This window comes from Pinus tabuliformis, chromosome 2_1 (assembly GCF_031772625.1).
Source record: "Pinus tabuliformis cultivar Carrire ecotype Pingquan chromosome 2_1, CPIR1, whole genome shotgun sequence".
In the NCBI taxonomy this organism is placed as follows: domain Eukaryota; kingdom Viridiplantae; phylum Streptophyta; class Pinopsida; order Pinales; family Pinaceae; genus Pinus; species Pinus tabuliformis.
Window position 1 is genome coordinate 984,971,992 of NC_142299.1, and position 288,358 is coordinate 985,260,349.

Consider the following 288,358-nt stretch of genomic DNA (forward strand, 5'->3'; position numbering starts at 1 on the left):
AAAACCTTAGATCATCTTTAGATGAGAAACCATGAATGATGATGCAAAAAGTGCCATGTAAGTTCAGGGTCATCCTTGGTGCTTCTTGGGTTGACATCAATGAAAACCTTAGATCATCTTTAGATCAACAATCTCCCCCTTTGGTACTGATAGCAACACAAGTACTCCCCCTGCGATCAGGGAACCTCTTCCTACTGCCTTCTCTACCCCTTTGACATCAATGGAAAAAGGTAACTCCCCCTGACACGCAACCATCATGTTGACCTGTACACACTTCCACTCCCCCTTTATTTTCTGAATAAGGAAAATCTAATGAGAACTTGGGAGAATCCCAAGATTGTGGTGAAGATATTCAAATGCTTCACGAGGTAAAGGTTTAGTGAATATATCAGCGATTTGTTATTTTGTACCAACATATTCAAGTTTGATATTCTTTTCAGTGACTTATTCTCTAACAAAATGATATTTTATCGGAATGTGTTTTGTTTTTGAATGCATGGCAGGATTCTTGGAGATTTTGATTGCACTGGTGTTATCACAGAAGATGGGAATAGGCTCACTGAATTATACTTGAAGATCTTGAAATGTTTGTTTCATTTAAAGGAATTGAGTACAACAAGCTACTGCTGCAATGTATTCTGCTTCTGCTGTAGATAACGAGATTGAGGTTTTCTTTTTTCTCAACCATGATACGAGACAACCACATAGATAGAATGCTGCTCCACTAGTACTCTTACGATCATCAAAGCTTCCTGCCCAATCTGCATATGTAAAGGATTGAATAATGGGATTTTTTCCCTTGGGATACCACAAGCCATATTCTGTTGTGCCCTTTAGATATCAAAGAATTCTTTTTATGACAATAATATGCAATTCTTTTGGTGCTGCTTGGAATCTTGCTACTTGTCCAGCTGCTTGCATAACATCTAGTCAGGAGGTTGTTACATATAGAAGACTACCAATCATAGATATATACAACCTCTGATCCACATCCTTAGATGAGTCATCTATGCTCAATTTGCAACCTGTTACCATCGGAGTAAGGACGGGTTTGCAATCTTCCATTTTGAATTTCTTTAGAATTTCCTTGATGTACTTGGCTTGACATATAGATATTCCTTTCTCTTGTTGAGATATTTGAAGCCCTAAGAAGTATGTCAACTCACCAAGTAAAGACATCTTGAACTCACTTTGCATATTTGTAGAAAAGTTCTTACTTAGTCGATCATCATTTCTACCAAAGATTATATCATCCACATATACCTCAATGATTGTTAAATTATCTTTATCTATTTGTACATAAAGATTGCTATCAGCAGTACCTTTCTTGAACCCTTGTTGATGTAGATATCCATCAAGACGAGCATACCATGCTCTGGGAGCCTTCTTGAGACCATACAGAGCCTTCTTTAACCTACAAACATAGTCTTCTTTTTTTGATAGTAGAAAACCTTCAGGTTGTTCGATGTAAACTTCTTCTTTTAATTCGCCATTCATAAATGTTGACTTAACATCCATTTGGTAGACTTTTGTTTTTCTTGAACATGCATAGGTGAGAAACATCCGGATGGCTTCCATTCTGGAAACTGGTGCAAATGTTTCGTCAAAATCAATTCCTTCCACTTGTGCATAGCCTTTGCAAACAGATACTGCTTTGTTTCTGGTAATCTTTCCATCTTCATTAAATTTTTTCATAAACACCCATTTATTCCCAATGACATTTTTATCTTTTGGTCGTGGAACTAATTCCTAGGTGTTATTCTTCTCGTTTTGATCCAATTCTTCATTCATAGCTACTACCCAATTTTCATTATGGCTGGCTTCCTCAAAACTACTAGGCTCAAAGGTTGCTAGAAAAGCAATGTGAGCTTGTTGTGATGATAGAAGTTGTCGACCTTTTCTTGTTCCAATTCCTTCATTTATGTCACCAATGATTTGATTTGATGGATGGTTCTTTTGAATCCATTGTTTTGTTCTCTTTGGAGGAGCTTCTTCTTGTTGTTCCTGTATATCTTGTTGTTAATTATTTACTTCTTCCTGGTTGATAGTTGCTTCTTATTCTAGAATTTTCTTTGTACCTTTTTCAGTCTCTGTCTCAAGTTTCAAAGATTCTAGATCCTCATCATTATTCGTTAGAACACCATCTTCATCAAATGTAACATTTATGCTCTCCACTATTTGTTTTCGTCTTAGATTATAGCATATATAGGCCTTTTTTTTGTGCAAGTAAAAAAAAAAGATACCTTCGTCAAAACGTGATTCAAGCTTACCCAACTTTTGATCTTCTCTTTTGATATAACATTTGCTTCCGAAGATTCTGAAATATTTTACATTAGCCAGTTGTCCTTTCCATAATTCATATGGGGTCTTGTTGCAATTATTTCTGAGAAGAATTCTATTGATAATCAAGACTGCTGTATCAATTGCTTGAACCTAGAATTTTTCATCTAATTTTGAGCCCTTCAACATTGTTCTACCCATTTCCTGTACGGTTCTGTTATTTCTTTCAACAAATCCATTTTGCTGAGGTGTTTGTGTTGTTGAAAATTGACTTTTTATTCCATTTTCATCACAGTATTGCTGAAATAATTTAGAAGTGAATTCTCCGCCATTATCTGATCTTAGACACCTTATTTTCAAATCAGTTTCATTTTCAACCAACTCCTTGTAGATCTTAAAGCACTCAAATGCTTCAGTTTTTTTCTTTAGGGAACTGACGGCTGTCATCCTGGTATAGTAATCTATCATTAAAATGAAATATAATTCTTCATATAAGCCTTTTGTTCTCATAGGACCACATAGATTAGTATGTATCAATTCCAATGGATGTGATGCAAAGTGTTCTTTTGTTTTAAATTTGAATTTTGTCTGATTGCCATGCCGACAAGCCTCACATAGTGTGTTGGAAGGTTTTGAGATTTTTGGAATTTCTCGTATTGCTTCCTTTCTGCTTATCCTGACAAGATTTTCAAAGTTTATGTGACCCATTCTTTTGTGCCATAACTAACTTTCATCTTCTTTAGCTAGTAGACATGCTTTAGGTGCTCCATCCAGAATGTATATGTCATTTGGAGCTCGACGTGCTGTAGCCACAATTTTACCATACCTGCCTTTCCTGATTTCACATTTTGTGGAGTTGAATAGAATTGTGTGTCCTTGATCGCACATTTGTCCAACAATGAGTAGATTGTGATTCATGTTTTCAACTAATAAAACATTCTTGGCTAGAGCATATTTACTTCTGAGACTAACGGTACCTGATCCTATAACATTTGAAGATCCATCATTTCCAAAGGACACGGTTCCATCCTTCTTCTCTTTCAGAGATACAAATTTATTTCTATCTCCAGTCATATGTGTTGAGAAACTGCTATCAACATACCACACATCTTTCAGTTGTTTTGATCCTTGAGAGTGAGAGCACAATTATCAGTGTTCTTCTTCTTCCATGTTCATTCATTCTGTGGCTTCAAAGATTCTTCTGGAGGATTTTCAAGCCTAATATCTCTAGCTATGTGTCCAAAGTTTGGACATTTGTAGCATTCAATATTATTTCTTAAATGTTCAAATCTATTGATGTTTCGTTGAGCCCTGGGAGGTATTTGAAATATCTCCTAGAATTGTATTGGTTCCTAGGGCACGTGCGACATTCTACAGCTTTATGACCAAATTTTCCACATGAATAACAATAGCCATGAAAAATATGTTGGTACCTCGATAGAAATCTTCGTTGGGGAATTGTCTTCCAAGGTTGTTCTTTTGAATCCTGTCCAATGAAGTCTAGATGTCTGTTAGATCTCATAGGTTCATTGTATTTTGTTGTAGAAGGTCCCGCTTCTTCTTCTTTGTAATCGAGGCCACTTTTGTTGTTGTAAGATCGTTAATTGTTGATGAGTTCTTCCAACACCCTTGAGCTGTTGGCATAGTTTTGGATAGTGTTTCCCTTCTTCACTTCCTTACACAACGAGACTACTTCGGCGTCTAATGCTTCCCTTTCTCGGTTGCTTTCTTCCAACTTGTTTTGAAGTGACTCTTCAATACATTTGTGTTCTTCAACTTCAATTTTGAGACTTTGAACTTGTTCTTCAAGAGTATTGGAATGGATCTTCTCAGCCTTGAGCTATTTTATAAGCTTCATTGCCTCCTTAGAAAATTCTTCTATGGTCAACCCTTCTTCTTCGTTGTTTGGTACCTCTTGTTTATTGTGCTTGGCCATAAACAATACTCTCTCATTAGCTTCTTCTTCAATGTCACTGTCTTCATCGGATGATGAGCTATCTTCTTTAGAGAGAAAGTTCCTTTTGAATCCTTTCTTCTTGCCTTGCTTGTTGAATTTCTTAAATCCTTTCTTTCCTTTTGAGTTTCCATCACTTCTATTTGGACATTTTGCTGTGAAATTCCCAACCTCACCACAATTGAAACATATCAATGGAAGTTTACCTTTGAATTTTCCCTTACCAATTTTTAGTTTTCTCATAAAGTAAGCATATTCTCCATATGAAAACCTTCCCCATCATCTTCCTTTTCTTCACACTTGCAGGTGCAGGTCTTTGCCTTTGAAGGTTGTTTGTCCTTATTGGTTTTCTTAGATGCAGCGAACACAGTTTCTAGATACGAAGTACCCTCTTCTTCATCAAGTCTCATTTCATATGCTATGAGAACTCCATGTAATTCCTCTTTCCTGAGTTTGGCCATATTTGCACTATATTCTAAGACTGATAGTTTTGGGTTGAATCTTCTTGGTAATGTTCTAAGAATATTTTGTATAATAGTATTCTCGTCAACAGGCTCTCCCAATCCTTCCAGAGTGTTGGTTATTTCATCAACGTGTTGGAAGTATGCAGTAATGTTGTCATCTTCTTTCACTCTGAGTTGCTCAAATTTTTCTCTCTAGATTTGAAGCTTTGCTTCTTTGACATTTGAGTCACCTGCATATATATTCTCAAGCTTGTCCCATACATTTTTGGCGGTTTTACAACCCAACACCTTATGATAAGCAGATTCAATAAGTCCGCTAATAATAATATTCTTTGCATTTACATCATTTACCAAATTCTTCTTACCTTGTTCATCCATGGTTGGTGTAAAGCCATTTTGAACAGTGTCCCATACTTCATAACCTTGTGCCAAGAGATAGACCTCCATTCTTCTTTTCCATAGTGCATAATTACTTTCATTGAATAGAGGTACACCATTCTTGGTATGCTCGATGTTCTCCTTCCAGTTGTTAAACTGTTATTCAAGGAACCAAACTATGATACCAATTGTTGGAAATACTGAGAGGGGTGGGGGGTGAACCAATATTCCTTTCAATTAGTATTATTATTAATCTTTCATGTCATTAGTTAATCTTCAATTATTATTAGTGTTTGTACAATGATAGTAGTAAACAAAAGGAACACAAATGCACACAGTTTTTAAGGTGGAAACCCCGTCCAGGACAAAAACCACCTGAATGCTTTTCTAATAATTCGTTAATCTTCAACTCCAATTGAAAAGAAAGCTCCAACTTCCTAGAATCTAGAAAAGAATTCTTCTCCAGCTCCCACTGGATGGACGCTCCAACGCTCGAGATTCTTCAGTCGTCAACTGAACGAATGCCCCAACACCCAATGAGCTACAATTCACCCTAGCACCACCCTACCACTCTGATTTTTTCATAGGCTTGAACTTTTTGGTGACTTCATGCACCAGCCTAGCACCACCCTACCACCCTATAGAAGAATAAAAGAAGAATGGAATCCCATACTAGGGAAAATGGTCCACTTTACAGTGATATAGAATGATGTAGAAGAAGAAAACACAGTATCCCATAACCCCAACTATGACACAACCACCTAGTGATGATCCTAGACCTCCCGACACTACCTCTTCAACTCTTGGTAGATAGACACTTGTACAACTTTTACAATGATGCTTTTACAATGACTCTGTACAATGATACTTTCAGAATGACTGTATGTAGCGCTGCCCACTTGAAGACTTCATGTGGTGAACTTCTTGCTGCTGTTCTGCACCTTCATTGTTGTTCTTGTCATGCTACCCTTTCTCACTCTTCAAAACATTAGATTACGCATTGAGTCTTCTCTTGATGAATATATAATACTTTCAAAAAGTCTTCAAGGAAATACCCATGACATGATAATAACAAAACTTACCTCATCTTGCAGAGCTAATGTCAGTGCTAAACAAAAACAACAAATAAGAATACAAATAACCTAATGCAATTAAGAGATGAGCATGCATATACATAAGATACTTACCTGTAGCTTACCTCTGCTACATCATTTTGCTGCACGTTTCTCTTTGCTGCCTTAGAAAGTCTGGTCCTTTGCACCCCTTGACAACACTTGATCTAGTTTGTTTTCTTGCCTTCTAGGAGCACGATATTGAATTTGATGTATCTATGTGGTTTCAGATCCCAAATATGTGATATTTGGTCCTGTAGTAGCCCTCTGAGTCTTCTTTCCAGTGCCATGTGTCTGACCTGATTTCGATTCTTCAAGAAAAAGCTATTCCCAATCTCTCACAATGACCTAATTATGGACTAGTTCAATAGAACAAACTTGTACAGCATGCCACGTGTCACTGTTTCCTCCTTCGGCTCTGAAATTGATACAAAAAAAACTAAAATCTGTGCACTATCCTACACTTTTTACATAATTCCAATCCACTTCCCAAAGAGAGAGTTATGACAATTTTCCCAAGGTCACCTCTTTGAGATGAAATTTGGGAGCCTGCAAAAACCCTAACTTCCACATATCATATCTCTGATCATATAGTGAACCAAGATCTGAAATTATGTCACGGATTTCATCAGGATTTTGGGTCAAATGGGTTTTAATTTCAGAATCTAAGAGTTCACATAAATAAAGTTATAGCGAAAATTCCACGATCACTACTTTTGGAGGATATATGAGATTTATTTTTATAGAGTTGAGAGGGGCTTCTGTAGAGAATGTTGGAGGGATTTTAGCAGCTTAAAAAATTATTAATTATTGACTATTCAATGACCAAAATAAATAATAAATTCTATGCTACAACCCCATGGGGTTTTAGCCCACTAATGGTTACTAACTTCAATCTTGAATAACTTACAAACCGCGAGGAATTATGAGGAGAGCTATATACCGATAGAAATATATTTTTGAGTAGAGTATTCCTATAATGGTTATGAAATGATAAACCATGAATGATGATGCCCAATGTGACATGGAAGTTTAGGGTCATCCTTGGTGTTGCTTGGGTTGACATCAATGACAACCTCAGATCATCTTTAGATCAACACCTCATAACTCATTGTAGAGGATTTTGGTCAGCTAAGATTCCGATAGGAGTATCTTAGAGAAAACTTGGAGAATATTGTAACGAGCCTTGGATTCTCCACTGTGCAGAGCTAGTATATCTCTTTGGAGGAGTAGGCGGAAGTGACTGTAATGTTCCACTGTCGGAACTAGTGGTTGGTCATGGTTGTATTGTATGACTGGAGCTTTCACTTCTTAATATAACAGAGCCGACACGTTTCATGCATATGTCGTATTGTATTCAGCAATCTTGTTTACTCTAAATGATATATGTATCTATTTTCTTACACATGCATGTATGGCTTTCCTATGTATGTATGTATGAATCTTACTAAAATGTGTTGTTGGTTTAACCATCACTTTGGATTACTAGCTTACTTTGCTTACATGTTGCGATGCATATTTGCTCGTGTGTTCCCTTCTTAACTTCGTACTTTCACAGGTTTTGCAAGGGGCACACTCACCTCACCTTCCGTGTGTTAGAACTGCTCATGCACCTTCCTTGAATTTATGCATATATCACATCCTTGCTACCAACAAGGACATTTTACTTGCCTCTGTGCGCAACCGTGGTCAAGGCGATACCATATGACCCACTGCTGGGACTCCTACACAAAACGGTCTAAGGTCTAGTTGGGATTTCTTACCGGGGAGATCCCCTGACATGTTGGCGGGTCCAGCACCATCAATAGGAAGAAATCTGAAGTTAATAGGGTTGTCTAAGGGCTTATTATAGTCACATGTGTGAAGAAAAGGAGGCTCTCTTTGCTGTCATAACATCCCTCCTATTACGATCATAAAAGTTCGTTGGTTGGGCTAAGAAAGGAGTGCCTATTAGGCATCTCACTCAAGCGAAGAAGAAGTCCACACAAGGGAAGGAAGGAGAGAAATCTAGCATTAGTTTCTTCAAGGGATCCCCTCACACATGCGAAGAAATAGGGTCACACTTCTGTTACATCAGACCTGCAACTATATCTAAAGGAATAGCTCGATTGTAAGAGGGATAAGGTAATATTCATAAGGGAACAATTATACAAAGGAAGAAAGAAAAATATCTCTTCTAGTGCAAGCATAACTATGGTTGCTATCAGTTGCTGGAAGAAGAATGACGTGCCGAAAGAAGGAGGATGAAGTGCCAGAAGAAGAAGGACAAAGGCTTGACTTGTGCTTGGAGGATATTCTTGTCAAGGGTCTAGGGTTTGGAATTTATTAATAGAATCTTTAATAAGAGAAATTTCAAGAAGGGTTTTCCTCTCTAAGAGAGAGAGGTTTTTCCCTAGCTGAGAGCCAACATCTTGTGTTCATGTCTCTTGTATTTTGGTAAATGTTTGATGAAGTAAGAGAACATACACTCATAATAATAAGAGGAAGATTGTGTTAGCAAGAAAAGTAAAAGTACTTCACAAATTGTTATCATTGCTAGAAGAAACTCATTATAACTCAGGTTCCCTAGATTCTTCAACATGCTATCAGAGGTAAGTTGACACATCAAGGAAGAGAATCTCAAGAGCACATACAAGGTTGAAGCATCAACTCTACAAGCTAATGGTTTCAAATCCATCAAGGAAAAGGAGGTCTATCATCTACTCTTCTAGATCCATCAAGGAAGACTATAAAGCAAGAAGAAGATCCTTTCATATAGATGCAACTACAAGAAGATCCATTCAAAGAAGAATCTACATCAAGTTACATCATCTTCAAGAAAAGAAAATCACTCCAATTCAAAGAAGTTTTCATCACCTAGCAATGTCTTTGAAGGAAGAAATTTGAAGATCACCAAGATCCAAGAAGGAAAAGCATCAAATCTTCAAGGAAGGAGCAAGACTTCTTCATCATCAGCACTATCAAGAAAGTACTTGTATGTCCTCTATGAGCATATCACAATGTCTTCTTTCAAGGAAAGCAACAAATTGGTTGGGACTGCTAATTCCCTTGCATGAAAAAAGAGGATTGATTTACTTCTTAAGGAGAATGAACTTCTAGAACACATCAAAGGGAGTATCATTGTCCTTGCTAAGGAAAAAAATCAAGCCCTATAAAAATATAATAAGGATGAAACACAGGCTCAAAGGATTCTAATAGAATCCATTAAGGACTCTCTCATTCCTTATGTTTCCAAACTTGAAACATCGAAAGAAATCTATGATAAATTGATAGAGCTATTCTCAATTAGCACAATTGGAGAAGTGATATCATTACACAATGAATTGTACAAGATGAAGATATCCAAGGAAGGAATAGCTCCCTACTTCATGAAAATATCTAAGATGAGAGATCAACTACAAGATCTAGGAGAAGTCAAGTCTGACAAAGAAATGACAACTGTAGTACTCAATGCTCTACCTGAGGTTTGGGGCAACTTCACATCAGGGTATATGCCAAGAAGGAAGCTACCCCACTAAATGAACTTTGGTCTCTATTAAAATTTGAGGAGACTATACTAAAAGTCAAAGATGATGTGGGATCAAAGGAGAAAGAATTTGCTACTATGGCCAGGATAAATGGAAATTTTGAGAAGTTTGGTCCACGAAGAACAGGTAACAGAGATATGTCCAAATTTCAATGCTTTGGCTACCAAGAATATTGATACTACTAAAGGGATTGTCCCATGTTTAAGAAGGAAAACAAAGAGGAAAAGAGAAGAATCTCACATTACTCAAGAAGTGAAAGAAGAAGGGAGAAGCAAAAAAAGGAGAACCCTCCAGATCTATACTATGACTCAGTAAACTTCTTTACATAAGTCTTCTCTCAAAGTTTTGGGTATCATAGGGACATGTAGAAGTAGGATAGAATGCATGGTTTAGGAAAAATGACATCTTCAGGAATATAGGAGAATAATGTAGAAATAGTTCAGATAAACATATTCATGTTGAAAGGATGTAGCTATTGAATGACCTCATCAATGCAGAAAATAAATGATCATGATAAAATCTTAGAAATCCACTATCATCAACAAAGAAGAAGCATTTGCAGGATGAGGACTAATAAGATCCTCCAGTGGAATCTTCAATAGAAGATTTATAAATTTCATAAAAAGTAGATGTCTCGATAGCAATTCCACTCATGGGATTCAAGAAAGGATTATATGTAGGCAAGAAAAACAATTAGGCAAAACAAAGAGGAAATATAAAAATCTATCAAAGGAAGCAAATATGATCAAGGAAATAGTCAAGATGAGGTATGTATGCATTTATATTTTCAGTTTAAAATTCATGTCATCATATGTATTATTGAGCATGAGGGATGGCTCTAAAAACATGGTCAATAATAGGGAAGATCTCTTTTATTAATAACATGCTCGAAAGCATGATTTACACACCAATAAAGGTCAACATGAGAAATTCCCTCATAAGAAGTATGAGGTGGTTGAATAAACAACATATGAAGAAGCATATGAGAAAAGAGATCAAATATGAAGTAACACCATGGTCACTATGAATCACAATCTGACAAATTCGTTGAAGACATCTCCCAAAAGAAGGCTCAAGAACTCTAAAAAAGGAGAAAAAGATCAAAGACCATTGACACTTGGAAAGGCCCTGGAGATACAAAGATATAGGATATTGATTCAAGTCAACAAGATGTCATGATGGAAATCCATCTAGCAAAGTACTATTTCATTTAATTTTTGAGTAATATCGGAATGAAGTCATGCAGGGATACTAGAACAAAGTATTGAAAATGAAAGTACAACTAAGCATTCATATAATGAATATTCTAGACAGAAGCATGATGAAAAATAAGTAGATATATGACAAAAGATCCATACATGTGCCAAGAATGCCACTTTACATAAAGGAATGACATGATGAACCAAGAATGAAAGTGATCGATGGTTGATGCCCTACAAAGAAGAAGCTCAACTGAATTTCATGACATCAAGGAGAAAAGTTGATCAAGTAGCTAAAGGACCCATGAAGAAGAAGTTGCTGATGTGTAGAAGAGTCCCTAGATAAAAGAGAGCTCAGAAAATTTCTTGATTAAAAGGGAGCTTGGGAAAGTTCCTGGTTAGAGGGAGCTTGGGTACATTCCTTCAAGGAAAGGGCATATCTTCCCTAGTTGAGAGGGAGAGATAGACAAAATATTCTTGTCTTCACTTTGGAAGAAAGAATGGAGGATTGGGTAATCATCTAGTATCCGATGCTCTTTGAGGATGTGTAGGGAATCCAAGACAAGAGTAGGAAAGAGGATCGATATTCTTTGAGGGTTGGGAACCCAAGATGAGAATAGTCCTAGAAGGCCATACTCAGTGAACACCCAGGTGGGTATGTACCTTGAGAGACAATGATAAAGGTGTTTTAGTCATTGGTCTTGCCAACATTGCAATATGATCTAATGAGAGATAGATATATCAGTCAAGGCCTTGCTGTGGAAACAACGTTGGTTACTATGATGCTATAACATATGGATTGCCAATCCAATTTTTCTTATGTGAAATCTTCAGATTGAAAATATCCAAACACCTTGTAATGATTTATGAATACCTCCCTAGTTAAGAGGGAGTGTTGAAGAAAGTGTAACTAGGTTTGGTCTTCATAAATGTAATTTTTATCTTTGTATTTATAAAAGAAGAGAAATATTATTATTGTTATTTATATCAATGAGTTTCTTACTCATTTCATAGGTCTAGCACATCTCAAAGTGCTATAGGGAAGTCAAAGAGTAAAAATAAATGTTGAAGACCCTTAAGGGCATGTTACACCATGTATATTTATGTATGAGATTCCAAGAAATACCTCCAAGCCAAGTCATAAGCCTCATCTATGCAATAACATCGAAAAAGGAAGCAATCTGAAGCATAGAAGTCAAGTCGTCCTCAACTCATCAAATTCGGTCTCAAGTCGGCCTAAAGAAGGAGAAGACCTCTATATATAAGGGTCATTCCACCCCTCCAAAGAAATGTAATTCACCTATGAAATCATTGAAGGAAAAGGACAAGTATAGGTACGATAAAGGACGAAGAAGGAGGCTCTAGTGTAGCGAAGAAGGAAGGAAGAAAACCAAAGTTAATAGGGTTGTCTTAGGGACTATTACAGTCACATGTACAAAGAAAAGGAGGCTCTCTCTGCTATCATAACAATCCTCCTATTAAAGTCATAAAAGTTGATTAGTTGGGCTAAGAAGGAGTGCTTATTAGGCCTCTCACTCAAGCGAAGAAGAAGACCACAGAAGCGAAGGAAGGAGAGAAATCTAGCATCAGTTTCTTTAAGGAATCCCATCACACGTGCGAATAAATAGGGCCAGACTTCTGTTACATCAGACCTGTAGCTATATCTCAAGGAAGAGCTTGATTGTAAGAGGGAAAAGGTACTCTTCATAAGGGGAGGAGTCTACTAAGGAACAAAGAAAATTATCTCTTCTAGTGAAATCATAACTAGAGATGCTATCAGTTGTCGGAAGAAGAACGAAGTGTCGGAAGAAGGAGGATGAAGTGCCGGAAGAAGAAGGACAAAGGTTTGAATTGTGCTTGGAGGATATTCTTGTCAAGGGTATGGGGTTTGGAATGCATCAATAGAAGCTTCAATAAGAGAAAATTCAAGAAGGGTTTTCCTCTCTAAGAGGGAGAGGTTTTTCCCTGGCTGACAGACAACATCTTTTGTTCTTGTCTCTTGTATTTTGGTATCTGTTTGATGAAGTAAGAGAACATACACTAATAATAAGAAGAAGAAGATTTTGTTAGAAAGAAAAGTAAAAGTACTTCACAAATTTCTATCATTGCTAGAAGAATCTCATTATAACTCAGGTGCCCTAGATTCTTCAACAATTGGAAGATGTGGACCAAAGACAACATGTTTCTCCTAAACCCCGGGAGGTATATAACATCATGTAGAAGAAAGTATGGAATGTTGGAAATAATATTGAGAGGGGGAGTGAATCAATATTATTAGATCAATAATTTTATTTCCCAAACAGATTTGTATACACTACTTCAGCTAAGTGAAATAGCATGTATACGCGACTGTACTTAAAGCAACCAGCGTATATGCAGAGAAATTCCAATTTATCATGCATTGAACTTTAACCAGTATATCAGAGATTTATTAGATAGTGCAGTAAAAGCAGAATAAAGCATCACACATAAGCGACACACATGAACACCAAGATATAAGGTGGAAACCCAATGTGGGTAAAAACCATTTGTTGCTATCGTCTCTGTCTTCTTTTCATAATAAGAAAATCTGTTTACAATCTTGTACTAGTGCAGACTCATACCAGTAAGCAGGCTTCTACCTGCAGAAGGTTACAAGCTTCTCTCATTCTCCAACTTCTACTGGAAGGGAGCTACAACCCCCTAACTCTTGTACTAGCCGATATGTTTACTAGTATGTAGGCGGCAACCTACAAAAGGCTACGACCTTCTTTCTTCCTCCAAGGACCACGTTTCATAAATTTTCAGACTGGATCCATAAACAACATCATAATTGAAATTCAATCATCAAATAAATCTACATCAACCAATCACTGAGACTCAATCATCACTTTCTGAATCAACCACAACTGAATCAATCAATCACTTTGACAACCCATCAAACTGATCATTCAGAATACTGTCACCGGAATACAGTAACCAAAAAATAAACCAGAACCCAGAACTCTGCAACAGCAAACAGAAACAACTGAAACATAATTTATAAGGTATACGCTACTTCCATGTGTCGAACCTGCATGTATACACACTTTTCTCAAAGCCAACCAGCGTATACATCTGCAAATATTAATTCATAATTTTACAGCTATTCCAGACTTCAGTTATACCTAGATCATAATATTTACAGAATAACACATGCGTCAATATTCAGATTTAGACTATACATGATCAAACCACATAATGATAATTCATTTCAAGCCTTAAGATCCCAATCCATCATTAGATCTTATCCTTCATCAACCGCTAAGGTTCATCCTTGGTTCAGATCAAGCACAACACCATAAGCCAATAACCTGCATACTAGATCTCACACTTCATCAGATATTCGATACTTGCACACCTGGCCTAATGATCTTCTCCTCCTTTTATAGTTTTAGGCCTTTCTCAATACCATGGACCAAAACCACTTAGGACCAATACCTTGGACCAAATACCTAGGGTCAATACCTCGGACCAGACACCTTGGACCAATACCATGGATCAAAATACCAAGGACCAAATACTTAATTTTCCAAGGTATACGTGCTTTTCCTTCTGTGAAAGTGCGTGTGTACGTATACACTACTTGTGGTTAATGAACCTACGTGTATATGCAACTTTGTCAAGGTGTACCTGCATATACCTCTCTTTCTTCATTTTGTGTAGTTTGATCTGTAATTCTTTGCTGTTAACCTGCTGTACTGTGATCTGTCATCTGAGTGAGTTGACACCAAGGACAACAACTGTATCATAATGCCAACAATCTCCCCCTTTGGACTTGATGGCAACAAAAACACCAAGTCACTCTCCCCCTTTGAAATCAAGGGCAAAGGGTCATGCTCTCCCTTTGACATACATTATGCTGGTCATGCTCCCCTAAGTACATGTTGAATTCTCTGGTATAATGAAGTGTACTGATTGAGCTCCCATGATTGAGTCCATGCTCCCCCTGAGCACAAGCAATGTCTGCAAAAATATTTTCTAAAAGAATAACATGAATCTATACATACATCACCAATGACCTTCCTATCACCAATGACTCATACATACATCCATCTCCCAACCAAGTGGGGATATACCAATTGTTTATAGATGAAAAAAACAAGAAACATTACATGATACATCCCATGTAAAGTGGGGATATAAATTACATCATTTGTCCAAGAGTACCCATTCAAATGTATGAGAAGACATATCACACCCTAGACTCTTGCATGACTTAAGTAGGCAATGATATAAATATCTGAAACCATAGCTAGAATCAGCAACCATAATGCCAACAATGCTAAATGTACGTGATGGCTAATGCTCCCCTTGAACCGGTGCTACCTGTGCATTGTTAACAGGTCAAAGATCAAGGCATCTTTGTTAGTTAGATAAAATTAATGAATAGAGCATATCATCAATATTAGTTAGAGCGCCCATATCAGAACCTACCCCACTATTTTTCTTTCCTCAAAAACATACACGCTCCTTGACCCACAGAAACCAGCGTGTGTATACGACTTCACTTTAGGAAACACGCGTATAATCACCTTTTTCAGAAAAGCTTGATTTAACAGCAGGATGATGCAGCAACTACTCCCAGCTTTTGTCTGAGATATTCAAATGTCTCTCTGGGCATTGGTTTAGTGAATATATCAACAACCTATTCTTTGGAGGGAACATATTCCAATTTGACCTTTCGTTCAAGCACTTGTTCACATAGAAAATGGTATTTGATAGGTATGTTCTAGGTATTGGAGTGCATGACTGGGTTCTTTGAAATACTGATGACACTTGTATTATCACATAGAATGGAGATGGGTGGAGTGCATGTGATCTGAATGTCTTGCAATCTTTGCATCATCCAAAGTAGTTGTGTACAGCAAGATGCAGCAGCCACATATTCTACTTCAGCTGTAGATAATGCAATGGAACTTTGTTTCTTGCTGAACCAAGACACTAACCTGGAACCCATATAGAATGCACCACCACTAGTGCTTTATCTGTCATCAACACTTCCTGCCCAATCTGCATCTGTATATGCAAGCAGAGTAAGATCTGTATCTCTAGGATACCATAAACCAAAGTTCTGTGTTCCTTGAAGATATTTGAAAATCCTTTTGACTGCCTGAAGGTGTGATTCCATTGGTTTTGCTTGGAATCTTCCAACTATTCCTACTGCATGCATGATGTCAGGTCGGGTACCTATTAGATAAAGCAGACTGCCAATCATGGATCTGTAAGTTGGTTGATGTACCGTTGTTGATTCATCATTTGAGCTGAGACTGAATCTTGTTACCATTGGGGTACATACAAGTTTAGAATCTTCCATGCCGTACCTTTTCAAGATTTTTTTGAGATATTTGGTTTGTGAAACAAAAATACCATCTTTATTTTGTTGAACTTGCAGAACAAGAAAATAGGTAAGTTCACCAAGCAAGCACATTTCAAATTATTGCTGCATTACTGAAGCAAAATTCTGACTCATGGATTCTTCATTGCTACCAAAAATGATATCATCAACATAAACAAAAATTATTAGGAATTTATCAGTGTCAATCTCTGTATATAGATTGCTATCTGCTGACCCTTTTGAAAAACCCTGTTGGTGTAGATATTTGTCAAGGTGGTAATACCAGGCCCTTGGAGCTTGTTTTAGACCATAGAGAGCCTTTCTGAGTTTGCATACAAGTTTTGTATCATTTCGAAGAATGAATCCTTTTGGTTGTTCAATATAGACTTCTTCTTCTAAATCTCCATTGAGGAAAGTAGATTTTACATCCATTTGGTATACTTTGAATTTTTGAAAGCTAGAAACAACAAGAAACATCCTTATGGCTTCAAGTCTAGCAACAGGTGCAAAAGTTTATTCAAAATACATATCTTCTTGTTGAGCATACCCTTTACAAACAAGTCTATCCTTGTTTCTAATAACTTCTCGATTTTCATTCAGCTTGTTTTTGAATATCCATTTAGTTCCCATGATATTTTTATCATGAGGTCTAGGAATTAATTCCCAAGTATTATTCTTTTCAATTTACTCAAGTTCTTCATTCATGGCCTTGACCCAACATTCATCTTTGCATGCTTCATTTACATTTTGAGGTTCGGTGGAGGATAGTAATGCTAGATAGCTTGAGGTTTCTGTTATAGTTCTTCTTGTTTGTACACCTGCCTCTTTTTCCCCTAAAATTTGAATTTCTGGATGATTTTTCTGAACATACCTGGACGGAGTCTTTTCTTCTACCGTTATCTCTTCTTCTGGTGCTTCATTGGTTTCTTCTTCATAATCATTGTGATTTGATGTGGGAAAATAATTCACATCTTCTTCATTGTCATAATCTTCGGTTTTTATCTGTTTTGGATTTTTGCATGCTTCATCAACTACAACATCAATACTTTCAGCAATTTTCTCAAGTATTTTATTGTAACATTTATATCCTTTACTTTGGGAAGAGTAACCAAGAAGAATACCTTCATCTGCTCTAGGGTCAAAATTACCAAGTTTTTCATCAGTCCTTTTGATATAACATTTGCTTCCAAAAACTTTAAAGTATTCTACAGTAGGAGTCTTACCATACCAAAGTTCATGTGGAGTTTGAGTGTTGTTTACCCGAACATTTGCTTGGTTGAGAATAGTTACAGTGGCGAATGCAGCTTCGCCCCAGAAGGTTGTAGGAGTTCCATATTCATCTGGCATAGCTCGAGCCATTTGTTGAACAGTTCTGTTCATTCTTTCTACCACTCCATTTTGCTGTGGAGTCCTTGCGGTGGAGAACTGCCTTTTTATTCCATGTTGTTCATAAAAGTCAAAGAATTCATTCGAGGTAAATTCCCCTCCTCGATTAGATCTGAGGCATTTGATTTTGCGTTTTGATTGATTTTCAACCAAAGCTTTGAAGGCTTTGAACTTTTCAAATGCTTCATCTTTATGCTTTAGAAGACCTATCCAACACATTCTAGAAAAATCATCAATGAACAAAATAAAGTATTCTTCTCCACAAGGTGACTTTTTCCTTGATGGTCCACATAAATCAGTATGAACAAGTTCAAGAGGCTTACTAGCCGACTCTTCTTTTTCAATGAAGTGAGATCTGGTTTGCTTACCGAATTGACATGGTTTGGATATTGTATTTTCAGGAATGCTGATATTTGGAAGATCACGAACAACCTGGAATCTACATGCTTTTCTTATTTGAGAAAAGCTTAGATTTCCCAGTCTTCTATGCCATAGCCAATTCTCATCATTTTTTCTTAGATAGCACTGTTGTTGTCCTCCCTTGAGTATGTATAAGTTGTTTGGAGTTCTTGTACCTTTGATCATGGTTTCTCTTGTATCAAGCTCACAAACAACACATCCATTTTATCGAAACACCAATTCATTTCCTTGATCACACATTTGACTGACACTCAACAGGTTATGCTTTAGATTGTCTACATACATAACATTCCCATCTTTAACCTTTTCTTTCAAGAAAATAGAGCCTTTACCTTTTATGACAACAAGAGTGTTGTTTCCAAATGAGACATTCTTTTCCTTTTCTAAGGCATTATATGAGTGAAGTTTTTCTTTGTCACCTGTCATGTGTTTTGAGCATCCACTATCGATTTACCACTGATTTTCTTGTCCTTCTGCATACAAGGCTATACCACATATTTCTGTTTGAGGTTCTTTCCTTCTCCATATCTTGGGATTTAATGGAGTTTTCTCCTTTTGAGATGTTTGCCGAAATTTGCTCCTGCATTCAGATTCTTCATGTCCAAAGTTGTTATAGACTGAGCATTCTATTTCATTTTCAAGAAGAGAAAAGTTTATGAGAGATTTTTTCGGTGTAAATCACATGATATTTCACTTGTCGACGCGTTTCGAACCAACCAGTGTGGTTCATCGTCAGGACAAGTTGAATGAACAGATAAGGCATAGATTGTTAAATAGATAGAGCAGAACCTTGTTGGAGGTTCCGCTCTATCTATTTAACATGCTATGCATGATCTGTTCATTCAACTTGTCCTAACGATGAACCACATTGGTTTGTTTGAAACGTGTCAACAATTGAAATATCATGTGATTTACGCCGAAAAACCTCTCATAAACTTGATATGGATCATAGAAGCCTCAATACAACAAGAGAAAAGTTATTATAGGAACTTTTCTTGATCCCTGTCACATTCATTTGATTTCGTGCTTCTCTAGTCATGATGGTTTTGTAAGCAACACATTGAGTAGCTTTGTGTCCAAAATTATGACATGAGAAACATTGACCATTAAAGAAGTTCATGCGATTATCGAATCTATTGTCTTGGTGATTGTAGTTTCTATTGATATTCATCTTTGAAGAAAATTGAGTATGATTTACCTGAGGTTGGTTGTGGCTTCTGTTCATCCTTGAAGCAAATTGAGCCTGTTTTACTTGGTGATCTGCTTTATGCCTTTGCTGACGATTGTCATACTGTTCACTGTTCTTTTTTGCATCGAGATAGCTTTTAGTGGAGGTTGACGGCTTCTGTGATTGAGATGCTTCTTCAGTATATCCAAGACATGTATTTATTAGAGGATAACGTTGCACTTTGATAATTTCATTTAAGGTTTTTGATCCTTTAGCAAATCTAAGATTGAGAGATTTTGTTTTCTGAAGATCCTTTCTTAGACCCACAATTTCACATTCTAGTTTTTCATTGTGTTTTTCTTTTTCAGCAAGTTGGTATGTCAAGGTATCTATAATCATATTCTTTTCTTCTAAACATATTTTGAGTTTATAGATTTCTTCATGAGGGTCATCTTATTCTAAAGCATCCCAAAAATTATCATCGTCATAAGCCATTAGAAGTCTATAGTCATTACTATTTTCATCTTCATCACTATTTGATAAACCATTGCTATCTTCATGAGTATAGTAACTCTTTTTACTTACACTTTTTTTTCTATTCCATTTCGCAGATTCCTTCCCTTTATCATATTTATCTTTATGAGTACATTTGGTAGCATAATGACCGATTCTACCATAGGAAAAACATTTGAAGGGTAGTTTACCTCTAAATCTTTCGGAACCTCGTTGAAGCTTCTTAACAAAGTTTACTTCATCTTCTTCTTCTAAAATATGTCCTGATTCATTGAGTTCTTCCTTTCCTTTTGCTGAAGCTTTAAATGCGGCTTCTCTCATATCTGATGGGCCTCCTTTTCTCATCTCAGAGGTAGTTAAGATTCTGTGCAGCTGTGTCATAGTGATAGTATGTAGATCCTATTTTTCTTCTATGGAAGATACTTTTGATTCAAATTTAGCAGACAAGGATCTTAAAACTTTCTCAACTAAGGTAAATTCCTTTATCTCTTCACCCATATTCTTCATACAATTAACAACCTCAGCTATACGTAAGAAGTAACTAGCTATACTTTCATCATTGTGCATCTTAAGAGTTTCATATTGAATTTTGAGAGTTTGCAGTTTAGCACGTTTTACCTGAGAGTCTCCTTCGTACCTTAGAACGATTTTGTCCCATATTTCTTTGGCTAATTTGAGCTACATAACTTTAAGAAACTCTGATTGTGACAGAATTCCAAATAATGTATTGACAGCCCTAGCATTGGTTTCATATTGCTTTTTACCTGTCGTATCTGTAGGAATTGCTGATGGAAACGTATATCCTCCTTCCACAATTTCCCAGACATCCATTCCAAGTGATTGTAGATAGGCTGTGGTTCTTATCTTCCAAAAAAAAATGTTGCTCCTATCAAATATTGGTGGTTTGATGGATACCACACTTTCTTGATTATTCATGATGATGGATCTCCCTTCAAGTGATCAAGTTTCTTCTGAAGGACCTACTTTGATACCAATTGTTGGAAATAATACTGAAAGGGGGGGTGAATTAGTATTATCAGATCAATAATTTAATTTACCAAACATATTTGTATACACTACTTCAGCTAAGTGAACTAGCGTGTATACGTGACTGTACTTAAAGCAACCAGCGTATATGCATAGAACTTCCAATTTATCATGCATTGAACTTTAACTAGTATATCAGAGATTTATTAGACAATGCAGTAAAAGCAGGATAAAGCATCACACATAAGCAACATACATGAACACCAAGATATAAGGTGGAAACCCAATGTGGGTGAAAACTACCTACTGCTGTCGTCTCTGTCTTCTTTTAATAATAAGAAAATTGTTGGTATTATGATGCATGTGTTGTACTTGATGGCAACCCACTCATACAAGAACATCTCACTTATATACATCTACAGAAGAGATATCAGATGTAACATAATTCGTGGATGCAGGACAGTTCAAAGGAATCAAATGACAAGTTCTTAGTATGACAAGTAAGCTTTGCCATCAAGTCCAAAGGGGGAGATTGTTGGCATTATGGCTAAAGTGTTGTCCTTGATGGCAACTCATACAGGTGATGGATCACTGTATAACAGGTCAGTAGTAGAGATTGATGATTAGCTCACAAATAATGTAGAAAACAAGAGGTACACAGGTACACTGTACAAAAGCTGCGGACCCGCAGGCATGTCATAGATAAAGTGCGTACATACCCGCAGGTACACCATGTAAAAGGTGCGAACCCCAGTTCACTCACTTCAAGGCAGAGAAGCGCGCTCACGTGGGGTTTCTTATGTTTGGCCCGTGGTATTTAGCCCGCCGTTCTTGATTCTATGGTTTTGGCCCGTGGTATAGGATCTAATTTAGCCCCGGTTTGGATCCCTTGTATTGGTTATCTATGGTATTGATCCATGTTTTTAGGAAGAGCCTGCCTATATAAAGCAAAGGAGATCATTTGGCTAGACACTTGTGAAAGAAGAAGATCTAAAGAGAAGCTAGATCTGAAATTCTAGTGATGGGTTTGTGAGAGATAGCTGAATCTAAATCAAGAAGAAACATGAGAATTACAAGTTGGATCTACTAATGGGTTGATATCTCCTCGGCGCATGTTCAGATCTGTAGATCTGACAGTCTGGGTTATTCTTGATGTCTTGAAATTCTCTATACCTACAGGATCGCAAGTGTAGTGAAAGAAAAGTGCGGAGATACGCAGGCGCAGAAGCGTTGCAGGTGCGCAGATATGCAGGCGTAGAAGCGCTGCAGATGCAGAGGTGCGCAGGCAGTTCATAAGACACAGAGCGTAGGTACGCAGGAAGTCCGTGAGGCACAGTGCGTGGGTACGCAGGAAAGCAGTTGGAAACAGTGCGTATGTACGCAGGTGTTCTATGGGTGAAGCTGTGGACTTTTCATGAAATCTATTTAGCTGCCCCTGTTTATTATTGTTGTGTTCTGGGTTTTGAAGTGATGTTTGGTTTCTGATATTATGTTCTGATAACAGCAGTGATTGATTGAATGATTATGATTAGCTTCAGTATTGATAGATGAATGGATCAGGTTCATAATGACTTATCCTTATATGATCTGGTGGACTAGATCTGGTTGACAACTCTCATTGTATATGTATTGATCTGGTGATTGGGTGATTCAGAAGGTTGTTTGATTATGAGCTTCAATGTTGTTGTTGGGTCCAGTATGAAAATTGGATGAAATGTGGCCCTTCAGATTATGTGTTGTATCCAGTTTGAAAATTGATGAAACGTGGTACCTGGAGGAGAGAAGATTGTAGGTCAGCACCTATGTACTAGTATCTAAGCTAGTACAAGAGCAAAGGGGGTTGTAGCTCCCGTACTGGTATAAGACTGCACCAGTACAAAATATTGTAAAAGGATTTTCTTTTTAAGAAGAATATTGAGATGACTTGCAGTAGGTGGTTTTCTCCCGCATTGGGTTTCCACCTTATATCATGGTGTTCATGTGTGTGCCTTATGTGTGATGATCTACTCTATGTTACTGCATCTGTTAACTGATAATATGGTTGATAATGTTCTAATGCACTCATTGAAGATCAATTAACTTAATCATAAGAAGTTGTGGAAGTAGAATATATGAATCTGATTATGGAAATGAAAAAGTTTTATTGACTTGATAATACTGATTCACCCCCCCTCTCAGTATTATTTCCAACAATTGGTATCAGAGCAGGTCCTTTGGTAGAAGCTTGATTGCTTGAAGGAGATCTGTGGAACTATGGGAAAGAAGCTTAAGAAGAAAGCTCATAAGAAGAAGAAGACATCTCAGAAGAACTATTACAGTGGGAGAATCGATTGGGGATTAGGTATAAGAAGCTCTTCAGATTCAGAATCATTTTAGAATGAAGATGAACTATCAGGTATGGATGTGCTATCCTCTGATGTTCCAGCTATCTATCCATTTGGAAAAGATGGAAGTGATAACGAAACAACTGAATGTGCTCTTATGGGTGAGGAAGAAGCATATCAAATAGAGGCAAAATTTAACAGGCTGACAAACAAAATTAATGAACAAGAAAGACTTCTGAACATAAAGAGTGGTGCCCTCAAAGAAGTTGTTACTAGACAAAAAGCTCATCGAGAGTTATTCAAGGAAAAGTATCAAAAGTTGCAGGTTGAAGCAACATCTCTAAGAAATGAAGTCATTGAAAATAACACAACAATCAAGGAGCTCAGAGATCGATCCAGTTATTATGAAAGTCTTGAAGCCACGATCCTCTCACTAAAGGAAGATCTTGAAGAATCAAAGAAGCAGAATGAAGATCTACACCAAGCAATTAAAAAAACAAGACAACGAAGTCATCAGCTTAAAATCCCAGCTGGAATGTGCCTTCAGAGTTCATCAAATACAACAGGATTTGAATGAAGAACAAGAAAAGGAGATACTCAAACTAAGGCAACAAATGGAAGAAGGAAGAAAAGCTGAAGAAGACATAAAGAAGAAATGTCTAGAAAAGGAAGAACAACTTCAAGTTGAGGTAAATATCTTGAAAGGTAAATTAGAAGAAAAGGATAAGCTCTTACGATTTCAAGATAGTACTAAAATCTTGGATGATATTCTTAATAGTCAAAGGTCTCCTGCTATCAAAACTGGTCTTGGTTTCCATGACTCTATTGAAGGTGAATCTAGTTCACAAGGTGAGGCAAGGAACTCTAAAGAGAAATCTAAAGTGATCAACAGAGAAATGAAAGACCAATCTCATCATCAACCAAGGAAAGAAATTCCTCAAAGAAAATCCTTTACTCCTCCTATGAATAATGTTGAATGTTATGTATGTCATAATCTTGGACATGTTGTAGCTAGATGTAGAAGAAGAAGGGTTCAAGACCATTATGTAGAAAGATCATCACATTCAAGGTACTTTAATGGATATTGCTTTGCTTGCAATATGTATGGTCATAAAGCTACTGACTGTTACAGGAGGAATATGAAACATGTAAGATGTTATGCATGTAACAAGCTTGGACATATAGCTAAGGAATGCAGGAACAAAGTGTGGGCACCATATCAAAATGAGAAAATGTCATCATCACACTTGAAGATATGGAAGAAGAAGGAAGTACAGTCAGAAAAAGGCGGCACAGCACAACGTACAGACATACCAGAATCAGAGGGAGCTGAAAGTACAAAACTTCAGTGTCCTGAATCTCATATGCAAACTCCATAAAGGGAAGTCGCGTATATACGCGAGTTGGATACTGCACAATCGCGTATATGATTGTTTGAAGAAAGGCAGTAGGGAAAGTGAAGTTGGAAGTGAATCTATGAAGTGTGATCTCTCGAGCACAAGATCAGATCTGGGAATCTAACTGTCAGTAGCACAGAGGAGGACTGTTAATTAGGTTCTAATAAGAGGTACGCAGACTTTTCACTATGAAAGTGTGAGGGTACGCAGCGCAGCAATGGTCCTGGTGCGTAGGTATGCGGCGACATAGGAGGTCGAGCTGCGAAGTTACAATATAAGTGCGTGGCGTAACAAAAGGGCACATGCGGACGGACGCGGCGAGACAGAAGAAGCGGTGCGAAGCAAGATCGGAGGTACGCGGCGCGATAGAAGGAAAACCTGCGGAGGTACGCGGCGCGATAGTATCTGAAGGTGCGTGGCCACAGTATAGGTACGCGGCGCGATAGCATCTGAAGGTGCGTGGCCACAATATAGGTACGCGGCGCGATTGATGGCACAGGTGCGTGGGTACGCACTATAGTAGAAGGCTCTCTGCGGGAATACGCAGAAACACAGAAATTCATGTGCGGGGATACGTAGAGGAGTGGAAGGTGAAGTGCGGAGCCAAGCAGGCCGTATAATGAGAAACTGCGGATCTGTCTTTTATTCGCTGACTTTTCTTACTGATAAGATCTGACAGATGGCACAAGTTTAGGGGGAGCATATGCTCTTAATGCATTGTTGGCATTATGGTCCTTGGTGATGATGCTTATGATTCATCTTGCTATGGTTATGAGTTGTTCACATGGTTCTTGGATCAGATTTGTGGTTGATTCTCTAATGGTGCTTGCATGGAGTCTTTATTGTTCTTGGCACATATATGGATGAGAATTGTTGGCTGGATTCATGGTTGACTATTCAAAGTTGCATTAATGCTACTTGGTTCATAATTGATGCAGACATACCTTGATGATTCATGCACTAATGCAAGTTGCTGATCTAGTTACTGTTGACAGATACTATGGAGCAGACCATACAATGTTGTTGCTGATGTTTATCTTAGGTGATTGGTCTCTGTTATAAATGTCATATCACGACTCATGATGTAATAATATGTCTCTATCTATTGTAGTCATCTCTTCAGGTCATGTAACGACCTATGTTGGTTTCCCCACTATGCCTGGGATGAAGATGTAATGTATCTAGTTCCTGATGTATCCCCACTTGGTTGGGTGATGGATGTATGTATTGAGTCTTTTGGTGATAGGAAGGTCATATAGGGTCATGTTCTTCTTATAGAACATCTTTTTGCAGATCTTGCTTACAGTCTAAACTTCAGCTTGTTCTTAGAAAGAGCATGATCTGATTGGTGCACCATGGCATATACAAAGGGGGAGCTCATTCAGAGACTTCAGCAGATCTGGTTTATAGTCAAGGGGAGCAAAACCCTTTGCCCTTGATGTCAAAGGGGGAGAGTGATTTGGTGTTGTTGCCATCAAGTCCAAAGGGGGAGATTGTTGGCATTATGATGCATGTGTTGTACTTGATGGCAACCCACTCATAGAAGAACATCTCACTTATATACATCTACAGAAGAGATATCAGATGTAACATAATTCATGGATGCAGGACAGTTCAAAGGAATCAAATGACAAGTTGAGATATCAGATGTAACACAATTCATGGATGCAGGACAGTTCAAAGGAATCAAATGACAAGTTCTTAGTATGACAAGTAAGCTTTGCCATCAAGTCCAAAGGGGGAGATTGTTGGCATTATGGCTAAAGTGTTGTCCTTGATGGCAACTCATATAGGTGATGGATCACTGTATAACAGGTCAGTAGTAGAGATTGATGATTAGCTCACAAATAATGTAGAAAACAAGAGGTACGCAGGTACACCGTACAAAAGCTACGGACCCGCAGGCATGTCATAGATAAAGTGCGTACATACCCGCAGGTACACCATGTAAAAGGTGCGGACCCTAGTTCACTCACTTCAAGGCAGAGAAGCGCGCTCACGTGGGGTTTCTTATGTTTGGCCCGTGGTATTTAGCTCGCCATTCTTGATTCTATGGTTTTGGCCCGTGGTATAGGATCTAATTTAGCCCCGGTTTGGATCCCTTGTATTGGTTATCTATGGTATTGATCCATGTTTTTAGGAAGAGCCTGCCTATATAAAGCAAAGGAGATCATTTGGCTAGACACTTGTGAAAGAAGAAGATCTAAAGAGAAGCTAGATCTGAAATTCTAGTGATGGGTTTGTGAGAGATAGCTGAATCTAAATCAAGGAGAAACATGAGAATTACAAGTCAAGTCTACTAATGGGTTGATATCTCCTCGGCACATGTTCAAATCTGTAGATCTGACAGTCTAGGTTATTCTTGATGTCTTGAAATTCTCTATACCTGTAGGACCGCAAGTGCAGTGAAAGAAAAGTGCGGAGATATGTAGGCGCAGAAGCGTTGCAGGTGCGCAGATACGCAGGCGCAGAAGCATTGCAGATGCGGAGGTGTGCAGGCAGTTCATAAGACACAGAGCATAGGTATGCAAGAAGTCCGTGAGGCACAGTGCGTGGGTACGCAGGAAAGCAGTTGGAAACAGTGCGTATGTACGCAGGTGTTCTATGGGTGAAGCTACGGACTTTTCATGAAATCTATTTAGCTGCCCTGTTTATTATTGTTGTGTTATGGGTTTTGAAGTGATGTTTGGTTTCTGATATTATGTTTTGATAACAGCAGTGATTGATTGAATGATTATGATTAGCTTCAGTATTGATAGATGAATGGATCAGGTTCATAATGACTTATCCTTATATGATCTGGTGGACTAGATCTGGTTGACAACTCTCATTGTATATGTATTGATCTGGTGATTAGGTGATTCAAAAGGTTGTTTGATTATGAGCTTCAATGTTGTTGTTGGGTCCAGTATGAAAATTGGATGAAATGTGGCCCTTCAGATTATGTGTTGTATCCAGTCTGAAAATTGATGAAACGTGGTACCTGGAGGAGAGAAGATTGTAGGTCAGCACCTACGTACTAGTATCTAAGCTAGTACAAGAGCAAAGGGGGTTGTAGCTCCCGTACTGGTATAAGACTGCACCAGTACAAAATATTGTAAAAGGATTTTCTTATTAAGAAGAAGATTGAGATGACTTGCAGCAGGTGGTTTTCTCCCGCATTGGGTTTCCACCTTATATCATGGTGTTCATGTGTGTGCCTTATGTGTGATGATCTACTCTATGTTACTGCATCTGTTAACTGATAATATGGTTGATAATGTTCTAATGCACTCATTGAAGATCAATTAACTTAATCATAAGAAGTTGTGGAAGTAGAATATATGAATCTGATTATGGAAATGAAAAAGTTTTATTGACTTGATAATACTGGTTCACCCCCCCTCTCAGTATTATTTCCAACAAAAATCTGCTTACAATCTTGTACTAGTGCAAACTTATACCAGTACACGAGCTTCTACCTGCAGAAGGTTACAACCTTTTCTCGTTTTCCAGCTTCTATTGGAAGGGAGCTACAACCCCCTAACTCTTGTACTAGCCGATATGTTTACTAGTATGTAGGCAGCGACCTACAGAAGGCTACAACCTTCTTTCTTCCTCCAAGGACCATGTTTCATAAATTTTCAGACTGGATCCATCAACAACATCATAATTGCAATTCAATCATCAAATACATCTGCATCAACCAATCACTGAGACTCAATCATCATTTTCTGAATCAACCACAACTGAATCCTTCAATCACTTTGACAACCCATCAATCTAATCAGTTAGAATACTGTCACCAAAATATAGTAATCAGAACCCAAACCAGAACCCAGAACTCTGCAACAGCAAACAAAAACAATTGAAACATACTTTATAAGTTATACACTACTTCCATGTGTCGAACCTACGTGTATATGCACTTTTCTCAAAGCCAACCTTCGTAGACATCTGCAAATATTAATTCATAATTCTGCAGCTATTCCAGACTTCAGTTATACCTAGATCATAATATTTACAGAATAACACACGCGTCAGTATTCACATCTAGACTATACATGATCAAACCACATAATGATAATTCATTTCAAGCCTTAAGATCCTGATCCATCATTAGATCTTTTTGGATCTTATCCTTCATCAACTGCTAAGGTTCATCCTTGGTTCAGATCAAGCACATCACCATAAGCCAATAACTTGCATACTAGATCTCACACTTCATCAGATATTCGATACTTGCACACCTGTCCTAATGATCTTCTCCTCCTTTTATAGTTTTAGGCCTTTCTCAATACCATGGACCAAAACCACTTAGGACCAATACCTTGGACCAAATACCTGGGGTCAATACCTCGGACCAAACACCTTGGACCAAATACCTAGGGTCAATACCTCGGACGAGACACCTTGGACCAATATCATGGACCAAATACTTAGTTTTCCAAGGTATACATGCTTTTCCTTCTGTGAAAGTATGTGTGTACATATACGCTACTTGTGGTCAGTGAACCTGCGTGTATACGCAGCTTGGTCAAGGTGAACTTGCATATACCTCTGTTTCTTCATTCTGTGTAGTCTGATCTGTAATTCTTTGTTGTTAATCTGCTATACTGTGATTTGTCATCTGAGTGAGTTGCCATCAAGGACAACACTTGTATCATAATGCCAACATGTTTCTCCTGAACCCCAGGAGGTATATAACATCATGTAGAATAAAGTATGGAAGATTAGGAAGTTTGGACCTAATGGTGTTAAGCCCTGATGGCTTGAGTTTTGACTTGTCTGCAAGGGAGTCTACTCCATCAACACTATCATTGAATTATTCAGATAAATCTCTTCTACAAGTCATGTGGGAAGTTGCTACTGAATCAAGTAACCAATCATCTTTCCATGAAGAAAGTGAAGAATTAAATAATTCTTTAGTTATTGTATTGTTGCAATATGCCATAACATAATGAGTAGACTCAGGTGCTTTTCCTTTCCCTTTACCAAGTGTTTTATATTTTTCTTCATTTATTTCCTGCTCGATTTTGTCCCAAGGAAGCTTACATGTGGAAGCATCATGTCCATTTTTGTTACATCATATGCAATGAAGATTAGACCTTTCTCCTTGGAAATGTTTGCCCCCCTTGCCTCTAATATTCTTCCTTCCTCTTCCTCTTCGACCACTTCTTCCTCTATAAGAATCATGTGCATGATTCTTCTCTTTGTATGCAAGGCACATAGCTTCTTTAGAAAAATGAGGAGTTGTCTTCTTCCCCAAATCCTTCTCTCTTTCAACAAACTTCTTCTCAAGGGAGTCAAAGTACATCTCCTTAAGTTTTCAACTTGCTTGTAATGACTTGAGATAATGTGAATAAGTGGGATATAGTGCCTTAACATAGTCTATGAGAGGAAAATCTATTTCAAAACCAATGGATTTTATGTCATGCATAATCAATCTTATTTTTGATGCTAAAGCAAGAGGGTCATCATTTTTCAACTCAAGATTGAACAACTTAATCATCAATTGAACAACTTCAAGCTCAGAGTGTGAGTCATATAATTCCTTCAACTTCTTTAAAGCTTCAAAATCATTTTAAAATGGAAAAATATGTCGAATCACCTCTTCATTTATTGACGCTACAATCAAGGCATAGGATTTTTTGTTCTTATTTTCCTGAATGACAAGCTCTTTGTGTGAAGTTGGATTTTTAGGTGCATTGTCTCCTCCTTCGCAAACTCCTTTCCACAACTAATTGAAAATCAAAGTGTGCTTTATCTTCCTAGACCCCTCATGGTAGTTCTCTTTGTTGGAGAAAACCACTCCAACTATAGAGATAATTGAATGCACCACAAAATATGATATGGCCTCAAAATAATTATAATACTTACAACAAATATTGATGTTTTTGTAATAAAATTGATTGACTTTGTCTTCAAAAAATCATCAATATACCTCCATACAACATGCTTCAAATAATATTTGACTTTTCAAATATGGGTATATAAACCAACACCTCAATATAATATATGAAGCAATATATATATTAACCAACCTCTCAATATAATATATATGAAAAAGATAAGGTTCAACACAATATTACAATTCACCTATGACCATTCACCATAAGGCATGCAATATACCATGTAACACATATCGTCCTCGTTAAAAATGCATCTCACAATGAATGGAATACTATAAGGCATCCAATATACCATGTAACATATATATCAACCCCATTAAAAATTCATCTCATAATGAATGGAATATGATAATGACATATATCGACCCCATTAAAAAAATAATCTCATAATGAAAGTATTCAAAAAAGAGATACCAACGAACTAAACATAGTCCTTAACATACACATATAAGACTTTTAATAAGAAAGGATTTTCAAAACATCACACATGGTTGGGCCCTCCAAATGAGTTAACGTAAGTGCAGGTGTATACAATTTAACAAAAATCTCCATAGCATATGACAACATTCAACTACCACACCATAATACACAGGCTAGATTAGAGTCTTCGAAAATTAATGATTACACATACTAGATTACATGAATAGTGTCGGCTCTCCAGTTGAAGGGGAGAGGTTTGAGTCAACATAGTATTGAGACCATGGCCTTATCATCCTTGGTGAAACAACATATTTACCTCAATGCACAATCACATAGTCCAACCTTCAATTCATTACAATGGTCAGAGAAGCATACACACACCAAACTATTCAATGCAGAAAGTAGAGAACACACTCTCGATGGTAGGGAATAATGGCAGATAAATAGGATTTACAGGAGCAGAGGGAAGCTAAAATGGGGATGGCTATGATACCATGTCAGTCCAGGAGAGTAACTCCATGAATCAATTGTATTTTTGAATTAAGAGAGAACATGGATATATACAAGGAGAGGGAGATTATTGGGATTCATCTCCTAATTTCTCTTCGTTTTCCAATTTCCTTTATTTTTTTATTTACAATATTTACATGGATTTTCCTAATCCCAAAGATTAGGTGTTAACACCATCAACTAATGCTTATTTTGATACATATTCTTTAACATTTAAAAAAAACATTTCATTGGTCTAATTATATTATTATGTGGCAAGTTGATCCCAATGGAAAAGCACCTGCACAGTCAAAAGTAAAAAAAAATAACAATTTTGATTTACATTTAATGTTAATTTTTGATTATTTGTTTATATAATCAAAATAATAACTTTTCTTTTATTGAAATATGTAGTTTGAGCCCCATGACGATGATGTTCCTAATGAGGAAGAGTTGTGGTCATGCACGAACTTTGAGGGGACAATAAGAAAGTATGTGAAGGAAACAAACAAACAAATTTTTGAGTTGATTTGTAGTAGGGATCAAAGTCCTACGACTGAGGCAAGGATCAAGCAATTGAGAGAAGATATTGAGACATACAAGGTAATAACCATATTTTAAAGTGAGTTTTTTATTTTATTTTATTTTTTATTTTTATGTCTTAAGTTTAATTCTGAAAGTTTAGTTTTTAAATTTTACAATATTTAATTGAGAAAAAAGTATTTTATTTCTTATGTAGTGTTATTTAGAGGAACTTTGCCCCTCACATCAGTTAGTTCATCCTCAGCTTGGTGTTTGTACTAGTGGAACTAACGAGACATGACATGAGTGTATGGCTAGCACTAGCACCCTGCATACATCTACTCCCGATACTGACACTAGGTCCACACCATTGGCTTCGACTCATGAGCACATGACCCCTGATCCAAACACGCAACCAGGCTCTGGAACAAGTGGTGATGGATGTGACCCTAGTACTGATGACATTATGGGTTCATTTCCTAGAGCATCACGTGCTAAGAGCATGGGTAAAATTGTGTGCACATTTTTGGTGAATGATGAAGGACTTCTAATAAAAACACTAAAATTCCTAGAATTTTATTTCATGTTTTCTGTCTAACACATATGTCATCTATATTATTATTTTCAAACTAATGATCATATATTTTTTCATGTAGGTAAAAACTTGTTTTATAAAAAAATGGATGACCAAGCATTAGATATTTTTGGGACCACCATATGCGAAAGGTGGAATTTCCAAAGTTCCAACCTTAAAAAAGTGGTTATGGACTACCTTAAATATTTATTCAGGGTAGATACCTTCAATAAAACCAAGGTCACCTCCGCAATTGGAAAACAGTTAAAATATTTATGGGATTAGTATAGGAAAAACTTGATAGATAACCCTACGCATGAGCTTCCTCCCAGGATTCCTGAGATGGAATGGAAGTGTCTCATCAAGGACACAAATTGGAAGCAAATGAGAAAAGAAGGGAAAACACCACATGGTCAAGCAAGGTATAAATTACATGTTGAATTCAATACTTTTAATTTTCTTTAGTTTTGAATAAAATTGTAGTATATAACATGAAACTTTTCATAGGCTCCCCAACATTTCGAAGGCAACCAAGGCAAGGCTTGAGAAGCTCGGGTAGCACAAATTGGGCCAAGGTGGCTATTTGAAGCTACAAGCATGAATTGTAAGTACCCAAAACTTCTTAACTATTTCATTTGTTATATCACCTTCCAACATTCTAGCAATTGTGCTAGCAAATAAAAAAATCAATACTCTTATGCAATTCAGGGTGATGTATTTGGATATGAAGTCATGAAGGAATACCTTGAGATTGGTTTCAAGTTAGGATTTAAAGGCGTAGTCGAGCACCGAAAAAACATGGGGCAAACTCGAAGATCTAGTTTGAAGGATAGGGTAAATAAAAATCAATCCATGTTAACCTTTCATTATTTATAAAATACAATCATGTTTGATATAAATCTAATGTGTTTCATTGATTTAATTAGCGGGGGAGTAGTGCAATTATAGAAAATTCCTTTACTACTAAGCATTAGTCCTATGATAATGCACACCAAATATAACATTTTGGTGTTCCCAAGGAACCCCATGGAATTGAGGTGCAACCCCAAGATATTGCATCAACAGATGAGGCCCATGGTAGTAATAGGGTTGTAAATTAATCATATAATACTTATAAAGTATGCACTTCTATTTTTTTTACTTATTCATTTACAATTCTCTACTTATAAATTTTGTGGTTTGATTGACAAAGCATGTCATACAGGAGGATGCTCAACCAGAAGAGGACCACGAATATGTCATTGTAACGGTTTTGACTAGTGAACAAGGTAAATAATTACATTGCAAAGGCATTTTTTTATTATTAAAAAAATACTTCAATGATATTCAATAACTGACCATATAAATTTAATAATTTTTGTAGGCGATGTTCCCCCACAACATCTTTGACTTCGTGATAACATCATGACCAGGGGTGCAATGAGTTAGAGGATCCAACTACAATCATCATCAGAATAGCCTTCGCCAGAAGATGAAATGAATGAAATACTTAAGAATTATGTAGGTTGTAATAAGAAGAGACAAAAAAAATGATGATCTACAATGTTATAATGTATTGTATAAGACATATTGTTGTATAATATTTTTGACGTATAAAGAGACATATTGATGTATAAATATTTTTGAATGAGTTCATGCATATTTTTTTGTACTTATGTTGTAAAATTATGAAATATACTTGCTTATAAGTTGCCAAAGGATGAATGTCAACAAATATGTTTCTTTATTAATTTTTTGTTTTGCTAGTGTGTATGCAATAATTTTAATGTGTTGCTATCAAATATTTTATAGTATATAGATTGAGTACTAGGGAACAGAGAGTGATGTGAAGGCGTGGGGGGGGGGGGGGGGGGGGGGGGGGGTTGCGCGCATAAGATCTTCCACCTTCACATGGTTGGCCCTATTTAGTAGAGAATAATTTAGGATTTGGATAGTCTTGGAGCAAACCTCCCTCGTTCCAATAGACAAACAACTAAGTCAATGTTGACTTCGCTGCTGCTTCATCAAATAGAGGAATGTTTTCTCCGAGATTAGACTACTCCAACAAGTTATTATTGAAACCAAGAAAAGCTCATTCATGTATTCGTGTGCCTCAATCTTGTCTAATTTTTATTTATTCATAAAAATGTTTCTTAATTTATTTTATTATTTTGCTTATTATTTATCTACCTTTAACACATTTTATGTGCATTGTAGGTATTCTTATTCTAAAAAGTTGTGATCCACAAATGTAACATGGTTGGAAAGAAAGTGGACGAATTTATCCTCTTGAGTAGTCATTCTCTGTTAAGTGTGCACCCTACCTTTTGCATTTCATCAAATTTATCCAAATATTGCGTATAATGTGTGATTATGTTATTATTATTATTATGTTTTAGATTTTATTAATATTGCTTTTCTTGGACAAGTTTATCAATCTCTTTTAAATCTTCAAGAATTGGATCTTGTTGTTGAAATTCTAGTACAAGAGATAATTTCTTATCATGATAATTACTTGTGACAGATATGTGCATGTTTTTCTCCTAGTATTCATTTCGTTTAGTTAAGTCATCAAGCAATTATACATCAATAATTTATCCATTCAAATAGATATCACAATGCACAAAAAATCATAGACAAGAAACATTATAAATTAGGCCAGAGGCCAGGGGAAAACCCAACACTCCTTTCCTTATAGAATCTTTCGTCAACAAGAAAAATCCAAGTCATATACACACTAACCACTATAAGCATGACATCTAATTCCTCTAATGCCAATTCATTCATCCACCAATTGTTGGAAATAATACTGAGGGGGGGGGGGGGGTGAATCAATATTATCAGATCAATAATTTTATTTCCCGAACAGATTTGTATACGCTACTTCAGCTAAGTGAACTAGCGGGTACACGCGACTGTACTTAAAGAACCCAACGTATATGCAGAGAAATTTTGATTTAGCTAATTTATAATGCATTGAACTTTAACCAGTATATCAGAGATTTATTAAACAGTGCAGTAAAAGTAGAATAAATCATCACACATAAGCAACACACATGAACAACAAGATATAAGGTGGAAACCCAATGTGGGTACAAACCATCTGCTACTGTCGTCTCTGTCTTCTTTTCATAATAAGAAAATCTATTTACAATCTTGTACTGGTGTAGACTCATACCAGTATGGAGGCTTCTACCTGCAGAAGGTTACAACCTTCTCTCGTTCTCCAGCTTCTACTGGAAGGGAGCTACAACCCCCTAACTCTTGTACTAGCTAATATGTTTACTAGTACGTAGGTGGCGACCTACAAAAGGCTACGACCTTCTTTCTTCTTCCAAGGACAATGTTTCATAAATTTTTAGACTGGATCCATCAACAACATCATAATTGCAATTCAATCATCAAATACATATGCATCAACCAATCACTGCAACTCAATCATCACTTTTTGAATCAACCACAATTGAATCAATTAATCACTTTGATAACCCATCATCAAATCACAATCAATCTGATCATTCAGAATACTGTCATTAGAATACAATCACTAGAACCCAAACCATAACCCAGAACTCTGCGACAGCAAACAGAAACAACTGGAACATACTTTATAAGGTATACACTACTTCCACATGTCAAACTAGCGTGTATACGCACTTTTGTCAAAGCCAACCAGCGTACACATCTGCAAATATTAATTCATAATTATGCAGCTATTCCAAACTTCAGTTATACCCAGATCATAATATTTATAGAATAACACATGCATTAGTATTCAAATCTAGACTATACTTGATCAAACCACATAATGATAATTCATTTCAAGCCTTAAGATCCCAATCCGTCATTAGATCTTATCCCTCATCAATCGCTAAGGTTCATCCTTGGTTTAGATCAAGCACAACACCATAAGCCAATAACCTGCATACTAGATCTCACACTTCATCAGATATTCAATACTTGCACACTTGGCCTACTGATCTTCTCCTCCTTATATAGTTTTAGGCATTTCTCAATACCATGGACCAAAACCACTTAAGACCAATACCTTGGACCAAATACCTAGGGTCAATACCTCAGACCAAATACCTTGGACCAATACCTTGGATCAAAATACCTTAGACCAAATACCTCGAACCAAAAACTTAGTTTTCCAAGATATACATGCTTTTCCTTCTGTGAAAGTGCGTGTGTGTGTATACGCTACTTGTGTTCAGTGAACCTACGTGTAGACGCAGCATGGTCAAGGTGAACCTGCATATACCTCTCTTTCTTCATTCTTTGTAGTCTGAGCTGTAATTCTTTGTTGTTGACATGCTGTACGGTGATCTTTCATCTGAGTGAGTTGCCATCAAGGACAACACCTGTATCATAATGCCAACAATCTCCCCCTTTGGAGTTGATGGCAATAACAACACCAAGTCACTCTCCCCCTTTGGCATCAAGGGCAAAGGGTGGACCAAGATAATTTCTCCCTTTGACATACATTATGTTGGTCATGCTCCCCCTAAGTACATGCTGAATTCTCTGATTGAGCTCCCCTTTTGTACATGCTGAGATGTATTGAAACCATCCATGCTCTCCCTAAGCACAAGCAAAGTCTGCAAAAAGATTTTCTAAAATAATAACATGACTCTATAACTCAACTATGTGGAGGATGACCTTCCTATCACCAATGACTCATACATACATCCATCTCCCAACCAAGTGGGGATGACTCATCCACCCAACCAGGTGGGGATATACCAATTGTTTATACACGACAAAAACAAGAAATATTACATCATCCATCCCATGTAAAGTGGGGATATAAATTACATCATTTGTCCAAGAGGACTCATTCAAATGTATGAGAAGACATATCACACCCTAGAATTTTTCATGACTTGAGCAACACATGGTATAAATATCTGAAGCCATAGCTGGACTCAACAACCATATGTCAACAATGTTGGGTGTACATGTAGGCTAATGCTCCCCCTGAACCGGTGCTACCTGTCCATATTTTATTAGATCAATGATCAAGGCATCTTTGTCAGTTAGATAAAATTAATGAACAGAGCATATTAATAATCAATATTAGTCAGAGCACCCATATTAGAGCCTGCCCCACTATTTTTCTTGTCTGAAAAACATATACGCTCCTTGACCGATAAGAACCCTGTGTGTACGCGACTATACTTCATGAAACACGTGTATAATAACCTTTCTCTGAAAAATTTGATTTAACAATAGGATGATGTAGCAACTACTCCCATCTTTTGTCGGAGATATTCAAATGTCTCTCTGGGCAGTGGTTTAGTGAATATATGAGCAACCTGTTCTTTGGAGGGAATATATTCCAATTTGACCTTTTGTTCAAGCACTTGTTCATGTAGAAAATGGTATTTGATGGCTATATGCTTAGTCTTGGAGTGCATGACTGGATTCTTTGAAATACTGATGGCACTTGTATTATCACATAGAATGGAGATGGGTGGAGTACATGTGATCTGAATGTCTTGCAATGTTTGCATCATCCAAAGTAGTTGTGTGTAGCAAGATGCAACAACCACATATTCTGCTTCAGCTATAGATAACGCAATTGAACTTTGTTTCTTGTTGAACCAAAACACTAACCTGGAACCCATATAGAATGCACCACCACTAGTGCTTTTTTTGTCATCAACACTTCCTGCCCAATTTGCATTTGTATATGCATGAAGAGTAAGATATGTATCTCTAGGATACCATAAACCAAAGTTCTGTGTTCCTTGAAGATATTTGAAAATTCTTTTGACTATCTGAAGGTGTGATTCCTTTGGATTTGCTTGAAATCTTCCAACTATTCCTACTGCATGCATGATGTTAGGACAAGTACCTATTAGATAAAGCAAACTGCCAATCATGGATCTGTAAGTTGGTTGATGTACTGTTGCTTATTCATCATTTGAACTAAGACTGCATCCTGTTACCATTGGGGTACATACAGGTTTAGAATCTTCCATGTCGTACCTTTTCAAGAAATGTTTGAGATATTTGGTTTGTGAAAGAAAAATACCTTCTTTATTTTGTTGAACTTGTAGACCATGAAAATAGGTAAGTTCACCAAGCAAGGACATTTCAAATTCTTGTTGCATAACTGAAGCAAAATTCTGACTCATGGATTCTTCATTGCTACCAAAAATGATATCATCAACATAAACAACAATTATTAGCAATTTATCAGTGTCAATCTTTGTATATAGATTGCTATCTGCTGATCCTTTTGAAAAACCCTGTTGGTGTAGATATTTGTCAAGGCAGTAATACCAGGCCCTTGGAGCCTGTTTTAGAGCATAGAGAGCCTTTTTGAGTTTGCATACAAGTTTTTCATCATTTCCAAGAATGAATCCTTCTGGTTGTTCAATATAGACTTCTTCTAAATCTCCATTAAGGAAGGCAGATTTTACATTCATTTGGTATACTTTGAATTTCTGAAAGCTAGAAAGAGCAAGAAACATCCTTATGGCTTCAAGTCTAGCAACAGGTGCAAAATTTTCTTCAAAATCTATGCCTTCTTGTTGAGCATATCCTTTACAAACAAGTCTGGCCTTGTTTCTAATAACTTCTCCATTTTCATTCAGTTTTTTTTTGAATATCCATTTAGTTCCTATGATATTTTTATCATGAGGTCTAGGAACTAATTCCCAAGTATTATTCTTTTCAATTTGCTCAAGTTCTTCATTCATGGCCTTGACCCAACATTCATCTTTGCATGCTTCAATTACATTTTGAGGTTCGGTGGAGGATAGTAATGCTAGATAGCTTGATGTTTCTATAATAGTTCTTCTTGTCTGTACACCTGCCTCTTTTTCCCCTAAAATTTGAGTTTCTGGATGATTTTTCTAAACATATCTGGATGGAGTCTTTTCTTCTACCGTTATCTCTTCTTCTGGTGCTTAAATGGTTTCTTCTTCAGAATCATTGTGATTTGATGTGGGAAAATAATCCCCATCTTCTTCATTGTCATAATCTTCGATTTTTATCTGTTTTGTATTTTTGCATGCTTCATCAACTACAACATCAATACTTTCAACGATTTTCCCAAATATATTATTATAACATTTATATCATTTACTTCGGGAAGAGTAACCAAGAAGAATACCTTCATCTGCTCTGGGCTTAAACTTACCAAGTTTTTCATCAGTCATTTTGATATAACATTTGCTTCCAAAAACTTTAAAGTATTTTACAGTAGGAGTCTTACCATACCAAAGTTCATGTGGAGTTTGAGTGTTGTTTACCCAAACATTTGCTTGGTTGAGAATGGTTACGGCGGCGAATGCAGCTTCACCCCAGAAGGTTGCAGGAGTTCTAGATTCATCTAGCATAGCTCAAGGCATTTGTTGAACAATTTTGTTCATTCTTTCTACCACTCAATTTTGCTAAGGAGTCCTTGTGGTGGAGAACTGCCTTTTTATTCCATGTTGTTCATAAAATTCAAAGAATTCATCCTTGGTAAATTCCCCTCCTCGATCAGATTTGAGGCATTTGATTTTGCGATCTGATTCATTTTCAACCAAAGCTTTGAAGGCTTTGAACTTTTCAAATGCTTCATCTTTATGATTTGGAAGACCTATCCAACACATTCTGTAAAAATCATCAATGAAGAAAATAAAGTATTCTTCTCCACGAGGTGACTTTTTCCTTAATGGTCCACATAAATCAGTATGGACAAGTTCAAGAGGCTTACTAGCTGACCCTTCTTTTTCAATGAAGTGAGCTCTGGTTTGCTTACCGAATTGACATGGTTTGCATATTGTATTTTCAGGGATGCTGATATCTAGAAGATCGTGAACAACCTGGAATCTTCAAGCTTTTCTTATTTGAGAAAAGCTTAGATGTCCCAATATTCTATGCCACAGCCAATTTTCATCATTTTTTCTTTGATAGCACCGTTGTTGTCCTCCCTTGGGTATGTATAAGTTGGTTGGAGTTCTTGTACCTTTGATCATGGTTTCTCCTGTATCAAGCTCACAAACAACACATCCGTTTGATCGAAACACCACTTCATTTCCTTGATCACACATTTGACTGACACTCAATAGGTTATGCTTTAGACCGTCTACATACATAACATTCCCAGCTTTAACCTTTTCTTTCAATAAAATAGAGCCTTTACCTTTTATGACAGTAGGAGTGTCATTTCCAAATGAGACATTCTTTTCCTTTTCTAAGGCATTATATTAGTGAAGTTTTTCTTTGTCACTTGTCATGTGTTTTAAGCATCCACTATCGATGTACCACTGATTTTCTTGTCCTTCTGCATACAAGGCTATACCACATATTTCTGTTTTAGGTTCTTTCCTTCTCCATATATTGGGATTTAATGGAGTTTGCTCCTTTTGAGATGTTTGCCAAAATTTGCTCATGCATTTAGATTCTTCATGGCCAAAGTTGTTACAGATTGAGCATTCCATTTCATTTTCAAGAAGAGAAAAGTTATTATAGGAACTTTTCTTGATCCCTGTCACATTCCTTTGATTTCATGCTTCTCTAGTCATGATGGTTTTGTAAGCAACACATTGAACAACTTTGTGTCCAAAATTATGACATGAGAAACATTGTCCATTAAAGAAGTTCCTGCGACTATCGAATCTATTGACCTGGTGATTGTAGTTTCTATTGATATTCATCTTTGGAGCAAATTGAGTATGATTTACCTGAGGTTGGTTGTGGCTTTTGTTCATCCTTGAAGCAAATTGAGTTTGATTTACCTGGTGATCTACTTTATGCCTTTGCTGACGATTGTCATACTATTCACTGTTCTTTGCTAAGTCAAGATAGCTTTTAGTGGAGGTTGACGGCTTTTGTGATTGAGATGCTTCTTCAGTATATCCAAGACCTATCTTTATCAGAGGAGAATTCTACCCTTTGATAATTTCATTTAAGGTTTCTGATCCTTTAGCAAATCTAAGATTGAGAGATTTTTTTTTTCTCAAGATCCTTTCTTAGACCCACAATTTCACATTCTAGTTTTTCATTGTGTTTTTCTTTCTGAACAAGTTGGTATGTCAAGGTATCTATAATCATATCCTTTTCTTCTAAATAGATTTTGAGTTTAGAGATTTCTTCATGAAGGTCATCTTCTTCTAAAGCATCCCAAAAATTATCATCGTCATAAGCCATTAGAAGTCTATAGTCATTACCATTTTCATCTTCATCACTATTTGATAAACCATCGCTATCTTCATGAGTATAGTAGCTTTTTTTGCTTACAAATTGTTTTCAATTCCATTTTGCATATTCCCTCCCTTTTTCATATCTATGTTTATGAGGATATTTTGTAGCATAATGACAGACTCTACCACAGGTAAAGCATTTGAAGGGTAGTTTACCTCTAAATATTCCGGAACCCCGTTGAAGCTTCATGACAAAGTTTACTTCATCTTCTTCTTCTGAAATATGTCATGATTCATTGAGTTCTTCCTTTCCTTTTGCTGAAGCTTTAAATGCAACTTCTCTCATATCTGATGGACCTCCTTTTCTCATCTCAAAGGCAGTTAAGATTCCGTGAAGTTGTGTCATAGTGATAGTCTACAGATCTTGTTTTTCTTCTATGGTAGACACTTTTGATTCAAATTTAGCAGACAAGGATCTTAAAAATTTCTCAACTAAGGTAACTTCCTTTATATCTTCACATAGATTCTTCATACAATTGACAACCTCATCTATACGAAGTAACTAGCTATACTTTCATCACTGTGCATCTTAAGAGTTTCATACTGAATTCTCAGAGTTTGAAGTTTAACACGTTTTACCTGAGAGTCTCCTTCATAGCTCAGAATGATTTTTTCCCATATTTCTTTGGCTGATTTGAGCTGCATGACTTGGACAAACTGTGATTGTGATCGACTTCCCAATAAATTATTGACAACCCTGGCATTGGTTTCATATTGCTTTTTACCTGTCGTATCTGTAGGAATTGTTGTTGGAAATGTATATCCTCCTTCCACAATTTCCCAGACATCCGTTCCAAGAGATTGTAGATAGGCTGTGGTTCTTATTTTCTAATAAACAAAGTTGCTCCCATCAAAGATTGCCGGTTTTATGGATCCCACGCTTTCTTGATTTCTCATGATGATGGATCTCCCTTCAAGCGATCAAGCTTCTTCTAAAGGAGCTACTTTGATACCAATTGTTGGAAATAATACTGGGGGGGTGTGAATCAATATTATTATATCAATAATTTTATTTCCCAAACAGATTTGTATACGCTAATTCAGCTAAGTGAACTAGCGTGTACATGCGACTGTACTTAAAGCAACCAGCGTATATGCAGAGAACTTCCAATTTATCATGCATTGAACTTTAACCAGTATATTAGAGATTTATTAGATAATGCAGTAAAAGCAGAATAAAGCATCACACATAAGCAACACACATGAACACCAAGATATAAGGTGGAAACCCAATGTGGGTAAAAACCACCTGCTGCTATCGTCTCCGTCTTCTTTTAATAATAAGAAAATCTGTTTATAATCTTGTATTGGTGCAGACTCATACCAGTATGCATGCTTCTACCTGTAGAAGGTTACAAGCTTCTCTCGTTCTCCAGCTTCTACTGGAAGGGAGCTACAACCCCCTAACTCTTGTACTAGCTAATATGTTTACTAGTACGTATGTGGTGACCTACAGAAGGCTACGACCTTCTTTCTTCCTCCAAGGACCACGTTTCATAAATTTTGAGACTGGATCCATCAACAACATCATAACTGCAATTCAATCATCAAATACATATTCATCAACCAATCACTGAAACTCAATCATCACTTTTTGAATAAACCACAACTGAATCAATCAATCACTTTAACAACCCATCGTCAAATCGCAATCAATCTGATCATTCGGAATACTTTCACCAGAATACAGTCACCAGAATGCAAACTAGAACCCAGAACTCTGCAACAGTAAAGAGAAACAATTGAAACATACTTTATAAGGTATATGCTACCTCCATGTGTCGAACCAGCATGTATATGCACTTTTATCAAAGCCAACCAGCGTACACATCTAAAAATATTAATTCATAATTCTGCAGCTATTCCGGACTTCAGTTATACCCAAATCATAATATTTACAGAATAACACATGTGTCAATATTCAGATCTAGACTATACATGATCAAACCACATAATGATAATTAATTTCAAGCGTTAAGATCCTAATCCATCATTAGATCTTATCCCTCATCAACTGCTAAGGTTCATCCTTGGTTCAGATCAAGCACAACACCATAAGCGAATAACTTGCATACTAGATCTCACACTTCATCAGATATTCAATACTTGCACACTTGGCCTAATGATCTTCTCCTCCTTATATATTTTTAGGCCTTTCTCAATACCATGGACCAAAACCACTTAGGACCAATACCTTCGACCAAATACCTAGGGTCAATACCTCAGACCAAATACCTTGGACCAATACCTTGGATCAAAATACCTTGGACCAAATACCTCGGACTAAAAATTGAGTTTTCCAAGATATACATGCTTTTCCTTCTGTGAATGTGCGTGTGTATGTATACGCTACTTGTGTTCAATGAACTTGCGTGTATATGCAGCTTGGTCAAGATGAAACTGTGTATACCTCTCTTTCTTCATTCTTTGTAGTCCGATCTATAATTCTTTGTTGTTGACATGTTGTACGGTGATCTTTCATCTGAATGAGTTGCCATCAAGGACAACACTTGTATCATAATGCCAACACCAATAGCCCAAACAAGTCTACCATATTCTTGTCCTTAGATGCCATGCCTCTAAGACTCCTCCAATTTATCCTATTTACCAAGCATGTGCATCATCATCACTTGTAGGTCAAAACACCTGGTATAAATTCCATTAACCAACATCTCAGAAAACACTTTTATAGTAGTTAAGGCCATTTTCAACTTTTCCAAAACCTTCAATAAAGTATCATACCCTTCACAAAAAAGTTTAAAATGCTTCTTATGGATTTGATCGAGTGTCTCCATGACCCTCTGTTGATGGCCAAAAATTACCTCATCAACATTGGGGGAATCATCCAGTCAGAGCCCCAAATTGGACTCTTATATGTTTAATATGGTAATTTTGTCTGGTTGCGAATTGGGCCTAATTACCCATAGAGAGGATGCTCCAATAGATGGAGACTTAGAAAAGGTAAAAGATATAGAAAAGAAATGAGAAGGTATCGGTGATATTTGATAAAATAGAAAACTAAACCTAAATGTAATATAAACTAATAATTATTTAATAACTTCGGTGTTGATGTATTGCAATGAAAAAGAGAGATAACACATAACATGAAAATATATATCTTCAAATTATATTGTTGATTTGAATAATTTAAAAGGTAATTAATTCAATTAAATATCTAATTGAATTAATTATTAAGCACATTCACATGCAATTTTGTTAAACTTATACTTGTAAGCAATAGAAAGAAATACATCAAAAGTTGACTTGCAGTAGGGATTGCAATCCTGCAACTGAGGCTAGGATCAAGCAATTTAGAGATGATCGTGAGACATACAATGTAATAACCATATTTTAAAGTTATTATTTTTTTTTTTTGGAAATGTTGATGGTTGGAATTACACACATGAACATTTAAGAGACCACTTGGTCAGAGTCCCAAATTATACCCTTTTCCATTTGGAATAGTGGTTCCGACTAGTCATGAATTGGGCCTAGTTACATGTAGAAAGGTTTCTCCAACATATGGAGACTTAAGAAAGGTGAAAGGTTTAAAGAAATAATGAGATGGGATTGGAAATGACTGATAAAATAATAGATAGAAAGATAAACTTAAATATAATATAAACTAACTACTACTTTATAGCTCGGGTATTGATATATTGCAGTGAATAGAATCATAACGAATAACATGAAAATGTAGATCTCCAAATTATATTTTTGATTATAATAGTTAAAAGATATTTGATTCAACTAAATGGTTAATTGAATTAATTATAAGCACATTCACATCCAATTTTCATAAAACTTATACGTATAATCTGTTGAAATGTGTAATTAGGTTAAGTCTTTATAAATATGAAATGTACTTTGGGCTCTTGTATATTGTAAAAAGAAAGAAAATTTATTATTTTTATTTTTGTAGCATGGGTTTCATGCTCAAGGTATTTTTTCAAAGGTCAAGCACCCATTGAATGCTTCTAGGGTTTGTCCTAGGGTCAATATGTCAATAGATTCATTATCATATGAAGAAGATGCCATTGGGCACATTGTAACATGTCAAAAGAATTATTTTTGTATTTAAAAGTATCGAAATACCCTCCAAGAACAAGTCGGATTGGAAGCCAAGAAGTTTTCCTCATTAGGTCATTTCGTGCTCCTTTGAAACCTATATATATAGGAGGGAACTCAACCTCCTATGGACACACATTCACGTCTCATCATCTAAGCGAAGGAGAAGCAGAAGAAGACTAGTGATGAAGGAATAAGGATGAAGGATGATGGTTTGGGTTATTTCTCTCTCTCTCTCTCCCACGTGGGAAGAAGTGAGGCTAGGGTTTTGATGCTGCAAAGTCAAAAGTGAGGAATTGAAGAAAGAAGGTCAAAGAAAGGACTCTTAAGTCACCTACAAGCGCTAGAATGAGAAGCAACCCAAGCAAAGGTAAAAGGAAGATTTTGAAGCCTTAGAATTTCTCACACGCATGGAAGCAATAGCTATTGCAGGGGCTAAAAATTTTGGACCTGTAGTAGAGGCTGGAATTCTGTAGCTGGGGTTGAAGTTGTGCAGTTGGAAAAGATTTGACTGGGTTTTACTTGGATAGAAGGAGCACATCATCAAGAAGTTCTGACTTGGCCTTAGAAGGGTATTGGTCTTGGTATATAGGTCTTGGAATTCGTCATTTGAAGAATATATAAGAAGAGAAGAGATTTGTAGGTTTTCCTCTCAAGTGGAGAAGTTTTGGCCCAGACTTGTGGCCTACATCCTGTGTTCTTGTGTACTATTGATGTTATTATTTTGGTATTTGTTTGATGGTAATAACAACAACATAATAATAAGAGAAGAATTTAATAATTAAGAAAAAGTAAAAACACATCACAGGAAGTTATCAAGTTTATGAGAAATCATCCTAATTCAACCCTAGAGATTTCTCAACATGGGATTAGAGCTAAGGTTGGTTAAGGGCATGATGAAGATCACTACATATTTGAAGAAATCATTGAAGCAATGTTCTATGGTGGCAAGTAATCTCAAGTAAGACATCAAGTCATTGTAGAATCTCCTATTATCCATCAAGAATAGTATCATCAAGACTTCTACAAAGGACAAAGGGTTACTCTCAACACTTATAGGTACATTTGAAAATGAAAATATTTGGGTAATCGATAGTGGAGCATCAAGAAATATGACAGGCGAGAAAAAAAACTAAATACCTTATCAAGAGGAAAATATTCCTACTCTATTGAATTTGGTGACAAGAAGAGATACCCTATAAGAGGAATTGGATCAACTTCGTTGGAGACAGAGAATGGAGAAAACATTCATCTCAATAACATTCTATTCGTACTAGGTTTTCAAAAGAATTTACTTTCCATTTCATGTCTAGAAGATAAGGGATATAGGGTCGCTTTTATAGATGGAAAGGTTGTGGTATGGGATAAAGTCTCTAGCATCAATAATGAAAAAGTCATTGGGATTCATGAAGGCATACTCTACAGATTACTGACACCTCTCTCTCAAGCTTTGGTTCACACTGAAGTTAGTCCATGTGAACTTTGGCATAGAAGGTTTGGACACCTTCACTACAAAACCTTGCCTACTCTAAATTCAATGGTGAACGGCATCCTTGAACATAAGGAGGATCATGAAGGAGTTTGCAAGGGATGTGCATTAAGTACAAATGTTAAGAAACCATTTGGAAGTAGTGCTTCAAGGTCAAAAGAAATCCTGGATCTCATTCACTCTGATATTTGTGGTCCTATGTCTATGAAGTATTTTGGAGGTCATCTATATTATGTAACATTCATTGATGACCACTCAAGGAAAACTTGGATCTATTTGTTGAAGTCCAAGGATGAAGTATTCAACAAATTTCAAGAATTCAAAGCTGAAGTAGAGAATATTACAGAAAGGAGGATAAAGGTAATAAGATATGACAATGGAGGAGAATACACATCAAAGGAACTCATAACTTTATATAAGGAGACTAGGATTAAGATGGAGTTGATAGTCTCATATAATCCATAGCAAAATGGAGTTGTTGAATGAAAGAATTGATCAATTGAGGAAAGTGTTAGAGCCATGTTATATGATCAAGACTTGCCTAACTTTTTGTGGGGTGAAGAAACAAAAAATGTTGTGTATATTCAAAATCGAAGTCCTCACAAATCACTAGACAACATGACTTTTAAGGAAGAATTCACAGAGAATAAACCAAGCGTAGACTATCTCAAAATATTTGGTTATCCTGCCTATATACACATTTCAAAATATAAGAGAAATAATTGGATCCTACAAGCATGAAGGGAATATTTGTTGGCTATAGTAGCACTTCAAAGGAATATAGGATCTACATAAAGGAAGGGAACTAAATATAAGTAAGTTGAGATGTGATCTTTGATGAAAGTATTGCATTCAAGAAATCAAAGGACCTACTGTACCTAATTGGTTGAAGCCTACTCTTTTAGATGTGGAAGAACATGGAGTAGCCAAAGGTACGTTTAGGGAAAGTAAGAAACCCAAAAGATATTCAAAGTATGTAGCCTATATGAAAAAGTTAATCGAAGAAAAACTATCCACCTTTGAATATGTTTTCAAACATAAATAATGGAAGATGCTATGAGTGAAGAATATTAATCAATAATGAAGAATGGATTTTGGGAAATCGTTCCTATGCCTGAAGACAAATCTGTGGTAACTTCCAAGTGGCTCTACAAGATTAAACATGCAACAGATGAAATTATTGATAAATATAAGGCAAGATTTGTGGCTAGGGTTTTCTCCCAACAAGAAGGCATCGATTATGAAGAGACATTTACACCTACAACAAGGTATACAACTATACGATTGTTGGTCTCTTTGTCAACATCGATGGGAGGGAACATCCATAAAATGGATGCTTAGACAGAATTCCTAAATGGTACTATCGATGAAGAAGTCTATATAGAACAACTCTTGGAATTTTAGGTGAAAGATAGAGAGACTCATGTTTGTAGGTTGAAGAAGGCACTTTATGGCATTAAGAAAGAACCAAGGGATTGGGCAAGGGTAGACACATATCTACAAAGATTGGGATTCTCGAAGAGTTTTGCTGATCTGAATATTTATATCAAGGTTGTAAAGGATGAGCCCATAATAATTCTTATATATGTGGATGATCTTCTCATGACTGGTGTGTAAGGTTGTATTCAAGAGTGTAAGGTTGTATTCAAGAGTGAAATTGGCAACATAATTTGATATGAAGGATCTAGGGTTGATGCACTATTACTTGGGGTTGGAAGTATGGAAGGGACCTAATGAGATATACCTAGATGAAGGAAAATATGTGATTGAGATGCTAAAAAGGTTTGACATGATGGATTGCAAACCTATGACAACCCCTATGATCACAAATTTGAAGAAGCTAAGAATTTCTTATTCAAGCCCTATGGATCTAAAAAGGTATAGGAAATTGGTTGGCTCATTGATGTATTTGGTAAATAATCAAGAAAAAAATTGTTGTGAATGTTCTTAGTCAGTTCCAAGTAGAGCCCAAGCATTACCATTGGATAGAAGCCAAGAATATACTGAGATATCTACAAGGAACACTCCACCACTTCCTGAAGTATGACAGAAAAAATGATGTCCACTTGATTGGATATACAGATTTTGACTTGCGAGGCAGTGAGATGGATGGGAGGAGCACTATTGGAGGATTTTTTAGTTTGTGATCCTCCATGATATCCTAGATCAATAGAAAGCAAGAATCGATTGATTTGATTAGTTTTGAGGCTGAATATATTGTAGTCTATGAAGTAAGGAGAGAAGTTGTTTGGTTGAGGAAGTTGTTGTCTGACTTGTCTGAAGGACCAAGGAACCCTATGGTGATACATTGTGAAAACACCAACTGCATAAGGTTGTCTAAAGACCTAGTGTTCCATGGAAAGATAAATCACATAAATAACAAATATCATTACATATGAAAGTTGGTTCAAGATGGAGTGTTGCGGCTACAGTATATATCCACCGATGAGAAGGTAGTTGACATTTTGACAAAATATCTTCCTAATAAGAAGCGTGCATATTTGAGAAACATGATTGGATTGGTTGATATATCCTCCCTAGTTGAGAGGGAGAGATAGACACATCATTATTGTCTTCACTTTGTGAAGAAATAATGGAGGATTGGGTAACCATATGGTTTTCGATACTCTTTGAGGATGAGGTAGGGAATCCAAGAGGTAAGAGTAGTCGAAGAGGAAATTCCTTGAGGATGTGTTATTCCAAGATAGGAATTGTCCTAAAAATACATACCTTGTGAACACTCAGGTGGGGTATGTTCCTTGAGAGACAATGATTATGGTGTATATCAATAATTAGTCTTGCTAGCATTGTGCTATGATCTTGCGGAGAGAAAGTTTTTAGTCAAGGCCTTGCTATGTGAAAACTTAGTGACTGGTTCAGAAATTGACAAGACTTTCAATGGATTCTGGCTTAAATACCTAGAATTGAAGAAAATTGGGTCTAAACTAGGTAAATAAAAATTGTGAATGGTCGAAAAAGCTTCAAGCAGGCTAGAAGGAAATCTAGAAGCTTTATGGCATCTTCAGGGTGCAATTGTACGTGGGTTGACAGTTGGACATTCGCAGACGCTTGCAAGGAAGTTTACCGTTAGAAAAAACGATAAAAACAATAATTTGGGGCTTTCAGGATTTATACGCGAAAAGTCAATTTGGTGGGTACAGGTGAATAGTGGCCGTTTGTCGTGTATCAGAGTGAAAAGTGGCAGTTTTGGCGTGTAGTGGGCTGGCGGTAAGTGGTTTACTTTGCATAGCTTTTGGGCACTTGGAAGTATTGGGGGGAGGCCGCCCGATTCCATTCATCGAGCACCACGTCGCCTCGGGGGCCCAGTGGAAAACAACCCATTTCAGGTGGGTAACGTTCGGACTTTGGGCCCTTCTGAAATCAACATAGGCCATTAGATGGGGAGGGGGGAGATCGTGTGGTGGTCGGGCGATGAAGTTGCACAGAAGGTAATGGGGGGTCCGACGGGCGTTTAAGCGCAACGGTTTACGTTTAATGCAGGATTAAGGTGGGGGTTAAGGTATCGGGAGGGATTTAGTTGGGTTTTTAAACTAACTTAATCGAGGATCAATTAGTTAGTGGGTTCGGGGTAGAAAACCTTAGTTTATATAATTAAACAAGGTTGGGATTAATTAATAATGCAGGAAATAATGTATATACGAGAAACAGGTTTTATTAGGGATTTAATAAATAAATTAGTAATTTAGTCAAATGAGCGGAAGGGGCACCATACCCTAAGCATATGAGTTTCATGTTTTTAATGCTTTCCGACAATCATATAAAGACTTAGGATATAATGTTTTTGTGGGTTTTTGATGTGAAAATGAGTTATGTGGGGGAACACATACTTTTCCTAGGTAAAAGTGATTTAACCTTAGGAAAGAATATTATTTAGGGAAAATTTATGAACTGAGGGGGGGAATGAATGTTTATGAGGGGATTTTAGTACTTATTGCCTATAAGTCATTGAGCCGAGGGTCCGGTCCCTCCAAAAGTCAGAGAAATGCTCTGAGCCTCTTTGACTTAGGGTTTTAGGTACTTTGATCTTTATTGTGGGAAATTAGTTAAGTAAAAGGTGAAATGAATGAGGGGAATTAATTAATTGACTTTGATATCCATCTGCATGCTTGAGTGCCCATTCACATTTGAAACTTTATGATGAAAAAGATGATACACATGCTTTTGTCTAATCAATCATCAAAATTCTGCAACATTTCTTCTACTTACCCATCTACGCATCCTACCATTTTCACTTCTCTTTATTAGGGTGCATTTGAGCTAGCAAACCCTTATAAAACATTTATTCGTTTTCTTTACAATAGTAAACTAACTAAATGTAACCTTATTACATCCAAGGGCTCAGATTAAACAATTGAGCTCATTTTATTTACTCTACTTATCTACTTATCTGCCAAGATTAAACAGTTTGGTCAGATATTTATTCTCTAACTATCAACATGAAATAGCCAAGTTTAAAATTTTTGACTATCATGGATTGTGGCAAAGATTACAAGCTGCACACAATCATTTATTTTGCACAAAAAGTAAATAGTAGTGGCATTTTGACTTGCTCACTTTCATGGTCTTTTTAATTTCTTGGGGTTCATATTTTTCACCTTATTTTGACCTTTTTATTCTTTTTGTCCTTTGATTATTCTTTTAGGACATACCCTCTTTACATTTTTTAATTTTTTGAATATGGAAAACATTTGCAGAAAGCAAAGGTATGTACATATTATAGGTTTAATCTTAGCCATTCAAAAATTATGACTCCTATTGGTATAGGAACCTAACAGTGGCTCCACTTGGGGATGTCATTTCCTGGTGAAATGTCAAGAACTTGTAGATCAATGGCCTTCTGAATTGCTGTGATGTCACTCTACAACTTTTCCTTTTCACTTTTCTACATTATTGCTATTTATGATAGTAAAACTTTTGAAGCTTAGGGCCTTCACCTCGGGCTTCAACTCCAAAGAATCACCATCCAATCAAATCTAGACTTTTGAAAAACAGAATATGTACAAATGATTAGTGAAATCAATAACTAGGTTCAATGTAGTGTTTGAGCATTCGACCATTAATTAGTGCTCCTTTTGCTTCTGTGACATCCATTTCTCTAAGGAATAAAGCATTATTACCTCTGAAAGCATAGATGACATATGGGCCTTTCCATAGGAAATCAAATTTCCCATCTTTATCTTTATCCTCTCTTCTTTAATCCCACTTCAAAACTTTGTCTCCTAGGTAAAAATCTTCTGCCTTAGTGTTGTTGGGAAAAGTATCCAATACGGAATGACCCTATCCCACTCTAAGGGTGATAGTACCTCAGCAACAATCGAAGCAAAGCTATCTAAGATTTCTTCTTTATGAAAGTAAAATAGGGGAGAAAGAGATCCACTAACCGATGTCTTTCGCTAATGGTTGATCCAATCTTCTCTCCTTGCTGCTTGCTCCCAGCTCCTTGCTCTTTCACTGGCCCAGCTACACCAAGATCCTGTAAAATGGCAAGAGAGGGAAACTACAAGAAGCATACATTCATAACTGATTCAAGGATTAGAATAAATCAAATACACAAGTATGACAATACATCATTGAGACACATGCATATAGAAGAACCTCAAATGCTTTATTAATGGAAGAAGTAAAGTTCAGGAAGTGATACAACCATAAGAGGCCCAATCCAGCATCACCTTCCCAGCAGAAAGAAATCTCCTCTTCACCTCCTTCAAAGCAAATCACCCAATAGTTCTATACTCAAACCAACAACACTTCCTTACATTCACAAGATTCCAGCCTCCCTAGACCTCATGAGAGAGCTCTATATATAGGAGTTTTGGAGAAAGGATGAGTCAGCTTGAAGCTGGCATGAAGCTGACTAGTGTCCTCTCCCACTTCAGTTATTCTTTAGTTCTTGAGTCCACTTGGAGGTTCTTGCTTCCACTTGGAGATCTAGACCCTCTTACTCATCACCAGGCGAATTCCTTGATCCAAGTGTCATTTTGGAAGCTTCCTGGGCATTGACACCTTGAGGAATGACTGTGCCACATGTCCCAACTCGCCCAGCGCAGGTAGCCTTCTTTGCAGTTGACATTCAGCGCAGGTAGACAGTGGAGCAGTTGACATTCAGTGCAGATGCTCAGTGGAGCAGTTGACATGATCCAGAATTAGCTTGTTTTTGAGTGTTTTCAGGTGGAGAACTGATATTCAGTGCTGTGGTTTGCTGACCTTGTTCCTCTAGGGGTAGGAACAACATGTTTAGGGACTTCGGATCCCTTAGATTATGGACATTTCATGCTTCATGCTGTAAGGCACAAAAATGTCTATAACAGTTGCCCCCTAAAGTATGAGGTCGTTTATAAGGTGAAATGCTTTATCCGGAGGATCCGAAGTTCATTCAATCGCTGAGAGGTGACCTGTAATAAAATACAATACAATACATTATTTTTCATTTTGCTTTCATGATCTAGCTGAGGCGGGCATTCCCATGCTCAGCTTTATAAATTCATTTTGGTACATAGAACAGACGATCGTCTGATGGTAGACTGATAATTCTCTGCTGAAATTATCATCCTTTGAGTAGGATGATCATCTACTGCAATGATGTACATGTCAAATGTCTTTATATTTCCTGAATATATATCGCAGCCCGGATGGATGAAACTAGATCCAGGGTCTTCAAACTCGTTCGATCTTCACTCTAAGTACAAGTCGATCCATGTGAGAATTGCGCTGAAGTCGAACATGGAAAGACATCGCTTGATTACCGGTCAATGATGTAAACCGTTAACAAGCGCGAGAGGAATCACCGATAATGATAATGACCCTCAAGGTACTGCAGTACAATTCACGTGGTGTGAATAAAGGACTTGGCGTCGAACACCACGTAAAATCTTTCGGTCGAAGGTCATTGATGTATACCTGCCGCCGGAAGTGAGAAACTTGCCATTGAGGCATGCAAGCTTCAAAGTACTGAGGGGGTTGTCCCTAGATCAACTTCTTGGATAATGAGCTGAAGTCGACAAGAAGCGATCCGTCAAAGGAGGGCCTTAATGAATCCCACATTAGTGACACGGAACGGAGCTAATGATTTTAGTGGAGGTGAAAACAATCTGTGACATATGATTCAGGGTGGCGGTCATGAATGGATGAAGGATAATGTATGGCAGTGGATGGGACACGGTTGACTCTTTCTGAACGACATCTCTTGAACATATAACGACACTGATGCGATGGATCAGTAGCATTACCCCAAATGGATGGTTTGGCGAGACCATGGTGATGAGACCGGTGAATGAAACAACCCAACCCGATGTGATACGGAGGAAAAGTGTCATGTTCAAGAGTGACTTGCTACCATTAAAGCTTTGAGGTTCTCCCAATTTTTCCCCAGTCATTTCTGACCAGTACCTCTTTATTTTTGTCAAGCTTGAGGAGGATAACATATGCTTGTTCTATAACCTGCCCTTCGGGCAAGCCCATCACTATGTTTTAACGAGCCTAGCGATAGGGAAACTCGTTCTCGTCTAAAGACAAGTTTGTCGCTATTTAATCATTTTAACGAGTCTAACGACAAGGAAAACTCGGTCCTTTTCATTTTTAGGGAGTCTGAAAAGGTACAGAAAGTTAACTCCAAAATTCCTTTTTCGTCATCTAATCCCTTAAGTCCGAAAAAGTATAAAACAATACAGAAGGGATGAGTTTTCGATAACTTTAACGAGCCGAATAAAACAAGCGCTCGACCTTTTTGTGCAATAATCCCTCAGGTCCAAAAAGATTAAAATCTAGAGGAGGGATAGCTCTTCCGGTCCTTTTAACGAGCTGGAAGGCCAAAACTCGGCAAACTTTTCATATTTTACGAGTCAATTGAAAAGAGCTTAAAGAAGACTCGTCTTTTGAGGAACGAGTGATGAACAGGGATAGCAGCAGATTCCAGGTACAGGTTGGAATTTTCCAATCACGGCAGTGTCACAAGGATGGCTAGGTGAAATCACTCTTCGCAGCTGTTCCTCAAAATGGGTAAACAATCATATGGAGGTGAACGATCGGCCAAATGAAAAGTGGAGGTGACGGTGCAAACACGACCAAGGCTTTTATGGCTGATAAATTTACGATCACAGAGGTTATTTACCGGTTCATTTTTTCTGAATGAGCTTGAACTCTAAGGGAAAGCCTGCTCACAATCTTATGTTTATTTTTTAACGAGCATGAACTATGTGCTAAAACTGCTCGGTTCTTGCGTTTATTTTTTAACGAGCATGAACTTTATGCTAAAACTGCTCGATTATATGGTCAAATTTTGATTTTTTACCATTACTAGCTTTTCTCTTTTCAAAGATGGTACTGCATTTTCAATTGCTGCATCAAACTTAGTTAGAAATACATAATCATGAGATGAAAACCCTAATATTTTTCTTTGAACTACGTAAAAAGTCATTAAAAAGAGTTTTTACCTCTCATTTTACCATTTCATTTGCATTTTGTTTGTTGGAGCTCTGGAGGTGCCTCTTCCCCCTTGATTTTCACCAGCTGATTTCGGGAGATTCTGTGGACGATTCTCGGCGCCGTCTAGACCAGGTAGGAGCTAAACACTAGCTCTTTCTTTTCATGGTTTCCTTTTCCTGTTTTGTGCCTGTTTTCAAACTTTTCTGAGCCTCAGGGGTTTTGCCAGGGCGCCCTAACTTCAGTGCAGGTTCCCCCTTCGAAACCTGCGTTGAATGTCAAGCTGCTTTAAGGCAGCCTGACCTTCAACGCAGGTGGGACACTCTCTACCTGCGTTGGGCTCAGAAACTGAGTTTTTGGCTCATTTTTTGATGAATTTTCGCCAGTTTTTCACCAAATTCAGGAACTTACTCCTTCTTTTGTTTGCCTTGCAGGGAACTTTGAACAAAATGTCCCTTACATGGCGAGAACGAGAACATGAAGAGGAGGACATGATTGCCCTCCATGACCCCGTCACGGTGAACGCGCTGCGGAATTGTGGCTTGCTGAAGTTTTTCCGTATCTCTAGCATGAGAGCACAGATCACTTTGCTGCAGTATATGCTTGATGCTTGGGATCCTATTAACCAAGTATTCCAGATTAGGGGAAAGTCCATCCCCTTGACCATAAAGGACATGTACTTCTTGACTGGGTTGTCAAGGCGAGGTGCCCCCATTTCCTTGTCAGGTACGGCCCGGGGGACTGATTCCGTGAGAGATTATGTCCGCCAGTATTGCAGGGAAGGTTCCCAGCCGAGCAGAGACGGCACGGTTGTTATCCGTGAGATTACTAACAGGTCTCTCAGGTCCATTCTGTATACCATTGGTAGGATGGCCGGTACCGCAGCTCTACATGTTGCCAACAGATCTCATGTGCAGCACGCCTTGGAGTGTCTCCAACCGAAAGTATTCAACTGGTGCGATGCAGTACTTGTTCAGATGAAAAGTCAGTTGACCAAGGTGAAGGACGGGAAGCTGAAGAACTTTGGATTTGGTTATATTCTGACTGCCTTCGCCTTGGAGAAAATCCCGCTGATGCAGCCTCAGTATATATATTATACTCGACTTGCCTTCCCCGACCGAGCCACGCATGCAGAGGTGGGTCGATCACATGTCTAGGCACGCTGGTCAACCTCAGATTACTTTTACTGATGCCTTCTTCAGGTGGTTCGAGCGCCAGGAGATGGTCTTTTCCGAGTATCCATATGTGGGTATGGATTTCCGAGGTGATCCGGATTTGGTGCTACCGGATGGCGAACAATGGGGCGCTATTAGTAAAATATTTGACCATATCATTGTTTACTGTTTTCATTCATAATGTTGTTGTGCTTTATTCTATCAAGACTTTTAATCAAACTCTTGGGTGCATGCAGATGTTGGTCCTGTTCGTCCAGCAGTTCGTCCGCGATCGCCCATTGCTGCCCCGGCAGTGGAGCCTGCTAGGAGAGTTATCCTTCACGACCTTGACGACACTGAGACCCTTACAGCTGTGCAGGAGCAGGTTGAGAGCCTCACTCTCGGTATTCCGGATGTACGGATCGATGAGTTACCTTTACAGTTGCAGCGGCATACTACTGGCGTACCTAGACGATGGACTCGTCTCTTGCGCATGATTGCACAGGCCGTGACGTGCTATCATGAGCACCATTAGGCTAGGGTGCCCCCTAGCACTTTTGAGTTTTTGGGTCATATGACCAATTTTTGTCTTGGTTACAGAACATTATGTATAAACGATAAACAACTTTATATATTTTGATTTTCGAGGTTTATTCTGGTTGATTTATGTGATCCATTTGCATAGCACTGATGCATTTCTTTTTATAAATGTCATAAATGTCTATCTAATACATAGTTTGCTAATGAATCGGTTAATGTGTTTAAGTTCCTGGAAATATGCTGGTATTGAATTGAATCAAACTATCTTTCCAAAATCTCAACCCTTAGAAACATTCGATAAATAGCTGGATTGCGGACCGAATATATACCATTGAGTTGTAGTACTACAAGTTGTGAGTCTAGCCCGACGATTAGTCGGCGTATACCATGGGAAATGGTATCAGAGAGGAGTTCTATCAACACGCTATACTCAGCGATGTTATTCGTTGATTGCCCAATACACACACCTCTGAAACTCACTAACTCACCGCTTGGATCAAAAATGGCCCAGGCTGCGGAGGATAGATTCCGTGAACTACGACTCGCTCCGTCGGCATATCCCACATATGTCTCAGAAAAGTTCGACATCTGCAACAAATGAAAAAGGTGGATTACTCAACCGAAACAAAACACTTTAGCGAAAACAAAATACAACAAAAGCACTCAGGTTACTACTTAGGCATAGTAACGCTTGAGGTACAACCCGTTGCAGGGTTGCGCCAGTGGTATTCCGTCATAATCCATTAACTCGTAGGCTCCTTTTGCTAACACTCGTTTAACAATGTAGGGACCCATCCATAAAGAATTAAATTTTCCTGCTCCCAATTTGTCGGACTCTTGGTCGTAAAGCAAGACCAAGTCACCTTCAGAGAAGACACGGGGTTTGACATTCTTGTCGAACTGTGCCTTGACTCGCTTCTTATGGGCTTCGTTAGCCAAAGCGGCGTCACGACGGGTTTCATCCAACTGGATTAATTCCAAGAAACGGGCCTCTTCTTCTGAAGTTCCGGGGAGGAGGTCAATTGCGAGTTTAAGAGACGAAATTTCACACTGGATTGGTAAGACTGCCTCCAGGCCATACACCAGTTGGAACGGTGTGAACCCAGTGGCATTTTTTACCGATGTTCGGTAAGCCCACAAGGCTGAGTACAGGATTAGGTGCCACCTTCTTTTGTGAACCCCGATCATCCTTTGCAACATACGCTTCAGGACCTTGTTGATTGCCTCAACTTGTCCGTTGGCTTGCGGATAATATGGGGTAGAGCTGTCGTGAGATAGCCCTAGCTTGGCAGCTAATTCAACCATCATGTGATTGCGAAATTGCGATCCATGATCTGTAACTATAGCCTACAGTATGCCGAACCTGGCGACTACATGATTGAAAAAGAAAAGGGCAGCTGTTTCACCAGTGTTATCCAATGTAGGCATCGCCTCGGCCCATTTGGTAAAATAGTCAACGGCGACTATAATATACCCATGCCCCCCGGTCGAGGTGGGGTTACATTGCATGAAATCGATGCCCCATTTGGCGAAAGGCCCCACAGCAACTATTGGCTGTAAAGGTGCGGGTGGTCTTCTGGTTTTGCTATCAAAAATCTGACATGCATGGCAACTTCTGACTGCGATTATGCAATCTTTGAACATGGTTGGCCAGAAGTATCCTGCTCGTAAGATTTTTTGTGCTGTTGCATATCCAGATTGATGCCCCCCCCACACGCGCCTGAATGACACTCATTCAGGGTTTTCTCGGCCTCCTCATGGGTAAGGCACCTCCTCAGAACTGTATCGATACCACGACGGTAAAGCGTATCACCGACGATCATGTAGTCTTTAGCTTGGTATCGTATACGTTTCTGTTCAAAGTGAGAGGTGTTAGGCCTGAACTTTTGGGTTTGGAGATAAACTATGATATCTCCATACCACTCATCGCTTGTAGATATCAGAAACAAATTTTCATCCACGATTGACTTTTCCGATGTTTCATCGTTGGACGACGATGGGAGATCGCACAATAATTCCGCAAAAACTAGAGCTTTCTTTGATTTGGATTTTACAAATTCCAGATCAAACTCTTGAAGGATCGCTATCCATTTTGAATATTTGCCCCCCAGCAACTGTCGCGACAGTATATATGTCATGGGGTTGCAATCTGATAAAATGGTAGTTTTCCGAAAGAGGACGTAATGTCGAAACCTTTGAATCGCTTGAACAACTGCAAGCGCTAGTTTTTCAACATAGGAATATTTTCTTTCTGTATCATTTAAGTTTTTACTTAAATAATAAATAGGATGTTCAATTCCATCGACTTCTTGCACTAAAACCATCGCAATGGTCGTATCCGCTGTAGCTAGATATAGGTTAAAATCTCTTTGATAGTCTGGGGCGTACATTAATGACGCTCTTACTAGAGAATCTTTCGGAGCATCAAAGGAAGCTTGCGCGACCTGGTCCCAGACAAAAGGTACATCCTTTTTTCAAAAGACGAGTGTAACCTTTAGCAAGTTCTGCGTAATTTGGAATGAACCTCCTCAGAAAGTTTGCTTTCCCTTGGAGTTTCTGAATCTGAAGCACATTTGAAGGTGGAGGCAAATTAATGATTGCCTGAACCTTGCAAGGGTCGAGACGAATCCCATCCTTAGAGACTACAAAGCCAAGTAACCGACCAGAACCGACGCAAAACACACACTTGTGCGGATTGAGTCTTATCTTGTAGTGCCGGCAACGTAGAAATATCGCTCTCAAATGCTGCGGATGATCAGTTCGCTTTCGCGAATGAGCCGGAAGGTCGTCGAGATATGGTTGAACGATGTTCTTGATTTCATGGAAGGCATAATTCATTGCCCTCTGAAACGTCGCCCCTGCGTTCTTTAAACCAAAGGGTAATTTTCGATAAGCGAATGTGCCCCACGGACAAATAAATGCAGTCTTAGACTGGTCCTGTGGGCGGATATTTATTTGATTATACCCGGAAAATCCATCCATAAAGGAAAAGATTTCGCATCTGGCGCATTCATCAATTATCTGGTCGATGAAGGGTGTAGGGTAGTTGTCCTTTGGACAAGCTTGGTTTACATCCCTATAGTCGACACACACTCTTATTGTCCCTTGTTTTTTCATAACAGGGACAATATTCGATACCCAATCGGTTAGAGGAACTGGGTAGATGAAACCAGCATGGAGAAGTTTCTCAACTTCTACTTTAATGGCAGCGACTTTCTTCGAGTGCACCTGTCGAAGCCATTGTCTTACTGGTTTGACATCAGGATACATTTTAATTTCATGTTCAACAATACTCGAGTCAATGCCTAGCATTTCATCATATGACCACGCAAAGACATCTCTAAACTCGCGAAAAAGAGCGTCATATATTTCCAGTTCTGAAGGGGAACAACTTTTGCCGACATGAATATTCTCTACAACGTCAGGTTTTGTCGAGATATTTATGGCTATAGTCTCTTCAATATTGGATAAGTTTCGCTCGGAATCCACTGTATTTATAGTATTTGTTAGGAATTCAAAAACTGAAGGGTGGTAAAGGTCGTTTTGAGTATCTTCTTCACATTCTGGAAGAAGGGAACGATGGTGGTGATCATTCCAGGGTGCCTCCTCAATCAACATTGATTGTAAGATTCCGTCAGTCCCATGCACTTTCGACCAAGGATCTAATGGGGTACCATATTCTCCAGACCTATCTACCCAAACGCTCGACGAGCGTTGATTTGGGTTCGCCTCCCATGCCCGAAACATTGATTGCTATAATATTTCTATAGGGCTTGGGGGCAAAACCATTGAATGATCCATGTCGACTTTGTCTTCTGCGACCTTCGTGGAAGATATCATGTTGCATGTTGCTACAAACGGGATATTTCCTATATGGATAGGAGGTGGCAACGCGAAAGCTCCCATCATTGTGGGGTCTTTTAATAGGCCTACTCCGATATCTTGAATTGAATGCTCGCTCCCATGGATCATGGGAATGCTTCCTGTAACTTGTGAACCATTAGGGAGGAATTTCTGTTGGTCGACGATCGTAATCCCTCCTTCAAACGGGAATGTGATCTTCCTAAAATAAGTCAACACTACAGCAGCCATGGCATATATCCATGGTCTTCCCAGTAGGATGTTATAGTCAAGATTGCCATCGATGACTTCAACATCTATTTCTACTGTTTTTCCCCCTAGTTCAACCTTCAAGTTATTTAGGATGCCATACGGGGTGTACGTCCTTCCGTCGAATGCTTTTAATGTCGTCGAAGATCGCGACAAGGTTGGAGATCCGAGAGTTTTCCAGCAACTCATCGACATGATACATGTCGATGCCCCCTCATCAATAATTGTTCTGTGAACAGTTTTGTTGAGTGCTTTCACCTGAATAAGGAAAGCTAGTTGAGCTGGTAACTGAGGATCATATCCTTTGTGATTAAAGGATACAAGATTGGAATCCTTAGGATCCACTCCACCAATAGCTGATAACAACGCCTGCCTTTGGGATGGGCAATTTTGCAGTACCTCAAGAGTCGACATAGCGGATGGCGATTGGGCCAAATCTTCCACTATGTTATAATGCTGCGCCGCTCTGGCGCGAGGATTAAATGTCGACTTGTGTACTACTCCCTTTGGCGGTTTTATTGTTAACTCATGAGTGATGGGGGGTACAACTTCTGCCGAAGTTGTTGTCGAACTACTAGGTTGATCTTTACCTTTGTCGTTCGACACTTGTGGATTCCCGTAATCTTTACTCCTTGTCGAAATCAAAGCATCATTTTGTTGCTTTGAGATCGACAACATTAGCACTTGCGACGGGGAAGCATTTCCACTATCAACCATATTTTGACCTGGATTAGGAAATGGATCAGTCAACACAGCTGAGGTGTGTGAACTTTTGAAGAACTTTTTGAGTTCAGCTTTATACGGACAATTCTTTGTCCCATGATCCTCCTCATCACATATTTGACAAGGAAATTTCCTATTTCCAGGAGGGTTTGAAGAAGTTTTTTGAGGGGATGACTCACCCTGTTTCTTCTTCTTCCCTTTGTTTTGCTTCTTCTTGCTTCCTGGTTGATTGGAATTTTTGCCTTTATCTGTTGATACGGCGTTTATTTCCAAAGCAAGAATTTCTTGATTTGCTTTTTGATTTGAAGTCTTACGGGCTTTCTTATTCGAATCCGTTGTCGACTTTGTGTTTGCAGTGCCAATCACACCGTCGCCGGCATGAGAGTCACTATTTGATCCAGGAGGAGGAGGAATTGAAAATTCCGGTCTGGGGGCGTCAGGTATCTTGTCATAGAGCATGCCAGACTGAGTATATACTAAGTCTAAATACTGGGCACGAGCAATAACCTGCTCCTCTGTTACGACCCCTCCCTTGGCCACATCTTCTGTTATAGCAGGAAGAAGCGACTTTATAAACCACTCAGCTAATAGCTGATCTGGAACATAAGTCTTTACCATTCTGCGACGACGACGCCACTCATGTATATGATCGGATATATGTGTGGCCGTTGTCTACTTGAAATTGGTTAAGATCTCTGTTCCAGTTTCGTACCTTATAGGTAACTGAAAATGGGTTAAGAAAGTCGTGGCTAGGGAACTGAAATTGTCGAAAGAGGCTCTAGGTAATTCAATATACCATTTAGCCGCCGGACCTGTCAATGTCCTCTGACGAAGCCTTATCGAATCATCATTCAAGGTGTTCGACGAACACCACAGATGAAAAGTCATCACATGATTCGACGGGTCTTCGCCAGGATTTCCATTGAATTTAGGAATGTCCGAAGGAAGCTTGTGAGGAATTGCTGGCCACCAATGGGCATAGGAAATTGGATCGTTCGTCAATCGATGTAAATCTGGTAATTCTAAAGTTGCCACGAATGGTAACTGTTGATTCAGATTTGGCGAGGCGTACCCAGGATACGATGGAATCGCCTGAGCAGTAGGCCTTTGCATACCAGCATAATGCAATTGATGCTGGTATGACTGATACGGTTGGTGGACTTGACCACTGTAAAGTGGTTGATTTAACCCATTTTGAATATAGGGTTGTCCACTATTCGCAAAGATCTGTTGCTCAGATCCTTGGTACACCTACTGGAACTGCGGTTGTTGGTACTGCACCATCCATGGCTGTGAAGCCATGTTTTGCTGTGCTATACTAACCGACGGACCAAGATGCGGGGTAATTGTACCCGTTTGGACCTGTGTCGTCCCGGCAGTTGGCGATTGTGGTTGTGTTGCAGGGTCAAGGGGCTGTTGCATTACAACCTGGGGTTGACATACAACAGGCATCGTTTGAACCTGCGACATGGTTACAATAGCTGGCGTCGTCGGGATGCTAGACATAGGTACACATTGTTGCATAGAATACACAACTCTTGGCTGTTGGGGTAACATAGGTACCCAACCACTTGTCGTAACTCCAGTCAAACCTGAACACTGTTGAGAACTACCGTATGGGTATCCTCCCGGAGGGGGTAATGAAAGGGCATATTGCCCCCCATACGGTAGCAATCCGGAACTCAAGGGTATGGCTTGCCTTTGAGGACTGGATGGCCCAAATTGATTTCCATAGGGATCAATTTGTCTAGTTTCAACATAAGAATTACCGGGTATTATACCGGAAGAACAAACTGGAACAGACCACACTGTCGAAATAGTCCCTGGGTGGACTCCTTCTAGCTGTTGAGAGCTAGTTGGGACAGATGGTACGCCGGCAAACATCGTCGGAGTGGCGGCAGGGAGCTCTGCCGTCGCTGTGTCGTTCGACAAAGTCCTAGATGTCGACGGTTGCTCAGACATTTTAAGTCTATCCAATAGACTGCCTAGCGATTCTACAGGAACTTCCACTGGTGATGGAAAAACTTCTGATGTAGAAGGAAAAAGAGTGACACCTACTCCAAAATGAGTTGGAGTATTTGCTTGCAGGTCCTCTACGATTTCCTCTATTGCAATCAAACCAGGTGGAAGAGGAAGACCGTCAGGTCCGTAAAATATTTCTGGTGCCGAAGAAGGGGTTGTTTCGACAGCGACAGTTGTTTGAGGAACAATACTCTCTGGACCGGTTACAGATGGAACTGGTTCAGTTATGCAAGTACTTGTTCCCAGACCAGGATCAGTGTTACTGTCCCTTTGTGGCTGTTGAACTTCTTCAATAGAGGCAGGGATTCCAGAAATGCTTGGAGTGACCGGGATCTCAGATGTTGTTGGAACTGTCGTTCTAACTTTGATGGGAGATTTTGACCCGGTCAAGCGAGTTCGCTTTGTCCGTACTACTTTCAATTCCGGAGACAAAGACGGTTGACTCGCAAGCCTCCGCGAACGACGGGGTTTCAATTGACTTTCTTCCACAGTTGCGGATTACTCGATCAACTAAAATACAAAAGGGGAATTATATTTCCGAATTGAATGAATTTTATTAGACGCTTTTAGACACAACTTGCTTTTTCAGTTTTAAAGAGTCGAGAAAAAGCTAAAGATGACTCTAGTCTCCTTCGATGTTTTAACGAGCCCGAAGTGACAAATGCTCGGATGGACTTTTTCAGTTATAGAGTTTGAAAAAGGCCAAAAGAAACTGCTCTGGAGATCTAGGTAGAGGGTGTGCCAAACCTTTCGCGAAACCACAGAATACGTTTTACGGTACGGGTGGTCGATCTTCGTGAATGCTGTGTTCACTGCATCGCGATCAGTAGGGCGGCCGACACGGCTTCCTAAGGATAAAGGATAAATGCCTATAGGGGTCTCCCAATATATACGCGACTGTACGTGGGAGCACAAGTCTGTATTAGTGCTATCGTCTCTCAGGAGGAATCACCCACCTTCGTAGAGATCGACAGTCACTACGTTTAACAACGCCGGAACACGTCTCTACCTAGACCTCTACTGTGAGCGTTATGTTGCAAAGCATTGTTAGGTTCATTCAATATATTTTAAGTTGATCTTTTTTAAAGTTTGTCTTTCAGGATCACCACGAGATGTATTGGTACAAATTCCTAAATGCAGTCTAAGATGATAAGCAAGCTTTATAATCTTTCAACTTTGAAAATCCTAGCTACTAAGGGAAAAGAGAGCGACTATCTTTTCTCAAAGAGCAATCAACACATTCTAATGCACTTTCTCCTAAATCAACATGCAAACTTATCAAAAATGCAAATGCAAAATGCAGGTATTTCTTTTCTCTTTCTTAATGTTGATGTATTACAAAAAGAAAGCTGTTGTATACCTTTGAATTCAATTTCAAGTGAAAGCAAACAAGCTTTGTCCAAAATCAAAAGACACCTTAAGATTTACTTGTTTCGACACTAGAAATACATAAATTCAAACCATATGACGAAAGAAAAAGCTCAATCAGCTATGGACAGCAAACAAACTAACTCTTAAGATCAATACGACACTTATCACAGGTCTAGATCTAAGAGGCCACAGCAAGACTAGTTCACTTTTCGTTATGGGAAACTGCAAATGGTATAAGAAATACACAAAGAACAAATACAATTTCTTTATACAACCGAGGCGGAATAGTGGCGAGGAAAGATGGTTTCAGATAGGTACCTTGACTGACAACAGGCTGCAAAAACAAGGATGAAAACAGGGCAATGAACAGCATGGAACCCCAGTAGCACAAGGCAAAACTGGTTCAGCGCAGGTAGTACACTGTCAGTTTGACATTCAGCGCAGGTAGCCCCTTCGGGACCTGCGATGAAATGCAGACTGCCTTCACAGTGCCTGCAATGAAGAGAGAAACTCTCGTTTCTCTTGGTTTCCAGGTCACAGATTGCTAAAAAATTCACAGTTTTTGGCCAAATCAAAAGCTATCAATCAAGTACACACTAAAGGGTAATTAGGAGGATGAAAAGCTATCACTAAGAGCTGTTCAGAGTCCTCGTGGATCAGCTCTTCAAATCATAAACATGCCTAGAAACTGAGCTAGAGTAGCTACCCTCTACTTTGCATTTGAAAGATCCAAATGCAGTTCGATTCGGTACTCCCTGTGTTTATGAAATGAATAGCAAAAACACAAACAACCAACAAGATACGATCCCCAACGGAGTCGCCAATTTGTTGTTGGGAAAAGTATCCAATACGGAATGACCCTATCCCACTCTAAGGGTGATAGTACCTCAGCAACAATCGAAGCAAAGCTATCTAAGATTTCTTCTTTATGAAAGTAAAATAGGGGAGAAAGAGATCCACTAACCGATGTCTTTCGCTAATGGTTGATCCAATCTTCTCTCCTTGCTGCTTGCTCCCAGCTCCTTGCTCTTTCACTGGCCCAGCTACACCAAGATCCTGCAAAATGGCAAGAGAGGGAAACTACAAGAAGCATACATTCATAACTGATTCAAGGATTAGAATAAATCAAATACACAAGTATGACAATACATCATTGAGACACATGCATATAGAAGAACCTCAAATGCTTTATTAATGGAAGAAGTAAAGTTCAGGAAGTGATACAACCATAAGAGGCCCAATCCAGCATCACCTTCCCAGCAGAAAGAAATCTCCTCTTCACCTCCTTCAAAGCAAATCACCCAATAGTTCTATACTCAAACCAACAGCACTTCCTTACATTCACAAGATTCCAGCCTCCCTAGACCTCATGAGAGAGCTCTATATATAGGAGTTTTGGAGAATGGATGAGTCAGCTTGAAGCTGGCATGAAGCTGACTAGTGTCCTCTCCCACTTCAGTTATTCTTCAGTTCTTGAGTCCACTTGGAGGTTCTTGCTTCCACTTGGAGATCTAGACCCTCTTACTCATCACCAGGCGAATTCCTTGATCCAAGTGTCATTTTGGAAGCTTCCTGGGCATTGACACCTTGAGGAATGACTGTGCCACATGTCCCAACTCGCCCAGCGCAGGTAGCCTTCTTTGCAGTTGACATTCAGCGCAGGTAGACAGTGGAGCAGTTGACATTCAGTGCAGATGCTCAGTGGAGCAGTTGACATGATCCAGAATTAGCTTGTTTTTGAGTGTTTTCAGGTGGAGAACTGATATTCAGTGCTGTGGTTTGCTGACCTTGTTCCTCTAGGGGTAGGAACAACATGTTTAGGGACTTCGGATCCCTTAGATTATGGACATTTCATGCTTCATGCTGTAAGGCACAAAAATGTCTATAACACTTAGTCCTTTTATCAAAAGTCTTCTTGATCATTTCCTGCACAACTTGAGGTATGATGTACACTTCTTCCCTAGTATGCTGTAAGTGAATGGTTTGGTTGATTCTTCTTTGGATGTCATTTGGTTCAACCTGCAACTCTTGGAGCAACTTCATCACTGGTTTTCGCAAGGAAGATGGGAAAACAACTTCCATTCCACAAACTAATTGATAAGGACTAGTACCAATGGATTTCTTTGTGGTTAGCCTGTCTGCCCATAAGGCATTCACTAGCTTCTTGTTCCATGTTTTCTTGTTGTCTTCTAACAATTTTTTGATGATATTGACTAAATTCTTGTTTGAGGACTCTACTATTCCATTTCCTTGGGGGTAATAAGCTGTGGAATGGCCCAAAGTTATATGGTACTTATTACAGAAATCAATCATTCTCTTAGAATTGAAGGTTGCTGCATTATCAGTGGTGATCTTGGTTGGGCACTCAAATCTAGATAGGATGTTGGATTCAAGGAAGGTTATTATAACAATATCAGTAGCTTGCCTTGATGGTATGGCTTCTATCCATTTGGTAAAATAATTTGTAGTAGTGAGGATCCGTTTGTGTTGGGCAGAGGAAGGTTGGTGGATTTCACCAATGAAGTCAAGACCCCATTGTTGAAAAGGTGCTTCAGCAGATATTGGTTTTAGGGGCAGGGGTAAAATCTTTTTCTTTCCTTCAAAAATTTGGAATTTATGACATGAGGTTACAAATTTCTTTACATCAGAAAACAAAGTGGGCCAATAGAAAATGGCTCTAAGAATATTGTTAGCAGTGGTTTTCCAGTAAAGATGTCCTCCACAGTCACCTGCATGAAACTCTTGTAACACCTTGTTAGATTCTTCTTTCAATAAACAATTAAGAAGGATACCTTCATGATTCCTCCAAAACAAAGCATTGTCAATTATGCAAAATTTTAAAGATTTCATTTTAAAAACCTGCTTTTGGTCCTGGATAATTCTGGAGGAGGTTGTAGATTTTGTAAAACATATATGATGTCAACATACCATGGTGATTCAGTAAAGGCCTGGCTGATTGGTGGAGTCGCCATCTCCTCTCCATTATCCATTTCTGCAATAAAATTTATGTCTAAGGCTTGATATTTCGATTCAACCATGAGCTTGGCTAAACCTTGGCCTTTGATTAACTTTGTTGGCTTGATTTCTAGGTCATATTCTAATATAGTAGCAATCCATTTCCCTCTCTTACCATCTAGACCATCCTGGCTAGGATATCCTTGACTACTGCATTGGGGACATAGGCTATTACATGAGAATATAAAATGTAAACTCTAAAATCTTTGATAGCTTTGACCAAAGCAAAAGCTTTCTTTTCCATTATATTATACTTTAAAGGGGCATCTCTCAGGGCTTTGCTTAAAAAGGAAATAGGTTATTCATAACCCTAATCATTCTTCTGCAGTAGGACTGCAACAATTGTATGTTCTGAGGCAAAGGAAAATATAATGAAATCCCTATCAAACTTTGGACTGACCAAAACTAGTGTTTTTGTTAACGCCAGCTTAATATCTTCAAATGATCTCTTAGCCTCAATGGTCCATTTTATGGTCGAACCTTTCTTCAACATGTTATTCAATGATCTAATTAATTCTGCTAGGTTAGAAATAAATCTCCTAAGAAATTTTATTTTCCCTAAAAAGGCTTGTAATTCCCTAATGCTCCTAGGATGTTGTATCTGTAAGATGGCTTAAATTCTTGCACGGTCTATTTAGATACCATCTTTAGAGATTATGTGGCCTAACAATTTTCCCTCTTCTAACCCAAATAAATATTTTTTAGGATTCAAAGAAATTCCATACCTCCTACATTTGATGAAGACCCGCCTTAGATGATCTAGGTGTTGTTTATCATATTTTTAGAATACAGTGATATCATCTAAGTATATTACTAGGAAGTCATGAATCTCCTTGGCAAAAGCTATGTCCATAGCTTTTTGAAAGGTGGCCCCTACATTCTTTAATCCAAAAGGCATTTTCAAATATATGAATGTGCCCCAAGGAGTAGTGAATGTTGTTTTAGCTTGGTCATCTGGGTGAACTAAAATCTTATTATAACCAAAAAACCCATCCAATAATGAGATTCTGGTTGACCTTACTACCCTTTTGCAATATATGATCCATTTTAGGGAGAGGGTAATTGTCTTTATGTGAAACTTTATTGAGATTCTTGAGATCAACACACAGTCTAATATCACCAGTCTTCTTCCTTGTTGGCACCAAATTTGAAACCCAATCAGAGAATTTAATTGGTGCTATTATCTTGGCTTCATACATCCTTTTGATTTCCTTTTCAATAGAAGGCAATAGAATAGGATTAATCCTCCTAAGCTTCTGTCTAAAAGGTTTCTAATTTTCTTTTATGGGGATGGTGTGTTGTATTATGCTGGTGTCATAGAACTTGAGGTCCTCATAACTCCAAGTGAAGACATCTTGGAATTCCTTTAACAGTTCAATGTATTTCACTTTTTCAGTAGGAGGTAAGGACTTTGAAAGTTTTATTAGTTTTGGATTTTCCTCAGTACCTATATTACACTCTTCTATATCATATTTTAAGGGTTCCATCTTTGGTTTTCTAGGGACATCATTTGAATCAAACAAGTCTTCCAAAGGGGTTAATCCTTTGGGAAAAAAATTATCTTTGAGATTAACGATTTCAGAATCTTCGTTAATTATCTCATCAATTTCAACTTGCTTTAGGTTTTCTACATCTGATTTTGTAAATTTAGTGGGATGGAATCTATCTATCTCTTCATCTTCTAATTTGTTAATTTCTATTTTATCTTTAAAATCAGGATCTACTATTATATCAGTATCTATGTTTCTATTTAAAAATTCATCCTCTAAGTTTAAAAAATTATTTATTTGTTGGTCATTAGTGAATACTTGCCAGTTTTTCAAGTTATCTGGGATAGCAGGTCTGTGCCTAACCTCAGCAGTGTATTGATGGTTAGGTTGGAATGGTAACTTACAAGTATGGAAAACATTTCTAATCTATGAGCTTGCATATTATGTTTCCTTGGGATGACTGCAAGCTTAGTTTCTAGAAAAGTGTTCAATATTTCTACAGTTGTTCCTCTATAAACACTTAATCTAGGGTCTTTGGTCATATATACATCATTAATTTGTTTTATAACCAACTCAAAGTCTCCCATAATAGAAACTCTTATGGCTCCTAACTTTCTAACCAATTTGAGACCTAAAAGAAGTGCTTCATACTCAACCATGTTGTTAGTGCATTTGAAATTTAGTCTATAAGCATGGCCCTCTGAGTGATTGTTCTCTAAATTTCAAATCCACACTCCCGCTCTTGCTCCTAATTTATTCACTGACCCATCAAATTCAAGATTCCATAATATTTCATGTTCAAAATTCTTACTGTCTGGGGGGGACAAAATCTTCATTGATTAAGGTGTCTTGATCATCTTTTATTTGAAAGCTCTTGAGTTTGGATAATTTCATTTTGAGCTGTAACTGCAATTTATTTTGGTTATGGAATAATGTTGTTTGAAGTAGTTCCTTGTGTTTGTTCAACATTGTACATAATAAAAGAATCAATGTCAAAATGCATGGAATAGATAGGAAAGTTTTGAGGCCTATCCTAGCTACTCACTACATATTTCATTAGAGTCTCTCTGTACAGTTTTTTAGGATGTCCAAAGACTAAAATTGTGGCTTATGACATGTCAAGTTGCAAAGATACTTGGAGTGTAGCCCCCCATGATCTAGATAGTAGCATGCCATATTTAGGTGGTATATCAGAAACAACTATGTCCATGAGAATGGTCTTAGTAGGATATTGTACTAAGGAAACACACAAGTCTTTAATTAACCCTAGGCACTTTACTTGACTTGAACCAAATGAAAACAGGTCCTTGTAAGGCCTAGTGATATCCAAATTTAACTTTTCCATAACAGAATTAGGCATTAAATTGTGTGAAGCCCCAGAATCTAACATTGCATTGTGTAATATTTTATCATGAATGTTAAGGCTAATATAAAAGGGTGGTATCCCTCCTTCTAATGGTTTGCCATTAACATCAGGACCGAATATAAGCTTAGGCTGATCATCAAACAAGTTGACAAAGTCTTCATTCCCAACAAAGTTTAAGGTTTTGCTTATTTGAGATTTATATGTTTCATTTTTAATCAGCTCCGTTAAGGGGACTGAAATTTTCAGTTTAGCCACCTCTACTCCCAAATTGAAAGGAAAAGGGTCTTTCTCTATTTGAGGACTTGGAATTTTCATGGCAGGAGTTTGAGTAGATTGCTCTTCTTTTTCTACATTTGAAGTGTCTTTCTGTGGATTTTCTAATGTGGTGTTTGGAGATTTCTCCACTATCTCCTTGGAGGGTTGAAGTGGATGGTTGATCATCAGGGGGTTGGCCATTGGTTATATCTACAATGGTGGGGCTAGAAGGGTTCTGATTTGGTCTAGGGAGGATTTGGAGAGTTTTAGTAACTGGAACTGTTTTGATTTTCTTAGGTTGATTTGGTACTGATTTCTTGTTTTGGTCAGGAGTATCAATGTTGTTTTTACTCCTCAAGTTGTACTATTTGTGCACTTCAAAGATAACAGAATCATACCCTTGCTTGTAATCAAATGATTCTTTGGATTGGGTTTGTAATTACTAAAGAATATGTAATTCCTGATCATCTTGAATCAAAAAGACAGTTTCCTCATCATCTAATCCCATTAAGTTAATTTGTGTGTCTTTTTCAGGGTCTTCTGAATGGGACGTTTCAACATAGTTTTCTTGAAAAGGAGGCCTAATATTCTGATCAGGTCCATTGTTTCCAGTATTTTGATTTTGATCCTTTCTAAAGTTTGGATTTCTCACTGGAGGTGCTTGTTGATTATCCCAGTGAGGCTTCCTTTCAATGTTCTCTATCCTATCCATCGATTTTTCCATTCCTTTGGTTAGGGCATCTATTTTAAGGTCAAAGGGTGAGGCTTCATCTTTCAAGGGTCCTCTCCTTTCATTCCTAACCCTAGCTTTTTTTGCTAGCAAATTAGCTTCTACACTAATTGCTACACTATGCATGTCTTCTAAAGTTGGAGGATTTCTCTCTCTAAGTTGGAATGCCATATTAGTATCAAACCCATCAGGAAACTTTATCAGAGATAAGCCAGGTGGGGGTCTAATATTGACTAGTATTGCATTGTATATATTTTTATTCTAGTACAGTGATCCTAGACTGTTTCATTTGGTCCTCTCCTGATGTTTTCATATTCTGAAAGGATCTGCAGAGGGTTATTTTTCTTTTCCCATCTATTTAAAAATTGTTGATAAAATAATTCTAAAGTGTATACGCTATTAGCAGGTAAAGCTTTAAACCATGTTCTTACATCACCAGCTAGAGTATAAGCAAAGAGTCTCATTTGAACATCTCCAATATCAATTTCATGTAATTCAAAGAAATCTATCATTTTGTTTGTATGTTGTTGTTCTGTGTAAGTTCCTATGCCATCAAATTGGACAATTTTGTTATGATAATCTTGTGGCATGGCACCACGTGGAGCAGGTAACACAAGAGGAGCATATCTATTTGCCATGGCTCTAAGTTGGGTAGGACTAAGAAGTGGGGTTGGGGTACCAGGAGGTGATACAGTGGTTGATGAAGAACTGGGAGTAATGGGTGACTGATGTGTAATGATAGGTTGGTGGGGAAGTGAAGGTATAAATGGAGGTGAGGAATGAACTTCAGAGGTGGAAGGGAATAATGGTGAACTAAAGGGAGTTGAAATTGTTTCGGAAAGCTCAGGGATCTTAGCAGTAGTAAGGGATGACTGAGGGGAATTTAGAGTATACTAATCAATTGACTGGTTTGCCTTTTGGACTTCAAGATCTGCAATAAACTCTGGATCTAGCACTATTTCATTAAGTGCACTTTCAGACCTGGTTCTAAATAGGGAAAGGTTAAATGACTCATCAAAGGGGAGGTCTTCTTAAAAAAACCACTCATCAGGACATGAATCTGATTTGATTTAAGGTGTTGGGGTTACTGAACTTTCTTGTCTTCTGGGTATTCTTGAAATCAGGTTAGGATTATCAAATATTGGGGCAGGGTTTGGATCAGGATTGGCCCTAGTATAGTGAGTTCTCCTTGAAGCTAGAGTTTCGAACTTTTATAGTTACTTTCTTTTTGTAAAATTTTGTAAATAACTTCTCATAAACCCTTCAAGAGGCTTGAAATAAAGATTTGAAATTTCTCAAAGGTTTATTAAGACTGAGGATTTGAGTTCCCCAGTATGGTCACCACTATGTTATCACTTAGAAGTCTTCCCTAGAAGTTATCAAAATAAGGAATAATCTGAGGTAACCACAAACCAATCTTAGACTCAGGTTCTAGCCAACCTAAGTCCAGAGAGGGCTCTTTATTTATAATTTAACTTTGTTTGGGTAGGATTTTAGGCTAGTTCTTAGTGTTCATAAGGTTTTGATTTTGGTTGGGTGGTGAAATTTAAGGAGCAGATGGATAGAGCTGGTTTCTTCAAGTCATTGGGCTATGGAGTCAATAAAAGGATAACAAAACTGGATGAGATCATTAAAGGGAGTGTTCACAGGGCAGGCTAGCAAAGCAAAAGGCAAATCTTCAAGGGCTAATGGATGGAATGATTCTGACCAGGGTGAAGGGCACTTAAGAATCCTTGGACCAGGATCAGAATGAGGAACAGAGGGTGGTCATCAAAAAAGGGAAATTAAGAATCCTTTGTTACATAGACCACAAGGAAACCACGGAAGCTAAGGAGTAGCTAGGAATTACCTAGCTAAGATAGTGTAGCAGAAAACATTAAGAATGTAAATAGTCAAGACAGAGTGCATTTAAGTAAGTTCTGAAATATCATTCCTAGTTTAACATTCAGATTTCATAGTAACACATATGATTATTAAGAAACATAAGGAAAAACAATAATACACATGAGAGAATACTTATTTGATTTTGGCTTTACACAAGAATCCTGAAAAATGTCTGAACTTTATTCCATGATCCAACAAGCCAATCCAGTTTTTGATACAATAAGACTTTGATTTGAGAGAAGAGTCTACAGAAATGTCTTTGAATCCACATTAAATACTTCGAAATATGAAGTATTTATACAAAAAATATTACAGAATATCTCATAACAGTTTGAGATTTAATTAAGGAAATAAAAATATTTTCAAGCATGAAGATAGAGACAAATGGAAAACTGCATCATGCTGTCCCTTTTATTGTGGTAGTGCTGACTGTTGTAGTTGAGTTTGAGCCCTTTAAGCTGGCTGATATTTGTATGTTGGAATCATCTTTATCTTTAATCTTTCACTGATACTCTTTAACCTGCTACTCTTTGACCCTGCTGATCTGTTTCTTACCTATTTCATCTGGTTGCTTTCAGATTTACTGTGGTAACTTATAGTAAATCTGTCATTTTTTCCCACCATTCATCCTCAGGTAATTTTACTTTGAGCATTCTTTTGTAGATTTCATCTGCCTCTGTGTATTTGGAAAAATTAGGCTTGGTGACAAACAAATGTTTCACCTCGTGCTATAGAAAAAACAGATTCTCCAAAGTATCATACAATACTTTTCCAGTTGGCAAGGCTTTGATACCTGAAGTTCTTGCTGTTCCTTGGTCAACTTCCTTAGTATGTCAGTGTAGCCCAATTGGGTCATAAGTTTATCATGGATGACCATAGGACTGGGAAGGCCTTTTCCCTCAAAATTTGAAATTTGGCTATGAATTTGTCAATGGCCACCTGCATATTATGGCATTTTTCTTCTAAGTTGACCATAAGGTTTCTTTTTGAAAGAAATTTTTTGACTTACAGGATGGCTTCAATCCTATCCTCTATACCAAGCTCATTTAGCTCATGTCTGTTCTTGTTGTTCAGGAAGTGGATGAGTCGATTTTCATCCTCAGTTTGATCTCCCAAATCTTCCCTTACTTTCTTAATAGCCTTAGTGGCCACTTTCACCAATTCAATCTACTCAAATATAACTTGAATTGATGGCCAAATATCATTGATAGAGTCAATGATATTGGCCCAGAGCATCTCTTTGGTCTGTCCTAGTGGCTTTTACAGTGTTAAATATTTTTCTAGGAGCTTGATCTTCTCACCCATCCTTCGGGCTTTCTGTGTTTCTTCTCTCTACTGAATTTGGGCAAGCTTATAGTTAGTTTCTAATCTTGCCACTTTCTCTTTTAGCCTTTTGAGCTTTGTTTCTTGGATGGACATCTCCTCCATGGCTTTCACTAGCTCTATTGTTTTCTCTGTTGAAGTACATGTTGTAGTAGATTCAGTAGTGATTGGTAGTGCTATGGTAGGTGGAGCTGTGGGTGCCAATGATGTTGCCAATGTTGAAGGAACTGCAGTAGAAATAGTGGGAATGGCAGTCCTAGAAGTGGTGGCCAAGTCACTTTGTTTGGACTGAATCAATGTGTCTAGCTCCTTCTCTGTTTCCTTCAACTGATCATTTAGCTTTAGGACCAAGACCATAAGCTCTTCTTGTCCTTTTTGTGTCTCCGGGACTCCTGCTGTCCGTGGATGATGCAATGGTGGAATCTTGAATTGCTTCTTTAAGGCAACTATGTCATCATTATTCTTCTTTATCATTTTTTTGGTGGCCTTTACATCTTTGGGATCATGTCCCAACTCAATGATTAAGTTCTCTAAGGACTTGATTCTGGTGTCTTTGGCCTGTGAAGAGGCCTTTTCCAATTGAAACTGAGCTGATATGTTATTCAGGGAGTTTTACAATTGGTGACCTGCGATGGCTTTCCTTGTCAAGGTGGAGTAGATCATCTCCTCTGTTTGCTTGTGTAGCTCAATCTGGTCAATAGGATGAATGTCCTTTGCTAGCACTTCAAAATCTATCTTCTTGAAGTCTACTACTGTTCTTGGTTGCTGAGTAGTAGGCTTCACAAATGTCATCTGCATTTTTCCTTCTTTAACAACATAGGATGACATAAGCCTTGTCTGGTTGGTAGGTGCCATCTTTAAGTATTGTGCATAAGTTTGGGCTTTTAGCCTCTCATTTCTGGCTTTTATGTCCTTGTACCTTTCTCTGATGTCTTGGTATCTGTCAGCTGGCATCCTGAATGAGGACACTTCAACACTTTGCTACCTTTCCAACATCTGAGTGTGAGATGTGGAAAGTTCTAGTGTGCCCCCAGAGGGAGTGGCATGCATGCTTCCTTCTCTTTCTATGCTTGTGGCCTCAACTGTTTCTTCTATGAATTCCTTTTCGGAGACAAGATTTATCCTTTTCCTTTTGACCAGGCTGGTTTCTACATATGCCTGTGTGGTTGCTTTGCCTGAAGTAGTGGCATCTTCCCTATTTCTTTTGAGGTTTTTCTCCTCTTTTAGAGGAGTTTGCAAGGCCGGGGGAGTACTCATGATGGGCTTTGGAATACCTGTTTGAGTTAACTCCTCTAATAGGTCTGGTTGTTCTGACTCTTCTTGCACCTGGGATTCTTCTTCTGCATGTGATTCACTATGTGCATGTGATTCTCCTTGTGCTTGAGATTCTTCTTGGAACTGAGATCCTCCTGGCACCTGCAGGAAAGAACCCTCATCAAGCTATTTCTCTAGATCAATTAGAGTATTTTCAACAAAAAATTCAGTGCTATCCCTATCCACTAAAGTATTCTCCACAAATTCCAATTAATTTGCATATTTTTATATTTCAGGGATTCAGTGGTGAATGTAGGGAGCCATCTTGTTTTTCTGTCTTCTGTTGCAGATGAAGTCCAAGGAATCATACCTCCACATGAATCTCTATTTTAGTTTAAGTCTCTGAAGGATTTCCTCTGCTTCCTTTCCAGCTTCTCGGCTATTATACACAAAGGGGCCTAGGTGATCTTTGATTCTGAGCCGAGCCTTCTTTTTGGCTTTAACAAAATGCACCTTATCTGAATTGATTATCTGCCTGTAGTACTCTAGATCAAATAATCTTATTGGGAGGTGTCTGGGTAATTTATATGGGGTCAAGTCACAGCTATAGACCCTAATTTCAGTGTGATTTTGGTACAAGTACCAATCTCCCACTTTGTGTTGTTTTGAAAGATGCAGGATCCTCCTGATATCTGAACTATTTCTTGGAGGAGGACTTCCTAGCAGCATGGTCACTACAAGATGTACAAAAAGATCTATGAAGTTTGTATAGGGATATGGGGAGTCATACTTATGGATTAGAGGAGTGCAGAAGATCACTAACCTAGGATGACCTTTAGTATCAAGCTTTTGGAGAGTGAAGGGGAACTTTTCAGCTTGTTAATGCAGAAAAAGATGGTACAAAACTGAGGAATACTTGAATACTCTTTCATTACTCATTCTAAGAAATTGTTCATGCATCCTATTAGCTATGAACTTGGCATAATCATACATGACAGCAGTGGGTTGTCTTGGAGTGAAAATGGTCATGAAGGCTAAGATGATTTCATCTATATATTCGCTAGTAATATAGCCTAAGATACTAGATATCATTGCTACAATGTCCTGGCCAAATTGAGAAAATATGGTATATATACGGGGGAGGATCCTTTGGAATATGTTTCACTTCCACAATAAAAGTGTGGAACATTTCAGCAAGTTTGGCAGTGGTAAGCTTGGGGAATCTGTCTAGTAGGTCTCCAATTGAAATTGGGGTTAAGTTTTGCCCTGGTTGTAGTTGCAGCATTTCATTGATTGGCTCAGCAGTGATGGTGAAAAGTATGGTCTGGTCAGGGGACATCACTGCTTTTTGACTAGGAATGTAGTTTGCATGGCAATAATGGACAATTTCTGGAAAGATGTGCACCTCAGGAAATTTATACTTTGGAAAATTAGACTCCCAAAGACCTATTTTATTAGCATGGTTTAGGTATTGGTCTCTATATCGGCAATATAATTTGAGTGGGGATTCAAGGACAAAGGTGTCCTTGATTTGAAAATCTTTATCAGCAAGGGGAAGGTAGTCTAGGTCAAGGTGAGGAGTGGAAATTGGTCTGACATCCATGGCAATTGGGGCTGCCATTCTTAGTTCTTGTGGATTTAAGAATGGGGAAGGTAAATTGTCAGTCTTTAAGGTAATGGTGGTTCAATTCCAGGTGGGTTTTAGTTACTAGAGTTTCCCTTTAATTTCAATTAAGAAAACTTAGTGACTGGTTCGGAAATTGACAGGGCTTTCAATGGATTTTGGCTTAAATACCTAGAATTGAAGAAAATTGGGTCTGAACCAGGTGAATGGCAACTGTGAACGGTCGAAAAAGCTTCAAGCAGGCTGGAAGGCAATCTGGAAGCTTTATGGCGTCTTCAAGGTGCAATTGTAAGTGGGTTGACAACTTGGACGTTCGCAAACGCGTGCATGGAAGTTTACAGTTAGAAAAAACGATAAAAACAATAATTTGGGGCTTTTTGGATTTATGCGCGAAAAGTCAATTTGGCAGGTACAGGTGAACAATGGCCGTTTGTCGCTTAGCGGAGTGAACAGTGGCAGTTTTGGCGTGTAGTGGGCTGGCGTTAAGTGGTTTACTTCGCACAGCTTTTGGGTGCTTGGCAGTGTTGGGGGGAGGTCGCCCATTTCCATTCATTGAGTGCCACATCACCTCGGGAGCCCAAAAGAAAACAACTCATTTCGAACGGGTAATGTTCGAACTTTGGGCCCTTCCGAAATCAACACAGGCCGTCGGATGGGGAGGGGGGAGATCGTGTGGTGGTTGGGTGATGAAGTTGCACGGAAGGTAATGGGGGGGTCTGACGGGAATTTAAGCGCGGTGGTTTAGGTTTAATGCAGGATTAAGGTGGGGGTTAAGGTATCGGGCAATATTTAATTGGGTTTTTAAACTAACTTAATCGAGGATCGATTAGTTAGTGGGTTCGGGGTAGAAAACCTTAGTTTATATAATTAAACAAGGGTGGGATTAATTAATATATGAGAAACCGGTTTTATTAGTGATTTAATAAATAAATTAGTAACTTAGTCAAATGAGCGGAAGGGGCACCCTACCCTAAGCATATGATTTTCATGTTTTTAATGTTCTCCGACAATCACACAAAGGCTTAGGATATAATGGTTTTGTGGTTTTTTGATGTGAAAATGAGTTATGTGGGGGAACAAATACTTTTCCTAGGTAAAAGTGATTTAACCTTAGGAAAGAATATTATTTAGGGAAAATGTATGAACTGAGGGGAGGAATGAATGTTTATTAGGGGATTTTAGTACTTATTGCCTATGAGTCATTGAGTCGAGGGTCCGGACCCTCCAAAAGTCAGAGAAATGCTCTGAGCCTCTTTGACTTAGGGTCTTTAAGTACTTTGATCTTTATTGTGGGAAATTAGTTAAGTAAAAGGTGAAATGAATGAGGGGAATTAATTAATTGAATTTGATATCCATTTGCATGCTTGAGTGCCCATTCACATTTGAAACTTTTATGATGAAAAAGATGATACACATGCTTTTGTCTAATCAATCATCAAAATTCTGCAACCTTTCTTCTACTTACCCATCTACTCATCCTACCATTTTTACTTCTCTTTATTAGGGTGCATTTGAGCTAGCAAAACCTTATCAAACATTTATTATTTTTCTTTACAATAGTAAACTAACTAAATGTAACATTATTACATCCAAGGGCTTAGATTAAACAATTGAGCTCCTTTTATTTACTCTACTTATCTACTTATCTTCCAAGATTAAACAATTTGGTCAGATATTTATTCTCTAACTATCAACATGAAATAGCCAAGTTTAAACATTTTGACAATCATGGATTATGGCAAAAATTACAAGCTGCACACAATCATTTATTTTGCACAAAAAGTAAATAGTAGTGGCATTTTGACTTGCTCATTTTCATGGCCTTTTTTATTTCTTGGGGTTCATATTTTTGACCTTTTTATTCTTTTTGTCCTTAGATTATTTTTTTAGGACATACCCCATTTATATTTTTTAATTTTTTGAATATGGAAAACATTTGCAGAAAGCAAAGGTATGTACATATTACAGGTTTAATCTCAGCCATTCAAAAATTATGACTCCTATTGGTATAGGAACCTAACACACCCATTGGAAACTTATGAAAGAACGAGTTAAGAAGGGAAACACGAGGAAACATGCATCACAACATAGAAGGCAAGTAAGCTAGCAATCCAAAGTGATGGTTAAAACAATAACACTTTTCAGTAAGATTCATACATACATATACAAAAAATAGCTACACATGCATGCATAAGAAAATAGATACATATATCATTTAGAGTAAACAAGATAGTTGGAATACAATACGACATATGCATGAAACGTGCTAGCTCTGTTATATTAAGACGTGAAAGTTCCAGTCATACAATACAACCATGACCAACCACTAGTTCTGACAGTGGAACATTACAGTCATTGTCGCCTTCTCCTCCAAAGAGATATACTAGCTCTGCACAGTGGAGAAGCTAAGGCTTGTTACAATACTCACTAAGCTTTCTCTAAGATACTCCTATCGGAAGCTTGTCTGACCAAAAGCCTCTACAATGAGTTATGAGGGACTATATATAGAAAAGGGTGGGGTGACCCTTGACATTCCCCTTTGTGACTATTCATCTACCCTCATAACTCTTCATCTACTCTATGACTGCTACATCCAACTATCAACACTTGAACTTCCACTTGATAAGACATTACATACAATCTACACATGTACCCATGTGAGACAAAATAGGCTTGAGAAATCCATGAAAGACATCACTATGACTAGGACAATTGTGAGAAGACCAACTCTTCGACATCCTCACGGTGGTCGATAGTAGTGAACTGATGCCAAGCTCAGTAGTCCACAATGGTGTTCGTGTACTCTATGGTAACATATTTATGGAATCGAACTCTTGCCTCTGTAACACCCAGTTACACTGCTCTAGCTCCTCTGTCCAACTCATCTGATAACATGTACATCATTGTCTTGAGTGCAGTCAGACCAGCAACATATTAATGCATGGTGTCTGCACTGATCACCAAGTTTGTGTTGGTGGCTATGCACATCAACTCGTCAAAGAATGAGTCAAGCTCCAGTCGGACTTGTTCCTTTGTCTTTGCCTTAATGAGTGTCCCGATAGATGGAATCACATGTGCACACACAACAACATCGATACTCTTGAATACCTGTGCATGGGAAGCCTACAAACTAGTGATGAGTTGTGGGAGCTCTTCATAGTTTTGGATCTAACTCTGGATGCATGCCTTCAGCTTGACTGCTTTGGGCTTCATCATCTTGGGCAAGTGTAATGGTGCTCCCTTGTATCTCATTGTCCATGTTTGCATGTAGTCAACAACAGTATGCACGTTTGAAAAAATACGTGCTATCCTAGCACATCGCTACTGCCAACCATTGACATGGGCAACTACCTTATGCACGATCCCAAACTTGGAATACAACACCCACATGATTGTCTCAATGGAAAATACTTCATCTAGTATCGCCTTCTTCAACTCTACTCAGGTGGATGCTGTATCTAGTTCTCCTCCTTGCTTGGTAGTCTATAATTCCTTAGTCATTCACTCGTTCTTAGCTATCAAGAAGCGAACACTCGAGCTAGTGGCTTCAACATATGATCTAGTAGCACCAATCAATGTTTCTAGATGCTTACGCACGTTAGACACAATCACTCATTCCTCAAACTACGCAAGGGATGTTGTCATCCGGAGTAGACACTCGGCGAGATCGCACAACTCTATGTCTCGACTTGTCGAATGATATATTGTGCATCTCTTCTTTTGGATTGTCTCCAAGGATCCTAGTCTCTCCTTGGTCACTTGGGACTTGCTCCGCTTCTGGATCCAGTGAAGCTGGTAGGTTGACCTCATGGTGATAAGGCATGAGGTCGATTTATTTCTCTAGCTCTTGTTACTCCATATCCGTATCCATCCGCTCAAGTGCTTGTTCAATCTCTTGAGCAAAGTCCTTCTCCTGTGATTGCTCACCCTGTCTGCTTGGTGCCAACTGTTCGGATGAGTCTACTACCTGTATGGGCATAGTTTCATCTGTCAGTACATGTTGCACCCCCTGATGTACCTATTCCTGCTGCGCTTCCTTGTCATGTGTGTGCAACTCCTGTTGCTTCCGGATTTTCTCCTTCAACTCATGCAACTCCTTCACTATTTCCTCCATCCTCTGTTTTTCTCTCTGCCTTTGCATGTTCCTCCTATCACGTTTTTTCCTCTTCACCTCTATGTCCAAATCTGCTTTCTGTATAAGTGGGTCTGCTCTGCCTCTATGACAATCTTTCTCTTTCTTTTGTTGCGAGTTGATATGTTTACCTCTGCTGCTGGTGCTCTCCTAGATGTTGCTTCACGCTTCTTCATTAACCATTCCATAGTGATGCCGACCAGTTAATTGGGCCTGGAGGAGCTGTAATAATATATCCATGGGCCTTCCTCCGCCCAATGACATGCCCCATGGATCCACTGAAATTGTACTCTCGCATAGTGATATTTCACAATACAATGCGGGTCATATGGATTGAAGCTTCGTATGTCGAAATGATATTTCTTGATCTCCTCTATTTCGACATCTGCATGCTTGAGGTTCCATATCTCGTACAAACTGATCCACAATGGAAGAGTGGGCCAAGATGCCTTCTTCTTTCGGTGCATCCTAGCTGACAGTGCTGCCGAGATGTGGTATGATACTTCTTGCATGACGAGCTTGTCCATGGAAAACTTCGGCCAAACATGCAGAGGCTTCTCTACGCTATACATCCGTATGAAGGTGTTAGATGGTGAGGCATACCAATATACTATATTGATCAGTGTCTCCATTGCTTTCTTTGATATGCAAGGTGGATCCTCCTCAAATATCATCTTCTACAGTGGGGTGAAAAAATGATCTGATAGCTGTGTGATAACTCCTCTGAAGCTACATTCAGAAAATAGTTTAAAATAAGTATTCATAGAGGCTTTCGCCAATGTCCATGCCCACTTCATGCCTAGGAACTCTTGATGGGCACAGATTTCATCCAATATGTAGGCGGACATGTATATTTATGCTTGGTGACCTTTGGGTGGCTTCCGAGCTCTTGTGACCTGTTCCTTCAGGCTGTGAGCCAATATGTCAGACCAGTTGCATGCTTTTCCTTCACTGGCAAGTTGGTCCAATGCGATCACCCAACTCTGCGGGAAGGTCTCTGTGCTCTCTTTTCCATACAAACAACATGAAAAGATGACCAAGTAGTGATATTCCTTCCGTAGTATCTTCGTCTTGTAAATATGGTTGGGTGTCATCCTGAATTTGGCTGGCTCCTTTATCCAGTTCTTCAAGATATCCCTGGAGTTGGAATTGTTGCTGGGTATGTTAAAGGGTGTCTCCATAGTGATTATTGGCTTTGACAAATGATACATCTACTAATAATCCTGTGCCCTGAATGTAGTAATCTCCATCCCTCTGACACTTCTCAATGTCATCATCTCGGGATCAGTGTGTGAGTTGATCCAATGTATCATGTTCATGCATGGGAATGCGGGATACCTGCATGCAATCTGGTACAAGTTGGACTTGTGAATGTTCACATAGACTTTGCGGTCTTCAAGATCTTCCCAAAATGTGTTTGAGAATGCATCATTGACCTCTTGCCATTTCAGCTTGATGTCTTTGTCTACAATCAACTTAGTGTCTTCATAGATCAGCAAACTTGTAGACACTCGCTCAACTGCTGCACCAGTTGCACTTCCATATGTGTCCTTTGATCCTGCTCTCTTGGAGGCCATTCATCCTGAAATGATGAGAGACAGACAAACACTTGTTATATCTAGAGACATGTCAACATGCATGGCAATAAATCTGTCAGCTAAAAACAAAGCAAACTTGAGGGATGACATGCTACATACCTGGGGATTGACTAGCAAGGATTGCACAAATTTCACTAGGAGGCCATGAGACTGGCTATCAAAACTACACAAAAGGCAGTCTGGACTGTCTTGAGGTTGGATGGCTATTGGAATTGTCCATTGTGCAATCCAGACTAGCCTACTGGGTGTTGGGATTGCGCAATGCACAATTTCAGCTAGCAAGAGTTACAAGCCTAAGGATTGCATTGCGCAATTTTCAGGGCCAACAGTCACTCCCTCTCAGAATTGTGCAAGGTAAGACTGAAGGGCAGTCACTGGCCAGAATTGTGAAATGCTATCTTGGTGAGGCAGAGTCTAGGCTAAGGTTGCCCAGACTCACCGACGGGAAACTGAAAGAAAATCAAGATGTGAATGCATGGAAATACTGAGTGTAGACAGAGGTGAATGATCATGCATGCAAACAGTGAATGCAAGATTCAGAAAATGAAACAACATACATGTGCATGAGACAAGTCACCGAATCAGTGACCATTCATGCGAAATAGTGTCATGCATGCAACAGCAATGAGATGCTAACGAAAACTAAAACAGTGCTTGTACAAGTTAATATGCATGTAAATGACAACAAGTGTTCACAGAAATCAAGCAAACAACACTCACACAAGCCGAAACACAGAAAGCGAAAAAAATGTTGCAAAAGACAAGTTAAGAGGACTTACTTGGAAATAGTTTAGCTGGATGTGTCGAAGACTCCTGGATGTGTTGTGGGATGTTAGGGCTCCAAGATAGATGTGAAGAATGAGCTCTGATGCACCGAATAAATAATTTTGTGGCTCATGGCACACATGCCACAAATCTAGGAAAAAACGACACTTGGAGGAAGGTTTCTAAAACGATCTTTGCATGTAACCTCCAGCTGGTAAAAATAGCTCCCTAAAATCTAGGGTTTCTTTTTTCATGTTGCTTTTTTCTATTTCGAGAAAAAGCAGCCCATGCATGCAAGTCAATTTTTCTCTGTCCCAGATGGAACTGGTCAACCTGAGGGCGCATGCAACAACCTGCCTGAATGAGGGGAAATTTTGTGTAGTTTCTAGGAGGAAGCTGGGCTGGTTGTCCAGAGGGATTACACAATTTTTGGGAGAGTAGCTGACTGCTGCCCAGAATTTCACAATTTCTGGGTTGAGCAGTCCTGTTAGGTAAGATTGCATAGTTTTCACTGGGAAGGTTGATTGATAGGATTGCGCAGTTTCTGATCCCAACGGGCTGCCATTCAGATTTGCGCAATTTCTGGAGGGAAGACTGGTTCCCCTCTAGAATTGTGAAATTTTTTAAGGGAGTTGCTCAGCCAGTAGCTGGACCAAATCTGGAGTAGCAGCCTATTAGGGGAGTGAAGCAAGATATCATGCCCAGGCTGGCAATCTACTAGAAAATCACTAATGTTTGTGTACTTGATAGTGCAAGACATGCTGCTGAGGATGGTTGGTAGGGAGGCTCCAAAACAAAGCTAAGGAAAAAATTTGGAGGGTGGTTGTAGCCGCTAGAACAAATACCTAGAATAATAAGAAACCCAAGCGAAGGTCAAAGGAAGATTTGCAAGCCCTAGAATTTCTCACACGTGTGTAAGTAGTAGTTGTTCCAGGGGCTAGAAATTTTAGACCTACAGTAAGAGGCCAAAATTCTGTAGCTGGGGGTCGAAGTTGTGCAACTGGAAGAGATTTTACTGGGTTTGACTTGGATAGAAGGAAAACATCATCAAGAATGTTTGACTTAGTTTTGGAAGGGTATCAGTCTTGGTCTAGAGGTCTTAGAATTCATCATTTGAAGAATTTATAAGAAGAGAAGAGACTTGTGGGTTTTCCTCTCAAGTGGAAAGGTTTGTCCCTGGCTTGCTGCCTACACCCTGTGTTCTTGTGTACTATTGATCTTCTTGTTTTGGTAGTTGTTTAATGATAAAAACAATGTAATAAAAATAAGAGAAGATGCTAATAATTAAGAAAAAGTAAAAGGACATCACAAGTGGCCATCAAGTTTAAGAGAAATCATCCTAAGTGTAGCCCTATATATTTCTCAACATAATAAGCAAAATAAATACATCAGAAGTTATAACATTTTATTCGATATCATAAGCACAAGTAATAAAATTGAAGAACAGATTCCAGATATGGATCAAAGGAAAATAGATGATAAAAGTAACACTTTTTCTCTCTTCATAAATTTTGGAATCAAAAGATGGTTAAGATTATATTAAATAAAGAGTTGTGTACAAAATTGTAACAAAGCATTTCTTACAAAAATTCAAAACCCCTTAGCATGAGCTCAGGAGGCTCTTAAATAGTTTTTCAAAATAATAGAGATAATAATCAAGCATTTGTTATTCTCTCAACCAAAGTGAAACAAATTAGAATAAAATAGCTACTATTTACAATTTAAAATCAAAATGATCAATTTGATTGAGTTTTTATAGATGAGGATCTAGTCGATGCTTGCCATTGACAATGAACTTCTAGAAGCGGTGCCAACTTATGAGGAGAATGCGGCTTGATGTTCATTTGACAACAAAAAGATTGAGCTTATAAAGGTGTAGCAGATGAGTTGCTTGCTGAATAATAGTCTTGGTTACTTGCAAGTACCCATGTGGTTTAGTAAAAAAATTATAATTCAATTCGAAATCCACTTTTACCAACTTCTCTATTATTTTACTACAGGTTGCCTTTTTTCTCAACCACCTTTGTTGTAATACAAATTACCTTGGAAAAGCATCCTCTTCATATCTTGATAAAAAAATTCTTCCATGAGTGATTGGGTGATAAATTGAATGATTGAACTTGAAATATCTTGAACATCATTAACCAATCTCCTGACCAAATATATTTTATTTTTCCATGCGTGAGGAGCTATGGATTTATGCATCTCAGTGATCCTTGACAAGTTGGGATAGAATTTCTTAGAATCTTTTTTCCATTCTAAGACTTCACTAAGCTTACATTTGGCATCATCATATTGACTCTCAATATCAACCATTTCATCGGAAAATGCATCCAAAATATTGTTTTGCTCCTATCTCAGAGCTATTTTGATGCAAATAAGTTGTTTTTGATGTTGAAGTTAAAGTTTTAGCTCACTAACTTCATGTTTGAATTTAGCAAGGTCAAAACAACTCGCTTCAGCTTATTCTACCTTCTACTTCACTTCATTTATTTTATCATTCCTCTACTTAATTTCAAATTTGTGCTAATTTTTTTCCGAGGGTGGGGGAAGCTCAATTAGTGATCAAAGTAATGTGATATTTGTAAAAACTGAGAGATTCAAGGTTCAAATACCCCTATTTGAGACCTAGTTTACGAAGAGGAGGACAGGTCATAGACCCCCATAGGTTTGCTAGTATTTATGTGTCGAGCGGGTTGTTGGGTTCCTATAGGATATAAAAAAAGAGTCACGCTGAATTTTTACCAAGGAAACTTATGCTTGCAACTATGAATGAAATTGTGAAACCTCTTATTCTAATTGTTGAATTTTGTCCTCTTTTTCTTTTATAAATTCTTTAACTTGAGTTGCTTTATCTATACTAGTTGAAGAATAGGCCCCTACATATTAGGATAATTCTTCAAATTACACATTAGGAGTGGTTGATGCATCTTTCCAGATCATTTATATTGAAGCAACTTTTAATGTAGTGCTTGTTTTAGAAACTTGTGTATTAGCAACTTTCCTATTTTTCTTTTTTTCTTTAAAATAAATTTATGTTGAAGACTATAGAATACTTCAATAGGTGGAATTTACTCAAAATTCAATTGGATTTCCATGGTTGGATGTGCTAGAATTGTTTCTACATTGAGTCGAGTATTGATAGGTGTTTTTGAAATAACACCAGATTGTGCAAGGGAAAACTTTGAAGTATCTGGAGAAACAATAATTGTTGGTTGCATAATATTATCAGTTGTATCTAATTCATGTGTTATTGTTTATTTCCTTAATTGTATTGATGTTGAAGTAATATCCATAAATGTTTGTCATCGTTTGGCAATTTAATTAGTCAATGGATTGATCGAAGAGGTTTGATCTCGTGAATCTACAAAATAAATTTGAATGGGAGTAGTAATTTGAGGTGTGAACTTTGTGGAAGAACTAGCAAAAGATTTCAATGATACCATCACCTTCAGGTAATTTGAGTAAATAGAGTGGTAGGGTTGACCTCCAGATGTCTCTAAATGTAATGAAATGCTGGTAGTAATCTGGAGATAATTGCTTTGTTTTATTGCAAATTGAAATAGAAGAATATGCTCTACAAAACAAATGATCACACTAGTTGATTTCATGGACATAACTTTTAATATGTTCCTCTTTAGCTAAATTTTCCACTACTTTAGAAGGTTCATGAGGCTTGGAAGGAATAGTAGCAAGCTTTAATTCATGTAGAGCCTGAATTTCCTTCTTAGCATGCTGATAATTCTAGAGAGTGAATAAACCAACTTGTAAAGGGAAGGGTGGCCAAAGCTTCTTGGAATATTTCTTGAGCTCAAGGGTTAAAATAGTCCCGACAATTTGATAAGAAATTTCTTTGGATAATAGCTTGTCCAAAGTATAAAGGGGTAAAGCATGTGGGAATCCATTGCTTCCCCAAACCCTAATGTAAGTAAAAAGCTCCTCAACATAATAATTTACATTTATGGTCAAACAATCCATGGCAGTGGGAGACAAGGCCTGGAAGCTTAGAACTAAAAATGGTTTGGCATAAAGGAATCATAATGAGGTGACAAATGCAGTAAAAATGATCAAAATAGTTTCCCTCTCAAAGTATGTTATGATAAATGTGGATGGGAAGAGAGTCGACAAGTTTCCATTTCCAGCCCATGCATGGGAAGTCCAAAGAAAAAAAAAATGGCATCCATCACATAAGTGAACATGAAGAATGACGGCTTATGAATGGTCATTTTTTTAGAGAAAAAATGGAGAATATGCTTAGCCATGTTATCGAATAGGATTTGGGCCCAATTAAGAACATAACCACTAGTGAAATTTTCAATGAGAGGGACCCATTCTACAGGACATTATGAGGCATTTTGCAAGTCAAACAATTAGAAAAGCATGGAAACAATGAAACAATAAGGAGAGGCTAAAGAGTGGATGGCATATAGGCCAAAGGATTCCTCTTTAAACTTATTTGGGTCACTTTTCCATTCCTTTATCAATTTGGGAAGTGCTTCTCATTTACCCTCATATTCCTTTTTAACAAAATTATCTACAAATTGAGAATTGTACACTATATGTGTCTCGGGAAAATGATACATACCCTGAATGTGTTCAACCTTGAAAGAACCAATAGTTGTTTAGTGTGGGGTTATGAATTTCCTTTCACTAATATCGATGTTCTCCACTACCCAGTGTATCATGTATGTATAAGGAAGAATCCTTGGACGCACAAATTTTCTATGAAGCAAGATTTAGAGGCATCCCTAATTGTTGCTTTAAATCATTTGTTTCCACCCTGGTCTGTAGTTGCTACCATTGGCGGATTGTCGTATTCCTCTAGAAATTATTCCTCAAACATTTCATAAATGACATTCCAGGATGAATGACCAGGGTCCCTCATACATACAGTATCAAAGAAGAGAAAAGTATATGGCAACTTTTTGTCAATTATTTCTTTAAACGACCCAGTGGTTTCTTGTGGAGGAGTCTTTTTCTTCCCTTTCACCATTCTTGCAGTTAGAATAGAGTTTGTTGCGGTAATCGGTTGTTACTGGAAAAAGAGAGAAATATAGGGTTTAACCATATAAAGACAGCTAAAGAATGGAAAATAACGACATAAAATGATAAGTTAAATCATTCAACGGAAACAAAAATATTCAATAATGCAGCAATAAATTGAATTAAACAATGGTAAGTACAAAATTAAATATAGGTGCAACTTTCAATTGTCCATATTGAGGACATCGTTTTAAGGATAAAATTTGGCATGGATTTATTGATCGAAACGATGAGTTGATAGGTTACATGGGAGATTATGTCATCCTGCGGGTTAAATCTTAGGAGGAACAAAATAAGCATCATTGGGAATGCCTAGGATGACTAGGCTCTAGGCAACCATGTAATGCGAGCCATCATGTTCCAATGGAAATTGATTTGATTGTTGAATGGGTGCATTGATTCAGTGTGAAAGGTAAATCCTGCAAGAAAAGAAGTCTATGCATTATAAAGGCTCAGGGTGATAAAGAGCGGGCTTACATGGATAGGGGATTTCCTTCGTTGAATGATAAAGTAGGAATAAAAGGAAAAGTGGGGCCGAATGTGTTGGGTAATGGAAAATGCATGCATTTTCTATTAAACTCATCATCCTTTCCTTTATTCTTATCCTTTATATATCTCAATGAGCTAATCTATTAAGGAATTACGGTAAGAAATGAAGAAATTATCTGCAGTTACGACTTAGCTAATTATTACCTTCCTTTATGCAGGAAAACAACAAATGGGACAAATTTTGTTCCCTAAGAAGGAATAGCAAGAATCGGCAAGCTAAGGTAGGAATGCGGCGGTTGCAGATATGGCCAAAAGCAAATCAGCAAGATCAGTGCAAGAAAGGAAATGATGTCTGAAGATGGAAAACTGAGTGAATCCCTCAGGATCGAGAGATCCTGGGGGATCACGTTTATCATTTATCTTTGTCCCCTTTCCCATTATAAAAAGAGATGTTTTGTAAGAAGAAGGAGGGGAGAACTTTATGTATTATTGTAATTGTAATTATATTCACAGAATCTCATTGTCGAGAAGAACACGAATATATTGTAATGCTCATTCATTTTGATGATTAATATATAAGTAAAGTTGTTGCTCCCTCACATTTCCTGAAGTAACTTAGTAGTGTTTCGCTGGCGACTAAGGGCCCGACCTCTGGTGGATTCAATTGCTCTTCTTGTGTCATACATTTCCAATTCTCGCAAGTGTGATGGTTTGATAGTATTCTTGCTTTCTGTGATTTTATCACTGCGCTGTTTATTATTTTCCAGTATTGACAAAAGATCTTTATTTTATATAATTTGCAGGATTGTCATTGACTCAGTTTACTTTCATTTCGGACCAAGTTTCTTAGATAAATATTCTGCTTGATATAATCAACTGTGAAGAGTATTAACTATTGTTGTTGAAAATCTTAGATTGATATTCATTCGCTGTTTAGATTAATTATTGAGGATTGGGTTTGATTTAGATTAAATTAGTTAAAGAGGGATGAGTTATCACTACTGTACTCTCAACTGATGTTGTTGTTACTTTGATGAATGTAAGATTTGATTTCATTAAAGGATTGAGTTTTCTTTAATTGCAATTGGAATTTACTAGATGCATCTGTTTACTCTTGTATTTAAAAGATCTATACTGCAATTTAGAAACATTACTCTCTGAGTAAATAGCAGCCACACACTATGTACACTCTTGAAATAACAAGACTTGCCCGGATTGATAATTAATGTGAGGATAATTAGGAACTTAAAAGGCACCTTTTATTGACCAACATTTTGGCGCCGTTTCCGAGGAGAGTGTAGCCATTTCTAAAGAGTAATGTACATATGATGATTGCTATTGAAGAAGGATTGGGTATTGAAAACAGAAGGTAAGAACCTACGTAATGAGCAAGTAAGGTGCTTGCTCCTCCACCTGCTTTTTAGCATAATTACAGAAAAATGAAGTAGGTATTTGCAATTTGTCTGTTGAAGAGAACTGGGTATTAAAAATGAAAGGTAAGAACCTGCGTATGGAGCACGTAAAATGCCTGCTCCCCCATCCGCTTTCCAGTAGAATTGTTAGGAACTTAGGGTAGAGATAAACATTTGAATTTCTTGTATAATTAATGACTAAGAAGAAAAATCTCGAAAACAATCCAATTCCACTACCAAAACCCAGCAGATCTAAGGGATTGGTGACCCTTGGATGATCAAATTTCATAGAAAATATCTTAAAGAAAGTTGAATCTTAGCCATCAGTAGGTCCCATAAACGTTTCTTCCAAACAACCTACTATCTCCCTTCGGACAACAGGCTCACCATCTATAGCCTACACTGAGGTCCACAACAAAATAGTAGGGAATGAGCAAAGTTTTCAAGAAATTGAAAATTTGCACCCAATTTCCTCACAAGAAGGGAATTATTGTAATATTCATGAAGGAGGAGGAGAAACAGGGGAAACAAAGGAACCAAGATCCTCTCAGATAGTAATTCAACAAGGAACACCTAGTATCCCAGACCGAGGGAGTGTTGTTAAGATCATTTCCACCCCTTCTAACCATCCTAGGAAGAATTCTCTAGAGATCCCGAAAGGGTATTGGCATATATTCGATCAAATGGCGAATAAACCACAAGTACCCCAGACCTCTACATTGCAGTATCCCATCGTTGACACAACTGTCATTGCACCCATGAAAGAAATCCCTCTCCAAAATATTCCCACCTTTCATGGATTGACATAAGAGGATCCAGATGCATTTCTGTTTGAATTTGATGTACTATGTCAGGGTTATGATTATACCACCAACCCCAAAAAACTAAAGCTGTTTCCTTATACATTGAAAGGAGCAGCCTTGTGTTGGTTTATGGGATTAGGTGGTGGTACAATAAATGATTGGGATCAAATGAAAACCGCTTTCCTTAAAAAATATCAGGACTATTGCAGATCTAGGGAATTGAAAGATGAAATATTCCAAATGGTAGCAAGACCCAGTGAAATGTTAGAAGAATATGTGGAATGCTTTCAATATAACCTCCAACGGTCTCCCTATGCAACTCTACCTTTGCCTGATAATGTACTAAAAACTACACTGATTAAAGGGATGAAAGAACAGTGGATAGAGACATTAAATATTATGGGTAAAGGTGATATATATCAAGAAGAGTATGCTGACATTATTAAATTGTGTATCAGGTGCTCAAGAGGCAGTACGAGATTGAAACTAGCAGAACGTGACATGACCTCCAGGGACAACAAAATCTCTGGTGGAGGTATAACTCATGCACAAATTGCAAACCTGCTAGAGGATTTCAAAACAGATATTTTGGGAACTCCGTTAACGCAATTGGACATTATGCAAGCCAAGCAAAAGCAGTCTGAAGCAAAACAAAACTTGGTGATATTCTGTCCTAAATGTAGGAAGAAGCATAGTCACAAAGAGCGCCCGCTGAATATGGTGCAAACTTGTGCGATATGTACTAAAGATCATGCCACAGAAAGTTGCCTATCACTTCTAGGGTTAAAAGAAGTATATAAGGAGGTAGAGGAGGAAACAGAACCAGTCTACCTGCTAAATTAGCATTGCCAATGACAACCATGACAAACAGGTACGCATAATGATTCATCTTCTTTATTTCAGCCCTCACAATATAATTTGCAACAATACCCAGGAGCTATGTGGTAGAATCAGCCACCTTTTTCCAATTGGTCACAATAACCATTCCCTATGCCACCTTGGCCAAACCAATCAAATCAAAATAACAATTGGCCAAATTCCTCTTACTTCCTACTATTTTGGCAAAATAATGCATATCAATCTCAATGGTCACCCTCCACCTCACAGAACTAGAACTAGCAGTCAAGCTGGCAAAGACCTACAAACCAGCAGTAGGAACAATCCCCCTACCTCAACCTACACTGCCAGCACCTTACACATTGCAACAAAGCCCTCAGACCAACCTACGACTGCAGCTCCTAGCCCAACCCAACCCCAACCCAAATAACAAACCGATTCAATTTGTGCAAATTATTGAAGGACCAGAGCCAGAAACCGAGTCAAGGGAGCGCAATGAGCTTCAATTAAGGTCTGGGCAGATAATAGAATCAGAGGGGGATAAAAATAAAAAAATTGAAGATCCATTACCTGTAGAACAAGCACCACAAGTGGAGAACATGGTTAAATAGAAAACTTATGATCAAACGATCACCTCTTCTCCACCGTTCCTAGAAAGATTAATCATACCCTGCCCAATCGAATATCTTGATTTTGATCTTCTGGGAGAATTGAAAAATTTGTGTGTAAAAATACCTCTCCTCCAGGCTATTCTGGACATTCCAATTTATGCAAAAACTATTAAGGAATTGTGTACGAAAAAGCCAAAGAGGAAAATAAAAACAACCCCAACTGTCCATGTAGTCGGTACCTTATCTGATAAAATTGTTAGGCAGAGAAACACCTGTAAAATATGAGGACCCAGGAAATCCTATAGTTACTGTGCAAATAAATGGATGCTCCTTCCCCAATGCATTAGTCGATTTAGGAGCAACAATCAACATTCTTACAACAACAACTTGTCAAAAGCTTAGCATTACATCCCTGGACCCAACCAACACCTTGTTGGAACTGGCTGACCGATTGATAGTCAAACTAGAAGGCACATTATAGGATGTAATGGTGTGTATAGATTCATGGGAATACCAGGCAGATTTTCTGATCATCAATCCTAGAAATTGACTCGATGGACATTCCCTAATTCTAGGTAGACCTTAGCTAGCAACTGCGGATGCTTACATAAACTACCGAACAAGCAACATGACTATAGCAAGAGGAAGCAATGTGAAGAATTTAGCCTTATATCCTCCAGCTCAGCCAAGCTTAATAATAATAAAAACCAAAAAACAACCTGTATCATATCTAACTGAAAACATTAGATCACCATTAACTATAGAAGATGCTTTCGAATTCAAATGATCAAACAGAAGATGACATCATTAACACTTACATTAACCAACCAGATGTCGTGTCCCATCTAAAATGTCGCATGATCAAAGCAACCCTCGATAACGAAATAGAAGAAGATCCCTTAAAAGATATTAACGACCCATTAATACCAACAACATCTGTTTATAACAACAAAACCATAGAGATTGAACTAGGAAAACTTTAAATATTAACAAAAACCTGACTGCTGACTAGGAACAGAAGCTTGTTCAACTTCTGAGAAAATATAAAGAGGCCTTTGCATGGGATTACCCGGATATGAAAGGGATTGATCCCCAATTATGCATGCACCACATCTATGCAGAGAAAGATGTCATGCCCATTCGAAAACCTCAACGGAGGTTAAACCTTCACCTTGAAGATATTGTTAAAGATGAACTACAAAAATTGCTAGATGTAAATTTCATCTACCCTATATCTGACAGCAAATGGGTCTCTCCTTTAGTAGTGGTGCCTAAAAATAATGGAAAGTGGTGTATATGTGTTGACTATAGAGAGCTTAATAAAGCAACCCAAAAAGACCATTTTCCCCTTCCGTTCATTGACCAGGTCTTGGACACATTAGCAGGAAAAAATTCTTTTCTTTCCTAGACGGCTTCAATGGCTACAATCAAATTCAAATATCCCCTGAAGACCAGGATAAGACTACCTTTACCTGCCCTTTGAGGACATTTGCTTACAGCGTCTTACCTTTTGGGTTGTGCAATGCACCTGCCACATTCCAGAGGTCTATATTCAGCATTTTTTCAGATTTGATAAATGAAGGGCTTGAGGTGTACATGGATGACTTTACACCTTATAGAGATGACTTCAAGCCGGCATTGCAAACATTAGAGAAAGTTCTGCAAATATGCATTGCTACTAGGCTCTGTTTAAGCCATGAAAATGCCACATGATGATGACTGAGGTCCTCATCTTGGGTCACTATATTTCAGCAGCTGGAATCCAGGTAGATCCAACAAAAATTTAGATAATTATTTTAATACCTACCCCTTCCACACAAACTGAGCTATGCAATTTCTTGGGATTCTCTGGCTATTATAGAAGATTTATAAATAATTTTTCTCAAATCACTACACCATTATATGCATTAATAGGAAATATCGATTTCATTTGGACTAATAAATGTGGCATTGCTTTTGAATATTTAAAACGACTTGTATCAACAACCCCAGTATTACAGGGCCCAAACTGGGATTTGCCATTCTAGATTTCATCCGACGCTTCAGACACATCCATTGGAGTAGTTCTCAGCCAGGAGAAATATAAAAAGCCATATGCAATATATTACATCAGCAAAAATCTATCTCCTGCTAAATTAAATTACACTGTGACTAAAAAAGAATTTTTGGCTGTAATCTATTTTATCAATAAATTCAGACAGTATATAACAGGATACCCTATGGTTTTGTATACTAATCACTCTGCTATTAAATATCTAGCTAATAAACCTGTTACAAATGGAAGAGTGACAAGATGGTTGATCCTTCTGCAGGAATTTGACATAATTATCAAGGATCGACCAAGAAAAGAAAATCCAGTAGCAGACTTCCTTTCACAAATACCAAAGATAGATGACTCGGCAGTAGTAGAAGACCAGTTCCCTAATGAACACTTATTCATTGTCACCGTGAAAACACCATGGTACGCGGATGTTGCAAACTACCTAGCAGTGGGAAAATTACCCAAGCACCTGACGTCTAATGAAAGAAAACAAATAGTACAACATAGCACTTGGTTTTCCTGGATTAGAGGGTATTTATTTCATACAGGGGCCGATATGCACATTCGAAGATGTGTCAGGGAAGATGAAGTTTTCGACATCCTGAAATCTTGCCATGACGGATCTTGCGGTGGTAATTTTGCAGACCGTAGGACTGGTCACAAAGTCTTGCAGATGGGCTATTATTGGCCCACCATTTTCAAAGACGCCAAGAAGTTCGTCTAGGCATGCGATAGTTGCCAAAGAATGGGATGCCCTGGGCAGTATGATGAGATGCCCCTACATCCGCAAGTGGTCATTGAACCTTTTGAAAGATGGGCGTTAGACTTCATTGGTCCAATAAACCCATCATCTAATCAAAAGACATACATACTAGTCGCAATAGAATATGTGACTAAATAGGTGGAGGCAAAAGCATTACCAAGGGCAATAGAGGACTCGGTAATCCACTTTCTTTTCCAACTATTTGTGCGATATGGCTTGCCTAGAGAAATAATCACAGATGGAGGGCCGCAATTTATATGCCATAAGATTGCTGCAACATTAAAGAATCATCATATCATGCACAGAATCACAACTCCATACCACCCACAGGCAAATGGACATGTAGAAAGCACCAATAAAGTAATTGAGGCAATATCACAAAGAAAGTTGAATCACATAGACATGACTGGGCTACCCGATTACCAAAAGCCTTGTGGGCATACCGCACGACATGGAGAAATACCACGGGATATTCCCCATATCATCTAGTGTTTTGCAAAGAACCTATCTTCCCAATTGAATTTTTGAAATCCAGACATTGATAGCTCAAGAGGAATAGCTGCTATTCCCTTTAAGGAATAGCTGTTGTTCCCTCTAAGGAACATCATTTCCATGTGTCTTTGTTTTCCCGTTGTTCCATCTAAGGAACAATTGCCATTCCCTTTAAGGAACAGTTGTTGTTCCCTCTAAGGAACAACTGCTGTTCCCTCTAAGGAACAGCAATTTCGTGTATTTTTTTTCTTGCTGTTCCCTCTAAGGAACAACTGATGTTCCCTCTAAGGAACAACTGTTGTTCCCTCTAAGGAACAACTACTGTTCCCTCTAAGGAGCAGCTGCTATTCCCTTTAAGGAACAACAATTTCCCGTCCAGTTTTTTTTTTTTTTTTCTTTTTGTTGTCCCTTATAAGGAACAACGATTGTTCCCTCTAAGGAACAGACGTTGTTCCCTCTAAGGAACAAAGTTTTTTTTTTCGGCATGTATTTCCTTTGCTGTTCCCTACAGGGAACAGCTGTTGTTCCCTCTAAGGAACAACAGTTTCGATGTGCAGTTTTTCTTCCTGCTGTTCCTCTTAAGGAACATTTGTTGTTCCCTATAAGGAACAACACTTTCGTGTATATATCCTTTTACTGTTCCCTACAGGGAACAACACCATCTGCATGTATTTTTCATTTGTTGTTCCTTACAGGGAATAGTTGTTGTTCCCTCTATGGAACAACACCCTTTTGTTTGTTTTTCTTACTGTTCCCTATAAGGAACAACACTCTTTGTGTGAGGTTTTCCTTTTATGTTTCCTTTAGGTAATAAGCACTTTGTGGATATCATCTATTTCCTTTGCTCACTCTTTATGATCCTGTATAGGGCAAGTATACAAATATATATGTAAGGATACAAAATTAGAAGTTTACTGGAACAAAAAAATGGAATATTATCATCTTTAATGAGATTGCTTTGTATTGATCAAAAAAGGAAGGACACAACCAACTATATCACTTCATTGTCCTTATTTCCACTATAAATTGAATTGATTGATTATTTATACCATGTTGGTTCTTCCCTAACCCCTATAATTCTCTATGTTCTTTATCATCAAATAAGGTTAAGGGAATACTTTTTTCTATTGATATGTTCAGACTTCTTCCACCATCCCTACTCTTAAGGAGTGTTCAGCCACCTTCTATATATAAATAGGAAGTGTTGTCTAATATATATATATATATATATATATATATATATATATATATATATATATATGTTTATTAACAATTCTATGATTTTTCAGATAGAGGATAGGGGGTCTCATCATGAGCCAGCCTACCATGATCATAAGGAAGTAGCAAAGTGGCATTCCCACTATGGCCACCACATCAGGGATATGATCCAATGGATGCATCAAAAAAATAAAGTCCTTGGAATAGGAGTGTTATAGACATATTTGGGCACTGCAACCCCAATCACATATGTCCATAAACCAAGGGCTTCTAAACCCCTAAAAGTGTTGTTTCATACCTTAAAGAAACAAGGTCAGCTGATTACATCATCTCCCAGAAGTTCTCCATGAAAAACTACTTAGAACTGGTCAAAACAGGACCATATAGAATGCTCCATGCATAGGGTGCGATGCATCTCACCTGTTACACACGGGGGTTGCGATGCATATTGGAAAGCCCTTCTGTAGGGTGCGATGAGAGAGAGCAGACAAATGGCAGAAGCAGTTTGCTAGGTGGAAACCCAGAGAATCTTCTAGAAACTACTCATATGACACTTGCCTCTCTGAATTCACCCAGGGATGAGTAAGAGATCTGAAATCTCCAAGTGGAACCAAGAACTATTAGTGAAATGACACTAATCGAAATCGCAGAAGCTGACTCACTCTCCTGTAAACATCTATATATGGATCCCTCATCTTAGAGATCCAGAGGCTGGAATTTGGAAATTTGCAAGGAAGTGTTGTTGGTTTCTCTTTGAAGACACTGTTGGGTGATCTTGCTTTGTATGAGGTGAAGAGGGCTTTCATGCTGGGAGGATGATGCTGGATCAGACAACCTGGTTGTTATCCTCTCTTCTACTACTTCTATCAATAAAGCTATTTGAGTTTTCCTCCATATGCTTGTATATCACTGAATCTTGTTTGTGTATGCATTTATATGGTTAATGTACATCTGATCCTACATTATTTATGGTTATAGATCTCTATGCTTTGATGGTATTTTTCTGCCTTGACTCTATAGGTGTTCTTTGAAGTGGGACAAGTGAGAAAGGAGTGGCGAAAGCTCTATCAAAGGAGAGAGGAAACAAGCAAGGAGACTAGCGAGAGACTGAGGTTGGTGTTCTCTGCTTCTCTCTCATCTGTTAGGGTCCCACCATAACCCCCTTATTTATGTAGTGGGATCGAGTCATAGTAAAGAGTCAATAAAGCCCATATTAATAATTGTAAGTGGTTAACCCGCAATTAATGACAGGACCACAGTTAGTTGCAAATGGGCCATGTTATTAGATAGATGGTATTAATAAAACCCATGGTATTGATCCATGGTATTGCATGTATGAGTCATATATAAAGGATAGAGACTCCCTGCGAGGAGCATCGTGTCTTATTTTTGTATTGAGCTTTGCTCTATTGGAGGTTACCCCCTCGAAGAGGCCAGTGAACATTGCTTTCTGAATAATAAAATATTTGTTGTTGTCTCTCACTATTCTATGTTCTGGGTATCTTTCTTCGCATATTCTGTATTTGGGTATATTTTGCAGGTTAAGAGCATAACAAGTGGTATCAGAGCACTTTCCAGGGCTGGTGGGATCTCCATTTCTTAGCAATTTTTTTTTTTTTGGCTAGAGACATGTTCTGGCGTCTTTAAACCACGGGATCTATCGTTGAGTGCATAAACCTGCGAATTTGGGGAGGCATGCACGCAAGAAATACAAGAGGTGGTCATGCTTGTTGGACTCCCTTGTAACCCCTGTGGGTACCCCTTCGAGTAGTAGCGCATTAGACAGAACTGCGTACGGACTGTCTTCCAAGTACCTTCTGGGCATATCGTAAGCCCCTTAGCTCCTCTGCAACCTCACCATAGATAAATCGTCGGCCATCTTGCTACTACAGTACATCGAGAACAGCACTCGAAGAGATTACTCACCCGTACGATAGGGTAGTTGGGTTTTACAGCTAAGGGTACGGTTGATCCTCCTTAGTTAGAGCCCTGAAACATTGGGCCGAGTACTACTGTCAAACCCTTATGTATATTGCGATCTGTAGCACTTGACACTCCTCAAGACCATAGTTCCCTTTTCTATCTGGGGATCACACATCATCTCTGCCAGATCCGCTCGTGCAACAGCAGCAGAAATCAGTCCCACAGTTCCGAGTTAGCAAACCAGCCATTCCGATCTATTAGATCCATCAGATCCACAGCAGCAATTTGTTCCACCGCTCAGAGCTATCCGATCTGCCATTCAGATCTCTCAGATCCACCTGATCTGAGTAGTTGTGTGGGGTTCCTATACCAGGGCATGATTTTCACAGGACTTTTGGTAGCATTGACATTTTGAGGATTTGGCTACTGCAGTATTCCTAAGGAAGGAGTAAAACTTCGTTAGGAGTTTTCAAAAAAAAAAAAAAAATTGAGATCTCCTGGGGTGCTTATTGGTGATCTAGCTTATTAGAATCAGGACGACGAGCTGAGCACGGTGGTACCATTCAATTCTTAGTGAAATTTTCTTTTTTGGGCGGTCCCAATTTTCAAGAACATTAGGTCGGTGCATGGTAGAAACTAGAGCTCAAGCTATGGCCAATGAGAGGATGGACAAACTTGAAGAATCCTTGCAATCCCTCCAAATTCAGCTTGACCAACTAACTAGCATAATCCCGAAGGGCAAGGAGGAAGCCCATTAGGAAGCGTATATTGGAAATGGACACAGTGAGGGTGAGTCTAGCCACTCTCTTCACCTCGGGGGTCCCCACCAACAATCCCATCCGCGACCTCCCAAGTTGGATATGCATAAATTTGATGGTTCTCACCCGGCAGCATGGATAGCACAAATGGAGCAGTATTTCAATCTGAATAACATCTTAGATAATGAGACTCAGCTTATGGTGGGGAGCATGTACTTGGACAATGAAAGGTGGCAATGGTGGGAATGGTATCAATGTTGCAATGGACCTTTTATGACTTGGACCTCCTTCAAAAAAGCTCTTACAGAATGCTTTGAACAGGAATCTTCTTTTTTGGGTCGTCTTACTAAGCTCCGACAGACTGGCACAGTGGATGAATATATTACAGCCTTTGAAGCCTTAGCCTTCCACACTAGGGGTCTCTCAGATGTGTTCTACATGGAATGTTTTATCAGCGGTCTTAAAGAAGCCATAAAAGCCCATGTCTTACTGCACCACCCTCCCACATGGACGGAGGCTTGTAAGGTAGCTCGTAACGTGGGACGTGTAGAAATTTTGAGTAATATGACACATATTCATAGAGATTATCCCGATTATACACTATTGCAGAATACATGCATAATACATAACCTCCTCTACGTTGATCATCAATTTACAGAAGCAGAAACAATAACATGCGCACATAGAAGCATCAATCACACATATCAACACAGTATTTTCCCGGGGAAAGCATCTCGCTAAAAACCCCAACTATTTGTATATTATATTGATTGAGAGCATGTAAAAAACATAGTACAATACTCCTCACAAGTATCTCAGTACTATCTCCACCTGTTACACACAATACAGCTCAGATCTGATCTCCAAATCTCCTCTGCTGCTTGCCTGCCTCCACTGCACAATATCTACTGAGAATGAATGAGAATGGCTGAACCAAACTCGTTTTTTACCTCAAGAGAATCACCCACACTGGGAATCACGTGAGAACAAGCTATATTTCTTGGTATTGGCCCCAACACTACGCAGTCTTCATTGGCATTACTCAATCCATGCATGTGCACAATCTCATGCACAACTGATAGCAATCTCAACCTCTAACACCTGTCTCCACTGAACTGTACATGCACTGAGTTAACTGATGTATTCTTCAGTTGCATTATGAGTTAATAATTAGTGAAGTAATTAGTAACTAATTCACACAAATCATCACTTAGTCTATTGACCAGTTAGACTAAATACAACTAGTTCAACTAAGTCAAACTGAACACAACTCCATTAACTGCTCAGCCAACTCCACAGAACTCAACCACATGAGTTATAACTGATGTCCTGCATGCAATAGCTCAACTAACCCACAAAGAAAGCGTATTTCCTTCTGACAGTTGCATGTGCCACATCTGTAGCTCAAACTAAAGTGCTCCAAGAGGATAAGATAAAGTTTATAGTCTAAATATTATTATGAGACAATAATATTTGACTTTTCTATTTTTGACTAGCAGTCTAAAAATAGACTCTGATCACTCCTGCTATGATCACTTCTGCTATGATCACTCCTGCTGTGATCACTCCTGCTGTGACACTCCTGCTGTGATCACTCTTGCTGTGATAACTCCTGTTGTGATCCAAAAATAGACTTTGTGCCATAATTTGCCTGCGGGCCCACTTAGTGAAGGCGACTCCTTTCCACTAAGCTCCATCATCTTGTTGCATTCTCAACAAGAATTTCTTGTTGCACACTTTTCAACAGAACATGCATTAGCAGCCCAATACAGTCGCCCAAATTTCACTGCTAAGGGTTGCCCCCCACAGGCTCACAACACGACTCAAACACTTAAGGTTCAAAAGGTGTCACCTGCAGAAATGGCTGAAAGAAGAAAGCAAGGATTATGTTACTACTGTGATGAAAAATACTCCCCAAGTCATAAATTCAAGGAGCCCAAATTTTTTCAAATTGATGCCACTGATTACAGCTCATCGGAGGAAGATCCACCACTGGAGGAACATGAGGCGGTAGAAGAGGACAACCAAAAGGACAATGTCCCTGACGAACCAGTTATTTCACTGCATGCTTTGGTAGGGATTTCTTCACCTCAAACTATCAAAATCAAAGGTTTTATTAAACATCACCTAGTAGTAGTCTTGATTGATAGTGGAAGTACACATAATTTCATCCATCAAAAAGTCGCGAAAGCAGTGCATTGTTTTGTACGAGCAGTTTCTAACTTCCAAGTCCAAATTGCGGATGGGGGCACAATAAAATGCGAAGGCCGCTGTGAAAATGTCAAAATTCAAATGGGAGATTATCAGTTGAAGACCCACATGTTTGCCATACACATGGGAGGGTGCGACATTGTCCTCGGTGCTGAATGGCTTCGCACTCTTGGGCCAATCACAATGGATTTCCAGGAGTTATATATGAGTTTTAAGCAAAACAACTCCACACATACCCTCCATGGACTCCAGGCGGGAGCTCCCTCTATCATCAGCTCGCATAGGATGGAAAAATTGCTAAAAAAGGGCCATCATGGAGTTATAGCTCAATTTAATGCCATCCAGGCAGTCGAAACCAAGTCTCTGCCGATTCATCCTAAGATGCAACAGATTTTAAATAACCATCTGCCGGTCTTTGACAAGCCTCATGAGCTTCCCCCTCGAAAGGGGAACATGATCATAGCATCACCTTGGTTCCAGGGGTCCAACCCCCAAATGTGTGCCCATACAGATATCCGTTCACCCAAAAGAATGAAATAGAAAAAATAATCAAGGAACTTTTGGAAGCAGGTGTCATTCGTCCCAGCATTAGTCCTTATTCATCACCGGTGGTCATGGTGCTCAAGAAAGATGGGGAGTGGCAGATGTGTCCAGAATTCAGGGCCCTCAATAAGTTGACAGTCAAAGATAAATTTCCCATCCCGATGGTTGACGATTTGTTGGATGAACTCAATGGGGCTCAATTCTTCACTAAGCTGGATCTTCGCTTAGGCTACCACCAAATTCGCATGAAAGAAGTCGACATTCCAAAGACTACTTTCCGAACTCATGAAGGCCATTATGAGTTCTTGGTCATGCCATTCGGTCTTTGCAATGCCCCATCTACTTTTCAAAGCCTTATGAACCACCTTCTCAAACCATATCTCAAGAAATTTGTCCTTGTCTTCTTCGATGACATCCTCATCTATAGTTTCACTTGGGTTGCACATCTTCAGCATGTAGATCTACTCTTGCAACTGTTCCGCAAGCATAAATTATTTGTCAAGATGTCCAAGTGTTCATTTGGCATGGGAGAAGTTGAGTATTTGGGCCACATTGTGGGGCGTGAAGGTGTCAAGGTCGACCCCAAAAAGATCCAAGCAATGCAGGATTGGCCTCAACCTAAGACCTTGAAGAGCATGAGAGGATTTTTGGGTCGCACAGGCTATTATCGCAAATTTGTCCGCAATTATGGTCACATAGCGAAGCCCCTCACTCAAATCTTGAAGAAAAATTCATTCTTCTGGAATGAGGATGCACAACAGGCATTTACAGCTCTCAAAAATGCCATGTGTTCCACTCCAGTCTTAGCACTACCTGACTTCACCAAATCTTTTGTCATTGAATGTGATTCTTCGGGTACAGGTATTGGGGCGGTCTTAATGTAGGAAGGGCGACCTTTGGCCTTCATAAGCCAACAACTAAGTGGGAAGAATCTGGGCCAATCTACCTATGAGAAGGAAATGATGGCCATTTTACATGCAGTAGAGACCTGGTGACCTTATTGGGGCGACGTTTCCAAATCCGCACAGACCATCACAGTCTTAAATATTTTTTGGAGCAACGCCTATCCTCCCCACAACAAAATAAATGGCTTGCCAAAATTCTGGGATATGATTATGAGATCATTTACAAGAAAGGGCAAGAAAATAGTGTAGCAGATGCATTATCTTGCCAATTTGAGGAGGGAAGTACCCTGCTAGCAATTTCCCTTCCCATTCTAGAATGGATTGAAGAAGCTCGCAGGGAATGGTTTTCACATCCCGGGCTCTCCCAACTCATTTCTCAATTACAGGTGGATCCAAATTCCACCAAGGGCTACTCGTGGCAGGATGAGATTCTTCGCTACAGGGACAGAGTCGTAATATCACCAACATCCACCCTCAAAAGTCACATTTTGGCAGAATTGCACTCATCCCCCATTGCAGGACATTCAGGCTTTCGGAAGACGTATGCTCACACCAAAAGATAATTTTTTTGGACAGGCATGAAAAAGGACATTCTCACTTTTGTATCAGAATGTGATGTCTATCGACATCACAAAGGGGAGACTGTCAAAGCACCAGGCACATTACAACCGTTGCCCATCCTGGCAGCAATATGGACGGAGGTTTCTATGGATTTCATTACAGGTCTTCCAAAGTCACGAAACAAGTCAGTCATCATAGTGGTTGTGGACAGACTTTCGAAGTATGCTCATTTCTGCGCCCCACCCCACCCGTTTACACCGACTTTGGTCGCTCAATCTTTCATGGATCAGATCTTCAAATTGCATGGCATGCCCACTTCTATTGTGTCCGATCGCGACCCGATCTTCACCAGTAATTTTTGGCAGGAAATCTTTAGGCTACAAGGTACCCAACTAAAACTTAGTACTTCTTATCATCCACAAACGGATGGTCAAACGGAAGCCATCAACAAATGTTTGGAAACCTACCTTAGATGTTTCACTTTAGAAAAGCAACATCTTTGGGTACAATGGTTACCTCTGGCTGAATGGTGGTATAGCACCAACTGTCATGCCACCACCAAAATGACTCCCTATGAAGTAGTATATGGTCAACTCCCTCCTTCCCCTACTTCTTATATCAAGGGGGGCTCAAAGGTACAAGTAGTGGATCAACTCCTAGAAAACCGCGCAACCATGCTCGCCCATCTTAGAGAGAATCTTCATCAAGCTCAAAACCGCATGAAGCAACAGGTAGACCAGCATCGCTCAGAGCGCCAATTTCAAGAAGGGAATCAGGTCTTTTTGAGGCTACAACCATATAAGAAAACATCACTCAAAGACAAGGGTTGTCAGAAACTATCTCCAAAATTCTACGGACCATATCAAGTACTTCAGCAAATTGGAGAAGTAGCCTACAAGCTGGCTTTGCCGCCTACTGCAAAAATCCATCCAGTTTTCCATGTCTCATGCCTTAAGAAAGTGATTGGGAACAATTGTAGAATTCAAACCAGTCTACCTGAATTGGACGAGGAAGGGTCAATCTAGCTCCAACTTGAACAGGTCCTAGACACACGAGAAAGGCATCTGCGTGGCCGCATGATTAGGGAAGTTCTCGTCACGTGTAAAGACACCTCTTCAGAAGATGCAACTTGGGAACCAGCCACTATTCTTCAGCAGTTTCCGCAACTTCAGCCTTGAGGACAAGGCTATTCTTAAGGGGGAGGGCATGTTAGGGTCCCACCCTAACCCCCTTATTTATCTAGTGGGATCGAGTCATAGTAAAGAGTCAATAAAGCCCATATTAATAATTGTAAGTGGTTAACCCGCAATTAATGACGGGACCACAGTTAGTTGCAAATGGACCATGGTATTAGGTAGATGGTATTAATAAAACCCATGGTATTGATCCATGGTATTGCATGTATGAGTCATATATAAAGGATAGAGACTCTCTGCGAGGAGCATCGTGTCTTATTTTTGTATCGAGCTCTACTCTATTGGAGGTTGCCCCCTCGAAGAGGCCAGTGAACATTGCTTTCTGAATAATAAAATATTTGTTGTTGTCTCTCACTATTCTATGTTCTGGGTATCTTTCTTTGCATATTCTGTATTTGGGTATCTTTTGCAGGTTAAGAGCATAACATCATCTATCTCTCATAAAGGAAAACATAAGTAACTTTAATCTGTTTGTTTCTAAGATAGCTACCCGTCTTAGTGGGACTAGCAGCTCTGAATGGACACTAGTTTTCCCAATAACAAAATGGAGACTCCATTGGGGAGAGAATAGTTTGTCTGTTTTGTTACCATTGTTTTCTTTATAAACCATAGACAGAACCTGAAGTTAAGCTAGCCAGCCTTCAAACTGCTTTTGCTATGCAACTACAAAGTAGATCAACACTGCTTCAGTCAATCTCTAGGTTCGTTTATGAACTGAACATCTAGCTTGCAAACATCCTAAGTGCCCTGGTGGTAGCTCAAATAACCTCATCAAATCAGCCCCTATACTTTGTGTTTACTGACAATCATTAGCTTAGCCTAAATCCCTGAACTTAGCTACAAACTGTGAGTGAAAACCAAGCACAGTCTCATCCCCGGACCAACGCACTATCTCTTCTTGGCAACTTGGATGCATCGCATCTCCCGTGTGTTGCAGGTGAGATGCATCCCTGTCTCCCTATGTTATAGGTGAGATGATTGAATGAGACTGTTTCTGCCTCCAGATTTTGTTTTTTCTTCATTATCTTCAGCTTTATTTAGTAGTTTTGTTGTCTATGATCAGTATATCTCTTTTGAAACCATCTTCCTTTGCATTATTCAGCGTCCATCAGAAGGAATTGTGAATTTTTTTTTAATGTATTTTTAATCATTTACAGTTCTCCTTTGCAAATAGTAGCTTAATCGAGTTGTAATCCTTTGATTTGAAAGTGTCGCAAGTGTCGATTTCAGTCAAGGAAAAGAGTGTCACAAAGAATTCCTCTTTTAGATGGTCGATTACACTTTTGCCATTGTATTTGATTTGAATCATTAGTATTTCAAGTGTCGAAAACAATTTTAAATTCAAAATCGCAAAGTGTCGTCTTGGCTTTATTTTCGTTTTTTGAAAAGAAAATTTTTAGTACTGTCGCTTTGAAAGAAGATAGTTCAGATCTATACTTTGTTTTCTTTTTGTCATTCTCACATTAAGGAAACTGAAAAAACAATACATGCATGTGCATTTGCATTAAAACTGCATCCTAAAGTTGATTTAGGAAAAGTGCATCTAGTGTGTGCTCTCTGCTCTATGTTGAAAGAATTTCATTTCTCTTTCCTTAGTAGCTAGGATTCTCATTGCAAAAAGAAAGTAAATGACTGTTTATCATCCTAGATTGCATATTTAGGAATTGTATATCTACATCACGTAGTGAACCTTAAAGGCAAACTTCTTAAGAAAGATCAATGGTAAAATAAACTTCAATGAACATAAAAACACATTGGAACCTAACGCACAACATTTAGAAGTCTAGGCTAGAGATATATTCCGGCGTCGTAAAGCCTAGTAACTATCACTTTCATCGTAGGTTGGGTGATTCCTCCTCTTTGAGATGACAAGTGCCAGTACGAACTTGTGCTCCCACGTACCATCGAGTATATATTGGGAGACAATAATAGGCTACATCCTTTATCCTTAGGAAGTTGTGTCTGTCGGCTTATTGATCACAATGCACTCAACACAACATTCGGGAATATTGACTGCCGTACCATACAAAGTATTCTACAGTTTTGCAATTGGTTTGGTAATCCATCTGTCTAGATTTCCAGGGTAGTCACTTTCATTCCTTTTCAGACTCCTTAAAAGAAAAGGTCCATCTGATCACTTGTCACTTCAGGCTGATTAAAAATCGAAGGCGACTAGAGTCATCTTTAGCTTTTTCTCGACTCTTAAAAATTGAAAAAGCAAGTTGTGTCAAAGCGTCATAAAATTCAGTTAATTCGGAATAACATTTTCCCCTTTTTATTTTGATTTGATCAAGTAATCCACAATCGTGGAAGAAAGTCAATCAAAACCTCGTCGTTCGCGGAGACTAATGAGTCAACCATCTTTGACTCTAGAAACAAAACCATTCCCGGCCAAGCGATCTCATTTAACTGGGTCAAAGTCTCCTGGTTTGTTTGAAATTTATGTTTCAACATCCTCAGAAACTCCAATTACTCCAACTATTTATGGTATCCCTGCCTCTACAAAAGAAGTTCCACAGTTACAAGAGGACACTAGAACTAATCCTACTGTAACGGTAAACACATCTATTCCTGAACCGGTTCCATATAGGACTGATTTAGAAGGTGTTAACTCTCCAACATCTATCGCTGTAGAGTGTGTACCTTCTTCGGCACCAGAAATATTTTACGGACCGATGGTCTGCCTCTTCCACTTGGACTGATTGCAATAGGAGAGATTGTGGAGGATATTCCATCCAGTACCCCACTGCATTTTGGAACTGGGATCCACCTATATCCTTCTAATTTAGAAGATAGTCAACCTTCATCGCAAGTTCTTGTAGAATCACTAGGAAGTCTTTTGGATAGACTCAATATGTCTGAACAACCATTGACATCTAGGACTGTATCATCCGATACAGTAGTAGCAGAACTTCTTGCCACTAATCCGACGATGTTCGGTGGTGTACCATCTGTCCCAACTAGCTCTCAACCACTAGATGGAGTCCACCCAGGGACTATTTCGACAGTATGGTCTATTCCCGTTTGTTTGTCAGGAATAATATTTGGAATTTCTTATGTTGAGTCTCAGCAAATTGATCCTCCACAGCAGTATCAATTTGGGCAGTCTAGTATACAAGGACCAATTTTTCCTTTGAACACTGGATTGCCGCCATATGGGGGGCAGTATGCCTTTTCATTGTTCCCTCCAGGAGAACAACCATATGAGAATTCAAAACAAAATTCGGGTCAAGCTGGAATTGCATCCAGTAGTTGGGTGCCAATACCGCCTAAACAGCCAAGAGTTGTATATTCAATGCAACCAAATCTACCTGTGTTGAATATTCTTACTAAACCATCTATTGTAACGGTGTCGCAAGTACAAGCGTTGCCTGTTGTATGTCAACCTCAAGTCTCTCAGGTCGTAATACAACAGCCCCTTGTCTCAACTACTCAACTGCAATCACTGATTAGTGGCTCCTTAACTAAAGCGACTTAGGCTCAAACGGGTACTATCACCCCTCATCTTGGTCAAACATCCAGTGTTGGACAACAACAAATGGCTTCACAACCATGGCTGGTGCAATATCAACAACCGTAATTCCAGCAAGCTTACCAAGGACCTAAGCAACAAAGCTTTGCGAGTAATGGGCAACCGTATATTCAAAACGGTCACCATCAATCATATCATAATGGTTATGCCCATCAACCTTATCAAAGTTATCAGCATCAAATACATTATGCTGGTATGCAAAGGCCTACTACTCAGGCAATCCCATCTTATCCTGGGTATGCTTCGCCAAACCTGAATCAACAGTTGCCTTTCGTCACAATGTTGGAATTACCAGTTCTGAATCGGCTAACAAATGATCCAATTGCTTACACCCCTTGGTGGCCGGCGATTCCTCATAAACTTCCGTCAGATATTCCTAAATTCAATGGAAATCTGGGTGAAGATCCATCAAATCATGTGATGACCTTTCATCTGTGGTGTTCATCCAACACTCTCAATGATGATTCGATTAGACTTCACCTCTTTTAGCAAACGTTAACTAGTCCCGTAGCAAAATGGTACATCGAATTGCCTAGAGCTTCGTTCAATAACTTCAGCACCCTTGCCACAACCTTTTTAACCCATTTCTAGTTACCCATAAGGTACAAAACAGGAACAGAGCTTCTTACCAATTTTAAGCAGACGACAGCCACTCACATATCTGATCATATTCATGAGCGGCGACGTCATTGTCGAATGGTAAAAACATATGTTCTTGATCAGCTGCTAGCTGAATGGTTTATTAAGTCATTATTACCTTCTATTACAGAAGATGTGGCTAAAGGGGGGGTTGTCACTGAAGAGAAAGTCATTGCTCATGCACAATATCTAGACTTGATCTATACTTAGTCTGGCACGCTCTATGACAAAATTCCTGATCCTCCTAGACCAGAGTTTTCTGTTCCTCCTCCTCCTAAATCAAGCAAAGAATCTCATGCCGATGATGGCGTGTTAGGTACAACTAGCAAGAAAACCGCAAGGCTACATCTAAGAAAGCTCGTATGGTTTCTGGTCAAAATGCAAATGAAGAACTTATTTCCTCGGAGGTTAATGCCGTGTTGACCGACAAAGGCAAATAATCGAAGCAGCTAGGGGGCAAGAAGAAAGGGAAAAGAAAAAAGAAGAAACAGGATGACTTGTCTCCTGAAAAATCTTCTGAAAACCCTTCTGGGCAAAGGAAACCTCCGGGGCCATGTCACATATGTGATGAGGACCTTTGGATGAAAGATTGTTATATAAAGCTGAGATTAAGAAATTCTTTAAGAGTTCAAAAACCTCAGTGGTATTGACTGATCCATTTCCAAACCCAAAAACCAATTTGGTTGCTAGCAACAATGCTTCCCCTTCCCAAGTGCTTATGTTGTCCATTTTGAAACAATAAAATGATGTTTTGATATCGACAAGGAATAAAGATTACGGGAATCCACAGCTGTCGAACAACAAGGCTGCAGATCAACCTAGTAGTTCGACAACAACTTCAACCGAAGTTGTGCCACCCATCATTCCTGAGCTAACAATACATCTACCAAAGAGAGTAGTACACAAATCAAAATTTAATCCTAGTGCCCAAGCGGCACAGGATTATAATATAGTAGAGGATCTGGCCCAATAGCCGTCTGCTATGTCAACACTTGAAGTACTACAAAATTGCCCCTCCCAAAAGCAGGCTCTATTATCAGCAATAGGTGGGATTGACCCAATGGATTCCAATCTTGTGGCCTTTAATCATAAAGGATTTGAACCTCAGTTACCAGCTCAACTCGCTTTCCTCATCCAAGTGAAAGCCCTCAACAAAACTGTTCATCGAACAATTATTGATGAGGGGGCATCTACCTGCATTATGTCAATGAGTTGCTGGAAAACTTTAGGATCACCACCCTTGTCAAGATCATCAACGACATTAAAAGCATTCGATGGACGAACATACACCCCGTACGGGATTTTAAGTAACTTACAAGTTGAACTGGGGGGCAAGACAGTAGAAATTGACATCGAAGTTATTGATGGAAACCTTGATTACAATATCCTACTGGGAAGGCCCTGGATTTATGCTATGGCTGTTGTTGTATCAACCTACTTTAGAAAGATTGCATTTCCTTTCCAAGGAGGAATTACAATCGTTGATCAACAAACCTTTCTCCCCAACAGTTCACAAGTTACAGGAAGCATTCCAATGATCCATGGAAGCTATCATTCGCTCCAAAATGTCGGAGTAGGCCTATTGAAAGACCCTATCTTGATGGGTACTTTTTCCCTACTGCCTCTGAGTAATTTGGCGGAAGTGGCAGCAATAGGAACTTGCAATATGATATCTTCCATTCAGAAGATTTCCAAACATTTTGTTAGCATGGATCATCAACAGGTTTTGCCTCCAAGCCCAATAGAATTTTGTAGCAATCAATCTTCTTAGCCTGGGCAACAAACCCACATCAACGCTCATCGAGTGTTTGGGTAGATAGGTCAAAAGAATATGGCACCTCTTCAGATCCTTGGTCACATGTACATTCTACAAACGAAGGAATTATTCAGTCGATGATGATAGGAGAGGTACCATGGGAAGATTAGCACCATCGTTCCCATATTCTAGATTACAACGAAGATTAATCCAATGACCTTGATCATCCTTCAATTTTTGATTTTCTATCAAATACTGTAAACACGGTGGATTTTGAGGGAAATCTGTCCAATATTGAAGAAACTATCGCCATAAATATCTCGATCAAACCTAATGTTGTAGAGAATATTCATGTCGGAAAATCTTGTTCTTCTTTAGAACTGGAAATATATTGCGCTCTCTTTCGCGAATTCAGAGATGTCTTTGCATGGTCATACAAAGAAATGTTGGACATTGACTGAGTATAGTTGAACATGAAATCAAGATGTATCCAGATGTCAAATCGGTACGACAACGACTTCGGCAGGTGCATCCGAAGAAAGCCACTGCCATTAAGGCAGAAGTTGAAAAGCTTTTACATGTTGGTTTCATTTACCCGGTTCCTCTAACTGATTGGGTATCGAATATTGTTCCTGTGATGAAAAAGCAAGGAACGATTAGAGTGTGTATTGATTATAGGGATGTAAACCAAGCTTGTCCAAAGGATAACTACCCTACACCCTTCATTGACCAGATAATTGATGAATGCGCCAGATGCGAAATCTTTTCATTTATGGATGGATTTTCTGGGTATAATCAAATAAATATCGGCCCACAGGACCAGTTGAAGACTGCATTTATATGTCCATGGGGCACATTAGCGTATCGCAAATTACCTTTCGGTTTAAAGAACGCAGGGGAAACCTTTTAGAGGGCTATGAATTATGCCTTCCATGACATCAATAACATCATTCAACCATATCTTGACGATCTTCCGGCTCATTCGCAAAAGCAGACTGATCATCTGCGGCATTTGATATTTATATTTCTACGTTGCCAACACTACAAGATACAACTCAATCCACACAAGTGTGTGTTTTGTGTTGGTTCTGGTCGTTTACTTAGCTTCGTGGTTTCTAAGGACGAAATTTGTCTCGACCCATGTAAGGTTCAGGCAATCATTGATATGCCTCACCTTCAAATTTGCTTCAGATTCAGAAACTCCAAGGGAAAGCGAACTTTCTGAGGAGGTTCATTCCAAATTATGCCGAACTTGCTAAAGGTTATACACGTCTTTTGAAAAAAGAAGTACCCTTCAACTGGGATCAGGTTGCGCAAGCTTCCTTTGATGCTCTAAAAGAATCCCTAATAAAAGCGTCATTAATGTACGCTCCTGATTATAGAAAAGACTTTAACCTGTATCTAGCTATAGTAGATACAACCGTCGCAATGGTTTTAGTTCAAGAAGAAAATGGAATCGAACATCCTATCTATTATTTAAGCCGAAACTTAAATGATACAGAAAGAAAATACTCCTATGTTGAAAAGCTAGCTCTTGCAGCTGTTCAAGCAGTATAGAGATTTCGACACTATTTCCTCTTTCACAAAACTACCATTTTATCAGATTTCAACCCAATGACTTACATTCTGTTGTGTTAGTTACTTGGGGGAAAATATTCAAAATGGATAGCTATTTTGCAAGAGTTTGATTTGGAATTTGTAAAGTCCAAATCAAAGAAATCCCTAGTTTTCACGGAGTTATTATGTGATTTCCCATCGTCGTCCAACGATTCAACATCCAAAGAAAAAGTCGTGGATGAATCTTTGTTTTTGATATCATCAAGCGATCCGTGGTACAGAGATATAATCATCTATCTCCAGACCCAAACATATAGGCCTAATACCTCTCGCTCTGAACAATGACGTACTCGATACCAAGCAAAAGACTACATGATCGTCAGTGATATGCTTTACTGTCGCGATATCGATACAGTTCTACGAATGTGCCTCACCCATCAAGAGGCCGAAAAAGTCCTGAATGATTGTCATTCAGGCGTGTGTGGGGGGCATCAATCTAGTTACGCTATGGCGCAAAGGATTTTACAAGCAGGCTACTTTTGGCCAACAATGTTCAAGGATTGCATAACCACAATCAGAAGTTGCCATGCTTGTCAAATCTTCGATTACAAAACCAGAATACCACCCGCACCTCTGCAACCAGTAGTTGTTGTTGGGTCATTCACCAAATGGGGCATAGATTTCATGACATGTAACCCCACCTCGGCTGGGGGGCATGGGTATATCATAGTCGCAGTTGATTATTTTACGAAATGGGCTGAGGCGATGCCTACATTAAACAACAGCGGTGAAACGACTGCTCTTTTCTTTTTCAATCATGTAGTCTCTAGGTTCGGTGTTCCACAGGCTATAGTCACAGATCATGGATTGCATTTTCGCAATCACATGATGGTCGAATTGGCTACCAAACTAGGATTGTCCCACGATAGTTCTACTCCGTATTATCCACAAGCTAACAGACAAGTTGAGGCCATCAACAAATTCCTAAAGCACATGCTGCAAAGGATGATTGGAGTCCACAAATGGAGTTGGCACCTAATCTTATACTCAGCCTTGTGGGCATACAAAACCTTAGTAAGAAATGCGACCAGGTTTACACCCTTCCAGCTAGTGTATGGCCTGGAAGCCATCTTACCAATTCAATGTGAGATTTCATCTCTCAAGCTCGCAATCGACCTTCTCCCCAGAACTTCAGAAGAAGAGGCTCAGTTCTTGGAACTAATCCAATTGGATGAAACCTCTCATGATGCCGCTTTGGCTAATGAAGCCGATAAGAAACGAGTTAAGGTGCAGTTTGACAAAAATGTCAAACCCCGGGTCTTCTCAGAAGGTGACCTGGTCTTGCTTTACGATCAAGAATCTGATAAATTGGGAGCAGGTAAGTTCCAATCTTTGTGGATGGGTCCCTACATTGTTAAACAAGTGTTAGCAAAAGGAGCCTACGAGCTAGTAGATTACAATGGAATTCCATTGGTGCAACCCCGAAACAGGTTGTACCTTAAGCGTTACTATGCTTGACTAAGTGTAGGAACCTCTTTATATGCTTTTGTTACATTTTTGTTTTCATCAAGAGTGATCATTTTGGTTAGGTAATCCATTTTTGCATTTGTTGCAGATGTCGAACATATTGGAATCATTCGTTGGATATGCCGATGGAGCTAGTCGTAGTACGCGGAACCTATCTTCTACGGCCTGGGCCATTTTTGATCCAAGCGGTGAGTTAGTGAGTTTCAGAGGAGTATGTATTGGCCGATCAACGGACAACATCACTGAGTATAGCGCGTTGATATAAATTCTCTCTGATGCCATCACACGTGGCATACGCCAACTTTTTGTTAAGCTAGACTCACAACTTGTCATCCTACAGCTTACTGGCATATATTTTGTTCGGAATCCATCTATCTATCATATGTTCCTAAGGGTTAGGATTTTGGAAAGGCAGTTTGATTCTATTCAATATCAACACATTTCCAGAAACTTAAACACATTAATTGATTCATTAGCAAATTATGTGTTAGATAGACATTTGCAGCATTTATAAAAGAAAGCATTTCAATCAACATTTGCATTAGGATCATATAACTTAACCAAAATCAAGCTCTGAAAATCAAAAATATATATAATTGATTATAGTTTATCAAAGATGTTCTGTGTCAAAGACAAAATCGGTCACATGACCCAAAAACTCAAAAATGCAGAAAAGCACCCTAGATTAATGGTGCTAGTGATAAAAAGTCACTGCCTGTGCGATCATACATAAGAGCCTAGTCCATCGACTCGGCACGCCAATAGTATGGCGCTGTAATATCAGAGGTAACTCATCGGTCCTCACATCTTGGATACCAAGGGTGAGACCCTCGATATGATCTTGCAATACTGCAAGGGTCTCAGCTACGTCTAGATCACGAAGGACAGCCCTCCCTACAGCCTCTCCTGCTAGAACAGCAACTGCTACCCTCGGGCGCACTGCTAATCACACTGGTCCAATATCTGCATGAATATATGAGTTTGATTAGTCTTGATAGCATTTAAAAGACATAAAAACATTATAAAAACAATAAACAGAGATATGGTAAGATCTTTTACCTATAACACCCCACTGCTCGCCAACCGGTAACACCAAATCTGGGTCACCCCGGAAATCCATCCCAGCATATGGATACTCAACAAAGACCATCTCCTGATGAACGAACCACTCAAAGATGGCATCAGAGAATGAAGTCTGTGACTGACCAGCATGTCTAGCCATAAGATCGACCCATCTCTGCATCTGTGGTTCCGTCGGTACTAGTGGTCCGAGTGAAATGTACTGTGGCTGCATCAGTGGGATCTTCTCCAAGGCGAAGGCGGTGAGAATAGAACCATAACCAAAGTTCTTAGATCTTCTATTCTTCACCTTGGTGAGTTGTTCTTTTATAATCGGAAGTACTACATCACACCAGTTGAATACCTTTGGTTCAAGGCATTCCAGAGCATACTGCATATAGGGCCTATTGGCCAAATGAAGAGTCGCACTACTATCCAATCTAGAAAAGGTGAATAAGATAGTCCTCAAGGACCAATCATTGACATCTTGAATATTGATCTTTCCATCCTTGCTCGGCTGAGATCTATCTCTACAGAATTGGTGAACATAATCCCTCACGGATTCACCTCCACGGGCGGATCCTGATAGTGAGAGAGGGGCACCACACCTCGATAATCCGGTCAAGAAGTAGATATCCTCAACTGTCAAAGGGATGGATTTACCTCGAATCTGGAATACTTGGTTGGTAGAGTCCCATGCATCGAGAAAATATTGCAACAAATTGATTTTTGCCTCATGCTGGATATATGGAAGAATTTGAGCAAACCACAGTTCTGCAAAGCAGTCACCATACCCAAATCATGTAAAGAAAATATGTCCTCTTCTTCATGCTCACGTTCACGCCATGAAACGATCATCTTGATCCAATGAATCTCTGAAAAACAAACAAGAGAAGAATTAGGATCCTGATTCAGGCAAAAATAGGCAAAATTTCCATGAAAAACAGTGCATAAACTTTCCCTTTTGCGCCGATCGCACCCCAGCTATGTACTAGGTGAGATGCATCCTGGCTGGCCAATGGCCAGCTCAGTATGCATCACACCTTTCGATGTACATTGGGTGCGATGGGAGAGAATGAATTGTTCAAACCCAGAGGCCCAGAAGAACAGGAAAGCATGCTCAAAAGCAGAAAAGGAAAGAATGCAATTGAAGAGCTCAAGGTTAGCTCCTACCTAGTCCATATGGCACCGAAAATAGTCGACAAAATCTCCCATAATCAACTAGTGAAAATCAAAGGGGAAAACACCTCCAGAGCTCCAAAAATCCCAAATTTGAATGAAATGGTAAAAATGAGAGGTAAAAACTATTTTTATGTTACTATTCATGTAGTTCAAGTAAAATATGGTTATTTAACTCATTTTTCAAGCATGTATTTACATTTCTAATCAATTTGATGGAGTAATTGAACAAGCAGCACGACCGTCAAAAGAACATAGTGTTAATGGTGAAATCAACGTCTCTGACTATTATCACGAGCAGTTTTAAGCAAAGTTCAAGCTCGTTAAAAAATAAACCTAGCCATGAGCAGTTTTATGTGAAGTTCAAGCTCGTTAAAAAATAAACCTAGCGATGAGCAAGTGTTCCCATAGAGTTTAAGCTCATTAAAAAATGAACCCCACCTTCAGTAAATAATCTTTGCGATCGCATAATTATCAGCTTTTGAACCTTGGTCGTGTTCTTACCATCACCTCCACTCTTTTTTAGCCGATCATACGCCTCCATTTGATTGTTTACCATTTTGAGGAACAACTGCGACGTGTGATTCTATTAGCCACCTTCTTTGCACTACCGTGATTGAAAAGTTCCAAACCTTACCTAGAACCAGTTGCTATCCAAAAACATCACTCATTCCTTAAAAAATGAGTCTCCTTTAAGCTCTTTTCATCTGACTCATAAAATTTGAAAAGATTTCCCAGCAATTGGCCTCTCCAACTCATTAAAGCAATCGAAAGTGCCATCCCTCCTCTAGATTTTAATCTTTTTGGACCTGAGGGATTATTACACAAAATGATCAAGCGCTTGTCTTGTTCGGCTTGTTAAAACTATCGAAAAGTCATCCCTTTCGTATTATTTTACACTTTTTCGGACTTAAAGGATTACATTACGAAAAAGGACCACTGGAGTTGCCTTTACATCTATTTTTAGACTCTCTAAAAATTGAAAAGGACCGAGTTATCTTTGTCGTTAAACTCGTTAAAACAATAGTGACAAACTTGTCCATGCAGACAAGAGTGAGTTTCACTGTCGCTAGGCTTATTGAAACATAGCGACTGGTTTGCCCAAAGGGAAAATTATAGAACAAGCATATGTTATCCCTCTCAAGCTTGAAAAAAATAAAGAGGTACTGGTCAGCAATGATTAGGGGAAAAGGGAAGAAAACTTGAATAGCTTCATTGGTAGCAGGTCACTCTTGAACATGACACTTTCACTCCGTCACCATGATTGAGTCGGGTTGGGTTATTCCATTCACCAGTCATATCACCATTGGTCTACCATACCATCCACCTTGGGGTTAACGCTACCAATCCATTTCAGTGTCACTGGTATGTTCAAGAGAAGTCACTCAGAGAATTAACTAACCTAGCTAATGTCTCATTTGCTGCAATACCTTCACTCTCCATTTTTCATGACCGCCACCCTGAACCTTATATCATCAGATCATTTTCACCTCCACAAAATAATTTGCTCCGTTCTGTGTTGTAGATGTGGGATTCATTAAGGCCCTCCTATGACGGGTCACTTCTTGTCGACATCAGCTCATTATCCAAGAAGTTGACTTAGGAACAACCCTTTCCGTACTTTGAAGCTTGCATGCCTCAATGGCAAGTTTCTCACTTCCGGCGATAGGTTTACATCAATGGCCTTCAACCGAAAGATTTTACGTGGTGTTTGAAATCAACTCATGTATTCACACCACGTAAATTGTACTGTAGTACCTTGAGGGTCATTATCATTATCGGTGATTCCTCTCGCGCCTGTTAACAGCTTACATCATTGGCTGGTAATCAGGAAATGTCTTTCCATGTTCGACATCAAAACATCTTTTCACGTGGATCGACTTGTACTTCAGGCAAAGTTTGAATGAGTTTGAAGACCCCAGATATAGTTTCATCCATCCAGGCTGCGATATATTTAGGAAAATAAAGACATCAAATGTACGTCACAGCTGCACAGATAAGCATCCAAACTAAAGGATGATGGCTCTACCAGAATCATCAGTTTACCACACAGACGATTGTCTGTCTTATGTACATGAATATGAATTTATAAAGCTGAGCATGGGAATGCCTGCCTCAGCTAGATCATGAAAATATTATGAAGATAATGTATTGTATTGTATATTATTACAGATCACCTTCTAGTTTGAAAAACCTCGGATCCTCATTATAAAGCATTTCACCCAACATCAAAATATTTACGACCTCATGCTTTAGGGGGAAACTGTTATAGAAATATTTTGGCACTGCAACCCCAATCACATATGTCCATGAACCAAGGGCTTATAAACCCCTAAAAGTGTTGTTTCATACCCTAAAGAAACAAGGTCAGCTGATTACATCATCTCCCAGAAGTTCTCCATGAAAAACTACTCAGAACTAGTCAAAACAGGACCATACAAACTGCTCCATGCATAGGGTGAGATGCATCTCACTTATTACACATGGGGGGTGTGATGCATACTGGAAAGCCCTTCTGTAGGGTGCGATGAGCGAGAGTAGACAAATGGCAGAAGCAGTTTGCTAGGTGGAAACCCAAAGAATCTTCTAGAAACTGCTCATATGACACTTGCCTCTCTAAATTCGCCCAGGGATGAGTAAGAGATCTGAAATCTCCAAGTGGAACCAAGAACTATCAGTGAAATGACACTAATCAAAATCCCAGAAGCTGACTCACTCTCCTGTAAACATCTATATATGGATCCCTCATCCTAGAGATCTAGAGGCTGGAATTTGGAAATTTGCAAGGAAGTGTTGTTGGTTTCTCTTTGAAGACACTGTTGGGTGATCTTGCTTTGTATGAGGTGAAGAGGGCTTTCATGCTGGGAGGATGATGCTAGATCAGATAGCTTGGTTGTAATCCTCTCTTCTACTACTTCTATCAATAAAGCTATTTGAGTTTTCCTCCATATGCTTGTATATCTCTGAATCTTGTTTGTGTATGCATTTATATGGTTAATGTACATCTGATCCTACATTATTTATGGTTATAGATCTCTATGCTTTGATGGTATTTTTCTCCCTTGACTCTACAGGTGTTCTTTGAAGCGGGACAAGTGAGAAAGGAGTGGCGAAAGCTCTATCAAAGGAGAGAGGAAACAAGTAAGGAGACTAGTGAAAGACTGAGGTTGGTGTTCTCTACTTCTCTCTCATCTATCTCTCATAAAGGAAAACATAAGTAACTTTAATCTGTTTGTTTCTAAGATAGCTACCCGTCTTAGTGGGACTAGCAGCTCTGAATGGACACTAGTTTTCCCAATAACAAGGAGGTCTCATCACGAGCCGGCCTGCCCACCTTCCGCTCCTTCCCAGTGAATGGAAATGTATTCATCTGGTTACCAAGCCAGCACATTGGTCTCTACTCTGACATCATAACGCACTTTCCTAATTATACATAGAGTATCATGGTTCCAAAAGGTGAAAAAGCAACTCTGTCGAGGTCATAAACACCTGCGGGCAACAGAAGCACCGCTGATGGTATTGGAATCTTATTTTTAACATCAATAGTTATTATAACTCCCTTTTCTTATTTTTTACCATTACTATAGAGAGGTTATGTTCCTAATATATTTTCGAACCTTTATGCATGAGATATCTTTAAAAAAATCAATAATAGTAGTTTAAGTGGAATGATGATGGCAAAGTATCTTTCTTGCACCCGATATCCTTTTTCCTTTTCAAATCATCTCACGACATCTCAACACTTATTGATAATTTTCGTTATATGCATTGATTTCAGCACTCTGATATATTTTGCGATCCTATCATTAATATGCGTACTTTGCCACTTTTATCACCCCTGTACTTCACCGCTAGCACGTCATTCCTTCATTCATTTGGTCGAAGGTGACCTATCATTTTGAAGGGGGGAGAGGAGCAACATCTAGTGTATTTATATATGTGTGTTAGCCCTTTATTCGATTGTGTAGGGAAATACAACATTCCTTAATTATGGAGTAAGTGGTACGATAGAAAATCCAGTTAATGGCATTCATGCTTGTAAAGTATCATCCAAAAATAGCCATTATAACAACTTGTTCTGTCACTGGGCTCTTTCTATTTTTGTGATATCTCTACCACACTAACTGTTTGTAGAATCCAGGCAGTATGGGAGGAAGAACAGTGTGTAGGGAATCGCTAATACTGGCTGTTTCTGATGTAGCCAGAGAAATTCCTAGAACGAAGCAATTGCTATTGAATTCCTACAAAAGTTATAGAACGGGAAATCTATGATAAGAGGGAGGCAAATCACAATGTTAGATGAGGTGATAGCTGAAGTGTCTGGATTACCAGCAGAAGGACCCGTATGGGCTAATAAAAGATTAAAGTTAGAGGATGCTATTGTATTATTTAAAGATGAGAGACAAGACTTGATCATCAAAGGCAAAGGAGTTCGACCATCATCCCTTGGAGAATCGTGGGGAGAGCTAGCCAGATTCATCTAGAACTACATCACATGTGATGGGCGAAAAGACGTGGTAAGGCCGCATCAACTTAAACTCCTAGCAATTCTGAAACAAAAATGGTCTGTGAATTTGCCTGCATATTTGAATTTCCTGTTTCATGACACCACTCGAAGCATGAAAAAATCCTGACATATAGAAACCGTTGTGAGCCACCATTGCTTGATTAGGCTAACAGTGAGTTACAACCTCGCCCAACAAGAAGTGAACAACAATTGCAGATAGAAGGCCAGGATAACCCTGAGTCAGACCATGGGGAAGAATCAAGGCATTCTGGAGAAGAGGAAAGAAATGAATCAGAACTCCCCTCAACATCAAGTCCCCCAGGTGATTTACTGCATGATATCGAATTGGCCCAGATTTTGGCCAATATGAATGATTTCATATAGCCCGAAAGCCCGCTCAATTTGAACATTGGAGCAACCCAATCTGCAGAGAACTCTGGCCATGATAGAATTATATTAGAAAAAATAAGCTGCGAAGCAGAAACAAGGCAGAGGCAACTCAAGAAGAGTTGAACCAACTTGGAGATATGCCTCTAGAAGAACCCAGTCAGGAAGGCCTAAATAGAGAGAATGTAGGCCAAACAAGAGAAATAGAAACAAACGAGGGAGAGGATACAGTTTCGTAGAAAAAAACCAAGATGAGAAACCGAGCTCGTTAGGAGTAGAGATGATTAGAAGAATAGTTGTTCCTCCTAAAAAGAAGAAAAACAAAATTAAAAATCTTAGGAAGGAACAACAGACGCTATGGAAAATAGTAAAAAGGCTTAGGCAAAAGATAAGAAAACTAGCAGTGGGGAAGGTTCTAGATAAAACCCCAGAAACAATAAAAGTAGTCGTTCAAACCAAATTACATGAAACAAAAGCTACGGGGACTCAAACTGAGCCCATACTCACTGAACTTGTTAGGGAACAACATGCAAATTTTGCAGAAGCAGCTACCCAAACAGAGGCTATACCTTCTCATGACTTAGCTATTTAGACGAAGATGGTACCCTCTTACAGCACAGCTACCCAGACAGAGGCTTGGGCCTCCTATAGCAAAGAAACACAGAAAATAGGCATCCATTCTCATAGTAGGGGTACATAGACAAATACTTAAGCCAAAGATATCATGACGAGCAACGACCCCAGTATAGTGAATCTTCATGAAGATTTAGCCTAGGCTCGGCTTACCATAGAACGACTTGAGCTGGAAACTGTCTCTCAGCAAAAATACTAAGAATTACAGAGGCAACTTCGGGACATGAATACATCAAAAAGTGAGACCTTCAATAAATGCTGAAAGGCAGAGAAAAGAATTGAGAAAATGAAGCTCATATTAGAGAAGGTCATGAGTAAAATAGATACTATTTGCTCATTGTACACTAATGTCTTAACATGCAGATTCCCTGCCAATAATTATGCCTTATTTTTTCTAGAAAGATACTTGCAGTTGAAAATCAAAGCCATCAGGGTTGGAAAACCGATTGAATTAAAAACAATTGAGGATTTCATAAACTGTTGCAAACAACATGGGGTAAAATTTCAAAGATTACTGTGTGAATTTTATTTAGATAATTTTGTATTAGAGGAATAAATCGGAAAGAACCCCAGTCGTTTTGTGGGGGATGTACAATTCTAAGATTTTATTTCATTCGTTGTTAATCAACTAAAATGGTTCAAGGCTCATAACACATTCCAGAGGTAGGAAAATGGACTGGACCTTTCGGTCAGAGGTGAACCAAAACACCCGTTACAAATGTTGGCCAATCACAAAATTTTGATGAAAATGGAAGGAGTAATCAAAATTTTGGGGCCTATTCAGAAAGAGATTGTCCAGAAGGGAGTAGAATACTTCCTCTCCATTTAGGAAAGCTCCTTGGATGTAGCCAAGTTTAGGTGGGCAGTTTCCAATAAAAATGTACAGAATAGAGAGCCATTTAATTATAAAAATTTTAAATTGGCTACAGAACACTTTGTCACTTATAGCAATCTCATCTTAAGAGAAGGTCCTTATTGGCTAGGTTGTCGGTTCTGCAGCCCTATTATTTGGTATCCTGCTGAAGGGTACAAGGATATATATGAACTTCCTGAAGGACAGACAGGGCACATCTTTGAGCTCTTGGCCTAGAATCATGGTTTCATACCACTTTACGACATTCCTTCTCTAGCTTATTCCTTGACTACTCTGCATACAAACTACGTGGTTTTCACGAGGACATGAAAAAGGGTAAGCAGGAGAGTATGTTGGGTCATGGAAAATGTATGCATCTACTATTAAACTCATCATCCTTTTCCTTTATTCTTATCCTTTCTATATCTCAATGCACTAATCTATTAAGGAATTACAGTAAGAAATCAAGAAATTCTTTTCAGTTACGAATAAGCTAATTATTACATTCCTTTATGCAGGAAAACAAAAAACGGGACAAATGTTGTTCCCTAAGAAGGAACAACAAGAATCGATAAGCTAAGGAAGGAACGCGACGGTTGCAGATATGGCCAAAATCAAATCAGCAGGATCAGCGCAAGAAAGGAAACGATGTCTAAAGATGGAAAACTGAGCGAATCCCTCATGATCGAGAGATCCTAAGGGATTGTGTTTATCATTTATCTTTGTCCCCTTTCCAATTATAAAAAGATATGTTTTGTAAGAAGAAGGAGGGGAGAAATTTCTATATTATTGTAATAGTAATTGTATTCACAGACTCTCACAATCGAGAAGAACACGAATATATTCTAATGCTGATTCAGTTTGATGATTAATATATAAGTAAAGTTTTTGTTCCCTCGCGTTTCCTAAAGTAACTTAGTAGTGTTTCGCTAGCAGCTAAGGGCCCGGCCTTTGGTGGATTCAACTGCTCTTCTTGTGTCATACATGTCCAATTCTCGCAAGTGTGATGGTTGGATAGTATTCTTGCTTTCTGTGATTTTATTGCTGCGCTGTTTATTATTTTCCAGTATTGACAGAAGCTCATTATTTTATATAATTTGCATGATTGTCATTAATTCAGTTTTCTTTCATTTCAGATCATGTTTCTTAGATAAATATTCCGCTTGATATAATCAACTGTAAAGAGTATTAACTATTGCTGTTGAAACTCTCAGATTGATATTCATTTGCTGTTTAGATTAATTATTGAGGATTGGGTTTGATTTGGATTAAATTAATTAAAGAGGGATGAGTTATCACTACTGTACTCTCAACTGATGTTGTTGTTACTTTGATGAATGTAAGATTTGATTTTGTTAAAGGATTGAGTTTTCTTTAATTGCAATTGGAATTTACTAGATTCATCTGTTTAGTCTTGTATTTAAAATATCTATACTGCAATTTAGAAACATTACTCTCGAAGTAAATAGCAGCCACACACTGTGTACACTCTTGAAATAATAAGACTTGCCCAGATTGATAATTAACGTGAGGATAATTAGGAGTTTAGAAGGCATCTTTTATCGACCAACATTTTGGTGTCGTTGCCAGGGAGAGTGTAGCCATTTCTAAAGAGTAATGTACATCTGATGATTGCTGCTGAAGAAGAATTGGGTATTGAAAACGGAAGGTAAGAACCTACGTAACAAGCAAGTAAAGTTCTTGCTCCTTCGCCTACTTTTCAGCACAATTACAAAAAACTGAAGTATGTATTTGCAGCTTGCCTGTTGAAGAGAACTAGGGATTAAAAATGAAAGGTAAGAACTTGCGTACTGAGCACGTAAAATTCATGCTCCCCCTTGGACGATCAACTTTCGTAGACGATATCTTAAAGAAAGCCGAATCTCAGCCATCAGTAGGTCCTATAAGCGTTGCTTCCAGACAACCTACTGTCTCCCTTCGGGCCACAGGCTCACCATCTGTAGCCTACGCTGAGGTCCATAGCAAAATAGTAGGGACTGATCATAGTTTTCAAGAAATTGAAAATTCGCGCCCAATCTCCTCACAAGAAGGGAATTCTTGTAATATTCGTGAAGGAGGAGGAGAAACAGGGGAAATAGAGGAGCTAAGATCCCCTCAGGTAGTAATTCAACAAGGAACACCCAGTATCCCAGTTCAAGGGAATGTTGTTAAGATCATTTCCACCCCTTCTAACCATCCTAGGAATAACTCTCTAGAGATCCTGGAAGGGTACTAGCATATATTTGATCAAATGGCCCACAACCCACAAGTACCCCAGACCTCTACATTGTAGTATCCCATCGTTGACACAGCTGTCAATGCACCCATGAAAGCTATCCCTCTCCAAAATATTCCCACCTTTCATGGATTGACATCAAAGGATCCAAATGCATTTCTGTTTGAATTTGATGTATTATTTTGGGGTTATGATTATACCACCAACCCCCAAAAACTAAATCTGTTTCCTTCTACATTGAAAGGAGCAGCCTTGCGTTGGTTTATGGGATTAGGTGGTGGTACAATAAATGATTGGGATCAAATGAAAACCACTTTCCTTAAAAAATATCAGGACTATTGCAGATCTAGGGAATTGAAAGATGAAATATTCCAAATGGTAGTAAGACCCAGTGAAACGTTAGAAGAATATGTGGAATTATTTCAATATAACCTCCAGTGGTCTCCCTATGCAACTCTGCCTTTCCCTGATAATGTGCTAAAAACTACACTAATTAAAGGGATGAAAGAACAATGGATAGAGACATTAAATATTATGGGTAAAGGTGACATATATCAAGAAGATTATGCTGACATTATTAAATTGTGTATCAGGTGCTCAAGAGGAAGTACGAGATTGAAACCAGCAGAACGCGACATGACCTCCAAGGACAACAAAATCTCTGGTGGACGTATAACTCGTGCAGAAATTGGAAACCTGCTAGAAGATTTCAAAACGATATTTTGGGAACTCTGACAATGCAACTGGACATTATGCAAGCCAAGCAAAAGCAGGCTGAAGCAGAACAAAACTTGGTGATATTCTGTCCTAAATGCAAGAAGAAGCATAGTCACAAAGAGTGCCTACTGAATATGGTGCAAACTTGTGCCATATGTACTAAATATCATGACACAGAAAGTTGCCCATCACTTCCAAGGTTAAAAGCAGTCTATAAGGAGGTAGAGGAGGAAACAGAACCAGTCTACTTGCTAAATCAGCGTCGCCAATGGCAACCACGACAAATAGGTACACCTACCGATCCATATTCTTTCTTTCAGCCCTCACAATATAATTCACAACAATACCCAGGAGCTATGTGGCAGAACCAACCACCTTTTTCCAATTGGTCACAACAACCATTCCCTATGCCACCTTGGCCAAACCAATCAAATCAAAATAAAAATTGGCCAAATTCCTCTTACTTCCCACCATTTTGGCAAAATAATGCATATCAATCTCAATGGTCACCCTCCACCTCACAGAACCTGAACTGGCAGTCAAGCTAGCAAAGACCTACAAACCAGCCAGAAGGAACAATCCCCCTACCTCAACCTACACTGCCAGCACCCTACACATTGCAACAAAACCCTCAGACCAACCTGTGACCACAGCTCCCAGCACAACCCAGCCCGAACCCCAACAACAAACCGGTTCAATCTATGCAAATTATTGAAGGACCAGAGCCAGAAACCAAGTTAAGGGAGTGCAATGAGCTTCAATTAAGGTCTAGGCGGATAATAGAATCATAGGGGGATAAAAATAAACAAATTGAAGATCTGTTACCTATAGAACAAGCACCACAAGTGGAGAACATGGTTAAACAGAAAACTTATGATCAAACGAGCACTTCTTCTCCACCATTCCCAGAAAGATTAATCATACCTTGTCCAATCAAATATCCCAATTTTGATCTTCTGGGAGAATTGAAAATTTTGTGTGTTAAAATACCTCTCCTCGAGGCTATTCAGGACATTCCATTTTTTGCAAAAACTATTAAGGAATTATGCACGAAAAATCCAAAGAGGAAAATAACAACAACCCCAACTGTCCATGTAGTCGGTACCTTATCTGATTTACTATCAGGTAGAGGAACACCTATAAAATATGAGGACCCAAAAAATCCTATAGTTATTGTGCAAATAAATTGATGCTCCTTCCCCAATGCATTAGTCTATTTAGGAGTAGCAATCAATATTCTTACAACAACAACTTGTCAAAAGCTTGGCATTACATCCTTGGACCCAACCACCACCTTGTTGGACCTGGCTGACTGATCGGTAGTCAAACCAGAAGGCACATTACAAGACGTAATGGTGTCTGTAGATTCCTGGGAATACCCTACAGATTTTCTAATCATCAATCCTAGAAATCGGCTCGATGGACATCCCCTAATTCTAGGTAGACCTTGGCTAGCAACCGCGGATGCTTACATAAGCTGTCAAATAGGCAGCATGACTATAGCAAGAGGAAGCAATGTGAACAATTTAGCCTTATATCGTCCAGCTCAGCCAAGCTTAACAATAATAAAAACCAGAAAACAACCTGTATCATATCTAACTGAAAACATTAGATCACTGCTAACTATAGAAGATTCTCTCAAATTCAAGGATCAAACAACAGATGACATCATTAACACTTACATTAACCAACCAGATGTCGTATCCCATCTAAAATGTCACATGATCGAAGCAGCCCTCGATAACAAAATAGAAGAAGATCCCTTAAAAGATATTAACGACCAGTCAATACCAACAACTTCTGTTTATAACAACAAAATCATAGAGATTGAACTAGGAAAAACTTTAAATATTAACAAAAACCTGACTGCTGACTAGGAACAGAAGCTTGTTCAACTTCTGAGAAAATATGAAGAGGCCTTTGCATGGGATTACTCGGATATGAAAGGGATTGATCCCCAATTATGCATGCATGACATCTATACAGAGAAAGATGCCAGGCCCGTTCGACAACCTCAACGGAGGTTAAACCCTCACCTTAAAGATATTGTTAAAGCTAAACTACAAAAATTATTAGATGTAAATTTCATCTACCCTATATCTGACAGCAAATGGGTCTCTTCTTTAGTAGTGGTGCCTAAAAAGAATGGAAAGTGGCGTATATGTGTTGACTATAGAGAGCTTAATAAAGCAACCCAAAAAGACCATTTTCCCCTTTCGTTCATTGACCAGGTTGTGGACACATTAGCAGGTGTGGAGCACTGAAGAAGGTATGTTTTTATTGTTTATTTTGTCATCTTTTCTTCAAAACTCATAATCTCTTTGCATCATGAACTAGGTAGATAATAAGAAATTATGACAAAATCTATGGGATTTATATGCAACGCAAAACAACTAATAATTGCCATTTTCTTATGCAGAAAAAGGAGAAAATGAAAGATTGTTGTCCCAAAGGAAAAGACAGGACAAAGTTAACTGTTGTCCCTTTGGCAGGAAACCACATGCAAACAAGACGATCCAAATTGGAGCATATCAGCCCAGAAAGGGAAAAGGAGATATCAAATCGGCACAAGAGAACAAATGGATAACTGGGAATTAACAGTCTGGCGAATCCCTCAGGATCCTTTGATCCTGAGGGATCGCTATCTTAACTATTTTTGCATCATTGATATCTCCGCTTGGCTATTATAAGAAGGGGCAGCACTGCTAGCCCGGGGGATGAACTGTTGTTATTTTTTTTATGTAATTCTCTTTTGTATTTGAAACTTTGATCATCGACTCTCGTTGAGAAGTGATCCACTGTAACTCTGCTTTGATGTTTTAATATAAATCTAGTTGTCGTTCCATCTTTGATTCTAGAGTAATCTCAAGCAGTGTGTCCCTAGAGGCTAAGGTTCTGGCCCTGGTGGAACACTTGATCCTGTACCATTATCTCTAATTCGTGTGTGGTTTTCATTATTAGCTCTGTTCAGTAATCTGATGTGTTTGCTATTTTACATCATGGTTTTGTTATATTTTGTTTATGCTCAACCGAGTAATGTTGTTCTCTGTGACAGGAATGCTGTGTTGTTCATTCTGACTTGTAACGCATTGTTGTTCCTCTAACCATTGATATAACATTGTTGTTCCTTACAGAATGTTGTTGCTATTCAATTATAGAGTAACCATGCTGTAACATTCATAAGTTGGTATTACTGTATTCATCTATGGTTTACACTTAATTGCGATTGTTGTTCAACTAATGTTGCTGTTCCATTACAAATTACAATCGTTTCTCTTTATAACTGAGATTGATACCTGTTGTATTGAAGTCAGATTACTGTTTCTCTTAATATTAAGCATGCCGCGTGTTTTATTTATCTTGGTTCATTGTACATTGATATTTGACTTTAGTTGTTGTTCTATACTTCATGTCTGATTAGTTGCTGTTCTATTTCCGTTTACTGTCTGATTTATCTTTAGAGTGAAGATTGTTATCTAACTCCTATAGGATACAATTGCTGCATTTATTTCCATAGATTAAGGTTTTGTTGTTCAATCTTGTTTAGAAGACTAGTTGTTGTTCCATTTCTCAGTTGTTGTTCCATTTCCTGTTATTTGTATTATCATTGCTTTGGTGTGCAGAATCATCTGAGACTGTAGTGAGTATTGACATATGTTGTCTAGCTCCTAGATTGATGATCTTTTCCTTGGTTATCTTTAATTACATCAGTTTACAAAGGGATGAGTTACTGTTACTGTACCCTTGACTGATAAATTGTTATAGTTATCTAAATGCATGATTTGAGTCTTAAGGAGCTTTTCTGTAAGTAGATCTTGTTTGAAGCATCCGTTTACTCTTGTATTTGGAGCACTATACTACTAGCATTACTCTGACAAATGACTGACTCAAACTGACTACACTCTTTGAGATAACAAATCGTTCCTGGATTGATAAGTTAATGTAGGGTAAATAGAGGTGAAAAAGACCCTTTTTACTACTCGACAGCAGGAAGTATTTTTTTTTTCTTTCCTAGACAGCTTCAGCAGCTACAATCAAATTCAAATATCCCCTGAAGACCAGGATAAGACTACCTTTACCTGCCCTCGGGGGACATTTTCTTACAGGGTCTTACCTTTTGCGCTGTGCAATGCACTTGCCACATTCCAAAGGGTTATACCCAACATTTTTTCAAATCTTATAAATGAAGGGCTCGAGGTGTGCATGGATGAATTTACACCTTACAGAGATGACTCCGAGTCGGCATTACAAACATTAGAGAAAGTTCTGCAAAGATGCATTGCTACCAGGCTCTGTTTAAGCCATGAAAAATGCCACATGATGATGACTGAGGGCCTCATCTTGGGTCACTATATCTCAGCAGCTAGAATCCAGGTAGATCTAGCAAAAATTCAGATAATTCTTTTAATACCTACCGCTTCCACATAGACTGAGGTACGCAGTTTCTTGGGATTCTCTAGCTATTATAGAAGATTTATAAAGATTTTTTCTCAAATCATTGCACCATTATATGCATTAACAGGAAATATCGATTTCATTTAGACTAATAAATGTGACATTGCTTTTGAAGATTTAAAATGGCTTGTATCAACAGCCCCAGTATTACAGGGCTCAAACTAGGATTTGCCATTTCAGATTTCATCCGACACTTTAGACACAGCCATTGGAGCAGTTCTTGGCCAGGAGGAAGATAAAAAGCCATATGCAATATATTACATCAACAAAAATCATCTCCTACTGAATTAAATTATACTGTGACTGAAAAACAATTTTTGGTTGTAATCTATGCTATCAATAAATGCATACATTATATAACAGGATACCATGTGGTTTTGTATACTGATAACTCTGTTATTAAATATCTAGGTAATAAACCTGTTACAAATGGAAGAGTGACAAGATGGTTGATCCTTTTGCAGGAATTTGACATAACTATCAAGGATTGTTATAAATATTTTTGTGTCTTACAGCATTGAGCATGAAATTTCCATAATCCAAGGGATCCAAAGTCCCTAAAAGTGTTATTCCTGCCCCTAAAGGAACAAGGTCAACCAATGACAGCTTCTCCCAGAAGTTCTCCACCAAAAACTGCTCAAAACTAGTCAAATCAGGATCAATTCAGAGGCTCCACTAGCTGCCTGCGTTGCAAAGCACCCAAATACACTGGCTAGGTGCGTTGCAACGTAGGTGAATGCACTACCAGGGTGCGTTGAGAGGGAAATGACAAATGGCAAGCTCATTCAACGAGGTGGAAAGACAATGGAAGCTTCCAGAATCTTCTCCAATGACACTTGCCTCACTAAATTCGACTAATGATGAGTAAGAGGCTCTCAGTCTCCAAGTGGAAGCAAGAACTGACAGAGAGAAGCCACAAGTCAAAACATAAGCTGACTCATCCTCTCTGCTTACATATATATATGGATCCCTCATCCCAGAGATCCAGAGGCTGGAATTTTGTACTTTGCAGAGAATTGCTGTTGGTTTGAGATTGAGATTAGTGCATTGGGTGATTTATGCTTTGTTGGAGGAGAGGAAGGGATTCCTTTGCTGGGAGGTAGATGCTGGATCGGGACTCTCTTGGTTGTATCTCCTCTTGGACTTTCTTATCATATCAATAAAACTATTTGAGTTTCTCCTACATGCTGTGTATCAATGATGCTTTGTTATATTTGCATGTTTAGCTTAATCTGATCCTAAGCTTTTTATGAATGTAAATCTATGTCTTTTGTGTAGTTTCCTCTTCTGTGATCTTGCAGGAACTTGGTGAAGCTGGACCAGTGAGGGAGCAGGCAGCGGGAAGCGAACAAAGAGGAGAGCGATTGGACCAACAAACTAGCGAAAGACACAGGTTAGTTACATCCTTCCTCTTCGTTTACATTTCATAAAGAAGAATACGAAAATAGTTTTCCTTGTTTGTTGCTAAGGCACTATCACACCTTAGAGTGGGATAGGGGCGTTCTGAATGGATACTTTTCCCAACAACAAATTGGCGACTCCGCTGGGGATCGTATCTAGTTAGTTTATTTGTGTTTCTATTGTTGTTCTTCTCATAAACTCAGGAGTGGCGAATCGAACTGCATTTGCCATTTACAAATGCAAAGTAGAGAGCTGCTACTCTAGTCCATTCACTGGGCTTGTTTATGATATGAACACTTGACTCACAAATGATCTGACAGCCCTTTGTGATAGCTCTTATTCCTCCTTTAAATCATCCCTCTAATTGTACCTTATTGATAGCTTTTATCCGGCCAAAAACCATAGATTAAACTGCAAACCGTGACCCAGAACCCAGAGACAATTCTCGTTTCTGCTTCAGCGTAGACTCTGTGAAGAGGTTCTGCATTTCAACGCAGGTCCCGAGAGGGTTACCTGCGCTGCAATTCAGTTTCTCTGTGCAACAGGTGCGTTGATCAGCCTTTGCCCTGTGCAGCTGTGGTTCTTTGCTTCATTTTGCTCAGTTTTATCTCTGATTTTTGCAGCCTGTTATCAGTGTGTGTACCTATCTGAAAACCCCTTTTCTTTGCCTTAATTCCACCTCAGTTGTATAAAAGAAACTGTATTTGTTTTTGTGTATTTGTTACATCATTTGCAGTTTCCCATTACAAAAGTAAACTAGTCATACTGTCGCCCTTAGATCTAGACCTGTCGTAAGTGTCGTTTTGATCTTAGGAATAAGTTTGTTTGCTGTTGACAGTTGATTACGCTTTTACTTTTGTCTTTTGGTTTGAATTTATGAATTTCTAGTGTCGAAACAAGTGTTTACTTCAAAATCATAAAGTGTCGTAATTGTCTTTTTGATTTCAAAAAGAAGCTTGTTTGTGTTTTCACTTGAAATCAAATTCAAATTTGTACAACAACTTTATTTTTAGGCATCAATATTAAGAAAGTGAAAACAAATACATGCACAAGTGCATTTTCATTTTGACAGTTTGTATGGATTGATTTAGGAAAAGTGCATTTACAGTGTGCTCTATGCTCTTTGAGAAAATATTGTGTCTTTCTTTTCCCCTTGTAACTAGGATTTTCATTGTTGAAAAGAGATAAAAGCTTGCTTATCATCTTTATATTGCATTTAGGAATTGTATCTACATCTCGTGGTGATCCAAAAAGGCAAACTTCTAAGAAAGATCAACCTAAAATAAATTGAATGAACTTAACAACGCTTTGTAACTTAACGCACAACATAGAGGTCTAGGCTAGAGACGTGTTCCGGCGTCGTAAAACCTGGTAACTGTTGGCTTCACTGATGGTTGGGTGATTCCTCCTGAGAGACAATAAGTGCCAGTACGGATTGTGCTCCCACGTACCGTCGAGTATATATTGGGAGACCCCTATAGGCATAAAACCTTTATCCATAGGAAACCGTGTCGGCCGCCCTACTGATCGCAATGCACTGAACACAGCATTCGGGAAGATTGACCGCCCGTACCCTAAAAAGTATTCTGCGGTTTTGCGATTGGTTTGGCACACCCTCTACCTAGAACTCCAGAGCAGTCCCTTTCGTTCCTTTTCAGAATCCTTAACGGAAAAGGTCCATCTGAGCACTTGTCACTTCAGGCTCATTAAAAATCGAAGGAGACTAGAGTCATCTTTTGTTTTTTCTCGACTCTTTAAAATTGAAAAAACAAGTTGTGTCCAAGCGTCGTTAAAATTGATTTTAAACGGAATAATCACCCCTTTTTCCTGCGTTGATCTTTAGGTTGAGAAAATGGAGCCTACCAACCAAGGAATTCCCCTTGGTGGAAATCCTAGTCCCTTCTCCTCTTGGGGAGATGTTGGTGCGTCCCATATGGCCACATTGTCGCTTCCAGGACTGACAATTGGCTCGCCGGTCTGGCTCTTCTCAACCAATGTCATTCAGAACACCACTATTCTTGAACAGTCGAATCAGCAATTAGACGAATCCAGAGTTTCCCACCCACCTTCTACTTCATCTAATTCTTCCTCTCTTCCTTCCTCTTCGTCTGACGGGACTGGTAAAACTAAAAACCAAGTTCCTAAGGAGAAGAAGGAAAAGAAGAAGAAAGAGAAAAAGAAGAAGGAGCCAAAGGCAAATAAGGGAAAACAAGTGTCGTCTAATGAAAATCCACACACAGCACTGACCAGGCCTAAATCGCCATGTGTCATCTGCAAGGGAGACCACTTTCACAGAGATTGTCCTTGCATCCCTCGGATACTAAGGGACTGGTCTCCCGGTTTGCACAATCCGGTGTCGTCAACCTCTGATGGCCATCTTGAAAGTACACCGTCAACTAGCGAAAGTGAAGTTCCAGGACAAAAAGGGAGGGCTAGACCTCCCTGTAGACTGTGCGAAGGCAACCATGCCCTCCACCGTTGTCCCTTCTTAGATGAAGCTAAAAGAGTTTTGGATGATCGTTCGGTTTCACCGTTGCGACTTCCTCCTGGATATAAAAAACTCTTTCCAAGTCCTTCGTTAGTTGAGAATCTAGCTGGCCCGCTCAAGTGGTTAGCTGAAGCATCTATCATTGAAGATAAACCAACTGAATCCATACCAGACGAAAGTCAAAAGGTCGAGGCGGCAGTTGACCCGGTTTTGCCTTCAGAGGTTTTATCTTCGAATGATACAGTCACTGAAGAGGATAAGGATGACACCGTCTAGATTCTCTTCATCAACACAGACTCCAACGAACATGGGGGCAATCCACCCATTCCTTTATCGCAGGAAGGAATTTCGTCAGAGCGATACCCAGCCGTCTACTCGGTCCCACCACCAAGCAACCGAGTTGTATCCTTCGAATGGAACCAACTAGGCAGACCCCGTTTGCCAGCAAGCATACCATTCATAATTATCGTCCAAATATACAGAATGGTCATGGCTGGTACCATCATTGATGAGGGGGAATCTGTGAGTATCCTTTCCTCTATTGCTTGAAAAGCGCTCGGTTCGCCATCGCTTTTGCCTGAAATGAGAAATCTGATAGGCTTCGATAAAGGAACCAGTCGACCTTTAGGGATCCTCCCCAATGTGCCCATAACATTGAAAGGGAAGACCGTTCAAATGAACGTGATGGTCGTTCAAGGACCCTTGGATTATAACCTATTCCTTGGACGAGACTATATATATTGCATGGGAGCCATCGTCTCCTCACTCTTTAGAGTAATGTGTTTTCCGCACGAAGGAAGAGTGGTCAAGCTCGTGGACCAGCTTTCATTTCCCGGATCACGCATCGCAAATAGTCATATACCATCCCTAAATGGTCTCTTCATGCAAGAAATGTCTCAACCCACGGTCCGTCCTCCCGATGAGCGCAAGTAATTCGGAAGGATATGACTGGAACCCAGGGGGCATGCGTCCTGGTCTGCTTCGGCAGGAAAACTTTGGGTATAGAGTAGGTTTCCGCAGGAGAATATGACTAGTCCGTACCCCGTCCGTGATTGGAAGAGGGGTTGTTCTAGAATAAGATTCTTTTGTCAAAGTTATGTGAGTTGACAGAACTGAGTCAATCACCATTGTCTATCTCGGTAGACATCGCCAAAGAAGTGTTTTGTTTACTGTGTGAATAGAACAATCTTTGGGTAACCTGTAAGAGGTAGGCCTCTCTCGCTAAAACAAATGTTTTATCGAACTAAAATAGGGGTAACTTTGAAACTCTGTTTTATACCTGGGGGCATGCAAACCTTTTGGAATGCAAGCTAGGGGTGGCTATTTATTTTTTTAAATTTTTAGGACCTATAACCCTTTAAACTCGTAGGATTAGTCGTTTCCGAACTTGCATAACGAAAGGATGCAGGGCAAAGCTTTGTAAGGCGCAAGCTCCATAAAAAATGGCATCTTACATGAGACATTCTTATCATATGACTGGATTAATCGAGCAGTTTTAGCACATAGTTCATGCTCGTTAAAAAATAAACATAAGATCGAGCAAGTGTTTCGACCCGCGTTTAAGCTCGTTAAAAAATGAACTATCCTCCGGTAAATAACCACCGTGAATGTAACATTATCAGCCATTAAAGCCTTGGTCGTGTTTGCACCGTCACCTCCACTTTTCCATTGGCCGATCATTCACCTCCATTTGATTGTTTACCCATTTTGAGGAACAGCTGCGAAGAGTGATTTCACTAGCCATCCTTGTGACACTGCCGTGATTGGAAAATTCCAACCCTTACCTGGAATCAGCTGCTACCCGTTTTATCACTCGTTCCTCAAAAGACAAGTCTTCTTTAAGCTCTTTTCATCTGACTCGTAAAATATGAAAAGATTGCCGAGTTTTGGCCTTCCAGCTCGTTAAAGCGACCGGAAGTGCTATCCCTCCTCTAGATTTTAATCTTTTTGGACCTGAGGGATTATTGCACAAAAAGATCGAGCGCTTGTTTTGTTCGGCTCATTAAAAGTATCGAAAATTCATCCCTTCTGTATTGTTTTATACTTTTTCGGACTTAAGGGATTAGATGACGAAAAAGGACTTCCGGAGTTATCTTTACGTACCTTTTCAGACTCCCTAAAAAGGAAAAGGACCGAGTTATCTTTGTCGTTAAACTCGTTAAAAAACATTAATAGCGACAAACTTGTCTTTAGACGAGAACGAGTTTCACTATCGCTAGGCTCGTTAAAACATAGCGATGGGTTTGCCCGAAGGGCAAATTATAGAACAAGCATATGTTATCCTCCTCAAGCTTGACAAAAATAAAGAGGTACTGGTCAGCAATGACTGGGGAAAAATTGGGAAGAAACTCAAAGAACCTTTATTGGTAGCAAGTCGCTCTTGAACATGACACTTCTGCTCCGTGCCTGAGTCGGGTTGGGTTGTTTCATTCACCGGTCACATCACCATGGTCTCGCCATACCATCCACCTTTGGGGTAAATGCTACCAATCCATCATACAAGTGTCGCCGATATGTTCAAGAGAAGTCATCGAGAGAAGTCACCCGTGTCCCATCCACTACCATACATTATACTTCATTCTTTCATGACCGCCACCCTTAACCATATATCATCAGATCGTTTTCACCTCCATTAAAATCATTTGCTCCGTTCCGTGTCATTGATGTGGGATACATCAAGGCCCTCCTTTGACGGATCGCTTCTTGTCGACATCAGCTCATTATCCAAGAAGTTGATCTAGGAACACCCCTTCAGTACTTTGAAGCTTGCATGCCTCAATGGCAAGTTTCTCACTTCCGGCGACAAGTATACATCAATGACCTTCGACCGAAAGATTTTGTGTGGTGTTCGACGCCAAGTCCTTTATTCACACCACGTGAATTGTACTGCAGTACCTTGAGGGTCATTATCATTATCGGTGATTCCTCTCGCGCTTGTTAACAGTTTACATCATTGACTGGTAATCAAGCGATGTTCTTCCATGTTCGACTTCAGAACATTTCTCACATGGATCGACTTGTACTTAGAGTGAAGATCGGACGAGATTGAAGACCTCGGATCTAGTTTCATCCATCCGGGCTGCGATATGTATTCAGGAAAAAATAAAGACATTGACATGTACAGCATTGCAGCACAGATAATCATCCTACCAAAAGGATGATGATTTCATCAGAATCATCAGTCTACCATCAGACGATTGTCTGTCCTATGTACATAAAAATGAATTTATAAAGCTGAGCATGGGAATGCCCGCCTCAGCTAGATCATGAAAACAGTATGAAAATAATGTATTGTATTGTATCTTATTACAGGTCTCCTCCCAGCATTGAAAGAACTTCGGATCCTCCTAATAAAGCATTTCACCCGATAAACGGCCTCATACTTTAGGGGGCAACTGTTATAGACATTTTTGTGCCTTACAGCATTGAGCATGAAATGTCCATAATCCAAGGGATCCAAAGTCCCTAAAAGTGTTGTTCCTGCCCCTAAAGGAACAAGGTCAACCAATGACAACTTCTCCCAGAAGTTCTCCACCAAAAACTGCTCAAAACTAGTCAAAACAGGATCAATTCAGAGGCTCCACTAGCTGCCTGCGTTGCAAAGCACCCAAATACACTGGATAGGTGCGTTGCAACGCAGGTTAATGCACTACCAGGGTGCATTGAGCGGGAAATGACAAATGGCAAGCTCATTCAACGAGGTGGAAAGACAATGGAAGCTTCCAGAATCTTCTCCAATGACACTTGCCTCACTGAATTCGACTAATGATGAGTAAGAGGCTCTCAGTCTCCAAGTGGAAGCAAGAACTGATAGAGAGAAGCCACAAGTCAAAACATAAGCTGACTCATCCTCTCTGCTTACATATATATATGGATCCCTCATCCCAGAGATCCAGAGGCTGGAATTTTGTACTTTGCAGAGAATTGCTGTTGGTTTGAGATTGAGATTAGTGCATTGGGTGATTTATGCTTTGTTGGAGGAGAGGAAGAGATTCCTTTGCTGGGAGGTAGATTCTGGATCGGGACTCTCTTGGTTGTATCTCCTCTTGGACTTTCTTATCATATCAATAAAACTATTTGAGTTTCTCCTACATGCTGTGTATCAATGATGCTTTGTTATATTTGCATGTTTAGCTTAATCTGATCCTAAGCTTTTTATGAATGTAAATCTATGTCTTTTGTGTAGTTTCCTCTTCTGTGATCTTGCAGGAACTTGGTGAAGCTGGACCAGTGAGGGAGCAGGCAGCGGGAAGCGAACAAAGAGGAGAGCGATTGGACCAACAAACTAGCAAAAGACACAGGTTAGTTACATCCTTCCTCTTCGTTTACATTTCATAAAGAAGAATACGAAAATAGTTTTCCTTGTTTGTTGCTAAGGCACTATCACACCTTAGAGTGGGATAGGGGCGTTCTGAATGGATACTTTTCCCAACAACAAGGATTGACCAAGAAAAGAAAATCGAGTAGCAAACTTCCTTTCACGAATACCAAAGATAGACGACTCGGAAGCAGTAGAAGACCAGTTCCCTGATGAACACTTATTCCCTGTCACCATGAAAACACCATGGTACGTGGATGTTGCAAACTACCTAGCAGTGGGAAAATTACCCAAGCACCTGATGCCTAATGAAAGAAAACAAATAGTACAACATAGCACTTGGTTCTCCTGGATTAGAGGATATTTATTTCATATAGGGGCTGATATGCACATTCGAAGATGTGTCAGGGAAGATGAAGTTTTCGACATCCTGAAAGCTTGGCACGATGGGCCTTGCGATGGTCATTATGTAGACCGCAGGACTGGTCACAAAGTCTTGCAGATGGGCTATTATTGGCCCACCATTTTCAAAGATGCTAAGAAGTTCGTCCAGGCATGCGACAGTTGCCAAAGAATGGGACGCCCTAGGCAGTCTAATGAGATGCCCCTGCATCCACAAGTGGTCATTGAACCTTTTGAACGATGGGCATTAGACTTCATTGGTCCAATAAACCCATCATCTAATCAAAAGACATACATACTAGTCACAACAGAATATGTGACTAAATGGGTGGAGGCAGAAGCATTACCAAGGGCAACAGAGGACTCGATAATCCACTTTCTTTTCCAACTATTCATGCGATATGGCTTGCCTAGAGAAATAATCACGGATTGAGGGCCACAATTTATAGGCCATAAGATTGCTGCAACATTAAAGAATCATCATATCATGCACAGAATCACAACCCCATACCACCCACAGGCAAATGGCTAGGTGGCCAGGTAGAAAGCACCAATAAAGTAATCGAGGCAATTCTCACAAAGACAATTGCATCACATAGACGGCTACCCGATTACTAGAAGCCCTATGGGCATACTGCACAACATGGAGAAATACCACGGGATATTCCCCATATCAGCTAGTGTTTGGCAAAGAACCTATCTTCCTAATTGAATTTGAAATCCAGACATTAAGGATAGCTTAGGAGGTAGGCTTGGACTTAAATCAAACATAGATTAATAGGCTACATCAAATCAATGAATTGGATGAAATTCGGCTATCAGCTCTTCAACACACTGCACTGATCCAACAAAAAAGAGAGAAATGGCATGATGCCCTTATCAAGAAGAAGATATTCTACGAAGGAGATTGGGCACTCCTATATGATTCTAGGTTCCAAGATTTCCCGAGAAAACTCCAGACTAGATGGTTAGGGCATTATGAGATACAAGAGGTGCATGATAATGGCACCCTCACATTAGCCACCATTGATGGGTCTGGCTACTCTTTTAAAGCGAATGGACATCGAGTACAACTCTATCACAAACCGCTTACAAGGGAGTCCTTTTGTCAACAATTACGGGAAGATTCCACCATACAAATTCTTGCTAAGGAGGACAACTCGTCCACAGCATTGGACTAGTGAATAATTCATTTGTTTTTGAAACTTGTACATAAATTTTCCTTTCTATTTGATTGAATTTGCTTGTATAAATTGTATATAAGTTCCTTTTTTTCTATTGTTCCTTTGTTGTTCCCTCTAAGGAACAGTTGTTGTTCCATCTAAGGAATAGCTACTGTTCCCTCTAAGGAACAGTTGTTGCCCCCTCTAAAGAACAACAATGTTTGTATCGGTTTTCTTCTTGTTGTTCCCTCTAAGGAACAACCACTGTTCCCTCTAAGGAACAGTCGCTGTTCCCTCTAAGGAACAACAATTTTATGTGTATATTTTTCTTGTTGTTCCCTTTAAGGAATAGCTACTGTTCCCTCCAAGGAACAGGCGTTGTTCCCTCTAAGGAACATCATTTTTTCGAACAATTTTTCATTCCTTTCTTTTCATGTTGTTCCCTCTAAGGAACAGTTGTTGTTCCCTCTAAGGAACGACAATTTTGTATGTATTTGTTTTCCCGTTGTTCCCTTTATGGAACAGTTGCTGTTCCATTTAAAGAATAGTTGTTGTTCCCTATAAGGAATAGCAATTCCATGTGCATTTGTTTTCTCATTGTTCCCTTTAAGGAACAGTCATTGTTCCCTCTAAGGAACAACTATTGTTCCCTCTAAGTAACAACAGTTTCGCATGTATTTGTTTTCTCGTTGTTCCCTCTAAGGAACAACTACTGTTCCCTCTAAGGAAAAACAATTTCATGTTTTCCCCTTGTTCCCTTTAAGGAACAGTGGTTGTTTCCTCTAAGGAATAGCTATTGTTCCCTTTAAGGAACAACTGTTGTTCCCTCTATGGAACAACATTTCCATGTGTCTTTGTTTTCCCGCTATTCCATCTAAGGAACAGTTGTCGTTCCCTTTAAGGAACAATTGTTTTTCCCTCTAAGGAACAGCTACTGTTCCCTCTAAGGAACAGTAATTTCGTGTGTTTTTTTTCTTGTTGTTCCCTCTAAGGAACAACAATTTCGCGTGCAGTTTTTTTCTTTTCTTTTTGCAGTCCCTTATAAGGGACAGCTGTTGTTCCCTCTAAGGAACGAACACTGTTCCCTCTAAGGAAGAATGATTTTTTTTGACATGTATTTCCCTTGTTGTTCCCTACAGGGAACAAATGCTATTCCCTCTAAGGAACAACAGTTTCGGTGTGCAGTTTTTCTTCCTACTGTTTCTCTTAAGGAACAGCTGATGTTCCCTATAAGGAACAACACTTTTGTGTATATATTCTTTTGTTGTTCCCTACAGGGAACAACACCATCTATGTGTATTTTTCATTTGTTGTTCCTTACAGGGAACAATTGTTGTTCCCTCTAAGGAACAACACCTTTTTCTGTTTTTTTCTTGTTGTTCCCTGTAAGGAACAACACTCTTTGTGTGAGGTTTTCCTTTCATGTTTCCTTTAGGTAATAAGCACTTTGTGAATATCATCTCTTCCCTTTGCTCACTCTTTATGATCCTCTATAGGGCAAGTATACAAATATATATGTAAGGATACAAAATTCGAAGTTTACTGGAACAAACAAATCGAATATTATCGTCTTTAATGAGATTGCTTTGTATTGATCGAAAAAAGGACACAACCCTCTATATCACTTCACTATCCTTATTTTCACTATAAATCAAATTGATTGATTATTTGTACCATGCTAGTTCTTCCCTAACCCCTATAATTCTCTCTGTTCTTTATCATCAAATAAGGTTAAGGGCGTACTTTTTTCTATTGATATGTTTAGACTTCTTCCACCATCCCTACTCTTAAGGAGTGTTGAGCCACCCTCTATATAAAAATAGGAAGTGTTGTCTATATATATATATATATATACATATGTTTACTAACAATTCTATGATTTTTCAGACAGAGGATAGGGGGTCTCATCATGAGCCAGCCTACCATGATCATAAGGAAGCAGCGAAGTGGCATTCCCACTATGGCCACCATGCCAGGGATATGATCCAATGGATGCATCAAAAAAATAAAGCCCTTGGAATAGGAGGTCTCATCACGAGCCGACCTGCCCACCTTTCGCTCCTTCCCAGTGTATGGCAATGTATACATCTGGTTACCAAGCCAGCACATTAGTCTCTACTTTGACACCATAATGCACTTTCTTAATTATTCATAGAGGATCATGGTTCCAAAAGGTGAAAAAGCAACTCTGTCAAGGTTATAAACACCTGCGGGCAACAGAAGCACTGCTGATGGTATTGGAGTCTTATTTTTAACATCAACAGCTATTATAACTCTCTTTTCTTATTTTTTACCATTACTATAGAGAGGTTATGTTCCTAATCTATTTTCGAACCTTTATGCATGCGATATCTTTTAAAAAATCAATCATAGTAGTTTAAGTGGAATGATGAAGGCAAAGTATCTTTCCTGCGCCCGATGTCATTTTTCCTTTTTGAATCATCTCACAGCATCTCCACACTTATTAATAATTTTCGTTATATGCATTGATTTCCACACTCCCATATATTTTGCGATCCTATCATTAATATGCATACCTTGCCACTTTCATCACCCCTGTACTTCACCACTAGCACGTCATTCCGTCACTCATTCAGTCGAAGGCGACCTATCATTTTAAAGTGGGGAGAAGAGCAACATCCAGTGTATTTATGTATGTGTGTCAGCCCTTTATTCGATTGTGCAGGGTAATATGACATTCCATAATTACAGAGTAAGTGGTACAATAGCAAATCCTAGTTAACGGTATTAATGCTTGTAAAGTATCATTCGAAAATAACCATTATAACAACTTGTTGTTCCATCACTCGGCTCTGTCTATTGCTGTGATATTTCTGCTACACTAATTGTTTTTAGAATCCAGGTAGTATGGGAGGAAGAACAGTGCGCAAGGAACCACTAATACTGACTGTTTCTGATACAGCGAGAGAAATTCTCACCAGAGTTGGGTGGATAACATATTTCACACGGTTTCAGCAACCCAACGAAGCAATTGCCATTGAATTCCTACCAAATTTACAGAATGGGAAATCTATGATAAGAGGGAGGAAAATCACAGTGTCAGATGCGATGATAGCTGAAGTGTCCGGATTACCAGCAGAAGGACCCGTATGGGCTAATAAAAGATTAAAGTTGCAGGATGCTATTGCAGTCTTTAAGGACGAGGGACAGGACTTGATCATCAAAGGAAAAGGAGTTCGACCATCATCCCTTGGAGAACCATGGGGAGAGCTAGCCAGAGTTGTCCAAAACTAAATCACATGTGACAGGAAAAAAGACGTGGTAAGGCTGCGTCAACTTAAACTCCTAGCAGTTCTGAAACAAAAGTGTTCTGTGAATTTGCCTTCATATTTGAATTTCCTGTTGCATGACACCACTCGAAGCATGAAAAAATCCTGACATATAGAAACCGTCATGAGCCACCATTGCTTGATTAGGCTAATAGTGATTTACAACCTTGCCCAGCAGCAATCAAGTTGGGAGGAATTAGTATTTTCCATTGAAGGGGGCCTAGCTCTGCCTGCGCCTAACCCTGTTCCAAAAAGGAAGAAGACTACCCTTACAACAAACACTCCCCAAAAGTGCAGGCATTCCGATAGGCTGAGGACAGACTTAGGAATGGCTAAAAACCCCCAGGGTAGTATCAGCTAGCCCATAGAATTGTCTAGCCCAGGAAGTGAACAACAATTGCAAATAGAAGGCCAGGATAACCCTAAGTCGAACCATGGGAAAGAATCAAGGCATTCTGGAGAAGAGGAAATAAATGAATCAAAAATCCCCTCAACATCAAGTCCCCCAGGTGATTTACTGCATGATATCGAATTGGCCCAGATTTTGGCCAATATGAATGATTTCATACAGCTCGAAAGCCCGCTCAATTCGAACATTGGAGCAACCCAATCTACAGAGAACTCTGGCCACGATAGAATTATATCAGAAAACATAAGTTGCAAAGTAGAAACAAGGGAAGAGGCCACTCAAGAAGAGGTGATCCAACTTGGAGATATGCCTCCAGAAGAATCCAGTTAGGAAGGCCTAAATACAAAGAATGTAGGCCAAACAAGAGAAATAAAAGCAAACCAGGGAGAGGATACAGTTCTTGTAGAATAAAATCAAGATGAGCAACCAAGCTCGTTAGGAGTAGAGATGATTAGCAGAATAGTTGTTCCTCCTAAAAAGTAGAAAAACAAAATTAAAAATCTTAGGAAGGAACATCAGAGGCTACGGAAAATAGTAAAAAGGCTTAAGCAAAAGATAAGAAAACTAGCAGCGGGGAAGGTTCCAGATGAAACCTCGGAAACAATAAATGTAGCCGTTCAAACCGAATTACATGAAACAAAAGCTACGAGGACTCAAATTGAACCCATACTCACTGAACTTGTTAGGGAATAGCATGCAATTTTTGCAGAAGCAGCTACCCAAACAAAGGCTATACCTTCTCATGACTTAGCTATTCAGACGGAGATGGTACCCTCCTACAACATAGCTACCCAAACAGAGGCTTGGGCCTCCTACAACAAAGAAACACAGACAATAAGCATCCATTCTCATAGCAGGGGTACACAGACAAATACTCAAGCCAAAAATATTATGACGAACAACGACCCCAATATAGTGAATCTTCAAGAATATTTAGCCCAGGCTCGGCTTACCATAAAATGGCTTGAACTGGAAACTGTCTCTCACCAAAAATACCAGGAATTACAGAGGCAACTTTGGGACATGAATACATCAGAAAGTGAGACCTTCGATAAATACCGAAAGGCAGAGGAAAGAATTGAGAAAATGAAGCTCATATTAAAGAAGGTCATGAGTTAAATAGATACTATTTGCTCATTATACACTAATGTCTTGGCATGTAGATCCCCTACCAATCATTATGCCTTATTTTTGCTAGAAAGATACTTGCAGCTGAAAATCAAAGCCATCAGGGCTGGAAAACCGATAGAATTAAAACAATTGAGGATTTCATAAACTGTTGCCAATAGCATGGGGTAAAATTTTAGAGATTGTTGTGTGAATTTTATTTAGATAATTCTGTATTAGAGGAAGAAATCGAAAAGAACCCTAGTCCTTTTGTGGGGGATGTTCAATTCCAAGCTTTTATTTCATTCGCTATTAATAAACTGAAATGGTTCAAGGCTCATAACACATTCAAGAGGTAGGAAAATGGACTAGACCTTTAGGTCAGAGGTGAAACAAAATACCCGTTACAAATGCTGGCCAATCACAAAATTTTGATGAAAAGGGAATGAGTAATAAAAATTTTGGGGCCTATTCAGAAAGAGATTGTCCAGAAGGGAGTAGAATACTTCCTCTCCATTCAGGAAAGCTCCTTGGCTGCAGCAAAGTTCAGGTGGACAGTTTCCAATAGCAATGTACAGAATAGAGAGCCATTTAATTATAAAAATTTTAAATTGGTTGCAGAATGCTTTGTCACTTATAGCAATCTCATCTTAAGAGAAGGTCTTTATTGGCTAGGTTGTCGGTTCTGCAGCCCTATTACTTGGTATACTACTGAAGGGTACAAGGCTATATATGAATCACCTGAAGGGCAGACAGGGAACATCTTTGAGCTCTTGGCCCAAAATCATGGTTTCAGACTACTTTACGACATTCCTTCTCCAGCTTATTCCTTGACTGCTTTGCATAAAAACTACATGGTTTTCATGAGGACATGAAAAAGGGTAAGTAGGGGAATATGTTGGGTTATGGAAAAGGTATGCATTTACTATTAAACTCATCATCCTTTTCTTTTATTCTTATCCTTTCTATATCTCAATGTGCTAATCTATTAAGGAATTACAGTAAGAAATGAAGAAATTATCTGTAGTTACAACTTAGCTAATTATTACCTTCCTTTATGCAGGAAAACAACAAATGAGACAAATTCTGTTCCCTAAAAAGGAACAACAAGAATTGGCAAGCTAAGGAAGGAACATGGTGGTTGAAGATATGGCCAAAAGAAAATCAGTAGGATTAGTGCGAGAAAGGAAACAATGTCTGAAGATGGAAAATTGAGCGAATCCCCCAGGATCGATAGATCCTGAGGGATCGCGTTTATCGTTTATCTTTGTCGCCTTTCCAATTATAAAAAGAGATGTTTTGTAAGAAGAAGGAGGGGAGAAATTTCTGTATTATTGTAATTGTAATTGTATTCACAGACTCTCGCTATTGAGAAGAAGACGAATATAATGTAATGCTCATTCAATTTGATGATTAATATATAAGTAAATTTTTTGTTCCCTCGCATTTCCTGAAGTAACTTAGCAGTGTTTCGCTGGCGGCTAAGGGCCCGACCTCTGGTGGATTCAACTGCTCTTCTTGTGTCATACATTTCCAATTCTCGCAAGTGTGATGGTTTGATAGTATTCTTGCTTTCTGTGATTTTATCGCTGTGTTGTTTATTATTTTCCAGTATTGACAGAAGCTCTTTATTTTATATAATTTGCAGGATTGTCATTGATTCAGTTTGCTTTCATTTCAGATCAAGTTTCTTAGATAAATATTCCGCTTGATATAATCAATTGTAAAGAGTATTAACTATTGTTGTTGAAACTCTCAGATTGATATTCATTCGTTGTTTAGATTAATTATTGAGGATTGGGTTTGATTTAGATTAAATCAGTTAAAGAGGGATGAGTTATCACTACTGTACTCTCAACTGATGTTGTTGTTACTTTGATGAATGTAAGATTTTATTTCATTAAAGGATTGAGTTTTATTTAATTGCAATTGGAATTTACTAGATGCATCCGTTTACTCTTGTATTTAAAAGATCTATACTACAATTTAGAAACATTACTCTCTGAGTAAATAGCAGCCACACACTGTGTACACTCTTGAAATAAGAAGACTTGCCCGGATTGATAATTAATGTGAGGATAATTAGGAGTTTAAATGGCACCTTTTATCGACCAACAAAATGGTATGAGTTGTCTCGACTCTTTCATAAAATTCATTAATATGTATTCCCTGGGAAAGAAGGATTGGGATGACGCGTAAAAAAAGGTGGCATTGAGAACAATAACTAAGCCAAAGTGTGCACATAACATGCCAAGTCATCACGGATGGAACAACCAGGGTGATACCTTTGGGCTATATATCGAGAATTAAAGTGAGGAGCACCAAGACATTAGTTTGTAACTTTCATATAACAAAATGGTCTAATACTTTAGTTTATTCGATTAAATCTCAGCTATAGGGGTTCTTGGCTATAAAACCTTATTATATGTTTTATTAAACAAAGTGTTAAATTAAACCTAAAATAAATAAAGGTCTAAAATAAAAAGGATTTATTTTGATTTTTTAAGGAAATTTGAAAGCAAATTATAACTTAAAAAAATTTAAAGGGTCCCCATTTTATTATGATACTAATATAAAATGGGGGTTTGTTGTTTGCCACAACACCACGCTACAACCAACCACAAGAAACTAAAGAGATAAGTGTTGTTACACAAGAAGTAACACTTACCAAACTAGTGGTTGCCACACAGGAACCAACCACAAGAAACTAAGTTGCCATTCAAATACCTTTCAAACAAGTAAGACACCATCACTCAGCTCAAAAAAACAGATGTTAGGTTACATGAGGATATGCAACATATTTAGTTGGGGGGGAACGTTGAGTCATGAAAATGATTCTCTATTTCACATCTTTTATATTGTCTTTTCATAACCTTTCCCTTGACTTTTATCCTTTTCCACTCTTTTGTAACCTTAATTCACTCCATTTTTATATTTCTTTATGAAATTAGGCTCCATATTTTCCAATGAAATTATTTTAGTATTTTAAGTACATTTATGACTAAATATTAGAAAAATAACATGTTTTCATTTAGATTTGAAAGTTGGGTGAGTTTGGTGATGGTTTTAGTCATATTTAAAGATTTCAACAATGTAAAAAAATACCATTAAGGTCCAAATTCGATTTTTCTCTTCAAACTTTAAAGATCTTATGAGGATTTGAAAGGATCACTCAAGTATCTTGGATGAAGAAAAATCATGGAAGATTTATTATCAAATATTATAGAGATATTCTTGAGAAGATATTTAAATTTTTTTATGTATACTTACTTGTGAATTATTAGCAAATGGTTCTATAACCACATGAGAGCTATTGGATCCGAATTTATTATTTTTAATCTTAGTTTTAAAGAAATTTTTTGTATAAATAAGACCGCCTTCTCCATTCCAAGGAGAGACTCTTGGAGCATATGCCCAATTTATGATGGAATATATATATATATATATATATATATATATATATATATATATATATATATATCCTTTCACATATAGTTTCATTCTCTAGTTTTATATGTAGAATGTTTTGATTTAGTTTATGATGTTATAGAGTAATTTGAGATATATCTTTTGGATCCATCACATAAATATTTTTGAAATGTCTACGTTTCAAACCAACTAATTTAGTTCATCTTCAGGTCAAATAATGAAGAGAATCTTGGATGAAGAAAAATCATGGAAGATTTATTATCAAATATTATAGAGATATTCTTGAGAAGATATTTAATTTTTTTTTATATATACTTACTTGTGAATTATCAGCAAATGTTTCTATAACCACATGAGAGCTATTGGATCCGAATTTATTATTTTTAATCTTAGTTTTAAAGAATTTTTTTTGTATAAATAAGACTGCCTTCTCCATTCCAAGGAGAGGACTCTTGGAGCATATGCTCAATTTATGATGGAATAATATATATATATATATATATATATATATATATATATATATCTATATATATATATATATATATATTTCCTTTCACATATAGTTTCATTCTCTAGCTTTATATGTAGAATGTTTTGATTTAGTTTATGATGTTATAGAGTAATTTGAGATATATCTTTTGGATCCATCATATAAATATTTTTGAAATGTCTATATTTCAAACCAACTAATTTAGTTCATCTTCAGGTCGAATAATGAAGAGAATCTTATCTAACCAAAGAAATAAATAACAAGAAACCCTAAGAACTAAAGGGGAGAAGTAAAAAAGAAATAATTGTTAGAAAAAATAAATAAATAATAATAAAATAAAAGAGATATTCAATGAAAAGGGTAAAAACTAATAGGTCAAAACTACCTTTGAACTCAAACATTGGTTATCATAGCAGTTGCGGACCAAAGGATAAAGAAAATAATAGATGGGGAAACCCTTTTAATATCTTATGTAATAATTGGGAAAAGAAAATGCATGATGATGTACGAGTACAGGGAATGATGTGGAAGGATGTGACGTGGAGGGATGAGGTGGAAGGGAGTGATGACATGGATTAAACACTCGCTTCCCTAACTTGCTTACACAATAATTATATTTTCGTCACACCATTTTTAAGAACCCTATTTTTCCAAAACTATTTACTGCTTCCGATGTTCACCTTTACAGTTTATAAGAGTTGTTAGGACCCATTAGAACATATGAGGACCGCAGATCTGATGATGGTCTGTTTTGTAATCCATCCTATTCTGACAAGTCACCATCATTTCTCCTTTGATCACATTGACCTGTCAAAAAACCAACCTATCAATTGCCTTGTGAAATAAACTGCAATATGATCCTCACATGCACGCACATTAATCTAAATGTTCTCACAACTATGGCGGGTTTGTCACAATTCTTCTTAAATTGGCGAGCATTTTGGTCTTGTGGCACCACTTTTTAAGGCAATGATGTCGCAACCTTTGTGAGCTTGTCTCAATATATTTAAAAAAAAATTGCGAGCTTGTTGGTCTTGTGACCCACCTTCCAACGGCATAAATGTTGCAACCATGGCGATTTTGTCACAATATCTTTAAAAGAATTGGTAGGCTCATTGGTCTTGCGATGCCTCTTTTGATGGCAGCAACGTTGCAACCATGATGTTGATCCCATCAATCTTGCGACGACACTTATGATGGCAGCAACATCACAACCGTGGGAAATTCTAACAAGTGTTTGTGACAAAAAGGTGTTGGCGCTTCGATGACACCTATTGTTAGAATTCTGACGGATAGGAAGGGGTTGGTCGTACCACTGCACCAGACATGACATTTCATGAAATCTCCTTTTTTCATGATAGCTATGAATCATCGTCACAAGAACGAAAAAGTGTCATCAAAATTTGTGTCAATATTTAGTAGTGACTCAACTAATAAATTAAAACATATGTTTCCAACTTTTACATAGCACAAACTTTAAAACTGGCAATTAGATCATGCACGATAACACAAAAATTCAAACAAGTTCTTCCCAATCAATATTTCGTCATTAAATTCTTCTCAAACCTACTTAGGCTCCCTTACTAGGATAATGGCCCTCAAGGAAATTACATAAACAATAATTACCCAGGATCCGATCTTGTAGATCAAGCCTTAGATCCATCCTTGATATAGTTGAGTTGGATCTATTTTGCTACTTTATTATCTTTCTTTCGAACTAGAACAACTTAGTATCTCACTCACAGTAAACCTACAATATTACTCAGACAAATATCTTACTTAGTTGATAGAATCTCTCTCAATATATCATGCCCGTACACATATTTGTGCTCTTGTACAATTCTCTCATCCCTCTCGGCCTTGCTCATCCCTCCTTAGCATGAGGCCTATTCAACCTTATCGTTTACAAAATTCTATCTTTTCGACCACTCCATAGACCCTCTTGTCCCTCAAGGGGTTTGAGGCCTAACTTTCCTTCTCCTCTACAAGACCCTCTCTTTCCAACCACTTTCCATAGGCCCTCTTAGCCCTCAAGGGGACTTTATCCTACTCAACCTTCTCCTCCATAAGATGTTCTCCTGTCGATGGCCTTCCATAAGCCATCTTGACCCTTAAGGGGTATAAGGCCTACTTAGAGTTCTCCGCCACAATATTCTCTCTTTTGCACCACCTTCCATGGGCCCTCTCAACTGTCAAGGAGTTTGATTCCTACTTAACGTTCTCCTTCATAATATTCTATATTTTTTACCACCTTCCATGGGCCTTCTCGAACCTCAAGGGTTTTGAAGCCTACTTGGCATTCTCCTTCACAAGATGTTATATTTTCAACCACCTTCCACAAGCCCTGTTGGCCCTAAACTGGTTTGAAATCTATTGAGTCTTCTCCTCCATAAGATTCTCTCTTTCTTACCACCTTCCACGGGCCCTTTCATCTCTCAAGGGTATTTAATGTCTATTTGGTCATCCCCTCCAAAAAATTATTTATTGTTAAATTTCAATAGTTCCTATCATCCCTCCACAAATCTAAGGCTTACTCAACCTTATTCTTTACAAGATTCTCTGTTACCAACCTTCCATGGACCCTCTCCACCTTTCCATAAGCGGAATGCCTACTCAACCCTCTCGACTTACTCATCCCTCTCGACCTAGGTCAGCCTTCTTGGCTCTCTTTCCAAGCCACAAGAATGAATCCCTTGTACTTATACTTTTCCAAATGGTGCACTACCATGGGTTATTAGAATACCATGTGTCGATGGGTTCAAAGCCCCATCACTTAGATCACTTGCCATAAATGTGAGAATAATCCTGATGCTACCAAAAACATTAACAAATACTCAACCATCCATAGAATCTAGGAAATAGAAAACAACTTTTAATGATAATTAATCTATGGAAGCTAAATATATTCAAGAAAATGTGAAAATTCCATAACCAACACCGAGATTGTCTACACGGGACATAGGTTCTTCTAAGAGATATCCTATTTTGTTTAATTTATTTCTTTGATTACTAATAAAGTGAACCCTTCTTTTCATCAAAAGGAAATAGATGATATTTGTAAGGTCCCACCTTACCAACCATCAATAATATAGAGAAGTAGAGGTCACGTTAATCACTAATACTCATTTGTTTTTTAGCATTACGAAATTAGTTATCATGTCCCTTCATCTATTTCAATATAAGAATATCATACAAGAAGTTAGGGATAACTACCCTTAAAACCAATTCCAAAAAAAATTCCTCTCAAGTTTAAAATATGATAGCATGTGCTCCTTTCATACTGGTACATGAGCTCTACGTAAGACTAGAAATAAATTCAACCATAATTCCATGTGTGAACATTAAGCTATATCAACCTATTTGATTTCCTATATTATGCTAAATAAGATCCACCTATTGACTCTTGATATCACAACTACAAAAATATCATGCTTCTATTACAAAAATCACATATAAGTGTATGAGTATTAACCTACCTATAACAAGGTAACTAAGGGAAGAATATGCCTCTATTCATCATTGAATCTAATAAATATGATATATTTATGAAATGTAATCACAAAATATATTAACCCAACAACATTTCCAAATTCATCATTTAAAAATTCTCAATCTCAATTATTAAGGCAATGCTTCAATCATGATTTGTATAATGAATGTTGCAGCAAGAGAAACTATTGTTACCAATCCATAAGCATATTATTCTTCAAAAAGTGCCAAGTAAAACAATGGAATTGCATAAATTAGGCACAAGTAGTTGTTTTCTACAATCATTGAAGCATAAGAATGCACCCATGAATGCATGCATCTTAGATGAAACTTATTATGCTCACTTGCACAAAATCCTATAGAATTAGTCACTGTAAAATTGTTTCCAACAACCCCTTTTTTTTATGAAAGCTTTAGATAATATAAGTAACAAATATCCTTTTCTCTATTCACATTTCAGCAAATTATTAAATTTATTTTCACATTCATATGAAAAACTCACAGACATAGGAAGCTACATCCATCAAATAATCTATTCATAAATTTCCAGTACATAAAAACTAAGGTAAGTAAGACTTTTACTCTAACAACTTCTATTTAGGCCTTTTGACAAACACTTTGCAAACATGCAATCTACAACCATTGAGGCTTTTTGACAAACACTTTTCAAGAATTCAATCTACAGCCATTGAGGCATTTTGTTAAACACTTGGTAACAATGAATTTGAGATTCTTATTCAACCTATTTAGCTCATAAAATTAAAAAAATGAAACCTCAAATGTTTGCATGTTAAAACAGGGACTAAACAATCTTAGTTTTTCATCAAAAACTCGACAACAGGCACACATAATTGAAAACAACAATATGTAAAATCACCCAGATTTACGATCTAGGTTCTGAAAAGTTTTTGGAATGAAATTGGTGGTTATATGGCCAAATGGCACAAATTCCCCCTGATGTTGAGCTAAATTGCAATAAAATAGCCGAGAGATTCAATTATTTAAAACAACAAAACTTTGGATCTCATTTACCACTTTTGTCAAACACATATCATGCAAACTTTCATCTACAACTCTACATGAAGAAAGATAACCCAAAATTATGCTACTATGATTTTTTCATTGAATTTATGAATTTCTGTGTTCACTATATGAATTCTTGATACAAGTAATTAATCAAACATTTTACAAGCTGCAAAGCTACTTCCCTTTACATAAGTTGACAAAATTATTGAAACCACTACTACAAGTGGAAAACACATGACAACCGTGAATGATATAGCCATTAATACTTTATGTCAACTAATTTGCAACAGAACAACAATAAAAACTTACATATAATAAACTACATCCATTGAGGAGTTTCTTCAGACATTTAATGTTCAACCTTTTTTTTTTTGAGATCTAAGTTTCAAAAAACAACCCAATTCAAAGGAAGCAAGAACCATGTATTAAATTGCTAAAAGGGATAATGAAATGTTATCAAACATAGAATATTAGTTTTAGATAATAGACATGACCTTCTATGGACAAAATTTCATTATAAGTAGAATTCGAAATCGTTGGAAACACATTCTTCTTTTCATTCTCTGCATGTAAATTATCATACATAGCTGCCAAGAAATTGTTAACTCAGAAATACATAGCTTCCAAGAAATTGTTAGCTCAGAAATAAATTTCTATATATTCATAATTTTGCGATAAATTAAAGTAGCAATAATAAATTTAAAATCTCCACACTTTAAAACTAATAAAAAACCAAAATTTCAAGAGCATTTATAGATATACCTAACAATGTGTATATATATAACTCAAAAAAGATGAGAGTATGCTCCAGCTCCAATTCCCTTACCAACTCATTGTGAACCATCCGGTTTTCCACCCAACCATATCCAGGGAGAACTTCTCCCCCTAGAACTCCCGAGTTGTAAGAGATCACAAGCAGTACCAAAATATAGTAGTAGAGAGATATACAAGGCAAGTTGAGGAAGATAAGTTTTACTTCCTCTCAATACCACTCATGTTCAACTCCATTAGGTAGAGATACTTAGTAATTTATATTAGCATTTGGCTACTCTCCAAATCTCTCCCTCTCACAATCTTCTTCAAATCTCTCAAACTCTTGGTATCACCATGCACCTCTCCCAAGTGAGAATACATGAGACACATATATAGGAGGAGCAACAAATTATTGTCATAAAGGAGGAGTAATATGCATGCTTTGTATTCCATTTAGAGGAGTGTAAATCATGCCATTAAGAAGAGGTATGCATGCCCTAGTTAAGAAGAGTTTAACATATGCATTAAAGAAAATGTAAGAGGAATCCTTTATGGCATGTATTTAATGAGTGTAAGAGGAATATGCCATTCTTTGATGACTGCATAAAAGCAAGTGTAATGTATTATTAAAATAGAGAGAGATTTACATAGAGACGTGAGAGTCATCAAGGAGAGAGGTGTGAAGTGATTGAGGTGATAAAGGTGACTTGTAATTCCCTTTTAATATTAATATCATAGCCTCATAAAAGATAATAATAATAATATTGACGATTAAGTCGATATTGAACTATTAGGATTGAGTAATGATTACTCATTGATTGAAGATGACTTACTATTTTTGGAAATTCATACTTGAGACACTAGACATGACTTACTATTTTTAGAAAGTCACTCCAAAACTGTTAGAAATGAGATTTTATTAAGGAAATTCATCTTGAGCTGCCCATGAGTGGTATTTTTCTTACGAGGAATAGGGATTCCGCATCCTTATTGCATACATCTTCATGCCTTAGTAGATTGAGGACTTCGTGTCCCAATCCTTTTATTATAGATCCAAGACTCCACATATTTATATTTCATGGATTTAGGACTCTGTGCCCTAATCCTTTTATTATAGATCCAAGACTCCACATATTTATCTTTCATGGATTTAGGACTCAACGCCCTAATTTCCATGGCTTATCATCTACTCTACTTTAAAACTTCGTGCTTCACCTTAAGGTACTTATTGTAGGCTCATACCCATCTGATGGTTCATTGGTAAGGCCTTGTTCCAAGACCTGCACACATCACAATCTTATAGATCAAAAGAATCAAAGGAATTCTATAATTAAATTATTCACATTTTACCAAAGATTGTGCATGACTTCCACTGTCATTTTGGTTTTGGAGAAATGACTTCTACAACCATTTATAATTTTAACATCCTTGTTTGCAAATAACCACGTCCCCTGTCACATCCTGCTCAATAGAATATTAAACATATGTAATCATACAAATCATGCATCATGACTTCCACAGTCATTTATAATTTGAGCATCCCGGTTTACAAATAACCAAGTCCCATGCCACATCCTACTTAGTACAAGATTATGCATATATAATTATACAAATCATATATCATCCATTAATCACAATTAACCATATGTTCCACATAACCATGATCATTCATGGATTTGTGTGTCTCAATCTCGGATCACCATCCATGCCATACACATATGTCCAAACTAGGATACCAAAAGAGAAATCATCGATAATATGCTCTTAACCTAAATCAGTTGTTATACACACAAACATATATATTATCATAAGCACATAGCAACCAGGTGACCCAAATTAGGTCTATACCATATAATCATGTACATAAGTATGTCAAACATAATCTTATATCATTACATCAAAATCACCCTCTCTAAGTGTCACAAAACTAACCTTGCCAAGGTGGGACACTACAATATTAATTGTGCTAAATGAAAAATGGAAATGAAAGAAGACATGTATGCCTTGTAGAAAAATAAAACTTGAGACTTGGTAGGACTTCCAAAAAGACGTTGGGTGTAAGGAGGTATACAAATTGAAAAAGGGTGTTGATGGTAAATTTGAATGATATAAAGCTTAATTGGTAGCAAAGAGATGTTCTCAAATGGAAGATATTTGTTTGCATGAGATCTATTCACCAATTGATAAGTTTGTTTATGTTCATATTGTATTAGCACTAACTTCTTTACTTGATCTATAGTTAGATAAATTAGAGGTTAAAACAACATTTTTACATGGATATTTGTATGAGGAAATATACACTAGAAGGATTTTTCCAACACTATAAAACAAGGTTTGTATGCAAGATCAATATGTCATTGTATGGCTTGAAGCAATCTCCCGAGCAATGTACAATAAGTTTGATTCTTTAATTGTGAGTGAAAATATTATTAAAAGTGAGTATGACTATGTGTTTACTTCAAAGGTTTTGAATGATATATTCATTCTTGTTGTGTTATATGTTGACAATATGCTTGTTGCAAAAAAAGACATAAATAACATCAATAGGTTAAGGGATTAGTTGGCTAGTACTTTTGATATGGAGGATCTAAGAGAAGTGAAACAAATCTTGAGCATAGGAATACACGGTGACAAGAAAAATGATAAGTTCAAGTTGTCACAACGTAAGTATATGGAGAAGATACTCGTAAAATTTCATATAAATAATGTGAAAATTGTAAATATCCCTTTAGATTACCATTTTAAGCTTTCTTCATCCCCTAGTAGAGAAGAAGGAAAGGACTATATGTCTTATGCACTATATTCCAATACAGTAGGAAGTTTAATGTATGCAATGGTATGAACTAGACTAGATATTTCACATCCAATGGGTGTTGTTAGTAGATAGATGGGAAATATATGAAGAAATCACTAGAAAGTAGTGAAAAGGATGCTTCAATATTTGAAAGGCACAAGTGATTATTTTGTCACCTTTAACGATTGTGGTGATTCTATTTGTGCTTATTTTGATTCAAATTTTGAAAAAAAATTGGACAAAAAGACATCTACTCCAACTTATGTTTTTACTCTTGTAAGAGAATATATCAGTTGGATGTCAAAGCTTAAAGAAATAGTAGCTTTATCCACTATTTAGGCATAACATATCATTGTCTCACATACACGCAAAGAGGCATTCTAGTTGATGGATATTTTAAGTGAGTTTGGAAGAATACAAGACAATGTGATTGAAATTTATGATAGTCAAAGTGCATACATTTGGCTACCAATCCAACTTATCATAGTAAGACTAAGCATATTGATATTAAGTACATTTTGTAAGACAAATTATTGATGGAGGTGGAATAGATCTTAAGAAAGTCTATGTTAAAGAAAATTGTGCAAACATGTTTAGAAAATCATTATTGTTAAGGAAATTACAATGGTGCTTATATTCTCTTATATTTACAGAAGAAGTGATGAATGTGCTTGAGAAAGATATCAAGTGAATTTTTGTGAAGGTGGAGATTTTTGAAATCATGACAACAATTAATATAAAATTATATTGTAAAAAAATAAATTTACTTCATGTACATCTTTGGTGGTTTGTATAACAATGTTGGTTTATGAAACCATGTTATTTCATTTAACATTTGTAACAGTAACAAGTTATATATAGATCTATGAGCCCAAGAGGATGAATGATTGTAAATCTAATTGTAATCTTGTTTCTTGATCAATATAATACCAATAGATTAATATTCTTCCATATGATGTCACCAAACAACGGACACGCATGCTCTGCTCCCGCCTAGTCGAATTCAAAGTCTGTGAGCGACCTCTTCCTTCGGCTCCCAGGGCCTCCTGCTCTCGGGGCTTACTGCTCTCGCCTGGTACAGGATGGATCATGCGGAGCCTCCTCCTGAGGGTGCATCGATCCCTGTCTCATCTATCGGAACTTCAGCTCAGTTGGGAGAAAATGTGGAAGCCTTTGCCTCACTGCTCTCCTCCTTGGGACCATCTCGTCCCAGACCGTCCATATCAAAGTTTGTTAAGAAGATCGATGAAATTCCTGAAATAATCCTTCCTCCCACTCTTCCTCGCCGCGCAACTCTGTCTCTCTCTGAGCGAGGTTTTGTGGGTCAATTCATAGGTCTCTAGCCCTCTCCTTGTTTGGTCCTCAAATGGGTAGAAAGAAACTAGGCCTCATCTATCATGGGGAAAATCTCCATCAAATTTTGCTTAAGAGGATACTTTACCTTCCACTTTGAAACGAAAGAGGACAAAGACTTAATCTTCAGAAACGGGCCATATTTCATGGATTCAAGAGAGATTTATCTCAACAAATGGACTCCAGACTTCGATCCAAAGCTAGATGTGCCAAATGCAGTGCCAATATAGGTGAGGCTTCCCCATATTCCTCTTCATTTCTAGGGAGATGAATATGTTAAAGAAATAGGTAATGTTGCAAGGAAATATATTGAAAGAAGTGAGCCAAAGGAAAACATGCATGCCTTCGCGAGAATAAATGTAGAAGTAGATTTGGGGAAACGAATTTCGGAAGCAGTCAAGATCAAAGTGGATAACTGGGTTCACATTCAACAGCTAGACTATGAGAAAATTCTATTCAAATGTAAGGTATGTCATGAATATGGTCATTTTTCAAATAGATGTACTAAAAATCAGGAAACAGAAGAAATAGAAAAACAAGAACCAAAATGGGAGCAAGCCATGAAGAAAAAGTCAACAACCAAACCCAAAACCTCTACTGTTTCCAATATTCCTCTCTCTTCAGCTTCCTTACCCCCTTCCTTGTCCCTCCCCCCCCTCCCCACCATCCTTTCCTTCAAGGCCTATTTCATCTTAAGACACCCCCCTCCCTCTGCCCCCCTCCCTCCGTCTTCTATCCCTCCCCCCTTATTGGATCTATTGGTCTCTAATCCCTTTGGCTCCCTTGCAAACCTTGATCTCCCCTCCCCTCCCCCTTCTCCCCCCCCACTTCTTCCCTTTCCCTCTAATCCCTCCCCTACCTCACTTATCCCCTCCCAAATCCCTCTCCCCTCCTCCTTCAATGGCATAATCACTCGTACCCTCTCCAAAGAGCTCCTCTCCTCTCTCGACCACCCTAAAAGGGCAGGCAAAAAAACTAACAGAGAAATTAGAGATGAAGCAACAACAAAGGAAATGGCTCTGGGCACCCAACAACCTCTGGACACTTTCTTGGAAAAAAATAAGGAGAAAATTTCCCACCCTAACAGAGGGAAAGGTCCCTCAACCCATAACATCAAGTGATAATGATTATAGTCTCTTAGAATTGCATAGGAATGGGAAGTATGCCAAAAATTAAGGCAATGAAAGATATCATAACTTTAGAGAAACCTGATATCCTTATGATTCAGGAGACAAAGACAAATGAAATGGAAATGGAAACAATGATACAAAAAAAAAAATTATCAAGGAACTTCAATCCCAGCGACTGAAGCCTCAGGAGGAATATGCACACCATGGAAGACCGAAAATTGGGAGCTCATTCAAAAAAAAAAGGAGTTGCACTAGATAAAAACATAATTAGAAAACAAAAGAGAAGTATTGCATTATAAATATTTATGCCCCAAACCATTACAAGGACAAGGAAGTTTGTTGGTCCACCCTAAACAATTATCTTATGCAGGACCAAAACGAAGGAATAATCATAGGATGTGATCTCAATTTGGTATTGAGCACAGAGGAGAAATTCGGGGGAAAATACAATGTACCCTTATAGGGAAATGTTAGAATCTATTATTGAAGCATTCAAATTAATGGATATGCCTCCTAGCAATGGAAAGTACACATGGAGCAACAAAATAATTGGGAAAAATAATATAAATGAAAGATTGGATAAATTTCTAATACAAGACAAAGTCATCAATGTGTTCAACGAGATAAAATCCAAAGTCATCCACAATATAGCATCATATCACAAACTGATGGCTCTCGCCCTTGGGAAGTTAGAAAATTTTGGCCTAGTTCCTTTTAGATTCAGCTCCACATGGAACAACAGAGAAGAAGTAAAAAAAATCATAGATGAAGTATGGAAAACACCAATTACTGGCTCTCCTAGCTTTGTTTGGGAAACTAAATTAAAAGCCTTGAGGAGAGAGTTATAACATTGGGCAAGGATTAACCATCTAGAAACACAAAAAAGAAAGCTAGAAATTGTAGAAAAAATTGATAGAATCCAAGTGGAAAAAGAGCAATAAGAGGAATCGCAGGAGAGAATATGGTAGGAAAAACAAGCATATTGGGAGATGTATAGACAAAACAGAAAGGAAGAAGAAGAGTGGTGACTAAAATCGCAAAGTCTATGGCTCAAAGCAAGAGACAAGAACACAACTTTCTTTCATAATGCAACCAGGATAAGAAGAAACCAAAATCAAATAGACAACATAAAAGATAATGAAGGAAAATAAGTCAGAGGTCAAGAGTAAATAAAGAAGGAGGCTTACAGATACTATAAAAATCTATTATCATCACCAACATCAAATAACGAGAATGAAGAACATCTTCAACATATACCCAGGAAAATCAGTGAACCAAAAAATAATGAACTCACAAGAACAATTGAAGAAAAGGAAGTAGCAGATGATGTTTTGGATTTTCATTCAGATAAGGCTCCTATCCTGGATGGGTTCCCTATTTCCTTCTATAAAAACAACTAGACCATTATTAAAAAAGATTTGATAAGAAAGATAAGAAATTTTTTTGGGAAATTCAAGGTTGGGGGATTCACAAACTTTGCCTTCCTTGCCCTTGTTCCAAAAGAGTCAAAATCTAACTCCTTTAGTAGATTCAGGACCATTTGTCTGTGTAACTCCTCCTACAAAATATCAACAAAAATTATTGCAAACAGAATCAAAGTATTGCTTCCAGAAATAATATCAGAAAACCAAGGAGGATTTGTCCCAAAAAGACAAATTCTGGACAACATTCTAATAGTGCAAGAAGCTTTTCACTCTAACCTAATGAAAAAATAAAAAGTAATGTTTGTCAAGCTTGACATGGCTAATGCATTTGATAGGGTCAACCTGGGTTTTCTTGTGGCTGTCCTACAAAGATTTGGTTTCTCAAAAAAGGCAATAGATATAATAAAATCTTATATTGTGGGTCCTTAGATTGCACAATTGGTCAATGGAAGACCAAGTGAATATTTTCAGAGTTCAAGGGGGCTTTTCCAAGGTTGTCCTCACTCTCCTTTCTTATATATTATAATGGTAGACACACTGAGCAGAAGTCTTGAGAAATGCAGACAAGATAGGACTATCACAGGACTCTCAATCTCTCTTGAAGCAAAAAGCATAAACCACTCCCTATTTGCAAATGAAACTTTGATTATAGGAGGGGCATCCTGCATAATGGAAATAAGAATAAAAAAGGTACTAAACAACTTTTTGGAAGCCTCTGGAGGGCTTCTAAATAATAAAAAAGGCGGAATCTTTGGATAGAACACTCCATCTCGCACCCTCCAAAAACTATCAGAAATTTCGGAAATCCCATTTCAAGAAAAGTGGACCCACTTCCAATATCTTGGACACCCGATCTCAAAACAAAATTTGAAGACTGACATATGGAAAAAGTACATTGAGAAAATGAAAGAAAAAGTGCAAAATTGGGGCATGATCTAGCTCAATATGGAAGGAAGCGTGGTACTAATAAAGGCCCTACTCACAGCTCTCCCAATCTATCAGTATGTTGCAATACTAGCCCCGACAAGTATACACAAACAAATTGAGCTAGTAATCAAGGGATTCCTATGGCAAGGAGGTAAAGTGGAGACAAAGAAGCATAGCCTTGTGAAATAGGATGAAGTAACTCAGCCCTATGAGAAATGTGGGTTGGAAATAAGACTACTAGGAATAATGAACTTGGCTCTAGGAGCAAAAATAACATGGAGATTTATAACAGGAGAGAGCAGTTGGTGGAAGCAAATCCTAGAAGCAAAGTACATGAACCACAATAGAATCCTCTTATTGAGAAAAGGTTATCTAACTAGGCCCTGCTCCCAGCTCTGGAATCTAATTACAACCATTTCCCTCATCAAAGAAAACTCTTCTAAGATACTTGGTAATGGTAAATCCATAAAAATATGGAAGGATAGAATAATGGGAAATCATCCCATAGCCTGCCAAGAAAATCTTTAGGATCTAAGAAGATGGATGAAAACAAAAGGAATCACTACACTGGATGATATATCTCTTTGGAGAGATGGAGAATGGGGAGATTGGAGGATTCCCATCCTCCCTCATGGCCTTGTCCCTCAGTGGAAGTCCCTAATCTCACATCTTAAGGGGGCTGCTCCACTAAGTATAGATTCAAAAGATTCCCTTTGTTGGGATCTTGATGGAGGAGATTTTTTAGTCAAATCTGGTTATGCCACTTTACATCAGCATGGAAATCGAGACTGGGATTACTGGAGGGTGGCATGGAAAATTGAAACACTGCCAAAAATCAAAGTTTTCATGTGGATGCTGCTTAAAGGAAAAATACTAACCATTGATAATCTTAAAAAGAAAGGATATGAAGGCCCATCACGTTGTGCTATGTGTCAAGGAAGTGAAGAAAATATTCAACATCTTTTTGCAGAATGCCCCTTTTCCAAGGACTACTGGAAAGAGCTTTGGAGGTTAACATTCAACATTCGCTACCTTTTCATGAATTTCTATCAACCTGGGGGAAAGATATCCATATTCCTTCAAAAACAAGGAAACAGTAAAAATATAATGGCTGAGATTGCCCTCATTTATGTGTTGGAAAATTTGGATAGCAAGAAATTAGAGGATCTATAAAAATCGCACTCCAAATACCAGAATAGTCCTGGCCAAAAATTGGAGCATGTTATCTAAGTTCATCAACTCTAAAGGAGTTAAAGCAATAGATTTCAAACATCTTCAGCATGAGGAAAGAGTCTAGGTTGAATTCGTGATAAGAAAGAAAATTTTGATGGTACTGGACCCGCAAACATGTAAGAGGATCTCCACGTTAAGAAGTCCCAATTAGACCTCAGACTGTTTGGTGTAGGAGTTCCAACAGTGGGTCGTAAGGTAATGCCTTGACTGCGATGTCGCACAGAGGCAAGTAAGATAACTTTGTCAGTAGCAAGGGTGTGACTGCTGTAGTGAGTCAAGGAAGGTGTATGAGAGGTTCTAACACAGGTGGGTTGAGATGAGGGTGAAGGTGAGTTCCAGGTTGAAAGGGATCAGTCCCAACTCGTCTAGGAACACACAACACACAAGACATACACAACTTCTGGCGGAGCAGTCCACTTGGATGTGGTAATCACAACATACAAGGTAAGATAACACGTACAACATTTACAGATCAGTCTGAACGAGTGCAATGATTATTACAGCAAGGTTCATGTGAAAGGTTTGTCTGATGTCTAGCAGAGCAGTCAACACAGACAAGGCAACATTAACAACATATACAACACATTTCCATTAATATATTATACATTACAACAAATGAATCAGTTCAGATGTAGAACACAGATTAAAGCAACATGCATTACAAGTGTTAAAGATCAACCTTACAATAGATACAATACATGTGTGAAAACGTGTTGGCTCTTATTATATAAATAAGTGTAAGTTCCAATCATGCAATACATCCATGTAAACCTACTAGTCCCAACATTGGAACATTATAGCCACATCTGCCTTCTCCTTCAAAGAGATAAGCTAGCTCTGTGTAGTGCAGAAGCCAAGGTGTGTTACAATATTGTCCAAGCTCTTTCCAAGAATAGTCTTATCAGAAGCTTGGCTGACCAAAAGCCTATACAATGATTTATGAGAGACTATTTATAGCAAAGGGTGGGGCAACCCTTGACATTCCCCTTTGTGATAGTTCAACTACCCTCGTGACTCTTCACCTATTCTATGACTGTTACATCCAACTATTAACACTTGACTTACACTTGACATGACTCAACATTACAATGCACATGTACTCAAGTGAGACAACATGGCTTGAGCAAGCCATGCAAGACATCATTGACACTCGGTCCATTGTGATGAGACCAACTCTTTGATATTCTTGTGATGGTGAAAGTGATGAGTTGATGCCAAGCTTGGTCATTCATGATGGTGTGCATGCACCTCATGGTGAGATCTTGATGAAGTGAACTCTCGCCTCCATTGCAATCGGTGCATTGGTTCGGCTCTTTCATCCAACTCGTCTGCTAACATGCGCCTGGTATTCTTGCGTGTGGCTGAACTAGCAAAACACTGATGCATAGTGTCCGTGTTGATCTTCAAGTGTGTGTTGGTGTTCATGCACATCAACTTTCCAAAGAACATGTTCAACTCCAGTTGGACTTGCTTCTTGTCTTCCCCTTGGTGAGTGTGTTGAATGGGTTGGATTGCATGCGTGCACACAATGACATGCATGTTGTTGAATCCCTTGCATGCGATCACCAACACTGCTCACCATGTCTGCTCTGTGTTATCTGTTGGGATGGATCTTTAACTTGTATGGGCACAGTTTCATCCGTGAGTGCATGTTGCACCCACTTCTATTCCTGATCTTGCTACAACTCATTTGTCTGCCTGTGCAACTTCATGTTCTTCCTTGAGTTGTTGCTTCAGAACATGCAGCTCCTTCTTTGTTCCATTCTCTGTCTTAGCGCAATCCTCATGTCATGCCATCACCTCATAGCCTGAGTCTACAATGTTTCTTTCATTATCAGTGGATCTGCTTGATCTTGCAACTTTGTTCCGCCTCTGTGTTGTCAACAACCTTCCTCTTGCATTCACTGCATCCACTGCATTCGTTGTTGCGATCGCTGCATTCACAGTGGTTGGTATGCTGCCTTCAACTGTTGTTCATGATGCTTCTTGCTGTGATATCTTGATGTTCTTGTCTACAAACAAATTTTTATCTTCGTGAGTAGGCAAGCTCATAGACATTTGATTGACTGCATATCCAAGTGTGCTCTAAACAATGTCTTCGACTCTACTCCCTTGGAAACCATTTTACTTACACCGCCAAGAGGTAGATGAACACCTGCAATACCTGGAGACATGGCGACACTCATGGAAAGAAATATGTCAGTCAAAAACCAAAATGAACTTGAGAATCAACTTGCAACATACTTGTGCGACTGATAATGAAGGCTGTGCAATTTCGGTCGGGAGGTCGAGAGATCGACTGCCAACATTGCACAAGGCATAGTCTAGGCTGCTGGGAAACTGACTGTGCTAGAACTACACAATGCATAGTCCAGTGTGGTTGTTGATTGTTGGGATTGCAAAATGTGCAATAGCAGCTGGCAATGGATGCAGGCTCAGTGACTGCATTGCGCAATTTTCTTGGCAAACAGTCACTGTCCCACAAGATTGCACAAAGTAGGCCTAGGGAACTGCTGCTGGGTAGAAATGCACATTTCTGGAGAGTAAGGTAGAGCCTTCCCTCTCAGGATTGCACAATGTTGTCTTGGTGAAGTTCTTGGTGAGGCAGAGTCCTGGACGAGTTTGGCTAGACTCACCGATAGGTAACTGAAAGTGAATGCGAGTAAAAATGCATGTTGATACTAAATGTAATCATAAGTGAATGATCATGCATGCAAATGGTGAATGACAGATTCAGAAAATGGAACAACATGCATGTGGGTGAGGTGATTCGCCGAATCAGCGACCATTCACGAAAAATAGTTTCATGCATGCGACTGCAATGAGATGTTAATGAAAATTGAAACGGTGCTAGGACAAGCTAATATACATGTATACGACAGAAAGCATTCACTAAAATCAAGAAAACAATACTCATACAAGAGAAAACACAAAAAGCAACAGAAATGCAACACAAAGCATGGGAAGCAGGCTTACCCCAAAATAGTTGAGTTGAATGTGTTGACTGATCCTAGATGTGATGTGGGATGTTAGAGCTGCAAGGTTGATGTGAGGAATGAGCTCTGAGCATCCGGTTGATGACTTTTGATAACATCGAGGTTGTGACGCGCATGCCACAAATCTAGGGAAAGTGACACTTGGTGGGAGGTTTCTAAAATGATCCATCCATGTAACCTCCAACTGCTAAACATAAATCCTTGAAACAAGGGATGCCTTTGCATGCTGCCATGGGAGAAGCAAAGCGTGCACGCAAGTCATTTTTGCTTAGTCCCAGAGGGAACCGGTCAACTTAGTTGCACATGGAAAAGACTGCTCGGCTGTGTTAGCCTCTTGTTGCAACAGGTGTTCATGTTTCATGATTGACATTTTTACATGCCAAATATGTCATCTTTCATGCTGCAAGGTTCCATATTTCCAAAAGAGTTCAAAGAAGATACTATGAAAGTGTGCCAGTCCAAATGCCACTGCTGAATTCCAATTTTGATAACTTAACAATTTTTAAAAGAATGTTCTATAAAAGGGAGGGCCAAATAGCTTAACCTTGGTCTCCCTAGGTTTCAATTTCCTGTTTTAAAATATAGAGAATGATATCTGTCCAAACAGCTTAATCTTGGCAGATTTGTAGATAGGTAGAGAATCAAAGGAGCCCAACTGCTTAATCTGGGTCCTTGGCAAAAATAAGTGTAGGCTTAGATAGGAGAACACAAAAAAGAAAAAATTGTAAAGCTGGGTTTGCAAGTCTAAGTGCACCCAATCCAAAAAGAAGAAAAATGCTAGGAAAGTAGGTTGGGTAGGTAGTTTTTGAGGTTGCAGAATGTTCATGCATGATCAATTTTATATTTCTAAAGTGTTATATCTTTTCAGATCATAGTCATGATGCAGTTTTTCATCTGAAGGAACTCAAACTGGACATAACTAACTCCCCCTTCCTCTTATTCCCCAAATCACTCACTAACTTCCTTGAAGAGACCAAGATATGCTTGAGTCTCTTAGTTTCATCATCTTCTATAACATTGGCCTTGGTGAAGATCTGCCTCACTCAAGGATTTGCATTCTTCTGTTACAAAGTTCTATTCCCCCAAAATAGCCCAAGGTTCCTTACCTTAGCGCTTTCTCATCATCTCCATATTGACTACTACTTCATTTATCTAACTCCCTAGATTCTTCCCCTTCCCCTACTAAAACTATGTATAAAAATCCCCAAAAAATATATTAAATATCCCCTCCCTGGCACTATAGCCCTATTCTCCTAAAGTCTGGGAGAAAACAGTCCATCTGGGGCCGTTTTTAACCCATCTGTGTCCTAGCAAGAGTTACTCTGACACCTGGTCAGAATAACGACCTTCACCGCCCCTTTACCCCTTAAAACCCCACATTTTACCCCTTAACAGTCTTTTTCTAAAGATTGAAGTTCAAAAGCTTGATTAGATGTTAAGTTATGCCCCCACCCGCCTAAACTAACCCACGAAAACCCGCATTTCCTAAGTTTTTACCCTCCCCGCCGCGCTATATCAAAATCTGAATATTCGCGTGCCCATCCATTATTCCCCTGCCAATTCACCTGTTCCATCCACCGTCGGATCGGGTCCTCCCCATCTGATGGCTCTCGGCCATTTCGGAGGCGCCCCGCTGCTCGACCATTAGTTTTCGATGGCGAGGCGGTTTCTCCGTCGTACCAAAGACACATGTCCGCCTTCTATTGCATCGGAAGGGCTCTGACGGATACCGCTCCTGTATAGAAAGCGGTCCGATGAAACCGCTTTCCGCCTTCTGTGCGCGCGCCCCATGTCACTTGTCCTACTCTACGTGTATGCCTAGTCACCATGCCATGTCGTCTGCACAGCATCGGCCTCCTGCTGAGTCACCCTTGCCATGTCACTACCACCGTGTCACTGCCACGTCACCTGCCGTACATGCTGATGTCATCCTGCTGACGTCATCATGCTGACGTAATCCGCCATACTGGGTCCCACCCGCTGACGTCATCATCAATTTTTGGAGTGAAAGGCGAAAATCGTGCTTAGGAAGCCCGGATTCAAATTCTGAGGTAGTTTTTCATGCGCAATTAGCGCCGCATGGTTACGGGAAAAAGGCTGAAATGGAAAACCCCTCATTACGCAGCCCCTGCCAAGCCCGAAAGGCGTCGAATGACCCATTTTTTTTCGCGAGGCATGCAGAAGGGATCAAAAGACAGTTCTAAAAGAAACAGAGGGTTGAACAGCGGCCATTAAATTTTGATTTGATCCACAGCGAAGAAGAGAACCGGCCCGATTCATTTGTCAAAGAGTATCAGAGGAAAGATGAAGCAGCAAAGAGTATCAGTTGAATTTTTAATAGAAATCTTCAGTTCCCAAAGCAAGTCAGCATTGAATGGCCTCCAGCAAAGTCAAATCAGATGGTGCAAGCCCATCCCAGCTCTCAAATCACAGTTAAAGCACTTAAAGCCACCGAACTACAATGGAGCAGAAGTCCATGCACAGTTATTGCAGAGGCACTGCACCAAGCCAGCGAGGACAACGCATTTAATTCAGTTTTGATACGGCTGCCCTCAGCGCAGCCCATAGATATTTTCTTGCATTTATTCCTGATAGGTTTAGGTTAAAGTAATCTTTTACTTTCAGACCTGTTTAGGTCACAGCTGTAATAAACAATTTTGGAGAATTTTTCCTATATATACCACCCTCTGCATTGTTTCAAGGGTTGGTCGATTGATAACTTTTCATTAGAGCCTCGCGCTGTATGTCTGATACTTTTTCTTTAATCAAAGATTGCTAAAGAGATTGGAGGAATGACTGTCTGATGTGTTGTTAATGGTCTCTGGAGACTGAATGATGGAATTCTTGCGCTGCAACATGAATCAATAAGTGCCTCTTACCTCTGTTTTCATTTTTCACCCTCTAAATAATAGAAAGAATGATTAGCTTAGAATTTGTTTAACTGCACTCTAGGCTCAATTTCTGTTGTTTCTTTATATTTTCATCTGAAATGAATTGGACATGAATATGAATTCCCCTTGGCTCATATTTACCCTAATTCACATGTGTTTGACAGTTATCTAGGGATTCTTTGCTGCCCTTAGATAGAGCTCATCTACCCTTCTCTGTTAAGCCGACTAAGAGATTCTTAATTGCCTCTCCTCCCTTAGCATTCTTTCCATCCTTTTAAGCCCAAAAATTGTTCCATGTGCAGCTACCTTGCTCCTTATTCCTCCTGTGACCAAGAAAACGCACCAGCAGTCTTACTCCTTGACTCCATGCCCAATGGTTTGAAACTTACCAGAATATGCATTGCCTCTTTACCTGAAAACATTAATCTTCTCACCAAAACACAAACAAAACCCTCGAGCTCAATAGCTAGCCTAAAATCATCATGAACAAAGCTAAATCAGAAAGAGAGAGCCCTCTCTGACTGCAGGTGGGCTAGAACCTGCAGTCCAAAGTTGGTTTGTGGTTACCTCGGCCGTATCCCTTTACTCCAACCTGAGGGACAACCTGAGTGATAACAGGCTGTTGGAGAAAAATGCTCATTTCTGGTTGGGAGCTAGCTTGGCTACCTAGGAGATTTTCACAATTTCTAGGCAGAGTAGCTGGCTACTGCCCAGATTTGGCTGAGCAACCTTGCTGGGGAAAATTGCACAATTCCTATAGGAGTGTTGATTGGAAGAATTGTGCAATCTTGGAGCCCAAATAGTTGCAGATAGGATTGTGAAATTTTTGGAGGGAAGGTTGGTTTCCCTGAGAGTAGAAGAGGTTGTTCCAGCTGAGAAGTATTTTATTGTATCTCTGACGTTCTTGTTAAGGTTTTCCCCCTCACCTTACTCTACTTGACTGATTTGACAAGGGTTAACCCAAAAACAATCGACTAGAGAAGGTGACATTAGTTAGCATGCAAGCGTATTGTTTTCACCAAGGTTCACTTTGAACAGTACATATTTTCCTTCGATGTATCATGGAATAAAAGTAGCAAGTTCTTCATACAGAGGAAGGATGACAAATAACCAAGTAGTGATAGCTACACAAGCCCTCTTGTACTTTACCCAACTTGTTTTAAGAGCCATACATGGTTTCATGTGAAACTAACCTACGAACAAAACAAATGAACTAACACTTCAACAAAGCAAATTAAAACCAGAAGCAAAACCGAAAGCGAAGCGAGTAAGAAAACAAGAAAGAAGACAAACAAACAAACAAATGAAGCAAGTAAGCACATAAGCATGCAAGCAAACTAACTGAAAGAAAACACAACTCCTACTCCTAAGCTAACAGTGCATGGGTCATCTCACGTGAAGTGATACTTCCAATGCAGTCACTGGTGCATTGGTTGACCCATGTTGGTGAAGGCATGGTTCGCAAATAAGAAGTTGTGCAAACCAGCAAACAAGAAAGATGAAACAGTGAAGACAAACACACTCCAAGCTTATAAGTGACCACATAACAAAGATGAGTGAAAGTGCATGACATGCATTCTGTGGTGCTACCATAATGTTGTGCTACACCGCGTGCAGATGTTGAGTGTATGCATTCTCTTGACTATGACATGCAAGAAAACGTGAGAAAGGTAGACCAACTGTGTTGTGCACGTGTGCTTGCTCTATAATATTCCTCCAATGCATGAGCGAAGGGATCATGTAGTTCAAGTGGACGAAGCGAAATCTGGGTGTCATGCGAAGCAGAGAGTGATGAGGAACCTTGAGTGTTTCAACAATTTCCTGACCGGAAGTGAAACCAAACTTAAGGTAGCGAGGGCCTAACATAACCATTAGCTCGGGTTGAAGTGCCTCAACAGTTTGGGGGGTTTCGACTTCGTTGACAGATAGATCATCATAGACCAGTGTTTTGGATAGATTAACAATGGTTGAATCAACATCATGATCAAATGAGGAAGTGAATAGATCACGACAACCAAGATCAGAAAATTTGGGATGTTTTTCGGCATCCTCATGATTTGATGAATTGGGCAGAGGGGTAGATGAGAAGAAAAGATGTTCACCCTCTGTGTTTTCAAGAAATATAAACGACAGATTGAACAAATTTTCTGAGTAATATGTGTCCTCTCTGAACTGTAATGACATACTGATTTGTGAGGTGTCCTGTGAATGATCGGAAGTAGAAGTATCCGGAAATTATTTTCACATGAGAAATCAGCAGTGGCAAAATCACAAAGGATTCCAGGATGAAGTAGATGAGGTGCAGCTAGGAGGGAGTCATCCTTCACCACGAGCTCTTCTTTAGATTCCCTCACACACTCATCATGAATGATGGCGCAAGTTAGCTGCATAACACCCACTCCTTCAACAAATTGATCCTCGTTCACAACAGGTGAGGAGTCTGGAATGGAAGAACACAAGACAGTACAATCTGGAGGATCAACAGAACATGAGGATGAAGGTCAAGGGAAAGAGTCCACGTGACAACCAACAGGCCTGCAAGAAAAATCTGTGCAAATCGTAAGAGCAGTTGGGGTGGGAGAGTGTGACAATTCAATAGAGGCATGTGCATCATCTCCCACATCACTCCATGGTGGTGGAGTTGTTTGATGAGGTGAAGGCAGACAATCACTTATGACAGTGATTGTGCCTACCTGTGATTGCATAGCTCCATCACCGAAGTGTGCTAATCTGGGTTCAGATATGTGAAGAATATACTCAAATCTTCCATAAAGAAATTCCCAATCAATTTCATCTTCAGGAAATTGATATGCAAGATTAAAAAATCATGTGTAAAACTGATCAACGCATTCATCAGGTGCTTTTCATAATTTCAGAATTTCTTGATCAAGCGCTTCATGGTCAAAGTGATTGAAAGCACGATCTATCTCTTTGACCAGATGAGCAAGAGAATGAACAGATTTTTCAGCTAGTGTGGCACACCAGTGCATTAGGTGCCCTTGAAGTGTGTAGATGAATAGCGTGCAACTCATGTATTCCTAAAAGAATCCATGTCTTTCACATGAGCCTATAACGCCGACTGCGAGCCTAACCAAGGTTGTGTAGCCTCCACCATCATATTTTTTATGAGACGAGTTATCCAAGATATTTTCCGAGATAATGACGTCATTTCCATAGGACATGCACTCCAAAAGAACAAGTCGGTAGGTAGTCATGATAGATGTGTAAAGATATAAAATAGATGCGAGGACTCAGCTTGTTATCTAGCCCTCCTTCTAGCACCAACATGTAAGGGGATCTCCATGGTAATTAGTCCCAATTAGACCTAAAACTGTTTGGTGTAGGAGTCCTAGTAGTGGGTTGTAAGGTAATGCCTTGACTGCGATGTCGCATAGAGGCAAGTAAGATAACTCTGTCAGTAGCAAGGGTGTGACCACCGCAGTAAATCAAGGAAGGTGTATGAGAGGTTCTAACACAGGTGGGTTGAGATGACGGTGAAGGTGAGTTCCAGGTTGAAATGGATCAGTCCCAACTCAGGTAGGAACACACAACACACAGGACATACACAACTTCCGGTCGAGCAGTCCACTCGGATGTGGTAGTCACAACATACAAGGTAAGATAACATGTACAACACTCATGGATCAATCTAAATGAGTGCAACGGTTGTTACAGCAAGGTTCATGCGAAAGGTCTGTCTGATGTCCGACAGAGCATTCGACACAGATGGGACAACATTAACAACATATACAACACAATTCCATTAAAAGATTATACATTACAACAAATGAATCAGTTCAGATGTAGAACACAGGCTAAAGCAACATGCATTACAAGTGTTAAAGATTAGTCTTACAATAGATACAATACATGTTTGAAAACATGTTGGCTCTTATTATATAAAGAAGTGTAATTTCCAATCATACAATACATCCATGTAAACTTGCTAGCCCCAATAGTGTAATGTTACAACCACATCTACCTGCGCCTCCTAAGAGATGAACTAGCTCCGTGCAATGGAGAAGCCAAGGTGCTTTACAATACTATCCAAGCTCTTTCCAAGAATAGTCTTATCAGAATCGTGGTTGAGAAAAAGCCTATACAATGAGTTATGAGGGACTATTTATAGCAAAGGGTGGGGTGACCCTTGAAATTCCCCTTTGTGACAGTTCAACTACCCTTGTGACTCTTCACCTACTCTATGACTGTTACAACCAACTATTGACACTTGACATGACTCAACATTACAATGCACATGTACTCATGTGAGACAACATGGCTTGAGCAAGCCATGCAAGACATCACTGACACTTAGTCTGTTGTGATGAGACCAACTCTTTGACATGCTTGTGATGGTGAAAGTGGTGAGCTGATGCCAAGCTTGGTCATTCATGATGGTGTGCATGCATCTCATGGTGACATCTTACTGAAGCGAACTCTTGCCTCCGTTGAAACCGGTGCATTGGTTTGGCTCCTTCATCCAACTCATTTACTAACATGCGCATGGTATTCTTGGGTGTGGCTGAACCAACAACACGCTGATGCATAGTGTCCATGCTGATCTTCAAGTGTGTGCTGGTGGTCATGTGCATCAACTTGCCAAAGTACATGTTCAACTCTAGTTGGACTTGCTTCTTGTCTTCACCTTGGTGAATGTGTTGAATGGGTTGGATTGCATGCATGCGCACAATCACATGCATGCTGCTAAATTCCTTGCATGTGATCACCAGCATTTCTCACCATGTCTACTCCATGTTAGCTGCTGGGATGGATATTTAACTTGTACATGTGTAGTTTCATTCGTGAGCGCACATTGCGCCCACTTCTGTTCCTGATCCTACTACAACTCATTCGTTTGTTTATGCAGCTTCATGTTCTTCCTTGAGTTGTTGCTTCAGCACATCTAACTCCTTCTCTATTCCATTTTCTGACTTCACGTGATCTTCATGTCATGTTGTCACCTCATAGCCTGAGCCTCCAAAGTTTCTTTCATTATCAGTGGATATACTTGATATTGCAACTTTGTTCCACCTCTGTGTTTTCAACAACCTTCCTCTTGCATTCATTGCATTCGTTGCATTTGTTGTTGCATTCACTGCATTCGCAGCGGTCAGTATGCTGCCTTCAGCTGCTATTCATGATGCTTCTTGCTGTGATATCTTGATCTTCTTGTCTATGAACAACTTGTTATCTTCATGAGTAGGCAAGCTCATGGACATTTGATTGACTGCATCTCCATTTGTGCTCTAAATGGTGTCTTTACCTCTTCTCCCTTGGAAACCATTGTACCTGCACTTCTGAGAGGTAGATGAACACCTACAATACTTGGGGACATAGAAATACTCATGGCAAGTAATCTGTCAGTCGAAAACCAATATGAACTTGAGAACTGACTTGCAACATACTCGTGTGACTAATCATGAAGGTTGCGCAGTTTCGGCTGGGAGGTTGGGAGACCAACTGCCAAGACTGCACAAGGCACAGTCTGGGTTGATGGGGGACTGAATTACTAGTGGAACTTCGCAATGCATAGTCCAATGTGGCTGTTGACTACTGGCATTGCATAATGTGCAATCTCAATTGGCAATGGTTGCAGGCTCAATGACTGCATTGCGCAATTTTCTTAGCCAGTAGTCACTGTCCCTCAGGATTGTGCAAAGTAGGCCTAGGGAATAGTTGTTGATCAGAAATATGCATTTCTGGAGAGGAAGGCAGAGCCTTCCCTCTCAGGATTACGCAATGTTGTCTTAGTGAGGATCTTAGGCAGAGTCTGGACCGAGGTTGGCCAAACTTGCCAATAGGAAACTGAAAGTGAATGTGAGTGCAAATGCATGCTAATACTAACTGTAAGAATAAGTGAATGATCATGCATGCAAATGGTGAATGACAGATTTAGAAAATGGAACAACATGCATGTGGGTGAGGTGAGTCGCCAAATCAGTGACCGTTTGTGAAAAACAGTTTCATGCATGCAACAGCAGTGAGATGTTGAAAAAAACTGAAATGGTGCTAGGACAAGCTAATATACATGTAAACGATAGTAAGGATTCACTGAAATCAAGAAAACAGTACTCACACAAGCGAAAACACAAAAAAACGACAGAAATGCAACACAAGGCATGGGAAGTGGTCTTACCCCAAAACGACTGAGTTGAATGTGCCGACTGCTCCTAGATGTGATGTGGAATGTCAGAGCTACAAGATTGATGTGAGGAATGAGCTCTATAGCATCCAGTTGATGATTTTTGATAACATCAAGGTTTTGATGCACATGCCACAAATCTAGGGAAAGCGACACTTGGTGGGAGGTTTATGAAATGATCCTTGCATGTAACCTTCAACTGCTAAACATAAATCCCTAAAACAAGGGATGTCTTTGCATGCTACCTTGGGAGAAGTAGCCCATGCATGCAAGTCAGTTTTTCTTGGTCCCAGAGGGAACCGATCAACTCAGTTGCACATGCAAGAGACTGCTCGACTACTGGATAAAAATGCACTTTTCTGGCGAGGAGCTGGGATAGTTTCCCAAGAGATTTGCGCAATTTCTAGGCAGAGCAGCTAACTGCTACCCAGATTTACACAAATTTTGGGTTGAGCAGCCCTGCTGGGGAAAATTGTGCAATTCCTGCTGGGAGTGTTGACTGGAAGAATTACGAAATCTTGGAGCCCAGGAGGCTGCCAGACAGGATTTGGCGATTTCTGGAGGGAAAGCTAGTTTCCCTCCAGAAATGTACAATTTTCTTGGGGAAACTTCTCAACCTGCAATTGGACCAAGTCCGAGTGAACAGCCTATGAGGGGAATGCATCAAACTGTGATCGAGAAGATGCCTTTGTGCAAGAAAGACACTGAAGCTTGTAAACTAGACGAAGCAAGGCAAGTTACTATGAAGGTTGGAAGGGAGGCTCCAAAATGAAGCTAAGGAAAAATTTTGGAGGGTGGTTGTATCCACTACAACAGCAACAAAAAATACACATCAACAAATCTCCTAATAATATGAAGAATTGGAAAATAAGAATTAAACAAGAGGAGTTCAAAACATGGACAAAAAATTTAAATATGCCCTGCTTATTGTTTGATGGTGCTTCAAATTCCAACCCAGGAAAGGCTAGAGTGGGTGGTATACTTTTTGACCGAGAAGGGGAAAATCCTATTACTTTTGAACGGGGATTAGGAGAACTATCCAACAACTAGACATAAGCATATGGCCTCCACTTGGGAACGAAAATCTTAAGGCAACGAAGTATGAAGAATCTGGTCATAATGGGGGACTCTTCAATAATAATCCAATTGATGGTCGAAAGAAGAATCCCACGAACAAGGTCCTGAGACAAATAACAAAAAGGGTGGGAGAAAACTTGTTGTTTCTAGGTGAAGTCACCTTCAAGCATATTCTTAGAGAAAATAATCGTACCATCGACATGAAGGAGAATCTAGAATTGATAATGTGATTGCTCATAAACCGATTCCATAAAAACTCTCGCCACAATGTGCAAAGAATAGCAATCAAAGAAAGAACATCAAGGTGGGCAACAATCAGTTCAACTCGAATGAATAGATATCAAAAGATCAAGAAATCCAAGGAAATCCCCAAGAACAGACATGACAGTCAGTCTTTGGCTAACAAGCGATCGGAAACTACTCAAGCTTCCCGTGAAATGCATATGTTCTCTTCCCTGAGGAGGCAAGCTACGCAGCTATATATTCTCCCCCTCCGTTCATCTTATTTTATCTATGCCATCTTCGCCCTCCCTCTCCTTCCCCTCAGTCTCAATAGTAGTCATCTCTTTTCAAGTAGTCATAGCTGTGCCTCTTTAGGGACTGAGCTTATCTTCTCTGATTTTGCCTTGCCTCTTTACTTCGTGCAGCTCTGGTGGTTATTTTCCAATTCCCATTGCCTCCGCACTACTCTAGTGGCCCCCACCTTCATGCAACTCTATAGGCGGCTATAATATTTTTGCATTCACGTAGCTCTGATGCCTCTACCACCGTGCAACTCCTGTTGCCCTCGCCTCCATGCAACTCCTGTTGCCTCCTCCACCACACAACTCTAGTGGCCCCAGCCTCCTAGTTTCTTCTTCTTTCTCGTAGCTCTTTCTGCTTCTGCTTTCGGTGCTCGGTCTCCCTTTCGGCAGCTGTGGGTCTTCTTGAGACTGTCTAGTGACTGCTTTTGTCTCTTCCCTCTATTTCATATTTTCCCCTCTCTGCTATGTTGTACCGATCTCCCTCTCCCTACAGGAAATATGGATTGGAATCCACTTGCAAATGTACCAAAATGAGAAAATTGCGCAGTTTGTCGAGCAAATAAATTCATGATTGAGCAGGTTAGAGAAACGGTCAAAGACTACAAATATGAAGCAAAATCTGAGAATTCCTTTCTAAAGAGACAAATAGAAGAACAGAGGAAAGAAATTTTTGTGTTATAACACAAAAGCAGGCATTTGGAGGAAACGATCAATTATCTGAAGAACTTACTTATTAATCAAATCAAAGAAAACTCCAACGTTCAGCGTAGCAATAATTGGTCGCAGCCCCATTAGGAACCCTCAATCAACAAAAATTAATTGTAAAAGCGTCAATCATCTTAGTACTGTTAAGTATTTTCGCTACTAGATCTTTATGTTATTTAGGTGTAAATTGTTGTTGAATCAGTATGTATGTCCTTATAAGGATAGTGCAACTAGTAATCTCAGAAACAAAAGGGGAAGAGCTTGGAAGATAAGGATTGTTGGCCCTCTATTTCTCTTCTAGGATGCCTTCACCCATTTTGGCTTGATGTAATGGGAGCATGTCTCCCTCCTTTTCTTTTTTGGAATAGAAATCCAGTAACCGACTTTGTTAATATATATATATATAGATATATATATATATATATATATATATATATATATATATATATATATATATATATATAGATATATATATATATATACCTTGCCTCATGGATGTCTCCTTAACACATTTTCATGGATTTATGACATAAATATTTTTCTTTTATGAGTGCTTCATTGTTATGTTATGTCATTATTTCTCTAAAATTAATAGTTTATTCAAACTTATAAATACAACAATGTGACCTAGGACTTCAAACAATTCTTCCACATTTCTCTGCAACACCTCTAAACATAATGCATATTCATGATACCTATCACAATCCCATATCCCAGTGGGTGAAACAAGTTAGTTTCACTCTGGTTATGATAGAAGACAACAAATTGAGTTGACATAATGAATGAAGTAATGCTCATACCCATTTTTCTTATATGTCAATGAACTAGTTATATGCGCAACGAAATGGAGATCACGTGATTTAAAAATTAGTAATATAAACTTCAAATAGAGAGTCCTGTCTAGAAATGGGAAACAAACATTAGAAACAGATTTCTCATATCGTTTCACTTTTGGAATGGGTTTTTGCCAAAATTCTATTTGTTAGTGCTCAGATTAATAGTGTTGGAAATGTTTAACCAAGACTACTAGCTAGTAAGAACTATTAGGAGTACATCGAATGTCACCTCAGCACATTCCTCTCACTTTAGGCCAACTCCAATTAAATGTCACAGGTGATATCCCTACACAAAAAAACTCAACCGAAGAAATCATAGACCAATGCCTAAATGAAATATATGGATAGCTAAATAACCAAATTCTGATTTGATTTATGATGTAACAACAAATTAATATTGAAGACCAAATTATATATGTTTTATAAGGTTATTAAAAGACAAAATACGTGTTCATACCTATAAATTTAAAATTTCTAAAGAGTGCATCAAACCAACAAGCATAGGGCCACTTTAGGGGCTTGAAAATAGCGATTAGTGAGCTTGAAACTCAAGTGAATTTGTTGGAGACTTTAGTACTATCAAAGGGATTTCCAATGAGTACAAGAACATTAATGATGAACAATTAGTTTGAAATATATTAATTCTGCAATACAACTTCCCAGAAATAAGCCCACAATTGTCATATTAACCAAAAACAATGATGAGACCTGCAAATTATTTTGGACAATCAATATGATCTAATAGTAATAGTTACTCAATGAAAAACTTCTTTAGATCAATTTTAGAGATTTTATCTCAATTTTCGCATATCCCAAGGAAAGGGTTTGCCTCTAATCACTTCCAACTTCTTGTAGATTATTTTTAGAACCTATAATTGGCTTCAAAACACTTGGAAATGAAATTAGTACAACAATACAAAATAAATTAATGGGCGATGTATAGCCTTAGGGCTTAGAGATTCCCAAATTTGCAAATTTTGAGGTGATTTTACCAATGATATAATCAATAAATGCAATGTAAACCAAAATTGAGTGAACATATTCACTATCGAAATATTTTTTAGATTTAAAAAAAATAAATAAATAAATTGATTTTATAAGATATATAATTTTTTTAGTGTTTTTTATATTTTAGTCAACTTAATATATATATATATATATATATAGAGAGAGAGAGAGAGAGAGAGAGAGAGAGAGAGAGAGAGAGAGAGAATTTTGCAAATAAAATGATTGTAAATTCTTAGAATAAGACTATGATCCTTCTTCCACAAGAGTCAAGGATAGAGAATCATGTCCTCACTTGATTTGGAATCTCAGTGCTTGAGGTTTTGGAACACTATGCGGAATACCAAAGATACAACCCTAGCCTCCAAACAAGGCAAGTAATATAACAATATTTCCACTAGGAGAGCCATCCAAGAAGAGAATTCTCCAACCAAGCAATCAACAATTATTGAATATAAGGTTATTTACCTCAAAAGGTGAGAGTGAATCATGTCCCAAAAGAGAACAACAATACCTTGAATGAATTAAGAGAATATGTGAGATGAACCCTAGACCTCCTCTTCCAAGACTTCTTGGATCAATTAGATTAGCCTTGTAGTAACTTTTTGTTTCTCCAAAAATTTCCTTTGAAAAATATTTGATCAACCAAGAAAAAGAAGGAAATTCACATGTAAAGCCTTTTGCCTCATGAAAAAATCCACATTTTGATAGATCTCAACAAGTTCACAATGATTTTCAAAGGAGGAGAAATCATATATTTACAAATGAGACTCTTCAAAAATTCCTCCTTGGTCTTCCACAAAATAAGTAACTTGTCACCCACAAAATGCTTGCAGGCTAAGTTAAAAAATTGAAATTTTCAAATTTACATTGAGTAAACCCCAAAGGAGGAAAAATTCTACATGGATGAGGCCAAGAGGGGTCATTTTGACGCCAAATCATCAAATTTTCCACTTGTAATTTCATGGTCATCTTGCTTGTAAAATCAGCTCTTCATTGGTGGCCCAATGACTTAATTTGACCTTGGTTTGACCCTCCAAGGGTTAGGAGAAAGGTGAACAACTAATCCAAATTGGATTCAGTTTTGCCTCTGGATCAAAGTCTTCAAATACAGATGAAAGTGGGATCAAGTCAAAGTGCTCGTCGATATGATTCCAACGGTGCGAACGACGCATAAATCCGAGTCCGAATGGAGAAGTTATAGCCAGTCAAAGTTTGTGAAAAACTAGGGCAAAAAAAGTCAAAAGTCAAAAGTCAAAGGTCAACCAAGTCAACGGGCAATGCCTATGTCAATAGGACACGTGTCAACCCAGGAATGATCCATGGGTCCTGGATGATGTCAGCAAAGAAGGTGACGTGGTGGCAACCCAGATTTTCCCAATGTTGGCATGAAATCCCAAAATTTTGGGGTCAGGGAGGATCGAACCCCTGACCTCCCGGAGTGGAAACGACTTTGCCAAAATTAGCTCGCCGGTTGGGCTACCATTGGACTTGATAATGGATATGATGAACTTTTTTTATGTTGTGTTGGGATCTCCACCGGAAAAAGGGCGGACGGTCGGGGTCAACCCCACAACCGTCGATCCTTTGATTTTATGTTATCACATTATCCCACATTCACCGCAAATTGCAACTACATATGGTATATCAATACCATATCGTTGAAACATAACCAACGAAACAGTGAAGTTAACACAAATCGTCTCACATATCCAATGTATAATGATGGAATGGTTGGCAAAGGTTTCAAACCCTCGACCTTCCAAAACCTTATATACAAACGGCTTTGCATAACTCCACTAACCAACATGCCGAAGGGTGCAACTTGGTTAACCAAGCCACCAATTTTTTTAATAAACTATTGTAGGTGTCGAACCCGCCCTACCACCAACGTGCAGTCCGAGGTGGTTTTATGCAAGCCAAGGCATTTTTTCCAAACAGAGGGTGGTTTTGCAAGGACAGAGGTGGTTTTGGACCATTCCAGGGGGTCTGGAGGTCACAGTGGCCAAATATGGTCAAGTTTATACTTGTTTGACTTGAAATTTTGAGCTGAATGCATTGGTGAGGTCCATTTTCTTGTTTGAGACTTTGTTTTCGAGCTCATACCTGTAACAACAATTTTAAGACAAAATAAAGAGGTCAGCACTGGAAGTGAAAAGACTAGGAGACGTAGCGAGAAAGTCTGGTGAACTCCTTTATTAAATTTTGTTGTGTTGATGTGTTTGAATGTGTTTTCAACTTGTTTATGTGTTTATGTTATTTGTAATATTTTCAATCCATTGTACTAAGTAACATAAACGAATTCACATAAAGTCTATAATACATTTTTCATTAACGGATCAAGTGGTATCAGAGCAGCAAGGTTTTAAGGTTTGACAAGTTTGTGTGAAGATTTGAATGCTTACTAGGTTGAGGTTCAGACGAGGTGAAGGTGAACTTGTTGAGGCGAATCTAGAGATTGGAAGGGTCTTTTCACAAAGAAGGATGGCAGATGAAACTTCACTTAGGTTAGAATCTCAATTCTTGGATAGTTTCATGACGATACATGCAATGGTGGCAGAGATGTATTGCGAGTTTAAGAAGAAAAAAGATGAAGACACTTCATCACCTAATGATCAAGAAGATGAGGAAAAGGGAGGAATGCTTCCTCCACCATCTCCTCCATCATCATCAGCCTCTTCTTCTCATAAATCTAGTCCTTCTAAGAAGAAAAAGAAGAAATCCTCTTCGATCAAATTAGATGTAAAATTTGATTTTCCAATTTATGATGAAGAAATTAACGCTGAAAAGCTTGATAATTGGATAAGACAAATTGAGGTGTATTGCAAGGTGAAGAAAGTTGTTTCAAAAACGAAGAAGATCTAGCTTGCTAGCCTTTGACTTGGAGGAACCACACTTGTATGGTGGGAAGGCAAGACACAAGCAGATCTCCAAAAGCATGGGAAAATCATTTCAACTTGGAATGAATTTGTTTCTGCTATTAAAAAGAAATTGTATCCTTTGTCCTATATGCAACAAGCAATGATGAGTTGGTAAACACTACATCAATTAAAAGGTCAAAGTGTTCAAAGTTATACTCAGGAATTTCGTAAGAGAGCTTTAACATTAGGTATATCATTGGACTCACCAGAGGCATTTTTGAAATACGTAGGTGGTCTTCATAGTTATTTGAGGCATACCATACTTATGCTTAATCCAACTAGCTTAGATGATGTATTGGTTCAAGCATCTCATCTAGAAGCTAGAGGAAAAAATGTAACCCAAGATGTTGGGAAATCATCCAAACCTATTGAAAGCAAGAATAAAGGCAAGAAGAAACTTAAATGGAAGGAGAAGAAAACAAACACCGTGAAGAAGGATAAACCTTCATGCACTCATTGTAAGAAGGAAGGAAACGATGAGGCACACTGCTGGTCATTGCATTCGGAATTGAAGCCCAAGAAGTTTGGGAGTAAAGAGCGAAAGAACGTTGTTTCTATTCAAAAGGACTTGGGATCAGATTCAGGTGACGAGACAATAGTTACAGCTATAGGTATAAAAGGTAAAGATTCTAAAGCATCTACAAGTACTTCTTCGCATTCTGTTGATAATGATAATGATGAGAGGAAAAGAAATGATTTATTTCACATTAGAGTCATTTCCAAGCATATTAAAATTAATACTTTATTTGATAGTGGGTCACAAGTTAATTTGATTTCTAAAGCAATTGTAAAGAAGTTGGGTCTAGAAAAAAAACCTCATAAAAATCCATATCCATTAGGTTGGGTGTGTGATAAAACTAAGCTACAAGTTACGAAACAATGTAAACTTTGTTTTGCTATTGGGTCAAAGTTTGTAGATGAGGTTGAGTTAGACATAGTCCCATTGAACATATGTGGAATTGTGTTAGGAAGTCCATACTTGTACGATAGAAATGTTATCTTCTGTCAAACTGAAAATAAGTATCAACTCACTAAGGATGGAATTGAATATATTGTAAGGGCTCATAAACTCAAAGATAATTTCTCTCTCATAAATTCAGGATAGATGAAAAGAATTGTAAATTCAAGTAAACAATTTTTACTTATGATTGTAAAAGCAAAGGATATTGATAAATCCGATGCATTCCAAGGCTGTAATCCTAAACAGAAAGCAGATCTAGTTAAAGTTGTTTCCGATTATGATATTATGTTTCAAGAGCCTAAAGGGCTTCCACCCAAGCGAGAGATAGAACATGAGATTTATTTGCAACAAGATGCTCCACTACCTAACATTGGAATGTACAGGTTATCAGCCCTAAAGAATGCAGAGATAAAGAAGTAGGTACAGGAGTTGCTCAATCAAGGGTTTATTCGACCAAGCACATCACTATGTGGATCACCTATATTGTTAGTGCGAAAGAAAGATGGTTCGTGGAGAATGTGCATTGATTTTAGAGCATTAAATAAAATCACAATAAAGAATCATTATCCTCTTCCTCATATTGATGATTTGTTAGATCAGTTAAAAGATGCAGTTTACTTCTCTAAATTGGACTTGTGAAGCAGCTACCATCAGATCAGAGTTTCAGAACAGGAAGTATGGAATACTACTTTCAAAATGAAGCAAGGGCTCTTTGAATGGATGGTTATGCCTTTTGGCCTAACTAACGCTCCAGCTACATTCATGTGAGTCATGAATGATGTATTTAGACCATTCATTGATGATTTTGTAATAGTGTATTTGGATGATATTCTTGTTTTCAGTAGAACATGGGATGAACATGTAAAGCATGTAAAGCAGATTTTAGATGTTTTGAAAAGAGAAAATCTCTATGTAAATCTGTCAAAATGTGAATTTGGTAGAACATCTTTGAATTATTTGGGTTATATTGTAGGGGATGGTGAATTGAAGATAGATCCCTCTAAGATCAAAGTCATTGTAAATTGGCCTAAGCCCAATACTACTACAAAAGTTAGAAGTTTCTTAGGGGCAGCACAATATTGGAGAAAATTTATTGCTAACTTTTATTTGATTGTAGCTCCTTTACATGATTTGACAAGTGTGAAACAGGTGTTTCAGTGGGGAGGCAAACAGTAGAAAGCCTTTGACACATTGAAAGAAAGGATCAGTACAGCGCCAGTACTAGCACTACCAGATCTTCAACATCCATTTGAGATCGAGATAGATGCAAGTGAATATGCCATGGGGGCAGTGTTGATGCAGCACAGAAAGCCTATATGCTTTCATTCTGAGACATTCACATCAGCAGTAGTTAACTATCCTACATATGATAAAGAATTGTATGCATTAGTTTAGAGTGTTAAAAAGTGGAAACATTACATAATGGGTAAAGAAACAATCATACATATAGATCATCAACCACTACAATACTTACACTCACAAACTAAATTGCAACAATCACGACATTACAGGTGGATGGGTTTTCTACAACAATTTCATCTTGTTATCAGATATAAGAAGGGCATACATAATAAGGTTGCAAACATGTTATCAAGACCAATTATAAATGCATCCACAATACTTAAGCATAATTCAGTAATTCATGAAAGTTACATCGAACAATATGCTCAAGACACAAATTTTAAGGATGTATATGCAACTTTAAGTCATGGCAAGCAGGTAGAAGAATTGGATTATTACATAAAGGACAAACTCTTATATCATTTGGGAAAGTTACGCAATCCACAAACTGAAAGAGTTCATATAATTCGAGAAGCACATACATCACTCATATCAGGTCATTTTGGTGTAAGTAAAACAGTTGCACAATTACAATGATTCTTCTATTGGCCACGAATGAATGAGACAGTTTCTAGATATATTAAAGGATGTACTATGTGTGCTACAAGCAAGCCAAGTAATAGAAAATTAGGTTTGTATACTCCACTTCCAATTCCTTCTCATCCTTGGGAAAGTGTTTCCATGGATTTTGTTGGGGGATTGCCAAAGTCTAGAAAGAGCCATGATTATTTGTATGTAGTTGTGGATAGGTTCAGTAAGATGTGTATTTTGACACCATGTAATAAACAGGTCACAATTGAACAAACTACAAAGTTGTTCTTTCAAAATGTATGGGTTCATTTTGGGTTACCCACTTCTATTGTATCCGATCGAGATTCTCGATTTATCAAGAAATTTTGGTCAAGTATATGGGAGTTAATGGACACAAAGTTAAATAAGAGCACAACATTTCATTTGCAAACAGATGGTCAGACAGAAGTTGTCAACAGGACAGTGATACAGTTGCTTCGAGAATATTGCAGCGAGCATCCCAAACTTTGGGATGAGCATTTGTGTTATGTGCAACATGCTTACAACCATGCAAAACATTATTCTACTCAGAGATCTCCTTTTGAGACTTTTTTTGGTTTTATACCAAAGTCTCCCTTGGATTTTGTCTTTGGTAAAGGCATAACAGTTGATGGACACAATGATGTGGACAAAGCAACCAAGTTCATTGAAAAAATCTAGGAAATTCACAAGGAAGTACAGGAACAGTTGGAAAGAAGCCAAGCAAAGTATAAGGCGCGACATGAAAAGCATCAAGTTGAGAATAGTTTTCATGTTGGTCATCAAGTCTGGTTGTACATCAAAAAAGAAAGACTGCAAGGGGAAGGTAAAAAGTTGAAACCAATTAGATATGGTCCTTTCAAAATACTTGACAAAACTAGTGAAAATGCTTTCCGCCTAGATCTACCAGCTTACATGCAAATCTATTCTGTCATAAATGTTGAAAACTTGTGATTTTATGAGCCTTCATTGATTGAAGATCCCGAAGAGCAAGGTCAGCTACCTTCCATTGAAGATCTTTTGCCCGAGTATCTTAATGAGCTATAGGAGGACACAGTTCTTGATAGGAGGATAAGGACTTCACGACGGGGAAACGTTGAGTATCTTTGAGTTGGACTCAAAGGTACAAATCCAAGTAAAGCACAATGGATAGAGATTGGAAAATTGAGGGAACTTTATCCTTACTTACTCGACAACTAAAACCAACTTTTGGTGGAACAAAAGCTTCCAGTGGGGAGGAGAATCCAAAATGGATTCAATTTTGCCTCCAGATCAAAGTCTTCAAATGTAGATGAAAGTGGGATCAATTCAAAGTGCTCGTCGATACAATTCCAAAGGTGTGAATGGCGCGTAAGTCCAAGTCTAGATGGAGAAGTTAGAGCCAGTCAAAGTTTGTGAAAAACTAGGGCAAAAAAAGTCAAAAGTCAAAGGTCAACAGTCAACGGTCAATGCCTACGTCAACAAGACATGTGTCAACCCGGAATGAGCCATGGGTCCTAGATGATGTCAGCAGAGAAGGTGACATGGAAATTTGTGATTGGTTCACACGAGCCAATCCGGTGCTGACATGTGGCAGCCCGGATTTTCCCAATGTTGGCATGAAATCCCAAAATTTTGGGGTCAGGGAGGATTGAACCCCTGACCTCCCAGAGTGGCAGCGACTTTGTTGGAATTAGCTCACCGGTTAGGCTACTGTCAGTCTTGGTAACAGATATGATGAACTTGTTTTTATGTTGTGTCAAGATCTCCGCCAGAAAAAGGTCGGAAGGTCAGGGTCAACCCCACGATCGTCGGTCCTTTGATTTTATGTTATTTCATTATCCCACATTCACCGCAGATTGCAACTACATATGGTATATCAATACCATATCACCGAAACATAACCAAAAAAAAGACGGAGTTAACACAAATTGTATCGCACAAATTGTATCGCATATCCAATGTATAATGACGGAATGGTCTGCGGGGGTTTCGAACCCTCGACCTTCCAAAACCTTATATACAAATGACTTCACATAACTCCACTAACCAACATGCCAAAGGGTGGGACTTGGTTAACCAAGCCACCAATTTTTTAATAGTCTATTGCAGGTGGCGAACCTGCCCTACCACCAGCGTGCAGTCTGAGGTGGTTTTATGTAGGTTGAGGGGTTTTTTCCAAACAGATGGTGGTTTTGCAGGGACAGAGGTGGCTTTGGACCATTCCATGGGGTCTAGAGGTCACAGTGGCCAAATATGGTCGATTTTATACTCATTTGACTCGAAATTTCAAGTTGAATGCAGTGGTGAGGTCCATTTTCTTGTTTGAGACTCTCTTTTCAAGCTCATACATGTAGCAATTTGAAGACAAAATAAAGAGGTCAACACTGGAAGCGAAAGGACCAGGAGATGTAGCCAAAAAGTCTGGTGAACTCCTTTATTAAATTTTTTTGTGTTGATGTGTTTGAATGTGTTTTCAACTTGTTTATGTGTTTATTTGTTTATGTTATTTGCAATATTTTCGATCCGTTGCACTAAGTAACATAAACGAATTCACATAAAGTCTATAATACCTTTTTCATTAACGGATCAACAACTCCTCAAAAAATAGCTCCAATAAAGGCACAAATAATGCTTATTATCCTTCAAAATATTCCTTACATAAAGGACCAATCCTATACTATAAGCCAAGGCACTACCATGAGGCATAGGAATGACTTTTCAAGCTCAAAATTGGTCATCAAACCATCAACAAATATAGTGACATCAAACATGAAATAAATAAAGTTGCATTCAAGATGAAACATTCACTTGTATTTTCTCTTGATTTGGATTGGAAATATTTGAAATAACCCTTTGGGTCTCTCCTTCACCCATACATTTCCTTATCTTTTCTTGAGAAGGGTTTGTCATTTCCTGAAGAGGACTCGACCTCCTTTTCTTTTCCCTTAATCCTCCAATGGTTTTCTTACTTGAGCGATAAGACTTTTTATTTGAATTGACCTTATTTTGGGGACTATTCTTCACGCATACATTTCCTTACATTTTCTTGATAAGGGCTTATCCTTTCCTTAGGAGGACTTGACCTCCTTTACTTTTCCCTTAATCCTCCAATGATTGTCTTATTTGATTGATAATGTTTGTTCTTGACCTTGAATTAATCTTATCTTTCTTATTCTATCCCTTGGGGACTAAATTTTTCACTTTATGTATTAATGTCCACCTTGACGGGAACACTTTTTCTTGCTAAAAGAATTTGGCCTCCTTATCTTCTTTAGAATGCTAGTGTCCAGCTTGACTTAAAGGTTTTGATAGTTTCTTGGAGTAATTTGGAGTTGATACTTGACAATTAGCCCTTGGGGGCTCCAACTTGAACAATTAAGCTTTAAAATTTCATCATTTTCCCTCATACTCCTTCTTTACTCCATCGAATAGCCACAAAGATGATGATGCCATGCCCACATGTGGAATAAATGCTTGAAAATGATTTATTTGATGCCACTTTTCTTAAGCATTGAGATGATTTGTCTTGACGATGATATTTTCTTGACCTTTGCTCTTTCTCTACCTTGTCACTTAAATTCAAATTGTTTTGTTTTCACTACCACTGGGAAATCACCTTTTCTCCAAAAATGGGTCCACTTCTATAACTAGGAATTTGTGAGGCCGTTCTGACTGCTTCAAAAGAAAATGGTTCATCTTGACATAGAGAATCAAATGGACACCTTTTCCTCGAAGTACGCAACATGATGCCTCGGGAGATGCAACTGCATTGGACACAATGAGACTATCAAGATGAAAATCCAAGGTCAAAAGGGAGTGAAAAATACATAAAACACATGGCATATGTGAGGTAGTGGTGCAACAGGATCGAAAGGGAAAATGTCAGGGAAAAACATAAATGGTCATCACGCTTACAAGGTTTTTTTTACACAAGTGCTCCCTTAAACCATAATTCCTAACAATTCCTATTCCATGATACCCACTCACCATCTCAAGATATAAGAATATCCATCAAGGCAGGGAGTCACCACCCACCAAGGGGAATTCAACAATGTCATAGAGGCAGGCATATCATGAAACAAACAATACCAAGAACAATCATGGTTGTCCACACCAATGGGGATCTAAGAGTCACTTTCACAAAAAACACACACTTGCATATTTACAGAGTTGTAAGGCACATCCTTTGGGCTTATATGGAGAGAGGAAAAGTTTTGGAGTACCCCTACTGAAATAGGGGTAACATCTAGCTCCAACTATGGGACAAGTACTCTTCTCGAGGGTGCCTGAGAACCTTGGAATCTCCAAATTTCCATGTCTCAAAGACTTGCATCCATGAGACCAAAAATAAGTATCAAATTATATGAAAACAAATAAACAAAATGATAAAGCAAAACAAACCAATCTATATGTAATGCATAAATGAAATCACATCAATGACTAAAACTAGAAAATATGATATAATACTCATGCTAGAGAGATTATTCATCCTACTCTACTTTAACATATGAAAAATGGCATTTAGGTAAAACCATAAATCTAATGTATCCATTTGATAAGTTCAACCATGCCATAGAGTTTACCTTTATGATTGGTCAAAAACCAATAAAATGAAATATCAAACCTTGAGAAGAGATAAGACGAAAAATACTTCATCTTTTGAGAAAAATATGAGGTAGGATCATAATCAAATAAAAGGACTAGTATAATGTCAATTTCTACTTGTGATGCTACAAGATTCATTGATCCAATGATGGATTAGGATGATATATTCATGATAATGGGAAAACCCATCAATGTTACTCATAACATCATGATCAAGACGGGCCCTAGATGTGACTCCAAAGGAAACCTACAAGAAGATAGTTGTCTCTCACTACTTCCTTTGGTCATGTATGTATATAAACAATGTGGATACCAATAAAATATGAAAAAATATGGTGTTCCGTGACCCATCGATGACATTCTTAGCATTTGACACTCAACATGTTGTTGCATGTCAAACTATTTCTCAAAAGAAATGATGCCACCTAGAATCTTCTTGTTTGGTAATTTTTACCTTAATCCCTCAATATTGATATTGGTGAACTCTTGCATATCAATAATATTAGTCAATTGATGTGGCTAGATTGGTATCATAGAGTGGTTTTCCCTTTCCTTAATTATGTTTGGTTGTCCACATGTCACATAATCTGCAATCTCATCTTTAGATTCATCATTGTGAGTGTAATAAATGGGATACCCATTGGAATGGAAACAATTCAGATCCCATTTTTGTCTTTCAATGTGGAAAAACTCATTAATTGTTATCATTTTCACCATACTTGTGATATTGTAATATTGTAATACAATATGATGTGTGTATCCTTACTTTCTTCTAAATTTTTTCATAAATATCTTATGATGGGGATTTATCGTATGTTTCCATTAGGTCATAGATCCTTTGCTCTAATCTTCTTTCCAAGTCATGAAGGATACAAATATCTTCGATTTCTTTGAAATTCTAAAATTCAACGCTTTTGGAAATTCTTCATTAATTGCAAGAATGACTTTATCTCTTTGCATTTGAGACTACAATACTAGTCCATACATATTTTCCTTACATTGAGAATGAAAACGCTTACATTGAGAATGAAAACACTATATTAATGTTTACTGCGTAGTTCATAAACCATGGCTTTCCATTGAACTTTGGGACATTTCTAATGCTTGCATCAATACGAAACTCATGGAACATACCTCAGAAATCCAAAGAAGAAAAAAATATTCTTCCAAAAAATCTCTTTTCTTAGAAGCCATAAAAATAAATACCAAAGACGTGGAGTCGTCAATATATCCTACGTTTTTTGAAAGGTAGTTATCTATTGTAGAGTACATTTTTGTTATTTTAGTTGTCTATTGTAGAGTACATTTTGTTATTTTGTACATGTCAAATTAGTTCAAAAAAATATCACCAAGAAATAAATACAAATGGAAAACTTACATAACCTCAAAGAAAAGATGATGATATGTCATTGTAACAACGGATTAAATAACCTTGTTCCTAGAAAAGGCGGAAAAAAGTGTTAATTGTTGACAAAAACAATCTAGACTATGAAATGTATTTAAAATGTCATTGGAATGCCGCATTAAAAAAAAATTCTCCCCGATAACGACGCCAAAGAATGTTAGTCATCAATGAGAAAAAAATTATAATTTGAAAATATATCTTGAAGAAGTCGTTGAAATTTTGGATTGAAAAAACTTCTCCCTGAAATGGCGCCAAATAATTTTAAGTGTGGATGAGAACAATTTGCAACTTGAATATATATATATATATATATATATATATATATATAAGATGTCATTTAAATGTCATGTTGTTTAATCTCCTCCCTGGAAAAAATGTCAAGGAATGTTATCGCTAAAATTAGTAGTGTTGGCAATGTTCAAAGAAGACTGCTACATAGTAATCACTATTAGGATTACATCCAATCTCACCTCATTGTATTCTTCTCGCTTTAGGCCAACTCCCACTCAATGCCATGGGAAATATACCTACATACAATTCAACCAAAAAAATGATAGACCAATTTCTAAATGTAATATACAAAAAACATAGGAGTTACTTAAATAACCAAATTATTATTTGATTTATGATATAAAAACGAATTAATATTGCATACCAACAATGAAAAAGTTGCTCAATATGCCCAAACGATGAATTTGAAACACCACAATTGAGTATGATAGGTCTTACTTCAATAGAAGAAAAAATAGAGTTGTTATACATGTTATATAAGGCTATAAGAAGAAAAAATACATGTTGTTCGGACCTATAACTTTAATACTTTTGAAGAGAGTTGCAAGTCAACAAGAATAGGGCCACTTCAGGGGCCTGAAAATAAACATTAATGAACCTGAAACTCAAGGGACTTTATTGTATATGTTACTACTATTAAAGAGTTTTCCAATGAACACAAGAATACTATTTGTGGAAAAACATTTTCAAATATATTAAATCTGCAATGCAACTTCCTAGAATAAACCCACAATCGCGAGGGTTGAAAATTGACTTAACCAAAAAAATGATCAGACATGCAAATATTTTTTGGATAGTCAATACATGATCTAATAACAATATTTAGTCAATGAAAAACTTCTTTAGAGAAATTTCAATGTATACAAAATATTTTATCTTGATTTTCACATATCTTAGTGAAAGGGTTTGACTCCAATCATTTCCAAATTTCTATAAATTATTTCCAGAACCTGTAATTAGGTTAAAAATGCTTGGAAATGAATTAGTACAACAATGGAAGGAAAATTAATGGGTCTTGTACAACCTTAGGACTTAGGGTTGTTGATTTTCTAGTGCAATCAAGACTAGTATAGTTTTTCAAAATTGATAACTACTTTTAATGATACTATCAATCTTCCTTTAGCATTCCAATCATTAAGTAGTTAACCATTCCCTTTATTCAGTAGAGTAATAAATATCACGGTAAATAATAGAACAAGAGACAAGAGACATTAAAATTAGGCTCACAGTCAGGGAAAAGCCCACAAGGAGAAAACCCAACCAATCTTTCCTTATGACACAGAAATTATGTTTATAAATAATACATCAGAATATTCCAAAAAGATTCCAAAACTTGCTGACCTCAATAAATGAAAGTCAAATATAGTCAAATGAGAGAGATTCAAGTCAACATTGGTCAAAACATAGTCTGCAATAGAGAGTTGAATTTCACACTGTAGAGACTCAGAACAGAGGATTAAAATTCGGTCAAGATGATAGACAATGAAATAGTTAAGATCTTAGTCAAAGGCCTCAGTCAAACCATGTGGTCAACCCAAGTCAACAAGCCAGAAACATTACAAAATTTTGGTCAGATCATGTCAATGAGTCTTTGTAATCTCCGGCCTCCAAAGACAGTCAAAACTTTGGTCAAACACATGAAAACTATCCCAATTCAATGCAAGTCAGAGAGAAGAATATATGTTAGTCAACGCAAAATGTAAGCCTCCTTGGACTCCTTCGCAAGTGTGGATGTACCTTTGCAATTTTGAGATTGAATGATGTGTGATGAAATGTGTCCAAATGAGCTCCAACGAAGTCATATTTATACATGGTTTAGGAGTTGCATTTTCCACATGTGGGGCCAACTTGATGTATTTTAGGCTGACTTCGTCAAAATTCAAAATTTGAATTTTCTCCATCAATTTTCCAAATAAAATACCAACCATAGGTACCAAATATTCAACACTCACTCTTATCTAGGGAGGTACTTTTCATTCTCTCTCAAGATCAATCTCCCCAACCAATACATAGGTCTCTCAGCCCACAACCTAAGGGAGAGATAAAAAATACAAGTCTCTCTCTTTATCAAGATCGATCTCCCCGACCAATTCATAGGTCTCACATCCCACGGCCTAAGGAAGAGATAATCAATCTCATCATAAGGAAAGATACATAGCATCCAACATATCCCATAAGTTGCAACCCTACGACATATAGGTTAGTTCCCAACTGACCAATGGGATCAATCAATAAGGCCAAACCAATCATATATACATGGTACATCTCCCTAACCACAAACAAGGTCTCTCAGCTCATAGCCTAAGGGAGGAATCCCTATCTCAATCCCTGACTATATAGTCTCATAGTCCATGACCTAAGGGAGAAAAATCAAGATAAATATCCCCAACCAATCCACAGGTCTCACAGAAACTACCTAAGTTAGAGATGACCAAATCAATGTCCTTGACCAAACTCGTCTCACATTCATCATGACCTAAGGGATCATTCTATGCCTCAAAACCAATCTACCTGGCGAAACTCACTAGTCTCTCATTCCATTCACCTAAGGGGGTGAAAATCTCCCTGACCAATCCATAGGTCTCACAACCACAACCTAAGGAAGATTGTCAATCATATGATGTTTTACAATCAGTGCTCTCTCTCTCTCAGAGAGGGTTTCTCAACAACTCCATGTTGTTCTCTGAAATAAGCAAACTTCATCAGGGAAAATTGCTATAGCGATTAATGCACGAGTTTTGTGGATGAAATACCCTCTCGATCTTCCCCAGACCCAAGGAATATTTTTTAAGATTAACTACAACTGTCACAAAGAAACACACATATATTCATATTAATCCATGATTGACAAAGAAAAAGGAGAAGGATTACCTCAGTCCTTGGTGTAGTCCTACTAGAGATCTCAGTGTGGCAAAGTGGAAGACCTCTCCACCAACTCCTAGATCAAAACCTGCACATAAAAAAGACAAGGTGTAATCTCCACAACATATAAACCTTGATAATCAAAACATCAATATATAAATACAATATAAGCCATCATGCATCTAAGCTACTTATCAATCATGGAATTGAACCAACATGTAAAGAAATACAATATCAACATTGTCAATGAGAAAAAATAGAAACATATCTATATCATTAGATAGAAGAAGAATGATTACAACCATATTGGCTAGATCAAGCCTCCTCTAGTCTTTCAGCGCCACTCTCTCTCTCTCTCTCTCTCTCTCTCTCAACTTCTTGGCAGCATAACAATAATTAAGCTCTGCAAAATTTTGACAACCATCTAACCTCCGTTATAATGACCGAGCCTCCAATTTATAGATGGAGAGAAGTTCATCCTTGCCAATTCTTTCATGAGTTCCAATGAGGAAAAATCTTAGATGTTTCCTTGATTTATTTCTCTTTCCCTTCCCATGAGACTTCGTTAGGAATAATAATTTCCTTAGTTAGGCTTGAGGTGGATGTTTCCTTCTTTTCGAGTTGACATTTGAGTGAAAAGTAGAGTGTCAGTCAGTTAACTCATGCTTTGACCTCCAGAATCTCATAAATATCTAGTAACGCTGCCCTTTAGGAAAAACATAGCATTAACCTAGGGATTAATGCTTTTGTCTGAGAGCTAGAAAGCGTTATAATTCATCTCTATTTCTGGGGTGTGTTACCCTAGAAAATAGGCTTGTAACTTAGGTCTTCTTCCAACCAATGTGCCTTTTTCCTATGAGTTGATGAGGAGCACATTTTTACTATATAACAGATGCCCCCTAAAGTGTGAGCTTAAAGACAAATATGATGGTCAAAATACTTTATAAATGTACTAGAAGAGAGAGAGGATTGGAGCTTCAGGACTGTGGAAGACCTAAAACAAGCCACATAAGTCAAAAATATAAGATCATGTCTTGAGTCGGGCACTCCCATGCTTAGTAGCTATGTCAGAGTGATTTCTCAAAAAGAGGTATGACTATCATGTCCACCAATAGACACAATGTGGAAGTTATGTCATAATATGATCAATCTGATGAGTTGTCTCTGAAAATAATATACGCAGCTTGGGAGAGGAAACAAGGTTTAGTGATGTAAGCCTCTACCAAAGGTCTTTGTCACCACTTATCTGAACAACATATTTTTTCACATGTGAATAAAGGAGTTTTCAAACATGTGATAAATCGTCTAATTACTGGTCAATGATGAAAACTGTTAACAGACGCGAGGATGGCCACTGATAGGGATGATGGTCTCCAAGATGCACAATACAATCTAGTGAGTGTGAGAAGGATGTTGTCATCGAACACTCGTAGAATATTTCAACTGGGATCCAATGATGAAAATCACCAATCAAATGCAAGGTAACCTGCCACTAAGGACTGCAAGTTCCAAGGTATTGATATGTTTCTGGATCTGCTTCCTAGATAGAGTGTTGAAGTCAATTGGAAGATATCTGTCAAAATGAGGAAAATGAGGTGTCCTACATCAGTTGACACGAAACGAGACAAGAATGATTGTTTTGGAGATATATTTTGAGCAATGGGTCAAACAGAAGGATGGTATGGTCGATATATGAAGCAAAGGATAAATGAATCCCTTGAACAATAGAAGGCACGACATCAAGGTTACCAGGAAAATTATACTCATGAACATGAAAGAGTGTTAGGATACAAGGATGCAGGAACATCAAAGTATGAAGGCTAAACTCATAGGACGGTAAGGTTTGGCGAGAAGCTGAAAAAAGAGGTTTGTTGAGGTAGTGCCATGTTTAAGGGATAGATTGTTGCCAAAATATTCTTCCAAATATATATATTGATTCACTGTTCTGTCAAATTTTTCCCCATCTGATTAAGTTTAACGAGTCAATATGGGTAAACTTGGTGGTCTTTTCATATTTAGAGAGTCTGAAAAGATCGTAAAGACAACTCCAAGGGGGTACCTTTGTCATGGTTGATGACCGAGTGTGACAAAGGGTTAATAGTATACCCAACATAGTTCCTTTTCTGTAATTATTCCATTGAGTCCAGATAAAGTGATAAACCTATGCTCAATAGACGTCTACCTCATTTTGTTACGAGTACAAGGAGACAAATTGAACTTGATATTCTTCATAAAATTTTAATGAGTTGGATGAAGAAAAACTCGATAGATCTTCATAAAATTTAACAAGTCAGATGAAGAAAACTCGATATGTCTTTTTTTCATTTTAAGGAGCAAGAAAAAAGATGTAAAATAATTGTTCAATTCTTCTTTGTAGGAGTTTTACGAGCCCTAAGAAGGTAACTTGGGGATTTTTCAGTTTAAGAGTGAGAAAAGGTCCCAAAAAGAAAGTTCTTATATCTTCTTCATAGGAGTTTTACGAGCCTAAAGAAGGTAACTTAGGGATTTTCAGTTCAAGAGCAAGAAAATGTCCCAAAAAAGAATGTGCTCATCTAGATTCAAACGTGGTCAACTCTACAAAAAGACACTAAAATATCATTAGAGAATAAGTAAAATTTGATAGCATATCAATATGGCGCATGTTTAAATAATATAGGAACGAAAAACTTTAATTTCAATGACTAGCTAGAGTGAGCCATACCTCCATAGTGACTATAAGAAGGGTGACAACCCTCATTTTCACTGTTTGAGTTTTGTGAGAGTTCTCTAGAGAGAAAAAGGAGCAAAACTTTCCCGAGTGATTGCGAGAAATCTAGGTGACCATTTGACGTTCCGTCAGTTCTAGGTAGATGGCTTCATCCCTATATTGCATTTAAATACTTAATTCAAGCATTTTTTTGGTTAATTTTGTAATTTTGAGTAATCCCTAGGTGGCTTGGCCAGCTAATGCAGTCGCCGAAGCCATGGGGCTCATTAAATGCCCTACCTGTGAAAGGGAGGAGCATTAGCATACCATGTGGACATTGGAGGGTCGTGTTATCTTCCCAAGCACAAGATGAACTTGGCTTTCTTGATTTCATAGGGGTTTTGGCCAGCTGAATACTGATTCAAGGGTTGTGTTGTGCAAGAATCAAGCTTGCAAAATGAGCCTATGTAGAGAAAGAGCTCATGATGCCGAGGAAATACAAATACTAAATGATCCAGCTTGTTTGGCAGTTTTGCGAAGTGTGGGTTGTTGAAGTATGCCAGACTTGACCTGATGAAGAGTCAAGAGGATCTCCTTAGATGGATTATCCAATGGTGGGATGAACAACAAGTTGTGTTCAGGATTGGGGACCATGAGCTCTCAATCGAGAAAGATGACATATATTTCCTCACTGGTTTATCGTGCAAAGGTGCACAAGTAAACTTGATAGGAGGGAGAGTTGATCCTAGGACCACCGTGGAGTTGATCTAAACATACTATAGAGATGGCAGTCGACTAGTGAGCAATAGGATTCCTATAGAGCATATCAGAACAAGACCAATGAGTTTTATTATAAGTATGATCATATGCCTGGCATGGTCTAAAAGTCACCATGTGGCTACAAAGGCCTATTTTCTACTGGAATTGGACTACTTACAACCACAAGTATTCAACTGGTGTGAGGGAGTCCTCTATCAGGTGAAAGCAGAGTTGACAGCATGTAAGACCCAGGCCCAAAGAGAATTTGGCTATGACACTTTGATTGTGTCATTTATACTAGAGAGAGTGCTTGTGATGAGGCCTCATATGAGTCTGGGTATATTCGGTCCCAGGGAGCGTAGACAGAAGTGATGGGCATCCCTAGCACCTCGTACTATAGGGGGATCGATTAGAAATTGTTTCGAGGATGACTTCTTTGAGTGGCTCAGTGGCCAAATATAGAAGGTTGAGGATTATCCGTATGCCAGCATGAACTACTAAGGGGATCCAGAAATGAAATTGCCACCCAGCACAAAGTGGAGGCCACTAGGTAAGAGGATCAATCAAAGTGCAAAAATTATTTTTATCTTTTGAAGTTTATGGAATTTTTTTTGCTTTATGGGTGAAAATTTTTTGACATGAAGGGTTTTCTTGACACAGATGTGGCACCAGTGCATCCTGTGGGTGTTCCTCACCATGCTAGGCAAGGTGATCAACTACTTAGGGCTGGAGCAGCAACAGAGGGTGCGACAACCACCGAAGAGGGAGATGACTCATAGAGTATGCGTAAGGTTGCTAGGAACCTTGAAGGTTTGAGCATGGGTGTGCCACCTCTTCCCATGAGAGATACTTGTCCATATGCAGCGACACACAATGAGTGTGCCAGAGTGGTTTCTGTTGCCTCTGAGGAGGTTAGCTAGAGTAGTGATCTGTTACCATGAGTAGGAGGAGTATCTATGGCCAGCAAGTGTCAGAGCGAGGCTTAGCAGAGCCATTTTTGTACTTAAAACACCCAATTTCTGGGAAATTTTTGATGTAAAAAGACTGGACACGATATATATATATATATATATATATATATATATATATATATATATATATATATATATATTGGTGATTAATGGTGTATGTGTTTGTTTTTATTTTTGTAAATTTTTAACTATGAAAATTTTACACTCATGCATGTAACTATAAAGAATGGGACATATTCCAATCCAATACATAATTTTCCAATGAATTAGCTAATGCATTAGATTCTCTAGGAATGTGTTCAAAATTAATAAACTCAAGTTGATGTTTCCAATGTCGTACCCTTAAAAAGTAATGTAACAACTTTGGATTGTGATTGTGATAGTGTTTAGTCAATTGCTTAACGACTAGCTGAGAGTCTAACTTGCCCACTAGATTGGAGACATCCTAAGATGAGGCTTCAGTAAGGAGTTTGATAATGGACATGTATTCAACAATATTGTTGGTGGTAGAACAAAGAAAAACTCTCTCGGAACTAAGTAGTTCCGACTCAGGTGTATAAAGAACCCAAGTAGCTGATGCAATGTGTCATGTGTGACAACTGGCACCATCCACATATCCGATGTATGGTAAGGGTGAAAAAGACATATCTCCAATGAGAGACATGTATGAGACAAATACCCATTAAAAGCCAAAAAATCTAAACACACGAAAAGAATAAAAACTTATATACATAAAATTAGAAAGAAGATTCCTAGTAGAACAGTAGGCAAAACAATCTCTCAGATAGAGCCCATTATGGGGTTCGGCGAGTGGGATTCTGTCACAGTCCTGAAATTAATATGCTCCTTTTGAAAGAACCTTAGTAATGACTTATGGATTGACCCATAATGGTTGAAGGGTTCCTGCCCCAAAGAGATCATTCTTTTGATCGTAAAGTAAAACGAGGTCGCCCTCTTCGTAAGATCGAGGCTTGACATGTTTTTCATATTGGGATTTGACTCAACGCTTATGTGCTTTGAGAGCCATTGTGACATCTCGACGAGTCTCATCCAACTGATTTAGTGATAGAAAGCGCTCTTCTTCAGCAATAGATTCGGGCAAGAGTTCAACAACTAATTTGAGGGAGAGAATCTGACACTCAATAGGAAGAACTACTTCCAGACCGTAGTGAAGTTGAAATGGTGTAAATCCTGTAGCAGTTTTGAGTGATGTTCGATATGCCCAAAGAGCAGTATATAACATGTGATGCCAGCAGGTTTTATGATTTCCTACTAACTAGTGGATCATGGTTTTTAGGACGCTGTTAACGACTTCCACTTGGCCATTATCCTATGGGTAGTAGGAGGAAGAATGTTCTTGTCGAAAACCAAACAAAGATGTTAAGTCAGACATCATATGGTTTTTAAAGTGGGATCCATGGTCTGTAATGATCATGTGAGGTACACCGTAATGACAGATTACCTTATTGAACATGAATAAAGTAGTGTTTTCTCCATCAACCCGAAAAGTGGGAATGGATTCTACCCATTTTGTGAAGTAGTCCACAATGACAATAATGAATTTGTGTCTATTAGAGGAAGTGGGGTTGCAGGTGACAAAGTTGATGCCCCATTTAGCAAAGGGCTCGATGGAGAAAACTGGGTGAAGAGGGGCAAGGGGTGCATGCATTTTCTTAGTATATATTTGGCAAGGATGACATTGTTGGACTGCCATATTACATTCTTTAAACAAGGTTGTCCAGTAGTATCCCACGCGCAAAATTTTCTAGGCAGTAGCCATGCCTAAAAGATGACCACCACATGCCCCAGTAGGGAAGTCATTTAGAATGTGTTCCCCCTCACCAAGAGTGAGAAAACGTCGAAGAACTAAGACAGTGACACGATGATAGAGTATCGTTTAGCACTAAGTAGTGCTTGGTTTGGTGGCGAATGCGAAGACAATCGTATGATGATAGATCTGGGCGAAAGCATTATGTTTGGAGGTATACAAGAATGTATTCGTACCAAGGATTAGTAGAGTCAACCAAATAAACAGATTCGTCAGGAATAGGATCATGGGCTACCTCATCTGGGTCAACTCTCGGAAGGTCTAACAATAATTCGGCGAAGACTAGGGATTTCTTAGCCTTGGTAGTGGAGAAACCTAGATCAAATTGCTAGAGGATCACAATCCATTTGGAATGTTTCGCTCCAATGACTTGGTGAGACAGAATGTGTCTCATGGGATTCTCCATGGAAATAACAGTAGTCTGACACAGTAGGATATAGTGTCGGAAGTGATTGACAATAAAGACAACTGCCAAGGATAGTTTATCCGCATGTGAATATTGGAGTTCGAGCCCAACAAGGCCTTTCGAGAGTAGTAAACCACATGCTCATTGTGATCATCGTGAGTTCGAACCAACACCATGCCAATGGAGGATGGTGAGGCTACCAAGTATAAGATAAATTCTCGTGAATAGCTAAGAGGACTGAGTAGTGGGGAAGATATGAGTGCATGTTTCAAGGCATCAAATGATCATTGAACTTGACCGTCCCACAAGTATGACACTCCTTTATTGCGAAGGAACATAAATATTTTCATTAATTTAGCATAATTCACAATGAAATGAGGTAAGAAGTTTGTATTCCCTTGTAAACTTTGGAGTTGTAGTATGGATTTTAGTGCGGGAAATTGAGTAATCACCTTTACCTTATCGGGATCAACCCATATCCCATGTTTGGAGACAACGAAACCAAGCAGGCATCCAGACTCGATCCTTAGAATTGCAGTTAGCTCAAATTTGAATGTTTTCCATGATGCCTGTGTGACCGAGATATCAATGAGCATCGTCTTTGAAATATTTTCCAATTTCCCTTCAAAATCCATAGTTTGGATAGTCATATAAATTTAGGGAACAATCTCAGGTGGGTCAAAAGGAAAGATTTTTATAGGTGTCCTATCTGAATCAAATATCGAAGCGTGGTGATGAGAAGTTTCCCAAGGTCTCTCTTCTAAAGACATGATCTCTCGAATAGATTCATCTGTAGGCAGGACTTCATTGAGGATATCATTAGAAGGAGTCATCATGGGAGAGGAAGCGGTACCATCGGTCGTAACCAAATCAGTGGAAGAATCAGATGCAAATTGAATGGCTTGATAAGCCAATTCAGTTGGTGAAAGCGACATTTTCTCCATAAGAATCAATGTCTAAAGGGGCCGGAGGATCTAGGGATCAGTTGGGTCATGAGGAATGGTGGAGACCATAGAAATTTTTTGTGGAACCTCGGGCAGTAGGATAGGAAAGAAACCCAACAGGGAGGAACCCTTCGGAAGACTGGTACCAACATTGACATAAGAGTTAGGTATGCCACCCACTAAGGGCATGGTTCCTCTAGGAAACAAGGAGTAATCTAGGGTATAGAAGGACAATTGGTTCATTGTCACTATTTTCCCATCCAACAGGAAGAGGATGAGTCGGAAGACCAAAGAAACAATGGTAGTCATGGCATAAGTCCAACTGTTGCCCAAAAGAAGATTATATTCGAGATGATGATCTACGACTTCAATATCCACCGTTTTCCCACTAAGAGTGATGGGGTAGCTGGCAAGGTATCCTTTTGGGATGAAATGGTTGCCATCGAATGCTTTAAGGCAATTCGATGGCAATGTGATATTGGGAGAACCTAAGGCGAGCCAACATGAATTGGACATTATGCAGGTTGAATCACCTTCATCAATGACCTTTCGATGGATAGCTTTGCATTTCAATATAACTTGCACCTAAAATGCAAATTGTTGGGAAAGGCGAGGCTTACTTTTCTCCATGTCAAAAATTGCTAGCATGGAATCCTGAGGATCAATTCCACCAATGGATGAAAGAAAAGCTTTCTGTTGTGTTGGACAGGTTCGCAATACTTCGAGAGAATACATGGTTAACGATGCTTGCACCAAATCTTCAACAATATTGTTGTTTTGGGAAGCAAGTGCAGCAGTATTGTGTGTCATGCAACGAAGTCCCCCCTAGGGGGGCATATCACAAGATCAACAACAAGCCTTTTAGATAAGAATATCATTAGGCGGTGGTGGATTTGAATTCAAGGTAGTTTCCAAAGCGTTAGTGACTAGAGTTCCATAATTTTTGGCTCACATTTGAAGATCAATCATTTCAAAGTTGTAAACAGTTAAGATCATTCACTAGAGGAAGGAGGATGTGAACCGTCATTGCCCCCTTGCGGGGGTTGCGGTGGGTTCAAAATAAGATGTTATTGCTACATAACAAGGAAAGTGTTGTTTAGGATTGCTGGGGTCCGTCCAGTGTCCTTTTGAGCAAGAAGATCTATGCATTCTTGAAGATGAGGAAATTTGTGATTCATGTGGTCCTCCATGTAGATTTTGCAATGGAACTTGATAATTTTTTCTTTCCCATTATCATATTTGGCAGCAGCCTTCTGTTTGGGGTCATTCTGCATAGCAGGCTACTCTTAAGAAGGAGAGGTATTTTTCTTATTCTTCTTGTTCCTACCACTGGGTTTTTGTGTAGAATCCATAGATTTTATCACAGTGGTTGGAAGAGAAGCCGATTGGGTAGTAGGAGCGATATCGACAGATAACTGGGCAACGTGCCCACTGAGTTGTTTTTTAGTAGCCCCAAAGGTAGTGCCAATGAGGTCGTCAGCATGCGCACTAGGTTGTTGAGTAGAGGGAGCATTGGAAGTTTGAGGGGCATGGGGAATTACATTGTATAGTGTTCCAGACTGAGAGTAAATAAAATCTAAATGTTTTCCATGACGAATGGATTGGTATTCCGTGACCATGCCACCTAAGGCAACGTCCTTGGCAATTTGAGGAAGAAGTGATTTGTAGAACCAATCTACTAATAGGTAATCCTGAATGGGGGCTTTGAAAAGCCTCTACCTATGTCTCCATTCATGGATATGATCAAATATGTGGGTAGATGTGTCTTGGCATAGAGTAGTAAGGAGTTATATTCTGGTTTCGTAGCAGATAGGAAATTGAAAGTGCTATAATAATTCAATTGTCAGGGCACCAAAGGTATTGACTGACGTGCATGGTAACACAATGTACCACTTGGCAACATTGCCAGTAAGGGTGTAGGGGAAGGGTTTGAGACCGATGCTATCATAAACCCTGAAGTTTGATACACACCATAAATGGTAGGTGGTCACATGTGTAGCCAGATCATCCCTTTGCTTCCTTTTGAATTTCAGAATGTCAACAGGTATCTTGTGCGGGATTGGGACCCAATGAAAGTTATGATAGATGGGATCATTAGTTAGTTTATATAGATTGGGGATATCAAGTGTTTCCAAAAAATGAAAATGGTTCAGTTCCCCTAAGTCCGACCAAGGTGATGAAGAATGACTAGAAGGACCTGAGGTCCTCCCATCAAGTTGTTTCCAACAGGAAACATAGGATTCATCAGATAATAACCTCCCTATTATGGTGGAGCAGTCATATAAGGTGGCATTCCATATGGGATATTATGCTGGGGGGGGAAGTTGGTTTCCCCCAAGATAAAAAGTGCCCCTTGACTCAGTTGAGGTTGAGGAGGGGGTGCCCAAATGGACGGAGCAGGATAGAGTTGAGGGATTCCTCTAGCCATATAATTTTTCGTAGGCACATGACGGACACTAGAATAGTGTCCACTTGGAGGAGGTAAGTCGATCAATGACGAACCAGGTTGTCCTATAGGTGGAGTGGGGACAGTAATGGCCCTGACCGGTATATGCATGTTGGGAACATTTCCCCCAGGCATCTGAACCTAAGGTTTGAACTTAACAAAGGATTCCAACCAAAAGGGTTACTGAAGGTAGTCATGCTAACAACACTACTAGGAGAAATAGACGGAGGTCCAGGAGCTAACACAAAAGGGGCAGAAACTAGGATGTATTGGATTCCACTCATAGCTAGTGTAACTAGGTTGCTCGGACTAGGCATAGTCTGAATAGTAGGGTAACCAATTAATTGTGTAGTACTGACCATAGGTGGGGGAAGTGATGGTGGATAAAAATTGTCCACAAAGGGCCATGACCCATTAGTCACCAGGTGAACATTGGATGTGGGTACTTACGGAGACATGACAAGTACAGGTGCTACTTGAACCAACACTGGTCAAAGAGGATCAGTGAGGGGAGGATTGTAAGGAGGTACAACTCCTTCGTTAAAGAAGTCCTCAGGCAGTATAGTTTCTTCAGAAGTGTTATGCGATCCAGTGTTAGACACTAGAGACTAATTTCCCAAAGAGGGAGAATCTAGATCACCAAGGCTCGACAGATCCTCTAAGGTCAGTGGAGGAATACCTCATTGTCGCCTAGATAGATGACAAGGGCTGAATGTAGTCACGGTGACAAATATATTTTATCCAAAAAATTAAAGTGATATTTATTATAGTCTCATTGATAACAAACCAACACCTAAAAATAAAAATAAATACTCTAAAATTCAATCAAAAAGTAGCCAAAGGATATAAATATGTTTGATAACCACCATGTTGAGAAATGGAAACAAGAAATTCCAGTTTAATTTGTCCTTGAATTAAACTGTGAATTAAAATAGAATTCTTTTCTCATAGCAAGTTGAAAATAATTAATTAAGTTTAATTAACTTAATTAATTTAGAAAATTCGAATTGGAAGTCTTTTAGAAGACATGTATATGTTCCCACTAACTTATAGGAGTTAAGGATGAGTTATGAATGAGTTGAAATTAGTTAACTCGGTTTATTGAGTTAAGTCTAGTTAAATTAGTTCTAATCAGTTTCAGGAACTAATAGTGAGTAAACAGTCAGTTGGGACACTAGTGACCTAATTAGTGTTACTCTAGTTAACTAAAGATTCCACCATCAGAAACTCATGCATATCAATTCTAAAAAAGACCCAGTTGATACTAGAGTGTAGGGACAGTGTAATATTTGTTTTAGATTTTTCTGAGTTGAACTAATAGTGCATGCAATCAGGAATTGATCCTTGAGAGATTGCGCTATTTTTAGAGGCTTGATTTCCCTTTAAATACAAGCTATCCTTCATAGGAATTACACATTGTAATAGAGAATTGGATAGCTTGTGAATTGGCTAAGATTTGGCCTCAATCTTGCTTATGAGTTGGAGATTGAATTTGTTGAGTACTGGGATTGTTCTAGAGAGAACAAGCATTGTAATTTCATCTAGGTTTTCTGAATTAATACAAAATAGATAGTGGGGTTTTGAGTTGTGGCTTTCCCCATATATTTATTGTGTTATGTGCCTTTGATTCTCTTCCTCTATTGATTATTTTTTGCTTGATTTTTATGGGCTTAAAGAGGAGAAGTAGATTCTTGTCTCTTGCTTTAGCAAATTGCATTAGCTTGTGAATCTACAGGTTTTTCTACATGGTATCGGAGCAAGATTGTTTTTTGGGCTGAGAGATTTCAGAGAATTTCTAAGAAATTCTGTGCAAAATTTTTAGAAACAAATTGCATATTTGGATTCCTTGGGAAAATGTACCCAAATTCAAAAAAACAATCGGTCGAATCGGAGTTAGGATGAGGGAGATATCACTAATTTAAAATCATCTCTCTAGAGGAGATTTCGAAGTTTTGAGTTTTTGGGTTACAAGTGAAAGTCAAATTTTCATACACACTTCAGGATCGATAGATGGAGTTCCATGGGTTGAGGCTTGAGTATTCCTTGGAAGGAAGCTTGAATTTTATATCTTGGAGGGACATGATGGAAGTTGTGCTAAAAGATAATGGCTTGAAGGAATTCATTGATCAAGAAGTCCCTAAGCCAGCAACTACAGATGCACAGAACATGGCTGAATGGAAGAAGTGTGTGGTGAAGGCAAGGTAGATAATCCTTGAGGGAGTTAGAGACCACATTGTCTTGAGTCTCCATGGAAAGGAAACTACGCATGCTATGTGGAAAACATTGACGGACTTGTATCAGAATAGCAGTGATCAAAGGAATTTGGTACTGAAGGATAAACTTCGTAAAATCAAGATGGAGAAGGGCGAGACGATTCCAAAGTACTTGGCCAAGTTCACATAGTTAGCATAGTTATCAGGACTCTGTCAATGGTCAGGAGAAGCTACCAAATTGGGAATGACTATGGTCGGATTTGATGTAGGATAAGATTAAGAGGAACATCAGGGATGGCTCTTCATCAAAGACTAATGATGAAGAGAAATATGCCTTAGCGATTAAGGAAAGGAAGGGGAAACGTAAAATTTCTCATTCCAAATCAGATTCTTATCATGGAGGTAAGAAGAAGGACATGACGAAAGTTAAATGCCTTCATTGTCACAAGATGGGTCACTTTGCTACAAATTGTCCATTGAAGAAGTCCAAGGAGAAGTCCTCAGGAGGATCGGTGGGTGAGGCTTTGGCCTCCCAATTGAATTGCATTGTTCCCTCATTAGATGCATGGTGTCTTCAATGATGGGAAGTGTCTTGTACTTAGACAACAGAACTTCTTTCCACATGATTGGTGACAAAGAGTTATTCAGTGAACTGGAGAAGAAAGATCTCAAGATGCATATCGAGATGGGTGATGACGGTAAGTATAGTGTTACTGGTGTGGGCATTATTACTTTTCAGAGGGAGCATGTGGCTCCACTCACCTTGAAGAATGTTATTCATGTACCCAAACTGACAAAGAATTTCGTATCTGTTGCCATGCTTAAGGATAGAGGCTATGATGTGATCTTCTCGAAAGGAAAGGTGTTCCTTCGACACATAGCCACAGGTCAAGTAAATAAGATAGGGACTCGAGTTCAGAATCTATATAAGATAGAGGTAGAGGATTGTGCTACTTTGAGTTCAAAAGCGGAAAATATGTTGATTCGAGACATCAACAAGTTGTGGCACAGGCGATTGGACCACTATCATCATGGGGCTTTGAAGATATTCCAAAAAATCTCTACTAGTCTTTGTAAAGGTACACTTGAGCAATTTGATACATGCAAGGGTTGTACTTTGGGAAAATACACCAAGTCTTCCTTTGGAGATAGAGACAGTCGAGCAGAGTCTATTGTGGAGAGAGTCCATTCAAATGTGTGTGTACCATTCTCGACATTATCCACCACCAAACATGGGTATTATGTTATATTTGTAGATGAATATTCTCATAAATGCTGGATATTTTTCATGAAGAGAAAGGATCAAACTTTCACAAAGTTTTGTGAGTTCAAAGCATTGGTAGAGAAAGAGTCTGGAAAGAAGGTTAAATCTCTACAGAGTGATAATGGTGGTGAGTATGTCTCCAATGAGTTTAAAAACTTTTGTGCAGCAGAAGGGATTAAATGAGAGTTGATGGCACCCCATAACCCTCAACGGAATGGGTTTGCCAAGAGGAAGAACATAAGCATAGTAGGGGTAGCAAGGGAGATGTTGCATGATCAGGGCCTACCACTACACTTGTGGGCTGAGGCATGCAACACAATGGTTTATGTTCAAAACCATAGTCCACATCAGATACTTCAGAGTAAAACACCAGAGGAAGCTTATTTCAGTAAGAGGCCAGATGTTGTTCGCTTTAGGATTTTTGGGTCATCGGTTTATTTCCATGTGATCAAAGATGCGTAGAAGAAGCTTGAGCAAACAATAGAGTTGGGTATCTTTGTGGGGTACACTCATACACCACGCAACTATCGGGTGTACATGCAAACCAGTCAGCTGACAGTGGTTTGCAGGGATGTCAAGTTTGATGAGGAGAAGGCCATGTGAGTATCCCTTGAGAGGGAGCTTGAGCTACATGCCGAGGAGGAAATTTAGTTCCTAAGGTTGAGGAGCCTTAGATTGATGTGGAGCAGCCACATGCAAAGGTTCCAAGAGTGGAGACATCCACTCAGGCAGAGTCTTCCATAGAGGGAAGAAAGTGCACTAGAGAGGCTGACAGATTGTTGGATGATGCATGAGAGAATGTGGAAGCACCTCTTCTCAGCGCAGACACAGGATGTCACCAGAGAGGTACACTGGATACATGGCACTTATGGGTGCAGGTGCTATGACAAAGCCATCTTCCTTTCAAGAAGCAGTGCAGCAGCTAGTTTGGGTTGATGTGATGGTTGATGAACCTCATCATTGGGTAATTATATGGGCCTTAATTCACCTCCTAGCTTAGTCAAACCAACTATTTTCATAACTTATTTCATGCTTTTGATTATATTTTGTTTATGAGATGAGTTAGAGTTGGATATTTTGCTTTGTGGTCTAATGTGCATTTAATGCAGGATTAAAGGATAAAAGCAAGGAATTTTGGCAAAGTCCAAGGTCAAAACTTGAATGGGACAAGGGAGAGGGATTATAGGAGGTAAATACTCCTCATCTAATACCCCTCCATTTGAATATTCCTCCATCAACTCGAAGTGCAAACAACCAAATCATGAGGACTAGAAGGCAGCCGAGCAAGTGAAATACAAAACACCAGTTTATCTCGAGTTTGGGAGCCGAGCCTACCTAATTTTAAGGAATTTGTTGGAGACTTCATATGTATAATTAGAGAGGCCTAGGACCTTAGTAGTACTTTTCATATTTTTTTATTGTAAAACTCTAATCTATTTTCGAGTTACAAGACTTGTGACAGTTTTTTATGTAATCCATTGTTTTGTTAATAAGAATGAGTTTTGTTTTGAGCCAACACTGAGTCAACTCAGAGGGCTAAAGCTCTTGGGTTAGGTCCCAACCCTAGTAGCCAAGGCTCCTCTTTATTTTACAATTATGCTAGTATAGATTCATAGTTTAATTGTTCATTTGCTTAGTAGATGCATTCCCATTACAGTAGTGTAGATTAGATTGGTTGTGTGATAGTTTGCTTCCATTTGTGCCTTCTTTCAATTAGCAGGTTAGCAAGGAGAAAATAGATCACCATAAGGTTTTCAGCAAGTGTCTCAGCCCCACTTCCTCCCTCTGGGACCATGACTTGAGGAAGGGACCCTTTAGCAGCCCCAAAAACACAAATTTCTAGTTCTTGCATGAGCTTTGGAGTTTGTTGTCTTTGATTCAGTATTTGGTTCATGTTGCAACGAAGATTTCATTTTCATCTTTTTCCATCTCCATTTCTGCAATGAGATCTCACTCATGCTTTCATTCCCTTCAGCAACTTTCTTCATGCATAATATAGGCAATTTATTCATGCTTTTCTAGTTTATGAAAATGTATCTTGTTGCATAGTTCTTGGAAGACAAACATGTTTTAAGAAGAGTAGGTAATTTATGAGGAGACCTAGACTTCATCACTAGCAACGACCTTCCACTTCATCCACCTTAGCCATCTCTTGTTCCACCATCACCCTCACTAGTTTTCTTTTATCATTTTTCATTAAAATTCCCCTAGATACATTGAGCAAATCTAGCCATATCTTATCTTGGATATTGACTCCTGAGTGCTCCTAGACCTTCTAACACCCCATTCCACTCATCACACACCTTTCCCAAGCTTCCCAACACCTCCAACACCTCTCAATTAGCTTTCGGCTGTATCTTGTAGGTTTCCTGTAATTCCTACAGGATCATCATGTAGGTTTCTAGTAAATCCTGTAGGTTTTCTTGAAACAGCTTGTTTTGAGGCCGAATTGATGGGAAACCTCTAGGAATTCACAAAAAGCCTTCTATAACCCTTCCACTCCATCCAACCATTTCATAAACCTTCTAGCCATCCTCAATCACCTTCCATCCACCTGTCACATCCACAAGAACAATTAATTTTCATACTTGATTTTGCCTAAAAAACCAAAAAGTGAAAACAGATTTAGTTCAGTTTTTTGCTTACACATTAGTATGGTTTGATGCTCTTTACTTCTGCAGCTTAGATAGTAGCTTTTGTTTAGTGTTGATTTAGAAATTCTACTTAGCATAGTTATTTAAATGGTTAATTAGGATATGGTGTGATTTAGCATTACATGTTGTTTTCTTCATTACTGCAGTAGAGTAGCTCTCTTAGAGTAGATTTTCTCTTCTTCCATCAAAGAATCAAGCTTCTTCCAATCACTTTTACTTGTGCATATAGCACTATCACCTCCAAGTTTGTTCGAACCTCAGGTTGATAAGTAAAGCTGGTAGCCCAGGAGTTGCAGCATCCTTGCTGCAATACTGGCACTCATTACTTTTTGGCACCATTTCTAGGGAGGTGTCTGAGTAGAATGTGATTACTGCTTTACTTTCTTCTATTTCTTGTCTTCAATATTCTGCCTTTAGTTTATTTATGCAAAATTAATCTAGTCGCTTCCTTTCTTTCATTTTTCATTATCTGCTTTCCTTTCCATTCTGCAAGTAGGATTTCAATTCATCAAGTATCTTTTTCATTCTGTCAGTGATTTTTATTCAATCAGCAATTTACTTATCAACCTGGGATTCGTAAAAACTTGGAGGTGACAGTGTTGTATGCACAAGTAAAAGTGATGGTCCTGCCTGTTGTCACTGATCGTTCGATGAGAGACCCCAGGGGTTCCAATCCAGACTTCTATAGAGTCAGAAGAAGCTTGATTCTTTGATGGAAGAATAGTGAATCTACTCTAAGAGAGCTACTCTACTGCAGTAATGAAGAAAACAACATGTAATGCTAAATCACACCATATCCTAATTAACCATTTAAACAGCTATGCTAAGCAAAATTGCTAAATCAACACTAAAAAAATGCTACTATCTAAGCTACAGAAGTAAAGAGAATCAAACCATACTAATGTGTATGCAAAAGAATAAACTAAATATGTTTTCTCTTTTTTGTTTTTTTTTTTTTAGGCAAAATCAAGTATGCAAATTAATTGTTCTTGTGGATGTGACAGGTGGATGGAAGGTAACTGAGGATGGCTAGAAGGTTTATGAAGTGGTTGGATGATGTGGAAGGGTCCTAGGAGGATTTTTGTGACTTCCTAGAGGTTCCCCATTAATTCGGCCTCAAAACATGCCGTTTCAGGGAAACCTATGGGATGTACTAGAAACCTATAGGATGATCCTACAGGAATTACAGGAAACCTATAGGATACAACCGAGAGTTAATTGAGAGGTGTTGGAGGTGTTGGGAAGCTTGGGAAAGGTGTGTGATTAGTGGAATGGGGTGTTAGAAGGTCTAGGAGCACTCAAGAGTTAGTATCCAAGATAAGAGATTTCTAGATTCGCTCAATGTATCTAGGGGAATTTTAATGAAAAATGATAATAATAAAAAATAGTGAGGGTGATGGTGGAATAATAGATGGATAAGGTGGATGAAGTGGAAGGTGGTTGCTGGTGATGAATTCTAGGTCTCCTCCTGGAGTACCTGCTCTGCTTAAAAGATTTGTGTCTTCCAAGAACTATGCAACAAGATACATTTTCATAAACTAGAAAAGCATGAATCAATTGTCTATATTATGCATGAAGAAAGTTATTGAAGGGAATGAAAGCATGAGTGAGATCTTATTGCAGAAATGGAGATGGAAAAATATGACAATGAAATCTTCCTTGCAACATGAACCAAATACTGAATCAAAGACAAAAAACTCCAAAGCTCATGCAATAACTAGAAATTTGTGTTTTTGGGGCTATTGAAGGGTCCCTTCCTCAAGTCATGGTCCCAGAGGGAGGAAGTGAGGCCGAGACACCTGCTGACAACCTTATGGTGATCCTTTTTCTCCTTGCTAACCTGCTAATTGAAAGAAGGAACAAATGGAAGCAAACTATGACACAACCAATCTAATCTACATTGTTGCAATGGAAATGCATCTACTAAGCAAATGACCAATTAAACTATGAATCTATACTAGCATACTTGTATAATAAATAGGAGCATTGGTTGCTAGGGTTGGGCCCTAACCCAAGAGCTTCAGCCCTCTGAGTTAACTCAATGCTGACTCAAAACAAAACTCATTCTTATTACCAAAACAATGGATTACATAAAAAACTATCACAAGTCTTGCAGCTCGAAAATAGAGTAGAGTTTTACAATCAAAAATCCGAAAAATACTACTAAGGTCCTAGGCCTCTCTACTTATACATCTGAAGTCTCCAATGACTTCCTTAAAATTAGGGAGGCTCGACTCCCAAACTCGAGATAAACTGGTTCTTTTTCTTTCACTTGCTCGACTGCCTTCTAGTCCTCATGATTTGGCTGTTTGCACACCAAGCTGATGGAGGAATATTCAAATGGAGGGGTAGTAGATGAGGAGTATTTACCTCCTATAATCCCTCTCCTTTGTCCCATTCAAGTTTTGACCTTGGACTTTGCTAAAATTCCTTGCTTTTATCCAATCCTGCATTAAATGCACATTAGACCACAAAGCAAAATATCCAACTCTATCTCATCTCATAAACAAAATATAATCAAAAGTATGCAATAAGTTATGAGAATAGTTGGTTTGACTAATATAGGAGGTGAATTAAGGCCCATATAATTACCTAATGATGAGGTTCATCATCACCCCCCTACTGAAAGTGTTGCTCATCCTCTGAGCAACTTAGTCAATATCCATATCCTTCATGGCTCTGGTAGCCTCTTTGACATCCCATGCCCCTGCTGTGGTCTCTTCTTGTTGTTCATAGAATCTTGCTTTCTTTTCTACTTCTTCCCACTGCCTCTTTTCTTCTTCTTCTTTTCTCCCTTCTAGCATCCCTAAGAGTAGTGGTGGAATGAGTTTTAGGCCTATCCAATTGACCTTCAACCTTTGCATATATTTCTTATACATAGGTGTCTTGTTGAGTTCCTCTCTCAACCTTTGAGGGGAGTGATATTCTCTTATCTTCAAGCTGTGTGGCAGTGTGTTCCATCTCCTTAGGCAAGCATGTATACTATCATCTCCTAGCAACCTAAACATGTCCTCAAAATGTGAAATTTCTTGCTCTTCGGCAACAAGATATCTAGGTGCCAGCTGAGGATCATTTGCAATCAAATTATGGGTATTGATGAGGGCCATGGGATTTGATTGTTCATCTCTGATCAACAGAGGTTCAGTTTGCTCTTTGGCCAATATCCTTTTCATCTCTGCAGCTCTTGACTCCTCATAGTTCATCCATGATGCAAAATCCATTAATTGTAGATCTCCTAGCTTGGCATTAGGGTCCCAAACATTCATGTATGTGAGGTCCATGTTGTGTAAATAAAACTCATCCATTTTGGCCCTATCCTCTAGAGTACTTTGATCACAAAGATCAATAAATTGACTGTAGTCTTGAAATGGCATGGTTCCCCTCTGTGCTAGTGTTTTAATCTGAAACTTCATCCATTTTTCTTTGAGGTAAAGAGCATAGGATTTAGTTGGAATCCTACACTGGATTGCCTCCAAGGAGAGGCTAGCCATACATGCTAGTTGGTTCTCTCTTTCCTGCAGCTGCCCCCTTAGCCATGCATTTTCTCTCTCAAGTTGACTTCTCATTATAGCTTCTCTGTCCCTTAATCCACTTATCTCTTTACCCATTTCTTTGAGTTTCTCTTCCATGTGCCCAATGTCTTCCACCCCCTTTGATTTGGATATCCGCAGCCATTGGTGGGTTCTCGCCCTCTCCTTCTCAAGCTCAAATAATAGTGGGATGGCAGCTTTTTTACATATTACCTTGCCTCCTTCAATAAACCGGTAATAGGAGTCCAGGTTAGGTTGGGGGATGGGTTCCTTTATCTCTAGGTCTTCCTCTTTAGCTTCTTGCTACTCCCCTACCTTTCTTTCCAATTTCTGTGCCTCCTGTAGATTCAACAGATTATCTTGTAGGACTATTTTTGCTTCCTGTTGTGGATCCTATAGGATTGCCTTACCCTTTGAGGAAGTTTATCTAGTAGTATGCCTCCTTATATAGGTCATAGGGGACTTAGGGGAAGGCATTTTGTTCTTTTGTGTAGGGGAATCTTCAATCTCAATAGGAATTTTTGTTGATGTTTGTGGCTTCCCCTATTTTATTCTTGTGCTCTTTCTTGTTTTGCAATATAGTGAGGTTTGCCTCCTCCTTTTTCCTTTTTTCTTGACTGGGGTGCTGAGAGCAGTGAGGGTAGTTGTTGCCTCTCTCTCAGTGGCCTCTGGAGACACCCTAGGTGACTCCTCCTTGTGTTCTTTCCCCTTTGTTTTATTGCCTTCTTCCTCTCTGTTTTTCCTGTCTTCTTCCTCTTGTAGATCTTCATCATCTCTATCAGTTTCCTCCTTAATTTCCTCCTCTGTTTCTTCATCATCCTCCTTCTCTTCTCCCTCTTCTTCTTCAACTTCATCATGTTCCTATGTGTTGGCTCCTTCTTCATCCATCTCATCCTTATCTTGTTATGTATCTTCCTCTTCCTGTTTTACCTCCTCTTCACTGACTGTAGGAAAAAATCATAAGTGAGGGCTTTGATGTCATCCTCTGCTGGCAAGTCTCTAAAGACTGACCATGTTAGAGGGATTCTGAGGTTTTGGATGGAATCTTCAATTAGGATCCTAATCAACCCATGGTGAGCCAATTGTTGGGAATTCCCTTCCTTTACTTTGTTGCTAGAGTCTGTGAGTGATTGCAGTAAGAAATATGGTATGTTGAGTCTTTGGTGAGGTGGTGTTTCTACCCCAAATCTTAACTCCACAAGGATCCTGAAATGATAGCCATAAACAACACTATATCTACCCTCACATGAGATATATTTGATGATTTGGTAGCCTACCTAACTCCATGGGTATGGCAGACTATCCCTCCTTACTCCATTTTTGTCCTCAATGGGTTCTTCACCTTCTAAAAAGAATTTCCGCTTTGCCACATGGCTATCTCCTTTGTCTTCTTTTCTCCATGGAATTCCTATGGGAAGTGTGGTGACCCTGGTGATGAGTTCAGGGGTGATATCTATAATGAGGCCCCTTACTACAACAGTGGCATGGATTCTGTTGTGTGGATTAAGGGAGTGAGAAAATTCTTGAGCCACCTCATCATCATACCCTTTGAATTTTTCGAAAAACCCCATCTAGTTGTGTCTTGTAAAGATTTCAAGCACCTGAGGGTGTTGCTGGATCCTTACAGTGTTTTTGGGATCTCTCCTATTAAACCCTCCTGTCATCTTGTTGGGAAAGCTTGAGGAGAAAATGAGAGGGTTGACACAATTTTTGAAATGCAGGAGAAAAATAGAGTTGACTGTGTATGTAATGCACTTCTCACAGTTTCTAAATTCACTAAATTTTAGAGTATCCCTGGTTCATTTTCTCGCAAAGGGGGATGAAATTTTAGAGCCTACCTCTTTAGAATGGTTGCAGTGGCCAATTCCCTTGATATCCCTTCTAAACTCTTCTCTTCCTATCTTGTAGACTGTCTCTGTGTATCCTGTAGATAGTCTCTATGTATCCTGTAGACTGTATCCTGTAGGAATTCCTGTGCATGCTCCTGTAGGAATTCCTGTGCAGAACAATGGATCTTTGCTTCTGATGGGTCGCCTAGGTTATGAGAGCGACTTGAGTGAGGGAGTTTCGAAGAGGTGAAATGCATGAATGCATGGGAACGATGTTTTATTTCCTCTTATGGTGATTCGGGGTGAGGTGGTGTGCTGGCAGCAAAGGTATGTTGTCATTTTTGGACCATTGGTCCCCACTACCACCTCATCATTTCTCACTCCTTGTAATCAGCTCCCACCTCGTAAATTCGTAGTTTAACAACTTTTTGTCCTACTCCTTCTCTGTCTTTGAGTTTACTTTAGCCACGTGTGAGAGGACACCTGTTGTGCATGTGTTGACTGAACAAAGGTGTTCAAGTTAACTGGCTACCTTTCACTTATAACCCAACTATCTCGTAACCCTTACAACTTTTGACTACATGATGCATATGAGTGAGCGAGTGGGATACTTACCTGTGGTTTCGATGCTATGTTGCAGTTGTCGAAGACCAGAGGTGTTGCTTTGTATATTTGTTGCATGCCATTCTTCTTCCTCCTCTTGTTTTCTGCTAATGGTTTCTTTTCTTTTACAGGTATATGTGGCTAAAGATCAGATGTTGCTGCTGTTGTGGAGCTCCTGGATCATCCTAGTGAAGACTTGTTGCTGGTGTGATTGGCATTTTGTGGGATAGATTGCTACAGGATTTCCTACAAGATGTTCTGTAGCTGCTTCTCCCTCAAAATTCTTTAATCATGTTGCTGGTTGGGGTTGTGAGGATGGTGACATGGATGGAAAGAAGGAGTAGAAGTGTGTAGAGCAAAGGATACTCAAGTAATTCTCTTACTCCTCTCTATTTTCCTTTTTTTCTAAGACTGGCAGAAACTGTTGAAACTGATTTTTTTGTTTTGAATGGTGAGTGCAGGAATGATGATGGTGGATTAGGTGAGGTGCTATATCATGCATAGGGTGAATTTTAGGGACCTAACAGGTCTATCATGTGCCTTTGTATTGCTTCTTGTAGGTTTTCCGAGTCACTGTAATTCCTACAGGATCATCCCGTAGGTTTTCAAGGGATCCTGTAGAAAACATAGTCTTTGCATAAATCGAAGCAATGGAGTGGGAAAATGATAGAAATGATGGAGAGATGCATGGTAAGGAGTGGAGGAGATGAATATGTGAGAGGAAAGGTTCCCTTTGGATCCTCTTTTTCTCCTTGATTGTCTTTCTCGCCCACCTACAAATGACAATTATATATTTTTCTCTTTTTTTTTTTTTTTGAAAAACAACAAGGCTGCCTCATAGAGGTTTTCAACCTAGTTGTTTGCCCTGGGTGCCTCAAGGAAGGTTTTCACCCAGGGACCTTCATATTCTTTCTTCTTTTCTTTTTTCTCTTTTTTTTTTTTTTTTTTCATCATTGGGTCACCTCACAAGGTTTTCAACCCAAAGATGGGACTCAGGCACCTCATGGAGGTTTTCACCTGAGTCCTTATTCTTTTTTCTTTTTTTTCTTCAGTTATTTGATGAGGGAGGAGCTGGAACTTGATCCACCATCATCATTGTTTTATTGATATTATGAATGAACTCTTGTTTTGATAAATGTCTCTTGTACATTTTCAATCGGTACCCATTAACAAGCAAAGGAATGGCTTCTTCATTTATATTTTTGATTTGCACTGAACCATTATCATGGCATCTTTCAACAACATAAGGTCTGAGCCATCTTGTCCTTAACTTTCCCTTGAAATCTTTATACCTAGAATCATATAACAATGCCCAATCACCCTCCTAAAATTGCTTCTCCTTAATATTTTTATCATGCCATATCTACCTCTGTAGTTGAACTATCTTTGTATGTAGGAGGGCCTGCATTCTAAATTCATCCAATCCATTCAATTGGAACAATCTCTCTTTTTGTGTATTCGTGAGATCCAAATCTAGTTGGGCTACCATCCTTAATGTGTTATATTCAAACTCAATGCATAGCAAGGCATTTTTCCCATAGACCAGCTCATAGGGTGTGAATCCAGTGGTGGTCTTCCATGTGGTATTATAGGCCCAGGTGGCCTCAACTATCCTTTCTGCCCAATCCTTCCTACTTATGCTCACTACCTTGGTTAAGATGCCCTCTAGTGCCCTATTGGTCACCTCCACTTGCCCATTAGCTTGTGGATGATAGGGAGTGGAGGTCCTATGCTTGATCTTGTGATGGATGAGCAGGTCTTCAATAATGTTGGAGGTAAAATGGCTAGCTTGGTCTCTAGGGTACCCAAATTTGTAGAATACATTCTCCCTTAGGAACTCAGCCACCTTTTCTTCTATTGCTACCTTAATTGCCTTGATTTCAGCCCACTTAGTCAAATAATCTGTGCACACAATAGTGTATTGTTTTTGCTTTGAGGAGGGTTGATAGGCCCAATGAAGTCCATGCCCCACTTGTCAAATGGCTTGAAAGTCACTTGAGGTTGTAGGGCCATTTCATCTCTTGGAGTAGGCCTTCCCAACCTTTGGCACCGATCACACTGACTAGTGTACTTTTTCACATCCTAATGAAGAGTGGGCCAATAATAGCCTACTTATAACACTTTGAATGCTATCCTCTTTGTTGCAAAGTGACCTCCACAAGGCCCATCATGACAGGTCAAAAGGATGTCAAAGACTTCCTCTTCCCTGACACACCTTCTCAAGATTTGATCTAGGCCAAGTTTGAAAAGATTTCCCCCAATCCAAGCGAAGGGGATGCTTTTCTTGACTATCTTCTCTTTTCTTTGGAGGGAAAGTTTGGTGGGAACTGTGCTGATACCAAATAGTTTGCTATATCAACAAACCATGGAGAGAGAACTGAAATAGAAAACAAGTGCTCGTCTAGTAACTGGTCATCCACCATTCCTTCTTCACCTGCAGGCACATTTACCCTAGATAAAAAGTCTGCAACAACATTTTCCTTACCAGGCTTATCAACAATGGTTAGATCAAACTGCTGTAATAAAAGCAACCATCTTATAATTTGAGCATTCACATCTGGTTTGTTCATTAAATATTTGATTGCAGCATGGTCAATATGCACAAATGTTTGATAACTTGTAATGTAATGCCTAAATTTGTTTAATGAATGCACAACAGTCAGGAGTTCCTTTTCAGTTACTGTATAATTTAGCTCAGCCTTTGACAAGTTCTTACTGATAAAATATATAGCATAAGATAATTTTTCCTCTACCTGACCTAGGGCTACTCCTATGGCTTTGTGTGAGGCATCAGCATGAATATGAAAGGGGAGGGCCTAGTTTGGACCTCGGAGAATTGGTGTAGTGGTTAACTTATACTTAAGAATGTCTAAGGCCTCTTGACAACCTTTTGACCATATAAACTCAGAATCTTTGGCCAACAACCCAAATAAAGGAGAGGTGAAGTTGATGAAGTCCTTTATGAACCTTCGATAGTATCCAGATAACCCTAAGAAACTCCTGACATCTCTCTACTTTTTAGGAGGTGGGACCTTTTGGATGATGGCTATTTTGTTCGAGTCCACTTGCACTCCTTGCTAAGATATTGAATGACCTAGCATGGTCCCTTCAGTCATTAAGAATTCACATCTTTCAGGACTAAGAGACAAGTTCATTTCAATGCATTTGTGCAGTACTTTTCCTAGGTTAGTCAGGGCTTCTTGAAAATCATGGCCATAAGTTGTAAAATCATCCATATAAATTTCCACCGCATCATGGACTAATATGGTGAAAATACTCAAGACTGCTTTCTGGAAAGTGGCAAGAGCATTGCATAGGACAAAAGGAAGGACCCTATAGGCAAAAGTACCCCAAGGATAGGTGATTGTAGTCTTATCCTGGTCTTCTGGGCGGATTTGGATTTGGTTGTACGCACTGAATCCATCTCGGAAAGAAAATAACCTTTTCCCTGCCAGGTTGTCTAGCACTTGGTCAATGAAGGGTAGAGGAAAATGATCCTTCTTTGTGGCTTTGTTCAACTCCCTTTAATCAACACAAATCCTCCACTTACAATTTTTCTTGGGAACTAACACTAAAGGGGAGACCCACTCACTGTTGGAGATAGGGTAAATGAATCATGCATCTAGCCGTTTTTGCAGTTCTTCTTTGACTATATCTTTAAGAGATGGATTCATCCTCATTTGTGGTTGCCGGACCAACTTGCAACCTTCTTTGATGTATATGCAGTGAGTACACACTAAGGGGTGTACTCCCTTCATTTCCTTGTAACTCCAAGTGAAGGCTTCTAGGTTTTCCTTTAACATTTTGCATAGCTTCTCCTCTTCGAGAGCAAAAAGAGATGGATTAATTTTCAAGGTTTTCTCTGGGCCGAATTCTATGGTTTTGACATGGAGTGGGTTGGAATCGGCCAAGTATAAGTCAATTGGATGATTGTTCTATGTTTCCCTTACTTCTTCTTCTAATGGTAATGAACCAGGAGTTGGACTTTGGAGCAGGTGTTAAATCAAGTCATCCTCATCTTGCTTCCCTCCTCCCATGGTTGCTTCCAAAGCATAAAGTTGGGTGGAATAAATGTCATCTTCTTCCTCCTCCTCCAACCATAAAGTTAAATAATGCTCTACAGAAGGTTGAGCAGGGGGGTATAGGACTAACTTCTTGGACATATGCCCGTTCTTGATGGTCATATTCTCAGCTTTGCAGCTAATGTAAGCATCAGTTGTGGCCAACCATGGCCTCCCAAGAATGAGAGGATAACTAATAAGCTTAGCCTTAGGCTAGAGAACTAGGAAATCTATAGGGTACTCCAAGAGTCAATGGATACCATCACATCCTCCACAATTCCCTCAGGGGTTACTATGGAACAGTCTACAAGTTGCAAAATTGTTGTGGTCTTCCTTAATGACCCTTCGAGGTTGAGCCTGAGCATGGTGTCCTTGGTCATCACATTAATGGCAGCCCCAAGATTGATCAAAGTGTGTGGGACAATGGTACCATTGATGTGCACATCTACTACAGGGCTTCCAAGGTCCAAATATTTTGGACATATTACCTACCCCAGCATTAAGTCGGATAGCTTCCCAATGACATTAATGGTAGGGGCATCCCTTTTTCACCTCCCTAGATGCTTGAAGCATTTCTCCTTAATCAATTTATTGTAAATGGGAACATATTTTATTACCTCGAGAAGGGAGATCTTTACACATAGATTTTTCAATTCTCCCAGAAGTTCAATTTTTTTTGGGGTAGGCTGAATTGGTTGGGCTAATCTCTCAGGAAAGGGTGTATTTACTTTAAGTTTTATTTCCTCTCTTTCTTCCTCAACCTCCCTAGGTGGAGGGGGAGGTTGGTTATGTGAGAGAACTCTCCCAGATCTCAGGTTAATCTCCTGGACTTCCACAACATAAGCTGGATATGATGTCTCTCCCTTGTATACTTGTTGAGCCTGTCTATTGTTTGAGTTCAGATTTGGTTGGGCAGGCATCTGGGGTTGCTTGGGTGGAGCAGAGTGTAGGAGTTGTGGTTGGGCAAGTGGTGGAGGCAATAGAGCTGGGGATTGTTGTATTGGGGCCTCTACCCCTAGAGTGGTGTATTCCACTGAGGTTGTGGTGGAGCGTAAGGTTAAAATGACTGGCTAGCTGACTGGGAATGATAATGAGATGCATAGGACCAAGGAGGGTGCGTAGACTAGGAAGGATGAGTAGGGGGTCCCTAAGAAGGTATAACTATGGTTTGGTTGGGGTTGTAATATGCATGGGATGACCCTTGCATGCCCCGCTGGTATGGTCTAGGCCCAGGAGGTCTCCTTTGGTTAATGTAGAAAAGCTACTTAGTGACCCCTTTAGCTCCTTGATATACAACTTTGAGTTTGGGTAAAGAAGGGCACTTGTCTGTGGAGTGGTTTTATTCACAGACCAAGCATATTTTAATACATTTCAATGGACATTCATTCCTAGGATGCCTCCTAGTGCATCTAGGAAAAAATATGGCCAAGGCTCTCTCTGCTTCCTCCTACCAACAAATGTAAGGTATCTAGAAGATCTTCTTTTACTCTCTTGAGAAGGACCAGCTTTAGTGACTCAGGGTCAAGTGTGCACCTGGCCCTTTTGTAACTGAGCTAGAATCTTTATTCGTAGTCTTGTAAGGATTCATCCTGGCCTATGGTCATCCTGAAACTTTTTTCTTTTGTATCCTTTGACCTACAGTAGTCCAAATATTTGTTGTTAAAGGGTTACTGCATCTGAGCCCAAGTGGTTATGTTATCTCCAAGTAAGCCCATGAACCAGCGCATTGCTAAATCCTTGAGGGTAGATGGAAATAGTTTTAACTTTTGCTCATCATCTATATAGTCATAGGTTCGACATATAACAACAAAATCAAATAGGAAAGTCGCGGGGTCCTCTGTGGTCAGGACATGGAAATGAGGTAGGGCAGAGGGGCTTATATTTTTCATCTTAGTGTCTCCGTTGGTTTCCCTGATGGGGAAGGCACCCTCAACTCTTTCTCTATTCCCTATGTCATTTCGGTTTTCAGCCATTGGTTCAGTAGGAATGGGTTCCTCCTTTTCTTCTTCCCCTGTAGGTTCTTCAAATATGTTAGGTTTCTCACCTAAAGGTTCCTCCAGTTCATAGCCACCGAAGAAGAGAGAAGGTTGGTTGTTGGATGCAGTGGGGGTATTTGGCAAAAATTTCCCTAAGTTGTCCCTATTCCTACGAGGCATGAAAGGAAATGTTTTTGGGTTGGGTTTGTATTTTTTTACAACTGGAAAGTACTTGCAGAAATGAAATTTTTGATTGAATGAAAATCACTAACAAAATGAAAAAGCTACTTGCTAAATTGAAATCCTACTTGCATAATGGAAAGGAAAGCAGATAATGAAAAATGAAAGAAAGGAAGCGACTAGATTACTTTTGCATAAATAAACTAGCAATAGAATATTGAAGACAAGAAATAGAAGAAAAGAAAGCAGTAATCACATTCTACGCAGATGCCTCCCCAACAATGATGCCAAAAAGTGATGAGCGCCAGTATTGCAGTAAGGATGCTGCAACTCCTGGGCTACAAGCTTTACTTATCAACCCGGGGTTCGTAAAACTTGGAGGTGACAGTGTTGTATGCACAAGTAAAAGTGATGGTCCTTCCTGTTGTCATTGTTTGGTCAACAAGAGACCCCAGGGGTTCCAAGCCAGACTTCTATAGAGTCAAAATAAGCTTGATTATTTGATGGAAGAAGAGCAAATATACTCTAAGAGAGCTACTCTACTGGAGTAATGAAGAAAACAACATGTAATGCTAAATCACACCATATCCTAATTAACCATTTAAACAGCTATGCTAAGCGGAATTGCTAAATCAACACTAAACAAATGCTACTGTCTAAGCTGCAGAAGTAAAGAGCATCAAACCATACTAATGTGTAAGCAAAAAACTAAACTAAATCTATTTCCACCTTTTTGTTTTTTTTTTAAGGAAAAATCAGGTATGCAAATTTATTGTTCTTGTGGATGTGACAGGTGGATGGAAGGTGATTGAGGATGGCTATAAGGTTTATGAAGTGGTTGGATGGTGTGGAAGGGTCCTAGGAGGATTTTTGTGACTTCCTAGAGGTTCCCCATCAATTTGGCTTCAAAACAGGTCGTTTCATGAAAACCTACAAGATGTATTAGAAACCTACAGGAATAGCCGAGAGCTAATTGAGAGTTGTTGGAGGTGTTGGGAAGCTTGGGAAAGGTGTGTGATGAGTGGAATGGAGTGTTATAAGGTCTAGGAGCACTCAGGAGTGAATATCCAAAATAAGAGATGGCTAGATTCGCTCAATGTATCTAGGGGAATTTTAATGAAAAATGATTTAAAAAAAACTAGTGAGAGTGATGGTGGAATAAGAGATGGCTAAGGTGGATGAAGTGGAAGGTGGCTATTGGTGATGAAGTCTGGGTCTCCTCCTAAAGTACCTGCTCTACTTAAAACATGTGTGTCTTCCAAGAACTATGCAACAAGATACATTTTCATAAACTAGAAAAGCATGAATCAATTGCCTATATTATGCATGAAGAAAGTTGTTGAAGGGAATGAAAGCATGAGTGAGATCTTATTGCAGAAATGGAGATGGAAAAATATGAAAATGAAATCTTCCTTGCAACATGAACCAAATATTGAATCAAATACAACAAACTCCAAAGCTCATGCAAGAACTAGAAATCTATGTTTTTGGGGCTGTTGAAGGGTCCCTTCCTCAAGTCATGGTCCTAGAGGGAGGAAGTGAGGCCGAGACACCTACTAACAACCTTATGGTGATCCTTTTTCTCCTTGCTAACCTACTAATTGAAAGAAGGCACAAATGGAAGCAAACTATCACACAACCAATCTAATATACACTATTGTAATGGAAATGCATCTACTAAGCAAATGAACAATTAAACTATGAATCTATACTAGCATACTTGTACAATAAAGAGGAGCCTTGGCTGCTAGGGTTGGGCCCTAACCCAAGAGCTTCAGCCCTCTGAGTTAACCCAGTTCTGGCTCAAAACAAAACTCATTCTTATTACCAAAACAATGGATTACATAAAAAACTGTCACACGTCTTGTAGCTCGAAAATAGAGTAAGTTTTACAATAAAAAAAATCAAAAAATACTACTGAGGTCCTAGGCCTCTCTACTTATACATCTAAAGTCTCCAACGAATTCCTTAAAATTAGGGATGCTCGGCTCCCAAACTCGAGATAAACCAGTGCTTTGTCTTTCACTTTCTCAGTTGCCTTATAGTCCTCATGATTTGGCTTTTTGCACACCGAGCTGATGGAGGAATATTCGAATGGAGGGGTAGTAGATGAGGAGGATTTACCTCCTATAATCCCTCTCCCTTGTACCATTTAATTTTTGACCTTGGACTTTGCCAAAATTCCTTTCTTTATCCTTTAATCCTACATTAAATGCACATTAGACCACAAAGCAAAATATCCAACTCTAACTCATCTCATAAACAAAATATAATCAAAAGTATCCAATAAGTTATGAGAATAATTGGTTTGACTAAGCTAGGAGGTGAATTAAGGCCCATATAATTACCCAATGTGAGGCTCATCAATGGTGGAGGAGTATGACTCCATAGTTTGAAACAGTGTTTGGGATGTGGTCCCGAGACCGGAGGACAAGTCAGTGGTGAGCTCCCATTGGCTTTGCAAGGTAAAGCAACTTGCATATGGTAGAATGGAGAAACATAAGGCTAGATTTGTGGCCCATGGCTTTTCACAGGTAGAGGTGATTGACTATGATGAGACCTTTTCTCCTGTTGCAAGGTACTCATCTATCATATCTATTTTGGCATTATCTGTAGAGATGGGTTGGAGTATCCATCAGATGGATGTGAAGACTACCTTCCTCAATGACATGATTGAGGAAGAGGTGTACATAGAGTAGCACGAAGGTTTTGAAACCTTTTACCATGAGTCACATGTGTGCCAACTCAAGAGAGCATTGTATGGGCTAAAGAAAGCACCCCATGCTTGGTACACCAGATAGATAGCTACTTCACTGGGTTGGGCTTCTCGAAGAGTGAAGAAAATGCGAACCTATATCACATAGTGGTGGAAGATAAGATCTTGATCATTGTACTTTATGTAGATTATCTCATACTGATAGGTGATGAGAAGCTCATCAAATCTTGCAAGGAGGACCTTGCAAGAGAGTTTGAGATGAAGGAGCATTACTTTCTTGGCATGGAGGTATGTCAAGGAGATGGGGAGTTGTTTGTTTCTTAAGGCAAGTATGACAATGAGATACTCAAGAGATTTTGCATGGAGAGTAGTAAACCCATGGAGACTCCTCTAGCTGGTAACTGGAGGAAGGAGGAGGCTACTTTAGGAGAAGTAGTGGAAGCTACTGTTTACTAGAAGCTTGTGGTTTCACTCATGTATTTGGTTAACACACAACCAGATATGTGTTATGCAGTTAACCAGCTTAGTCAAAGCGATGATTAGGCCTACCAAGTTGTATTGGAAGGCTGCAAAGCATGTATTGAAATACCTCAGAGGCACTACTCAGTTTGGGTTGTGGTACAGATGGATAGAGGGAGTGAAGCTTCAAGGCTTCACCAATGTAGATTGGGCGGGAACTCCATCTGACAAGAAGAGAACATCAGGAGGGATATTTAGTATTGGGTCAGCTACATTTTCTTAGTATAGTAAGAAACATAGATCGGTTGCACTCAGTTCGGCAGAGGCAGCGTACATGGCTACAATTCAAGAAGCATGTAAGGCTATCTGGATGAGGAAGATCCAGGTTGGTTTGTTTGGTTAGCAGATGGATCTGACAGTGATTTATCATGATAATCAAAGTTATCTCAAACTCTCTGAAAATCGAGTCTTTCATGATCGGTCCAAGCATATTAATATCTGGCATCATCATCTTTGAGATTGTGTATTGAGCCAGATCATGTTGTTAGATTACATTCCCATGGAGGAGCAAGATGCTAACATCTTGACAAAGGCATTGCCAGGATGTAAATTCGAGTTTCACAGAGACAGGATCGGGGTAGTGGATAAGCTATTTCTTATTGAGAGGGAGTGTTGAGAAATGGCAACAAGAAATTCCAGTTTAATTTGTCCTTGAATTAAAATAGAATTATTTTCTCATAGCAATTTGAAAATAATTAATTAAGTTTAATTAACTTAATTAATTTAGGAAGTTTGAAATGGAAGTCTTTTAGAAGACAGGTATATGTTCTCCCTAACTTATAGGAGTTAAGGATGAGTTATGAATGAGTTGTAATTAGTTAACTCAGTTTATTGAGTTAAGTCCAGTTAAATTAGTTCCAATTAGTTTCAGGAACTAATAGTGAGTAAACAATTAGTTGGGACACTAGTGACCTAGTTAGTGCTACTCTACTTAACTGAATATTCAACCATCAAAAAGTCATACATGTTGATTCTAAGAAAGACCCAGTTGAGACTAGAGTGCAGGGACAGTGTACTATTTGTTTTAGCTATCCTTCATAGGAATTACACATTGGAATAGAGACTTGAAGAGCTTGTGAATTGGCTGATCTTTAGCCTTGAGATTTCTTATGAGTTGGAGATTGAATTTGTTGAGTGTTGGGATTGTTCTAGAGAGAACAAGAATTGTAATTTCATCTTGGTTTTCCAAATTAATACAAAACAAATAGTGGGGTTTTGAGCTGTGGATTTCCCCAGATATTTATTGTGTTATGTGCATTTGATTCTCTTCCTCTATTCATTATTGTTTTCTTGATGTTTATGGGCTTCCGATGTAAAGAGTAGAAGTATATTCTTGTCTCTTGCTTTAGCAAATTGCATTAGCTTTTGAGTCTACAGGTTTTTCTGCAAATCACTTGCTGGAGATGAAACCTAGTATCATAGTGACTAAAAGAAAGAACCGCCAAAATGTACAGTTACGATTACTCCTGAGCTTTGCTTGAACCTCATATTAAGGGGCCAAGTACTCTCATGAAAATGAGCACCCTCCCAAAAACCAAAGACGGAGTAGCTTCATCTGTTTAGATACTAGGGTAGCCTACCCTAGTCAAATTTTGTTTGTCCCTAAAAATTATGGCCATTAAGGTTACCTCAAATCACAGACACCACTGGGGGGACATGCTCGTAGACAGTACACTGTGTGGGCAAGATACCTGAGTCCCTGACTCAGTTCTGATATCCCCGAGGGGATACCCAATACATAGAATACCCAATTGAAATGCAATCGAAGGCGGACTACGTTCTCTCACACTTCAACGTTGTCTCACATTTAACTCCTTTATAATGGGAGTAGTCCCAGATGATATGAATGTAGCAAGATTTTACTCTCATTAATCAGACTAGTCTCAGTTTTGTGATCTTGGGTAGTTTACTCACCACTGCCTAGCCCAAGATCCTAGCCTAGACTAATCTGTGTGTATGCTCAAAAAAGAGTTGTTGATTACTTTTATTAAGCGTCGATTTTATGTGAACTCGTATTAAAGTCTTTGGAGGGGTGTTGACGTATGGAATTCAACGTGACTCTAACACAAACCATGCAAGAAAAATTCTTTCATATTTTCATTCGATGAAAAATAACTCTTACAAGGAGAGGTTATCTATACATCATTTCAGTAACATACATGCAAATGTAGTAAACACACACACAAAGTACATACATACAATGCTCTCTAACGACTAACCAAATATTTATAGAATTAAACCAGCTATAATAGAAAGCTAAACAAATTTTTCAATTTCTTTTTTCTAAAAAACAAATGCACTTAAGCTATTTTCCTAGAAATAAAAATGATCATAGAAGCAGCCAACAAAACACAGTGCATAGTGCAGATCCCTAGGATAGACTACAAGTAACCTCTCAACCCAAGAATCCACCGGACTTGGTGAATGTCAAGATATTGGTTGACTAACACTTCTCAGAAGAGGATACAGAGCGTTAATAGCAAGAATAACACTCTGTCCAAGAGCTTGGGAACCATTATAACTCACTAGATTTCACAGTCAACATGCATTACAGAGACAGAAGTTATAAAAAGGGTCAGTCAAGGTCTAATCAAAGGCTATGGACAACAAAGGAGGTTTGGGAGCATACTAAGTGGTCAAAATGGGAACCAATAAAAATAGGAAGGCCTGGAGAGAAAGAGAGATCTCAGAACTGAAAGATCAAAACCAGGAACTAAGTAGTAGTCCATAGTGGAGTTTCCATTTCTTCTATAGGGATTAATGCACGGATGGTTGTGGATGAAATACCTTCTCGGGTCTTCCCGAGACCCAAGGCAAATTGTTTAAGATTAACTGCAATTGTCTCAAAGAAACACACATATATTCATATTAATCCATGATTGACAAAGAAAAAGGAGAAGGATTACCTCAGTCCTTCATGTAGTCCTGCTAGAGATCTCAGTGTGGCAAAGTGTAAGACCTCTTCGTCATCTCTTATATCAGAACTTACACATAAATAAGACAGTGTAATATCCACAACATACAAACCTTTATAATTAAAAAATCAATATATAAGAGAATATAAGCCAACATGCATCTAAAATACTTATCAATAACGGAATCGAACCAACATTGAAAGAAATACAGTATCGACACTGTCAAGTAGTCAAAACAAAAATGGATCTATATTACTAGATAGAAGAAGAATGATTACAACCATCTTGGCTAGATCAAGCCTCCTCTAGTCTTTCATCTCCACTCTCTCTCTCTCTCTCAACTTATTGGTAGCATATCAATACTTAAGCTTTGCAAACTTTCGACAACCATCTGACCTCTGTTACAATGACTGAGCCTCCAATTTATAGATGGAGAGAGGCTCATCCTTGCCAATTCTTTCATGAGTTTCAATGAGGAAAAATCTTTTATGTTGCCTCGCTTTATTTCTCTTTCCCTTCTCGTGATACTCCATTAGGAATAGAAATGTTCTTAGTTAGGCCTGAGGTGAATGTTTCCTGCTTTTTAAGCTAACATTTGAGTGAAAATGGAGTGTCATTTAGTCAACACGCTCTTTGACCTCCAGAATCTCATAAATATCTAGTAATGCTTCCCTTTAGGAAAAACAGAGCATTAACCGCTAAGGGTTGGAAATGTTATAAATCCTTCTATCTATTTATGTGGTGCATTACCATGACAAGTAGGCCTGTAACTTAGGTCTTTCTCCCAACCAATGTGTATTTCTCCTCTGAGCGGATGAGGAGGTCATTTTGTTGTATAACAATAATGACTTTGTCAACACATCAGAAACCTTCTCATCATTAGGGACATACTCGAGCCTCACATCTCCCCTTTTGGACAATATTCTGGATGTAATGATACTTGATCTCAATGTGCTTTGACATGTCATGAAACATTGGGTTCTCACAATATATAATGTTTGATCCCTACACTTAATAAAACAATCCAACAAGTAGCTTTTGAATCCACATAGCTTCACAACAAGTTGAACATGCAGTTATATACTTAGCTTCAGCTATACTTAGAGAAACAAAAGCTTTTTTTTCTACTAGACCATTTAATCATAGTGGGGCCTAGGCTAAAACAAAAACTAATGGTGCTCTTTCTATCATTAGAGCTTCCATCCTAGTCAACATTAGTGATTCCATGAAGTTTTCATTCTCCATTAGAATCATATCTTAGACCATATTCAATGGTACCATTCAAGCATCTCAATATATGCTTCATTGAAACCCAGTGCACATGTCAGGGCTCAACCAAAATTTGGCTCAATGTGTTCACATCATAACAGATATCAGGTCTAGTGTTCTCAAGATAGTTCAACGATCCAATAAATTTGCAATACATAGAGGGATCAATCAAATCAAAGTCACAATGTTGGATCTTCTTCAAATTCATCACCGTAGGAGTATCCATGGACTTGCATTCCATCATGCCAAATATTTTAAGGATCATAATAGTGTATTTTCCTTGGCCAACAAAGATTCCATCGGGATTTTGTTAGATTTCCAATCCCATTAGTAATGCATGAGACCAAGATCCTTTATTTTGAATTCAAAAATTAGCTCCCTCTTACACTCGACAATCAAAACTTTAGCACCTGTAAGAAATAAATCATCTACATATAGAAAAAACATCAATGACTTGCCTTCAAAAACTTTAAAGTACAAGTTCATATCAACATCGCTCTTCTTGAAACCAAGACTCAATGGATAGCCATCAATGTGTGAGTACCATGCGTGAGGAGCTTGCTTCAGCCCATATAGGGCTTTCTTCAATTTGAAAACATGTTTTTCTCTATCATGGACCTCAAATCCTTTAGGTTTCTCAATATAGAAATCCTCTTCGATGACCCCATTTAGAAAAGCAGTCTTGACATCCATTTGATGCACTTTCCAACCTACAATATAAGTAAGAGAAATGGAAAATCTAATAGAAACATGCTTGGAAATGAGAGAAAATGTGTCTTCATAATCCTCTCCCTCTTTTTGGGAGAACCCCCGGGCCATAAATCTTTCCTTGTACTTTTCAACAATTCTATCATCTATGTGCTTTATTTTGTAAATCCATTTTGAATGCACAAGGGACTTCCCTTTAGGTACTGGTATGATTTACCAAACATCGTTTTTCATTATATATTAATACTCTTCAATTATTGCATCTTTCCAAACTTGATTCTTAGTAGCTTCCTCATATGTGGAGGGCTCAGATTCAATGATATTACACATCATTTTTGTAGAAATTAATGTGTAGATTCAAAACTGCTCATGAAATTTGCTAAATCACGAGACTTGAAGCTACTCTACTGATCTACAGAAGTTAATTCACCATCTAGAACAAGAATCATAGACATTCAAAAGGACACATCACACATGCACAGAGATTTATCTAGGGGAAAGCAAATTCTCAAAACCCCTTACTATCCATATTTCATTAATTAGAGAATAGAGATGAAATACATATGCTTGCTAAATCCTGAGCACACCCTACAAGTGTATAGTCTATCCCTCTGCCTGAGTCACTGACTCAGACCAACACTTCAATTTTCATCACTCTAAGCTCCTATTTGCTTGTGTTATTCCTTGAGGAAATTAGGCCCCTATTAGTTAGGAAAATTACCTCAACTGGATTATGAAATTCCTTTAGGTCCTTCCTCTGACTACATTCACCACATGTACACATTGAAATAGTCTACAAATGATATTAAACTACCTTGCAATATCCATCTCAACTAGATAACTCAATTTATCTTCATGCATGAGCTAATTTAGGTTGATTGATCATTTATCTGGATGATCACTAAGTGTGGTTGAAGTTTCACTTCCACAACTTGATCTTCCACTAATTCCTCCATCAGTTAGAACTAGTTTAACTGACCATAACTCAATTTACCTGAATTAAATTTCTACAACTAAAATTAAATCAACCTAGGCTCCTAAAATTTAGGAATCACTGCACACGAATTAACTGCATGCCCCTAACTCAATTTAACTTAGCTAGACTCTTATTTTTTAGGAATCAACTCAAGCAAATTGAACTTCAACTCATTAACTTGAATTAACTGAGCTAGACTCTTATTTTTTAGGAATCAACTCAAGCAAACTAAACTTCAACTCATTAACTCGAGTTGATTTTTCTTAACTACGTGACAAGAGCCATGTAACCTCAGTTAACTACTCCAATTTGTCTGCTGATATGGAGTTTCAAATTTCCTCAATTTAATTAAGGAAAAAATCAAATTGATACTTTTCTTGCTGCATTTTCAACAGTCCCTCTCAGTAAGAAAGGGATTCTCAACTACCTTGATCCAACAGTTTTGGAATGTACTACATGAAACACTTCTCACTGTTTTTGTTGCTACTACAACATCTGCAACTAAGAAGCATCCAAAAAAATTTGAATCAAATGTGTTTTCAACTGTCTACTGGGAAAATTGTGTTGCTATTGACTATGCTATTGAGGCTCCTTCTCTGCTTTTAACACTCCTTTTCACTCCTCAATATCTTCCTGACATTGATCCTCCTGTTACTGAATATTATGAGTCCCTTTAGCAAGGTAATTACCCATGAGGAGAACACCTCAATGAACCTTGACCAAAATTTTTCAACTCTGGTACTAAGGATCTACATTGCCACACCTTACTCTTGGAGGTATAGTTGCATGCATGGTGAAATCTGATCTACTCATGTTATTGTTGCTACTACTATGTTGCTTCCTCTCACTGCTGCTGCAACCACTATAATAATGATTTTGATCTCCCTATATCCTGAAGTAATAACTTCCATAGGGATGACCCCTCTGAAACTAGACTCACTCTGAGTGTTGATCTCCCTATGGGATATCTCATTACTCCTCAATCTACCAATATCAATGATCAAAACTCATTTTTGTGTCACTAAACATTGGATCACTGATATGCCCACTAGAAACCTTCTAGCTCCATTAATAAGTCTACACATAGGTTCTTCTGGATCTGCCCTAAACTAGGGCTCCATAACTCTACCTCCTAATAGCTCATTAGTTCTTCAATGATCATTGTACATCAGGACTTCAAGGAATGGTTCTAATGTGAATGCTACGCTGATACCATGTAGAAATTAATGTGTAGATTTAAAATTGTTCATGAAATTCGCTAAATAACAAGACTTGAAGCTACTCTACTCATATTTGGAAGTTAATTCAGTGTCTAGAACAAGAATCATAGAATTGCAAAAGGAAACATCACACATGCACGTAGATTTATCTAGTGGAAAGCAACTGCTCAAAACCCCTTACAATATATATTGCATTAATCAAATAATAAAGATGAAATAAACATGCTTTCTCAAGCTTGAGCACACCCTACAATTGTATATTCTATCCCTCTGCCTGACTAATTGACTCAGGCCAACACTTAGTCAATTTTCAAGCCCTCTAAGCTCCTATTTCCTTGTGTTTTTCCTTGAGAAAATTATACCCCTATTAATTAGGAAAATTCCCTCATCTCGATTGTGTACATTAGGGGAATTTTGAGGTCTAAAATGGACCTCCTAATAAAAATTTACAACCAAAATAAACTTTATAAGAACCAATAGGATTCAAGATGATGATGTCAACCATGGGGGATAATTCACCATTTTTGGAGTAAAAAAGTAAAAACATTGAAAAATAATAAAATAATAAAACTACTTTTTCAACTCGTATTTTCAACTTATCTCCCTAAGGTTTTACACAAATATCTAGTGGGAGTACTTGTTCGATGCAAAATTTAATTATTCATCCAAGGAGTACCCATGTTGCATACTTTTGATGGACCTTGCTACACGAAAAATGAGAAATACATAAAAAAATGTGATTGCAATCACGTTTTTCATGTATTTATCATTTTCTATGTAGTAGGTTCCATTGAAAGTATGTAACATAGGTACTTCTTGGATGAGGAATCAAATTATGTATCCAATGAGTGTTTCCACTTGAAATTTGAGTAAACCCATACGAAGAAAGTTGAAAATACGAGTTGAAAAATTAGTTTTTTCTTTCTTCCCTCTACAATTTGATGATGTAATCTAATCTTATTTTATTATTTCCACTATTATTTTATAATTTTTTTAGGATGCCCATTTTAGACCTCAAAATTCCCCTAATTATTCCTTGAGGTCCTTCCTCTGACTGCATCCACCACCTGTACACATTGGAATAGTCTACAACTAATAGTACACTACCTTGGAATATCCATCTCAACTAGGTAGCTTGAATTCTTTGCATGCACAAGATAATTTAGGTTGATTGATCAGTTATCTGGATGATCACAGAGTGTGGTTGAAGTTCCACTTCCACAACTTGACCTTCCACTAGTTCCTCCATCAATTAGAACTAGTTTAACTGGCCATAACTCAATTTAACTGAATTAAATTTCTACAACTGAAATTAACTGAACCTAGGCTCATAAAATTTAGGAATCACTGCACAAAACTAAACTTCATGCTCCTAACTCGAATTAACTGATCTAGACTCCTATTTTTTAGGAATCAACTCAAGGGATGTGAACTTCAACTCATTAACTTGAATTGAGTGTTCTTAACTGAGTGGCAAGAGCCATGTCACCTGAGTTAACTCCTCCTCCAAGTTATCTGTTCATATGGAATTTCGGATTTCCTCAATTTAATTAAGGTAAAAATAAAATTGAGACTTTTCTTGCCGCATTTTCAACAATTGTTTCATAACTAGAGTACTTATTTGGCTTCTTGCTTTCCATGAAGGTCCCATAAAGTGCAGCATGTCCTTCATATTCCTTCAATGTTATTTCAAGCTAGGTAGGTCTCTTCCTAATTTCAGGTACAGTGGCTCTTGGAGATTCAACGAGTTAATGATAATCAGATTCTTCATGAGGATATTGATCCATCAGTTTAGCTTGTTTAGACTTTGATTCGACATTCTTGGATCCACCTACATCTCATCATCAAAGTCCAAGTTTCAACCCTTGGATTTCTAGAAAGAAACATCCTCATCAAATATAACATCCATGCATGTTTCAATAAAACATTGTCCTAGAACATAGACCCTAAAGTCCTTTGACTTTTCACTATAGACATCAAATGTTCCTTTCTTCCTGGAAGGTTCCAACTTCATCCTTGTCTCCTTGGGTACATGCACATAAGCAGGACAACTAAATATTCTTAAATTCTCAACATTTGGATTCTCACCTATGAATAGTTCTCCAGGAATCTTGTAATCCAATATTTAATGTGGGCATCTATTTTTAACATACAGTTGTTCTTGGAGCTTCTCCCCAAAGAAACATAGGCAACTCTTGATCGTGAAGCATGGCCTTGTTAGCTTCCATAATAGTTGTATTATTTCTTTCGACAATTCCATTTGGTTGAAGATAGTAGGGAACTATCAACTCCCTCTTAATTCCAACATCCCTGAAGAAAGAAATCAATTCCTTTGAAACATATTCTCCTCCATTATCAGACCTCAAAGTTTTGAGTCTTCTTCTTGTAGCATTCTAAACTTGTGTTTTGAATTCACAAGACTTCTCAAATACTTCATCCTTGGATTTCAGGAGATACATCCATGTCTTACGAGATTAATCATAAATAAAAGAGACATAATACAAATTTCCACCCAATGTCTTGTCAGACATAGGCCCACAAACATGAGAGTGCATAAGATCTAAGATTCCTTTGGATCTACTATCATTGCTAGTACATCATCATTTAACATTTTTACCAAGGGCACATCCCTTGCAAACTCCATCATGCTAAATCTTAATTTCAGGTACACCTTTAACAAAATCTTTCATTCTAGATAATGCTTTATAATGAACATGAGTGTACCTTCGATGCCATAGTTCACAAATATTAGTGGTGTTGTGTAGCAAGGCTTGAATTGAATGTCCAAGGAGACAATATAGGCCTCCAATTCACACACCAATGACCTTGGTAGATTCAAAGGAGGCATCCTTCTTCCATACTAGAACTTGTCCATCAACGAAAGAAATTCTATATCCTTTATCTTCAAGAGATGAAATACACAACAAGTTCTTCTTCAAACCAGGAACATATAAGATGTTGTTAATTGATACATTATCCCCTAATTCCAGTTGGAAGGTTGAACAACCAATGCCCTTGACTACATATTTGTCATTGTCTCCAAGCTCAACCCTTTGAGCGATCTTATTTTCGACCAATTTAGAGAGATGTTCATGACTTCCAGTCATGTGCCTAGAGGCACCACTATCCACCAACCATATCTCATCATGCCTACAATGGAACCTGTTAAAGTATAATAAAGTGAATATTCATCATTAGGATCATTCTTTCTAGGTCTCCTCTTATGCATTAGGGGAGTTTTGAGGTCTAAAATGGGAATCCTAAGGAAATTATAAAATAATAGTGGAAATAATAAAATAAGATTAGATTACATCATCAAATTTTAAAGGGAAAAAAAAGAATAAAACTATTTTTTCAACTTATCTCCTTATGGGTTTACTCAAATTTCGAGCAGAAACACTTGGTGGATGCATAATTTGATTCCTCATCCAAGAAGTACCCATGTTGCATACTTTCGATGGACCCTACTACACGAAAAATGATAAATACATGGAAAAAAGTGATTCCAATCACATTTTTTCATGTACTTCTCATTTTTCGTGTAACATGGTCCATCTATAGTATGCAACATGGGTACGCTTTAGATGAGGAATTAAATTTTGCATCCAATGAGTACTCTTTCTCAATTTTTGAGTAAAACCTTAGGGAGATAAGTTGAAAATGCGAGTTGAAAAAGTTGTTTTATTGTTTTATTATTTTTTAATCTTTTTACTTTTTTACTCCAAAAATGGTGAATCATCCCCCATGGTTGACATCATCTTCTTGAATCCTATTGGTTCTTATAAAGTCTATTTTGGTTGTACATTTTTCTTAGGAGGCCCATTTTAGACCTCAAAATTCCCCTAATGGAGAGGATTCATCAAGGTCAGTTACAGAGGCATGTTGCTTCCCTTTCCTCTTTCATTCTCCATTCATTGACAGTCATCCCTATGATTTCTTTGAGGACAATGAGCTTGATAGTGACCATATGCTTAGCAATGAAAACATTGAACATTTTTTAGATCCTCTCTATCTCTTATATCTTGAAAGGGAGGAGGAGGTACTCTTTGTGTAGAAGGCTCCCTTCTTGGAGAAGATCTCAGAGAAGGTCTTGAATTCGGTCTTCTACCAGAAATTCTTTGAAATCTTCCAAAATTAGGTCTTCTTCTATTACTCTTAGAATGAGTTGCAAAAGCTTCTTCACTTGGATCTTCAATATGTCCTTTGGAAAGGAGTCTTGATTCTTCTTGTGTGCAGGAAACCCACAACTTATCAACTGAAGGTGCATTTTCTCTTCCATAGATGCTTGATGAAAAAGGATCCCACAATCTAGATAAACCACCCAAAGCCACAACTATTACTTCTTTGTTGGATGCTTCTTCACTAATGGGCTTGATTTGGTCTCTTATTTGATCATTCTAACACATTATGCTTCCACAATATCATTCTTTTTCATCTCGATATTTCAAAGTTGACCTCTTAAATTTATAGATTGATTGATGTTGTTGATAGTGTACAATCTAGTAATAGAATTATACATCTCCTTAAAATTTTGGTGATCATCTATATAGGGAATTAGATGATCCCTTACATAATCTATAATGATGCTTCTTTCCAGATGTCATCTTCTTGAAATTTTTCTTTTCTTGCTTGATCAATTGGTTCAATCACTTTTCCTGTAACAATGCCCAAAACCTTGTGCCTTGAAAAGTACTAGGTCAATCCTAGGCTTATATGCCCTGTAATTAGTAGCTCCTTCAAGCTTATTCTCTGCCTTCATGAAGGAAATCATGATGAAGATGATGAATATGACCAATCAAAATCAAAAGATGTAGACTCCCAAGGCTCTTCAATATGCTCTGAATGATCTTCAAGGTGATGTCACAACTCTTTCACTTCACCAAAGCTCTGATACCATGTTGATTTCTAATGCGATCAAGACAAGTATAATTTTTCAAAATTGATAACTACCTCTAATGACACAATCAATCTTATTTTAGCATTCCAATCATTAAAAAGTTATACATGAAAAACTTCAACCATTCACTTTCTTTAATAGAGGAATAGATATCACAGTAAACAATAGAACAAGAGACAAAAGAAACCAAAATTAGGCTCATAACCAAGGAAAAACCCACAAGGGGGAAACCCAACCAATATTTCCTTATGAGAAAGATTATGTTAATCAATAATACATCAGTATATTCTAACAAGATTCAAAAACTTTATGACCTCAATAAATACAAGTCAAATCCAATCAAAGGAGAGAAACACAAAAGTCAATGTTGGTCAAAACACAGTCTACAACATAGCACTAAATTTCAGCTTGTGCAGACTCGGAACAGAGGGTCGAAATTCAATCAAGATGACAACCAATAAACTAGTTAATATCTTGGTCAAAGGCCTCAATCAAACCAAGTCAATGATAATGTTGGAGAGTGTAACTAGTTTTGGTCTCCATAATTTTTACCATTATGTATTTTATGTAAAAAGAAAAAGAAAAGAAAAAGAAAATTTATTATTATTTTTTCTAGATAAGCATGTTCTTCATGCTTCTAGTTTTTTGAGTCAAAGAGTCAAAGTCCTATTTTGGACCTATTGTAAAAGAAAAAGAAAAATAATTTTTTTAAATGTAATTTTTGGGACAGAAACCCCTCTAGATGCCAAGTCAGCCTACATGTCAAATCAGATCTTCCCCAATGGATGTGTCTATTTGCACCCCATATAATCTATATAAATAGAGAGTATATGGAGCTCATTTGGACACACACACACACACACTTGGATGTTTTCAGTCTAAAATATTGCAAAGAAGATGGAGAAGATGAGGAAGGTTGAAGTCTAGAAAAGTCTATGCCTTGCTACCTCTTGTTTTTGGTTTCTTGTTGGTGAATATGATGGAAGGAAGAATAATTTGACTTGGCATCTAGAGGTGGAAATTTATATGGTTGTGGGTCTTGGATATCTAATTTGATTTGATTTTATAAGAAGAGATTTTTCTAGGTTTTCTCCTTGGAGGGGTTTTTCCCTGGCTTGGGCGTATATCTTGTGTTCTATTATCTTCTTTGATCTTCATGTTTTATGTAAATTGCTTGATGAATAAAGACACATAATAATAATAATGATAATAGACTCAGAATGAGTTATCATGTAATGGAAATCTAAGATTGAATTGAAAAACCTCCTAATTTCCAACATGGTATTAGAGCGAGGTTTGAAATTGGAGGCTTGAATATCATTGTGTTGGTATTCTTGTTATATAACCCACACTAAATTATATTTTATGGACTGAGATTCATATATATTAGAGATAGGGTTCAGTGATCCACAGAGAATACATTATAGTAATATGGAGCTAGAAATGTTTATAGCATTGATCTGAATTGCTTGATTATCTTGTATGGCGTCGTTTTTGCATTAGTCTATAGTAGCCCAACATCCTCCATGGCATTATCACCTGTGACATTAGATCAGAATTATTCTAGCATCAAATTATGAAAGTGGAAGCTGAACTCTATAAATCAGATCCATATTTCTTTATATGGTGTGTTATCAATCTATGGCTTGGTCAAATCACACTTTCTATGGCTCTCATGTGCATTTGATTATGTTATGTAAGACAATGATGGCTCAATCGACTCAAATCTCAGTCATATATTGTTCCATGGCTCGTTGGCGACTCGGAGATATTGTTATGTAATAATTGATACACATCTACAGAGATGATCTGCATCTCTATTTTCCTAATTAATGGATCTTATGTGGTTCGAATGCCATAGAAATTTGAAAATTACTCTTGCATCTGCATATGATTATACGGCTCAATATATGCTATCAGAGGTATAAATGATAAATAAATACTACATAATACAGAGGTTTCATATGTTAGAAAATAAAAAAGGTAGAAATATTTTCTTATTCTTGATAATTACTGTGATGTTTCTTGTTATTATGATTCTTTATATCTTATTTCTTTTAGTTCATCAAGAAATTAACAAAGTAGCAACACATAGCAATAGACACCAGATGTAGGCCCTATGCCAGGGAAAAACCCCCCTCGAGGGGAAAACCTAGTTAAGAAATTCTTCCTTTCAATAGTAGTATTTAAGACTCTTCACCCTAGACAAAGACCAGACCTTCCCTCCACACCAAGTCTGCCTCCCAGATCTTCAACTCCTTTACAACAACTTTGACTAGGCAGTAGCTTCAGGAAATAGTGAAACTTGTAAGACTTTGATCTCCCAATCTAGGGCACGAAACAGAGAGAGAGAGGCACCAAAATTTTGAGTTTCTTCTTCTCCTTAGACTTCCCCAAACTCACACTTACTTTGGCTTCCCAGCAACAGACTTCACACTTTTTCCAACTACAAGAGATATCAAACTTCTTGTGAGAGTGTGTGTTCCAAATGAATTCGATGTGCTTGAATTTATAGGTTCCATGTGATTTCGAATTAGGGTCCTTAGGCCGACTTGGTTTGGAGGATACATAAATCATATTTGACTCAATACTTAACATTTTTACATGATTCAAAAGCCCAAGAAGGGTCTCTTTAAAAGTACAATGACTTTATTGACTCAAAATAAATCCTAGAAGTCCTCAATGGGGACTTTGACCTAAAACATGGTGACCCAAGCATGAAACCCATGATTTAATAAGGCACAATAATAATAATAAAATTCTTTTCTTTAATCTTTTGACAAGTACATTACAAGATGACTCAAATACATTAAATGAATACTAGACCTAGTTACATTTTCCAACGCTCCCTCATACCTAGGGAAGTATTGATCACATACAAGTACAATGGGAGATCTCAAACTATATGAACAATGAAGAACTTTGGGCACCGCAATTCCATGGATTATATTCTTGACCAGGGAAATTTATCCATTGGTCTCTCAATAATTTAGGCACCACAATGCCACGGAATAGATTGCTAACCAGGGAAATATATCGAGGTGGGAATAAGGTGGACTCAAGATTTCAATCCCTCTAGGTACCATCAGGCTTACTTGCTAACCACCAACCTAAAGATCCAGGTGTGTATCCAAAATAGTACTCTTTATTCAACACCACCTTTCCAACTTCGGGATCTAGACATCAACACAAAGTGTCGGCCATATGTCCTCCCAGGAAATTCTTCACTCACAAAGCCTCAACACTCCTTGATCCAACAGATCAAGGATGACCAATCTCTCCCAATCAAACTGATTGGTAACGACTTTCATTCCATCTAGGGTTCCAATGTTTCTTTCAAAGGTGTAACATACCCTACTACAACATATATCAAACCCTAGAATTTTTTTTTTAAAAGGCATCTAACAACTTTCAAAATTCATATGTTAGACTTTCCACTAGGGTTTCATACAAATCCTAGATTTCATACAAAAGAATCAATCAAAGTAAATCACAACTTAGTCATTAACATGACCAGCTTCCACTAGGGTTAGTTGCAAACCCTATATTTTCAATCAACCATCAATATTAACCAAAACTTAGATTTCAACAAATCTCAAATCATCATATTGTCATTAGAGATTTTACTTCTACTAAGGTTCAACTCCATAACCCTAGAATTTCATTTTCACAATCTCAACAATAATTATATAAATAGATCTCAAATTGTTATATCACACATACTAGAGAATTTAATTCCTACTAGGGTTTAGTTACAAAACCCTAGATTTCCAAATATCAGCATCCTAGAATCTTAGATAAGGACCATCAATAACTAGGTCAACACATATATCTAGGAATCCATATATCATATGTGCAACATCATTAATACATTAGATATACACTGACCTAGACCAAGTTAGAGATTCAACCAAAAAGGACACGTCTATATATACCAAAGGTTTCATCATCATGCAAAGGCATTTCATATCATGTTAGTCAAACCCAAATTCAAAAATATCAATAGAAGTTAAACATACAACAAACTTGATTATACTAAGGTTTGATTAGACAAATACACACATACCAAGGAAATCATTTCTAAGACATTATAAGGGTATTGATTACACATTCCATCAAACCCTAATGAGTTAGGGATTCAACATAGTAACATAGCAAACCCAAAAACTACCAAAACTTCAAAGGTTCAAAATTTTAGGCCTTATCATTCAACCCTAATTTAGGTTTCCCTTATCATACCTAAATCCAATCATGACATTATCAACAAAAAATCCAAATAGCATTTTCTCAATATCCCTAAACAGTTTAGGGTTTCAGTCACTCATATTATCATACCCTTAGGTTAGGGTTTTCCAGAATCTGTCTAGGGTTCTACAAAATTAGTTAATAATATGAGTGGGGTGGGTAGATTTTCAAGTGATGAATCACCCAAAACAAGAATAAATATGATTCAATATAGCTAGACACAATAATGTTAGTAACAAATTGTCAAATGAATACACATTTACTAAAGAAGTCAATGTTTTCGTAGTTTAATTCATACCTTTAATTATTGACGAACCATATCTTTAGAGTTCCTCTTTCATACTCCTTGTGAATATATCAAATGTTATCCTAATCAAAACAATAGAGGGAGAATGATGATTAGTATTTAATATAATCAAAACTAAATGAGTACATGAAACCAACAACTGAAAGGAAATGAGATACTGATCTTTGGGAGTTGTTGGCGAATCCCTCCAAACCTTGAGGGATACCTACAAACTTATGAAAACAATAAAAATGTTTTTTCCAAAAATATGTTAAAAACCTATAAATTCTAAAACATCAAAAATATAAAACAAGATATCTAAAGCTACAAGAAAAGGAATTAGTAGTGTAAGTCCCCAATTTCATATTCTTCGGGCTTGACTTTCTTTGAGTCTCCTTCTTTAGCAATATTGGCTTGATCTCTTTCTCTCTTCTTGTTCCTTGGATTTTCGGGGTAGTCATTCCTATAGTGACCCTTCTTATGACAATGATAACGTTCTACTTTGTACATGTCAACTTTCTTCCTTGGTAATTTCGATTTCTTTCCTTTATGTTGAGAAATGTAGGCATTTGATACTCCTTCAGGATTGGTAGCTAATGAGATCCTTAATTCTTCCTGACTATAGGTAGTCCATAGTTCTTCAATAGTGTGAGCTACCTACCAACCGTTAAGTCATGCAACAAATGCACCCCAAGAATGTGGTAATCCTAATAGGGCAGTGATCACAAGTTCTTTGTCTGGAATAATTTCATCAATGGCAAAAATATCATCCTTGATTCTTGCTATCTTCACAAAGAATGATGTCATTTTGTCTTATTTAGTCATCTTTATGGTCCTTAGCTCATTCTTCAAACTTGCTACTTGACCAATGTTCTTAATAGTAAATAAATTTGACAAGGCTTCATACATTTCCTAGGCATGATCGATGTTATCTATGAATGGGATAAGGTTGTCCTTTATTCCTTCTACCATTAGAATCATGGACACCAATTTTAGTTCCCTGAATTTCACTTTGTCAACATCATTGGAATCCTCTACAAACTTCTTTACTTTTCCTTTGACCAAGTCTAGAACCTTGATCTTTTCAAGGATGAGGTCAACCCTCTACTTCCAGAACCTATAGTTTGAGGCCCCTTAAATTTTATTCTCTCCCTTGATTGTGCTAGACATGTTCCTTGAATATAGTAGACTCTTTCCCTGAGATAGTCCTTTTGAATGGTTCCTTGATCAAGTGCTTGAGACTGCCTTTTTCTTCTTTCTTCACCAAATTTATGATACCATGTTAGAAAATCAGAAAGACAGAAAGATTTTGTTATTCTTGATAATTGCTTGTGATGTTTCTTTTTATTATGATTCTTTATATCTTGTTTATTTTATTTCATCAAGCAATTACCAAAGCAGCGGCACATAAAGCAATAGACACCAGATGTATGCACTATGCCAGAGAAAAACCCCCCTCAAGGGGAAAACTTGGTCAAGAAATTAGTAATTTCAATAGTATTATTTGAGATTCGTCACCCGAGAAAAATACCAGACCTTCCCTTTAGACCAAGTCTGCCTCCCAGATATTCGACTTCTTTCCAGCAGCTTCAACTAGGCAATAGCTTCTAGCAATAGTGAAACTTGGAAGACTTTGATCTCCCAATCTAGGGCACGAAACAGAGAGAGAGAGAGGCACCAAAATTTTGATTTTATTCTTCTCCTTAGACTTCCCCAAACTCGCACTTACTTTAGCTTCCTAGCAACACAGTCTGCACTTTTTCCAGCTACAAGAGATATCGAACTTCTTATGAGAGTGTATGTTCCAAATGAATTCGAAGTGCTTGTATTTATAGGCTCCATGTGAGGTAAAATTAGGGTCCCTAGGCTGACTTGATCTCTTCGAGGCCGACTTGGTGTGGAGGATACATAAATCATATTTGACTCAATAATTCAAAATCCCAATAAGGGTCTCTTTAAAAGTACAATGACTCTATTGACTCTATTGACTCATTTTCAAGTATAAGAATACTTCCAATGGAGCCATGTGCACATCAAGATTAGAGACAAAATGATGTGAAGGCTCGGAATGCATGCTTTGACAACTATCCAAATTTCAGAGACAAAATGATCTGACTTTGAAAGTACAAAACATAGCTAAGGAAGAGAGTACTGCTGCAACTTAGTGACTGTCTGGAACCATGTCTCAATATAGCTTTGATATCCTTGGTCCTTTTTCTGATCTGAATCATGTTTCATGTCACCTTCTAACATGACTTTCTCTTCTTCCTCTTTTTGCTGATCTTTCTCTTGACTACATGGAGGGTTTGATGGTAACCATGAGGAAGCTTTCTTGATCTCTGATTCTGATCTCTTCACTTGATCAAGTGCAGCCCATGGTTCTTTGATTTCCTCTTCTGAATCTTCTTTTTCCTTTGGTCCTTCAATGTTGTCAATATAATCTTTGTTTTGCAACACTCTTCCTGAGCTTTGGTGAACATCATTGAGCTCAAAAGGAGTCATTTGCACATGTTGTGCCTCAGCTTTGCAATTTGGTTGAGCTGCTCCATTGCATGGTTTTGGAAATGGTGCTACGGGTAACTGAGTGGAGGGGTGTAATTGAGATGGAGGTGGATGGCATTGTGGTTGGGTAGGCATTTGGGGTTGCCTTGGTGGAGGAGGAGGCGATGGTTGTGGATGAGCAGGTGGTGGAGGAAAATGATCGGGATGAGAGTTGTACTGGGGCCTCCACTCCTGATAAGGTGCATTCCACTGAGGCTGTGGCTGAGCATAAGAGTGAAATGAATGAGCAACTGGTTGGGCATAATATGGATCTGTGAAGGAACAAGGAGGATATGACCAAGGAGGAGGTGTAGACTAGGAAGGATGAGCAGGGGGACCCCAAGAAGGCATGAAAGTGGCTTGATAGGGATCATAATAGGTCTCGGGTGTCCCTTGCAGTTCTTGTTGGTAAGACCTAGGTCCATATGGCCTCCTTTGGTTCATATAGTAGAGTGATTCAGTGGCTCCTTTGGCTCTTTGATATGCAGCTTTGATTCTGGGTAAGGAAGGGCACTTATCTGTAGGATGGTATTCTTCACAAACAAAACACACTTCTATGGAGTACAATGGACATTCGTTCCTAGGATGCCTTCTAGTGCACCTAGGACAAAAAATGGCCAAAGCCCTCTTGGCTTCTTCTTGCTTCTTTTGGATCTGCAAGGTATCCAGTTGCATGGCAAGAAACTGCCTCATATCACTCTTGAAATCTTCGATCTGATTTTCAAATTCATCTTTGGACAAGATGTTGCTCCCAACATCTCTGCTTGTAGCCATTTGCTCCAGAGGAATGTTTTCTTCTTCTTCTCCCCTAGAGGTTCTTTAGATATGTCTTGATGTCCACCCAGGGGTTCTTCAATCACAACCATCGAAGAAGAGAGAAGGCTGTGTGAAGCAGTGGGGGTGTTTTGCAATCATTTTTCTAACTTATCTCTACTCCTACAAGGCATGAAATGAAATCTTTTTGCTTGATTTTTGTTTTTTTTTCTACTTCTACTTGCAAAACTGAAATAAATTGAACTGCAACTAACTATCTCGCTAAAAGGAACATGCGGAATTGAAATGAAAGCAGTAAAAGACTAATCTATTTTTTCTCAAATGAAATTGCAGGAATGAAATGCTAGTCTACGCTTGCGGAATTGAAATTGCGGAATTGAAATGCTAATCTAGGAAAGCGGGAAAGGCTAATCTATGAAAGCGAGAAATGCTAATCTATGAAAGCAGGAAATGCTAATCTATGAAAGCAGTAAATGTCTATGCTACTTTTGCAGAATGGAAATGAAATAAACTACTGAGCAGAAGGTTGTAGTAGAAAATAGAAGAATAGCAACAATCACCAATACTCTGCCGCTTCCCCGGCAACGGCGCCAAAACGATGGTGGGCTCCAGTATTGTAGCAATAATGCTACAACTCCTGGAGCTTCCTATCTCTAATTTTATCAACCCGGTAGTTCGTACAAACTTGGAAGCGACGGTGCTGTATGCACAAGTACTAGCTCTTGTCGCAGCTATCACTTGGTCAGCTGGCACAAGTCCGCTAGGGCTCAAGCCAACTTCTATATGCTCACAGAAGAAGCTTTATGAATGATGGACGAAAGCTAACTTGAAGGAGACTATTCTAATTGCATAAAGAAACTAAAAGCCAATAAAGCATGGAAACCCTAGTAAACCCTAATTTGACTAGCTAGGCCCTTACAATGCAAAACTGTGAATGAAACTACTACCAATAATGCCATTACTTGCAGTGAACTAAAATACATGCATCTAAGCTACTTGCATCTGAAAAGACATGTTTTTGTATTTTTTCATTAAGTGGTTGGATTTATTGTGATGATGCTTTTGATTAGGGTTTGGTTGTGCAGGAGCGGTTTGAATGGAAGGAAAGCATGGGCAAGGTCAGGATGGCTAGGGGAGGTCCCAGAGGGTCTCTAGCATCAGTCCACAGAAGTCTACCACGTTCGGATGCTCAACAACCGAGTTTGCAGGCTTCTACAGGAAGTCTGCAGGGGATCCTACAGGAAACTCAGGGATTCTACAGGAAGACTGTGCAATTCTACAGGATGTTTGATCTTGGGGGTTTTGGGAGATGGTGAAGTGTTGGAGTGGTGTGGGAGGATAGGTGAGATGGAGATGGAACTGGTGATGGCTCAGGAGCAGAGAAATAAGGCAGAGAAAGAATGCATGAAGTCGGTTGGTGGATGGGAGAATGGGATCAACGAAAGGTCAAGTAAATGAAGCTACGTGGCAATGGATGAGTTGGAGGGTAAATGAGCTGGACAGAGGCCGAGTAGGTGGCTTGAGGAGAGATCAAGAAGAAGAAGAAGGGAGTGGAATGATATGGAGCAGTGTAAATGAAGCAAATGAATTATGTCTTGCACCAACAACGAGAATTCATTAACCTATGATACCTGTGCCATTAAACCTATGAACAGCAATGTAAAACCAAGAAAAGAAACCGTGCATGGAATGAAGAATGTGGAAGTATGGTTCAGTATCAAAAGTGCATGGATGGATCTTCAACGAAAAGGTCTATGTTGCAGCTTGCATGGAAGTGAGAAGGACTGCGTTTCTTTTTGGTGGTTGATATGGACTGCACCCCAATCCCTACGCAGAGATGGCAGCGAGTGCACTATCAACCTTTTCTTGAATCTAATGAATTACAATCCTCCTCCTATAATCTAAACAACTAAAAGCACTTAAACCATAAGCTAATCCTACTTCAATCACACAAAACAAATCAAATCAGCATACTGGAAATTCTAAATGCATGTCAAAACAAAGGAAATAAAGTGCTGCAAGGAAACAAGTAACGATACAAGGAAGAGGAGGTCTATTGCTCTCAGGTTGGGCCCTAACCTGAGAGCTATAGCTCCCTTAAAAACTCAGAATTGAATCCAAAGCTGCCTGCCTTTATTGAATAATCATGAGTCTAACATCATGCCAAAACTGGCTTACAAAAAGACTAATTGGCTAACCAAATTGACTAACTAGCTAATCCCAAAAATGACTAACAACTAGCTAACCCAAATGAGGCCCTAAGCCTTCTTATTTATACAATTTGAGGACCCAACAGTCCTCCTAAAATTTAGGGACTTGGCTGCCCAAGACTTGTAGTTAACAACAGTCCAACTTGACTTGCTTGGCTGCCCTTGAGCTGATTGATTCGGTGGCCCTTGAACTCCGAGCTGATGGTGGAGAATTCGAGGTAAGGGCCCATAAATGAGGGGGACACCTTCCTACAAATCCTCTAGCTTGTTCTCCCACGAATTTGGCTGCCAAGTTCTCATTAATACCTTCAATTTTGTCTCCAAGTTGACCAAAAAGGCTACACAAAGCACCCATTAGACTTGTTGGCATAATGACTAACCAAATTCACTCTATTAACATAAAAATAATCAAAAACATGCAATAAACAAATGAGAATGGTGGACTAAGCCAAATTAGGAGGTTGAATGAGCCCAAATAATTGTACATTTTTGGGGCTCATCATCACCCCCCTACTGAAAGTGTTGCTCATCCTCTGAGCAACCAATCTCTCTCCTCGTCTTTGATGGCCCTGATGGCCTCCTTGTCATGCCAAGCTTCTGAAGTGATGTCCTCTTCTCTGTCATGAAACCATGCTTCTTTGCTTCTTCCCACTACTTGCTCCTTTTCCTAAAGAATTCTCAGCTTGGGTATGATTGTGCAAGTATATTCAATCTGATGGCAGAAACGGTGGTGAAAGGAGATGAAACCAGTGGAGGATGGAAGAAAAGAGTGGTTGCATGCCTCCTCAACAGACTTCAAGCTTCAAATCCCTCTCCATAATTGATTCTGGCCTGCCAAAAGGCTTCTACAGGATGTTTTTGGTAAAAATACAGAACTTCCTGTAGAAAGTCCTGTAGCTTCCTGTAGAAGGTTGAACCGTGACTAAATTGTGCCCGAACCTTGAAAGAAATGAGTGTTCATGGAGGGGATGGATGTGCTTAGGGTGGCCAACACAGGTGCTGCCTCCTTAGCTAAAATCTCGGCCGATTTCTCCTTTTGCTGCCCTTTTTCCAAACTTCCTGTAGAAACAGTTCGCTGGCTTCCTGTAGAAACAGTCCTCTGTCTTCCTGTAGAAACAGACAGCACCACTGTATCCTGCTTGGATGTGGGTGATTTTCCTTTCAGCTTGGCTGTGGCAGCCTTCATCTTCTCCCCCTTTCTTCTCTTCTTCCTCACTGTTAGAAGGACTGATATCTTTGGCCAAAATTCTTCATTTATTTTTGTGGCACATTCACTTAATGACTGTAGAAGAAAATAGGAAATGCTTAACTTCTTTTATGGAGGTGAATCAACTCCATGTCTACGTGCACACAACAACCTAAAATGATAGCCATGGATAATGATGAATTGTGAATTCCCTTGGCATGGTGAGAGTTCTTCCTTTCCTTATGCTTTGGTTAGAAAATGGAATGTTGTTGATGGTTTCCCCTTGGACTCAAGGAAGAATTCCTGGGCCGTGTGATATTAATGAACAACAATTGCTCCAATCTGCCAATCTAGCAGTCCACTAGTCCATCAGTGGACTGCACATTAGGCTCATCCACTTCACCCAACTTTCAACTATCACACTTCCTTCAGGACAACTTGTCAAGGGATACTTTGGCCTGCCAACACACTGCCCTCCACTGGTCCGATGGCACCCAATCCAATCACTGCAAGATCTGCTCCTAGTTGAGGTCTCTAACTGCCCAATTCAACCTCAACACATGGCTCCCACTTGCTGCATCAAAACTTCATCCACTTAGTAAACACTGCCAACAAGAAAGTGACCAAACATACCCTCTCTTGACCACTGGTTCTGTGTATTTTATCTTGAGATGACAATCTAGTACTGTCCCAAACATTGCTGCAAGTCTCCTGTGTATGGCTCCAGATCTGCTCCTACACCTTTGTTGTTTCTCCCTTTGACTGCGACCTAGCCAAATGAGGTCAGCTCTCTCATTACATCTAAAGCTGAAACCAACTCCGGAAGGAGCACTGCCAGACTTGCCCTTAGAATCTCTGATTGATTTTGCACTTGTAGTTGAGGAAAAAGTGGAATGAGCATCTTCCTCTAGCTTCATATTCACTTGCTTGGAAGGATTCACATTCTGGTCATGTAGATGTAGATCTTTAGAGAGCAAAGGATGATAAGCAACTTGTGTATCCAGTTTCATTGGCATCTTGTCCTTTTTAGGAACTGAAGAAGATGGGGTACCTCTTGCACCCATATGCTTGTTCATGTCATTAGCTGCTACCTCAATAGGCTGTACTCCTGTGGAAGCCCTTTTGTCAGTTTCGGGCTTCCTGTAGAAGACCCTTTCTCTGTTTTCGGGCTTCCTGTAGAAGCCTGTTTCTGCTTTCCTGTAGACGACTTCACCCGTTTCCTGTAGAACGTGATTCGGCCTTTGAGTGAGCCCGATGCACTAGAGAAATTCGAAAATAGGTAGGAAACTCAGCGGAGGTCGATAGGTTAAGCCGATTGTGGACGCAGAGGATGGATACTTCAGTTTAACATGATGCAAGTGCAAGTTGACTAACAGTTCATGACTTCCAGCTGAGCGCTCATTAATTCTGCGTGATTTTTGGTGGAGTGAGGTGGCAAAACATGTGCGCTGGCTTTTTAGAACTGCAGTAATGTTATGAACTGCATGTCTTCATCTATCTGTCAATCAGCTGATGTCGTGTGCACTGGAGTTCAACAGATCTACCACTAACTGTTTTTTCTTTAATTTTCACGTGAATGACTGATCATGCTGCGTGATTTTTGCCTTGCTGAGTGCAATTGAACGTGGCTCTCTTCTTGGCTGAATCCACTCATCTCATTCATTCATGCATTGCTTTAGATTAGATCTATGCAAACAGATGAATAAGGTTTAGTCACGTACCTGAAATCAAACGGCTGCTTGTGAAGCTTCTTGCTGCTGCATGCTTTGATTATTTGATTGCATGAGGGTGTGGCGGATGATTTTGATTGCTTTCCCTTGTGCAGGTTTCCTCTGGCCGGATCTGAGCTGCATGCAATCGTTTCCACGTTCAACTCTGCCCGTTCAAGCTGCTGCTGCTGCATGGTCACAAAACCAGAACTTCTTTTTGCCATTTCTCCCAAACGGTAGATCGGATTGATCTGAAACTTGGTGAGCATGTTCCTACCATCATTATGCATCTCCCATAGCAAATTCGTGATCAATGGATGCACGGATTTCGAGAAAAATGGAAAATGGCTGAAGATTTCAGAGGTCGATTTCTCGGAAACCGTGCATCAGAATCGGCTGAAACTGCTTGGGTAGGTTACTATCACCCATGTGCATCTCCCCATGAAACATGTTTTAAAACGGATGCACGGATATGGAGAAAATGCAAAAATGGCTGATGGTGATGGAGGCTGATTTCTTGGAAACTGTGCACCGGAATTGCATGAAACTACTCAGGCATGTTGTCATCAACCTTGTACAATTCCCCATAAAACAGTTTGTCAAATGGATGCATGGTTTTCAAGTTATGGCAAAAACAAATTCTGTTCTATGTGTTTTTGCTTCAAGGCACTTTGCATTTTGGTTGCATGGGATGACAAAATGAATTTTGGTTGTGATGCAGGTATAGAGATGATGGAGGAGGAGTTGGAAGACTGCATGAGGACTTCTGAACCCTTGAGGAAGCTACCATGTTCGCCAAACCACTTTTTGAAATGCATGCCTAGTTTCCCACAATTTCTACAGGAAGTTCCTGTAGAAGCACAATGAGAAGCACAAGGAGGTAAAAAAATGATGGAGAAAGGCAAGGGATGGACACACAAGTGCTTGTAGGCCTAATCAATAGATTCCCACCATCGGATTCACTTTTGAAATTGGATTTGGCTCGTCCAAAGGTTCTACAGGATGTTTCCTGTAGAAATACAGAGCTTCCTGTAGAAGGCACAAGAACAATTACTTTGACCTTGATTTGAGTGCTCCTCCTGTCATGAAACATCCTTCTTGCAACCTGCAATGTCACTGCTGCAACATGAAATTATTCAATGGAGATTAGCTTTATTTTTCTTTTCCTTTTTTCTCTTTTTTTTTTTGAAAAACAACTAGGGCGCCTCATGGAGGTTTTCACCCTAATTCCCTGCCTTGGGCGCCTCCAAGGGAGGTTTTCACCCAAAGATCTTATTCCCTTTTATTTTCTCTTTTTTCCAACCCATTGACCGCCTCATGGAAGTTTTCAATCAATGAGGCAATCTAAGGCGCCTCCGAGGAGGTTTTCACCTTAGATTTCTATTTTCCTCTTTTTTCATTTTTTTCTTTTTCTTTTTTCTCTTTTTTTTCTTTTTCTTTTTTTTTCTACCCTACCCTACTTGAAAAAAACAAAATCATTTTCAAGTATAAGAATACTTCCAATGGAGCCATGTGCACATCAAGATTAGAGACAAAATGATGTGAAGGCTCGGAATGCATGCTTTGACAACTATCCAAATTTTAGAGACAAAATGATCTGACTTTGAAAGTACAAAACATAGCTGAGGAAGAGAGTACTGTTGCAACTTAGTGACTGTCTGGAACCATGTCTCAATATAGCTTTGATATCCTTGGTCCTTTTTCTGATCTGAATCATGTTTCATGTCACCTTCTAACATGACTTTCTCTTCTTCCTCTTTTTGCTGATCTTTCTCTTGACTACATGGAGGGTTTGATGGTAACCATGAGGAAGCTTTCTTGATCTCTGATTCTAGTCTCTTCACTTGATCAAGTGCAGCCCATGGTTCTTTGATTTCCTCTTCTGAATCTTCTTTTTCCTTTGGTCCTTCAATGTTGTCAATATAATCTTTGTTTTGCAACACTCTTCCTAAGCTTTGGTGAACATCATTGAGCTCAAAAGGAGTCATTTGCACACGTTGTGCCTCAGCTTTGCAATTTGGTTGAGCTGCTCCATTGCATGGTTTTGGAAATGGTGCTACGGGTAACTGAGTGGAGGGGTGTAATTGAGATGGAGGAGGATGGCATTGTGGTTGGGTAGGCATTTGGGGTTGCCTTGGTGGAGGAGGAGGCGATGGTTGTGGAAGAGCAGGTGGTGGAGGAAAATGATCGGGATGAGAGTTGTACTGGGGCCTCCACTTCTGATAAGGTGCATTCCACTGAGGCTGTGGCTGAGCATAAGAGTGAAATAAATGAGCAACTGGTTGGGCATAATATGGATCTGTGAAGGAACAAGGAGGATATGACCAAGGAGGAGGTGTAGACCAGGAAGGATGAGCAGGGGGACCCCAAGAAGGCATGAAAGTGGCTTGATAGGGGTCATAATAGGTCGCGGGTGTCCCTTGCAGTTCTTGTTGGTAAGACCTAGGTCCATATGGCCTCCTTTGGTTCATATAGTAGAGTGATTCAGTGGCTCCTTTGGCTCTTTGATATGCAGCTTTGATTCTGGGTAAGGAAGGGCACTGATCTGTAGGATGGTATTCTTCACAAACAAAACACACTTCTATGGAGTACAATGGACATTCGTTCCTAGGATGCCTTCTAGTGCACCTAGGACAAAAAATGGCCAAATCCCTCTTGGCTTCTTCTTGCTTCTTTTGGATCCGCAAGGTATCCAGTTGCATGGCAAGAAACTGCCTCATATCACTCTTGAAATCTTCGATCTGATTTTCAAATTCATCTTTGGACAAGATGTTGCTCCCAACATCTCTGCTTGTAGCCATTTTCTCCAGAGGAATGTTTTCTTCTTCTTCTCCCCTAGAGGTTCTTTAGATATGTCTTGATGTCCACCCAGGGGTTCTTCAATCACAGCCATCGAAGAAGAGAGAAGGCTGTGTGAAGCAGTGGGGGTGTTTTGCAATCATTTTTCTAACTTATCTCTACTCCTACAAGGCATGAAATGAAATCTTTTTGCTTGATTTTTGTTTTTTTTTCTACTTCTACTTGCAAAACTGAAATAAATTGAACTGCAACTAACTATCTCGCTAAAAGGAACATGCGGAATTGAAATGAAAGCAGGAAAAGACTAATCTATTTTGCTCAAATGAAATTGCAGGAATGAAATGCTAGTCTACGCTTGCGGAATTGAAATTGCGGAATTGAAATGCTAATCTAGGAAAGCGGGAAAGGCTAATCTATGAAAGCGAGAAATGCTAATCTATGAAAGCAGGAAATGCTAATCTATGAAAGCAGGAAATGTCTATGCTACTTTTGCAGAATGGAAATGAAATAAACTACTGAGCAGAAGGTTGTAGTAGAAAATAGAAGAATAGCAACAATCACCAATACTCTGCCGCTTCCCCGGCAACGGCGCCAAAAAGATGGTGGGCTCCAGTATTGTAGCAATAATGCTACAACTCCTGGAGCTTCCTATCTCTAATTTTATCAACCCGGTAGTTCGTACAAACTTGGAAGTGACGGTGCTGTATGCACAAGTACTAGCTCTTGTCGCAGCTGTCACTTGGTCAGCTGGCACAAGTCCGCTAGGGCTCAAGCCAACTTCTATATGCTCACAGAAGAAGCTTTATGAATGATGGACGAAAGCTAACTCGAAGGAGACTAGTCTAATTGCAGAAAGAAACTAAAAGCCAATAAAGCATGGAAACCCTAGTAAACCCTAATTTGACTAGCTAGGCCCTTACAATGCAAAACTGTGAATGAAACTACTACCAATAATGCCATTACTTGCAGTGAACTAAAATACATGCATCTAAGCTACTTGCATCTGAAAAGACATGTTTTTGTATTTTTTCATTAAGTGGTTGGATTTATTGTGATGATGCTTTTGATTAGGGTTTGGTTGTGCAGGAGCAGTTTGAATGGAAGGAAAGCATGGGCAAGGTCAGGATGGCTAGGGGAGGTCCCAGAGGGTCTCTAGCATCAGTCCACAGAAGTCTACCACGTTCGGATGCTCAGCAACCGAGTTTGCAGGCTTCTACAGGAAGTCTGCAGGGGATCCTACAGGAAACTCAGGGATTCTACAGGAAGACTGTGCAATTCTACAGGATGTTTGATCGTGGGGGTTTTGGGAGATGGTGAAGTGTTGGAGTGGTGTGGGAGGATAGGTGAGATGGAGATGGAACTGGTGATGGCTCAGGAGCAGAGAAATAAGGCAGAGAAAGAATGCATGAAGTCGGTTGGTGGATGGGAGAATGGGATCAACGAAAGGTCAAGTAAATGAAGCTACGTGGCAATGGATGAGTTGGAGGGTAAATGAGCTGGACAGAGGCCGAGTAGGTGGCTTGAGGAGAGATCAAGAAGAAGAAGAAGGGAGTAGAATGATATGGAGCAGTGTAAATGAAGCAAATGACTTATGTCTTGCACCAACAACGAGAATTCATTAACCTATGATACCTGTGCCATTAAACCTATGAACAGCAATGTAAAACCAAGAAAAGAAACCGTGCATGGAATGAAGAATGTGGAAGTATGGTTCAGTATCAAAAGTGCATGGATGGATCTTCAACGAAAAGGTCTATGTTGCAGCTTGCATGGAAGTGAGAAGGACTGCGTTTCTTTTTGGTGGTTGATATGGACTGCACCCCAATCCCTAAGTAGAGATGGCAGCGAGTGCACTATCAACCTTTTATTGACTCTAATGAATTACAATCCTCCTCCTCTAATCTAAACAACTAAAAGCACTTAAACCATAAGCTAATCCTACTTCAATCACACAAAACAAATCAAATCAGCAGACTGGAAATTCTAAATGCATGTCAAAACAAAGGAAATAAAGTGTTGCAAGGAAACAAGTAACGATACAAGGAAGAGGAGGTCTATTGCTCTCAGGTTGGGCCCTAACCTGAGAGCTATAGCTCCCTTAAAAACTCAGAATTGAATCCAAAGCTGCCTGCCTTTATTGAATAATCATGAGTCTAACATCATGCCAAAACTGGCTTACAAAAAGACTAATTGGCTAACCAAATTGACTAACTAGCTAATCCCAAAAATGACTAACAACTAGCTAACCCAAATGAGGCCCTAAGCCTTCTTATTTATACAATTTGAGGACCCAACAGTCCTCCTAAAATTTAGGGACTTGGCTACCCAAGACTTGTAGTTAACAGCAGTCCAACTTGACTTGCTTGGCTACCCTTGAGCTGATTGATTTGGTGGCCCTTGAACTCCGAGTTGATGGTGGAGAATTCGAGGTAAGGGCCCATAAATGAGGGGGACACCTTCCTACAAATCCTCTAGCTTGTTCTCCCACGAATTTGGCTGCCAAGTGCTCATTAAGACCTTCAATTTTGTCTCCAAGTTGACCAAAAAGGCTACACAAAGCACCCATTAGACTTGTTGGCATAATGACTAACCAAATTCACTCTATTAACATAAAAATAATCAAAAACATGCAATAAACAAATGAGAATGGTGGACTAAGCCAAATTAGGAGGTTGAATGAGCCCAAATAATTGTACATTTTTGGGGCTCATCACCAGTATGTTGGAAGAATCACTTGAGATCCTCTCAAATCTACAGGAGGACCCCAACATCTAGCGCTTAGAATAGAGGCGCGAGAACTCCAACAGCAGTATGAAAATGTCCAAGTAACTATGTAGACGGTGGTCCTCACTCAAAAGCTTGCACGGATGTAGTAGGTGTGGAGCGATAAAAAGGTGTCTTTTGAACTCCTAATTACCTTCACATTAATTATCAACCCAGGGACGACTTTTTATTTCAAGAGTGTACTCAGTCTGAGGCGGCTATTTACTCAAGAGTAATGCTTAGTAGTACAGCGTTGCTAAACTATGACTAAATTGCTCTAAAAGAATAAAATTACACAAGGCAGCTTATCAGTCAAGGGTGCGGAAGCGATAACCCATCCCTCTAGAAACTGATGGAAAGGAAATTAGAGCATGGACCATAGGTCTGGGAGCTAAGCAGCGACTTGCTGGCTCACTACAGCCTTAGACCTTCTCTCACACCAAAGCAGCAAATGCAAGTAAATGGAACGACAGAAAGTAAAATGGAATAGCAAACATGAAATGGAACAGCAATCAAATAAACTAAGTCTCGCGAGTCAGAACTAAACTCACATTCTACAATAAAATAGCAATCTTCTTTTTTAAGGCAAATTGGATGGAATGTACTTTATGGAATAGCACTCATTTATGAATTAGCAAGAATCAACCATACATACACACGACACGCTAATATGGTAATCTGACAATTAAGGTGAATATGACTATGTTCCAAATAGAATAATATCACTTTTCGGACTCCAATAATCAGGATTTCAAATGAATCCAATAACAGTAATATTCGGTACAAATGCTCTGTAATAGAAATAGCTGGTTTAGACTAATAACATGCAATCAACTCTGAAAGGATTCAATCATACAATGCAGAGTCACTACATGAATTTCCTGAAGAAACCATTAATGAATTAATCGTAGCAGAGCATGGAATAGCATATGAAAAAGCATGTCAGATTACCGAGCAATAAAGATAAGCAAACCACGCAGAAATCAAAAGAATATAATATACAGTAGCAGCAGCATACTCCACCAGAGGCTGGGCCCTTAGCCGCCAGCGGACGCTGCTGGGTTACTTCAGAAGGAAAAGAATGAACAGCAACTCCCAAATCATGTATTAATCAGCAAATTGTGGAATCATTACAACAGCAAATGCTTGAGAATTACAGCATGCAACAATCCCTATCCTATCATGGATAATCCACCATCATTCTTCATCATTTTTCTATCATTCTTCCATTATTCGAATTCCTCCGAAAATCACCCCCCTCTCTGATCTCTGTTGTGATTTAAATAAAGAGAGATCAGAGAGCAGTTACAATCAAGATAAGTACAACATGATTTCTTTTACAAAATTGGATTGATTCTAACCAGTTGATCAACAAGAAAATATATTTCCTTTCATCTCTCAACAAAAGCAAGACGAATTTGGCTTTGCAGCTGAGATTTGGAGGACGGCCGCAACAGCAAATCTGAGAAAATCGTGCTCAAAGAACCCTGTGTTTCTCTCAGTACAAGCCGAATTTGGGCAAACCGTTCTTTGTTAAAGTTAATTGGGCCCGTTCTGGACAAAACCCATGTTCCAGATTTTCCAGATTCTTCTCCATTTGCTCAGAATCTCAACCACAAAATTGTCACTCCTTATTCCAGCACATTTCTGAGTTGGCGCTTTTTAAAAATCAAATATTCAATCTGAAAATTATCTTGGAGGCTAAAAATGGTAATTAATGTTATAACCAACTTATTAAAACTATCATTGATAAAATAATTCATAATTATGAATTTATTAGAAATAAAGGAGAATAGATAATATTCATTCATAAGAGCATAAATCATTTATAAAATGGATTTAAATGATAAATTATAACAAATGATATGATGAAGAATAGTGGAAATGGGTGGGATAAGTGTTCAAAAGTGATAATAATAATGGCATATTAACGACCCAACATACCCCCACACTCAATATGTTGCATGTCCTCATGCAACCCAAAGACAGAAACCATGTGTTAACCAAGCAAATATGTTCATCTCAGCTCATGAAATGGATAGAACAAATGAATCCTTCCTTAATTAATGAATATTCACTTTTAGTAATCTTGATGAAGGCATAACAATTTTTACATTGACATTCAATTATATGTATATATGAAGTTGCAGCAAAATATGACATAGATAACAGCAAACTTCATTAACCATTTTCCCAAAAACTACAAACCAGATTTTGTTGAAATGTTGCAAGTAGATTTGTAATATATGAAGGCTTCTATGATCCAAAAATCAGATCGTTTTGATGCATGGATCATGAGATATAAACAAAATGGCTGTAGGTGAGAGTGCATGATTTCCGAAATTTTATGAACCAATTTATCTTGAAATTGTGTGGGTTTGTATTAATGATACGTATGTGTTTTCCAAAAATTACAAGAATTGAGTTCATAGTTTTAAAAATATGTGGAAATCAATTTCTGCACTGTGTAAAAATGAAATTGTATGCCTTAAATAAGGAAGAAAGTAGAAAACATCCATCATGCATAGCAATTCCTCCCCCTCTCTGAAAAATTAGCATGTCCTCATGCGATGCTAGAAAACAAATAGAGGTGGTTGCTACCAGCGGTTGAATTCTATGCTTGGTGTAAAACAACATGAAATAAGGAAGGTGTTGAGAATGAATAAGAATAGCAATGGATGATAAAGAATATGAATGACATGGTCATAAGAAAGAAATGAAGGAACACTCCCCCACACTCGGAAATGATATGCTGCTGAAAAATGGGAAGTGGTAAAAACTATGAAATGAAGGATGGTAAATAATGCTCAAAATGGATGTTCAGTAAATTCTCCTAAATTCGTAATAAATCAGAAAATTATGCTATTTTACCTCAAGTTTTACCTCCAAAAGAAAAATGTGGAATGACATATATGTATTGACAGTTGTTGAAGCTGATGTAGGCAAAGTTGGTGCAAAAGGTGGAATCCAGGTAAGCACATAATGTCTGAAGAGTTGTTCATGTTCGCAAGTTGCTCGAGCCGCTTCTGTTAGTTGCAATAGTGTGGTCATACTGTGAATAGAATTTCCCCTGCATACTTGTTGTTCTCCTGTAAACAAAGCACTATTTTGCATACAATGTTCTTGAATCCATAGTGTTAGCTTTGAATAGCAACAGATAAGATGCATGCAAAATTGCAATTAGAAAAACTTATGTATACATGCAATACTAATATGTTGTCAAATCAACAAGGTATGGCAAAGTGCAGTAATAATATCGCATGCAATCCCATAATGCATACATTCCCCCCTCCAATTGGAAAATGGATTCCATAACCATAAAGCATATGAAAGGGGTGGTGTTGACGGCAAGGCAATGGAATGAACAATATATCAGTAAGGGAGGCAGAGTACACTTATCAATGATAGGACGGTGAAATTTATGGTTATATTGAGAGCAAAGTGTGTAAAGATAGTTATGAATAAGAGATAGGACGCTTTGGAGTGATGATAGTTTATGCAAAACGAAAAAGGACAACAATATGCTAAAAAGATGCTTTGCTGACGGTATTCTAGCTGAAAATGATGTGATTGATCATAAAACAATTTCTCATGCATAAAGGTTCAAAACAGGGAAAAAATGAAGGGAATAACTTCTCTGATAAAAAGGAAAATAAGAAAAGGGTATTATAATAATAATTGACAATAAGATATAACTTCAATACCATAAGCAGAGCCGCTGCTGCCAGCAGGCGTCCATAGCCTCGGCAGGGTTGCTTTTTAACCAATATGAGCCAGAATCCTCAATTTATAACTAGAGAGTTTCAGTGTTGTTCTATAGAAGAGATCAATGTGCTGGCATGGTAACCAGATAACCACACTGCCATTCACTAGGATGTAGCAAAAGTGATCAGGCCGGCTCGTGATGAGACCTCCTGTTCCAAGGATAATTTGGCTATCCAATGTATCATAACCCTGGTGTGGTGGCCATAATGGGAATGTCACTTTGTTACAACCTTATGAACATGGTAGGCTGGCTCGTAATGAGAACCCCTATCCTCCATCTGCGAACAAAATTTTGTTATTATTACACATTTTGATGATAAAAAGAGGGAGGCTCAATACTCCTTAAGAGCAGGGATGGTGGAAGAAGTTGAACATGTCAATAGAAAAAAATATACCCATAATCTCATTTATTACAGACAGAGAAGATTATAACCAGGAATGGTGGAACCAACATGGTATTAAGATGATCAATCAATATCATGTTCAATAGAAAACAATGCAGTAAAGTGATATATAAATAATTGTGTGCCTTTTGAAAAGAATCTATCATCAAGGAGCTGTCCTGTTAAAGATCATAACGTGAATGATATTAACTTTGCTTCAAAAGAATCCATAATTTTTGTCATCATAAAAGTAGTGCACTTCATGCCATAAAAGGGGATCAGTAAAATGTGGTTGGGATGAACTAGGAGTAATCCTACAAGAGGAAGGAAAGGGTTGCTCTCAAAAATATTCCCAAAGTGTTTCTCTTTTGAATGAACAGCAAAAACACTCAAAAAGTGGTGTTCCGTGTAGGGAACAACAAAGAAAATGCACACCAAAAAAACAAAAATACACACAAAAAAGCGTGAAAATGGAAATGTCGTTCCTTTGGAAAAAGGAATAGCAAAAACTAAAAGTGTCATTCCTTTGGAAAAGGAACAGCAAAAACGCAAGTGCCGTTCCTTTGGAAAAGGAACAGCAAAAATCAAAGGTGTTGTTCCTTTGGAAAAGGAACAACAACAACACAGGTGTCGTTCCCTTAGAAAAGGAACAGCAAAAATCAAAAGTGTCGTTCCTTTGGAAAATTAATAACAAAAATGCAAGTGACGTTCCTTTGGAAAAGGAACAGCAAAAATGAAAAGTGCAGAAGTGTTGTTCCATTCGAAAAGGAACAGCAAAACGTGAAAGTGCAGAAGTGCTGTTCCATTCGGAAAGGAACAGCAAAACGTGAAAGTGCAGAAGTGTTGTTCCATTCCGAAAGGAACAGCAAAAATGTGAAAGTGCAGAAGTGCTATTCCATTCGGAAAGGAACAGCAAAACGTGAAAGTGCAGAAGTGTTGTTCCATTCGAAAAGGAAGAGCAAAACGTGAAAGTGCAGAAGTGCTGTTCCATTTCGAAAAGGAACAGCAAAACGTGAAAGTGCAGAAGTGTTGTTCCATTTCGAAAAGGAACAGCAAAACGTGAAAGTGCAGAAGTGCTGTTCCATTTCGAAAAGGAACAGCAAAACGTGAAAGTGAAGAAGTGCTGTTCCATTTCGAAAAGGAACAGCAAAACGTGAAAGTGTAGAAGTGCTGTTCCATTTCGAAAAGGAACAGCAAGACATGAAAAAGGAACAACAAAATAGACAATCATAAAATGAAAGCATGCAAAAAAACAAATTAGCTGTTCACGACATTCATGCTAAGGATGAGTTACACTTTGAATGAAACAACACCTGAAACACAAAATATAAGAGAAATTAGAAAAGAAACAACATTTTATTTAAAAACAATATGTAAATTAAGTTATAACAGCTATGATATTATGTAAAAAAATGATCTTTTTGAAAAATGTTTTGGCAGCAGTGACAAGACATGAATCTTCAAATCGAAACCAATTCTTCATTTCTTCTATCATGAATCCATTGGGTAATGAGTTGGATGAAATTCCTTTGTTTTATTAAAATTTGTTTCAAGAATCACTTGTCCATAAATTGACGTTCTTTTTCTCCTAGGACCTGCAAAAAACGAGTGTCTACCTGCAATAAAACATTAAATCATGGAGAAAGAGAGGTGCACAGCTCCCCTAATCCAAGAATTATGCAAAAAAACTAACAAGTAGTTACTCTGTAGAACAAATCCATGGAGAAAATAACAAATTAAAATTTATTTGTCACTTGCGGGAGAGTAGTGGTCGACCATATTAACCAGCAGTGTTTTAATCACAACTTCTTTGTTTTTTTGTCCAAATTGAGTGATTCCAAAGCTAAATGAGAGGTAATTCAAAGGTATATCTCCAGTAGAAACAGGTTTTAAAAATTCAATGATATGATATGTCAATTTTAGTTATAACATCCTGCATAACAGAGTCATTTTCGATTACCCAGCCTAGACCAACAGTTGATATTTCAAGCATAATTTTTTCGTTTGATGTCGGATTCAAAGGATTCAAATTGGAAATGAAAGTATATTCATTTATTTATTTCCAATAGAAACAGGTTTTGAAGAGAAGAATAATTGATAGGTCAAATACTGTAAGGAACAGCCGGAAAGACATAGTTTTAAGGGTGCTGATTTACAATAGACAGTCAGTATTTTGATCATAACTTCCCCATACGATATCAAAAATGAGTGATTCTAATTGCATTGTAAACTAGATTCATAGGGGAATCTACCATAGAAACAGGTTTTAAAAATTCATTCATTTAGGCCTCCAAAAACTGACTGTCCCAGCTCTGTTCCTGAGCTGCCCACTAGACACCCTGTCAATGTTTTGTTTCTAACTTTTTCGTTTCAAATCCAAATTGAGTGGTTCAAATTGGGTTAGAAAGTAGAAATCAAGGGCTACCTAGGGTAGAAACAGGTTTTAAAAATATTCACTTTTGGTCCCTCAAAACATGACTGTCCCGACTGTTTTTCCAGAAAGTTCATCAAGCCGGCAAGCCAAAAAATGATATTCAAGCATTTTTTCAAATTGGTGATAAAGATGAATATATGTGTTTGTAGAATTTTTATTTCTATTATAAATCATCTACATACACAAATGAATTGAAACATTTATCATCGATGTTGATTTGCATAGCATGTTGCAACAAAAAACAACTAGTTTTACATAAAAAAAAAAAAAAACAAAATGCATTTATTTATTCCCCTATTTATTTTATTTTCTTCACTAACCTATTTTGATTTGAAAAATGAATATTACTACGCATATGAGTACTTCCAGTGAAGCCATTTTCGAAGTAAGGCTTCACGTATGCACATACCCAAATTTGAAAAATGCATGTTAATGGATATTAGGGTATGAGAAGCCAACTTCCCTTCAAAAAATGGTATCAAAAATTGTTGAAGCATAGAATGATGTTGCAAACAAATGATGGAGTGAAACCAATCTTCAATATATCCTTTACTTTTTTGATTTCGCATAGCCATCATATCATGAAGTTCTTGAGCTTTTAAAATAGCTTGTTGATGCATAGTAAAAGAAACCTCATTTTCTTCCATAGCTTCTACAATTTTTGCATTTGAAACATTCTGAATCTCATTGTAGGTTTTCTCTAATAACACATGTGAGATAGAATGGGTGGGAAAGGTGGGTAAATTTGTCAGTTCAACATTGTAAGTATGTTGTACTGGTTTATTATGGTGAGGGTGTGGAATTAGTTGAGCAGGAAAATGTGTAAGGAATGGAGCATTTTGATGATATGGTTGATTGGGTTGTGTGAATGGTTTTGATGGGCAAGCAAGATATTGTGGAAGAGCTGGTGGAGAATATGGAGAATGTGCTTGTGCTACAAGATGGGGGAGAGTAGTCATGCAATCATAAGGTGAACCATGCCAAGCTTGTAGAGAAAATTGCTGGTGGTTATATTGAGATTGACATGGATGCCCTAACACATTAGTATTCCATAATGGATTATGCAAGTAAGAAAGTGGAGAGGGAGTGTTTTGAACCATACCTGTAGGCCATGATTTCCGTGGTTTTGACCTTGTTGCAGCTTCCTTACCTCTTTGATATGCTACTTCCATCCTAGATAAGGAAGAGTGAGTATCTATGAGATGCTCCTTTTGGTCCTGAGGGTAAAACACTTCATCCAATTCTTGATTTTTATGAACCTGCAAAACATCCAATTTTTCATTTAGAGAGCTAATAAAATCAACTTTAAAATTTTCAAATAACACATTGATTTCAGCTCTTATGTCTCCTATTCTTGTAGCAGATTTGGAAAAGAAAGAACAAACATCTCTAGAATTCTTACCAGCCTTGGAGATTCCTCTTGAATACCTTATGCACAACTCACAAACATCATCATATGATAACTGAAAAACATCACCTTTTCCTATCAGATTTAAGATTTCTAAACATTCCTCTTTGATTCCTTTAAAAATGAGTGTTTTTAAGATCTCTTTTTCCAAATGCTTATGCTTTGATTTTTGAAGGTTATAATGAAATCGATCTACATAATCCTCCAAACTTTCATCTTCCCATTGTATCATACCGAAAATATCTTCATTGGATTTGCAATAGTCTTGGTACTTCTTCAAGAATATGTTCTTCATGTCCTCCCATGTTTGGATGCAATTCCCACCTAGGCTCATGAACCATCGGAGAGCTGCTCCTTTTAGAGTAAGAGGAAACACTTTCAATCTTTCATCATTAGTACAATAATCATATCCTCTACAAAGTATTTCGAACTCAAATAAAAATGTATCTGGATCTTCATTTGCTAAACCATGAAAAATTGGTAAAGATGGGGGAATTATGTGCATTTGTGTCACTCCTCCTAGATCTTTGATAGGAAATTCAAAAGTAGAAACGTGAGCCATTTCTTACCATAGTTTAAGATGTTCTTCATGTGTTTCTTCGAGGCTCTTTCTTCAAATGTTCTTGTCAATTGGTTAGTGAAATGGGTGGTGCTTACATCACCACTTGCATGAGATCATGTGATTCATTTTTTAAAAATTTCTATCTTTTTCCTAATCATTCACACAAAAATTCAAATATCTATTTCTATACAAGAAAGCAACAGCAAATCTGTTAGGAAAGCGGACAGTGGAGCAGGGCTTTTACATGCTCCGTACGCAGGTTCTTACCTTCCGTTTTTAAGATCCAACTCTTCCCTAACAGGTACTCATCAGATTCACACTACTCTTTAGGAATGGCTACACTCTCCCCGGCAACGGCGCCAAAATGTGGAGCGATAAAAAGGTGTCTTTTGAACTCCTAATTACCTTCACATTAATTATCAACCCAGGGACGACTTTTTATTTCAAGAGTGTACTCAGTCTGAGGCGGCTATTTACTCAAGAGTAATGCTTAGTAGTACAGCGTTGCTAAACTATGACTAAATTGCTCTAAAAGAATAAAATCACACAAGGCAGCTTATCAGTCAAGGGTGCGGAAGCGATAACCCATCCCTCTAGAAACTGATGGAAAGGAAATTAGAGCATGGACCATAGGTCTGGGAGCTAAGCAGCGACTTGCTGGCTCACTACAGCCTTAGACCTTCTCTCACACCAAAGCAGCAAATGCAAGTAAATGGAACGACAGAAAGTAAAATGGAATAGCAAACAGGAAATGGAACAGCAATCAAATAAACTAAGTCTCGCGAATCAGAACTAAACTCACATTCTACAATAAAATAGCAATCTTCTTTTTTAAGGCAAATTGGATGGAATGTACTTTATGGAATAGCACTCATTGATGAATTAGCAAGAATCAACCATACATACACACGACACGCTAATATGGTAATCTGACAATTAAGGTGAATATGACTATGTTCCAAATAGAATAATATCACTTTTCGGACTCCAATAATCAGGATTTCAAATGAATCCAATAACAGTAATATTCAGTACAAATGCTCTGTAACAGAAATAACTGGTTTAGACTAATAACATGCAATCAACTCTGAAAGGATTCAATCATACAATGCAGAGTCACTACATGAATTTCCTGAAGAAACCATTAATGAATTAATCGTAGCAGAGCATGGAATAGCATATGAAAAAGCATGTCAGATTACCGAGCAATAAAGATAAGCAAACCACGCAGAAATCAAAAGAATATAATATACAGTAGCAGCAGCATACTCCACCAGAGGCTGGGCCCTTAGCCGCCAGCGGACGCTTCTGGTTTACTTCAGAAGGAAAAGAATGGACAGCAACTCCCAAATCATGTACAGCAAATTGTGGAATCATTACAGCAGAAAATGCTTGAGAATTACAGCATGCAACAATCCCTATCCTATCATGGATAATCCACCATCATTCTTCATCATTTTTCTATCATTCTTCCATTATTCGAATTCCTCCCGAAATCACCCCGCTCTCTGGTCTCTGTTGTGATTAAAATAAAGAGAGATCAGAGAGCAGTTACAATCAAGATAAGTACAACATGATTTCTTTTAAAAAATTGGATTGATTCTAACCAGTTGATCAACAAGAAAATATATTTCCTTTCATCTCTCAACAAAAGCAAGACGAATTTGGCTTTGCAGCTGAGATTTGGAGGACGGCCGCAACAGCAAATCTGAGAAAATTGTGCTCAATGAACCCTGCGTTTCTCTCAGTACAAGCCGAATTTGGGCAAACCGTTCTTCACTAAAGTTAATTGGGCCCGTTCTGGACAAAACCCATGTTCCAGATTTTCTAGATTCTTCTCCATTTGCTCAGAATCTCAACCGCAAAACTGTCACTCCTTATTCCAGCACATTTCTGAGTTGGCGCTTTTTCAAAATCAAATATTCAATCTGAAAATTATCTTGGAGGCTAAAAATGGTAAATAATGTTATAACCAACTTATTAAAACTATCATTGATAAAATAATTCATAATTATGAATTTATTAGAAATAAAGGAGAATAGATAATATTCATTCATAAGAGCATAAATCATTTATAAAATGGATTTAAATGATAAATTATAACAAATGATATGATGAAGAATAGTGGAAATGGGTGGGATAAGTGTTCAAAAGTGATAATAATAATGGCATATTAACGACCCAACAGTAGGCTAAAGCACTGAAGGAGTAGGTGGATGTGGCACGACATAAGGAAGTAGTCCCGAAGGCGCGTGTTCAGCCTTGAATCGACGAGGCCTTCACCATCATGATATAAATCAAAGGAAAGCTCATACACATGCAGGGGATGCACGTACTGATGCAGAGAAGCACTCTCGACACAGAGGTCTCGGAGTAGCGTATGTATCATATCCAGCAAGCAGCAACTTAGTGCGCTGCTAACCTCTGCGCAGTTCGAGAATAGTTGGAGGGACTCCACGCAAAGATCATCGCGTCGACAGAGTGACTCGAGGGTGAGTCATGATGTTTGTTTTGGGGGCCTGTTGTGCATGGAATCCCCCCAAGACATGTTTTGGGGCTTAAATCCCAAGTTTTGACCAAATCTTGTTGTAAAAGCTCTACAAATTGCGGGTGTTGTTAGTAAATTATATATTACGAAGCAATGGAACACATAAAATATTGCAAAAATATAAACACAGAAAACACATAAAACAAGAGAGACACAGATATACATGGTTCACCCAGTTTGGGCTACATCCATGGAGAAACAGCCAGTCCTTCTTTTATTACATTATCCAGTAAACTGAAGAGATACAACCTACAGCAGATCCACTGTAACACCCTCTTCACTCTCAATCTCCTCTCTCTTACTCACTCAGAATACAGATCTACATAGACGCAATATAATTCCCTTGTATATAGTGAGGGGTTGCCTTCTAGGGAAAAAAACCCTAAATTAAACATAACTTCTACCATCAGATCATCCGCCTAATGAATGGCCCAGATTGACTAGAAATTACTAGACTTTTACAAGGCAATTTTACATCTATTTTTAGCTTCAGGGGTGTTGCCCCCGAACCCTCGCCGGGGGACCGCTAGCCCCCGGACCCCCCAGCTAGGGGGGATTAGCCTCCTCGGACCCCCGCAGGGGGGACAAGTTCCCCCCCCCGCATGGAGGGGTGTATAATCTTCCTGGGGTATACATCCAGCTGAAACCTTTGAATACAAAAGATAATCAGGCTCCACACCCAACAATCTCCCACTTGGAGACTGATTATAGCAACTCCACCGCTGCTTCATTTGCTAGAAAATAAATCCACTTTGGACCTGGTTGTTTCTCATATTCTTCATCATACTTGAAGACCAATTGAAACTGAGCAGATTCTCAGTTTCTCCCTGGTTACAACTTTTGTTAGCATATCTGCAGGATTTTGGCTAGTGTGTATCTTTTCCAGCTTCAACTGTCCATCTTCCAATGTTGACCATATGAAATGGTATTTGAGCTGTATATGTTTGGTCTTGGAATGAAATGAAGAGTTCTTTGCAAGATGTATGGCACTCTGGCTATCACTGTATAACCTACCCAACTCCTGCTTCTTGCCCAATTCATCCAAAAACCTCTATAACCAAATCATTTCTTTACTAGCCTCCGTAGCAGCAACATACTCTGCTTTTGTTGTTGAAAGTGAAACAACACTTTGGATTTTTGAAACCCAACTAACAACTATTCCACCTATAGTAAACACATACCTTGTTGTGCTCCTCCTGTTATCTCTATCACCTGCCATATCTGCATCAACATATCCCTGTAGAGAAATGTTTGAACCACCAAACCATAATGCTTGATTTGTGGTACCTATCAAATACCTGAGAATACACTTCACTTCCATCCAATGTTCTTTTCTTGGATTGTTCATGTACCTGCTTACAACTCCCACTGCATGTGCAATATCAGGCCTTTTGTATACCATTGCATACATTAAGCTTCCAACTACGGATGCATATGGAACTTTAGACATATGAGCCATTTCTTCCTGAGTCTTGGGACACGCCTCCTTACTTAATTTGAAATGGATAGCCAAAGGTATACTAAATGGTTTTGCATTCTGCATATTAAACCTTTTCAACACCTTTTCTATGTACTCACTTTGAGACAATTTTAATTTGCGATTCTTCCTGTCATTAGTTATTCTCATACCAAGGATTTGTTTTGTAGCACCCAAATCCTTCATTGCAAATGAGTTTGCCGATTTCCTTTTGAGCACATTTATTTCCTGCATGTTAGAACCTGCAACAAGCATGCCATCTACATATAATAACAATATAATATAGCTGCCATCATTTTTCCTTTTGAGATAAACACAATGATCAGAGTGACATCTAGTATAACCCTATTCAGACATAAACCTGTCAAATTTTAGATACCATTGCCTTAGAGCCTGTTTTAAGCCATACAAGCTCTTCTTCAACCTGCAAACTAGTTTCTCCTTCCCTTTTACCTCATATTCTTGTGGCTGCTGCATATATATCTCTTCCTCCAAATCCCCATCGAGAAAGGTTGTCTTTACATCTTACTGCTCAGGATGCAAATCTCCAGCTACTACTAGACTTAAAATAGTTCTAATTGAAGTCATTTTAACAACAGGAGAAAATATTTCATCAAAATCAATACTTTTCTTCTGTGCAAACCCTTTCACCACAAGTCTAACTTTGTACCTCTGTTTTCCTCCATCTTCTTCCTTCAGCCTGTAAACCCATTTATTTAGCAATGTTGTTTTACCTGCAGGAAACCTAAATAAGTCCCAAGTCTGGTTATGTGCTAAGGGTTCCATTTCTTCTTTCATGGCTTGCTCCCACTTCTTCCTGGTTTCTACCTGCACTACTTCTTCATAACATTCTGGTTCACCAAAATCAGTCAACAATACATAATATAATGAACGAGAGTATCATTCAGGGGGTCTACTTATCTTGGTAGATCTTCTAACACCACTTTCAGGTGTTTGAAGTTCTTGTTGTTGTTGTGGTTGTTGTTCTAGCTGTTGATCATTATGATTTTCAGGCACCATCACTTTTCCTGTGATATCATCAAGCACTGTGTATTCTCTGTTTTCTTTTTCTTGTTTCTTTTCCTGCAACTGATTCTTATACAAGACCTTTTCATTGAATATTACATCTCTGCTCCTAATGATTTTGTGATTTTCATAATCAGATAAGAAATAACCAAAATAATTAACACCATATCCAATAAAGGTACATTTCTTTGATTTTGCCTCAAGCTTTGTTCTATTTTCTTTGTTAATGTGGACAAAAGCTTCACAACCAAAAGTCTTTAAAAATGAGTAGTTTACCTTTTTACCTATCCATGCCTCCTCTGGAATACCACCATCCAAGGAACTTGAAGGCCCTTTGTTTATTAGATAAACAGCAGTATCTACAGCATCTACCCAAAATTGTAAAGGCAATCCTGCATGCAATCTCATGCACCTTGCGCTCCATGATTGTCCTATTCATCCTTTCTGACACACCATTTTCTTGTGGTGTTCCTGGAACTGTCTTCTCTCTGTGAATTCCATTCTCTGAACAGTACCTATCAAACTCTTTGCTGCAATATTCATCTCCATTATCTGATCTGAGACACTTCAACCTTTTCCCTGTCTCATTTTCAACCAAAGCTTTCCATTTCTTGAAAGTATCAAATACATCAGATTTATTTCGAATGCAATAAATCCAAGTTTTTCTGGTTGCATCATCAATAAAAGTAACATAATAACGAGAGCCACCAAGAGATGATACCTGAGCAGGTCCCCATATATCTGTATGCACAAGCTCTAATTTTTCGCTCTTCTTTTCTTTCCCAACTCTAAGGAATTTGACTCTCTTCTGTTTTCCATAAACACAATTCTCACAAAATTTTAATTCAACATGCTTCAAACCTGGCAACAAATTTCTTGAGTGAAGAATCTGCATCCCCTTCTCACTCATGTGCCCAAGCCTATGATGCTATAATGTCGTATCTTCTCCTATAGAGGTTAAATCATTCACGGAATTATAAATACCATTGCATAAGTACAATGTACCAACCTTTTCTCCTTTTGCTATTACCAGGGATCCTTTAGTAACCTTGTAGGTTTTATCTGTGAAAGTACTTACGCAACCTTCACCTCCCAACTTCCCTGTTGAAATCAGATTTTTCTTTAGATCTGGAACATGCCTTACCTCCTATAATAGCCACTGATTTCCATTTTGTTGTTTTATGAAAACTGTACCCATTCCAACGATTTTACAGGGTTTATCATAACCCAACCGAACCTGTCCAAAATTTCCTTGAACATAATCATGAAAATGTTTCTTATCAGGTGTGGCATGGAATGAGGCCCCTGAATCTACCACCCAAGCATCAATAATATTTTCTAATGAAAGAATCAAAGCATCTTGCAACACATCACCTATTACATTCGCTTCATGATTAGTTTCTTGATATGCATCTCCTTCTTTTCCCTTTCGAGACTTGCAGTCTTTCTTCAGGTGTCCTTTCTTCCTGCATTTCCAGGACACTATCCCCAATCTGGACTTGGATCTGCCTTTTCTTGACTTACTGTGATATCCTGGGCTCTTTCCTCTTTCCATTTTTCTTCCCCTAGTCTCTGTAGTCAAAGCATTACCTGATGTCTCACCGGAGCTTTTCCGTCGCATTTCCTCACTAAGGATTGCACCAACAAAATCATCAAACTTTAAAGTACTAGATCTAGAGACAGAGTTACTAATTGCCATAACTAAACCATTCCAACTTTCTGGCAATGAGCACAGAAATAACAGAGCCCTAACTTCATCATCAAAGTTTACCCCTACAGAACTTAACTAACTTGTAACTGTATTCAAATCATTTAAATGATCAGCAACAGATCCACCTTCTGACATCTTCATATTAAAGAAGCACTTCATAAGAAATACATTATTTGAGGTCGAGGGCTTTTCATATAGTTTGGCCAATGCCGACATTAAACCCTGTGTTTTCATTTCCTTTGAAATATTAAATGCTATCGACGCCACTAGGCACAGCCGTATTGTTCCAAGTGCCTTTCTGTCCAGAATATCCCATTCTGTGTCTGTCATACTCATCGACTTCTTTGTCTTTCCGCTCAATGGTAGGTACAGATCTCTCTGATACAGATAATCTTCCATCTGCATCTTCCACAGCTAGTAGTTTTGGCCGTTGAATTTTTCGATCCTAAACCTACCATCTTCCGCCATTGCTCCCACTCGAACCAGGAACCCTTCTCTCCTGCGATTTTATCAGCCAAATAGACCTTTGGCTTTGATACCAGTTCTTAGTAAATTATATATTACGGAGCAATGGAACACATAAAATATTGTAGAAATATAAACACAGAAAACGCATAAAACAAGAGAGACACAGATATATGTGGTTCACCTAGTTTGGGCTACATCCACGGAGAAACAGTGAGTCCTTCTTTTATTATATTATCTAACAAACTAAAGAGATAAAACCTACAGCAGATCCGCTGTAACACCCTCTTCGCTCTCAATCTCCTCTCTCTTCCTCACTCAGAATACAGATCTACATAGATGCAATACAATTCCCTCATATATAGTGAGGGGTTGCCTTCTAGGGCAGAAAACCCTAAATTAAACATAACTTCTACCATCAGATCATCCGCCTAATGAACGGCCCAGATTGACTAGAAATTACTAAACTTTTACAAGGCAATTTTACATCTATTTTTAGCTTTGGGGGCGTTGCCTCTGAACCCCCACAGAGGGACCACTAGCCCCCGGACCCCCCAACCAGGGGGGATTAGCCCCCCCGAACCCTTGCTGGGGGGACAAGTCCCCCCCGCACCCCCCCGTGTGGAGGGGTGTACAGTCTTCGTGGGATATACATCCGGCTGAAACCTTTGAATACAGAAGATAATCAGGCTCCACACCCAACAGGCGTGGGGTGCGAAAGTATGATAGAGTCACAGGGTTGTCCTCCCTAGTTTTGTAATGAAATGTCGGCTGGATAGACATACCCATGGTCCATGGACCATGGGATTGTATAAATAGAGGGAGGCTTTAAGTGTAAAACATAACTAACTAAGAATGTGAAGTCTAAATTGTTGAGTCAAAGTATAGAGCGTGTTTGTGGGTCATAGAGTAGGAGAAGGCTCTACAGTTGAGTGCGCAAAGGCATAGTAGTCTGCAGCTGAGTGCGCGGAGCCCTGCAGCTGAGTGCGCAGAGCGAGTCGAGTCTGTAACCATGGAAAGAATCAATAGAGAGAAGTTTTGCTATAATTATGTGTATCTATTCTTGGGTTAATACATGATTGATATAATTTGCAAATATATTGTTATTTACTACGTGCACCTGTATGAAGGTTCTATGTTGTTAGGTATAACTTAAGCACTCAAGTAGGAAAAGATAATTAACTAATATTGGAATATAAGAAAGGTTTTGGGTAATAACGTAGATTGCGGTGCACAACCCCTAGGTAGGGTTGTGCAAAGGCAGTATATCAGGCCACGAAGAACGGGAAAGTGTGTGAAGCAACCTATGCGCGGGGACAAGCCATGGACCAGTCGAACTCATCAGACATCTCTAGGGTGCGGAAACCTGGTTCTAGCACCCTCCCATACTACTTTAGGTGAGACCTCAGTCCGCGCTCCGTGGACTATTGCCGAAAGGGCCAGTAGTACTAGGATTTTCTTTGCTAATTAACTCTAAACCTGGGTCAGGCCCCAACAAGCCAACAGGTGTCCAATTTTCTTTGGGGCCGAACTTGTTCAATTGTGCATATGTGGGCTTTCCTTCATAAGTACACATTCCCTTAACTTATTTGAGTGATATTTAGGTTTATTTTGGTCCTCTCAAAAAGAGGAATTCAATTCCATCATCATCTCCATCAAATGATATGTCCAAAGTGGAATTTTACCATAGTTACATATTTTTAACACTCCCTCGCAACTAGGGAGATTTCCACCTATCAATATCTATCCATCGATCAACATGTCATCATGTCATCATGTGTACCATCTCTTCTAACCTCTATCTGTTGAAACATTCTCAAATCTAAATAAGAATAATAGGGTATCATTAGCTTCCACCCTCTATAACGTCAGAGAGCATATCTCAATTTGAAAACAATATCAAGGAGCACATCTCAACCTAAATCTACATTGGGGATCACATCTCAACCTGGAATCGCATGGGGGAGATAAAAATCTTCAACCCCATATAGAGAAATAGGTGATGTAGGGGAGCACATCTCAACCCATCCTATTTCTCACTGATCTTCCCAACAATGACCCTCAATATTCATGTGGTAGAACACCTACATCATAATTATGTTGGGTTGTACAACCCCAAGTATCCTCTCAACCCGTTGACCAAACGGGGAGTGGTAATCCCAACAAGATGAGATGGTGGGTATGATGCTAACTATGGTATGGTATGCAAATACCAAGATAGGGTGGAAGCATCTCCAACCCTATGGGTAATAGATAAAGGAGAAACATCTATGACTCTATTGTCTAGAGATCCATCAACCCGAGGAGCCATCTATCTCAATTCATCACCCAGGGATCTCAGAAAGGGGGGAACAGCTAGCTTAGCGTTCTCAATTAGTGATGCCTCTTGTCAGGATGGGTCACATTCATTAGTCCAAGCTAATCTTTGAAGACCAAGAACTTACTATTTAGCAAATTCTTGGTGAGAATATTTGCAATCTTCTCATTTGTCGATATGTGATGGAGTCAAACAACTCCTCTCTGCACCATGTCTCGTATGAAGTGATATTGAATATCTATATTTTTTGGACTTGTCATGGAATATGGAATTCTCTGCTAGACGAATCGCACTCTTTTTGTTGCAATATATCACTATAGTATCTAGGACCTTCAAAAATAGATCTTCAAAGAGCTTTCTCAACCAAACTGCTTCGCAGCTAGCCATGTTAGCGAAAATATACTATGCCTCGGTGGTACTCAATTCTACGAAATTATGCTTCCTACTCATCCATGATATCATGGTAGATCCAAGGCTGAAATAACATCCATACATACTCATCTTGTCGAAAATGTTTCCTACCCAATTAGTATTGATGTATCCATGAAGTCGAACATCTCTGACAGAATATCCCAGACCAATTGAGATAGTCCCATGCAAATGTATCAAAATGTGTTTGGAAGTGACCCAGTGTGCATGGAGAGGCTAATTCATGAAAAGACTCCATGTATTCACTTCATAGAATATGTCTGAACGGGTGTTCAATAGGTACATCAGAGCCCCAATCAACTATTTATACTCGAATGGATTTGCCAAATCGGGTCTTGCAGATTCTCCACATAACTTCTTGAAGTTTATTTCCATTGGTGTGGGTAGTGACTTGCATTCTGTCATTCCAAATATTTCCAACAACTTCACGGTATATTTTCCTTGTGTAATGAAAATCTCATCGGGCCTTTGCCACATCTCAAGGAATAGAAAGTAGTGCATGAGTCCAAGGTCATTCATCTCGAATTCATAGGCTAGCTCCCTATTACACTCAATAATCAGGGGCTCACTACCTATCAAGAATATAACATCAACATATAAAACCAACATCAATGGAATTCCTTAGACTACCTTAAAGTAGAGGTTGGGATCAACATAGCTTCTTGTGAATCCCAGCTTCACCAAATAATTGTCTATGTGGGCATACCATGCTATGGGGGCTTGCTTCAAACCATACAATGCCTTATTCAATCTACAAACATGTGCCCTTTGGTCCTCTACTAAAAATCCTTATGGTTTCTCAACATACACTTCTTCTTGTAACATACCGTGGAGGAATGTTTTCTTTATGTCCATCTAATGAAGAGTCCATACTTGACTTGCGACAAGGGAAACTATCGAACAAATGGTTGTATATCGAGCCATGGGTGCAAATATATCATCATAATCTTCACCATATTTTTGGGAGAAACCTCAAGCCACGAAACTTGCTTTATATTTTTCAATGCTACCATCAACTTCATGATTGATCTTGAATACCCACTTTGAAGTTACGACAAATTTCCCATTCGATCTCTACACAGCATCCCATACATCATTATTCATTATTGATTAATATTATTCGGTCATAACATCCTTCCATACTTGTTCTTTACAGATTCTTCAAAGCTAGAAGGTTCAGCTTGGATCATAATGCTCATGGATGCAACATATCCTTGATACCTACATGGCTTCTTCCTTTCTCTAAATCATCTTCGAACGAGAGCTTGTCTCTCATCATCCTATAAGGTGTCTTGAAGCCAAAGTTGCCTCTTCCTAGTGGAGGAGGATCTAAGAGATCCATGGGCTCTCTGGGACCATCAACAATATCTGTCTCAAATTTGGGCACAACAAGACCATCCAAAATATCCATATCATCATTTTTCTCAGGAGGAGGAGGCGGAGGAAGCCCCCTTGCTTTTCCAAGGGTATAATCTTCATGGAATGTTACATCCCTGCTAATCTCAACCTTCATTTCACCAGGAATATATATTCTAAATGCCTTAGAATTTTCACAATATCCAATAAATGTACCTTTTCTTCCCATGGATTCCAACTTGTTTCTTTTGTCCTTCAACATATGAAAGTATACGGGGCAGCCAAAGATACGGAGATTGCTAACATCAGGCTTGACACCTATGAACACTTCTTCAATGGTTTTGTTGTCTAATGCTTGATGAGGCACCCTATTTTGAACATATATGGCAGCATTTGTTGCTTCTCCCCAAAGGAACTTCGGCAACTTTTGATCATGGAGCATGTCATGAGTAGCTTCTACAATACACCTATTCTTCCTTTCAACTAATCCATTTTGTTCAGGGGTATAGGGCACAATTTTTTCCTTCTTGATACTCTCCCTCTTTCAAAATTCAATGAGTTCATTCGAAGTGTACTCTCCACCATTATCATACCTAAATATCTTGATTTTCTTCCATGTTTGATTTTCGACCAAAGCTTTGAATTCTTTGAACATTTCGAAGGATTCATCCTTGTGCTTCAAATAATATATCCATGTATTTCTTGAAAATTCATCAATGAAGGTGATATAATAGAGATGGACACCAAGAGAGTGTACATGCATTGGACCACCCAAGTCAGAATGAATGAGATGGAGTATGTCATTTGTCTTGTTCTCACTGGAGGGGAATGGTCCCCTTGTCTTCTTCCCACTGGCACATCCAATACATACTCCAGCATGTTGGGCTTGAACCTTGTGAATCCCTGAGACAACTTTCTCTAATTTCAAAAGAGAATCATAATGTATATGGGTCAATCTTCAGTGCCATAGCTCACTCAGATGATTAGTATCATGGACCAATTCTTGAAGTGGTCTTTCAGTAACCCTGTAGAGTCATTCATATCTTAATTTGAATGTCAATGCATCTCTATCGGTGATTCAATAGGCCAAGTAAGAAACTTTCCCTTGATGAAGGCAACCCTCATCCCTTTGTCTTCCAAAGCAAATATTGATACCAAATTATTCTTTAACCCTGGCACTTACATCACATTGTGGAGAAAAATAGAAACTCTCAAATTTAAATGAAATTTGGCGGACCCAAAACCTTTAACGAGATGAGTGGAGTTGTCTCCAAGAATGATTTTGAAATTTGAGTCCCTCTCCACCAAATTAGAGAGAACTTCATTATAACTAGAGAAGTGATGAGTGGCCCCACTACCAACAAACTATGCCACGAATCCAAAGGTGAGGAACTAGTAAGAGTGGAAATAAGAATATATTCAGATTGTTTGCAAACATTACTTTCATACCTGGAGTATCTTGACCTCTTTTGAGGATGGGGATCTTCTTCATGGTCACTTGGAGCATCTCTTCTTCTTCTTTCATCTCTTCCATTGTGATCATTCCTTCAGTCATCTCTTCTTCCTTGATCATCAAACCTGTTGTTGCTTCTAGTGTTGTAGCATGGATCATTATTCTTCTCGGGGAAATCTCGATCATAATGAATTTTCTTGTGACAATTGTATCATTCAATGTGAGATGATGTTCTATCATTCCTTATTTTTGTATCTTGAGGTGGAGGCTTTCTTGATAGACCTCCTTTTCCTTTCTTCTTCTTACTTTGTGCGATGAATATAGCGGGTTCTTCTTCTTCATGCTTTTGAATCCTTCCTCTTGATATCATCCCTGATTCTTCTTTAGTATGATTTCTAACAATTTCATCAAAATATGAGAGGACATTGGTGTTTCTTATGGTAGTGATGAAGGTCTCCCAAATAGGAGGGAGACCTCTTAGAGTTATGATCACCAATTCCCTATCTGGAAATTTCCCCAACTCTTTGCAATTGATCTCTAAGGCAAGATATCCTCATAATGTAGGATTGCAGAGACTCTCCCTTGTTCATTTTTGTGTCTTTGAGTTGATATTTCAAGGAGACGATTTCATTCAAATTGTTGACTTCATACATATCTTTGCATCTTCTCAAATTTCCAACATATGCAAGTAGATTCTCTTGTAAACCATCAACTATAATTTTCTTTGCTTTTAACTGGCCTTTCTTGTGCTTGTTCTTGGAAGAAATGGAATCATTCTCCAAAGGCTCAGGTACTTTTCCTTGAATGTAATCCAAAACATCATTGTTATCAACTATGATCTCCAACATGACTTTACATGCAACAAAATTAGATGAGTCACGCAACTTTTCATTTTCCTTGAAGAAGGAAGACATCTTGACTTAACTAGATTAGATCCTTCAACCTTCCAAAGATGATTGATTCAATTTTTGTCTTATTTTAGGATTTTCCTTCACCTTAGCTTTGATACCATGTTTTTTTTTTCAAGATTCCTCTATGTTGTATCAATTACTTTAGCCCAATTCAATACTTCAATTAGCAGTGTTTCCAAATACAATTAGTTTTTCCATTCATTAAGAGTAATTAAAGATAGAACAATAAATGCAATGACAAAGAAGACAATCAACACATCAAAAATAGACACCATATTTTGTCAAAGATCAGGGGAAAACCTTTGAAAAATATTCTTCTATTAGATTTTCATAAAATGGTCAACGGAGAGGACAATGAACCCAATACAATATCATCCAGAAAAACAACCCATCAATATTTAGAAATAAGGTTTCGGCATCAAAATATATCAGAGAACACTTTTCCCGTTTGCGCTCAACTGCAATCAAATAAGGTCAATGTTCAAAACTTAGTCAAACCTCCCAGTCACATGGATGAGGAGTTGTGCATGTGACTGAAGGTTTCTAGTGATTCCCTTGAGCATGTGATGTTTGCGAATGTGATCGAATTTTCCCTATGGAAAGCCAGAGATTGTAACCCAAAACCATAAAACATATACGAGCCTCGAACCCTATAATTTTGAACCTTTGTGAACCTTTGTTGTCATCCCTACTTCAAACTTGTGTGAGCCAATCAATGAAGAAGAGAAGAAGAAGATGTTTGGTGATGTCCAAATGATCTTGAGGTCACTTATATTTCTTGGCTTCCATGGGTGTCCGATTTTCTTTTGGGCCGACCTCGTTCAAATGTGCATATGTGGGCTCTCCTTCACAATTATACTTTCCCTTATCTGATTTGAGTTATCTGATTTGAGTGATATTTAGGTTGAATTTGGTCCTCTCGAAAAGAGGAATTCAATTCCATCATCATCTCCATCAAATGAATTGTCCAAAGTGAAATTTGACCGTAGTTGCATATTTTTAACATCGATGGTCAATGAAGATGACCCATTGCCATTAAAGACTAGGCCTCTAGAATCACAGCAAAGGAGAATTTGAGGCACTTGCATTTTGAAATGATAACAAGTATTTAGATCTCACAAAGAAAGTAGGATATTGCAATCTTGGAGAAGGCATACTAGTAAAGAACAAATATCTTGCAAAATAAGAGATATAATATTGTGGCAAAATGTGTTAGAAAGTATTTTTTAAGCAATAAGAAAGATTGAGGTACTTAGTCATTGTTCATGAGGAATTCAAAATTGTTATATATCTTATAATGGATAAAGGGTTTTAATAGTCGTTATGGTTTTTGCAAGCATACTTTGCATGATAGAATCCTAGGGTTCATATATCTTATGTTCTTGGTATCTAGGGTTTGTAAACCCTATATGGGATTTGGATTAGAAAACCCTAGAAGAGATGAAAAATGCTAACCCTATGCTTGGTTATTCCCTCTATAAAGACCCTAGCCATTGAAATAAAACATCTATGGTTTGCAAATAATCTAGGGTATATAGTAAATCCTAGTAAGGGTTGAATTCCATATATCCTAGGAAGTGACATCAAAAATCCTAGGGTTGATGTTTCCGTTAAAAGTAAAAACCCTAATTAGGATTATATTAATAAATATAGGGTTTTAACTAAAACCCTACATTAGAGGAAATTTCAGCCTAAAAGTGGCCCCCTAAGGAAAAATAATAAAATAGGAGTTATGAATTTTGGAGGGAAAAGAAGAAAACTACTTTTTTAATTGTATTTTTGGCATATCTTCTTAACGTTTACTCAAATTTCAAATGTAGATACTCATTGGATGCAGAAATAAATTTTGCATCCAAAGAGTACCCATCATGCATACTTTTGAGAAGACCCACATTAACAAAAATTGAAGATACATTAAAAAAGTGTGTTCAACACGCTTTTTTCATGTATCTTCAATTTTTTTCAATGTGGGTCTTCTCAAAATTATGCATGATGGGTACTCATTGGATGTGAAATTTAATTCATCATCCAACGAGTATCTACACTTGAAATTTGAGTAAATCTATAAGGAGATAAGCCAAAAATAAAATTAAAAAGGTAGTTTTTCTTATTTTCCCTCCAAAATATTTACATGTACCTCTTTTTAAATTTTAAGGATTTTGATTGGTTTACATATTATGACATGGAAATTATGTGAAAATTTCATGGGAGATTTTAGGCTAAAATTTCCTCTAATGGGAGTTCACCCTCGAAGACTCCATGGAAACCCCAGATTGACAAAATTGACATCATGCTTTTGTCTTTATATATTTTTACTTGGTTGTACTTGTCGTTAAACATATCAGGTACATAATAAAGGAAGCAATATGAGAAGGATGGCAAAGCAAAGTAGTTCTTGTGCTTGTTAATGACTTCTTGAAAATGATGAGCATGATGGAAAGAGGGAATTGTAAGGACCCTGATGGACATGATGAGTTCATAGGAACACATTGATGATATGAAGATGAAGCATGGCATTGTGATAGTAAAATTAGAGTTTACATTATCAAGTTTCTTTGGACAAAATCATCTACCTCTCAAAATTAAGAAGATTGGGACCACATTGCATATTATTGTTCATCTAAACATTTTCTAACATAATGTTAGAGGTAGTCATTTTGCAAAGATGGATCATCAAGATCCTATAAGAACCATTATTTAGGAGGTTCTTGGAAGAAGAATTATGACATGATTGTTATATATTCCATATAGTATGGAAACAATACTTTTGAAGGATGAAGGAATTCATATGGTCAAGTTGTAGTCTTTCCAATCCCAGGAAAGAACTCTATCTTCGACAGCTATAAGAAGCAATCTCATTTAAGATCGGTAGCTATATGGTTGTATGGAATTAAATATTGTCTAAGATATGGCATGCCTCTTCGGTAAGGCATAAACATGTGAAGAGGTAGGAAGGAGAACATCAAGAATAGTCTTTGGAGGAAACAAAGGGAGTTAACAATAACAACTCCAAGGAAGATATTGTAACTTGGCAATCAAGTTCGATCCATCGGCACTCTAATTAAAATAAATGCATGAATAAAGATTCATGTGGAGATGGATCATATAAAAGGATGTTGATATCGACGAACTCAAGTAAGTTGATGTTTTGATGACAAGGCTATCATGATCAGGTAAGTTTGATGTTAATATTTTTTTTATTGGTTAACTGGTTAACATATAGTTTTTCTACATGGAAGGATATTGCAAGAATACATGATGACAGTTGAGGCAAATTCATATGTATGGATTGAATATATGGTTTTGGAAATCATGTATTGAAGTTGTTTTCATCATCATCATGGATTGAAAGGTATCAGTGTGAAGAGATAACCTAAATTTCAAGTTCGTACAATGAAGATCACTTTCAAAAGGAGCTATGATTGGATTGAAGTTTGATAAGGCTCAATATAAAGTCTTCATTGATGATGAAGAAAGTAAAGTGATTGTTATGGGAATAAGTACCCTAGGGATTTGGGTTGAAACCCCAATAGAGCAAGAGAAAACTACAGTAAGAAACACTCATATAACTCAGGCAACATGCTTATATAAACAAACTATGCAATAGCGACCATACCCAGATGTCCTTCCTTTGGGTAGTTCTAGTAGGGTTCAGACCCTCTGCAACTCCTGATGATATTTGAATATGTAAATCAACAAATTCAAACATACGTAGAAGCATATAGATAAAGCATTTTAATGAAACTAACTTTATATCATATAAGAAAATGATTAATTATACATCAAAATAACATTCATACATGAATTACAACATTATCTGATGCATAAGCAAAGTTAATCTCAGGAACAAGACAACGCTTCTTTTTATTATAGAAAGCTATAAATAACATGGAGAGAATTCACCTGAGTCTTCTTCTTCTGGCTCCAAGTGGAACCGTCCTCCAGATCCGTCTAGTCCTAGTCTTCAACAGCCTCCTTCCATAACCAATACCATGATATCTCAAGCAAGTGGGAGAATATCAACACTCAAGGAAACAAGGGTTTCCTGAAACTTGGGGAAGTGCTTGAAGCAAAAAGATACTTCAGACTCAATCAGGGATAATCTTGATATAATAATTATATCTCTTCTCCTCCTTAAGGCCTTCCCATAGAAGTCTATTTATACTTCTCCCAATTAGTTTTTTAGTTGGGAAACAATTGGGCCACGGGCAATAGGAGGTAATCAATAGGTAAAACCGGTGAACTCTGCCCATAATTAAGGAAATTTAATTTTTTTTAAGTGTTTTAACACATATACGTGGGTTGGGTATTGACTAACCCACATGTACATGCTTTTATCTCAGTGAAAGTAGCATACAGGGAATAAAAAATTGTTTTAAAATATTTGGACCAAGTCTGGAAGGAGGGGTTGCCCTAGGCCATAAACCAAGAATCACAAATACCAAGGGTGGTAAATGGTGCTATAACAGATGCCCCCTAATATATGAGGTCAGAAGGGGTACATGATGGCCGAAATGTATTAAGTATATGGAAAGGAATCATGTCAAGACTGAGAAGGACTTCACCAAAATTCAGCTTGCCATGCCATCAAAAAGAGATCAGAAAGAAACTGTTGTCTGAGGTGGGATACCCATGCTCAAATAAAGTAAAGCATGCCCACATATCAAGTACAAGCAAATCCACTATGCATACAAGTATAAAGAACTGAAAGTACATAATGGATTATCTGATCGTGATGGAAAAAGTGCATGTCTGAATATCACATATAAGAAGATGATCAATGAAGCTGATCACTGATGTCAAAAACTGATCCCAATAGTACCAAATGAACATGATGGAATAAAATGATACTACATTGCAACTTGGATGCCAACATATAAGATGTCGTTGTGAAGAACTGCAACATATAGGGTGGATGGTGTCAACTAGCAATAACAGGAGCAACTAATAAGTGAGCCAAAACATGTTAATGCAACCCGAGGTCTTCACCAACCACTGTGGTACATTTCTACACAATGGGAATAAATGATCTGAAGTCAAACACGTGATAAATCATTTGATTACTGGTCATTGATGTATACCGTTAACAAACGCAAGACTACTCACCGATAATGATAATGAGATTCAAGGTACCCAGTAAAATCTAACAAGTGTGAATGAATGAGCTGAAGTCGAACACCTAGAAGAATCTATCAATCAAAGGACAATGATGGTTTCCCACTGTAGATAGTGAAGGAATCTACCACTGATGACTACAAACCCCAATGTACTACCAAATGGACTCTAGATCTTTGTCCCAGAGCAATGAGTCGTAGTCAATAGGAAAAGATCTGCTAGAAGGAAGGCATTAAGGCATCCTTCATCAATCTAGCACGAGTGTAACCCATAGACCAATAATGTGGAAGGAATCGAACAAAAAAGATGTAGTAACCCGACCGAAGTACGTTTCCGGCGTACACAAGATGTAGCTAGCGCATGATAGAAACCCTCTGAACCAAACAATAATGAAAGCTGACACAAAGGCGAGGAATCCACCAATAGGGTCAAATAGAAACCAAGGCACTACACGAATCCCAATGTGTGATAATGAAAGCTGATGTCAAACACAAGGGAAACCACTCAGTCAAAGACCCATGATACTGATCGATGCTGAGCACAAGGTGACCTATCAATAATGAAAATAGGACCAGGGTGCAGCTCTAGGCCTGCCCTCAGAGCAATATGTCGTTGTCGATAATGACAAGAGCCGCTAGCAAGAAGTCAATGGAGACCTTATCAAACCAGCACGAGCAAAGGACCAATATAACTGATGTGATGAAAAACACAACACTGACAACCAGCGATGGCCGACTGAAAAATAGGTCAAGAGACACTACAGAGAGGCTGACTCAGGCTTACTTCCCTTGAACAAAAGCACGACTCAATGATGACTATATGGTAGTCTATGATAACTCTATATAAGTTCGTCATGCAGGAGGCACGAGTGAACTATCCATATGATTAGAAGAGGTAACCAATCGGAGGAGAACTAACTCAATAACAAGGTTAAGGCGTACCTAAGTAAAACTAAATCCTGCCCAAAATGGAGGAGAGACATTCTTTTGAGTGTTTTGTTCAAGGGTGACACAACTGACTCTAGCTACCAATGATATATGGAAATGTTGTCCCATTCCCGCACTTTTTGGAATATATAATTTTTTTGTCTTTTTCTTTAAGCTAGAAAAAGAATAAAATAATGCTATAGTACAGTGGAAAGAACGAGTGTCAGAGAAACAGATGAACTAGTTCTTGGGATGGGAACAATCCTATGCTTAATGCAGGGACGCGAAACTAGTCAAGGACACTCAAAGGGATGTTCCTTCTACGGGTCAAAGGATGCGTCAAGTTGCAGAAGCGAAGTGATTGCATGGTTGATTTTGTAGAAGAAATGGTCAAATAAGTGGCTTAAACACAAGTCCAAGTGAAGTCGGATCAAGGCCAAAAGGTGCAAATAGTCAAAATGCAATGCAGCAGTACAACTCAACACAAAGGAGCCTCTAGGGTATAAGGCCAGAAATAAGCGTAGAAGTAAGGAGAATGTGTCTTCAATGCACAAGTCATGGCGGGAGTAAAGAGGACTCTGGAGCCTACTCAGTATAATAGCATGGGCAACCAATGTCAGTGAGGTTCTAACTAAGATGCCCATGTAAAGGATGGCTCTACCATCGCATCATGATTTAAAAAATCAGTGAGTGAACATGGTTTGCTAACCAAGACACGATGGGGTCAAACCTATGGCTAATGTATCGTTGAACGGAGGCTAGTATGCAATATGCAATGGAAAAAATGGTTTTCCCTAACCTATATGCCAGTGAGTGAACGATACCTGCCATGACGGGTCAGCGGTCATGGGACCGAAATAAGATCTTGAAGAAGTGTCCAAAATATCCTGAAACAATAACCCATTCTTGACAATCCAAGCCCACAAGTCAAAAAATTCATGAGATGAAAAATCAAGTTTTGAGAAAAAAAATTGAAATTTCAAAGCTATATATTGACTTTTAGACTCAGAAATTTTTCATTTCTATTTGGAAAAAAGTTGTGGATCAAAAAAGGAGCAAACTTGACTCTGAAGAATTGGACCATTCAAATTGTGCGAAAGTTACCAAGTAACCCTCAAATCATGCTTGCAATGTTTTGTGATAGTTTTTAGAAGTTTTTATTAATATTTGACCATGGGAACTCATGCCAAAAATCCAACTTTGCGTACACGCAGGTTGGCTGTGATTAACCCGCATATACGACGGCCCTACACGTGACTATGTGTAAAGATAACCCACGTGTACGCGAGTTGAAGTTCAAACACAAAATCTAACAGTTGAAACTCATTTTTTTTCAGGATGGCCATCACATGGAGAGAGAGAGAGAGAGCATACCACAATTGACAATGAGGTAATGAACGACCAAAATGCACTAGATGCATTAAGAGGGTGCGGCTTGTTGAAATTCTTGAAAATGTTGAACATGAAAGCCAACACACGCCTACTCGAATTACTGATCCACTACTGGAGTGTATAGGATGATGCCTCCATGATAGATCAAATGCCTCTAAGGATTGAGGTGGGAGACATCTACTTTATTACAGGTCTCTCCCGAAGAGGGGAGGTTGTGCATTCGACCAACAGGACAAGGAGTTGTCTTTCAGTAGAAGACTATGTACATATATACTATCCTGGGCACCCAGAAAAGATTAGAAGTCAGATTCCAATCAAACATGTGGATAGTTTAACTCTGAGGATTCTGTTTTTTTACCATTGTGAGAGTAAATGGATCAACTTCACTGCATCAGGCTTCATGAGTGTCCATGAGCCTGGCAGTGGAATGCCTAACCACAGTTTTCGACTGGCACACACCTCTTCTAACCAACATGAAGAGCCAGTTTACCTTTATTCAGGAAGGTCAGACAAAAAACTTTGGATATGGGACTATTTTATGCTCCTTCTTCGAGAAGGTACCTGGGCTACGTCCCAAAGTATCTGTCTCCATCAACATCCCACGAGATCCACGGATGGGTAGATGCGCTAACTTGATGAAAGGCCTTGGAGGCGGGGACGTGCCGAGGATGACTTTCGATGATGAGTTTTACCATTTCCGAGGAGATCCAGACTTGGTGTTGCCACCAAACACAACATGGGGAGACATAGGTAACAATTTTTTAAGTTTTTGTAAATTTTTAAGATTTTTTCTTTTTTAAATATGAAATGAACTTAGAAATATTTTTGATGGGACAAAATACTGACAAAATGATCATGTTCCAAATGTGGGTCCAGTGAGACCAGATGGATTTCTGAGGCACAGGCATCGTGGAAGAGGTGTCGAAGAGGCAACAACTGAGATATAGAGGGTCCCATATGCAGTTCAAAGAAACTTGGTGAGATTGACTCACCAAGTACCAATGATAGCCATAGAGGATATACCTGAGGATATACAGTGCCGTGTGGTAGGAGTACCACGGGTCTCGGTCCGCATACTTCGGCGTGTAGCCAATGCATTAGTTAACTTTTTAGCCGTTCGTCCTGAGCTGGGTCGATAGA